This window comes from Dermacentor andersoni, chromosome 8 (genome assembly GCF_023375885.2).
Source record: "Dermacentor andersoni chromosome 8, qqDerAnde1_hic_scaffold, whole genome shotgun sequence".
Classification (NCBI taxonomy): Eukaryota; Metazoa; Arthropoda; class Arachnida; order Ixodida; family Ixodidae; genus Dermacentor; species Dermacentor andersoni.
In genome coordinates, this window is record NC_092821.1 from 89,999,023 (window position 1) to 90,238,021 (window position 238,999).

Consider the following 238,999-nt stretch of genomic DNA (forward strand, 5'->3'; position numbering starts at 1 on the left):
CTTCCAGTGCCTCGCAACCTATTGTAAGTTGTTGTTCTCTTCCGAGACTGGTAAACATTACTTTAGTTTTCTGCAGATTAATTTTTAGACCCACTCTTATGCTTTGCCTCTCCAGGTCAGTGAGCATGCATTGCAGTTGGTCGCCTGAGTTACTAAGCAAGGCAATATCATCAGCGAATGGCAAGTTACTAATGGTATTCTCCATTAACTTTTATCCCCAATTCTTCCCAATCCAGGTGTCTGAATACCTCCTGTAAACATGCTGTGAATAGCATTGGAGAGATCTTATCTCCCTGCCTGACGCCTTTCTTTATTGGGATTTTGTTGCTTTCTTTATGGAGGACTACGGTGGCTGTGGAGCCGCTACAGATACCTTTCAGTATTTTTACAAACGGCTCGTCTACACACGGATTCCGTGTGTAGACGAGCCGTATGTAGAAATACTGAAAGATATCTATAGCGGCTCCACAGCCGCTATAGATATCTTTGGTGAGTCTGTACTGCCATACAATTATCAAGGTCCGCTCTGCCCGTGTTTTGCTATACTACATTTAGAATGAGCGCGCGTCAGAAGGACTGAAATCCTGAGAATTTTGGATTTGTAGAGCAATTGTGTTAGGTTTGGCACACAATGTCAGCAGTTTTGCTTGCAAGTCTTGGCCATCGATCAAGCTTACCGTGGTGGACACCAAGTAACGGCTCTCGGCCACGTTAAACCCAAAAGAATTTGGCAAAGAAAGACTCGTAGACCACGTTCTGGTTCTACTAATTTAAGCGCTTGAAATATGCGTGATATTGTCCTCCCTCAAGCTTATGCATAAGCACTAATCAGGATGCCAGTTCCACCTAGACGACCATGGCTGCTGCATTTAAAGACGACTGTAAAAGCAGAAGCAGAGGAGTGACACATTAGAAATAAAAAAAAAACGCGAGACCGGCTTTACATAGTGTAAAGCACTGCCTACAAATTTACGCAGGAGTTTGAGCATATTGTCAAAACGGTGAGACTGCTGCTATGATAAGTTCATGTGGCAATCCTCTCGCGGAGTCTTGCCATCTTTTCGACCCACACGATGGTAGAGCTATTGGGCCTTAATAATAAACTTTCACGTCCAAGTTTGATTTTCTAATTCTTCTTCTTTTAGACTTGTTTACATTCAGTTTCATCAGTGAAGTGTCAAACGATGCAGAAACCATGTGTAAGTCTGAGTGCGGGGTGATAGTAAGATGAAAATTGGGATTTTCTCGTTATTTACACAATAATCAGGGAACAACGTTACGTACACAAATGGAAATTTTGTTGCCGAAGTCATTTATCTATGTAAGGAAGTATCTATCGCCGAGAACGTACCTTTGAGTTCCGGGATATTAAAGTAGAGCTGTCTGAGTATGGTAGTCAACTGACACGAACTGCGAGCTAGAAGACAGGAATTATTTAATAAATTGTAAGATATTAGTATCCGGTATAATTAGCGGTGCTGTATATATAAGAGAAATAGCTTATGGCAAATTGAGTCAAATGCTTTAGAAAGCTGATGAAGACGCAGTCGATGAAGTTGCAATGGCCAAGTCCAGAAAATAAGGTATGGGTGAGGGAGAGGAATCGTGCTTCACAGAAAACTTTTCCCATAGCCATGCTTGTGCGAAGTACACAATACGTTTTCCTCGATGATAGTTATGTCACTATAGATTACGTGCTCTGGTAATTTACAAGGTGTGCTTGTAACGAAAATCAGCCTGCAGTTCCCAGAAGATTGTGCATTACCTATATATGCAAGGGAATCGCTTTCCCAGCTTCAGTTCGTGTATTATCTTAATAGCCGAGGTGTTGCATCAGTGTTGCAAAGAAACAAAGCACCCTTCAACTGAACACACACAAAAGTCACACACTTTGTAAAAAAAGAATGAAGCATTGGCAAGCAACTTACTTGCATGGAGTTAACAAAACCTCAACGTCGATTGACTAGAAGGGTTCATTCAGAGCAGGCAAATTCATGTAGAGTGAATCGGGAAAGTTTTCATTTTATGGGGGCGAGCTGGGGCCCGGTCACGAACCACACCCACATATATATACATATTATTACTTCTTGTACTTTGTGTTTAGAGGGTTTATTAGGACGCAACCAATGGTCCTGAGCGCCTGCCGAGGTCCCATTTTCGCTAGGCGAACGTTTTCATCCTTTTGTTCTCTCATTCCTGTCCCACTACTGCTGGCGGCACATACCCAAATCGTACAAGATTTACACTGAATGCGGGAGATGGAAATTCAAGACGATGTGCAAACCGTGAACAAGGTGAATGCAGGAGCCAACGTTTCGACAACACCACTTGTCGAAACGTTGGCTTCTGCGTTCACCTTGTTCACATTTTGCTCATCATCCAGATTCACGCGTGCAACACATCCCCCGCACAGACCTATATATATATATATAAAAATGCCCAGAATTCCCCGGTGTGGCGTATGACATGAAAGATGGTTGATACCTTCAGTGAAGTATGGACTCAATGGCAGCATTCAATTGAGGAGCATTGGAGTGGTGCATGGCGTTGGCGGAGAGGTACTTTCTGTACCATGCACTCTTCACAAAAAAGGAACAAAGGTGCGCAGTGGTCCGGGTGGGCGGAAGGATTTTTCGGTGCGTAATCGCAAGATTGACCGTGCGACGGAGCAATCGCTTACCTACTGCAAGCAGAATGATAAAATTTGTGATGATGTATTACTCTTTTTTTTTTCATTTGCCTAAATTCTTATCTTGCAAGAACGGTCTCGGGTTTTTTTTGACATTCTTTCGGAAGATTGCTCTTAGCATGGCAAACCTCCATCATTCCGTTATCGATCTACGGGCTATGTTTACTTCTTATTTTAGGTTTATTTTCTTTTGTGGGCAATGATATATTTCATGATAGTTCTCATAGATATCACAAAGGAGAAACGCTTTTTAGAGCGTAGCTCATTGGCGCCCGTTCCTGCGGTGAGCGTCAGCGTTGGCCTCGGCGTCAGCAGAACCGACCAAACCAACACAGCGAAAGATGAAAGCGAACGCAGAGTACAGCGGGTGGATGAAAGGCGCGAGGAGGAAGGCAGAGAGGAGGGTGCAGCGTAACTAGGAGGCAGAAAGTGGTGGAGGGCGTGGACAAAATGGTGAGGAGGAATGCAGAGTGCCGGCACGACCAGGTATGACGGCCAGCACGGAAACAATGCGCTGGTGTGGGCTTTGGACCTACTGCGCAAGCGTTACTTCGCCTGCGTTGCTACCGCCACTAGAAAATGCGCCACGCGGGAACCACGCGTTTGCGTGTTCACGCTTTCTTTTTGAACAATGAGTGACGCTACCGGAAGAAACGCTTCGTCTGCCCCTGCTGCTACACGAGCTGCCCGAGGAGAGCTCAGCGCCGCCACCGAGAGTACCTTGTCCTTCAGAATGAAATTCCTTGCCATGACATACCTTCAAGATACCTGAAGAGCTGTGCTCGAAATTCGCCTTGGATGTATGGTATTTGTCGGTGAATGTTTGTTCCGTATTTTTTTCACTCGATATATTTCTTTAAAGGGCTCCTCACCAAGACGCGTAGCAAATTTTAGTTATGCGCTGGAACATGCTACGTGACCTCCAGGGTGCATTCTACAGGCCTTTTTTTTTTAAATCAGTTCATTATGGCTGAGATAGAAATATTTCAACTGTCGCGAACCCAAGATTTCAGGAGGCGAGCTTCACCGCCAACACAAACACCCTATCTGCGTGCTCCGCCTTACCTCCACAAGCGAAATCCTTGCCTGCGTTTTCAACTACCGGAGCTGGACGAAGGTGCAAAGCATATGTTGCGACCACCCCCTTTGATTATTTTTTTTACGCGTATGTATTTAGTGGTTGCGCATTCCGGTTGACTATCTCGCGTGCGGCCTGCTGCGTTTATCTCGTTTCACGTCGAGCAGGCTTTTCCGTGCTACGCAAGAACACTTGATTCTCGGCATAAGACAGTTCCACAAGACCCCTAAAGGAGAAGCAAGTGGATTGACCAGCACGACTCTCCCGTGAAGCCCGCTAGAATAAGGTAGATGGTTTCGTTTTCGCCCCCCACGACTGCAAGACATGGAAGCAAACAGACGTAACGCATATAGCGCCCTCTTGCTAGGGCACATAGTAAAACAAGCACTCGCAGATATTCTGTTTGTACGTATTATTTTTCTCCAAAATTTTAATTGTCTAGTGAACCAACAGATCAAACCGAAAACTGCTGTAGCCTTGCGTAGTTTTCAACGTCACGTATCACGGTGCGTGACTTTTCAGCAATCGCCATTACGTAATCGCACTGTTACGTCGGACCTACGTACACCGAGTGGGGAGCGTAGCCGGCGCACTTCTTCCCAGCTTATCACAGCCGGCGGCCCAGCTGTGCTAGCGCTCGCCAGTCACCTTGTCAATGGAATAAAGCAATTCCCTTTGCGTACTGTCGCTGCAACCGCCTGGTTCCTGCCTGCCTGGAAGAACACCGCATAATGGCGACGAGGATCAACGCATCGACAGCGGGACCCTGCAGCTAAGTTGGCAGTCTCTTCTTCGGAACCGACAATACTGCGAAATGGCCCCGCAGCTGGGACAGATGGAACCTTTTGACGACTCGACCAGTGATTGGACGCCGTACGACGAGCGACTCTCATCGTATCTGAGGGCAAACAATGTTCCAACCGACCTTCAAGTCGACGTTCTCGTGAGTCTCATCGGTCCGAAAACCTACCAACTGTTAAAGTCTTTGACTGCTCCTGATACGCCTACATCGAAGTCGTTAAGTGAGTTGAGGGAAGTTTTGAGCAAACACCTGTCGCCAAAGCCATCCGTTATTGCCGAGAGAGCCAAGCTTTATCGTGCCGTGCAGGGCGAAGCGCAGACGATAGCTCAGTTTGTAGAAGAGATACGCAGGCTAGCTCAAACCTGCGATTTCGGTTCTTTTCTCGACCACACAAGGAGAGCAGGCAAGCCTCAAGTTTAAGGATGACCAAGTGCCTCGTTTTCTGGCATGCCGTCAAGCCCTCGCTGCAGCAGAAGGTTTCGACGCGGCAGTTCGTCCAAACAGTGCGTCGCAAGCAGCGCGCACGTGAATTCGCTGTGGGTGAGTGCTTGTGCGAAATTTCAGACGCGGTGCAAAGTGGTTGCCTGGGATTGTGTTAGGGCAGACTGGACCTGTTTCATAGAGTTCGTGTGGAAACCGGTCGAGGTGTGTTTGCCTGGAAGCGCCACCAGAACCACATAATTCAAGCCAGGGATATGGACTTTCCGTACATCCCTGAACAGCGAGACGACCCCGAGCAGCCGCGACCCGACAGCCGCGACCCGGTGCAGCCAGCTTCGTCTTCTCTTCCAGCCACGGCAGAGCGGCGTTATCCTGCAAGGCAGCGGCGCCCTCCAGACCGCTATGTGCCATGAACTATTTTTTGTTTCAGTGCATGCGCCCGAACTACAATAAGAACGGGGGAGTGTAGAGGCTGCACGTCTACCGATAACCTACACGTGCGCTACTGCGACACGCCCCTTTGATAAGAGCTTATATACCGCGGCGCCGAGTGTAGCCGGCGCACTTCTTCCCAGCTTATCACAGCCGGCGGCCCAGCTGTGCTGGGGCTCGCCAGTCACCTTGTCAATGGAATAAAGCAATTCCCTTTGCGTACTGTCGCTGCAACCGCCTGGTTCCTGCCTGCCTGGAAGAACACCACAGCGCCCTTCACGAAAAGTACGCGCGCCGGGTGGTAGGAAATTTCAGCTTATCTTGTGGAGCACCGTGGTGTAACACTTTTCAGACACGATCGTCAGCCCGTATTGAATGCACTGTGCTTGTCTGTTTAAAATGGCCCAAGACGGTGAGGCGCCCTTTGATATGTTCATAACTTCAACTGAACAATTATGGGACCGTACAGTTCGGCGAATTGGACCGCCATGCCAGCTATTGATGTCAGCTTCAAGGTAGGTTCAGCTATCATTCATAGAATTTCGGAAAAAATGAACTCAGTCATTTCGAATGGTGTCTTGACAACGTCCTTCTCTGACTGAGCCAAACATTTATCCCGTTCGGCTGTGTTCCTTTATATTACAGCAAATTTTTCATGTAGCTTCCCGTTCTTGTTTGTCTGCTAAGGATTTTTCAGCGCCCAAGATATATATTTATGTTTCACATCCGTGACTAAGGCATGAGCGAAATTAATGCTTTTTATAATGAGGTGTTGTTCAGTATGCAGATTTCAATTTCTTGTCTTGAAAGTGTCTTGTGCTTCGTCGTTAAAATATGTTAAATTTCATTTTTTATCTCTCAGAGCTACTGAGTCCTAATGTTGCACTAGATGATAGTTTCTTCCTTTGAAATCGATGGATTTGTTCAACGCTTCAAAAGGAAGGACAGGCCAATCTGTATGTTATATCGTAATTTCTTTACAGCATTAAGTTGCGTTACCAATTTGTCAAGCATTCCTCGCATGTCACAATCATTTCAATTTGTTTTGATAACCCACTACTATCGCTACATTTTACTTTTTATTTTTCGTTTTGTGTAGAATACGAGACTTATGAAACTTACCCTTTGAGTGAACGGATCTTTACTGTTCATTCGGCGGCCGAAATCTTTCTATGCTACGCGAAACAAAAGACGGAAGCGTAGAAAAGGGCAGGCCCTGCTAATTTGTCCTGATTTTTACCGTTTTTGTTATTTTTACAGCAGAAGGAATTGTGGAACTTCACGTGAGTAAACTTACGTTTTCTTTCCAACTTTATTTAAACGGTGAAGTAGGGTCCACAACTTCTGCCACTGTGCTACGGTGGCAGAAGAAGGTGGTAGAACATTTCGTTAATTTAGGTCATGTACGGAATGGGTGACCACAAGGTATTTTATGAGGTAGGTTAGCCTTATGTTCTTGTATTCAATAAACAAGAACAGCCAGAGAATCTGAAGGGGTAAATTTTTGGTAATAGATACATGATGCGAACGCACATTAACACTCAAGAAATTATAGCTTACATTTTCGAAGGAGTGTTAGGCTTTATAAATTCTTCAAGAATGTGTTATTTCTCGCACATGACGTGGCGCATGAATAACCGAGAAAGTTCGATGAAGGTTAAACAAACGACAACTTGCTGCGTGTGCCAGCTGCAGCCATAAGCCTTTGAGCGTCAATGACGTAAATATACGGCGCCGCGAGCAAGTCCAAAAATGGTCGATGCCGTGTATTTACGGCGCCATCTGTGCATTAAAAAAGCACACCGATTTCCTAACTTTTTCTTTCCTGTCATGTGCTGCCACTATGTGGGAATACAGGAAATTTTTATCGCGCGTCTCCCTCTCTCACTTTTCGTTGCATGGTTTGTTTTAACGCTAGTTTGCTCCCAGTCGTCTATATACTACCGGTCGCGCATTGGCGCTAGCGGGTGGCCGTTTCGGTTCTGTTCCGCGGGCGGTTTCGGCTTCTTGCGCTTTCAAAACTGATGGCTATCTCGTTACTAATCGCTCAAAGGGCGACCGCATGTTTCTCGCTCATTTAGTGCTCACAGGGGTGCGCAGAGAGGGATGGCGCCATGCATGCGTATCCGTTGCATTTTTTTTTTGACACTCGCGAAAACCAATTGCCTCTGGTGGGAGATAAGATGAAGATTAGCGAACGTTTGTCACACGTTGTGTTTTTTTGACGGGCACACAACCACACAGTTTTCTTCAGTGCGCGTACCTACGCAGTTCGATTACGCTATGGATGTAGTACATATTAGACATTAGTGTAAGAACAGAAACACTTGGGTCTTGCGAGTTATTCTCGTGTGCGCATTTTCAAGGCCTTGAAGGGTGTTTATAAAATGTATCAAATATTTAATTCTTACGTGTTTATTTCTTTTTTTATTGTTGTTATTCATGAATGCTGAGTAAATATATACTAACACAAAATATTTCTTTCTAACTTTACGGTCAACCCAAAATAATTGCGGTATATTTTTCATATGAGTCCCTAAGAATTGGAATCTGCAATTAAAAAAAATCTACCCTGGGCGGTGGCATATGGCGAAAAGCTACGGGTGGGCTGTTCTGTTAATGGAACCGCCTCAAGGAAGGCACTAGAGCCGTCGATATTTCTTCGTGGTTATTACACTTGCGCTGAAAATATGTGAGTGGTAAGGGGGAAGTCGGTGTGCTTTTGTAATCTTAACGACAGACTTTGCTATACCGTCTGACGGAATACATCGTGCGCACATACAAAAAAAGCATTTCATGAATAAGAAATTTGTAATGCAGGGAGCTTCGCTTCTTGGGGCCTTATGCTTACTTACGCCAGAGCAGCTCACTTAGGCATTTACTGCTTCTTCTTAATCGAGAGCAGCTGACATATGGATAATCGAGAACTAATTTCTACCCACTGTGCTAAATCGTCATGCCCTAATATGTGTCCTCTTAATACATATTTACAGTGATAAGTATATCTAAAGAACAACGATATCTCACGATTTGATAAATTTATAGCATTCATTGCTTCCACTGTGCGATCTGAAATGCAGGATTTGCTGACTGGCTTTTGTGCACTCAATTTTAGAAATGAAACGTTTTGATCAAACGAGAACAATTGGTTGCGGTTTGTTCTCGCCTTGAATAGATGAATGCGGGGCACAGCTCCATTATGCAGAATAGAAAAAAAAAGAGTTTCGACATTGCGTATGGATAAACATTGAGTCAAGACGACTTTAATAGGAAAAGATTGCCAGAAAGATTAGTAAATATAGTTGACTGCCCTACTCGCAGACGACATTGCATTTCGCTGCAGTTTTATGAGCGCTTCCTTGAAGGTGTACGTATAAAAAAATGCTCGAGACTTCCTTCAGAGGATGATTCCTTCAAAGACACGAAAGTGAAATTTGTATTGTAAGAAGCAGTGGCAACTTTATTGCACATTGAGAAGTACAAGTTCATAAAAGCGCGCAGTTCTTTATTGATTACAGGTTCGCGTAAGCATGAAGCTATGGTAGCAAGTGCAAGCACGCGAGGCATGTGCTTGCCGCGCAGCCTAAAGAACGCTTCGGAGTCTGTAAGATGTAATTAGGTATATTCGACGAGACTGAGGGTGCACCTATGTCGAAAGTGCACCGTGGACCTCCAGCGGCACAAGTCGCGCCGTACTCTTTTGCGTTTCGTAAGCTTTCTTTCAGGCTTGCAAAAAAATTTAGGCAGCACATGCTGAGCGACAGACGACTGCTGGATTCGTAATTTTTAAAGCAAAAGCTTTACTAATCGTGTGGAGCCGAGCTTCGCCATCGCCAGCAATTTGACCTTGATTTGCCCACAACTGCGCCGTAGCCTTGGCAATGCATCATGTCACTCGCCGCGCCGAGCTCCGCCGCCGCCGCAGCTTGGCGCATGCGCTCTCCGTAGCTGGGTCACCGCCTGACCACGTGACGCCGTGCGCCTGGCTAAGATGAGCGCCGCGCTCGCCTAGTCAGTGCGAACTTGGCCATCGATTACAGCGACGCCCGGCCGTCTTCTCTGAGCGTTACGCTGGGGCAGGAGGCTTTGAGCCGTCGTCGCCAAGCGGCGTCTCACCACCCCGCCGATGTCACCCGGCGAGCATTGGACAAGATCCGGAATGCAACGGCCGTCGCGCCATCGAGATCAATGTAGCGACCGTGTTCGCGCCCTGTCTGTGTGTGAACGCTTCGCGTGTTCGCGGCGTCTCTTGCATGTCTAGCACTTGTGCTTTCCCTGTGGCACAACAGGTGTCGCACCGTCGAACGGTGCGTGCCTACTCAAGCCTAATCGCAGTCATATCTAGCCAACAACCTAGGAACAGCCGTCATGCCTGGCTTAAGGATGATTGTATTAAATATTATTATTACAGCTAACTGAAAGATTAACGACGGGAAACCAAGACCTAATCAGGCCAAAGCAAGATTTCTGTTTACATATTCAGGCTTAGCTGAGCTAACACAGCCAATATTTTTTTAAAGTGGTCTGCAATTTTCTCTTTAGTGATGTTGTTCTGAACGTCATATTTGAAGAGTTGAGCAATACTACATTTTAATGTATCGAATACCAATCACTATACTATATTAAAGTGCAATATAATTACGCGATATATATATGCTGTGACGCAGCAGTTACCACGACGTTTATTCCGTCGAAGATGCGGCGAATCCACGACGCCCACAGCACGGATCACAATTAAGAGCAAGTCCCACAATTGATGATGAAGAACCCGATGTGAACCCCACATGATGATGATCATGTACATATTAGAAAGAATAGCTTATAAATGCCCACACTTATGTCCCCTCATACGAGAGCGGCCATCCTGGCTGCAATTCAAAGGGGTGACGAACGCCCCGTGAAAGGCTTCATACGGGAAACGTGGACAACCTCAGCAGCGTGGCAGCGACGATCATTTGGAACAATACCTGGTGTCACGCGATAGGTAACAATAGAGGCCTGCTGCAAGACTCTGTAGGGGCCGATGAACCAAAGCTGAAGCTTGTCACACAAGCCAGGAGTACGAACTGGTGTCCAGAGTAGGACTTCCTCGCCAGGGCGGAAGCACACGATGCGATGAGAGGCGTCGTAATGCTGCTTGCGGTCCGGGTGCCGTGCTTCGGTGTTGATGCGGGCGAGCTGGCGAGAACGCACAATGAGGGACACATTCTTCACAGGACATCGATGGATGGACATCGATTGACAGTTGGCGTGAAGAAAGAGACGTCAAGAGAGGAAGAGGGTGAACGACCACAGACAAGATAGAATGGCAAGTATCGGGTCGTGCGTTGAACGGCGGCATTAAATGCAAAAGTCACGAATGGCAAAATTGCGTCCCATTTTCTGTGACCTGGTTCGATGTACATTACTAGCATGTCTAACAGCGTGCGACGAAATCGCTCTGTCAGGCCGTTGGTTTGCGGATGCTAACTGGAGGTAGTCTTGTGGGTGGTTCCGGAGGCTCTGAGTACTGTCTACTAGTTGCGAGAGGAATGGTTGTTCGCGGTCGCTCAGGAGGACGCTAGGAGCACCATGGCGCAGTATTAAGGCTTGAAGTATGAATGCAGCAACTTCAGAGGCTGAGGATGAACTCAGACAAGCTGTTTCGGCTTAGCGTGTCAAATGGTCAACGGCGGTACAATCCATCGTTTACCAGTCAGTCAGAGGAAGAGGACCAAACAGGTCAATGCTAACGACTTCAAATGGTTGCGACGGACATGGAACCGGTTACAGTTGTCAGCTTGGAGCAGATATAGGGTGCTTTCGACGCTGTCATAGTGCGGAAAGTGACATACCTCGCTACACTGGCCGACAAGCCAGGCCAGCGGAAGCAACCTTTGATGCGGTCATAGCTTTTCTGAAGACCACGTTGACCAGCAGTCATGTCGCCGTGAGAAGCCTGCAGGACATGAGCACGTAGAGAGCGTGGCTGGACAGGAACCCAGCGTTGACCGTCAGGATGATAGTCATGACGGTACATGACGCGGTTGTCAATCAAATTGCGTTAGCTGTCGACGGAGGCGGACGTTAGGCGGGCGTTAGGCGGGCGCGAAGCTCCTTGAAGCCGGTCTATGATGCGCAGAAAGTAGGAGTCGGGAAATTGATTGGTTGGAAGAATCTGTTGTGTGGAGTCATCCCGTCGACAGCGGCCAACGAGAAAGCATGCGAAGATGAATCGTGCGAAAGCTTGTCACAGCTGGTAGCGGGAGGTGCATTGCACGGTGTCGTAGGAAACGGACAGCGAGAACTCGCGTCTGCATCCTGGTGTTTCTTCCGCACTTGTAGGTAATAGTAAAGTCATATTCTTTCAGACGAAGAATCCACCGACCAAGTCGTCCAGACAAGTTCTTCAGCATTGAAAGCCAGCATAATGCATGATGGTCTGCAACGATGGCAAATGGCGGCCGTGAAGATAAGGTCGAAACTTCTACACAGACCAAACGATAGCTAGGCATTCCTGCTCCGTGACGGTGTAATTTTTTTCGGCGTTTGTGAGAACGCGACTTGCGTACGCGACGACCCTCTCACTTAGTGTCGTCTTGCATTAGAAGAATGCCACCAATGCCGTGACCACTAGCATCCGTATGCAGGAGGGTAGGAAAAACTTCATAAAAATCGCGATGTACTGGTTCAGATGTGAGAGTGAGCTTCAGATGGGCGGACGCTGATTCACATTCGGGGGACCATACAAAGCGAACATTAGAACCCAGTAATTTGTGCAGTGGTGACGCTATTGAGGTGAAGCCTAGTATGAATCAGCGAAAATAGGAAGCGAGGCCTAGGAAACTACGCAAATATTTGGTCTTTGCTAGACAAGTGGAGTGCCGAACTGCCAAAACCTTGTCAGGATCCGGAAGAATGCCGTCTTTGCTCACAATGTGACCCAATACGTTGATCGTCTTGCTCGCAGAATTGCATTTCCTGGTGTTTAGCTCAAGTCCAGCGTTGGCAACGCAGGTGAGAACTTCATCCAGACGTTGCAGGTGCTGAGAGAAGGTTGACGAGAAAACACAATATCGTCCAGATAGCGCAAGCAAGTCTTCCACTTCAGGCCACGAAGAACGGTGTCAGTCATGCGCTCGAACGTTGCGGACGCATGGCAGAGGCCGAATGGCATGGCATTAAACTCGTAGAGGCCGGCTGGTGTAGAAAACGCTGTTTTCTCCTTATCGTCCTCATGCATAGGTATCTGCCAGTAGCCGGAACGCAGATCGAGACTGGGGAAGTACTCGGCACCCTGCAGGGAGTCCAAGGAATCGTCTATTCGCGGCCTAGTGTATACATCCTTGGGTGTGATCTTGTTAAGTGCTCGGTAGTCGACACAAAATCGAACAGAGCCGTCTTTTTTGCGTACCAAAACAACAGGGGAAGGCCAAGGGCTAGCAGAGGGGCGTATTAGGTTCCTTTGGAGCATGTCGGTGACGTTCTCATGAATGACTTTCCTCTCGGCTAGCGATACGCGATACGGTCTACAGCGCACGGTGGTTGTACCACCACCACCACCACCACCACCACCATCATCATCATCATCATCATCATCGTCGTCGTCGTCGTCGTCATCATCATCAGCTTGATCACTCCCACTTCAGGGCAAATGCCTCTCCCATACTTCTCCTATTGCCCCGGTCATGTACTAATTGCGGCCATGTACCTGCAAACTTCTTAATCTCATCCGCCCACCTAACTTTCTGCCGCCCTCTGCTACGCTTCCCTTCCCTTGGAATCCAGTCTGTAACCCTTAATGACCATCGGTTATCTTCCCTCCTCATTACATGTCCTGCCCATGCCCATTTCTTTATCTTGATTTCAACTAAGTTATCATTAACTCGCGTTTGTTCCCTCACCCAATCTGCTCTTTTCTTATCCCTTAACGTTACACCCATCATTCTTCTTTCCGTAGCTCGTTGCGTCGTTCTCAATTTCAGTAGAACCTTTTTCGTAAGCCTCCAGGTTTCTGCCCCGTACGTAAGTACTGGTAAGACACAGCTGTTATATACCTTTCTCTTGAGAGATGATGGCAACCTGCTGTTCATGATCTGAGAATGTCTGCCAAACGCACCCCAGCCCATTCTTATTCTTCTGATTATTTCAATCTCATAATCCGGATCCGCAGTCACTACCTGTCCTAAGTAGATGTATTCCCTTACCGCTTCCAGTGCCTCGTTACCTGTCGTAAACTGCTGTTCTCTTCCGAGAGTGTTAAACATTACTTTAGTTTTCTGAAGATTAATTTTTAGACCCACCCTTAGGCTTCGCCTCGCCAGTTCCGTGAGCATGCATTGCAGTTGGTCCCCTGAGTTACTAAGCAAGGCAATATCATCAGCGAATCGCAAGTTACTAAGGTATTCCCCATTAACTCTTATCCCCAATTCTTCCCAATCCAGGTCTCTGAATACCTCCTGTAAACACGCTGTGAATAGCATTGGAGAGATCGTATCTCCCAATGGAAAAATTTCGTATCCAGTGGATCGTATCCCAGTGGAAATTTTTTAAATCCTGGCCAGAGGTCGCGTGAAAGATGGATGATGCTTAACGCTATTTGCGTTTATAGTGACAAAGAAACAATTAATTTACTAATAAAGAGTACAATATCTAAGAAGGAATGGTAATTTTGCCCTCTTGTTTATGTAATAAAATTGATTCGATAATTGTAGGATAAAGTTTGTAAGATAAAATTGCGCCTATTATGGCACCTCTAGCGGGAAATATTGAAATAAACGTAAGCATTCCGAAGTGATCCTACTATGCTTGTTTTATTACAGCGGCGCGCAGTCTATTTTCTCGCCCTCTGTGGCCATTTGTTGAACTTGAGAGTATGCTACCACTGGCGGCGCTGCCACCGCCAACGCGCACCGTTAATGCAGAGCAATCCTGCTGGAAACAAGGTTTTTGACATATGTTTTCGGCGTTTAAAATTAATATTGTAGTATCTCGGACATTGTTGAGTATTTCTAGCGCATGCTTCATTGCGACGTAAAATAAACTTTTATTTGTATTTATTTTTAGGGGCTTCAAGACGACCATTTACATTCCAGACAGCCCGATAATATTCAGCATTAATGTCACTTATGACCCGGGTAAGATCGTATGATATGATTTCATTTGTGCAATTTTTGCATCCACTGCGACGACTTACCATCGTACATGAGTATAGTGTTGGAGAAAACGGTTTAGTTTTAGTAAAATAAACGGCTTTTGCCAGCAAATATCTACTAAGAAGGCAAAGTTCAGACCTCATGTAAGTCAATTAAAACAATAAAAAATCATTTGATGTTTCTTGATGTCATTTGTGATATTTGAAGCTCCCGTGTTCATGCAGTATATTACATTCGATTTATAGGACAATTTTATTTTAGTAATGCAATTTGCATCGTGATATAGTGACGTACCTCTGTTTATGTACTTTATAAATATACTTAGGAGACTATTTATCACATAAAATTTTAAATTTCTACCTGTTCCGTGTAATTCTGACACACTGTGCAGTGAATTTTGCTCCGATCTGGTAGACGCACAGAAGTAATGCCGACGTAGATAATGAAACTGGTTTATGGTATTTCATATGGTAAATATCGGAGTGGAAGACTTTTGGTCATTGTAAGCAAGTCTCAAAACATTTCTTCGGTTCCCCACAGCAACTACCGGCGAAAAAGCTCATTCCCAGCGAAGGCCGTAAGGGAAACGGGCGGCGGGGGCACAAACCTTCAGAATGGAGACGCGAACAAAGTCGCTGTTTTCCACATAGGCTAACATAAACGCCAGTGTGTGCGCATGAGCGCAAGTTGCCCAGTTTGCTTGGCGGCGGCGAACAGCAGGGAATGTTTAATATCTTGCAACAATGCAACGAAGAGAGACTACCACGAGCGTCTTATCAGATTAGTGCCGCTAGGCCAGTCACTGCGGAAGCGTAGTTGACGCGAAGGGTAATAAATAGTCTGTCATAGGTTGGAGTGTGCAACATGGTGGAGAACACCGCCTGTCATGACGAGACACAATTTATGCAATGGCGACGCAAAAGAACGTTACACCCCTCCCCCCAATAGCTACGCATTCTAAAATTCTGATGGAAAGTACCGAAGTGTTCGATTGGCGCGTTCGTTGAGGCCGACAGTATGCGCGTTATGATGCCGACATTGCGGTCAGTAGTACAGAAACATACCCCGCCATCCTCTAAAAAACTTGGAGACCTGCGCAACACCACTGGACGCCAAAACGGACAGCCGCAACAGAGCATAATACCTTTGTGCCGATATGAGTATGTTAAAGGTAACCATGATGTTACAAATCAGGCACCTCCTCGTGACCTCACTAGTGAAATGCAATAGGTTAGCAGCCGAACCTGAAGCTTTCTGACTCTGTCCTATGTAGGAGCTACGTGCGCGCGTCCAGCGTTCCGGATGTCGTGAAGTTTGGAGCGTCTATTCCATGGAGAGCTGGGAAATATAACCAAATTTTTAACCCACGAGAATGAACAATACGACGGCAAAGAGCTTCCTTACGGACGGTTAGAGTGCATTGTGAGCCGTCAGTGCGATATAGAAGATCCACAAAACCACACAGGATAGGGTCGTATCTTTAGCGATATGTTGTCTGATTGAGCTTCTATGAAGTCGCGAAAAACGCAAGAGGGGGATCGAAGTCGCAAGTGTGCTGCGACATACATGATCATCTGTACTATAACCACACGTTACCGACTTAGTGGCACATGAGAAGGGTGCTCGTTGGTTCTTTCAGTGATTAGAGCAATCACAGGGAGTGTTGATCAGTCATGACGCCGAAAAGTAAGGGTTTACGAAGCTTCAAAATGCGCAAAGTGATGACACTCTCTGATCAACTAATCACAGTCGTGTCGGCATTCACCGTACATGACCTATGTTAAGGGACAGTCTTCCCGCATTCCCAAATGTACCGTCTGACTTCTGGCGAGGAACTGCAAGCGTCATTTGCCCCGTAAAAGCTATACTGATCCCCTGTGTTTCATGGTGGAACAAACGCAACACTTAATAACCTGAGTAAATTTTACCGTGTAAGCTGTTATGGGCTCATTCCAATAACCGTTTAGGGTAATGATGGTATTCACCACTACATCCACCGCGGGTGAAAAAAAAAGAACTTTTTCAGGCCCGAATCGAACCCTGGCCCGCTGTGTCGGAGTCAGTTACTCCGCCAAGTCAGCGCTTTCACGAATGCAGGGGGAAAATTACCTAACTACGTTTGCTAGCGCATGAAGGGGCATACAATGTGACATGCGCGCCGTGTTGCATCGATACGTGTACATTTGGCATTACAGATGCATATTATTACACAATATAGTAGCAGATGCACAGGCAGATGCACAGTGGTACGAGGCAGGTAAAGAAGGTTTGAGGAAGAAAAAGAAATTTAGGGAGACGTAATAAGAATGCCACAAATAAAGATACATTGTGCACGTGAATAAATCATGCTGGCCAAGTGAATATGTCAAAGCTACGGTTTAAAGGGAATGAGAACGAATTGTTAACATCATCATTAGCGTTGTAGCATGCCACTTGGGAAATCAAGCTGGCTAGGGGACTATGTCACGGCTGCGTTTCAAAGGGGATGTGAATAAATCATCATCACTATTAGCATCCTATCGTTCTACTTACATTGTGATGGGAGATGCGTGCCACGTACTGTCTGTACGCGCGCCCTTTGCATTGCAGTTCGATATTATTGCTCCAGGTGTCACGCCATGTTTGAGTTGAATTGGTAGCAGTATAAACTAGATAGAGAAGTCTTGAGGATGCAGCAGTAGATTATCGATATGGATAAATATTTATGTAATAAAAAATGTGTAATAAACATTTGAATAATCCAAGCAGACTAGGTGACAGTCTCTCACCGTCCCATATCAAAGAGAAGGCCATTAAATCATCATCATCATCATTAGCATCGCATCGCGCAATTCGAGAGGCGATTTGAGATAAGCATCACGTAGCGCCGATGCGTGCAAACCTTACATTTTGGTTCAGTTATATTACATCAGATGTCCCGATATGTAGCAGTTGCATATAGCAGTTGCATGCTGCATGTGGCTTAACCTGTTCAACTCAAGCAGGCTAGGCGACTATTTGTCACCATTCCGTTTTGAAGGGGATGTTATAAACCACTATCATCATCATCAACAGCAACGTAGCGTGCCACGGATCAAGGGATGTGACATGTGCGGCACGTTGTCTGAATACCTGTGTTTGCTCTTCGGTGCATGTTAGGGCGCCTCCTCGCAAGGTACGAACCACAGCTGCAGAAGCGAATGGCAGAGCTACGCGCGGCTTCAACCAGGCCCCGTCAGGATTAGCAGAGCACTGTGCAGAGAGCAGCACAAGCCGCAGCTTGCCGCAGACGTTGGGCGGAGACTTGCGATAGTTCACCTGTAAACAACACAAATAGACCTGGCTGCGGAGACCGTGCAGTGCGTGGTACCAAAAATGGAGCTTCCTTTGGAGGAGCTCCTCCAGCTTACGCCGTAACTGTGCTGCCTGTGCCGCGCAGGCTTGTGACTTTTTTTAGTGTGTGTATGCAATTCATGACACCACGCTTTGGTACCTTTTTAATGAAGGCCAGCCGCCTCGACCCGCTTACCAGTGCAGGCGTTATGTTCTAGGATAGCTGTGGAGATGACAGTACTAAGTCATTAAGAGTGGTACCTTGCCTCATATATTATATTCCTTTACAGAATGGCTGTTATTCTGCGTTACTTTATAGATAAGGACTGGCGTGCATTGTTTATCATCGGTGCCCTTTATATTCACCCAATCATCACTGCTACAAGGTTACTCCTCCGAACAAGACGTTCCTTGAGCTTATGGAATTCTCGAATGTTTTCGCTCATTTTATAGAGAAACAATCTTGGGCGCATTTCACTAAGCGAACCTGCAACAAGTTTCGTGGCAAAAAAAAAAAACATTTACGAAAACAACGTATTTACTAGACTAAAACCCTTCGTAAGATCGGCAAGATAGAGATGCCTGCCGCTGCTTAAATGAGCGCTGTAGTGAAAAAAAACGAGAAATATTGTGCATATATGATAGCACACGCGCGAACCTCAGCGTTTCTTCCAGCAGTAAGCGTAAGTTTTATTTGCAATACATAAACGTTCCTCTCAATTGCCGACATAACAAGGAATTTTTGTGATAGAGGGATAGCAGTCTTACGAACATAATTGTGTCTTTCTGTGCCACTCAACCTGACGCGGCAAGCCTTGGAAAGCGCTGTTGCGGCAGATAGCCGACGATGGCGCGTGCTTTCATCCTTGTGGAGCGGTATGAGCTGTCATCTTAAAGTGCATTAAACAGCTTTAGTGCATAATTTATTGGACGTGCGCCGCTGTTGAAGGCAGTAACATTACTGATGTACTGCGAACTTCTTCCTTACGTCTGATTGGCTGTGTTTCTCTATAGACGCAGCAGTGTGACTTCACATAATCGCCATGAAGCTCTATTGGGTAGTTGTAGATAGAAGTGTTCTGTCCGTCCCTGACAGCTGTAAAGTCTGTAACTGATGTAACCACAAAATTTCACACAACGCGAAGAAAGTCGCTACTAGGTTTGGTGTACCAGTTGTTTTCTCGGCGCCACATAAGTTCGCTGGACTGTGTCCACGCATAATGCACGTTGAAAAAAGACAGGATGCCAGAAAAACCACACTAGACCGTACGTGAAATGTGCAACGGGCGTTATATACGAGATACGGCTGAAACGTGGGTAATCCTACCTGGGAATAGCGGGGAGATGTGTCAATGACCGGGGCAGGCAGCATGAATTGTCCATAATTAACAAAAGTAATGCGCATTTACCTGCGCATTGCATTGTTTCCTTGGCAGGCAGATGCCTACCCCTACTGCGTGAGATAGCTGTTGGAGGCATATCACACAAAAGAGAGAGGCACGAGTTGTTTTTGTGATACCTATGTTGTTCTGTTTCGCAAGGAGATGCCGCTGTTAAAAACGTCACTATAATCGCTCTAGACAACAATGGTGCACGCACGCGCATTTGCGGATTTTCCATGCTCTGATGTTAGAATAAAATCAGTTGAAGTTTAGCGCTCGACTTGACGTTTATACTTGCCCTCCTCAATCTTTATTTTTCTATTGGCGCAACAATGTATTAGTTAGATCTTAATGAAGTCGCCCAGAAACAAATGTAACTCAACTACACCTCATAAATAGAGCGATTATTCTCCGAAGTGTGTGTTTCAGTTGACAATGTGAATACTTTAGCTTTAATAATTACCGGGGCTGCAGTGTCTGTTATCACTCTGTTTTTGAATATTGTTTTAGATAAAACGTTATGTTTTCTTGGGAGCGGAACGCTGCCTTCCGAGGAATTGGCGGGAAAACATTATGCACACTTCGTGGTTTGTTTTGTTTCGGTTGTGATGGGGGACAAGGTATTTCGGAGTGAATTTGAAGTGCTTGCACGCGCAACGCATGACATTATTTTAGGAAAGGATTTCTTACGTGAGTGGGGGGGCAACTTTGGATTATGGCGATGGCGCGATTTCTCTTCGCCGCGACGCGCAAACTTCATTGACAGATAACAGCAGCGAATCCGCGGACGTTCTCTCCTTGTCGGAGGATGTGTGTTTGCTCCCTTAAACTGCAATGTTAGTATCTGTCAGCACTCTCGCCCTCGTACGACTTCCTGCTGTGCTTTAAAAAATGCTATAGTCCCTCGCTTCCTCGTTGTCACCAGTGATGGTTGTACTCGTTTGTGGACATTGAACGTTTTAACCCAATTCATAACTATGCCTCTAGAACTTGAACGGCAAGCTTTTACGAACAAGCCTTTGTCAGCGTCGAGAGGGTCGAAATGTCAGCTGCTGGAAAGAAATTCAATACTAACTGCAACCATGATAATTCTGCTGACTGTAGGCGCATGCTATACAAGTCGGTTTCTTCTAGTGAGTAGTGTCCGATTCGTGGAGAGCCCGCTTTCTACACCACAATGTTTCATTTTCATCAAGACCAAAGAGCATCCCATACTCCATCGGCGTATCATATGCAACACCGCTTCCATACTGCGCAAGAGACATCAATTCGTGAGAAGCCTTATCGCGTTTAACTTTCAAGGGAAAAGTCATCGCCGAGCACGTCAAAGAAACGTTATCGGAGGAATTGATCCAGGAATCATGGAGCCCCTGGGCTGCTCATGCGATCCTAGTGAAGAAAAAAAGACGAGTCATGGAGATTATGTGAGGACTGTCGCCACCTAAACACCTTCGAAAAAATTATGTGTACCCCCTGCAACGAATAGATGATGCCGTCAACTGCCTTCACTCCACTTCGTGTTTGTCTTCTGTCGATTTACGGTCTGGGTACGGTAGAATTCCAATCCACCTCTCAGTCAAGGAGAAGAAAGCCTTTATAAGGTCTGGTGGTCTCTTTGAGCTCAACGTTATGCCCTTCGGCTTATGCAGTGTTCCAGGGACGTTATAGCTATTAACGGATACAGTAATCCATGGACTCAAATGCGAAATTTCCCTGTTCTATTTAGACGACACCATTATATCCGACCGGATATTTCACAAGCACAATCAGCGCCTGTCTGTCGTTCCTGACTGAATCGAGCAACCTGACCTTATCTTAAACTCCAAACAATATAATTTCAGTGAGCGACAAGCCCTCGTGCTAGGCTTACGTGCCGACAAAAAAGGCATACGAGACGACCCTGAAAAGATAGCATTGGTGAGCGACTTTCAAAAACCACAGACGATGAAAGACCTGCGAAGGTTTTTGGGCCTTGGATCATATTTCCGGTGGTTTATTAAGAATTTCGCACAAATGGCCTCTTACCTCACGTCTTTCCTTTACAAAGACTACCCATTTACGTAGACTGTTGACTGGGAGTTTGCGTTTCAACAGCTGAAAATTTTCTGGACCCTTCGACTCGTTCTGAGGCATTTTGATCCGGCGGCGTCAACTGAGCTGCATAGTGACGCCATAGTTGCGCCTGTTGGTGCTGTGCTTTTTGAGACCTGCGGTGGTCGCCAGCCTGTCAATGCCTATGCTATTCGCACACTAACAAAAGCTGAGAGAAACTACACTGTTACTGAACTCGAGTGTCTAACAGTGTTCATTCCCATTCGGAAGTTCCGTCCGTACCTGCACCGTCACGCATTCACGATCGTGACTGACAACCTTTGACATCACGACCCGCCTGGCCGGCTGCCCCGCGGGGCGTTCCGCCTACAGCTTTTCCGTCAACTACACGAGCGGACGATGTCAAACGAATGCTGACTGCCTGTGCCGTCTCCCATCGCCACACGCTAAGAATGACAATTATAGCTTCGATGACTATGCAGTTTATATCTCTTCCGAGTTTCCGGACCTGAGTGCGTTCGAGAGCTAGCAACGTTGTAAACTCTACCTTTACATACCTGCGGGCAGCAGCACGTCAGTGAGCAGGAACAACACCTTTTACTTTAAGTAAAGGATTGCTGTAAAAAAAATGACTCGGCTGATGGTCCTCCATTGCTTCTAGTTGTGCCTGAAGACCTGCGCCATTCTGTCCTTCGTTTCATGCATGTAGACATCACGACTGAGCACCTTGGCTTCGCACGGACACTACAGCGATATCCCCAGAGATTTTACAGGCCCAATCTCTGAAAAAGAACGAAATAGGCACCAGCTGTACTGTTGGCCAGCTCCACAAGCAAACGACGAAATCTCCGGTGGGCTATTTTTAACCAGGTAGCAACCATGGCCACCAGCATTGCCCTTTGAATAAGTCGGCATCGACTTACTCGGCCCACTTCCAAAGACGTCAGCTGGCTACCGCTGGATCATAGTATGCGTCGATTATCTTACTTGCAACACAGAAATGGCGGCACTTCCATCTGCCATTGCACAGCATGTCTCTTCCCTTTTGTTGCATCATGTCACAGTGCCCAAGAGTTGTCATCACAAGGTCCTGGACGGCAATTGACCGCCGACATTGTCGAATAACTTTTACGGTTTTGTGGTTCTGCATATCTTCATTCCACTCCTTACCACCTGCCAACTAACGGCCTCATGGAGCGAACGAATCGAAAACTTAACAAAAATCAATGTAGGTCACCGCAGGCCACAAAAATTAGCAGGCCGCCTTAAATTTGTAGCGTAAACGTACAATACTGCCAAGCATAATATTAGTGGACATGCACCATTCCTTTTGCTGTACGCACGGACTCCTGAGAGGTTTCTGGACACAATTCTCCCTTTATCGTGTCAAGAAGGTTGTTCAATTGCCCAAACTTTGTGTCGTGCCGAAGAAGCACGTCGACTGCAAATTTTAGGACTTTGTCCTCACAAGGCCACAGCAAGACTCACTACGATGCGCCGAACAGATATGGAGATATGATCGAATCGGACATATCTTCAAATAGGATTCCAGTTGCCATCGCGAATGCCGAGAGTGCAACCCCAGAACTTTGTGGGAGTTGAGCCAACTTGGAGATATGGGCGAACGGGCCATACCTACAAGTTGTATTCTAATTGACATTGCGAAGGTTTAGAGTCTAACCCATGGACTTTGGGAGAGTTGAATCCACGACTCAACATGGACATATGTGCTAACCGGCGTCACCAAGTTGGATTCCAGTTGACATCGTAAAACTCGAGAGTGGTACCCACTGGCTTTGCTGTTAATAAAGTGGAAGCGAATTAGGACACAGTAAATACAGATAGTTTATTAAGGCACCCGAACCCACGGCCTTTGGTGGTAGTCGAACATACATTAATAAACGGGAGAACCGGCCATAGCCAAGCTGCATTCTAATTCACATTGTGGTGGTCCAAAGCCGAACACACTACATGTGGTGTTAAGGTGAGGTTAAATATACAGGCCATAAAGATAGCGGTAATTTAGGCACTCGAACCCACGACCTTTAGTGGGAGTCTTCAAATTCTACCATGTGAAGGAAAATTGTGACAGAGCATTGACCGACGAGTTCCAAAGGTTGAACAAACATCGTCTATAGACCGACCACCATCAAGACAATTAATGAACTGGCAAGTCAAGCACCCATCGTAGTGGCATGCGTCAGCGTATCATCTCTGCCAGAACATTCAAAAGCCATTACGTATGACATCAACCCTAACGAAAGCACACATATTCTGCTTTACATAAACGACGATGTCACCAGCAGATTCCAATGAGTTGTCTGGGTATCGCTACGTGTCTTGCGTACAAGGACATGACAACACTGCCTCAGCCGTAGCCACCTACGTTAAAGACACAGTTCATGCAACACTCGTGGATCTGAATGGTTTGTTGGACATCGGCGAAATCTGTGCGGTGCGATTATGGGCTGGTGTCATTGTCGTCTGCGCTTGCTTGACACTTAATTTGTTAGAAAAAGCAGTAGGAAGCTTTCTTTCCCAAAATATGCTGCCTAAAATGCGCCACTAGCCAATGAATATGGCCGGTGATCTCAATAATGACGCCCAGAGAAATGCAGCATTTCTAAGCGCATGCTAACAGTTCTGTTCTCGGCCTTGCCACACCAAAACAAGTAGCGTCAACGATTTCAAGAACGTCCGTGGACTTCGCTTCCACAATGAAAATTCCATAAAAGGTATCAAGTATGTTGGATGCTACTTCACGGATTGCAAGGCCATTGTAATGTCCGTGGATCTACAGCTACCGCCGCGGTGACCAAGTGACGAAGCACGGCCAATAGATTTGCATCCATCTGATGGTAAAATATGAGGTCTACGCGTTAAGCACTATGTTAAAATACGACAAAATCATTCAGTGAACCTGCGTATCTGTTTAATGGTGTTCGTAGACGTGCCACCTTCTTTATAACTTCCCAGAACTCACGGAAAACAGGCGGAAATGCCTAGTTGACCAAAAAAGAGAACAAGATAAATCCTAGTTAAGAGTAAACAAGGAATTTGCAAGGCATTCGAGTGAGAATGTCAAAGTAATTCAATGAATGTCTCGTGGTGGTGGTGGTGGTGGTGGTGGTGGTGGTGGTGGTGGTAACAACTTTATTGACAATCCCGCAAATTCGTGGCCTGGGCATAGGCTGCCCCCGAGGTGGTCCGGAGATCCTGTCTCCTCGCCGCTTCACGGGCTTGCTGAATGGCGCATAGTTGATTTTCGAGGTTTGAGCTGCGCAACGCGGCCGTCCATCGCGCCGCAGCTACATCTGGGGAAACTGCATTTTTTCTGCATATAACCTCGCATTCTCAGAGAATGCGTCTGAGAGATGCGTGAGCCCTGCCCCATAGTTTGCAGTTATTGTCTGAGTAGATGTTCGGATATATTCTCCTGAGATGGACAGGGTTGGGGAAGGTCTTTGTTTGTAACTGCCTCCAGTCTACCTCTTGGGCCCTGTCGAGTTAGGGGTTAGGGGGCGGATAAACACGCCCGGAGTTTTGATAAAATTTAGTAATATCATAGTACCTGGTCATTCTGTCCCTCTTTGTCCATGCCCCCGTTGGATTTCCAACACAAAAAGCGGATCCTTCTACACGGGCGCGGATTGTGAGACCTCGCGCGACGCCATGAACCTCTTCGATGAGGTTGGGTACGGGGGTGTCGGGGGACGTTTGAGCCGGGAACCATATAATGTGTCGTTCCTCCGCCTCCTCGGAGGTGACATAGTTCACGTTGGCTTTGAGTATAGCCTCAGGCTTCGGCGAAATTCTGCCTTGTGCATAGTTTCTGACCCCCGTCTGCGAGTCACTGATTATACATCTGCGACTGCGGTTAACGATGGCTAGGGCTATCGCCACCTCTTCCGCTACCCCGGGTGTTTGAAACGTATACTACAAGAACTCACGAATTGTTTGTCGGTATTGAGGGCGGCCACTGCGAAAGTACTTCGATCCTCGTATTCTGCAGTGTCTACGAACGGCGCTCCTTTGTCCCTACCGAAGGCTTGGAGTAAAGGCTTGGCTTTACTCTCTCTTCAACCCTGATTGAATTCGGGGCTCATGTTCTTGGGTATATTAGCCACCTGGAGCCTTTCCCTGATTGCGCTTGGAAGGGATGTCTTGTCGCCGTGATGCTTGTGATAACTTATCCCGAGTTTGTCCAGGATGCTCCTGCACGTTCGTGTCTTCGCTAGTCTCTCGAGTTGCGAGATTTGGTGTACCTCAAATAATCTTCGAGCATGTGGCGGACGCCCCGCTGTAGCAGACGTTCCGTGCTTGTGCTGTCTGGAAGGCCCAGTGCCATCTTGTGTGTTCTTCTAATGAGGGTGTTCAGTTTGGCATACTCGGCCGCATACCAGTTATAGTAGGCGCCCTTATAGGTAATGTGGCTAATAACGAAGGAGTGTATGAGTCTGAGAACGTTGGCCTCCCTCATGCCCTGATGTCTGTTGGTGATTCTTCTGATGATCCTCATCGTGTACGTGATCTTAGTCTCCAAATGCCTGACCGTTTCACCGTTGTTGCCGTTCAATTCTATGATGAGTCCGAGCACCTTAATCTGCATGACCCTGGGTATTTCTTGTCCGTCTTTGGTGCGTATGCAAATTTCTTCGTATGCAGCATGCTGTATGTAAGCCTTAGGGGGTCTTCCCCTAAGAGTCGGGTGGTAGAGGAGGAGTTCCGAGTTTTCTGGCGAGCAGACGAGACCGGTCCCGACGAGGTACTCTTCCCCCACCTCGACCGCGGTCTGTAACCGCTGTACGATTTCTCCGTCGCTTCCCTCGGACACCCAGATCGTAATGTCGTCCGCAGATTTTGTGTGATGCACTCCCTCTATGGCATTGATGCGCTCGGGGAGGCCGATCATAATGAAATTAAAGAGCATCGGCGAGATGATCGAGCCTTGCGGGGTGCCGACGCTGCCTATGTTCCTATCTTCGGATGCGAGTTTGCCCAGCGTTAAAGAGACTTTCCTGTTTGTGAGGAAATCCTGAACATAGCTGTACGCTCGGTTTCCTAGATTGAGTGCGGCAATGCTGCCTAGTATGGCTGCGTGAGCTGCGTTGTCGAAGGCTTTCTTGAGGTCTAATCCTAGAATGGCCCTGTACCTCTTTTCTTGTTGTCGAGCATCTGGTGTTTGACTTGCAACATTGCATCCTGCGTGGAGAGATGAGCTCGAAACCCGAGCATGGAGTCCGGATACGCTTCCACGTCGTCCAAGTGTGCGTTGATCCGGGTGAGGAAGGCGTGCTCCATCAACTTGCCGACGCACGACGTAAGGGATATTGGCCGAAGGCTGGCCAGATCTGGGGGTTTCCCTGGTTTGGGGATGAACACCATTTTTGTTCTTTTCCACTGGTCGGGGATGCATCCTCGGGTCCAGCAATCGTTAATGTACTTGGTCAGTTCGGAGATGGTCTTGTTATCCAAGTTACGAAGGGTCTTATTAGTTACGCCGTCCGGTCCCGGGGCCGACTTGCTATTCAGCTTTTGCAAAGTGGCCCGGATTTCCGCCTCGGCAAAGACTCTGTACAGAGAGAAATTGGGTTTTCCCGTGTATTCCCCGTGTTGAATAGTCGGGCTATGCGGGGCATATCTGTCGCAGAATTCGGAAAGGATTTCTTCTTCGTCCTTGACGTGTGTGTGTATTAGCTTGCGCATGGTTTCCCTATGTATTGCCTTGGCCTTGGTCGCCTCTAGCAGGTGCCGGAGCAGGCGCCATGTGTCACGGGTGCCCATCCGTCCGTCCATCTCGTTGCAGATCTCATCCCATTGTTGTTTACTAAAAGATCTGCAGTGTTCTTCTATTTGTTTGTTGAGTAACGCTCTGCGTTTCCTCAACTTCCTGTTGTGTCTTTGGTGCCACCTGGCTTGAAGTGATCATTTCGCCTCCCACATGTGTACCAGGCGGCTGTCGATCTTCTCGACGGAAAGTTCTAGCCTCACGGTCTTTGTTACTATATTGACGTCAGCCATCACTTTTATGGACCATTGTTGAATGCCTGTGATGGGCGCGTGAGTCATTCCGGCTCGATCCTTGCGGAACTGGTCCCAGTCCGTCCATTTGAAGGTTTTGTTGGGGTCGATCTTTAAATTCTCCAATAATGTTGTTTCGGGAATTCTGTGGTCACTACCAGGGTCTCGTTAGTGCTCTGAGTTACGCATTCATCCTCTTTTGTATATACTCAAAAGTATTAAGAACGACGTATATGGGTTGGTTCCACTCTTCAGAGCACGAGGACAGAACAAAAATGAAACTAATGGCTACAAAATATTCATCCACCGAGATGCTTTCTACACATTGTTTTTTTAATCTATTGTAGAAGCACTTAAGCCATTCGATGTACATATATATATATATATATATATATATATATATATATAATATTAGATTGTGGGGTTTCACGTGCCAAAACCACTTTCTGATTATGAGGAACGCCGTAGTGGAAGACTCCGAAAATTTCGACCGCCTGAGGTCTTTAACGTGCACCTAAATCTAAGTACACTGGTGTTTTCGCGTTTCGCTCCCATCAAAATGCGGCCGTCGTGGGCAGAATTCGATTCCGTGACCTCCTGCTCAGCAGCCCAACACCATATCCATTGAGCAACCACGGCGGGTCATTCAATATTTGCCACTGAAAGATAAAAGGTACTGTATTCTGATCGGTGATGAAAGAAATATCGCTTTATGTGTGTGCAGAAACTTTGGCGAGAGAAATCAACGCATCTTCTTGGTACCATATAATCTATTATGATGAGGACACCATGATACTGGCCATTAATGTCCCAAGCGTTAGCGGTGAGTGAATTTTATATACTAATTTACCTATCATAAAAAGGATATTTTCCCCTTGATAGCAGGCACTTCTTGCGGCAGTACCATGGTGGGGGTACCCCTAGAATTCTGGCAGCTTTAGATTTTTCCTTATTTTTAATCATACGAAAGTTTTTTTGTCAGTAAGCCTGACGTTCTTCATGATAAATTGTATACCGCCTTATATTAGTTAGTGTTTGATATTGGTATTTCCAATCTCTACATTCCTTATTTATTTATTTACATATAGTGCTGCCCTAATATAGGGTTAAAACAGGAGTGAGAAACGTTACACATTATCAGTAAAAGACAACATATAAAATAGAAAAAAAAATATTATACCAAGAGGTATTGAAAAGATAACTCATACAAGAAAAAGAATAGTGCGGATGAAGGAATTTATGTTAGCAAGGTGTTCGCCAGCGGCAACTGAGAACTCTTTGAGTGGTAAGGAACGAGTGTTACCTCGTAGAAAATTCCAAGCATCATATTTATACCTATTTTCAAAGCGTCTTCTAAATCGCAATCTATGCTCTCCTACAGCCGCTCAGTTTCATGATGCAGAAGTACATTTTGTTTTTTACGTCGGGGTATTTTCAATGTTACTGAACTTAAAAACAAAAAAAGAAACATGTGGGCCAGACAACATTTCGAACAATCTTGCACGACTTTATGCTGAATCAGTTGTAAAGTTCTTGTGCGTGATCTTTCAAGCATTATTACCAACTGGGAAATTGCCAGATGACTGGAAGACTGCCCGAATCGTTCATGTACCAAAGAAAGGGTATCTTTTGCTCTTAACTATCGCCAAATTACCTAGTTTCATCATGCTGTAAATAAGTGAGTACGTCATTGTTAATCACATACATGGATCCTTAAATCGGCACTCTACAATATCCATATTTCAACATTGTTTTCGTAAAAGATATTCAGCAGTAACACATTTAATAATATTCCTTCATTCGTTCGCACTTATCCTTACGCTCTTACGCTTCATTTAAGCCGAGGTATTCGTTATTACGTTCACTTGTTTGGATGTCCATTAGCGAATACAACAGATCCTTTACCACGCGTCTGCAAGCGTGACTCTGTACTTGAGTGGGAAAATTTACTGACTCATTAAACCAGAGAAGTGGCTTTGCGAGGAGCGCTCTCCGATAGACAGCAGATTTTGATCTGCTGTTCGAATATGGGTGGGCCAAAAAGAGCTGCAAATTTGGATCAGGCAGTGCTCCAGATATGCCACTACAATTCAGAAATAGGCTGTCGCAAAAAAAAATACAAGTAAAAATATCACCCATCTTTCTTTGTCACACAGTCGCTTTCAGTGATAGCGCTACAGACGGGACGCTGACACATTTGTCGTTGTTGTTGATGTAGCGACGCATTCAAAAATACATGGGGTGGTTGGTGTACCATGCGAAAAGGTCCAAATTTCTCAATGTTCCTGATATCCGCGTGCTCTGCCGAGGCCAAGTGAATCAGCTAACAGTATTAGGACCTAGATCTCATCCCTCTGCACACCTTTAATTTCACTGCATTATCTAGATTCACATTCTCGTTAACATCGCTTACTTAACGCGTTACCCCAATTACGGCCGGAAAAGAGGACCCACGTGATTATACCACCGGTGCATGTTTTCATTTGTTTCTTCTTACACCCAGTGTGTTACCTTTGCCTATTTTAGCCTATTTGAAAGGAAGGAATAGGTTGGCGTGACAATGGATCACGTCTTCATTGTTCACAACCGAGGGTGGATAGACAAAGTCTAAAAGAGAAGACACACCCATGGAGCACCCCAAAAAGGCTCGGCAGGCTACTAACGGGGAATGTGTAGATAGTTGGTGGGACAGTTACGGTATTAAGACATTGCGATAATACGTTGACAACAATAAAGAGTTTTAGAATACGGTCTGTCGCCTTACGTACGCTAAATGCAAGCACCTTTATGGGACATCACGAGGTGCTTCCCTTAAAGACCTTCAATTGTACATACGGGAACGCAAATATAAGGAAGACGTTGAAAGACGTTGGCCTCGTGCCAAATGTACCTATGTAAAGGCAATCCAATAGCTACCAACCTGTTCTTGTTATGCGGACGCGTCTCGTTAGGCCTACGAATGCCGCAATCGCCGAACGATCTTTGTTATTGGACGTGCTCTGCTCTCTTAAGTAACGTTTCACGTGAGTTTACAGACAGTGAAAGCTTACGTCAAAAGTTACTGGCGATCAACGCTAGTGAGATCATAGCCATCACTAGAATTCTCTCGGAAGCGGGAGCCAAGGGTGCCGCCGTCTTCGGCAAAGCTATTTCTTAGCCTCCGTAAACATTAAGAACGATAAACTCCCCAAATAACACACTTTATCGTAGCACACGTATATCACCGAAACCCAATAAGATTCGGAGCAGGTGCTGTGAGCAGCAGAAAGCTATTTCTTTACGAAGGTAATGCGTTGACGTTTGGTCGCAAAGTATATTCTAAAATTATCTAATAAACGGTGCTGCCACGTAACATTGCCGAGTATTCTGTGTTTACATGGAAGAAGCAGCACGCCAAATTATGCTTATATGTACCTTTTACTTTGCCTTTATTCGTTTGCTGCTTTCGCGAGTTCACGCTATTTTTGTCTTTGGCTGCCATCGAGCAAACTCAGGCAAGCGAGTCAGTCGCAGAATCCTGCATAGCACCTTCCGTATTTGTGCTTTCGCAGAACTCGTTTAGCAGCAAATTCTGGCGATGATACGATGACATTTAATTTGTTACAATCTACAAACACGTTTTACCTAATACGAGAGTTCTGCTCGAACCTACACCTAAGCCTTCCCTGTCACAAACAACAAACCGGACATACTGCGATCTTTCAGCTGACTCTATCTACGAAATTTTTATTCAAGCAGTGTTCCAAGCCCATTGCGGATTGTTATTTCTCGATGGCACCACTTTTCATTAGGACACCACTTGGTCGAGTGACATCACTACTTTTCCGAGCGACATCATGGTGTTGGAACGACATTTGTTCACCGGGTTTGTAGGTTCTACTTCGAACTTTGGGGGAATCTCGTACTATTGCAAAAGGTAGCTAAAGCACGCTGCATTTTTTCGCTGCCTTAACTGTCGGCCTCGGGCTAAGGCTACGGGGGTTCTCTGGCAAGGCGAAAGGCAAAGCGAGCGGCGAGCTCGGCCGCCGGGCAAAGACGAACCATGTGTCCAGGCTCAAGAATATTCACCACTGTCACCTTTTCCAACAGTGGCGCAATGTACCAGTGGGGCCGTGGTTCCCGCTCCCGGCTACGAATTAGTAGCAGATGCGGCTGGCGTAGATCATCGAATCTTCACCATGACCAGATTTTTTTTGTTTAAATGAAGATGGCGTAATTTGTAGGCCCTGTTCTGCTACGGCTTTCTCAAGATGGTGGGGAGACACAATGAGCTATGCAATGCTCTCCCACTCAAAGTACCGCTTTGTTTACGATTCTGGGCCGCGTAAAAAATACCAAGGCAACCGCCGGCCCTTCCCTCGTGAGGTGAACTCGTGCGTTGAGTATGAAACCTAAATGCCCATCTTCGACTCGATGTCCAACGATAAATGTGATGCCGGCATGACTTCCTGTAAATCAGCGTGCCAGTCAACGCACTTAACATTTTCCTTCGTGCTATGCACAGAACGCAGCACCTGAATAAGCGAGGTCTTCTGCTGTCAATAGTGACTCCCACGTGCTAATCTTTCAAGGCCTCTAACATTCACAGTACCAAATTACATTGTCCAATCGCAGGCACGTATTTCTAATCAATGCTTCTGCAAGTTTTGAACTGTCTGGGTGCGGCACAAATAGGAGCACCCGAATGAGGACTGAGCCGTTTGCGTACGTGACAAACGAGACCTTTAAGACGCACAAGAATCGACAAATAGGTAATAATAGACATTTAACGAAATAGTTCAAGCCAAAACAATCTTACATCAAATACCGACACATCTAGCGCAAAGTACCCTTATGGAATATATATAGTGGGAACATGTGCTGCTGTCGACGCTACACTTCACTGTTTATTGACGGCACACGAGGTGGAAAAGTAAGCGACGACGATGTCACGTTGGCATTGACGGTACTTATTGAGGTGTCGGCGTAAGGTGGTTCGCAATTGTATCAAACCAGCTGAGGAGACGCAGGTTAATCACCGAAGTTGTAATGTGGAAGAGACACGTAAAGTGGCGTCCTGTCAAGGAAGCTAGGACCTGCATCACGACCCCTTGTATTCTGCGGACAACCTTAGGAGTAGGCAAACTGGCCTGGTTGTGTCTTGGTTGATGGGGTCCTCAAACCGACGCTTCGCCTTTTAACCTCCGAGCGCCGTAGTTACGCATGGAGTGGCCTCCGCTGGGATTTCGCGTTTTCTAACGACTGACCCTTTAGAACTGCTTAGACTCCTGCTGTTCATTCTTTTGTATTTTCAGTGGACAATGTGCCAAGTGCTCTTGTGCTACTTCAACGTCTTGTACGTTTTGCATACTAGGGCTTTCACGCCTATGGGCAATGTTTCTTGATATTTTGTTTGTGAATAACCACGCACCTTGGTTTCTTGCACTTATCACAAGCAGCATATGAAATACGTAAGCGGGAACCTGCACTACAAAACAAAATCCACGTCGTCGTAAATTTCTTATCGTTAAGGGAGTATCTTTATTCCATGGTGATCATGCCTCCTTTAGTGTCATGCCGTCATCATCATTCTGGCGTCTCAATTCTGTCGTTGTTACTGCGTTGTTATTTCATCGTAATAACTCTGCTGCCGTTCTGCTGTCATCATCATCCATTCTATTGCGATCATTTTAGCGTCATTATTTTATTGTCATCATGTTATCATCATCACATCATCGTAATTGTGTAGTTAGTATGAATCGGTCGTCTTGACGCCATCGTTATTATAGAGTTGGAGTTCTGTATTTCAGTCACATCATAATCGTGATGATATCGCATACGCATCTTACGCCACGGTCCCTTGTCCTCACCTTTTAGACGTGGTCTTTTTTTTTTTTGTACAGTGAAGCATTCCCTTGAAAAGTCTCTTTCGTCACGTTGTTTAATGCATTGACATTCTTTCGATATTTAACAAACTTTCTTGGGGCTATCTATCTATCTATCTATCTATCTATCTATCTATCTATCTATCTATCTATCTATATATATATATATATATATATATATATATATATATATATATATATATATATATATATCTTTGTATCAAAGCGTTTTCCCACCTACATGAACCACTGGACAGTCGGTTGTTGAACGGTTAGCCCATTGTGCTGCTGTATTGAGGTAACAGTGCTCGAAACCGAAACCTTCAACAAGGCTTGAACAAGAAATGCACGCGAGGGTGCCACTAGAGACAGCAGCGGCAACGCTGAAACATGCGCGAGAATATAAAATTAGGTGCAGCTGTGCGGTGCACGCTGCCGTGAAGTTCCAATTGCGGCTGCCAGCTTGCGAATCGGGTCGAGGTTACGGACCTGAATCACTGGTCGGGGTGACCATTGAGAGACTGCGGTCTTGAGGGCACTTAGGACGAGCCAACGTGTTGCTGTTATTTTCGGAGATTATAATTTTCGGAACTGTATGCATGATTTCACTACGCTGTCAATTTTCCATAGGCGGCGATGAAGCCTCGAAGGGGCCGTGGTATCCACTCGTAACGTGATGTCATGAGGAGCTACAACTGCCGACCTTGCGGCAGTTGTAGCAAGGCTCCACCCGGCTCTAGAACGGGCACTCTGATGTCGGTGCCTTGATAGAATAACCCTTTCGGGATGTCCTTATTTGTGACGGTGACCACCAGGTGCCTTGTTTGGCCCAAGCGTCTGCCGCTCACAGTAGGCATGTTGGGTTGCTGGCTTGAACGTGTGCCAGTAATTCTTCGTCCAACAAATCGTCCAATGCGTGAAGCATGATGCCTCGCACGGTGTCGTCCGCAGGAGGACCGTACACGCGGCGCTCGACGTTGCGGGTGCCCACGTTGATGGATTTGATGCGGAGGCAGGCTTGGGCACGCTGAGTGTCAACGAGAATCAGCGTGAAAGTGGTGTTCGTGGGATGCATCCGTAGGTAATCCTGGTTCGCTGGTGATTGATCAGGGAATGAATGAATGAAACCACGTTTATTCTACATTAAAAAGCGCTGGCCTTTGTTCTCTTTTGTCAAGTGAACATATTTGTCATGTGAACATTTATTAAATTTTTTTATTGTATAGGAGATCCAGTTAAGATTCCTTGCTTTCTTTTTCCTTTTTTTGGTCAAGTGAACAAGTTTGTAGGTATTATACATTCTTAATTAGATTGATTTGAATGTACAGTGTATGTATATTGCCGTATGTGAATTGTTATAATCTTTCTGTAAAAAAAAAATTGTACTTCGCAACTTACCATGTTGAAACTGTGCCTGCGTGAATTCAGGGTGTCTAGGGCCTAGTCAGGTGACCACGTGTGTCACCTTTAGCGCTCTACACCCGGACAACTGTATGTTGTCTAAATTTCAATAAAGTCAAAGTCAAAGACGCTGCGGAGAAATGGAGGGGTATTATTGCAAAAGAGAAAAGGGAAAGGCTGCCTCCGTTTAAATAATGAACGTCCTGGAGGCAGCTAAGTGGCAACGAGACTGCCTTTAGCAGGGCTTCGTGTAGCTGCCAGGCTGGAACTTTTGATTTGTCGATGGGTAACTGCGGGCGTCTTACTATGTGAGTGGTGTCCGCCGGCATTCTAGGTAGCGGTGCACGCCTGCATAGTGGTGGCGGGCGCGGCTGGCGGTTCGATGTGCTCCGCCCGTGGCCGTAGGAGCTCACTCCTGTCGCACTCGGGTTGGGAACTTCCTTGCCTTGAGTCATGAACTCGCGGCTGCGTCGTTTTTGAGCGATGTAGCCCGGGGAGTTCGAGGAGTCATCCGACCATTCTTTCTCGGAGATGATTTGTCCTTCGACCACGTAGTGCATGTCGGTGGGCGGCCGGCGGACGTTGACGAAGCGATGTGCAGATACGGGCTGTTCTTCAAAGTGCCTGTGTCACGTTGACATGGGTCATTGTAGATGCGGCACTGGGTAGGTACCACTGCTCGAAGAAAGTCATTTACGCCAACTTGTAGCACTGTGTTTGTACCACTCCGTCTTTTCTGGACTTCAATGAACGTCTTTGATACTCGCTTGCGTCACTTGGTATTTGCCGGTAGGTCTGCGCCGCTCTTTATTCAACGTATTTGGTGCATGTTTAGGTAAGAAGTATGTGCCAATGTACAATGACCGAAAGACTCCTTAAATTTCTCCGATGCTGCGCAGGAGGTTAAATACATCAGAAGGGTTCCTCAAGGACAGCAGCCCGATGCAATAGAAAGCTGTACCACAGATGCTCTGGGTATGTGCAGCTATCAATGAGCGCCTTTCACGCCAAGGTTTTATAGAGCTTTGCCATGATTGCACTGGGTTTGCGCCGCCCTTCGATGAACATCTGCATATCTTAAATCACTCAGTATGTGCCGCTACGTATACGTGATGTTAAGGAACAATTGTCACCGTTCGCAGCCACCGGCACGCCACGCTGCTCGTCGTGGATGCCATGCATGGACTTCTTGGCAATGCACTAGATTCCGCAGTGTCCAATAAGAAGTGCCAGAGTGAAGCTCGGTTGCTGGATGACTCGTTTCTCGTTTGCGCGCACTGGCGAGACACGCATTTCGGAGACCACGCGCATCGAGGCGGCGGCGCTAGATGGCGCCGAGTGTTCTTTGGGTAGCGAACAAGAAGGTCCCGCTGCATTACATGGTTCATTTATTTCTTGTTTCAATGGTGGCAATACGTTTTGTCGCTAAATTGACTAAGTGCTAATACATTGCCGTCGACAGTAAGCGCGACATGAGTTCTGCAGAATTTTTCCATTCTGACCAACTACGCCACTTGGTTTTCTGCACTTCACTCATCACAAGCAAAATGCGATGTACGTGAGCGCAGGTCTTTGCTCCAACAGAAACATGCCGTGGTTGTCATTCGCTCCACTCTCGCGTTTTGCATGCTAAAACCACGATTCAATTTCAAGCCACACCGTAGTGAGAAAATCCTGATTGATATTGACCACCAGTGGCCTTTAACGTACGCCCAATGCACGGGACACAGGGGCTTTTGCATTTCGCCCCCATGAAAATGCACCTGCCACGGCCGGGTTTCGATCCCTCGACCTTGTGCTTAGCAGTGCAACACCATGGACGCTAAGCCCCGTCGTTCTCTCCTTCGTCACTTCATCCGCTTCATTGTGTTATGATTGTGTCTGATTAATTCTCATGCCGTGATCCTCGTTCTACCGTGTCAAAGTTGTCATTACATTGTTGTTATAACGCCGCCGTCTTTACGCCATTATCACGCGTTCCAGCGACAATATCGGCATCATTATTCCATGGTCATGATGTCATCATCGCGCCATCGTATTTCTGTAGTCATCATCACTTGGTCGTCTTGATGGCATCGTTGTCATACAGCCGCCGTTACGCAATGTGGTCATAGCCTCTTTGGCATGTTGCCGTGATCATTTCATCGTCATTTTATTTTCGCCATTTGAGCTTCGCCATCACAACATATTTATGAGATTGTGCTCCTAATATCGCCATGCAGCTATGTTATCGTCACTCTGGCATAGCCATGCGAGCGCCTTCGATCCATGATCGTCATTCTATCGTCGTGTTGTCCTTATCGATATTGCGTCGTCATAGAGCCATCGTTATGCCACCATATCATTTCGTTATCCCTGTTGAAGCTAGAAAAAAATGCTGAGCATTTACGCAGCAAAACGACGATTAGATTATGAGCCACACCCTAGTGAGGGACTCCGGAGTAATTTAGTCCGCCTGGCCGGGGTTCTTTAACGTATAGCCAATACATGGCAGAGTGGCGTTCTTGCGTTTGACCCCCGTCAAAACGCGCTCTTCGCAGCAAGGATTCGATCCCAGCCTATTACGCCATCGATCACACCCTCAGGTTTGGTAGCGCAAAGCCATAGGCACTACGCCACTACGGCGGATAACTATTATAATTTTATATTCTCTTGCAATTGTGCTGTCGTCATTATAATATCGTCGTCTTTACTTTGTCATCATTCCATCGTTCTCACTTCGTCGCCATGCGTGAGACCAACGTTTTTGAGCACGACCGGCTAATCAGGAGGGAATTATTTTCCGGTAAAATTGCATATATCTTACCTTGAGGTCTATATAACCATTTGGCCACTGACACGATTTTAGACTTTTCAACCTGACGGGTTCGGTTTGCGGTGACGTTTGAAGCATTGTAGGATGAGATAACGGTGACTGATTGAGAATCCATCATAGCTACAGGACTCATTGTGGTGGCACAAACTCATAACAACAAGCTTCAAACGTCACGTAATGCCAAAGCCTCCGCTTATATAATTCTGCCCCTGGGTGGCTCAGACAGTACAGGTACCGACCGCGGTGACAGTTGGCGGACTGCAGCGTGGGTGCCCACCATGTGTACAACTGCGAACACTATCTGGCCGCAACCTGAGGTAGTTGGTTAACAGGAAAATTATTTTATCCAGTGTGATCCGTCTTTTTAATATTTTAAGCAATCAAGAAACATTTGCGTAAGCCTATAGTCGCAGCTCGTTGGATCCGCAGTTCTTTAGGTGAGCCTACTTTTGCCCACCTACTTCAATGGCTGGTTCGTTTGGGTTGACACCTCTGCGGATTTATTTGTAAATATATGTTCGAAGGGTGCAACATTGCAAGATTTGCAAATACTAGACGTAATACAAGCTGGCACCAGGCATTGTGCAAACACGGATGACCGGCGGTGGCAGGTGTACGCCAGCACGTAGGTGGGCTCTAACACTAACAAGACTTTATCGTGATTTCGTCTTTGCCGTACTGTTGTGCCCATACGATCCTTCTTATTGCAGCGTCGTCATGCTGACACAGTCGTTACATCGTCATTTTTTGGTCTCACATTCTGCATGTGCCTGATTTAGTGTTTGGGATTTTAGATAGCTGTGAGGGTGTTGAAGTTCGTAGACGAAAAATTGCATTACTTCAAGCTTTTAATTTTCTTGTGGATCAACAAAACTTTCATGAGCGAACAAGTTTCACCGCATGAGTAGTATACATCACCGTTAGTTACTTTGGTCGTAATAACCAATTAAACGTAATATTTATTTACATAAATTACGAAATGAGCACTGCATTTGCATAATTTCAGCTTCCTACTCTATTTTCACTGTCTTATATTGGTCTGAAACCGCATGCGTCCATGTATTCTAGTATATTCGTCGATGCACTATGCTGCCTTCGCAGACGGAAGGCTTAGGTAACGAATATCCCATTCTCTCATAAACATGCTGTTACGATAAAAACTGTTACTTACAGCTGCATGTGGCAGACGCAAAGAGCGTGCAGGTCTTGATATGGCCACAACTATCACCGCCCATTATGGGCCTATGGGAAGCGAACATCGAACATTATCCAGCAGCTCACCTGAGCTTCCCACGTTATACATGCCGCATTTAAAATTAATCATCGTAACCGTTCTCTTGACTGCTCACATCCTAGCTTCTTGCTACATATTGCTACATTAAAAACCACCGTATGCCACAGTCTTATGGGACCCACCATGTGACAGTATAGTTACATTGATTAACCTTGTGCTTTGTATGTCCATTCCTTATATATTATCAACTTAAAGCAGAAATACGAGCGTGAATGCTATTTGTACTTCTCGCGATTCCATGTCTTGCACATCGCTTCGAAATATTCTTGTATGAAGCTGTTTCTTAATGGAATAATCACTTTCTTTCTAAAGCCTGCTTCCCCTTAGAGTACATTACAAATCTAATCGAATTGAATACCTTCAAGAATTACGTAATGGGTAATGCTAAAAATGTTATTTTCAGCCTTATTTAGCTGACCCATCAGACCAGCTAAGCCGAATTTTCACCGATGTCCTCTATCATCGATAATTATAAATTTCATGTCGTTCTACGTGACGTTTCGTATTTACAGCTATTTAGAATAAGTTACCTATACTTACTGCTTTCCCTTACTTATTTCACATAAATTCCCACTCCATTCTGCATGGCCATAATCACCTAATTTGTATGCATAAAGAAGTAAACAAATTTGAAAATAAATATGTAAATTAGTGACTAGATATATAAAAATATTGCTTCAGAAATCTGAAAGGCTCGAAGAACCGTTTTCCTTCAGCATTATCTCAAATGTTATACACTGCTTATACATATCTCCAGCGTAGGACATCTGAATATTGTCTTTACTATTATGACGCAATGTATGTGGATGCAAGAAATATATAGCACAATCACTGAGACGTATTTACTAGAAAGTGTTGCTTTTACTAAGAAACCATGTATTAAGCATAGGGCAAAAGCTTATGTGCAAAATCTTGAATCAGTAATAATTTCAATTACTAGAAATTCTATACAGATATACTTCAGCAGGATCCCGAAAAACCACCACAGGACCAGTAAACCCACGCACAAAAAAGGCTCGCAGAATTCGCACGAGGGGCACGATATACATGAGCTCCCTATGAATAAAAATCAGCTTCAAAAGAAATTCGTTTGAGCTATTATTTCTTCGCAGCAATGCATCGACAATATCACATGTAAGCAAGGTTCATATCTATATGGCTATGACTTCTCACAGCGCAATTGCTTTATCAACCATGTGAAAGCATGGGAAATAGCCCAAATTTAGAAATACTGGATACGTTTCTTCAAGAACGACCTACAACTAATGAATGTCACAAGTCTTCCTCATAATGTATAAAATGCAGCCAAACACTGTCTATTAATCGCGTTGACGTGTCCATATTGCCCAATATAATATATGGCCGTATGTCCAATCGTTCTCGCAATAAACCTTTCTTCCCACTTGGGCAAGAAAGTACCCTTCCCGTAACTACCAGTATTAGAGCTTTGAATGAATGATTTAATACTGGAGTAAAATAGGCAATACTGAACTAACTTCGTACGATTATGTGCTTACCATCATTTTTATTGATTGTACTTACAGAACGAGCATTATGTTCACTATGGACAAACTACAAGTATTATAGAACAAGTCAAAGCGCCCTACCTCAAATACCAAAACATTATTTCGACTCGAACTGCGCACCCACAAAATACGTTCCATATCCTGGCGACTGCAAGTATTGATATGAAGAATAACAATAAAACTGCAGTTTAGAATATTCTGGGCTGTGGCGTAACGTTTTAGCGCATACACTACTCTGCAAGAAATATACGCCTCTTTATGCAGCTATGTTACGCATCAACAAACACGGCCATTTAGTACTTTACTAGTTTCCACGCCCCAGCAAAGAACTTTGTTGCGTGCACTTTTTTACAGCAGTGATTGTTAGGGTTGATGCTGTTTTGCCTGTCCGTGCTTCAACAATAAAACGGTGAGCGTAGGCCAATCCCGGATACAGTGTAATGCCGTGCTGACCCCAGCAGAAGTGAAGCAGGCTTCAAGCACTCGGCCAAAAATAAAAATGATAGTGAACCCTATTAAATCAAATAAATAATAAGGAGCTCCATTTATGTTATCTGTGTGCGCGTCAACTATAATAAAAGGTGAGCGTTAGCTGATCCCGGAGATAGTGCTACACCCGGTGGACCCGCAGTGGAGGTGAAGCAGGCTTCAAGCATCCTGCCCCTAATATTAGTGAAAATTTTAATTATAACCCGTAATAAAGAAATTGAGATTCATTGTTTCAAGTCGGTGGGTATACTGGAATCTTTTTTGAAGAGCACATGGACTCTCGAGGAGGAGGCGTTGCCGTATACGCCTGGGACACAAAGCATGTAGAACGTTACACCCTTGACTCTCAAGATGACACTGCCACCGATTGTGGGGATCTCTATGCCGTACAAACGAAAGATTGAATTAGTATATCCACTGTGTATATATATTGGGGCACACCAATGTCTGATATGGATAGGTCCATGAACTTTCTATGGGTCAGCCATGCTGACACTACCCAGGGGAACATCGTTGGATACTTCAAATTTGACGTTCTGGGACCAGACGAGAAATCTTTCCCTCAGTTTGTGCTAGAACAGTTTGGTTTGAAGCGCCACACATATCCAAGATGACGAGTAAAAAGAGAACAAGGCATAAGCGGGAGCCAATGTTTCGACAAGTGGACTTCTCTCTTTCAAGGTCACATATGCTTTCCTCGGCACAGTAGTACTGAGGAAAGCATATGTCGCCTTTGGAAAGACGAGTGCACTTGTCGAAACGTTGGATCCCGCTTTTACATTGTTCTCGTTTTCTTCATCGTCTTGAATTTTCATCTTCCGCCTACCCCGTGTTTCCCTTGATTTACACCTACCCTTGTCACTAAACTACTCATCAACGGTGGTGTATATATTTAACTTTGGCCAAGATTCTGCCTAAGGTTGTAACCGAACCAATCAGTGTATATCACAGTAATCACAAATCTGTCGTCACCACCATTAGCAAATGATTCAATGAAATACCTGCACTCTTGTCTAACCCTGTGTGATGCCTGAAATCTTCGCATGGGCATTCATCTTGACAGAGTGGAAGGGCTCCCCAATTTCTCATATTTCTTCATTTCAACCACAGAGGCCGACATTGCCAACTCGGCTAAATAGTCGTAAATTAGTTCCGGTGGAATTTCTTCTGAAAGTGTTGTCGCATTTTCAGACGAACGCCGGGTGTTGACGAAGTCGAGACGAATAAAATGCTTTTCTGACTGCATGTCTTTAGTATAAGTCAAATGCAACTATATACCGAAAAATAGATTTTTTCGGACATAACAAAATCATCCGCTGTAAGCACCAACTCTACAATACTCCTCTAAACATAATGAACCACGTTTTAAAGAAGAAAAACAGCCATAGATAAGGGATACACTCGAAGTAAGCAACGCATTGCCCTGCCAAAGACAGCATGTCTGCGTGTGCACTGAGTAAATGGACACAGCGTAGCAAAGTTTGCTTAGAAACTCAAACGCACACAACATAGTGAATATGGTATCCGTGCCATTGTCACCTAATGTTTCGACATATGTGACACCAATATCGTCCATTGTGTATTTAGACTCAAAGCTTAATGTTCGAATGCTCGCCTCCTGCCCGAAGTATTCACGAAGTGGAACAGGTCATCACATCTGACTTGTCGCTGTCGCACGCAACGCCCGATGCTTAACAGTTTTTTTATGGCAGCGTTGATAGCACACAGGATTTCCTGGCGCGTCATCGCATTTCCATGCGGCAGCTTCTACATGGAGTGCATTAACGCTGCATGCGTCATTGTTCAAAGCAGCTTATTTTTGGTTTCACCGCGATCGTCCTGCTTGCGTCGTTGAGGGCAAAAGACAATCTTGTGGACAACAGGGCAAGCGTGTGATGTAATAGCTTTGCGCTATTGAGGTTATGAGGCAGATTACTCATGAGCAAATGAGTCCATTACATCTGTAGAACAGGACAAATAATCTGATGTAAATAGGCATGCACACATTGAAAGAAAATAACCGATTACAAGTATAAATTATTATTGCATAAGCCTGATTGATTACAGTTACTATTACTGCCCCATAGAATTATTTGGACAACTGGTACAAGGTAACCAAGTAAAAGGCACGAAAGCTGAGACTTCTGGAACGGTTTAAGGGCAATAGAAGAACCAAACACATCACAGGGTGGCAGGTCACATGTAGGAACAGCACTTAGTGCACTATAGCTAGCACAGTATTTGCCATTGGGCGACTCCATAACTTGCACGTCTTCGATGGCCTTCTATATTGCCAAGATATTACGCATGGAGCAGCAACGCAGGGTATGGAAACGGGTTGCAAACGAGAATGGTGCTGTAACCCTGTGTGATGTCCACTGACGTACAGTGAAGCAGCAGGCCTTTCCGAGTGAGCAAGCAGTCTGACGGAGGCAGTAGTGCAACAGCATCTCCGAATCCGCAGCAGCATACGGGCACGACCGTTGAGGTGTTCGGAGGAATTGGACAAGCAGTTTCCTCGAAAGCGAAGAATTGTCGGTGAGTGGCAAATATAATAGCGGCGAGAGTTCTGTTTCCACCCGTGCGCAATGAATAGCGACATTGTGGTGCGAAAGAAAATCGCAGCCGAACATACCGTACGTCATGCGAGCACGATGAAATTATGATGGAGATTTATGGCGTATAGAACGTCGGCAGTGACAACACGAGCAGTGCAAGCCGCCAAGCGGTGAATATGCAGAGCACTGGCTGTGCGGAGGGACAGTCCAGAAAAGAGCGTCGGGAATTTCCAAGGTTAGCGGCAATACTTAGCGTTGATAACACAGACGCGTCTCCAGTGTGCTCGTGTGCAGACCCAGTCAAAAAATATATCAGGCTACTAGCCTACATGTCTGTTGGCTAACCGTAATTTGGAACCTTGATGGTCTACAATCATGTCGGCCTACAAGCCTACTTGTCTGATGTAATAACCTGCTGTTCCACTGTTTGTCGTTGTGCCATTTTATGAGAAATGTGTATTGTTTATTGAATTGACGGACTTTCATTTTAACGGTCATTACAGTAATGCAGTCTTATTAGAATATATTCGAATACATTCAGCGCCTTTGAACACCTCCGTATGCCAGTCCGCACTTATGATTGCTCACTGCACAGCAAGTGAGCCCACTATCTTGTTTAACATTTCAGACATGGTATACGCGTGATGTGGGAATCAGACTTTTAACATATAGAAGCAATATGGGCAGAGATGAAACTTTATTGCAAAAGTTCACTGCTACAGCACATTACCAAACTGCTGCAAGGGGTAACAGTGCACGGCCTTCAGCCTTTTTCTGTCGCCTCCTTTGAATCGGTGTTGTCAATATTGTGAAAACGGCTACACAAAAGAATGAAACATTATTCGTATAAGATACAGAATACTAAGTACAGTACCATACAGTGAAAAACACTGATGAACTGAACATAAATACGGTGGTGCGAGTGCTGCGTCAATATATCCAACATACTATATTTCAATAAATCTGCTACATTCGTGCTACAAATGAGGTAAACTACGCCGAAGCTGCTCGAGGGTGAGCTGCGGTGCGCAATATTAGAAACCACTGCGAAGAGAAGTGGTATGGAAGATCAGGTGGCAGTTAGCACCACCCTATGCGAAGAGAGCCGCCACATCTCCTGCCATTATTAAAAGGTACGTGAGCTAAAGGTCATAACACAAGAAGCCAAACACGGACACCAAGGACCACATAGGAGAAATTACTTCTACCTAATAAATAAAATAAAAACATGAAAAGGTAATGCAAATTAAAGTGGATGAAAAAACCACTTACCGTAGGTGGGGAACGATCCCACACCTTTCGCATTTCCATTTCACGTGCGATGCTCTACCAATTGAGCTACCGCGGCGCCGTTTCCCCATCCACTTTTTTTTTGGATATTCATGTTTTCTAGCAGAACCCTGGGACTGTTAGCCAGCGTCGCCAGCCACAGACCTTGGCGGCAGATGTAGAACATCCTTTTATGCCGCAGGCGTTGAGAACAGGATCTTATTGGGGTGAAGGCAACCAGTCAATAAACACACACATGCTAACTGAAGGCATCAATGTGGCCGGATTGGAGACCCTGGTTTTGTAATATACTAGAAGAAAGGGGGTTGACCAAGGGGCCCGATTTTTATGAGTCATATCACAAGAAGCCAGCAAACACTGACACCAAGGACAACATAGGGGGAATTACCTGTGCCTAATAAATGAAATAAAGAAACGATACAATAATGGAAATAAAGTGGATAAAAAAAATTGATACAGTTGGGGAACGATCCCACAACCTTCGCCAAATTCAAAGGTTGTGCTAGTTGGGAGCTACCTTCGCCTTTCGCGAAGGTAGCTCAACTGCTAGAGCATCGCACACGAAATGGGAAGGTTGCGGGATTGTTCCCCACCTGCGGCAAGTTGTTTTTCTGCTGATTCTGTTTTTCTGCTGAGTTAGGAAGAGGGCTGCCGTAGCATTGGCTTTCATGAAACATACCTTAAGTAGTTTGCCTCAAACTTAGGGAGCAACTGTATTCGCCAATGTCCGCAGTAAACTGGAGTATGCGTGTGTGCACTGGGCTCCATATACTACACAACTTGTGCATAAACTACAAAAAGTGCAGAACAGGGCAGTTCGGTTTGTCCTTGGCAATTTTGACAGGATGCTTAGCATGAGAGAAAGCAAAACGCATTAAATTGGCGTTTTCTCGAACACCGTCGCGTATGTATATCTCAGATTAAAATATCTTCATAACATATACTACTCTAAAACGGGGATAGCTATTGAATTGGATTTTCAGCCGCGCACTTATGTTTCTAAAAGGCGAGATCACAACTTAAAAGTACCTGATATTAATATTAGAAAATGACGCTTTTGGCTACTCTTTCTTTGTTCGTACTATAAAAGTTTGGAATACTCTACTACCTTACCGTGTCTGTATTTCTTCAAATGACGATATCTTCCATGCTTCATGGATGTAATTTTGAGTGTTTGTTTATATGAGTTGTACTTTCCCTGCTGTAATGCCTGAATGACGAAGCAGGTACCCAATAAACATACAAAATAAATAAACCGTAGAACATTACAGCGCCCTCAGCCCGAGACCTAGGAGTACCGTTTTTTAAAAGGGATCCTTTCCACTGCACCTCCACGCGAATTTTTTGAGAATATCTCACTGGTAAAATCGCGCCGGCTCCGCAGTAGCAAGAAGTAAATCTGCGCAGAACGCGGAGAGACTGCAATCAGAAGCAGACACTCATCCTGCCGATACGAGTAGCAGTGCGCAATATTAGCTCCCGGGATGGTTTTATTATTATTTGTTATGGGAGGCGATCATGTAAGCACTAAAATCAAAGGTATTAACGTGTATAACGGGAAAAAACACTCACGTTTTTGTTATTGACGCACAGCATGTACACCCAGCTATTCTTTCCCTTTTCCACGACCTCACTGCTGAAATTTCGTCGAGTAGACGCAGCGGGGGCAATAACACAGATGTGGTTCTCGCGTCATTGTCGCGTGGAGAGGCCAGTATGCAAGGCTCTGCGAAGAGCAATGCGTAAATAGAAGAAACTGCGTTGTAGGCGCTTCTACGAAGAGCCCTTTTAATATTAGTGTGCCGAGTGAAAAATTGTTGTGTACGTACTAGCGCAGGTTTATTCCTCACAAATGGTGTTCGTATGTTTTAATGGCACTCCGAACGACATTCACTGAACTGCAGATGAAGAAGTGCAATTGATAATGTCATGGCAAGGAAAGCACACACGTTAAATCCTAAGTGATATGTTTAGCACATCCCCGTATGTGTGAATCTTTTTCGACCAAGACATGAACTGCGTCTCAGTATTTAGGGTGTGTTGAAAGGCGCTGCAGCTATGGATATATTGGAAAGTGAAACAACGGTTATATTCAGTGCCTTAAGTATTAGCAACATTTTGTTAGTTCATTCTAGTCAACAGCTTCCGCATAAGGAATATTAGCACATGATTCACATCCACGTCACGCATAACGTAGCGTGGTATCTGCATACCGCAAAACAATGTAATAGTATCACACCATGAAATCATGTCCATGCATTAGGAATTTGGGCACAGATTTGACGTACAACGATACTCTTTGAAAAATTCCGGTTTCTCGTATTTCATATCATCATGTGTTTCCATTACACTGTATAAAATATTGAAAATCGTTTTATGGTGACATGGCTCACACGAAGGTCTGGCATCTTCTCCGAATGAAATGCCAGAGCTACCCCATGTATTCTGGGTCCCGCATCCACCTAAAAAGATTACTGAGGAATTTTATGTTCATGTTTTTACAGCTCGGGTCAGAGTCAGAAAGACATGAATGTGTTGTAGTAGAAAAACAGAGGGTGAGTCCGTCATGGGAAAATGTATTACTGTATACGCTACCGAAGTAGAAGAGTTGTGCGTCTGATTTCAAAACTCCGATCGCGCCTACATTGCCAGAACACGAGCACATGGTTTCGGAGCAACTGTGCACTACGGTGAAAGCTGGCCCACGTTTTTTTTGTGTGTGTGTTTCGCGATGTCGATGCTACAGTGAACTAGATGGAAACTAGACGTCTCCAGCCAATTCTAAATGTATCCAGTTCATTTGTGCGTTTGCTGTTCACATGCGCAGTAAATCTCGTGTAACGGTTGTTCCAGTTCCATAACCGTGGCAGTTCTATTGTAATGTGATAATGCGTGCGATGGCACACGGAACCAGACGGAGTGCATAAAGTTGGTTGTGTTCAAGCGAGCTGAGGAAGGTCGGTGAGCGATGGCAGGAACCCCGCACTGGGAGAGGTATGAAACGCGTAGAGACATCGAAGAGTCCCAAGATCTCTCCCAACTGGCCAAGTGTTGGTGTTTTAAATGTCCTTTCTAGTTTACTCTTCTTAGTTCCTGTTGCTATTCTGTACGCGCGCTGTTTGTGCATTCGTTCGCGAGCTGTCTCTTTGCACTCTAACTCTTTCTGTGTCCATAAAGCTTTACGTTCATGCCAAATAAACAGGAAACAAAACCTGAAAAATAAAGGGACGCAATTATTGCATTTATTTTATATCACTGGACTAGTGGCAGCTATATTATTTGTATACGTCGAACGTAGTGAAATGATGATCTGATGAAAACAGCCGACCCACCGCTACTGTGTAAAGTACAATTATTTATTTCGCATTTATAGCCTACAGGCCATACAAAGTGCCATCAGATGTTATTCATGTCTTCGATGAGCATACCTAGGAAACAGTGTGGTCAGGCATGTAAAGAAAGTTCAATAGATTGTCATGATGCTTGCGTAAACTACGAATGTTGCAGTGGAGGAAAGCGAACGCAGGTAATGTATCCTATAAGAACGATTCTGCTTGGTCACAGGAAAACATAAGGCAAAAAATTACCGCCCGAGAACTCCGTGCGAATGGCTAACCAGGTAAGCTTAAACGTGCAGCCCAGATGTTTATCCGTGGATTAGTACCGATGGATCATTAAACGACGGCTTGGTAGGCTTCTGGATCCTCGGTACGCTGTTGCTGCTTGCGCTCGGTTGCACGAGCCTGTTCTTGTACTCCGGTTGCAGGATCGGCAAGGGGTAGACGAGCTCGTTCCCCGTTACGCTCGCGGTGTTGCTGATGGAAAGCTGCCTGCTCTCCAAGAATACGCATGGCACGTGGCCTACCCATTTCGGAAAGGGAGAGAAACTGCTCCAGGTGCGCTTGCCTACAACGGAGAACGATGACGTCACCACTGGCGCAGCCAATCGCACGCCTCTCTTTCTATTTTTGGGGCATGCGCATGACATTGCGCCAGAGGAGTTTTCGGCGTACAGGTGACAGGCGGACGGATCGGCTTTCCAAATACAGATTCGCCGTAAACTGGCAAAACAGCAACTGTAGTTAATGCAAAAAGTATTTGAACGATCACTGAATGATCGCCATATCCACCACACCATAGATGCGATAGACGCGGCTGCTTTTTCAGTTCAGAGGTACTTCGAACATTTACTTTTTTCAGCTCAAGAGCCTGCGCAGAGAGTCCTTTGTTATAATGTGTGAGGTGATCATTGATGAAAATTGGCCTGCTGCTACTAGGAGAAAAAACCCGATGCCTCATGTAGTCGGCATGGCCTTTCTTTACCTCGTCTGCAACCTCTTCGCACTCAGTTCTTGAACAAAAACGTGCAAAAATGTTCGTGTCCTTTTATCAGAAACGCCATGCACAGCGTCAATGTCAAGTTCAATGACAACATAGCCAATCCTATCACCAATGGCCTGCACCACCACCAGGCAATCTACGCCCTGCGCCTCGTTGAACCCTCATTACATCGACATAATTTTGACTACAGTAGTGTTCAAGAACGGAGACATTCACTTACCTCAGACACAGTTCACTTACCTCCATCAGTGATTTGTTCTGCCTGGAGAGATATTCACATTGAGGTTTGATGGACTCTTATAGCGTACGTGTATTATCCTTCAAATTAAAGCAACTGGCGTTTGCGAAAAAACAATTACCTTTAGAGCAAATGAGAAAAAGTGTGAATTTACTGTAAATCGCTGTAACTCTCTGGTAATGCACTAAAACGTGAATAAATGGCGAAAATGTTTTATTTCTTGGCAATTACTTCAACAAATTTCTCATTATTTCCCCCCAAAAAAGGAGAACTACAACTCGGCCAAGGTTTAGCAATAAACTAACAATTGCTTTTCATATTGGAGGAAAGTGCTTTGAGGGAAAGACTGGCGCACGAAATATTTTGATGCTTAAAACACGCTGGGATACGAGATTGTCCCTAAGATTACCATTGACGAGTTATTAAAGTTCAAAAGATCTCGCCTAGTTTTCGATGTGGTTAAGGCGGTACGTCATTTATGCACAGTATTTCAGGCGCATTGCCGCAGTAGCTTCACCATATTGAGATATGGTGAGCCTATCATGGTGAGGTACACATTCCGATAATCATCAATCTATTGTCTACTGCAGTACGAAGGTCTCTCCCAGGGATCTCGAATTACCGATGTATCGATGTAAATTATTCGGAGTCGTGTATGCCAATTTTGTAATTTCCACACAACGCCTAATTATGTGCCGTGATTAACCTCACTTCCCTTCGTGCGGCAAATTTGATTTAAATCTGAGAGTGCGCGTTATGTCCTAATTTCAGCTAGAAAATTGGGTACTCCCATTTGCTCTCTAACCCACACCACATCTTACAGCTTGTTAACATCACGAGTAACGTGTTTTGTTCAATCGCTTGTCGCACTGTTCCTAATTGATTCTCCAGACTCTATGTTAGGCTCCAAGTTGAAGCTCCATATGTAAGTGCTGGTATAATGCAGATATTGTAGACTTTTGAATTCACGGTTAACGGTACACAACCTATCAATTTTTGATAATGTTCGCGTTATGCGCTCTAACAAATACTTATTCTTCGGTACTGTTCTGTCTCGTGATCAGGGTGATATACGAGTATTCGCCCTAGTAAAGATACCCAAGCCCATAATGTAAAGACTGGCTGGAAGAATATAGGATTGCATAGTAGAATATTCCGCTTGTATTTTAATATAAAACGTGTGCATTTCGCTAATACTCATATTATTCAGAAAAAAAATCAGAAACATTTTGATATACCTACTAGAAAACTTATTAATGCGTAAGTCTTCTTTAGCGAACTCCCCAGCCCTCACAAGCTAAAACTGTAATGTCTTGTGCAAGCGCAAAGATGCGTAATTTCCAAAGACACTTTATTGTTATGATATTATAAATTTAGATGATTGGTGGCTTTTAAGCGATAAGGAACAACTTAAAGCAAAAAAAGATAAAATTAAAAGGACATACCTATAGACATAATAGGGCTCGAAGAAAATACCTGGGGAAGGTTATAGTACGGGTGAGCCATCTGAAATTCGGAGATGGGTCAGCTTTAAATTTGAAGGTGCACCAACTGAAATTTGGGAGACGGAAAAATGAAATTTGGGGTGGGTGAACGCACATATGGGGTTGAGCTAACATGAAATCTGGGCTGGGCCAACTTAAGTTTGGGGGCGGGCTATCACAAATTTAGGTGTAGCCCAATTGAAATTTGGAGGTGCGTCAACCTAAAGTGGGCAAGGGGAGAAGTTGGAATTTGGGTGTGAGACATTGTGAAATTTGGACGAATTTCAACTGAAATTTTTGGGTGGGCCAACAGAAACTTCGAGATGGGTCAACCTAAATTTGAGGTGGGCAAGTTAAATTTGAGGGGTGCAAGCAAATTACAGCATAGTTTGAAGTTGAATCCTGGTGGTTAGCCAAATTAAATATTGGGTGGGCCAAGTAATATTTAGGGATGGGCCAACAATAATTTCAGTAGGCCAACCTAATTAAGAACAGCTTATTTATGCATCGTACATTTATCACTTTATTCTGAAATAATCAATTTTCTTCGCGCTTTGAGTTTCACTTACTCCACTATGAACTAAAATTCAGGAGCGGAGGAGGCATGTCAAGCCACACGCATCGCCAAGGTTGGACCGCTCACCGCGGCGCCATCTATCGGCTAGCAGCTGATCTACTAGGAGAACTCAGGCGTTGACGAACATACCAGGGACACTCGGCGCACGCAGTGTCAACACCTTAATCTATTTTTCTTACACTGTGATGGCATCACATCGTGGCGGTGAACTCTCCCTTCATGGAACGCCTCGCGCGCAACTGCGGCAGGTGCTCTTCTCTTTCAACCGCTCTGCTCCGATGATACGCGCTCATGCCTGGCATTCGGCTCAATCGGTACGGTCAAACTGGAGGAGCCGGATAGAGCAAGAAAATGTGGCAATTTTCTACAAAAGCTTCATCATTCTGTGCCACAAGAAAGGCCACGGGTAGAAGCGCATAAGCTACGCAAAGCCAGTAAGCAAAATTAAGCAGAAACAAAGTCCCAGCCGAGCCCAACGATGCTTGCGGATTAGTTGGCAATTCACACAATTTTTGTTGTTCATGTTATAAATATGCAAGCTCCAACATAGACCTCAACTATACCCAATTTGTCATCACGTAATCTTGTCATTTTGTCATTTTTCTTAGCGAGTTTTCCTGCCCCACTAGTAAGTAACGCGAAAGTAAAATCAACAAATTGCGCCTTTTGTGCAGATATAGCACAATGTTCAATCTGACAACGCAAGTGATCAATGTAAATAAACGCGGGGAAATGTCCTGCATCCACTTCAAAATGCCGGTGAACTGCATCAGGGAAACCTCCAAAGGTATAGCGTAGGCTTCACTCTCAAACTCAGCACTCAGCAATATCAGCACTTAGGAACAACGTGACTACTAGGAACGAAATTTAATATGTAAAGCGCAGATTTCTTGGCTTTTTTCAGCTTCCAAAAAGGCCTTCAACTGGAAACAAAATGAAATTGGACAGGCAACATTGGTGCTTAAAGAAATGGCGTCATATATACATAATAATGTCGCGTTTCAAAGCTAGAAATTTAATCTATGGAATACCCAATTTCATTTAAAAACGAATTAAAGAAACCGTTCAAATTCTACAAAATAAAGGTGTTCCTAAACAAGTGTCAAAAATTAATGTTTCTGCCATGTAAAATTGTTTACATTTTGCGTTTTCTGAGCTGATAAGTTTAATACTACGCTGTCAAATGTACAACGGGTTCGAATATCATAGATGAATACATAGAATATCCTAGATGAATATCGTAGATGAATAGACGATAGAACGAGTTCCTTAGTAAGGAGATTAAAAACAATATATACTGTTGGCATTGTTAACTACGTTCAATTTCATCATATATTTTTTTGCGTAACTTGTACTGAAATGCGGAGACCCAGCACTAAAAAAGAACAAAAGAGATTAATCCATTCTTACGCACTCAATACACAACTAAGGTTTTTACCAGATTACAATGCAACACTAACCACCATACTATCGGATAAGGTTCGCGTGATCATGTCTTAGTTATAGCCAATAATCAATGCCGACTAGGGGCAGTGTTATGCTTCCTAATCAATAGTAATTATATTAATTATATATATACATATATATATATATATATATACACACATCACGTCTATTTATTGAGAGCACCATGTATTGTAAACACAAGCAGCATTCGTATGCTACATAACTTTTAAAGCAGAACAAAGTTTAACAAACTATCCTAACCTAACCGAGCTTGCTCAAAGCTAACCCAAGCTTTGTTGATGGGAATCACGGACCACTTTCGCAATTATTGAATACAACATTATATGGTTACGATTTGAACAGTGAATCTTCGGCATATCTTGGCACAGCTAATTTGATTTTTCTGCGGGATCAGCAAAGTGATAAAACTAGGCTTGCCTCGTTCGTCATTTCGGTTCAACTAAGAACAACCGTTTTCATTGTGTTTGTGCATTATGTTTCGCAATTATGTTTCGCAATACTTTCCTTCAAAAAACGTATGACGATAGAGTCACACTTCTTTCTCTTGCTGAACCCAAAATAGTACTCTTATGGGTAACTTGCTGTTCCCTTATTTTATTAGTAAACGTAACCAGTTTTGTTAGAAATGTTTGTTTACGATGTGTAAGCGTCTAAAGAAGCACCTGAACTTTGTCGCATTTCCCAACAACTTCCGACTACTTCTAGGTCAGATGTGCAAAACTTCACCAAGAGATTGATGAGTGCTGCTTACCCACTGGCATTCTGTAATTTTCGGAATCGAAAATACGTGTCACCAATAAATAAGCACCCGAAGAACGCCACTGAACAAGTTAATAAAAAGGCAATTAATGGAGATACCATATACTGTAATCTGTTCTTCAAGCAGCGTTGAGTTGGAGCCCAAATGAATTTGGCAAAGGAGCGTTGGTATCAAACCACATGATGTCAGGTAGAATAAATATTAGTATTAAATATGTTATTGCCGCTTTCGCTCGTATAAATCGGTTCAAGCCACATTGAACTCCAGGGACTTTTTGACAAACGCCACTTGCGTCCAGATATACCCCAATTTTCACTTTGAGGACTTATGTGATGATTGTAAATAAACCTGGTGAGCTGTCTACATCCACTTCAAAACGGCGCTGAAGTGAGTTACAGTAAATCACTTGCATTGATGCGCCTCGCGTGTAGGTGTAGTGTAGGGTTCACTCTTAAAATATGTCAAGACACATGGACTGCGAAATAATTTCAAATGTTAAGCGCAAATTTCTTGTCTCCATTCAGTCTCTAAAAAACCTTTCGACTGAAAACGAAGAGAAATCGGACAAGCAACCCCAATGCTTAAACAAATGGCGTCACCTGCAGAATAATGTCGCTTTCTTTTAAATGGACATTGATTTTGAACAATATTTCATTTCTTTAAAAATTAAGAGAACCGGTGAACTTTCAGAAAATCGAGCTGGTTCCTAAGCAAGTGTAAGAATATCGGTGTTTGTGCCATGTAACACAATTTCACGTTTTGCGCTCTGATGTGCTCAGAATTTTAAAACTGAATTGACAAAGTTACAATATGATGAAATATCGCAGATGACTACGAACAATATTTTATAGACGATAAAAGGAGTTCCTCATCAATTAAAAAGTTACGTGTCCGGTTGGTCTTGTTAGCTTAGCTTATCTATAGCATATTCTTTTTGCGGAATTAGTGCTGACGGTGCGACCCATCACTGAAAATGTCGGGTAATGCAGCAACGAACTTTGGCGTTCCCGTGTATATATATATATATATATATATATATATATATATATATATGTCTATATATACATATATACAGCAGGAGCGTTTTTAAACAATCAATATCCCCCTAACCATTATTTAAGAAGCACATGACAATTCGCTACTCGATCGCAATCCAACGCTATTTGAGGTACTACACACTTTACCGGTTACGTTACCGCTACGGCAGCTTTGCACCTATAAATAATGATATACTGGGCATTACATAATACGTACATTGGAACGTAAACTTGGGGTTGAGCCCTTTTACGAATTGAAATGCTCGACTTTTTGCTGTGTTGGTCGAAAATTTGGTTGTAAACAACTTTTCTTGAAAACGCCTGTTGCCTTAAGCTGACGAGTTACGCAAGCTGACATTTGTTACGGTGGGAACTGCACAGCGCGAGGCGTTCTCCGCAACGTGAGGGTTTAGGGCGAATCCCACGCGTCATCGGCTGCAAAGCTTCCCGAGATGGCACAAAAGCAAATTCTCGTTGTCCACGCAGGGATATGGGTAGTAAGTAAAAAAATATGGCTGTGGCTTAGCTAAGGTTAAGCCCAGGATGCGAAGCATACTAGAGTAGAAGTACTCCCAGATACACTCGCAACTTCATCCTTTACCTCTGACTCTGTGGAGGAACGCTGCTGTTTAGCCGCGTACTGTGTACGTCGCTTGGCAAGCCGAACTTCTCGTTCTTCGGCCGTTTCCGTGGCTCTTTGTAACTTGCGCTTTGCGGTCTGACGAGCGGCCCTTTCCTTTCCCGCCATCGCGCTATACAACTGGCCTCGACGAGAGTGCGCCGCTCTTTTATACAGCTGTTATGACGCCAGTGCCCTAGCGGGAGGAACGGGAGTTAGGCCGCAGCACCGGCTGTGCGACCGCAGGGGAGCGCAAGAATTGAGCCCGGCTTGCAGCTGTTGTGACGTCAGTGCCCTAGCGGGAGGAGTGGGAGTTAGGCCGCAGTACCATCTGTGCGACCGCAGGCGAGCGCACGAGCTGAGACCCGGCTATGTAGCTGCGCGGCCGCAAGCGAGCGCACGAGTTGAGCCTCCGCTTTTGCAGCTGTTATGACGTCATACGGTAGCTACACGGCCGCGCGCCGCGCAGCAAGGAAGAGCGTGGTTGTGCGGCTAGTATGTTTCGCATAAAACATTACTTATGTGGTTACTCCATTAAGGAAGGAAATTGAGCTTAAGCTGTAGTTGTAATGAAGTTTCCAGCGGGGGGGGGGAGGGGGGGAGGGGGGGGACAGCCGAACGTGCCCGCTTTCAATAGCGCAGCAGGAATGTAGCGGAAACCTACTTCGCTACTCGTTTACCTGCGACTTCTGTAATTTACATGCTCATAATTACCGATATACACCGCAGTATAAATTTCTACGGCAAGTTTCTAAGGCAACACCGCATTCGCTAGAGGCGCTTTTGTCCTGCTTTGAGCCCTCGAACTTATGGCCGAGTGAGACGCGTCTTGGCTACCGAGGTGGAAGGACGTGCGTTTCATGTGCTCCCAAGGAGCGGTGGTTGCGGCTAACAGCGGCCGCGGTGACTGGATCGACGGAATGAATACTGAGGGATACGAAGTGGTTTTACCTACTCTGCCATCAGGTCGTAGTGTTTTGAATACTTTATTTTTGCACGCGGATATCCGGTCGAGGCCTTACCGAGTCGAACATTTCTGGGACACGTTGGCGCGTCTTGGTTTGCTCCCTGAAGTGATCGCGTTGGGGGCATATCAGATGAGCCACGTATGGGCTGTGACTTTCAAGAGCACGGAAGGGATGAAGAAAGCTTTGGAATGCGGCGAAATGAAGGTGAAGGGTCACCGTTGTTTGGTTATTGATCCGGCAAACCAGGACGTGCGTTTGAAGCTTCACTTGCTTCTTTTCAATGTGGCCGACGATGATGTTCGTGTAGCGCTTGCTCCGTTCGGAAAGGTGACCGAGGTCTCGAAGGAAAAGTGGAAAGTTCAAGGGATCCAAGACAAGGGGTCGGCGACATGCCTCGTGCGCATCAAGCTCCATAACGGCATTAAGGTTGATGACCTTCCACACCAGCTTCGCATAGCCGGTGACATGGCCCTTCTAGTCGCGCCTGGAAGAGTGCCAGTGTGCCTGCGGTGTCACAGTAAGGGCCATATCAGACGAGAATGCCGAGTTCCTCGCTGCACGCACTGCCGTAGTTTTGGACACGAAGAATCTCAGTGCGTGAAGACGTACGCAAGTGTGGCGGGGCCGGTTGGAGGAGAGGACACTGCGGAACTCGTCATGGACGAGGCTGACGCTTTAGAAGCCGCAAGCGAAGCAACGTCGAAGCTCGAGGAACTTGATGTGGCAACGTTAACCCCGCCCGACATGCCCCAAGACGCAAGTGTTAACAAGGAAAGCTGAAAGCTGACCGACGCAGCTGGCGACGCCACCGGCGCCGTGAAAGTGCAGGATGCCTCAACGCCGTTGAAGTCATAGAGTTTCCTACAAAATTACTAGAGGGAACTCTGGCGCTGTAGTCGTTGTCCTACCATGGGAATGATGGGAAGTACATGGATTTGTCTTATCTTCGTGCTTGTGGATTCAGACGTTCTTGTGGCTTTGTATATTACGCTATATAAATCTTATTGTCGTATATTTCAGCGCAGTCTATATTGTTTGGAGTGCAGAAGACGCCGGGAACGCGTACAATTGCTATGAATTGCAACGATTGAGCTTGTCCAAGTTGCCAAATCGTAATTCGTAAATCGTAAATCGTAATCGTAATCCTCTAGTAATTTTTGTAGGAAACTCAATGGTTGAAGTCACCTGAGGAGCCAGCAGTCATGGAAGTAAGCGAGGGAACGAGTGGAGCCTCAGTGTCGAAGCGCGGCCACGACGCTACGCTGGACGAGCATGAGGCCCTGGCTGCAAGGATCTAGGAATGACCGCCGCCAAAGGCGGCGATCATTCGGCGGTCAACGCTGAGACCGCGTCCGGACATACCTCCGGACCGGAGGGCGGCGGAGACGCCGCCGACGTAGCCGCGAGAGCGTGTCCTTCGCGGCGTCTCTTCTAGTCCACCTAGTGATCAAGCCAAACTCAAGGGACGATGGAACGTCATGACAGGGACATCGACTGTGCATTCATAAGGCTGCCATGGCAGCTACGGAAGGTTTGTGCAAAATGCGAAGGCAGCTTTTGCCCCAGACGCATGAGGTGGGTACCATGCGGTTCGTTTGTTCTTCATAAAACATAACAATGGCTCAAAACACTGCACTTCGTTTTGCTACTATAAATGTCCGTGGTCTTTGTGACAAAAAGCGGCAATACCAGCTTAGCCGGCTTTTCTTAGAAGCAGATTTTGATATAGCAGCGGTTCAGGAGACAAAGATAGAAAGTGAGGAACAGATGGATCTCATGGTGCTGCAGTTTCGCAATAGATACAATGTTTGTGTATCACAAGCTGTCGGGGCTTCCGCGGGGTGTGCTTTCTTCATTAGGAGCAACCTGGGAATTAGAGAAGAAGGGGTTTTTTCTTGTAAAAGTGGAAGACTGGCTCTTGTGGATTTTTTTCTTTTTTGGGCGTAGGTTGGCGCGTGATATGTGCCTACGCACGCAACATTGAAAATGAGCGTGTGCCTTTCTTTGAGAGAGTGAGATTTTAATTGTGTATGTTTCAAGGCCGATCGAGTGAAAAACCTTCCAGTGCGTGAAAAAAGTGCTTTCCTTTTAAACACACTTGTGCAAGGATCTAATCTGGATGACGTCGGTCATTTCCTGTGTACTACCGGCACGCCTGCATTCACACATTTTCAAGGGCAAAGTCACGCAAGGCTAGATAGAGGGTACGTCGCACTGGAGCTTGTTTCGATGTGCGGCAGCTATAGTGTGAAAGATGTCTCGTTCCGCGATCACAGCCTTGTAATCTTTATTGTAGGCACCAAAGAATGAAAATGGCGATTTAACTAGAAGTTGTGTAAGATTAACGATGGGTTGTTGATGAACGAATCCTTTTGCGAAAGCGTGAAAGAAAAGTTAGATAATTTGATCGAGGCCGAAGATGGCAACGTACTAGAATTTTGGGAGGCTTTAAACAAGGAGTCAAGATCAGTGCTATAGAAAAAGCCACTAAAGAGAAATTTATTAAAAGGCAAAAAGCAAATGAAATGCAACGTGAGCTTGATTTTTTGTACACCATGGAAAGCGAGAGACCTGGGAGCCGAACAAAAGAAATAAAAGAACTGAAAAGCCAGCTTGAGCTTATCGAAGAAGAGAAGTTCAAAGGAGCAGTTATAAGGGCACGAGCTGAAAGGGTTTGGCTAGGTGAGACACCTACTAAGCGAGTCTTATCTGACGAAAAGGCATACGCGAGGCGAAGTGAAATCAGAATGATTCAATACGAGAACGAGATCACGAGCCAACCTCAAAAAATTGAAGAGGCGTTTCTTGATTATTATAGCAAATTATTCGGGACTGTGAAATACGTCAAGGAAGAATTCTAGACGGACTTTTTGTCAAACATGCCGCAATTAGATCAAGACATTCAAAAGCGTCTGGAGTGTCCTCTGAGCATCACGGAAGTGGAAGGAGCCATAGATGATTTAGTTGTAGGCAAGTCCCCGGGACCTGATGGACTCGGAGCGGCCTTTTATGAAGCCTTCAAAAGTGATGTCAGTGAGATCCTGTTACGGTTGTTTAAGGAGGCCTATGCGCAAAAACAGGTTCCTCCATCTTTTCGGACATCGCACGTAGTTCTGATACCCAAATCAGACGACCCAGAAAAATTGTTAGCTATCGACGCTTACCGGCCAATATCACTAATGAGTGTAAACTATAAGATATTTACAAGAGTGCTTGGAAAGCGATTACAGGGAGTGGTGACCAGCATAGTAGGGTCGCATCAAACATGCGCCATTAAAGGAAGGTATATCAACACAAACATTCATATTGCCAGAAGCATTTTAGAATACTGTAACAATATAGTAAAACACTGTGCCATGTTACAGTTAGATATGCAGAAGGCTTTCGACCGTGTGGCCTATAAAATTCCTTTCACTATTCTAGAACACATAAAGGTAGGGGTTTTGATCTTAAATGGGGTAAAGATGTGCTATCAAGACTGTACTGCCAGCCTCATTATAAACAAGGAGGTTAGCAAAAGCTTTAGCTTCCGGTCATCTGTGCGCCAGGGGTGTGGTTTGTCGCCTCTTTTATTCGCAATTTGCCTAGAGCCGCTTTGTAGGAAAATAAAGAATGACGGTAGAATATCGGGTTTCAGAGTGCAGTCCGCGGAAGTGAAAGTGCTGGCATACGCGGATGACATCGCGTTGTTTTTTCGGGATAAAGAAATCATCGAAATCGAGGTCGCAGAAGCTTTATCATACTGCAGAATGACAGGAAGTGCTATCAACTTTCATAAATCCCTAGGATTATGGATCAGCAACTGGGAAGACCGTCCGAATACGTTAGCAAATATCCGCTGGACAGTCACGCCGGCAAAGTACCTAGGGGTGCCGCTTGAGCATTACCGTGACGCCGTTGATTACTGCAATGCCGAAACTGAAATGGTTCGTGAATGTACACCTAAATGGGGAGTACGCAATTTCTCTGTTTGCTCGTGCGACAGTGTGCAACCTGTTCGCTGTTGCCAAAATTTCTTACGTGCTCCAAGCGTTGTGCATGCCAAGGGCTAACATACAACGTTTACACAGAGTACTCGCAGTGTTTGTATGGGGTTCAAGCTCGAAGCGCACCAGTCGCACTAATCTCTTGCGTTCGGTTAAAAATGGAAGATTAGGTCTGGCACATTTGTTCATTAGGCAGATTGTGTCGAGGTTTGTTTACTTACGGGACCAAAGTGACCCATTTTTATTAACTATGTTTCAAACAAGGTTGAGCGAAGCTATACCTGAATTCGTTGTATCGTCACATCGGTGCAGTCTAGGCAGGGAGCGTGGTTTCCTAAAAGAGGTAGTCTTGGCTTTTCAGCTGTTAAAGGTTCGGTTTTCCATGGAATACTTAAGTAGGGTACCACGAGAGCGCTTATATAAGAACCTGGTAGACACAATGTTGCCGGTGCCATTGTATCGCTCAATGTTCAGCATTGGACTTGAAAAGGACGTACTAAAAAGAGTAAAACGAATGCCAGTACGCCCTTCGGTAAAGTCCTTCTTTTTCCAGCTCCACAACAATACTTTACCTGTGAAACCGTGGCTAGATGAAAAAGGACTTTCCGTGCCTTGGAGCGTCAACTGTTCACTATGCCGGAAACTCGAAACAGTAGAACACATTTTTCTTGACTGCTGGGATGCTGTGTTCCATTGGGACATCTTACAGAGAACGCTAAAGAAGTACTGGCCGATTACATCATATGGGATTCGTTTCTTGCCTACTCTAAATGAAGACAAAGTACCCTATAACATGTTCATGCTGGTGTCCTTACATAGTTTATGGAAAACTAGAATGACCGTGATACATGCCGAAATAAACGCCCGGACTGTTATAGAATTCTTCATTGAACGCATTTGTCACATTAAGGAAATGTATAACTTGCAAAAAGAAAAACCAACATGGCTCAGTGTGATGACTCAGCTACCGAATTTCAAGCGTTTTTAGCCCTGTGACCGCCAACCATTGGCAGAGATTTTGTCGTGATTGTTTTGTATTGTTAAAATGTCTTGTTTTGTATCTTGCCATGTCGGCAATAAAGAAAATAAAAAAACACTTTTGGCTGAGTGGTAGCGTCTTCATCTCACACTCCGGAGACCCTGGTTCGATTCCGACCCAGCCCGTCTTGCAAGTTTTTTTTATTTATGAATGGCCTGAGATTTTTCGCTCATGGCCAACGCCGCCAACGACGCCACCGACGACGACGACACCAGCTTTTCTGCAACACGAGCTCCATAACGCTGTCGCGTTATAAGTAGGAAGGCAAGTTCCACGCTTGCCTTCCCAGTAGATACACCTATGGTTTACAGTCCTGCAATGTGTATTTCTCAGAAAGATTTCATCATCATCATCAGCCTGATTACGCCCACTGCAGGGCAAAGGCCTCTCCCATACTTCTCCAACTACCCCGGTCATGTACTAATTGTGGCCATGTTGACCCTCCAAACTTCCTAATCTCATCTGCCCACCTAACTTTCTGTCGCCCCCTGCTACGCTTCCCTTCCCTCGGAATCCAGTCCGTAACCCTTAATGACCATCGGTTATCTTCCCTCCTCATTACATGTCCTGCCCATGCCCATTTCTTTTTCTTGATTTCAACTAAGATGTCATTAACGCGCGTTTGTTCCCTCACCCAATCTGCTCTTTTCTTATCCCTTAACGTTACACCTATCATTTTTCTTTCCATAGCTCGTTGCGTCGTCCTCAATTTAAGTAGAACCCTTTTCGTAAGCCTCCAGGTTTCTGCCCCGTACGTGAGTACTGGTAAGACACAGCTGTTATACACTTTTCTCTTGAGGGATAATGGCAACCTGCTGTTCATGATCTGCGAATGCCTGCCAAACGCACCCCAGCCCATTCTTATTCTTCTGATTATTTCACTCTCATGATCTGGATCAGCAGTCACTACCTGTCCTAAGTAGATGTATTCTCTTACCACTTCCAGTGCCTCGCTACCTATCGTAAACTGCTGTTCCCTTCCGAGACTGTTAAACATTACTTTAGTTTTCTGCAGATTCATTTTTAGTCCCACCCTTCTGCTCTGCCTCTCCAGATCAGTGAGCATGCATTGCAGTTGGTCCCCTGAGTTACTAAGCAAGGCAATATCATCAGCGAAGCGCAAGTTACTAAGGTATTCTCCATTTACTCTTATCCCCAATTCTTCCCAATCCAGGTCTCTGAATACCTCCTGTAAACACGCTGTGAATAGCATTGGAGAGATCGTATCTCCCTGCCTGACGCCTTTCTTTATTGGGATTTTGTTGCTTTCTTTATGGAGGAGTACAGTGGCTGTGGAGCCGCTATAGATATCTTTCAGTATTTTTACATACGGCTCGTCTACACCCTGATTCCGCAATGCCTCCATGACTGCTGAGGTTTCGACTGAATCAAACGCTTTCTCGTAATCAATGAAAGCTATATATAATGGTTGGTTATATTCCGCACATTTCTCTATCACCTGATTGATAGTGTGAATATGATCTATTGTTGAGTAGCCTTTACGGAATCCTGCCTGGTCCTTTGGTTGACGGAAGTCTAAGGTGTTCCGGATTCTATTTGCAATTACCTTAGTAAATACTTTGTAGGCAACGGACAGTAAGCTGATCGGTCTATAATTTTTCAAGTCTTTGGCGTCGCCTTGCTTATGGATTAGGATTATGTTAGCGTTCTTCCAAGATTCGGGTACGCTCGAGGTCTTGAGGCATTGCGTATAGAGGCTGGCCAGTTTTTCTAGAACAATCTGCCCACCATCCTTCAGCAAATCTGCTGTTACCTGATCCTCCCCAGCTGCCTTCCCCCTTTGCATAGCTCCCAAGGCTTTCTTTACTTCTTCCGGCGTTACTTCTGGGATATCGAATTCCTCTAGATTATTCTCTCTTCCATTATCATCGTGGGTGCCACTCGTACTGTATAAATCTCTATAGAACTCCTCAGCCACTTGAACTATCTCATCCATATTAGTAATGGTATTGCCGGCTTTGTCTCTTAGCGCATACATCTGATTCTTGCCAATTCCTAGTTTCTTCTTCACTGCTCTTAGGCTTCCTCCGTTCCTGAGAGCTTGTTCAATTCTATCCATGTTATACTTCCTTATGTCAGCTGTCTTACGCTTGTTGATTAACTTCGAAAGTTCTGCCAGTTCTATTCTAGCTGTAGGGTTAGAGGCTTTCATACATTGGCGTTTCTTGATCAGATCTTTCGTCTCCTGCGATAGCTTACTGGTATCCTGTCTAACGGAGTTACCACCGACTTCTATTGCACACTCCTTAATGATGCCCACAAGATTGTCGTTCATTGCTTCAACACTAAGATCCTCTTCGTGGCTTAAAGCCGAATACCTGTTCTGTAGCTTGATCTGGAATTCCTCTATTTTCCCTCTTAGCGCTAACTCATTGATCGGCTTCTTATGTACCAGTTTCCTCCGTTCCCTCCTCAGGTCTAGGCTAATTCGAGTTCTTACCATCCTGTGGTCACTGCAGCGCACCTTACCGAGCACGTCCACATCTTGTATGATGCCAGGGTTAGCGCAGAGTATGAAATCTATTTCATTTCTAGTCTCGCCGTTCGGGCTCCTCCATGTCCACTTTCGGTTATTCCGCTTGCGGAAGAAGGTATTCATTATCCTCATATTATTCTGTTCTGCAAACTCTACTAATACCTCCCCCCTGCTATTCCTAGTGCCTATGCCATATTCCCCCACTGCCTTGTCTCCAGCATGCTTCTTGCCTACCTTGGCATTGAAATCGCCCATCAGTATAGTGTATTTTGTTTTCACTCTACCCATCGCCGATTCCACGTCTTCGTAGAAGCTTTCGACTTCCTGGTCATCATGACTGGATGTAGGGGCGTAGACCTGTACAACCTTCATTTTGTACCTCTTATTAAGTTTCACAACAAGACATGCCACCCTCTCGTTAATGCTATAGAATTCCTGTATGTTACCAGCTATATTCTTATTAATCAGGAATCCGACTCCTAGTTCTCGTCTCTCCGCTAAGCCCCGGTAGCACAGGACGTGCCCGCTCCTTAACACTGTATATGCTTCTTTTGGCCTCCTAACTTCACTGAGCCCTATTATATCCCATTTACTGCCCTCTAATTCTTCCAATAGCACTGCTAGACTCGCCTCACTAGATAATGTTCTTGCGTTAAACGTTGCCAGGTTCATATTCCAATGGCGGCCTGTCCGGAGCCAGGGATTCTTAGCACCCTCTGCAGCGTCGCAGGTCTGACCGCCGCCGTGGTCAGTTGCTTCGCAGCTGCTGGGGACTGAGGGCCGGGGTTTGATTGTTGTGTTCATATAGGAGGTTGTGGCCAAGTACTGCACCAGGGTGGCCAATCCTGCTCTGGTGAGGGAGTGTGTTACCGGTTCTGGTCACCGGCATCAGGCCACACTCCAGGCCTGTTTATGCAATTTTATAAATACGCGGATTTCTTTTTTTTTTTTTAATCCGGTGGAAAATTGCGCGGCAGCGGGATTCGAACCACGGACCTCTTGCACGCGAGGCGGGTGTTCTACCTCTACGCCACCGCTGCATGTCCAGAAAGATTTACGGATTTCTAAATTAGTGTTTTTATTTTATTGACATTGAATTTTGGTTTTTCTGTACATTCGAAGCACTAAATAAAGGTTCTGGGCCGTGATGTTCTGGCCATGCCTTTTCTCGATGCTAATATCTTTCGCACTATTCGCGTTCGTATGTGGTCAAAAACGCTCCGCCCCGGGCGGAGCCTGGAACGCGGCCAGCTGTGAGCGCGAAAATCGCCTAAAGGCAGCAATGTTGGGGAGAGGCATCGCTATAAAATCATGGCTTCAATTCCCTAAGACCAGTACAACATATTGTCTTCTGGCATATGCAGTTTATTTTATTTAGAATCGTCTAGATGGTTTTTTTTTGCCCTATAATTTCTGTGCTTTTAATACACTTGAAAACGTTGCGTCTGATGTTGCTCCTACGTAAACTTACACTTACGTGTGTCTCATTTCGCTAACAGATTGCTTCTAGGTACATAATGTGAAAAATAGCTTTGTGCATCTGCGGATGTTTTAGTAAGTTTTATGAAATTGAGCCTACACCTATACTGTGCAGTTGCTGCTGAATATACAAATGCTGCTATCTCCTTTCCGAATCCTTAAGTTTCTCTCTATGTCTTCAGGGAACGCAGAACGAAGAATAAAGCTGTAGTTTCCCTGAAAAGGTCGAGACGTTGCAAAACACCTATACGGGTTCCTGAAATACCATATATGGGTAACAATGAAGTTAAAGCGATGAAAAGTAAACGCAATCATGTGATCCAAACTAAGAAATACTGCTTCCAATGACCTTCGCTTTTTTTGCTAAATGATTGCAAGAGACAATTACCGCCAATGTGTTTAATTTAAAGATTTCAGATACAGAAATATCGCAAGAACGAAGTGCATGGAAATGTGCAAAACTCATAAACCTTTATAATCCAGAAAACAGAACTTGAACAAACTAGGAAGTACCATGTCCAACAACGTCAGCAAAAGCATTCGTCATATTCTAGGAGGTGTTCACGTCTATTCGTCCGATCTTTTGAGTGTAGATATGTAATGTGCTGAACGTAAGTGAACATTTCATTTTAGCATGCTATTGCCAATAGAAGTTCATGGAATAGAATGGAATTGAAACCGAAATTCAAGGTAGTAGGTTAAAAATATATCCTGAGCTCGTATGCCTGAGGTCAGGCATATGATCCTGATCCTGAACTCGTATGTCTTTGAGGAAATATTGCTCTCTGTCTTTTTTTAACTTAGCGTTCTGTTCTGACAATGCAACAATTGTATATTTTTCAAGACATAGTGTCTGTTTCTGGTGTGTTCTGCACGAGCATGGGACAATACATAGCCGCCGAGCAAAGACCACCTGCATTGCATACATATTCACTCAACTGCTTGAAGTTTGCAAGCTAGGGGAAGCGAAAGGCTTACTTTTCAATTTTCAATAACAAATGATACGCAAGCGTCGAACAAAACAAAGTTATCTGTTCTGTTCGGAATCGCAGATGACATCGCAGAGAACGCACCTGCAGCTGCAACCACTTTTGCGGATTCGTGGCATAAAAATGCGCCTTGCTCAGGTGAACTTTACTGTTAACGAAAATCCACTCACTGGCCAACATGTACTCCCGGCTCGTGGCTTCCTTCGCTCTATATATATTCGTGTTCACCGTTCACTGTAAGTATATCGCACACTGCAATGCTTACTATTAACAACTCAATTTCATTACGATGGTAGACATGGTGCAGAATTATCAAACGGATTGGGCTGTCGTTTTTGTTCTGATTTATTGCCTGATACCTATGCAGTCACCAAAGCCAGGCTGATGCCCAGTTTTATGAAATTTAAGTATGATACCTCCCGGCACATCTAGTTCTTTACATGAATGAAAAGAACGGAGTCGGCATTTTCTCTAACAGTATCAGTAATTCTTGAAATCTATATACTTCCAGTCCCTATTGAAAAATTTCATATGAAATTATACAAGCCATACCTACATTCTTACGAGCCACGTATCCATTCTTACGAGCCACGTATCCGTTCATACGTGCCACGTATCCGTTCAGTATGTGCCTCGTATGGAAGCATACCTGTCCCAAATCCATTTATATGTGCCTTGTATAGAACAATACGTGCCACGTATAGAACTAAATTTGCCTATTCATTTTTTGGGCCTTAAGTGTAGATTCATGTACACCTTGTATGTGCTTACGTGCGGCCATATCTGGACCCAAGCGGACGACATGCAACCAGCAGGCCCAAGTAGCTCTCCTAGCGCAGACTTATTCGTGTTTTGTAAAAGCTTTAATGCATATTTGCATGGTACAATGTTTCTACATATATTCTACAATTAACTCTGTAAGATCACATGAATAGTTATGTATGCCAAATATTTGCGCAGCCAAAGCTGTTCCTTAATACAGCTAGCCTACTGCCGAAGTTAACAGCCCAAAGTAAGATATTATGATAAAGAACTACAAAATAAGTTTTTCTCCAATAAGAAAATTTCAAAAGTGTATTGCTGCATCACTTATATCCTGCACAAGTTGTTGAAAAGAGAAATATTAGGTGAGAATTGTGTTAAGTGGGTGTAGGTATAGCTTTTGTCATGAAGCTGCTGAGTAAAGGAAATTGTAGAGAGGTAATCATAGCATAGAACAACTTCAATGATTCAACGTGGTTATAGGAAATGAGAGTGTCAAGCTGTATATTTCAAAGATAGGAGCCATTACAATGGAAACCATTGAAAGAGAGCTGTTCTTGCAACTCATGACAGAAAATGAGAGCTTAATTATCTCATTGCTTACATTAACACAAAAGTTTCAATGATCATGGATTTACGCATGTGCTTGCCACCTTACGGGATACATGACAAAGCTGCTTTATAAAGTGATGAACGCGAAGTAAGGGGGTTAACCAGAAGCTTACACGCGTAATGCGAAGACGTGGTATCGTTGCGCGCCTCTGGCAAATTGTTTTTTCATCCACTTTCATTGCCATAGACTTATCATTTCTTTAATTCAGTTAGTAAGTACAAGTAACTTCCCGTATGTTGCCCTTACCGTCTACGTTTGTTGGTTTTTCTCGATATATATAAAATGATGATGCATTGTATATATACATATCTATATATATATCCAGTTTGTCTCAAATTACAAGTAAAATTTACTGCTTAAAACCTCTAATATGCAACTCTTATAATAATAACGGCACATCAATGGCTAAAATTTTCCTTCGCACAAGTAGAAGTCCCACGGGAAATGCCTAAAGAGCGGCTGACAAGCAACTCGGTGTATGCTATGTTTGTTTTATCCTGGAGTCCCTCTTCCACGTGATTGACAAATATGAAGCTCTAGAAAAAAACTATTTACAAAATGTGTTAGTGTAAGGACTAATGAATGCATACCGTTCCAGTGCTTTGTAGAAATGCATGAAACCAAGTGGTTATGATGAATTAAAGTTTGTGGTCCCAGCTTTCATAAAGTCAATTTCGAGTGATGTTCAGAAAGCTGGTGCTCCCATGTAACATTGGTGCTTCAGAATTTTTGCTTTTGCTTATGTACTAAAGATTATAAAAGAACGCAATAAGAATTTAACAAAGTGAAGCGAAGAAAAGGCTGATATTCGCTAAACACAAACACTTTGCTTATGATGGCTTGGTAAATCTGTAACTCGGAAATCCACACACATGTTCGCTAAGTCTATCAATTTAGCAGTAGTGGGATTATAGGAGCTTATTTTACAGTGAGCAGATGGCTGCTCAAGTCACGACCTGTACCATTGTCCAGACAAATGCATATAAGCATCCTGCAAGCACAGCAATATCGTAGCAAATAAAAAGCCAATTGCCAAACTAGCAAAATTTGGTCGAATTGTATTCTTTCAGCGCAGGCTGAACTTGTTTATTTGTTTCACGACTTACGGAGGAGGAAGCGCCAACTAGTGCTGACGCGCGAACATCGGCTCTCGCTTCTGTAAATGTTTTCAGTTGCAAAAACGGCTCATATTCAGCGAATTTTTATGCCATTCGACGCAGTTCTTCTAGAGTATCACGCACACACCACATTCTTGCCGGTCGGTGGTAATTTCACCATTTATAGGGACTTTTTATCCCGACCCCGTTGCGCGACTGCAAGGCCTATTTGGTTTGGCCTGCTTTCACGGAGAAGGCGCGTCGAGACCTAGCTAGACAGAAGTTGGTCATTTATTACATTAAATTACCTCGTACTCACTGAAGTAAACTTGGACTCTCTAAATGTGCCCTGTTGAAGTTGCGAAGAAATGCTATGTGGATGCACCCAAGAAAACACAGGCGAAGAGTCAGGCTTTTTTTCATCTGCTGTAATTAGTGATACAGATCGAAGTGTCATTTAATTTTTTTTCATGTCTGGAGATTACGAGTTGAAATCTGAAGCCCCAACAAAATGTTGACTCTCAGAGGCGCAAACAATTTATCAACGAAATGGAGAACGTCAAAAAGTGACAATTTTGAAACCTAATAACATATACTGGCACTTGAGAAGTGGGATGCTAATTGCAAATATGTGCGCGAGGCAAACAACACCCACACGAAGTTTAATTTTAACGGAACACAAACGACGCCATGAGCACGTCGAAAAGTTGAATATCTTTCCGTGCGCACTGGAGCGACTGATCGACTTAAGCAGGCTTGAGAAGAGAAAAAGATATCGCGAACTGTAACTCTAGCAAATACAGCAAATTCGTTTTGTCCTGCACCGCGGCTCCTTGTCTAAATTTTGTACCGAAATGAGACCTATGCGAATCACGGTTTGCAAATAGGCCATGCGTAGCAAATTTATAGAGAGCACCCATACTCAAGGAGTACCAAGGAACTGTGATGGACTGACCGACTACTGACTAAATCAACCTCCTGAATAAATAATGAAATAAAACAGGGGCAGAAAACCGAACCTAACTGACTGGAGGCATCACATCGACAGACTTAAATATTTAAACCTAAACTGTTCATGTAGGCCAGCTCTTTCGGTAACGAATTGCCGTAGTTTGCCCTTTACAGTATTTAAGGAAATAAGCTATTCTCTGGAACACTATACTAAATCAGTGCAAGCATCATTCAAAAAATGGCAATGCAGCTGCCCTCTGTTCATCACGGCTCCAAACCATATTCTTAAGGATTTCTAATAATAAAGTTCCTTTTGACCATGACCCCACAAGAATGATCAGTTGTAGTAGGCTGGCACATATATGCAGTTTGTTAGGGCGAGCGTGTTTTTGCTGCTGCATTCTTAAGGTGTTCGAAGTTACAGGTATTTAGGAGTGAACGACACTATGACGTATATAGCCACCATCATATATGCCGTTAAACCACAAATGCTATTTTCGACTAGAGTAGCATGAGCCTAACCAGGAAAATAAGTGGCAGCATCATGAAGTCACAGACGAAAAGCATTTGAAACATCCCTTCTCTTAAAGCAGCTTCTGAAACTCAACACAAAGGTTGTAAAGATAGATTTTGTTTTGCAAATTATAATCTTCAGGTTATTTTCAGCAAGATAAACTCGTTTTGAAACTAGATTGATGCCTTTTTTAACTATTATAAAGGCTTTTGTGTCTTCAAAATTTCTGTCGCTAAGTATCACGAATAAACATGTCATTGGGTAACTTTTAGTGGAAGAGTTTTAATTACTAGTTATGACTTTCCTTGTCAGGCTATTAAAAAACCATAACTATTTGCATTTTATTGTGTATTCCTACTCTTAGACATTGATGTCTAGGATATTCCGTCATTATCCTTTTTTGCAAGTTATGTCCTTTGTTGATCAATCCGAAAGTTTCATCCCCACCTAATATGCTTAGACATAGTGAAGCTGTGACGCTGCGAACAGTGTTGCCAGATAATCAATGGGGAACTTGCCAGCAACACTTTTCTAGGTCCAAAGTACTGTGACACGTCTATATAGCTATGTGTAAACCCCTCTGTTGTTTGTATAATTTCGACTATGATTCTGCCTAGCTGGCGTGCGCTCATTAGGTGAAAATCCACAATTCCGAAAAGGCATTGTGCTTGCGGGACTTTAATAAAAGGAGTTAGCATGGAAGAGAGCCTTCAAATTTAGAGATATCTGTATTTATTTAATATATTTATTGATTTAATGGCATCAAATATTACAGGAGCACAAACATATCACAGAATTCCTCGGCTACCATATGTGCCATAACATAACCAAATATTCATATATACTCCTGCCTCTCAGCTGAAAACTGAATTCATGCAAACTTTTGCAAATATTTATTAGAATATCAATCAATATTGGCAAATATTTATCAGGTATTCATCAGAATAAGTATGTTACCTGAAATACTGAAGAGATGGCATTGTAAAGTTGCTTTACGTCCTTATGCCACTTTAACTTTTGCCATAAGCAGCTTTAATAACAGCTTTATAACAGTAAAACTGCACCATTGAATAAGAAATTTCACATTTGCTGATATAATATTTTTCTTGTTGCGTGTTTCATTCATAGTGTGAGCTCTGGTCCTGTATAATGTGATTCCTCAATGTGCTCTCTTTTGGCGTGCTGTGACCAAGAACTTCATTCATAGTTCGGTGATGTAAACTTCCCCTTAAAAATTTTAATTTTTGTTTATGACCATCCCCATGCCTGGCTGAAGACGACATCGAAGCCCGGAGCAACTATTACATTTACCAAATCGTAAGTGTTTTTGTAAACGTTATAAGGTTTGTAATACCAATGATTTTCAATTTATGCTGACTTCATCACTTGCATTTCTAAACAAGAAAGTAATAACCGGCGCCAATAATTGCGCCAAGGCCTCATAAATGTGATATATTTAAAAAATGGATTTGTTAAGAGAACTGCGATGGTCAGCAGCATAAGTGTAAAATGTTTAAGTAAAAGAGTCAAGAGCAGGAGGCAGGCATCATTAAAAGGTTCTGCATATGCCGGAAGCCTTTGCAAGTGATAAAGGCAGGTTGTTAAGGTGGAAGATTACATTTTGTATGCGCATACGTCAAGTAAAAAATGGCCAATTTATTGCTAAATTTTATCTATTCCACAACCCATATTATTGCCTGTAAGTTATTAAAAAGGCTACCAACGTCTTTTTTGAAGCATCTGCGGTAGTATTGCCAGAGCAGATAATTCAGTTTTTAATCATTTAATTTACCCGCTATTTGTAGATCATTACGCAAAATTTGTTGTTGCATGGAGTTTATTCAGTGTAGTTGCTTTGTGTAGTACGATGTTACCCATAGCAAAATAACCGTGTGTTGTTCGCCATATATTCTGATTTTATGGCAAACGCGACATCGTCCCTTCGTGCTTTTGCTGTTAACATTCGATTGCACTATCAACAACAAGGATAAACCTTTGCGCGTTGCACACCCTTTGAATGCTATTCTTACTCCAAGAAAGTCAAGGAATACTAGTTGAAAGGGTGCCCTTGGATAAGTTTTAATCGGCATTTATCCTTAACGTGGTCCTTACTTAGCATTTGGCAACGGACACTGGTGACATGTTTTCACGTAGCCATACGCTTTTTTATTAGGAAGCGAAATAAAGTATTGATATAGGTACATATCAGTCTTCCAAATACCCTCAAGATGACCGTACATTGGGTGGTCAGGATAGAAGTCCTAGACCTTGTGCCTGAATGACGCTGGAACCTGGAACTTCCCATATCGATGTACACTGCTTTCAGTTTCCTCCGAAAACTCGCAAGGTGCTTGTGTTGCCCGTTTTCATTCACTTCTCCTACTTTGCATATGAAGTCTACAAAGTGTGTCAGTGCCACGTAGTATATCACCAGGTCTGTGTGTGGCATCAAAGGCAAATTGCTGCATCTCGCTTATACGTCATGCAATTCGGCCTTTTGGCTTATAAAAACTCAAAATATTAGATTAGACACTGGTTGTCGAAGACATGCCGTTCTTCGAAATGACTGCGCACGTTCACCATGGCCATGACCACGACGACTGCCTCTTTTTTTACATGTCGAATATTTCTTATTAGACTTGCTCAAAGCATACAAATTCTATCCCACACTCTTTAAGTGTCTTCCAGTTGCTTCACTCTTATTTCTCTGGTAAATAACTGCCCTCGTACAAAAGCACAACGCGTCAGCGACAGCTGAAACGACTTTACACTATGACAATGTCCGAAATTATTTTTTGGACAGCCTTTTCGTTAACGTGTTCACATTTTTCATTCCAAAATCAGTCAGAGAACCAACTCATTTACACAAAGCAGCGAAATCTACCCTAGGTCAATTTATTTTCTGTAGAAGTTTAAGTAATAAAAAACGCGTATTGCATGTTCTCAAAGATATATGCGATTACATGCTGACAACTGTGTCGTTGAACCTGGGCCGTATTATTAAAAAAAAAAAAAATTACAACCAATTGTCATTTTAACACATCAGAATTATGTAGGGGTTCTGGGTGCGTTGTGTGGCCTCTTTCTCCGAATTTATGTTCTTTTTATTCGCATCGATAAGCCATAGCACTTTTTTTTTAAATCCTCGTGCTCAACTGCATAAACATTTCGTAGCAAACATAAAAAATGACAACTACAAAGCTCTGAATTACTAAAAGCCCCTGACCGCCCCTGACCGAAAGCGAAAATATGAAACACTCGACTGCAACGTCCCTTTTGTGCCAATGCCTCTAAATAGTGTGATGTGCGCCTGGTGCCTAAACAATGCACTACAAAAGCTGAAGATAGGTGCGTCACTGGTATCATAAAAAACTTTCTTCATTCAAGGATTTCTAAGTTCTGGCCATATTTCTGATCAACATCAATGTCGCTATTGCCTCTTTCCATTCACGGTGAAAACATAAGAGACGATAAATAACTTTTATGAGCCGTTAACCACCACTTGTTTTACTCAGTCCTTGCTCAGGAAGATGGCAGCAACGCGCACTTTAGTACTGTAAATGGCGCCCCATAAATAATTGTCGTTGCCCACTCTGAGCAAGGTGTGCTGTCACTGTTGCTGAAATTGTACACAAAGAAATGTGCCGGAGTTGGCTGTGGTCCTAACACTTGGAATGTACGCTCAATGTCTTATTTTTAACAAATAATTATCCGAGCCTCAATCACCGGTAAAATGAAAGTTCAGTAAAATCATTCTTATACCTTAATGTGGCCACTCGCATCGAATAGCCTTCAAGGGTACATTTTATTGCTGTGCTAATGTTCTCACATTTTAGCACATAATATATAAACATACAAATCAAATCAAATCAAATCTTTATTTTCCATCAGGTGCTACAGATGGAGGGGCTACAGAAAGAAAGCTGCCACTTGGCGGCTAGACGAGTCCGCGGACCCATATATAAGGCAGCGTCTAGACAGCACCAGAGCATAAACAAGCGATAAACAAATCAAGACCCTTGATCAAAGCAAAATAAAAAAAAAGTCCTGAGCCAGATCAATCAAACACAGTCAACACAAAAGAATGAACACGCGATAAGCATATCAAGACACTTGATAAATGCAGAAGAAAAGAAAATGTCTTGAGCTAGATAAAACAAACACCAGAATAGATGAAATCACGTTAGTCAATGAGCAAACAGGTCTCTAAGTGTAACAGTGGAACAACTAAATAAATCAAAATTAAGTGACTGATAATAGTTTGAAAGAGATGGCAGAGAAAGACACAAATGCTCCATACCAGAATTCAAGCGTGGTACAGCAACCCTGCTGTTTTCTCCACGTCTGGTATTATAACATTTCTAAATTCTTTCTAAATGTGCCAAGGCATCGCGGCTATGAATATTTTTTTCACTTCATATTTAAACCGAGCACTCAAACGGTAGCGGTATAGCTTGTGAGCTGTAATAACATGTGCCCTGCGAAAGAATTCTGCAATGGTTGCGTTATAACGATCATTGTACACGCGGCGTAGATACCGTTTTTTCATATGGAATATATTTTTGTGTTAGAGAAAGTAGTTGTGCCCCAGACAAGTTGGCAATAGTTGACGTGTGGATAGAAAAGAGAGTTATAGACCAATCTTTTTGTTTTAGTAGAAAGCATGTACCGGAGACGACCGACTACACCGGTTATTCGAGCAAGTTTGGCTAATACAAAATTCCCATGCGATTCCCAGGACAGAGTGGCAGTGAATATAACACCTACACATTTAAACTGGTCAACAATGTCAACAGGATGAGAGTTTAAAACGATATCGGCATGAGGAGGAACAGGTTTATTTTTTGGCGGGAAGACAACTACGTTTGTCTTATTTTCGTTAATCTTCATGTGATTGAATAAGGATCATTGCTGCAGTTTGACTATGGTATCATTGCAATCAGTGATAAGGTTATCGATGTTATTACCAGAAAAAAAATATGCTGGTATCATCTGCATATATAATAAATTTGGCGTTCTGGTTAATGTGAATAATGTCATTTATATAGAGGTTAAACAGCAAGGGGCCCAATATGCTGCCTTGTGGAAGACCATAAGGCAGTGGCAGCACTCGTGATCGCGTGTTGTTTATTTGGACTACTTGACATCGATGAGATAAATATGATTGCAATAACTGTAATCCACACCCTCGTATACCGTAAAAGTCCAGCTTCTGTAGCAGAACATCTTGATTCACCAGGTAGAATGCGTTGGAAATATCGACAAATAGGCTGAGTGCTATTGCCTTGCGTTCAAACTGAGTTAAAATATACTGTTTCTGGTGAAGCAGGGCTAATTCTGTAGACATATTCTTCCTACACCCAGACTGGTGCTTCTTTATTATTTTGCAGTGATAAACAAAATTTACAAGCCTACAGTGTATTATTTTTTCAAGGGGCTTAGAAAATATAGGTAAGATAGACACGAGACGGTAATTGCCCAATTCATTTCGGCTTCCCTTTTTAAAAAGCACTACTACTTTTGCGGTTTGCATTTGCACCAGAAATGTCGATGTCCTCAAACAATTATTAAAAATATGCGTTAAAACTGGTGCAATAACATCTGCGACATACTTTACTGGTTTTACTTGAATTTCGTCAATATCTCTACTGCTGCTGTTCTTTAAATTTTTTATAGTTGAAATTACTTCCTGTACATTCACTGGCTGTAGAAATATCAATTTTTCATTCCACGTGCTGATATATTGACATGCATTTGAGGAGCTTCCTGGTGTACTAATATTTGTAAAAAAATATTGAAAGCATCAGCCAGTTCCGCCTCGTGCAAAACTTTGCCATCAATTGTTAGTTTAGAAATGCAGGTACGTTGGTTATCGCGACGCAATAGCGTGTTTAATTTGTCCCAGAGCAATTCACTCGGTATATTTTTGTCGTCCAAAAAACATGAGAAGTACTCGTTACGTGCAGTACGCAATTGTTTCGTTAGTTGGTTCCGATACCGTTTAAAGACGGCCAAATCATCAGGATTGTGGGTGTTTAAGAACTGTCTGTAGAGCTTATCTTTTGCTCTCATTTGTTGGTACAGTTCATGTATGACCCATGGCTTTCGAATTTTCTACTCTTTTTACGACTTTTAACAGGAAAATGCGCATTGTACAATATTTTAATGATATCTAAAAAACATTGAAGGCATTGTTAGCATCATGTATATTCAGGACTTCACGCCAGTCTATTTGAAGCAGCTCATTCCTAAACGCGTTAAGAGCCGTATCGGTTACTGGCTGGTAGAAACTGTCAGCAGACGAACAGTTTAGAGTGCGGGCAACTTGTAAACAAAGGAACATGGGAAGATGATCACTAATGGAGCATGATAGGGCACCAGCTATTATACCTTGCGATGAAAGGTTTGTTATGAAGATGTGTAGTACTGACTCACATTCAGTTGTTATTCTGGTTGGTTCTTTAATAACGTTGTCAAATCCATATGACGAGAGAAGGTTGTTAAAATTTATACTAGTAAGTGTGTTAACACCCATATCAATATTGTAATCACCTGCGGCGATCAGCTTATACTTGTTTTCTACAACAAATGAAAGAAAGTCTTCATAAAAATCAAAATATGTTGAAATATGCACATTTGGCGGCCGATATAACAGACCGAATATATTTCCTTATCTGCAATTAAACTTAACACTTCGTAGACTGGGGTCACTCTGCTAAATGAATCAAGCAGTTCACAGTCCATTTGTTCCAAAGTGAGAATTGCAATGCCACCTCCGTGACCACAAGGGCGGTTGATGTAGTACGTATTGTAGCCTTTCATTCTGAAAACGTCACTGTCGTTCGTGCTCCATGTTTCGCTGAACGTAATAACAGAAAAGCTAAAAGAAAATTTAGGGATGAATTCTTCTAAAGAAAATATTTTGTTGCGGATAGATCTTGCGTTTAGGTGTACACATTTTAGTACGGAAGACCTAAAATTAGATACCATAATGTTCAGGTCATCTGGTGAGTAAAAAGTGTGCTCATCCATCTTTGCCCTCTTCCCTTAAGTATAGCACTCAGTACACACTTCATTTTGGCTGAAGGCGATGAAGGTCCGCGAGGCATTTAATATGGATTGCGTTTGCCCCATCCGTCATTCGCACAAGAACCTTCCCAAGGGTATACCATACATATTTGAACTTGGCCTCTTTCGCGCAATTTTTTGTTGCCAGAAGCAGTTCTCGGTTGTGTCTGGTTAAGTTTTCTTGGATGAAGATGTTTGGCTTACTGCCTTTTAGGTTGTTCTCCTTACTCAACCACGATTCCCTGATCGCCTGCCTTGTGAAGCGCACGATTATGCCGGGTATCTTATCTTTCTGAGTGGGCAGCCTGTGTGCGAGACAATGTCCCGTTCAACGAGATGAGGCGCCTTGAGCTTATCGGCAACCTCGTTCAATATTGTGAGCAAATTTTTATCTTTCAGAGAAGGAACATCATGAACTTCCAAATTAAGCTGCCTATTTCTAAACTCAAGATCATTTACTTCTCGTCGAAGTTGAACCTGAGCTGATAGTTGTTTTATCCCTTTCCTCCAGTTCTTGCACCTTCTTTCTGAGCATTCTAATCTCATTTTCTTGCAGACCGATTTTGTTTTTTAAATCTTCAAAAATGGCAGACATGTGCGTGATAGATTTTTCTATGGCGTCCACTCGAGTTACGAGGGCTGGTAGGCTTTCAAGCTTCAGATTAATAGATGTAAGGATAGCCTTCATATCTGCATCGGTCTTGCTTTCATCACTGCAGCTACCATGTGACGCCGGGCTCGGCATTGCATTGCATTGCATTGCACTGCATTGCATACATTGGCATTGATCCTTGAAACTGCACTTGAATTTACGGCTGCTATTAATGATCAAGCTGAAATCGATGCAATTTCAACTATTCAACGGCGTTTCATGTGTTTCGAATTCTAAACATCCATTGAAAGATATGCCATACTAAAAATGGTGCCTTAGTTTCATGAAGAAATGCCTCGTTTTACTCCTGATAACAATGCGTAATAATTCACGATGTTCGCCCCACTACCGCTACAAGGTCTGCGTACAGCGCGCTTCTTTGGATTCAAAACAGCGTGGTAACCTGCAGATGAGGTTCACTGAATCGAACGTGACGAGCATGAAGTTTGGCAAACAACGAAATGATCGCTCGCTAACCACTTGTGGGCTTGGGCTGCGGCAACAACGGATCACCGCACTTTCACGAGCCACGTTTACAGTGGACAAAATTTTGTGTCCCGAGCGTAGCTGGAGTGGCGTATCCAACTGTGTCGACCCTTGCATGGCAAGCTGGAAAGTGGAAACGCCAAACTATGTCCGAGCCTGTAACCTCAGCTAGCTTAAACCGCAGAGTTTGATACAATAATTACGAGAGGGAACTCTGGCGCTAGCATCTAAGGGATTTGCAAGCAGGGCAGTTGAGCCAGCATCGGAATTATGGTAGTAACACGTATTTGCCTAGATTTCGTTGATCTGATTACAACCGCCTTCGCGACTTTGTAAGATGACCGTTTTCTAAAAAAAACTGCATAACAAATAAATAAAGAAATACTGTGAAAATTTTGTGACGGCATGTTTCTAACACAAGAACTCAAGCAAAAAAAGCCCGATACGGAAACCATTATGCCACGAACACATGCATCGACAAGTCGCAACAAAAGCATTATGAATTTCTTTCGGGCAAGCGAGCGAGTTGAGGCGCTTTGCCAGTTTCGATTTGGCCACATCGACAGGCTCAACTTCTGCCTTTAGTTGTGATAATGCGTGTGCGCAGAGTCATCTACACTTCAAAAAGTATAGCCTGGTCTGAAATTTCCGTAAATGAAGCAACATAAGGCGTAATCAACAAAGCCACAAGAACGTATGAAACCAGAAGTACAAAGTTCAAATAAATCCACGTAATACTATTGTTTCCCTGGTGGATGAAGGATTGCAGTGCCACACTTCCCTCTAGTAATTATTATAAGAAACACTATCCCTTAAACCAAGTCTACTGAGCAGGCAACTACGTCCATCTGTAGTAAAGAATGAAATCTAGCTGAGGCTTAGCACAAAGTGGGCCTAAAGCTTCTTTGGCCGTAGCAAAGTTCCACCTAGGGGTGCGTGCACAAGCGAAACTCTTTCGCATAACGAATCGAATATGGTCCTATCCGGTTCGGTCTTCGAATCGGATAGTCACTGTTTGTGTACGCGAACATTTTTCGAATACCTTTCGAATATTTAAGACCGTCAACTGCGTCCACGTAGATACTATATTGGAGCAAAAGCGCGGTACATTTTCAACTCCTTGGGCACCATGTAGACATTAATGGTGGGAACATGTGCAGTGGGGCAGGCTACCTCACTTAAGCAATCGTACTTTAAAGGCTATACTCAGAATACTCAAGCGCATTGGAAAAAACTAGTAGTTTGTTCCTAATTCTCTATTTCTGATTTAATGTGCAAGTATTTTTTGACGAGTACCCCAGCAAAATCTGTCATGCGTAAAGTTTGTGCCGTATATCTGCACAAATGGGCGTATTTTGCGAAGACATTTTATCGTTACAATAGTATTATGTAGATGATTAGTAGCTTTAAAAGCGATAAGGAACAATTGACCGCCCCCCCCCCCCCCGAAAAAGAAAGAACAAGAAAGAAAAGCTTGATGATAGAGAATTTCATTAGTAAATTGTGTCCGCAACGCGATGAGCGCGATACCTTACTCATAACAATATATAGAGTTCCATAAAGAATGCATGAAGAAACCGATAGTATATGTCGGTAAACTAAAATTATGAGGTGGGCCAACCGGAAAGTTCGGTATGGGTCAACGTGGTATGGGTCAACGAACATACGGCACTTGCCGCATGTTCGTGCGGCATGACGGCGTCCTCTACCACCGCAATATCAACCCTGACGGCCACGTGTTGCTCCTTGTCCTTCCTCATCATCTTGAATTCATCGTTCTCGAACAACATCACTACGCACTGATGGCGGGACATCTTGAAGTTTTGTGTACATACGACCACGAACATCGCCGGTTCTTCTGGCCGGGTCTGTGCCGCTCTGTGCGTCGTTATGCCGCAACTTGCGAATTGTGTCAGTGCCCGAAGAAACCGCCCCTGGCACCTGTCGGAAGACTCCATCCAATTGAAGTTCCCTCTGAACCGTTCTTTCGCTGAGGCCTTGACCTGCTTGGCCCTTTTCCGACGACTACTAGAGAAAATAAGCAGATCGCCGTCGCTACTGATTACGCGACGTGCAATACGATAACAAAGGCGTTGTTTAATAGTACGCGCAACAGACGTCGCTGATTTGCTCCTCCACGACGGCATTCTCCACCACGGTGCACCTCGACAGTTACAGACCGCGGCCGCTCGTTCTTACGTCGAGTTCTCGATGACCTCCTCCGCTCTTGTGCCAATGAGCACAAGCTGTCTGCCGTCTACCACCCACAAACGAATGGTCTTACGGAACGTCTAAACTGAGCAATCACATAGATGTTGTCGATGTACGTCTCGAACGATCACCGCGACTGGGACGTCACGCTGGCTTAAGTGACGTTCGCGTGTAGCTCGTCCCGACATGACAGCGCAGGATATTCACCCTTTTATTTCTTGTATGGTCGGGACCCCGCATTGCCGTTTGACACCATCCTCCCTTCTGTGCCACGTGTTGCAACTGATTACGCAAGTGAAGTCATCGATCGCGCACACATGACGTGTCAAGTCACCCAAGCTTGCTTGTTAGCATTGAAGCATGTACAAAAAGAGCGTTATGACCCGCGCCATCGCGACGGTATGTTCGCCAAAGGGGCTTCGGTGCTCCTTTGGTAATCATGTTGTCGGGTCGGCCTCTCCCAGAAGCTTCTCTGTCGCTACAAAGGGTATTATGAAGTCCTACGTGAAGTTAACAACGTAAATTACGAGATTTCGCAGCTACACGTCGATCCATCCTAAAGTCAGACGCCTGTCGACGTCGTGCACGTTTCACGGCTGAAGCCATACTTCGCTCGCAATTCTTCGCCTACCATGCGCCGAGATGGTGCTTCGCCACCTGGGGGTCCTGTTACGGGAGAATAAGAGAAGGGAGAGGAAGAAGAAGATCGGAGATGCTGGCTGCTGCGTGTTGTTGGTGGTCAGCTGTCTTAACTACTCTGACTCATCCTGCATATATATTGTAAATATTGTCTTTCTCTATTCGTAACATCCCCGTAACATACTTAAAAACAAGGCATTTCACTGACTTTAAACTACATTGTCACATAACCGAAAATCATAAATATACTTAGAAATGATGGTAACTCATTTAACTATATGTTACTAACAGCTGCTACAGATGTCAACACTTATACCCACCTGATGCGGGGGATAGTGGTATTGTATTTTATATATTACGGTGTTAAAGCTACACGGCTGCAGCTATATTGCGAAGAGATTGAAAAGCGTCTGCAATGCGTACCTTCGTCGCGCCTTTCTAGAGAGAAAAATAATTCTTTTATTGCTTTATCAAACATGCTCCTGTTCAGCCACATCTTTCCCCGATAAATGTTGTACCCTCTTTGTTTTCCTCTAAAATGTCTTACACTCTGTTATACACCTTACTTACCGATAAACTCCTGTAAGCCATTGCATCTGAATTCAGAGAAAGCAAGTCAGCATCAATCTAGAGGTCTTGATAAAGATTATATTAATTGGATGGCGCCCTAGAAAAGTGTTCATTTTTTACTGAAAATAGTGAGACTTTTACCAAAGGAATGCTCAAGCCTATGAGGCTTCTGCACGGCTGCGCCAAAATGTACGCCGTTATTTACAAGTACAATTCCAATGAAGGCCGCGCGTGAGCGCCACTACTCATCCTTGTCGAGACCGCATCAATTCTATTGCATGACGTTCACCGCGGCACCGCGCAGAACTGTGTGTAAATGTCTGAAAATTTGTGCGTCAGTGCAGCTAGAAAATGGTCTGGAGAGTGGGATATAGCTATAAAGGAGGCGCAGCAAACCTGTAAAACGCGCGGTGACTTTTGAACGGCAGGGAAATTATGCAACTCATTAGCAAGAATTTGACAGTAAGGTCCTACAGTGGGGCATCATTTGTGCGACTGCACGTATCCTAAGACATTTTTGCTTTGCATGAATTGTGAAAATTATGATATTTTTTCGCAGTGTAGTTCTTAAAAACACGGTTATAAGCCTCGAATATTTCTCTCTCGTACGGATGAACACGCGGAAAGAAAATTGTCAATTAAGTCATCTGTTACGTCAGGCGCCACGTGAAATACGCGTCTGCAGGCGACAGCAACATTTACATTTGACCACGTATGCCATCGGCCGAAGTAAAACAAGAATTTGGCTACAAATATGCTTACAAAATTTTTTAATATCAACAGCAGTTATGGACTGTGGCTGAATAGTTCGTTCTTTGATTTTCTTGTTATTTATTTAGGGCACATAAAAATTTGATAGATACACTTAAGACTGCTTGCGTGTAGCAATTCGAAAGCATATGGTGCGTTTGGTAAAGCGTTTTCGTACGATACGCTTAGTTTTTACACAGATGACGTAGCGCTCGCTACCTTATCCCCATTCACTGTGCATGATGTACCCAATTACACACGCAATAGGCCACACTTTTAGTCAGCCAGATGGTTCGGACGTGACGGGTGCAATCACGCACGCAATGGCACACCCTTAGTTGGAACCGTGGAGGCGCCGTGGCGTTGGGGGAACGTGCTCGTCTGGCACCCTGAAAGCCAGGGGTCCATTCTCACCCAGGCAGGTATTTCCTAATTTTCTCTTCAACGCCATTATATATTTCGCTAACAGGAATCTCCCTGAGAAATATGACGCCAATCAGAGCGCTTCTTGACGCGTCTTTACTCTTTGCGCCGTCGAAATTTTTGGCGCTATCTATCGGTCACGCCGCTGACTACGGCATATTTTGGCGTAATGGGGCATGAAATCCTTTCGCATTAAAAGAAGGCAATTTTATGAATTTATGTAGTAGCCCAATAACGTTGATATAATGAGCAGGAAACAGCAGAGTCTACGGAGGCGTAAGGACGACAATGACGGTGACAACCCAAGCGCAGCATGCCCAAGCTGTGTTTTCTGATGTGTAAGGCATAGTATTCGTGAAGTGTTATCAAGACTGTGCAATTATTTGTAAACTAAGCGAGGAGTCTGTGTAGACTGAGACATATTTTTCAGCTAATGGGATAAGCAAATGAAAAAGACAATGAACGTCAATGTTTCTTATTGAACATGTCCAATCGACAACGACCTTGTTTTCTGGCTTATCTAAATAGGTAGTTTTGTACTTGAAGCACAGGTACTCTACGCGCATTCCATGTTAAACAGTAACGCTTCGAATAAGCGTGCCCTCCCTCATGCAAAAACCAGCGTCTTCGAGTGCCTTCCAGTAGGAAACCAGCGCGTTTTAACCTCATAGAGGCAATGTTCCAAAATCCTGAGTTATTATCCGCAAACTCAAGACAAGGGAGAGACACAACTTTAATTATATAATAATTGTGCTTGGTTACTGCGGATGGAGCGCCTGTTCCATGGCCCCGCTGGCTATTGCGGTTCGCCAGGCCTAGTCGAGGGTCGCCAATAGGGTTCCCAATTTCCGTTCGGATAGTTGCGCCCCCGACGAGCAATTGCTGGTTATGTCGTGAAATATAGGGGAGATGGCGTCTGTCAGACGCTCCGTGCAATGGTAAGTGATGTCCTCAAGTGTCGGGGTGGGGTTGCACAACGGACATTTGTCGTCGCGTTTCTCTGGAAAACATTCACGGAGTCTGTGTAAGTGTGGGTAGGAGTTTGTTGTATTCGGTGCCACTCCCTCCCCTGTCGCCTGTTAAGATTTGGATAAGGTAAAGCTGTGGTACTTCTTCCGAGTTGTTGGGCTTCAAATATGTCTCTAGGTGTTCCGCCGGGTTTCAGAGAGGCGTCCGTTGGAGCGGTATATATCGTGGCTCGGCCTCTTATACTTCGAGCCGGGCGATCTGCCCGATCGTTTCCTTCCACACCGGTGCGCGCCGGACACCAGGTTATCCTGTGGTACACTTGGAGGCTCGGTCCCAGTAGGCGAACGACCCGGGCAGGTAAAACTCCCTGAAGGAAGAGTTGGCAGGCGTCTTGCAAATCTGTGAGTATATAAGCCGACTGGCTCCTGGCCTCAGCGTATCAAATGGCTAGGGCTGTTACCCTAGATTCAGTCATGGCGCTTAATGTCGTGCGTATGGACGCTGCTACGATCAGTCTCCTCTGGTTCATCACGACCGCTGCGTAAGTGGGAGTCGCCATCTCAATTCTGGGGTGTAAGCCCGCAGTAGTAAAGTTGGTGTCTGTGTTCCCCTGCCTTTTGCGCAGGGTGGCTGCTGGGGCTTGTCGCCGTTCCGCATGGTAGAAAGGGTTCATGTGACGTGAGTGGGGTCTACGTGGATTCTCGCTCATTGATCAGATGACATAAGTGTCGTCTCGTCTCCGCAGAACTGTGGGCATAGGGGATAGCATTGTCGTGTTAGCACGAAGCGCCACTGGGGTGTTGCGCTGAGTCTTTCGCGCTGCCCCATGAGTGTTGTCGCAGCGAGTTCTTCATATGTGCTCGTCATGCGCAGCTCGCTGAGGGGGTCTGTGCTCGTGTTTTCGGTCAGGCAATGTGCCACTTTGCAGACAATCCACATCAGTTGATTTGCTTGGGCGATATCGGTTTGTCGGGCGGCTTGGAAAGGGAGAGCGTAAGTGATTCTGCTTATCACGAATACTTGCACCAGTTTATGAGTGCCTGTCTCCTTCATTCCCTGCCTGCTACATGCGATTCTGTTAACGAGACTAGTAGCACTGCGTACCGTGTGCTTGAGTTTGGATAGGGATATGCCGGCACTACCCGTTTCCTGTATATGGAATCCCAGCACTCTTAGGTTCTATACTTTTCGGATGGGTTTTCTGTCGAAGAGTAGTAAGACGCGAATGGAACAATTACATCCGGGCATCATTGCGAAAACAAAATGTGATCGTCTGGGCAACCAGTCAGAACTTAGGAAAATCTGGCCTTTGTTCACCGGCACTCTGTACATAACCGCTTTACATACTCTAGTTACTGCCAAAACAAGTTACAATAAGTATTGCTTCCATGTTCTTCTTTGTGTTTGTTAGCACTACGATGGCACACTATATGATTGTCTTCTCGCGCTCAGGCATGGTTTCTTAGAGGGGGACAGGTTTCTTACAGAGTTCTGACAGAGTTGCCTTTGCACTTTTCAACGCCAGTGGTTCGTGAGGTCGGCTACGCGCTTATTGCACCGGCATCCCCGGCAGCGTCCGGCAGCATTCAAGCCACCTGCGTCCGTCGCACCGCGGAGGGCTGTTTGGCTGAGACGGGGCTAGCAATGAGGCTCGCTCTGTGACAGGAAACTATTGCGTATATATGAACCAATGCACAGTATGGCGTGGTGCGTTGTTGTGCAGTGTAGGGTGGTAGGCTGTGCCGTTGCGAAAAAGTACTACACGCATTTTAAGATTGTGGCTAGGATCATCTCCAATCAATCTGCTTTGCCGGTAGCGATTTCATGCTTACATCTATTCTCGATTACGGAAGAGCCAGCATTTCTTCACACTGGGTCGCACACGGACGCTAGCGCTCCCTGGCAGTCACTAAGACACCACTGAAAACGCTGGATGAGAGCTTGGTCACACTGGACGAGACCCTGGTTTCACTGCTGTTACGCTGGGGTGCTCTGGCTTCGTTTACACGCGCTGATTTTCACTGCAGTTCGCAGTTCAAATTACGCTTCATCTTGCAGTCATCAATGTATGTTTCTTTTTGCAGCTTTAAAAAAAGGTTTGTGTGCTGCGCCGTTTATGCATGCATATGTTATTCTAAAGTTCACTTTCGTTTTTCGCATTCCCATTTTGACTGCGCGGATAGCTATATTCTTGAAGGCAATTTTGGAAACTCAACGGTATCCGGAAGAGGACGAAGTGCATTTTTGATAGAATGATTATGTGTCTTTTTCCTGCATTTTCACCATTTTCCCCGTTTTTCGGGGACGTCGCTCAATGCTTCGTGGCAACAGACGCGGAGTCTTCCACAGGCCCGTGCTGCTTGAGGTCTGCTATGGCAAGCTCTTGATGGAAGCAACGCACCTGGTCCAATATTAACGGGGTCATCAGCGAGGCTCACTACTTTGTGGCTATGGAAGTAGAATCAACTGCGGAGACACCCGGTCAGAGGTGAGCTATGGCAAGGTCGTCGAAGAAGCGAGGTACCTGGTTTAGCACCAGCGAGGACACCGAGCTGTACTCGGTCGCAGGCGGTGACCCGTCTGATGATAGCTTTGAGTCTGTTATGAGCGGGAAAGCCAACAGAAGGATCCTCAAGGTGCCTTTCCCGGTGAGCACATTACCAATGAAGACAAAAAGGGAACGATGGCCGCCTTCCATCCTCTTCGTGCCAGAGAACTCCTCAATCAGCTTCCTAGCACTTAACCGGCAGTCTTTCTCCATGTTCTACGCGTGCATCGCGCCGAATGAATGTCAGATTAAACACGCAACAAATATCCTCTCTGTGGACGGGATAAATTGTAGCGTGTTGGACAAGCATCGGGGAATAAGAGATTTGTGCAGCATTAGCACACTAACCATTGTAGCTTTGGACAGAGCTGGTGAGCATTATTTACGACATTGATTTGGCTATGACTAACTCGGGCCTGCCAATTTTTCCGACATGCTGCTCGCCCATTCCTCCCCAAGCCACTTCAGTGCCATAACTGCATAAAGACTGCTCATATAAAGGGCGTGTGTACAAAGAGAACAGTTGGTCCTCGCTGCATTGAGTTGCACACTGTGGACGCCCGCCGCGCAATATATTTCAAGTGCGATAATTGTGACGGCTGCCCTGATGCCTCAGCCAAGGACGGCCCTGAAATTAAGAAAGAAATTGCGATTCTTAAACAAAAGTTAAGAGGAATCCCATCCCGAAGAGAAATTGTACGACACCGGCGTAATCGTCGTCGCAAGCATACACGACACGGTATTGAACAGAATATAACCAACTAGTAACCTTCGAACGCAAGTGAACAGGCAAGCGCGAAGAGGAATGAGGCGGAGAATGAGACGGCGGTCGGTGACTGGCTTGTGCTTCGATGTACGCAGCCTGCCAAGGAACCTGCCCGCCTGGTGTCTACTTTTACGCAGAGTGCGTTTGATGAAGTGCCAAGAATTTATCGATAGATCATACCTATGGTGCGGTCCAAGCTGCGTTCCTTCTTTTCGCCTTTCCCTTCTCCTACGGAAAGGGGAATACACTGATAGGTACTTCTTATCCTTATCAACCTGGTTTGACAGCAAGAGACTAGAACACATCTTGACAGCAACCCCTAGTGCATGCAATATCACAGGAGGCTTTAACACCAACCACCCTGTCTGGGGAAGCTCGAAAATTAACGTAACTGGCCAGCGACTGGCTTCTTTTGTATCTGATCATGGACTGTTTGGGCCTTACGATGGGAACCCTGCCTTTCTACGAAGCTGAACAGACAGCAGTCGCTTAGGCATGTGACTTGTGTCACGTCGTCTTGCTACTCATGTCAAGCAGTTCTAAGGCATTGAGACGCATAGAAGTAATCATATCCCCAATAATATCGCCAGCTGTCATTTGCAAACACAATTCGGCGAATCGACTGGTCTTCATTCGAAATCAGCATGGAAGAAGCTTATCGCAAAGGTTCCCCTTCTAGCCTTCAGCAAGTGATCAAGCAAGCAACGCAGAATGCGATGTGCACGCTGACAAGCTCTCCGATCTTCTCAGAACACGACGTGGAGTTGCAGTGACTCCGTACAATTCGTCGGCATATGGAGTGAAGTTACCGACGCACAAAATCTATACATGATCTCATAATAGCTAGACGCACACACACACACACACACACACACACACACACACACACACACACACACACAAAAAAAAAAAAAACAATCCAGCGGCGAATGGCCTAACTTGAGCCTTAACGTGGGGCACAATTTTTTGAATCTCTAGACCGCCGAAAACTTCTTTTTATATATGGAGAACCGTGCGAGTCTTAGGTGTATTTCCCGTAAAACGTGTGCCGCTTAACGCCCTTGCGCTTTTCCGACATCGAGAAGACATCAAGGTAGCGGAAGATGTCTGCAGGATGATAGCAGGTCAGTCAACACAGAGAGGCTCCCTTCGGACGGACATCATGCCGCATTCGCGGGATTTGCTCATGGACCTGCCTTTCACCATCTAGGAGCTCTAAGCGGCTCCTACTTTGTGTAATCAGTCGTTGCCTGGACCAGCAGCGCTGGTTTAAGAGGGGGGGGGGGGGGGGGGCTAAGGGGGCTGCAGCCTAGGGCCTCACCTCGGACAGTAGGAGAAGGGGACGCATTAATTCTAACCTGCTTAGTATGTGGAACCATGGACAACGCAACTTCGAGCGTCATGTATGAAGCGAGAAAACCACAACGAGCAGACGGTGCCCCTCGCCTAATGTAACAACATGCGTTTAGCCTGATCATTTGGGGAGAGCTTGTCGAGCTGCAAAAACAGGTATCCCCTGCCACCCCGGCGGAGCCCTCTTTCTACCGAGGCGAGGTGCGTTTGCCTGGACGAGTTTTCATGCTTTTCCGTCAGTCCGTCTGTCCAGTGCTGTCTGGAGAGGAGGGGCAAAGGGGAAACACCTAAAACATGTATTGTGGGATGACGACCTAAACCTCCTGAACTATGCGAAAGGTTCGGATTCTGAAAATTGCTGACAGAAGTTGGGAGCGAGGCCTCTCTGGCACAGCAGGCTGAGAAGCTGGTGAAAACTTACAAAAATCATTTGGAGCCAGGATTTTCCGCTGAAATCGTTAAGTTTGCGAACTTTCTGCACAACTCTGTGTGCAAGGACACGAGTCCCGTGCGAATAATGAAGTTGCTGCACGAAAGAAAACTTACTGATGTGTTTCTGAACCTTTCTATTGGTTTGCGAGTAGACTTAAGCATAGACTCGTGGCCAACTGTCAGACCGAGCGATCGCTTTCCAAGTTGTCACTGATAGAAAATCGCCTTCGTTCGAACCTCCTTGATGACAAGGTGAAGTCGCTTGCTATTATGTCTATTGAAAGTTACCTCCTCCGCAATCTGTCAATCGAACAGATTATATCTCATTTCGCCAAAGCGAAAGCGCGAAAGATGCCATTTTAAAACAGAACTGTTTGCGCTATACACGAACAGTTCCAATAAGTTTGTTGTGTCGCCTCCGAGCCTCCACGTTGCCAATGAAACTGTGTGACGTGTAATTCAAAATAAGTAAATCTTCGTTGTTCGTCTCTTGTTTCTTCTTGTGATATTTAGCGCGCTTATAAAGAACTGTATTTTTGTTGTTTTTCATAGTGCCACGTTTATTTGGTGTCGTCCTTGCTTATCTTACCTTTAACGAAAATATTTTCAAATAATTTTTTGTAATTACAGTTGGTAATTTTTATCTGTATTCAAGTGCACTTTATGGTTTTTCTATTGCCTTGAGTATTGCATATATCTGTTGCATATTTATAGAGCAACGTGTATAACAATTACTGCAATCTGATGCTTGAATTTTAATAAAGAATGTTTTGGATACAACCATGCGTCTCCTCACCGGATTAAACTTAGTGATGCAAACAAAGCCTAGCTTCAGAAGGATCGACATCTGAGCTCTGTGCTCTTTTCTACGTTCCGGTTCGTCTTCAGGGCACTAAACTTTTCCTTAAAGCCTAGCTTTTGCTGGAAATAGAATGCAGGCTAATCACAAAGTGAACATATCGTTTGGTGTTTACAACAGCACGCGTTTCAGGTAAGTTTGTTGTTTTCCTTAAAATAATAACAATAGTATTAATACCGTTGATCGCACATCATTCTCTTTATTTGGTGGAACTAAAATAAAACATGGCATATTTCCAGTAGCGTAGCAAGCGACAGGGGGGTCAGTATAGGGAAACGGGGCCTGCATGCGCATTAACCCAGGGCCCTCATTTTTTTTAATCGGGCCCTGTGGACCAGATGGCATATCTTACGGAATCTTGTGCCACTTGGGGCAGCGAGCGATAATGCGTTGCTGGAAATATGCAATGAACCATGGCGGAATGGAAACGTCCTTCAAGAATAGAAGACCAGCCGCCTGGTACATCTCTACAAACCTGGCAAGTCCCCACTAGAGCTCACGTCATGCCACCCAATCGAATTGGCTAGTTGCGTAGAGAAGGTGATCGAAGGCATGATTCCTGCCAGATTGGAGTGGTACCTAGGACACAAGAAAGTTTATCCAAACACTATGGTCGGTTTTTGACGTCTCCGCTGTTCCATTTTTAATGTCATTAATGTGGTCATTACCATTCAGTATCAAAGGAGATGTAACTGGTTAACTGTAGCTATGTTTCTGCAGCTAAAATGATCTTATGATAACTTCGTTCATGCCGCCATACCTGATGCTCTTGAATGGGATGGCCTTGGTGGCCCGATATACCAGTGGACAAGGAACTAGTTACGATGAGGTCCTTTATGTTCAGACCAATGACGGTCCGAACTCTGAGCACTATACACACCATGATCTTCCATAAGGAGGCGTCTTGAGCCGCAATATTATTGAGCCTTGAACAGTGGAACAATTACCAAGTGTTCAAATATCAATGTACGCCGATGACATTTGTGTGTGTACTTCAAGTTTAACACGTCCTGAGGTGCCCGCGAAGGTTCAAGAAACCAGAACTTCACGGTCGGTGTATATTATAGCATATGGCTTCCAGATTTCACCGGAGAAATGCGCGCTGGTCGCTTTTGCGCAGAGGCTTACGGTGCCTCACGCCATATCTGTCAATGGGCAAAACCTCTGTTACACGAGGATGCACAGATTCTTAGAGATGATCATTGATCGAGACCTCAGCTGGAGTGCCTGTGTGGCCTACCTGTAGAAATGTATAAAGGCCATTTAACACTTTTCTAATTTTTTCGAAAGAAAACGTGGGGCACGTCAGTATATGCGACATTACAACCCTACAGGGCGTTGTTCCTCAGGAATCTGAGGTACAGCTCACCCATATTGAGCTATCACAGTAGAAGAAACACCTGCACAGTCGAGAATGCACAGGCACAAGCACTCAGGGTTTGTCTTGGATTGCCACGCTGCACATAGACATCATAACTAATTGCGATAGCTGAAGATTACCCATCCAGAACTCACAGTACACTTGAAGTGCTCAGAGCACGCATGAGTCACATTGCCCGCCCCCTTTATCCCACCTCGCCGCGTTGCCAAAAAACCGGCCGAGTGCCTCCTTTTGCGAGGAGATATCGGTGTATTGTGGCAGCCTCTCGAGAGATGAGACGCCTGCAGAGAGTCTGCTATCACCTCCTTGGTTTTTCGCTCACACACAAGTTCGAACCTGGCTATCGGGAACTTGAACGAAGGCAGGGATCTCATCGTCAGCTCTCAGGCAGCTATCTCTACTGATGCTGCACGAGGCATGCATGGAAAATTTTCACATTTACGCCTATGGCTCGACAACTGTTGGCGGATCTACAAGAGCTGTGATCTTCCCCGAAAAAGGCCGTGACCATTCAATTTAGAATTTTTCGTAGCAAGACATCCACTGCCGCGAAGGTTGCTGCACTTCGCAGCGGTATTCAAATGATCCATGAAGATCTACCACGACGTAGGAGAATGCTTGCCTATTCGAAGGCAGCCCTGCGTTGTCTGCTATCTCTTCAACGTTGTGGAGAACAAGAGCAACTTGTGCTGTAAATGCGTCGGTTATATTACGAACTAGGAGGAAAAGGTCATAATTTCACTGTTCAGTGGTTCCCAGGCAATTGCGGAATCATGGGCAACGAATATTTCCATGAAGCTGCTAGGATGACTCACAAGAATGCTGGGAAGAAGCCCATCCCGCTGTCAAGAACGGATGCAGCAAGAAAGTTTCGCATACTCGCGCGTGATGCCATATGATCCATGTGGAACGCTCCAGGTTTCCGGCACTCTAGACTGCACCGCCAGGACCCATCTCTTCGACTACGCATTAAATTTGGACTTCCCCGAATCGAGAAAACTGTTATCTGCCGATTGTGGCTTGGAGTGCCTTTTACGAATGAATGCATTTGTAGCGACAGTCTCTCACTACGTTCGCCCCTCTACGCTGTGGGTGTCATTGCCTCGGCCAGTTTACTTCGGCTTGCCCCGTCGTCAGAGTCATTGCCCGCTATTTTTTCCTGGAACTGAGGTAGCTCCGCCGACCGGGACGCCTACACAGCCACTCGGCAAAACCTGCTTTTGCTTTTGAATAAAGCCAGTCGCTCTCCACTCTCAAGCTGGCAAAACGTGTATTCCTTGCCTCCACCAAACCGAGCTCCCAACAGGTGGCGACCCGGGACTTTTGCACTTTTTTCAAAGATCAGCCATGGACGATACTGCTCCTACTACTGCTGGCGGAGACGACGCCCGAGATATGCCTCCTGCCGTCGCCGTAGAGCTTCAGTTTCCCAGCTTTTTGCCTACGAATCCCGGAGTTTGGTTTATGCAAGCAGATGCCCGTTTTCAACTCTGGCGGATCACTTCACAGAGAGCAAAATACATGCACGTCGTCGCCGCACTACCCACCGAAATCGCCAATACCATAGACATCAATACAGTGCGCCTTAGGCCACAGCATACCAGGACCTGAGACGCATGCGCCTCACGCCATATAAACAAAGTAGGCTCCAACAGCTCCTCTCCAAAGAACTCGGTGACCAGAGACAGCCACAACTGCTGCACGGGTTGCGTTAGTTACTGGGTGAGCTACAATTTTACGCGAGCTGTACTTACAACGCCTCGTGCATTACGCACGCATGGTAGTGACTGGTTTTGAAGAGACGACTCGTGATCTGTTAGTTGCACTCGCTGACCGTAAGTGCGACTGCTCGTTGCGGCAGAGATACCTATCGCCGCTATGAGAATGTCAGAGCCAGGAAACTGATTCTCGCGCCTGGAGAATCGCGCCTGGGAATGCACCTTACCCATGCATTGTACAAGCTGACGCCTTGTGGCAGCACTAGCGACCAACTTAAGTGAAAGCACTCGTCTATACTGTCTCGCAGCGCATTGAGAGACTCGCCGCAGCAATTGTGCTGGTACCACCGTTCTTTTCGTGAATGCATGCTTTAGGCCCTTATATTCCTGCTAGCCTATCTTATTCCACATATGTTGACGACGTGCATGTAAGAGCCAATTCATGCAACCTCTTTACCTGTGAGTGACAAGTCCAGCTACGTCTGAACAAGCTGTCTAAATGGGCGAATGAAAATCGTGTTAACCTACATTTCGCAAAGAGGAACTGTGTCTTGTTCACAAGAAAGAGATGCCTGGTCCGAGAACCTAATAGTCAACTTCGTGGAGCACACGTACCTCTGAACGGAGAACATCAATTCTGAGGTATCGTACTACACTCAAAACGTTTAGCTTTTTTCCCTACGTAAACTATAACCACCTCAGTCCGGAGGTAACAATTCTTGAAACTTCTTCATTCAATACAAAAGGGAACAAGAAGCGTAAAAAATTTTCTGCAGCTGAAGAAATCCAACATAAATTAGTTTGTTTGCTAGTACCCAAGTGGGTAGTCTGCGAATTAAGGCGCGTGGAATTCGAAGAAGCAGTTTCTACTTTAGGGGCCCAGAAACACATCGCATTGTTGGCACTTCACTCGCTGCTTCCCCTTACACTGAGAGTTCCGACACTTAATCCGGAACTTGAGTTTGGCATGCTCAGGAAAGTGTTCAGTCATTTCGTAGCGCACCGCTCCCGGTGGGAGAGAAATCTCTTGTATCCCTTAGGTGCAGTGGAATCCTCATCGCTTTCTGCATTCAATTTAGACCCGCCTGAATTGGGTAGGTCTGCTTTCATGAGCACGTTAGCTATGTTTGTTTTGAATCGCAGCCAATCTAGCCTATCCTTCTTAGGAACCATGGCCGTTTAGCAGTCCATCAAGAAGCCCACCCAACTGTTGCAGCATGCCTTGTCCAAAAAAATACATAAAGAAAGCGCACAGTCCACTTCTTACTGGGCACCAAGATCGTGTATTACGCCTCATAGCGATCAATCATGTCGACACGACGAATGTGTTCCTTGTATTGCGCTACAATGTCAGGTTTGAGCGACTTCGATTCTCTTTGCTTCCTTTGAACACCTTAAGCACTTACCTTCTGGCTCAGTCCTAATGCGGTGGACCACAAAATGACTGAATTATCCTTCAATTTGACCAGACAAAGCTTGTGGTCACTGCGTACTCTAAAATAGGACTCTACACGCTTTATGAACCCATCATTTCGCACTCGTGGTGCTCCGCCATTGCTGCGGTCGGCCTTGATTGGTCCTGTAAAAGATGTTCCTCCAGAGCAAGCCGTCCAGGGGAGGTATTCTGTAAGAGTCCACCTAGTGGACTGTAACATTGGGCCGCTGCTGATTAGATGCAGCTGTGCGAGCGACGAGGAGACGAGCGACCCCAACTAATCAGCAGTAGCCGAGAGGGAGAGTCCACTAGGCGGACTCCTATAGAACACCTCCCCCGTAGTTTTGTTCAAGTAAAATACCTATCGGGTGAAGAGATAGGTGTCATCATGTCGATTCACCGCATTAGTGAGTTTCTTTACAACGGCTCTCCCAAGGCACAGTTCCTTCAATTCCTCATCAGGAACAGCCCCTTTCCCGAAGTAAACTGCGAAGTTCAAAACTAAGCCGTCAGACGCCGCCAGCACAACCTTGCTCAGGTCAACAGGGTTCGAGATGCTTGGGACACACTGCCGCAATGGGTACATGTCAGTGAAAGCAATCATTTGCTCGTTCATGTAGATTTCTCCTGACCGACGTAGCTCCAGGCATGCTTTCCTGAAAAGCTGAACGATTGGCTCCAGGAGGAAGACCCTGTGGTTTTGTTTGTCTGTTACAGACAGCCCGTCAGGAGAGTGCAGGTCACTTCGAAGCTCAAACAACCTGTCGCGCTGCATTGCATTCGTGATTACCTCTACAGTTAAGTAGCGTGACCAGTACATGCATACTCGTACCATATTCAGGAGACCCATTAAAATATCAATGCCTTCAATGGTCCGCAACTCTTTTGCATTCGTCTTAACGGATCTACCGCCCCTCTCTTCAACAAAATACAGATTAGACTGAGGAGCACGTTGATTTCAAAAGTCTCCTGGGAAGTACGCTGAAAAGTTCATGTAAGGCGATTTAATTCTTGCGCACTGGTATCAGCTCCGACTCCACCGAAGTTCACACTGGTGAACCTGGACAAAAGAAAAAACAGTTTCCGTTAAAGAAATCCTGCAATTTATTTTATAGGGAGATATCTATTTTGAAGTGTACATGCATGCGATAAAAAAGTAAAGACAAATGCTGGTACGTTTTAGTTTTCCACAAGCAACGTGTGGTTGAAGTCTGGTTCACTTGGTCAACACGGTCAGCAGAACTGCTGCTTTGCGCGTCAGATTTGTTCGAATCTTGTGGGGAGTATGCATCCACTCTGGGTCATCACAATCTGACAAATCATGCTCACTCTGCTCCAAAAGAGCCTGAATTTCTTTATGTGTGAGGTACTTGCCTGTATATTCAAATAGAGCAACTGAGTCCCCAAGTACCCAATCGGATATCAGGAAATGTAAGTACGTCTAGTATCTGTGATTCCTTCAAAACTCGTACTAAACATGTCACAGCCATGGCTTTGGTGTGTCATCTTTGTGATCGGAGCTACCAAGTTTAAAGAAGTGCCATATGGCCAATTAATAAAACTGTACTTACCGCGCGGACTAAAACGTGCTTGCGGGCTGGAGTCAACCATGTTTGATTCTCTATGCGGCGGCCCCGCCAAGAAATATAGCGCCATCTATTGCACAGAGCGCAAAATTTAAAGTACCCAAACGGGTAATATGGGTCTCGAAGCTAGTAATTCACTTTAGAAAGCGTTTAAAGCGTATATAGACATACCCAATTGGATTCCCCTGGAACGAGGAGGGCATTTAGCGTAATTGCCTAAGACCAATGAATATCCTTAATTTCCTGTAGTACACACGAGGGCGCATTGGCAGGAAAGGCCTCATGGTGTTGCACAAGAGCCTTATAGGCTCGCTTTTGAACTACGGCGCCATAGTTTACCAATCTTCCGCCCCCAGCGCCTCAAGATGCCAGATCCTGCGCACCATTTAGGTATCCAACTCGCGATCACTGCCTTCAAAACATCCGATACAAAGGCTCTATGTAGAATCAAATGAATGGTCTCTTGACGTGCGAAGGACTTATTCTAGTTTCCTATGTAATTTTAAAATGTGAACACCCGTGCTATGCTGCGATTAAGATACATGTAGTACAATCTTTCATGACCGAACTTCTGTGTGAGCTCCCTTCTCCCTGCGTGTAAGAAAATTGAGAGCGGACGTGGACGTTGCACTCCATACCAAATAAAATCATTGCTCTAGAGGAGCCGCTTTCGCGATGTCTGTGGCAGGAAATAGGGTGTCACATGCCATTTGTCGAAATAACTAAACATACTCCAGAGATACACATTCGCATGCGCTTCCTCCAGCTCCAGTGGAAGGACTCTTGCCCATAAATTTACACGGACACTTCCAAGTCCCCTTCCGGCATTTCATATGCAGCTTCTGGTCGAGCATTCACAGAATCTGACGTCCTGCACCTGAAAACCAGTATCTTCACTGCAGAAGCATGTGCAGTGATGGTGGCTGTTTTGCATATCAGCAAAATGAAGCTACCAAAAGCAATTATATTTACAAACTCCTTAGGTGCCGTGAATGCTCTAAGATCGCTACACAAGCATAAAAATCGCATAATGAACAACCTTGGTGGGCTGCGATGTACAGTTTATATATCTAAGCAACACGTAGTAATATGTTTGGTGCTTGGGCAGAGAATCATGCATCGAAATGTGCTCGTAAATTACCTGGCTGAAGACATCGCAGAAAAATCTAGCAATCTGTCCCGAGCCGCACGTGCGGCAGATCTGAAACCACTCCTGCGTAAAAGACTGGGGCTACTGGCAACAATCGTGGGATGCCGAAACCCTGAAAAAGATCCACGTAATTAAATCCTATAAGTAATATGACCATTACTTAAAGACACCAGGATGTGATGTGCTTTTTTACCGACTGAGTATAGTGCGCATATATGGCGCTAACTACTATCTTTTAACTGCTACTGAACATCCCAACTATGGTAGATGCGACGAGAGGCTGACCGAGCTCCACATCTTGTTAAAGTGTCGGCCAGTAGAACCTGAACGTAAAAAACATGTTCTCTTGCATATCATTGATGTATACCCCCTCATCCCGCACTTATTCTCTGCGCAGAATCGTCCTTCTACACGAAGCAGTGATAATTTTTATTGACATTCTGTTGTACGTTATCAGCCTTAGAGATTAGTAGCATGCTCTCTCTCTAGGGGGTTGCTGCTGCAATAGTAGTACTGTAAGGCACATGCCTCTAGGCCCTTGCACTCAAGTGTCCTGGTGAGGCGGCTGTGGCACTGGTAGTGACACATTTAGTTGTATCACCCACTGGTACATGACGGTACATGTACCAGTGGGTACATGATGATAGCCCACATTACTTGTCAATGTCTTTATGTTAGTGTCTATATACTTTATACCAATTACACCGAATGTTTTAGGCCACTGTGTAGCCATAGTACGATTACCATTTCTCATATACCAATTCATAGACTGCTTCATGCCGTTTTTCTTGGTGCTCTTTGGAAATCACTAGTCCTTGCACCAATATAACCCATATATCATCACCTTTCTAATTCCCCTTAGAATAACAACTACTTTCTCATTTTGTATAATACTTATTGCCACCTTTCAGTGCTATAGTGTAACACTCATTCTTTTTTATACACTATTATAGCGCCCGTCCTTGGCTTTTCACGAACCTAATTAATTTTGATAGAATGCACAAAATAAGATTATTATAGCTAATCCTGGTGAGCTGCCGGTGGCGTTTAGAAATGTTCTGCCAGATGCCGGTCATTTCATGTTGTATTGCGATAGCAATTATATTGACACTGCAGGAGCATTATCGCCATTGTAGTCGCCGTGAGGTTCCGTATAAAGTCCAAGGGCAATAAAATCGTCACTGCGCACCGTATGCTGCGTTTGCGAATGAAAGTACGAGTGTGATACGGCGATCGCAGCTCAAGTTAGCATACGCGACGGAGGAATCCGGGCAGGAACCCCGCCGTCATCCATCACGCGCAAGGGTCCGGTACGAGTATGCTGTGTTTCTGCGGCCTAGTTGCGGCGAGAGGCGGCAAGAAGTTCGCGACGGAGGAATCCGGGCAGGAACCCCGCCGTCATCCATTGCGCGCAAGGGTCCGGGACGAGTATGCTGTGTTTCTGCGGCCTAGTTGCGGCGAGAGGCTGCAAGAAGCTCAATTTGCTGGCTGCTGCTGACGCGTTCCCTCACTGGAGAGTTTTCACAGCGAGTTTCCGCGGTCATCGATTAAGACGTTTTCATGTTTGCTTGCGCGCACGTGACACGATGTTTGTGAAGTTAGTTAGTATGCTTATTTATTTTTATTTATTTGTGATATCCTCAAGGTACATAATTGTACATTGCATGCAGAGGGGAGGGGCGAGAATAGATTCCAAGCGTAAAAAATACAGGATTAGTTAAAGGAATTTTCAAGGAAAAAAAGCAATAGGAAAAAAGTAGTAATGCATTCATAACAAATAACAGAGACTTATATAATATGAAAATACAGAAAGAATACACTTTAGCAAGCACACAATGTTCACGAATAAGAACATAATTATGCCATTTCCCACCATACCTTATTTTATGTTGAACAGTGCATTCTTAAAACGAGTGGGGTCACTGATGCTTACTAATGATGTAGGAAGATTGTTCCAGTCGACTGAAGTCCTAGGAAGGAATGATTGTGAGCACGCGACGGTGTTATGGCGGGGTACGTTAACTTTATGTAAGTGGTCATGACGAGCCGAATAATAAGGCGCAGGTTGGATCCAAAGAGGGCGAAGAGATGCGTTGTGGTAGTAGATTTTATGAAAAAGGGAAATGCGTGATTCTTTTCTGCGAAGAGATAATAATAGAATTTGAAGAGTACTCTTCATTATTGTAACACTAGCAGTGCGATGGTAGTTAGCTAAGATGAAACGAACGGAGCGATTTTGCACTTATGTTTACAACCTGACACCGCCAATAAAACCAGTATGATTACTTCGTATAGCTGTCCACTATTTTGCTATCTTAATCGATTGTTCGCCTTTCGCGCGAAAGTGTGACATTTTTGGTGCGATAATTAATTTCAATATCATGGCTCCCAGTTCCTAATAAGCCTTTATCAATTGCCACGTTCCCAGTTACAAATAAGCAATTACTAGCATATTCTCTTATCGCTAATCTCATCAGAGTGTAGACGGTCGCCTACCAGGCCATTCGTATTAAATAATGTCCCCAGGCAACCAGCTCTTGTGTACCATATGCAATTCGCAATACAATAACTTTGTGCTAACGTACCTGTTTTCATTTCTGCTGCGCTATTCATTCGTGCTTTATTGCTGAATTACTTTTATTCGCTCCGCAGCCTGCGAACACCTCAGCTGATATCTACCTCGTGGGATTCTCCTCCGCATTAAACCACTCGAATATAAGGTGTGTCCGATCACAGTACCGCAACCGGACAGGCGAAACGGTCAGACGAACACTGTATATGGATCTTTATAGCCAGGTAAGCACCACCTAGGTACCCATCACCGCGTTACTCGTGGTATGTTGATCGCACTTTTGCCAGCTCATACATCTGCAGTTGCTCCACCACCAACTTCGATAACAAAGCTTGGTCTCAGTGAGATGAAAGAGGCGTTTAATTACAATCGTATATTCTATTGATCAGTTTTCTATGCAAACAAGCAAGCTTATATTCTTATAAACATATCAATCGTATTGTTCTGGGTGACTGTGTGATCGTTGACAAATGCGCCCAGAAAATGATTCGAGATCCCGAATGGTAACATTCATGCAGAAAGCACTTTTGACCATTCCAATTGAACAAAAGCAGCTCCGCTATTAAGAACATGAAATAAATGGGCTAAATGGCGAGTACCAAAAGTCACACGAACGCAAGGTCAAAAGATATCTCTATGCTGTCCGACAAAATCTCGACGTTAACCGACGGGAAGTTACATTAATGTAGATGGTTGGCTAACAATAAGTATATTGGATAGGCCGCCATTGAAATTTGAACCTGGCAACGCTTAACGCTAGAACGTTATCTAGTGAGGCGAGACTTGCAGTGCTATTGGAGGAATCAGAGGGCAGTAAATGGGATATAATAAGGCTCAGGGAAGTTAAAAGGACGAAAGAAGCATATACAGTGCTGAAAAGCGAGCACGTAGTGTGCTACAGGGGCTTAGCGGAGAGACGAGAACTAGGAGTCGGATTCCTGATTAATAAGGATATAGCTGGCAACACACAGGAATTATATAGCATTAACGAGAGGGTGGCGGGTCTTGTTGTGAAACTTAGTAATAGGTACAAATTCAAGGACGTAGAGGTCTACGCCCCTACATCCAGTCATAATGACCAGGAAGTCGAAAGCTTCTATGAAGACGTGGAATCGCTGATGGGTAAAGTCAAAACAAAATACACTATCCTGATGGGCGACTACAATGCTAGGGTAGGCAAGAAGTAGGCTGGAGACAAGTCAGTGGGGGAATAGGGCATAGGCTCTAGGAATGGCAGGGGAGGCTTATTAGTAGAGTTTGCACAACAGAATAATAGGCGGATAATCAAGACCTTCTTCGGCAAGCGGGACAGCCGAAAGTGGACGTGGAGGAGCCCGAATGGCTAGACTAGAAATGAAATAGACCTTATACTCTGCGCTAACCCTGGCATCATACAAGATGTGGACGGTCTCGGCAAGGTGCGCTACAGTGACCATAGGATGGTAAGAATTCGAATTACCCTAGACTTGAGGAGGGAATGGAAGAAAATGGTACAAAAGAAGCCAATCAATGAGTCATCGGTAGGAGGGAAAAGAGAGGAATTCCGGATCAAGCTACAGAACAGGTATTCGGCCTTAACTCAGAAAGAGAACCTTAGTGTTGAAGATATGGGCGACAATCTTATGGCCATCATTAAGGAATGTCCAATAGAAGTCGGTGCTAACTCCGTTAGACAGGATGCCAGTAAGCTATCTCAGGAGACGAAAAGTCTGATCAAGAAACGCAAATGTATGAAATCCTCTAACCCTACAGCTAGAATATAACTTGCAGTTCTTTCCAAGTTAATCAACAAGCGTAAGACAGCTGACATAAGGAAGTATATTATGGATAGAATTGAACATGCTCTCAGAAACGGAGGAAGCGTAAAAGCAGTGAAGAAGAAACTAGGAATAGGCAAGAATCAGATGTATGCGTTAAGAAACAAAGCCGGCAATATCAATACTAATATGGAAGAGAGTGTTCAAGTGGCTGAGCAGTTCTATAGAGATTTATACAGCACCAGTGGCACGCATGAGGATAACGGAAGAGGGAATAGTCTATAGGAATTTGAAATCCCTCAAGTAACGCTGGAAGAAGTACAGAAAGCCTTGGGAGCTATGCAAAGGGATAAGTCAGCTGGGGAGGGTCAGGTAACTGCAGATTTGTTGAAGGATCGTGGGCACATTGTTCTAGAAAAACTGGCCACCCTGTATACGCAATGCCTGATGACTTCGAGCATACCGGAATCTTGGAAGAACGCTAACATATTCCTAATTCATAAGAAAGGGGACGCCAAAGACTTGAACAAATACAGACCGCTCAGCTTACTGTCCATTGCCCACAAAATATTTACTAAGGTAATTGCAAATAGAATCAGGAATACCTTAGACTTCAGTGAACCAAAAGACCAGGCAGGATTCCGAAAAGGCTACTCAACAATAGACCATATTCACACTATCAATCAAGTGATAGAGAAATGTGCGGAATATAACCAACCCTCATATATAGCCTTCATTGATTACGAAAGAGCGTTTGATTCAGTCGAAACCTCAGCAGTCATGAAGGCACTACGGAATCAGGGTGCAGATAAGCCATATGTAAAGATACTGGAAGATATCGATAGCGGTTCCACAGCCACCGTAATCCTCCACAAAGAAAGCAACAAAATCCCAATAAAGAAAGGCGTCAGACAGGGAGATACGATCTCTCCAATGCTATTCACAGCGTGTTTACAGAAGGTATTCAGAGACCTGGATTGGGAAGAATTGGGGGTTAGAGTTGTTGGAGAATACCTTAGTAACTTGCGATTCGCTGATGAGATTGCCTTGCTGAGTAGCTCAGGGGACCAATTGCAATGCATGCTCACTGACCTGGAGAGGCAAAGCAGAAGGATGGGTCGAAAAATAATGGAAACTAGAAAACTAAAATATTATTTAACGCTCTCGGAAGAGAACAGCATTTTACGACAGGTAGAGAGGAACTGGAAGTAGTAAGGGAATACATCTACTTAGGACAGGTAGTGACTGAGAATCCGGATCATGAGGCTGAAATAACCAGAAGAATAAGAATGGGCTGGTGTGCGTTTGGCAGGCATTCTCCGATCATGAACAGCAGTTTGCCATTATCCCTCAAGAGAAAAGTGTATAACAGTTGTGTCTTACCAGTACTCACGTACAAGGCAGAAATCTGGAGGCTTACAAAAAGGGCTCTGCTTAAATTGAGGACGACGCAACGAGCTATCGAAAGAAGAATGATGGGTGTTACGTTAAGGGATAAGAAAAGAGCAGATTGGGTGAGGGAACAAAAGCGAGTTAATGACATCTTAGTTGAGATCAAGAAAGAGAAATGGGCATGGGCAGGAGATGTATTGAGGAGGGAAGTTAACCGATCGTCATTAAGGGTTGCGGACTGGATTCCAAGGGAACGGAAACGTAGCAGGGGGCGGCAGAAAGTTAGGTGGGCGGATGAGACAAAGAAGTTTGCAGGGACAACATGGCCACAATTAGTACATGACCGGCGTAGTTGGAGAAGTATGGGAGAGGCCTTTCCCCTACAGTGGGCGCAACCAGGCTGGTGATGATGATGGTGAAGATGAAGTATAATTGTGGAAAGCATTGTTACAGTATGGTAAAGAATCCGCTGCCACAAAATTGCCATATTTCGAATATGCAGTTGCTGTATTGATATCATGCTGTGATACCATTGCTTTGTTGAAACGAGGAAGTTAAGTGGCTTTTATTACGATAGCAATTTTACTGGCGCATTGACACTCCTGCCGCATTTTTACCATCGTCGCATTGATGTGTCTTACAAAACAAAAGAGCCATATCACCATCGCCAGGTGCCGTATGCTGTGTGTGCTAGAATGAGGGGGAGCCGGCAATCGCGACTCAATCTCACGCACGGTAGGATAGAAAGAGGGTAGGAAGCGTACCATCTTCCATACCGTGCAAAACACCGAAAGGGGAGGGGAGGCCTGTTCTACTCCACCGGCGACTGCATATGTGGCGGCCGCGCGGGCCCTATCTTGAAAGCAATGTTCGATGGGGACGGAGTGCGCTGTGTACTGACAGCTTTGTGAGCGCTGTCTTCTCGCCGCTCAATAAGCCTAGATGCGAGAGGCGGCACGAGGATCAATTCGCTCGCTGATGCTACAGTGCTTTCTGAATGCAGCATTTATGACTGCCACGGAGCGCGTTAAACGAGTGGGATGTGCTCATGTTTTTCTACGCGCTGACTCCGTGTTTTTAATTAGGTTATTAAGCGAATGTTGCAAGTGTATTGTGCCGATAAAACTACATTCTTACTTTGCATAGCTTTCTACAAAATTGCTGTCGCAATCGGTGCTTCGCCTTTTGGTTTAAACTGCAACTAGATGAATAGATGAATAGAGAATAGATGAATTTAGCCTCCGTCATATGACGCCACTGCACGCTTGCAATAAATGATAACCTGCATTTTACAATAAACGCATTTGTATATGTGTTATAGTATTGAACTGAATTAAAAGAAAACCATTCATGACGTGTAAACTATGTGAGGGGTTCATTTCAAAACTCGTCACAACCATGATTTGTGGTTACCCTTGGCGCACCTTAACTCTTTGAGACATCCCTACTTTATCGACGCACTGAGATGGGCCTTGAAGTAAAAAAGAAGAGACACTGAAGCTTGGTCAATATGCTACAGCGGTCCGTCTGAGACGTTATATAATTGTAAGGTTCAACTAGGCCCCGTATTTTATTAAGCTATCTCCAGAATAATTCCGCATTAGACAAAAGTGAGCCCGAAATTATTCGACTTGCGAGCAGTGGTGGTAGATTTGGACGGCTAAGTCTTTACTTTTGGCGACATGTCTTCGCCATGGCCCATTATTACTCTGCTAGACACCAAGCGGCAGCTCTCAGCCACGTTAAACCCAAGAGAGGTAGGCAAAGAAAGACTCGCCGAATAATGTGGGGCTCTAGAGTTTCTACAGACAGGGCAACATACGTGACGTTGTCCTATCTTAAGTGCAGTCATGAAGTCAGTTCCACCTAGACCATCGCTACTGCATTTAAGGACGCTTAATTACTGAAATAAGTAGCAATGACGTTTTATCTGTGGGCGTTGAGAACCTCCCAACAGCGGCTGTCATTTCGGTATCTCGCCGAACGCCTTCAGCACTGATGACGCGTCCGAGGAAACGAAGTTCATCGAAGCCTTATTGACAATATGATGGAGGGAGGAGTACGATACGCACAGATTCGAAGATACAAATATATACACGTTTGTGTTCGAAAGGCCCGTTAGAATGTTTGAGTTTAGACCATTGTTAAACGAATATTAGAAGGTAGCCTTGAAAATCGCTTCGTTGGTTATGCGTCCGCACAAATCTATCATTTGTTATCTGAGAGGCCTCTGGTTACATAGCCCTAATGAAGAGGTCAGTGCCTGTTGTGAGCAGTCTTATTGGGAAACAGCTACTAGTAGGTGCTCCTCTGCCTCAGGCATTTTACACGCGAATCCTGGTCTGGCATGTTCGCGCGTCATATGCAATGCAAACATTGTCAAGTATACTCACCACCTGGCCAGTGCCCTCACGTGGAGCGCTGAAATCCACCCTAATGATGTTGCTGCTCATAAGATAACAGGAAGATGGTTGTTAGTTTGAGACGAGGTATCATTGTTGAGCCACAAGTTCAGGAAATGAATAGATAAAAAGCTCCTACATGAACAAAAATACAAGATTTTTTTTTTATTTTCGGTCTGGCTTCGGAGTGAAAATATTGTGTCGTTACTGTTAGGCTCTGGCTCCAGGAAAATTACGGATTCTTTCAGTTTTTGAATTTCGGACCAACTACTGTTTAATACCATGCATGACGAACGTGTCGAGGAAGGGTGTGAGTGCGCTTCTTTAGTAGTGTTTGGCTATTTTTGGCAGACACTAGGCTTCTTTTTTAAGACTCACTCAGGTGCAGACCAGCTCCGGCACTTAATGTCAAGAGTTGCTCGAATGTACGTTGTAATCCGTCATTTTTGGCATGCTGTGATCTGCTGACACTTTACCATTTTTATACATTCAAGTGCTTGAAGTGAGTACCAGCTTGGTCAATGATCGTTGACATATTCATCACAAGAGGTCCACCATCTCTCATTACATACAAGCTGTCTATCGATATCCGACACGTAAACAACGACCAAAACATGCTTGCTGAGGCACTTAGTACTGTAGACGTCATAATATCATAGTCACATTCGCGAGTGCTCGAATGCCATACATTCATCTTTCAAGAAGCTCATTATGTCAAACTCCCTCCACGTGCAACATCACTGCGCGTCTAAGGTATACAATATCCCGACCCCATTGCGCGTGATCAACAAACCAAATCTGAACCAGCGAAACGTTTCATAACAGGGAAGCTTTCACTGACGCTCTAACCTATGCTCTTGAATTTCGTCCTGGAAGAAAAGTGTCGGCATTGTCTTTAAAATAAGTGAGTTTACAGTCATAGGTCTATGTGTTTTCGTAAGTTCCCGCGAAAGGGCTTACTGGATATCACTCGCTTACAGAATTTAATATGGCCTTGATTGGGATCAGTTGGCATGACAGCAGTAAGTTTCTCACGCTGTAATCTTTACGCAGCCAAATACAATAATGAGATTCATACGTACGCGCCGAATACGTGCCAGTTTGATTTATTTTGTCTTTTGGTTGAACAGTACAATGCAGTAAAGCTAACAATGCTTGCAAAGCAATGTCATGGAAGCACCACCAGTGGCCAATGACAAGGTCCTGAATCTTATTCCCCGGTTCATCGTGCTTATCATGAACCGCCGAAAGCAAGCTTCTTTCGAGGAATCATATTTTGGGCGTCATCTATTTTGGTAGCCAGTTAATATACGTCTATAATTCAGTGATTCATGCGTACTTGAAAATTTTATTGTTAATACTGCAACGCTGAAGGTGAAGTAAATACGTGTTAACTTTCACAACTTTCTTTCAATTACAGGTAATGTGTTCTCATAATTTCATGGCTTGGACAGTCAATTTGCACGAATGGGTGCCTGCATGGACTGCAGATTGTTTAACACTATACGCATTCCAAGAGAGGAACTTGTGCTTAGGGTGTCAGAAGGCCCAGAATCAGACTCAGCATCTTTTGCTAACATCCGTAGATCCAGAAGTAGGCAAGCACAGTCATAGGCTTCTTGGAGTGAACGGCTTTGGTTTGGAAGCATCACCAGGATTCAAGAAAGATTGGCGCAAAGGAACAGGGTCGAGATAGAAAACACGAACGACCACAGAAACGCAGGAAAGGGCTCAGAGATCTAGTCATGTAACAAGGGGTACTGAATGTTAGGCGTGATAGTATTCCGGACTCAAGAAAGAAAGGCGAAAGAAAGTACTCAAGAAAGAAAGGCGCAGAAGAACAGGGTCCATAAAAACACGAACGAGTGCAGCTCGCGTTTCTATTTCATCTCTGTGGTTTTCTCTCCGCTCGTTCGCGTTTTTAATCTCGTTGCTGTTCTTTTGCCCCATTTTTCCTTGAGTATAGAACGCCAGCATGATCAACATTGAGTACTTTTAAATGACAAGGGAGCCACGATTTGTTGGTTTGGTTAATAATTGGGGCAGGAAACAACTCAGGATTACTGTCGACTATATTTCCAACAGAAACGAACTAGGTACGGTGTAAAACAAATAAGCTGGATAACCCAGGACGTGCAATGCCAAGCTTTCATAATCTTTCTATTGATTGATTCTCGAAACACGTACTAGGCACTTTTTTCTTTTTCGCGACATCATATTCCGGGGTCTTGATTACTTCCAGAGGGTACATTTTCTCCACTAGATGTGGTAAGAACGTTCCTCACGTAGTGGAGCTCGGCAGCTGTGAACTAAGTTGCCCTGCTCTGGGAGGGCTCTGTCAACACCTCCTGTTTTCCTAAATCCTCTTGAAATGGTTTGTGCCTTTGACAAGGAAACTTCTCCAGCTTTGAAATTCAGAGCCTTTCTGCGTGGGATGTGCTGAAATAATTCAAGCAGAAGTACGCATTCTTTATCTGAACTGCAAGAATTCGTTCTGTAAAGCCTATCGTTAGTGTCACTTAAAGTTGGCATCAGTAAACGATTAAGCAGGAGTCGTCATGTTACTTGTTGACAACGCGATAAGTCTTGTGGAGACTAAGTCGGCTGGTATGGGCACAAACATTCACTATTCATGGAACTATGAATAAATGTGAGTGGTCTGAAGTTTAGAAATGTTTTGTTCTTACTGGGCACTAGGTGAATTTACTGTAAATTGACAGAGGCTTTTGCAAAAGTGATTCTCAGTGTTCGTTTGCACAGGCTATCAGCCACCCCCAGGAACTATCCCACTATAGCTCTCCTTCAACGCTGAACTCCAAGACGAAGCCATGCTAAGCAGAGAAACTACGTTGTTCAGTCTATCCATGAACCTGCGTTCCATCAATTTTTTCATGTACGACGTTAAGTAGATAAGCCTAATATTGTTGGTATTAAGTGGTTTGCCTGGTTTAGGAATGGGGAACTCTTTTCCAATGCGGGGGTAAGCTGCCAGTGGTCCAGCATTGGTTATTGTTTGTGCGTTGCGGGATCAGCGCGTCGTCAAGATTACGTATTGTTTTGTAGGTAACGTCGCCAGGACCTGGGCCAGATTTGGTGGTAAGGTAGAGCGGAATGGCGCAGATATTCGTCTCGGTAAATTCTTCGTCTAAGCTGGTGTTGGCCTGGCCTGTGAAGTCTGGGGGCTACTGAGGAGGACCCTGACATATATTTGACCTCTACCTCCCTAAGAATTTCCTCCTCTGTGTCTTTGTACGCCTGTATGAGTTTGTTGTGACCTCTACCTCCCTAAGAATTTCCTCCTCTGTGTCCTTGTACGCCTCTATGAGTTTGTTGAAGGTTTGTCGGTGGGCGGTTTTGTTGTCTTCTGGATGGAGCAAGAATCTGAGAAAATTCCACGTTCCACCAGAACTTAATTGCCCTTCCATCGCATTGCAGGTTTCGTCCCAATGTTGTCGGTATAGCTATTTCGCGTATGTCTCGTTCTCCTTATTGAGGAGCGCTCTGCGTTTGCTGATGTTTCTGTTAGGTTTCTGTGTCTTCCACCTCTTTCTCAGTGATTGATTTCTCTGAAACGTATGGAGGATCCGGCTGTCGATCTCTTGGAGGTGTGTCCCAGAAGGCACAATCAGTGTGGCATTGTTAACATCCTGTTTCAGGGTGTGACTACAGCTTTATATATCGTCGAAGGGTTGAACCTGCTTCTCGTCTGATTTGCGGATCACCATCCAATCTACAAGCTTGAACTGGGTTCCCGCGGATCCACGTGGGCCGCCTTGAATGCATATCGCGATGATGCAGTGGTCGCTGCTTAGGTCCTCTAATGCGTTCTGCCAGGTGGCTGCAGATGTGTTTAGTAAGCGTTAGATCGGGTGTGCAGTCCTTGCTGGAGCTACTACGCGCGCGTGTCGGTGTACTAGGATTGGTGATGAGAGTTAAGAGGAAGCTTTAGCTCGGGTGCTCCTATCTAAATACATGTAAAAGCAGAATTCGTTTTTCTCGGCAAACACTGCACCAAATTTGACGAAGTTTGCTGCATTTAAAAGACAAACTTAAAATCTAGTGACTGTTCGTTTCGAATTTTTAAGTTAGGTCGTCAATTTTTTATAAAAAATTGGCAAAAATCGAAAATTTTCAAAAACGAAACTATCAAGTTTACAACTCTGTAACTCAACCACTAAAAATGATAATACAATTCTGTGAATTGCATCTAGTAGTACATCTAAAGCGGACAAAATTGATATGTTACACATGAATATAAAATAAATTTAATCACAGGGAAATACAACTTTTGCAAAACCGTTGTAACCAACGTAACAAATTCACGTAAGATGTAAAATGACATACTGAATTTGTCCGCTTTGAATGATCTAATGGATGCCGTTTACAGAACCGCGATATCAGTTCTTGATGCAGAGCTATGAATTTGTAAACTTCGTGCTTCTATTTTTTTCAAACGGTGAAATATTTGAAAATCGTTTTAAGAAAATTCAAGCCCTAAATCGAAATTCCGCTTCCAACAGTAACTAGAATTTAACTTTCTCTTTCAAATGCCACAAATTTCATCAAAATCGGTCCAAGGGTTATCTCATAAAAAAGTTTTTGCGTTTTACATGTATTTGAATAGGCCGCGTCGGAGTTGGGCCCGAGCTAAAGCTTCCTCTTAATGCCTCTTGCTTCGAATCGAACCACAGAACTCGGCATTCACCAAACACGAGTGAGTAAACCCAGGCAGTGTGCGGCACGCAGATGTCCCCTCAGAAAATGATGCGATTTCTGATGGCGATATTGAAGGCGTGTTTAAAGAGTGTGAGAAATCCGTACTGCGTGTGTTTGGGCTTACCCTATACATTCAGTAAAAAGATACTGCCGGGTCTTGCGTTGTGGAACGAGTTCACTAAATATGTTGTCTACTTTGGTAATTTTGGTGTCGTGTTGCTTGACCGTAAGTTTCGCCTAAGGTGGTAGGTGGTCGTCGCCTCTTCAGCACAGCCGATCGAACGGTAGCCTGCCAATTTAGCAAGATGGTCCCTCTCTTGTAATAGAATGATATCGCGTTTATCTTGGTCCCGAAAGTATTGGTGTAAATACGCTTTCACGCTTGCGTAGCTCCTACGTTTCCATTTCTAAATGGCGTTACTAGAATTTCCAGCTATGATGACTAGTGCGGGGTAGGAATGTCACCGACTGTATCACGCTGAACGACAACAAGGTACGCTGTTGCACTAGCGCTATGGGTTCCAGTCCGATAGATGGCGGACGAGTAATCTACGTTTCCAGTGCGAGTAGTCGCTATTGAATGTGTTCATTTTGTTGTTGGGTAACTTTGGCTATATTCTTTACGCGATTACTAAAGGCTGACATCATGCAGGATGAGTTGGTCATGTGGTCAATTAATTCTTTTATTGTTTGCTGAATTTCCATGAGAACATTGGTCTAGGCTGTTGCGCGTGTGGGTTTGTCTTCATTGGCTAGTGTTTCCACTTTATGTTTGAGTGGTGGGGTTGTTGCCGCTTTCTTCATTTGGTCTGTGGATGTATCAACTAAGGGCGCTGGCGCCACGAGTGTAACAAGTTCCCTTTGTTTTCAACGGTGCAATTCCTCTTTGAGGGTCCTGTTTTCCTCGCCTAAAGCTGTCATTTTCTGATTGCATTGATTTATCTGTTTTAGCTGTGCTATTTTAACCTCTAACTTATGTCATTTCCCTTGGGTATGGCCTCCTTTTACCCCTAGCGCCGCGTTGAGTGCATCTGCCCAGCTCACCTTGAAGGGTATGGCAGGTTCAGGCATGTGGCTCCGAGATTTTGACCCGCATCCGAAGCGGGATCTCGACCAACAGCTGCCTCCGGAGCGGTTGCGGTAACTCGACCGTCTTGTTCCTGCCGTTTTCTAGGTGGGAGGTGGGTCCCGCTGCCCTAGATTGCTGTTGACGAGCGTTGGCTTGATCTTGTCGCTCCCATTGGTGGCGTCTCACCAGGTACGGCGTCTTGTAGCGTATCCTGCACGCCTTGGCAGCCGTCTGGTAGTTGCCGCCGCAGAGGTGGCACTTCGGCTTGCATTGGTGATCATACAGAGGCTTGGCAGTCTTGCAGTACGTCTGTGCGCTGCCCCAGCTGGCCGCGCTGATAGCACGTGTCCATATGCTTGCCGTAGAGGGAGCACTGCAACAGGGCTCCGCCGTATCGGACGTACGCTGGTAACCGGAGGCCGGTGAACAGGACAATCACTGTCGTTACGTTTCAGAGGTGTTTTGCAGCTATAGCCATTGGATTACTTGGTGTAATGACACTAGCTGTGAAATCACAGGCAGTGTCTTACAGAGCGATACTGCAGATTATTCTTTCGAGCGTATAGTCGGATGTTGCTGTGTAGGCAGTGGTCTCGAACGTCTGGCTGGCGATGGTGTAAACTTTTATTTCAACTATGAGACTAAATCGTGCGCGAAAATAATGCCTTTCCTCATCAGGAGTTGTTCAGTATAAAGCTCCCAAATTTCACTCCTGAGGGTGCCTTTTCCAATGTCTTTCAAAACTTTCAGTTTATTTTTCATCTTTGAGCCACACTGTTAAGCAAAATTACACCCATTTGGGTCACATCTTGCCAGACAACTTTAATTGTCATCTGTCTTCTCCGAATTTCGTTTCTTTAATGCTGCGAGCACAGTACTTCTAAGTCACGGACGGCATGTGCGATATCAGCACGACGGAGCATTCTCGACAGGAAAGTAGCGAGCGCAGCGTTCTCATGAAAGCAAAGGCAAGCAAGACAGATGACGATTATTGTTGTGTGGCAAAGTAAGACCCAAAGTGTGTACATTTTTGAAGAGCATACTCAGGCCTAAGGACGCCCTTGATCATCGTATGTTTCTTTGACATGTAAGGTTTTGTTCAAGGCTTCGGAAGCAAGAACACAAGCGATTGTATGTTTTCTCATGCATTTTTTTAGAATTAGTGTCCTTTAGAATATCTTAGGCTGTGCGATAATTATTTCACCTTGTTCTGATAATCTTCTACTGGCGCTACATTTTCTTTTAGTTGTCGTAGTGCATACAATATGATTAGATACTTATCAAGACATATCTTAAGAGTGAACGCGTTTTTAGTGTTTATTCTAGCGCCGAAATTTTTTCCTGTGGTACACGAAAGCAAAGATGGAAGCATAAAAAAGTGCGTTCCTTAAGAATTTATCATGACTTATTGTGTAATTACAGGCAACGGGCATATGGCTCACGCAGTGAGTATGTTTTTCTCTTATATTCCGTTTAAACGGTGGAGTGGCAAACACAACTTCTGCGATTGTGTTTCGATGACCGCAGAAACAAGTAGGACACTTTCTTAGCTTAGGCCAAGTAAACAATGGGTGACATCAGGCTAATGAAGTAGGTTAGCCTTATGTTCTTGTATGGGATGTTACGAGATTTCATTAGGTATATTCGACTCGACTGCGAATACGTATATTATGAAACTGCGTCGTTACACCTACCAGTGGCACAAGTCGCACGTCACCTTTTTGTGTTTCACAAGCTTTCTTATAGGCTTGGAAAAAGCTTTTATGCAGTCACTTTCTTTTACTTTCAAATTGGATAGCATTGCCTACATTGAGCACTTTTTCTTATCTAACTGGCTGAGTAGAGGCGACGAGCCCGCTCAAGTGGAGGGAGTTTCGATGGGCTGAGCCAGTACAGTGAAAGAAGATAAGCAGATGAAGAGAGTAATGCCGGCGTCAGCGATTGGTCTGCATCCGCTTACTTAGCTTGAGCTGGCTGATCTAAAATTGAGGCGGCGTGCGACGAATGTCGCTATAACGATGCCGCTATAACGAGATGCCGCTATAACGGATTTTCAGCAAGGAAGAAATGGCAGAGGGATTTCGTATATGCGCCGAAAGGTCTCAATAGCGCTGCACTGCCACGTATTTTTTTTTAATTATACGCAAATAAATCCATGCTTCCAGTAGCTCCGAGTAGCTAGCGCCACTGTGACCGCGGACAGCCATCGTCTATTCCTTTCTGAATGGCGCAGTATCTCGCTGTTAAGAAACTAATTAAGCTTTGTTCGGCGTAATAATGCGTCTTTAATACGTACATGTCACTTTGACGCTGTGAGTTTTCGCAGTTTTGTGACGTCGCATTGCAGACAGGTGAAGTGGGCACAGCCGGAAAAACGTTTGACCACTAGCAATTGGTCAGACGATGTCCTTATCGCTAACGACGAAAAAGGCGTTCGGTCTAATCATACATTATCAGTGTTCACATATCCTATAAGATATGGAGTTTACATGGTGTTCGTGATGTCGCGTGACAGACAGGCGCAGGGGAAATAGGTAGAAACTTTTTTGACCAATCGTGGAGGGCTGCTTGCAGAGTTGGAACAGAAAAGTTTGGAATAGATTTACGTTATAGCGCGCCAGCACGTATTGAGCAACAGACTGCTATATGGGTAACTTTTCAATGTGTTCTAGAATTTACTCCTTGAAGATTTCGCTCTAAATTGATTGAGTTGCCGAGAGTTGATTCAATAGCCATAACTAACTATATAAATTGCTGAAATAGAAAAAAGATGTCTGAGTTAATACCAGCAATAAACAGTAATAACTTGACTATGTACAGCTACGTGTCACTCGCATAGGTTTAGGCAATTGAACAAATTAGGATATATATATATATATATATATATATATATATATATATATATATATATATATATATATACATATATATATATATACTGCCACAGTATAGCACTAGCTATGTTCCTCTCTAGAAATTGGTAAGTGGCTAGGATAGAGCGAGCGCAATATGCGTCTAGAGCATTCTGAGAGCCCCCCCCCCCCCTCCCCCCACCCCCGAACAGAACAGAAGCTCACCGAGTGGACGCTTGTATCAGTAGAACTTCAGTTGCTCTTTCATGCAAAACAAACAGTATATATAAAGAAATAAATATTATTTCAGCATGCCCACAGACACGATGGGTGTGTACGAGTACTTTATTGAAAAGGAACGTGTCATCGTTTAGACATCACAGGAGTTTACTTAAGCCGCGCATGTCAAGTGTGTTCGTCCTTCACAAATGAGGTCTGATAGCTATTAAGAATACAGGGTTGAACTGGGCAAGAAAGTTTCACAATAAAATTTAAAGTTAACAGTGGGACTAGTTGACGTGGACAAACATCATAAAGCTAAGCCATGTCGCATGCGAATTTGATTCTGTCTTTTAGAATTTTCCTACCATAATGTTTATGCCGCCTTCATTGCATGCTTCACCGCGTATTGTACCAATGTATTGTATGCAATGTAATGTATTTACCAAACTTCATTGGTACAATACATTGAGAAAGCAGTATATAGGGCAGATACTACTCTATCCTAAATCAGTGATGTCATTTCCGAAAATGCCAATTCACGTTTCTTCGAGGGTTCGCACGAAGCGACCACTCGACCAGCGCCTACTTTGACGACGAAGAAACCCAGTGCCGACAGTTTACGCTTGAGAAAAAATTCACCGACGATCGCGATACTCCCTAATCTGACATTTGAACGCAGCAGTATATGTGTTTTTATTTCGCAGTATATTTCTTGACACGGGCAATGTGTCTCATGTGGCACTTTGCATATGGAGCGAAGTGCGGCGCGATTGCGTCGCTGATCTGGAGATCGTGAGAGGCAGCGCGTGGGTGAGGCATCGATGTGATTCCTAGCAGCCGCCACAAACAGACCTTCACTCATGCAGTGCTTTCCTTTCATATATGATATCGTTTGACACGCTCGCCGCATGGCTTATTGTTGACTTCATCGGTAAACAGACGATAGGCGCCACTATGACGCCATCTCGTAGCCATCGACTCAGCAGCTCCCGTCTTGCTCAACACTTCACTGTTCTCACGCTTTTGCCTTATCCTCCTTCTTCGCTTTCTGCATCTTAGTTCCGCTGCACCCTCCTCCTCCGCTTTTCTACCACCGCTCTCTTCGGCATCCCCGTCTTTCATCCGCCACTACACTCCTCGTTGGCTGTTTCACCCTTCGCTGTGCTCGTTCACACGGTTATGCCGACGGATGCCGACGCAGGAACGGGCGCCTAAGAGCCGCGTTTGAAAAGAAGCTCCCTTCGAGGTTACAGCAGCCACTGCATTCTGCGGAAGTGGTAACGACCATCAAGGTCAGGCTTCTCAACTCGCTACAGCCTGACCATCACAGAGAAGCCACTGATGCAAGGGGCCATTGCCGAGGACTTTCATAAGAACAGCGTTGACTTCAAAAGTTGACTTCAAAGAACTTTTAAGGTAGAATTGTTCGTAAGAACAAATCGCAACTAACCCTTATACTGGACCTATATACTGGACCTTATACGGGACCTTATACTGGACCTTATACCGTACGACACGGCCTATTAGGAAAAATAGCCAGGTAATATCAAAGATCATTTACAAAGAACAAGCTTTTGCGAATACGGCTCCACTTTCCCAATTGCCACGCGGTTGTTACGCAAGCTGATTCCAAGGTTCGGCATTTGTAGGAGGGTCTAACAAGGTGATGTTGCCATGGATGGAGTGTTGTGAAGAATGCCCCCTCTGATTGGCCTAGACACGGCCTACGAATCTACTGATGTACTTACCTAGGGAAACGACACTCACAAAAAATTCTTGGGCCCACAAAATTCATATGGGGGCGCATCACCAGTGAAACTGTTTAGCCTGCATACTTGCACTGCATAAATCCCCAGTCAAAAATTCCACCCGGCTATTAGCTTACATGTATGTTAGCTAGTCGTAATTTGGAACCTTGATGGTCTACAATCATGTCGGCCTTCAAGCCTATCGGTCCACAAGCCTGGAGGTCTACAAGTCTATCGGCCTACAAGCCTATCAGTCTATTGGCTTACCAGCTTAATAGCACCAGATTACTGTTTGTATGTAGGCCATTTTATCAGTGAGACCACGATCAAAAGTGCATTGTTTGTTGAATTGACGTATCTTCCTTTTGACTGTGATTACAGTCATTCAGTCTTAATTAGATTATATTTAGTGCCGTTAAGTACCTTGGTATGCTAGTCAGTACTTATGATGGCTCACTGCTTAACAAGTAAGCTCACCTTTCCGCTTAAATTTTCAGTCATGTTATGTGTGTAATTAGGAAACCAGGGGCCGAATTCACAAAGACTTTCCTTCGTAAGTGCCGTTTTTCATTGGCTGATCATCTTCGCTAACAATAGGTCATAAGTTTCTATTGACTGGCACGAACGCTCTTAGAGTTAGAACGTTTTGTGAATACCGGTCCTGATATTTAACATATAAAAGCAATATGAGCAAATATTATATTGCCAAAGTCCACGAATACAGCACATGACCAAACTGCTGTGAGGGGTAGCAGTACACTTCATTCAGCCTCTCTTCCGTCACCTCCTTTGACACGGTGTTGTCCACCTTGTGAAAACAGCTGCACAAAATGAATTATTATTGGCATAAGACACAGAACACTAAGTACAATACAATACGATGAGAAACATTGAGAGATTGACCATAAACACTTTCGTAAGAGTGCTGCTACAGTTGTTGAAATATAGTATTTTTCATTAGAGCTGCTACATTCGCGCTATAATTGAGATAAACTGCTCCTAAGCTGCTCCAGCATGAGCTGTTGCACGCAATATCGGAGGCAACTGCAAAAACCAACTAGCCCGTACCCAAACCCCGCGCAGAGAACTTCTATGGAAGGTCACATGGCAGTTACCACCACCCTATGGAAAGAGCGCCGCCACATCTCTTAGCTAAATGAACTGAAGAGTCATTCAGCTAATCCAATCTGTTGCACTCGTGCATGTTTACGGTGAGCCATTCAGAAACTCATTGTGCCATATTCGCGGGTTGTGTGCCGATTAGGAGGTAGTCTTTTTGTGCTTAGTAGTAGGTGCTTAGCGCATTAGGCTTCTTGGCATAAGAGAGACAAAACAGTGATTATAGGGAGGAAGAGGTCTGCGCTTTACTTCGTATTGGCGGCACGTTCTTAATGGGGGAGGTGTTCATCAACCGACAACGTGCACTTCGCATGTTCGGCATGGTGGCTGTGGCATGGCGCACTCAAACAAGTGACACTTAGCCCCTTGGATGTCATTATCATGTTTCCTATGTTGCTTTTATCTGTGTGTGCTCATAACGAAGTACATTTATTGCTCTGCCATTTTGCTAGCTTGATTTCTTAAGACTTCCAACAAAACAACTCAAATGGTCATCCTGGATAACATGTGACTGCATAGCAGTTGCATTGTGTGCCTGTGTGTGTAGTGATCTACCAAGGTGTACACGCAATACTTTCATTTTCTAGAGTGGTCATTGACTCGCTGTGGCCGTGTGATAATTGTAGTTTGTTCATGAATGGTGGCGTACGCGGATGATCTTCTTTGAGGATATTTGCAATAATGTACACAGCTGCTGTGGAAATTTTTGACGCGGAGAAATAATGTCCTGCAGATAGCCACACAAGATGATCATAGTTGACAGACACATATCCTGCTCCTAATTATAATTTCTCCTGCTGCAAAACTTGCTCCAAAATGCTTGGCCATTCACACCAATGTAAACCTCATTGAAAAGGCTACAAGTAGTGAAAGCATTACAAGTAAGAGCGATGAATGTTTTGAAACAGGGTTTGCAGCTGACAAAGGGTTTGTTGTAATCACGTGCATATTGTCAAGTAATCGTAGGCTAGGCATGCCAAGCTGTCTTTACTACACAGATTCCTATTGAAAAGCAGCAATAATCCCAAACTAGCTTGGCCCTATGGCATGCCTGCTTGGTTGCCTAATAGCAGACATGGTAAGTATGCACACAATGCAAATTCACTGATCCCCCCCCGCTAAGTAACGAACTGCACTTGCAAGTCAGCCCCTCAACAAGTGGCCTGGTTTCGACTGATAATGATGATGGCAAACTGCGGATGCCAGCTGATCTCCGGCTCTAGCAGCACAGGAGCTATCTACCACTGTCTACACGGAGCTAGTATTTTTGCGCGTTTTTTTTCAGTCTGGGCCATTGGTCGTCACACACATGCATGGAGTAATCATACTGCCAGCACGCCACATGAGGTGGTAAGCATGCAACAGCACCAGCTTCAAGCGCAATGCGGTTAAGCAAGGTTTGTAAAATGGCAATCATTCATTGGGAAAGCACTTCAGCATAAATGAAATACACATCTGCTATTAGAGACGGCTGCACAAAAATATTAATGTTACCAGCAAGACAACCGTGCATTTCCGCAGATCGAAGACTGATTTCTACCTGTAAGTTGAAGTAGCAGTGCCTTTCGGCTGAGAAACCTCTATATAAACAGCTGGGCTGTGTGAATTTAAGTGATACAGAATTAGCCTTGCCAACATGCAAGGAAACAGGGCATCCCGGGTACAAACCTTAACGCAATCTGGAAGTGCATGACGCGCTTCATGTGACAGCATGGGCTTTCGTTTCGAAGAACGACATGTAAGCAGCTTCCTTCCCCATACTAAGAACCATAGACTTACACTATCTTGATCATGCTCTGGTGCCAGCAGGCAAGATTAAAAGGCTGCCAGTGGAACTATTGCGTGCATTGGTCGTAGAGGCGCGGAGCATGATTTCTGATGACATTGTCTTCAAAAGCTTTAGGAGAATTGGCATCTGAAGCTTAAATGAAGCCACTGTGGACCACATGTTCTAGGAAGAAGTTATTCAAGTTGAGGCAACTGGAAAACCAGCCAGAAGAGCGGATTTCTCAAGTACAAATTGTTATTCAGAATGTGTCTTTTCATGGTTCGAAATAAGACTGGGCCCATGCTTGTAAGTTACACCTATGTTTGATTATTTGGTAGCTGGCTTTTCGACCCAATGTTAGTTTAACCTAGATAAGGCTGTACTAGGTAGCGGTGGAAATTCTCTTTAAACTTTACCTTACATATAAACCACCATTTCAACTTTGTTTAATAATTTTAAGTGTGCTTAATATAGGAGTAACCTAATACAAAGTTCGGCAGCATGTCACTTTGTTCTCACACGTGAAGGCAAAAACCTACTGCACACGTGATAATGCATTGAATTACGCGGTTGCAGGGGTCAAACATCTCACAAGGCATAATGAGCCACAGTGTGAAGTAAACGTATGGCGCTTGTAGGTTCATCTCTTCAACGGCACATGAGAGCTCACGATGCACTAGCTAAAGGTTCTTTCGCTTTTACTTGTTCTCCTGTTCAATTGTAGAGCACTACTATGATCCCATCACATTCTTTCTTTTCTTTCTTCATTAATAATCAGCCATTGCATCTTTGCTTGCATACGGGGGTATGAGCCGTTTGTGACGATGGTATCAGTTGTCTCATTGCACTAGACACCACTTTTTACGGGAATGAGCCATTGCAACGACCCACTTAATGTTTTCGCCCTAAAATATCGAGTGTGTATGCTAGTTGCACAAGAAAGTATGCTACACAGAAGCATCAGGGCTGGCCTAATGCAGCAATTTCTTTTGCTTCATTCTATATTTGATTCTTATCATCGACTGCAAATGTTTAGCCAATCAAAACACAGACAGAACGCTACCCTTATAATGTACCAGAAAGTCAAGAGTTGCAATAGAATCATTATACTACCCCTGCCCTAGATGCTTTCATAAAGCGTTCATTTAGTGCATGGGCACTATACTTGAGCTAAATATGTCTACATTTGTCCACAAAATTTCAGAATTACTGTAGCCACTTCAAAGCATTAACCTACACTGAAGCGTTTTCAAAACTGAAGTCCTATTATTCTTCAATTTCTTTACGTACATTGGTACATTTGACCAAATATTATTGTGAAATCGACAATAGAAAGCATTTGAATACTTAGAGAGAATGTGGGTGGTCAGCTTCAAGCTTTAGGGCATTACAACATGAGCATTATTGCGGCATGAATGCATCCTGTGACGTATCCATGGTATTGCGACTAAGCCTAGTTCAGCAAGTTGTTTGATGGGATGTGCGATCTGAAGCAAAACAGGCTAGAACAGGCACTGCTTGTCGGACGCTGTAAACTGGTGGGCAAAATTACCGAGAGCTAGAAAGGTACTTCGGGCCCTTTGTTTCACGTTGCGCTATATCCAGCAGCCCCTGGGGCAAACATATAGTTCAGATTTCATGCGAATTTTTACTGCTGGCTTTATCATTCACATAGGGTCAAAACAAAATTACCCGCCTGTCTCCAGTGGGCGAAAGTTTCCCAACGAGCATTCCTTGCCCTGGTACTTTTTGTGTGCGCAAGCTCACAGTTTGTCTGTGGCTGCCGTTACTTCACATATAGTGAGTTCACATTCTTGCAGAGCGCCCGACTCTTTCACGGTAGGTTGTGGGTTCCGTTCCAACCATCGCAGGGCACCCACTGGATACGCTTGTGTCCATGTGGGTGCCCTGCGGGCACCCACATGGACACAAGCGTATCCCAGCCTGGCGCTCGGCTTTTTTCAGGGGTGATACGCGCGAGAAAAGAACCTGCACTCTGAATTGCAGTGCAAACGTTTGAGTACAAAAAAGTAGTTTTGGGTCATGTCGCCATGGTAGCAATTTCCCATGTGGTGCACCAAATCCACTTATTAAGGCGGGAACGCCTTCGAATTGGGGACGAACACCCGTTTCCAGGCATTGAGGTTCCATACAGACCGAGCGCTAGGCCCGCAGCACGCTTGTAACTGCGTTACTGCTAAGTACCCAATGGGAGCAGTTGCCTTGCTCAGCCGCCACGGATGCTCTTCAACAAGGCTGTCTGTGGCTGGGCAAGAGGCGCCCAGACACCACGCATGAAATCTCCAATTGGGCCTCTTTACAAGATGTGAACCCCCACGAGAAGCTGAAGACCAGGCCAGGCAACATCTCTACGCATTAGAAAGGAACGGAGGGTATCCAGCGTTTCCAGGATTTGGACTCAGTGCCTGTCCCATACGAGGCAGATGCTCTACCGCTACACCACCGCTTCGGTACATTCATCCAGTTGAAATGTTCAGTGAAAGCGATTTGACACCGCATTAGCATCCAAGAGCACCAAAACTTGGGAAAGCTGGAGCACGTGTTCATGGTTTAGATGCTGAAAGCAACATGACAAAACGAAGAAAAAGCGCTCGCAGTCAAAAATTTCATCAAACTATGGGCTTACATGTCTGTTGCCTAACCATAATTGGGGACTTTGATGGTCTGCATGTCTATCAACCTACAAGCCTATCGGTCTATTGGCGTACAAGCCTACTAGTATGAAATAATAACCTGCTGTTCTACTATTGGTCATTATGCCACTTTATTGGCGGGACCACTGTTCAAATGTGTATTCTTTATTGAATGAACGAATCTTCATTTTGACTATCATTACAGTCATTTAGTCTTAATTAGAATATATTCAGTGCTTTTGAACACATTAGTATGCCAGTCGGTACTTGTGATGGCTCCCTGTATAATATGTAAGCTCACCATTCCGTTAAAAATTTCAGTCATGGCATTTGTGTGATGTTCGAAACAAATTAGTAACATATAAAAGTAATATGAGCAGAGATGAAGCATTATTGCAAAAGTTCACAGCTATGGCACATTACTAAACTGCTGCAAAGGGTAGCAGTGCACTGTTTTCAGCCTCTTTTCCATCACCTCCTTTGACGCGGTGTTGTCCACATTGTGAAATCAGCTGCACAAAAGACTGAATCATTACAATACACTGAGAAACACTTTGAAATTGAACATAAACCCAGTGGTTGGAGTGCTGCTGCAATAGCTCCAGTCTACTATGTTTGATTAAAGCAGCTATAATCGGGGTAAAAATGAGATAAACTGCTTCAAACCTGCTCCAGGATGAACTGCAGTGCGCAGTAGAGGAGGCCACTGTGAAGTTCTATAGAAGGTGGGTGGCAGTTATCAAAACCCTATGCGAAAACCGCCATCACATGTCCTGGATTTATAAAGGCTAAATGAGCTAAAGGGCCATTCTGCAAATCCAATCAAGCGCACTCGTCGATGGTCACAGACATACATTTAGAAACTCTATGTGTCACAATCGCTTGTTGTGTGCAATTAAGGTGGTAGTTATTTGGGCTTGATAATAGGGGCTTACCATATTAGGCCTCTAGACGTGAGATAGAGGGGTTTTAGAGAGGAAGAGGCCCGCATTTCTACTTCGGATCAGCGGTGTGTCCTTGGTTGGAGAGGTGTTTCTTAACCGACGCCATGCACTTCGCATGTTTAACATGGCAGCTGTGGCATGGTGCACTCGGCAAACTGAAACTTATCCCCTTGGTTGTTATCTCATTTGCTACATTGCGTTTATCTTACGTCGGGGGTTTGTATCTCTGCCATTTGGCTAGCTAGGTGTCTTTAGGTTTTCAACAATACTCAAAATGTCATCATGCATACCATGTGACTATATTGCCACGAGTACTGTGTGCCTTTGTGTTTTGTTCTTTACCAACGGGTACGCGCAATACTTCCTTTTTGGAGCGTGGTGATTAATTCGGTGTTGCCATGTAATAGTTGTAATTTGTTCATGAGTGGCCGCGTACGCGGACTAAATTCCTTGAGGATATATGCAACAATGCACATAGGTACTCTGAAACCTTCTCACGCGCCCGAATTGTGTCCTGCAGATAACCATTCAGAAACATCATTGTTGACTGCTACAAAACCTGCTCCAAAATGCTTGGCCATTCCACCAATGTAAACCTCATTAAAAATGCAACAAGTGGTGAAAGCAGTACAAGTGTTAACCATGACTGCTTTCCAGCGGGCTTTGTAGCTGGCAAAGGGCGAATTGGAATCAAATGCCCCTTTTCAAGTATTTGTAGGCAAGGCATGCCAAGCTGGTCTTCACTACGGTGATTCCTATAGAATATAAGGAATAATCCCAAACTAGATAGGCCTTATTGCGTTCCTGTTTGATTATTTAGTAGTACACACTGTGACCATGCACACAATGCAAATTCACTGATTACCGCCCCGTTCTGTACAATGACCCGCACTTCCAAGTCAGCTCTGCAACTGGTCGCCTCTCTACTACTTCGACTGATAATCATCATGGCAAAGTGCGCATGCCAGCTGTTCTCTGATGCTAGCAGCACTGGAGCAATGTAGTGCTGTCTACACAAAGCTAGTATTTTTCTGTGTTCTTTTTGTCAGTCTGGGCCGTTGGTCGTGCCGCCCATGCATGTAGTAATCATACAGCTAGCACGGCACGTGAGGTGGTAAGCAAGCTACCGCATCGGCTTCAAGCTCAGTACTGTTCTGCAAGCTTTGTAAAGTGGCAATAATTCATTGGGAAGGCACTTCTGCAACAACTAAATACACATCTGCTATTAGAGACGGCACCGCGAAAAGCCGAATTCTACCAGCAAGACCAGCGTGCACTTCTGCAGACAGAAGAATGATTTTTACCCACAAGTTGAAGTAGCAGTGGTTTACGGGTCAGAAAAGTCTGGATAAACAGCTGTGCTGCTTGAATTGAAATGGTACAGAACAAGCGTTGCCGAATTGCAAGAAAACATAGTATCCTGGCTACAAACTAATGCAAACAGCAACTGCATGACGCTGCTTTGTGTGACAGCATGGGCTTTCCTTTCGAAGAACGACACGCAAGCAGCTGCCTTCCATGTACAAACAATCCCGCACTTTCACTATTCAATATCATCCTCTGCTGCCAACAGGCAAGTTTAAGACGCTGCCAGTAGAACTGCTGTGTGCATTGTTCCTAGAAGCACGGAAAATAATTTCTGCTGACACTGTCATCAAGAGCTTCACGAGCACAGGTTTTAGGACGACGCTATTGAACTTGACGCAAGTGGAGGGCCATTCAGAAGTGCTGATTACTCAAGTAGAAATTCATATTCGAAACGTGTTTTCAAGGTTGAAAATTTTAACTGGGCCAATTCTTGTAAGTTACACTTATGATTTATTCTTTGGTAGCTGGCTTTTCGGCGCAACGTTAGGGCGCCGTAGATAAGGTCGAATTAGGTGGCGGTGGAGCTTCACTTCAAATTTCACGCTGTGTGTAAACGTAGCCCCAAACTTCGTGTAATATTGATACGGAACAGCCGCCACAGTGTGGATGCACTGAGGAGGAGAAAGACGACGTGTGTGCCCGTTTCATGTAGCGTCACCATTTTTGGCCTCCGTTAGCTCCCCTGTAAATAAATTGTAAATAGCACTGGGCATCAGCCACACGTAACGTTAATTTGGTCGAGGTGCGGGGTAACGGTCCCCGGACCTCTCGTGCCTCTTTTAAGTGTGTTTGTTATAGGAGCAAACAGACTAATACAAAAGCTCGGCAGCATGTTACATTCATGCAACACGTGATGGCGAAAGCCTACTGGACATATGGTAATGCATTAAGTTATACGATCGGAAGGGTAAAACTTCTTGCAAGGCATAACGAGCCGCAGTGCGAAGTAAACGTGTGCCATTGTAGGTAGACCTCCTCAACGGCACAAACGAGCCCATATAGCGCTACCTAAAGGTTCTTTCGTTCGCTCCTCCTTTGTTATATTGTTCATTTGTAGCGCACTAATATGATCCGATCCCACTCTTTCTTTGGTTTCTTCATTCATATTCAGTCATTGCATCTTTGCTTGCGTACGGGAGTATGACCCATTCCTGATGATTATATTTTTGTCTTACTTGACTGAGGGAACAAGTGCTGAGCATTGCAGATGTGGAAACATCGACTACCGCTTTTTCAATAATATCGGCTGCGATGTAACCTCTTATCTTCCCAAACACTGCACTAATCGACGTGTAAGGTGCTGTGGTTTACTCTGAATCTAAGATTTTCATGGTTGGGGGACCATTTCCCATTTTATGAGACTTTTTATGATGGGACCATGCCGCCGCTCTGCTAGGCTTAGCGTCGGCTACGCGCCAAACGGTGCTGCCGCGGGAAGGGCCGGAGATGATTGTGGAAAGGGACGATATACCCTCTGAAAATTTACTGAGGCACATGGCTGAAAAACAGCATCTTTGAAGAGACCGAGTGCCGTAGCTTGCCGAGTCGACAGCAGCGTAAGCACTTCGGGCCATGCAGGGCACTGAGTCAGCGGGTCGCCCAGGATCAAGACAAGCGGTGATAAATTGAAGAACCTGATAGAAAGAGCATCCCGCATGCCACAGATGGGGAAGGAACACATCAAAATTGTGCTCCTACCAAGTGGAGAACTTGGCATAACCAAGGCTGAGCCCGCCGGCATCGGGATGGCCATCGTCGAAACGGCCGGGCTTAGCACGTCGCAGAATAACGCAGACGTGACCTGTGGCAACTATCAGCAGAATATTGTGATTGCGAGCACTCCTGAGAGCCACAACACGCAAAAGTACACAACAATCAGGCTGATCCAAAAGAGGCAAGGAGTTCGAAGTCAGCGTCTACGAAACGGCTACGCACACCACCTGCAAGGGCGTCATGACCAAAGTTGACGTCAACGATGGTCCTGCGGTCCTGGAAAGACACATTGTCAACGAGAGAAATCCACTAGCCCTAGCAGCGAAGAGAATTGAGAACACGGCTACAGTCATCATTACTTTTGACGGCTTAAAGTATCAACTTTCGTAAGGTACAGCCCAACTCAGGTGAGATATTTTCTGTAGTGCAAGCAAGTGGACGTTTGCTACCCATGTGACAAGCTGAGCCATCGCGCGAATGTGTGTCCGACCCCCGAAGCACCAACGTGCAGATCATGTGGTACAGCAAACCCAGAGGAGTCACGCCAATGCTCACCGGACTGTGGCCAATGCGTAGGACCGCACTTGACGGCTGATAAAGCCTGCAAGCAACGTTTCACGATAACATACCTGGTCAGAAGACGAAGAATGGAACGAGCCAACGCGGAAGCAAGGCTACAAAAAATTGGCAGCACGCCCACCAACCCGGAAACAGCGGCGGAAAGGCGTCCTCAATCCAGAGGTCGTTCCAGGAGTCGTTCCAGAAGCAGGTGCCGCTCGAGCCGATCTAAAGCCAGGGGACGCTCCATTTACAAAGGGCCGCAGATGTGCTTCGACTCGCCTGGAGGACCTTCAGACCTCAGGGAAGAAAATGATCAACGGCAAATGGACCTGGCCCGATTGAGTCCGAGCACGAGCTCATGGTACACGGGTAACGCGAAAGTAAACGCAAGAGCATGAGCATAACAGAGTAGAAAATGATAGGAGAGCGCAACTAGAACGAGAACACGATAAGTTTAGAAGCATTATCGACAAGCTCATTACGCAGATGGCAGAAATTAAAGGCAGCTCTCAGCTATCCGCGAGAAGTCAGCCACACTCTACTAGCAGCGGTAACAAGCAATCGGAAGTCCCTCGACCCATGGATGTTGCTAACACACGCGCCCAAGAAGGGGGTTGTAACAACAAGGGCGAAATCTGAAGTCAGATAAAGGCTCACAACGCTCAGCGAGAGTGTCAAGCAGATACACGAAATCATGAAGCAATTCCAGTCACGTGTCACAGCCGTGGAAGAGCGCACTAATCAGAGATTTCTCAAAATCGAAGCATATCTTAACAATACGGTGGCCCCAGTTCTAGATCCCAAGGCCCCTGAACCTCCCGTGCAACGCACGATTTGTAGGTCTCGCTTTACTAAATAATACAACCCAGCGAAAACAAGATCGCTGTGCAAACTAGTAAATTCAAACTGTGGCAATGGAACTGCATGGGCTACCAACATAAAAAGGCGCCCCTGCAGCAATTTATTCGATCCCATTCTGAGAAACCGCATCCTAGCCGAAGAAACGCTAACCCCCAACGCTCGAAGATGAAGAGCAACGAGGGGGGGGGGGGGAGGTATGGCAACCTAGTTAGTAACATTACTACGCACATCAGCCACGATCTCGGGATGACAGGTAGCAAGATGGAACACATCCTGACGGGAATCATTCCAAACTCTTCATTTGGCAATCAGGACATCATATTTATTCTCCACGTCTACAGCAGCTCTAGGGATCTGAAGCAAAGATTAAGGTATCTAGTTACAAAAGCAAACTAGCTCGAGACTCGCCGGTAATTGTTGCCGGAGACTTTAACACCCCCTACCATGCATGAGGTTACCCCTACAATACGAACAAATGAGAGAGTCTATGGTGCGAAGCGACAGACCTAGAGTTAACGCTCATCACGGACTCAGCATTCCGAACTAGATGCGGCACATCGACATGTGGAGACACGACTCCGAACCTCGCTTTTGTTCGCAACGCTTCGGAGCCCACCTGTGCTATTTGCACCAAGACTTGGATAGTGATCATAGTATATGAATGATCAACTTACCGATTAGGCAAACGAAATTACGCAAATTTCAGGTCGTAGGTGGGGACGAATTTCATAAAATCAGAAAGAAAAGGGTGATTGAGGAAGTCAACCAAAGCTTGAATAATGGTCCGCACAACTTAGGGAGGACGTTGGCGCCGCAACTAAACAGGTGCTAACGAATCTCCCGATCGACAAGATGGACAGCCGATTGGCGCACCTCATAGAAGGTAAACAATCCCTTCTAGTGTATAATTCCTTCTAGCGTATCTTCTAGCTTATAAAGTCTTACGACGCGGCATATTACGGAGTTTCAGTCACTCGCGCAATGACGCGCAAATTCCAGGAGTCACCGCATACGTCCTCCTCCCCCTCCCTGTGGTCGCTCACGTGTGGTAGGAACTTTCGTTGACACGCCGGATGCGTCGGAGGCGGCTTTGACTAGGCAGTGATAGGGACGCAGCGACAGCTGCTTGGTTGGTGGCTCAAGATTCCGACGCCGGACATGCCAGAGCACCAGACTCCTGAGCGCACAGGAACTGCAACATCCCAGGACCCGGCCCTGCACGAGACAGGGGCAGCAGCTCGGTTCGGTAGCTCGCGACCCGTCATGAGGCTGCCCAGCGGTACACAAGGGTAGCCGTAGCCCTCTCGAGACTCCTTCCACGAACCTCGCTCGGCCCTCGTTCGATCGGCCTTCCTGGCTGCAGCTGCCTATTCCCTCGTGTCTTCCTCTTCTCTCTTTTTTCTTCTGCGACCAACCCTTGTGCTTTCTTTTTAACCGCGTCGTGCCGCATGTGTAGTTGCCATCGTCGTAGTCTTTCACTGCACCTCTAACACCTCTTCTTCGCCCCTCTAACAAGAAAATTGTTCCACTTTAAATAACTTTGCCACGCAGAGGGGGCTTGAAGCAGGAGGTCTTATGGGTGACACATAGCACATAGTTCAAAGCTTACTCACGGTTGCCACAGTATTAAAAAAGAAAAACACTAACTTGTATATAAACAGTAACACAAGCTAAGTACACACATATAAACTTAGATAACTAAGACACTCTCCTTAGGTAGTCGGCTCTAATAATGTCACTGCCTTTGATGTATTCGACAGTGAAGTCATATTCGATAATCAGTAAAGTTCAGCGCAATACTCTGTTGTTCACATGCTTGGCGGAGTTAACGTATGAAAATGGTTCATGGTCAGTTTGTAGCAGGAAGTGCTTGCCATAAAGATAAACATGAAACTTTTGGATGGCCCAGACAAAGGCGAGGCCTTCCCGTTCTATGGTGGAGTAATGTGGTTCTCTCGGCAGCAGTTTCCTACTTGCGTATGCAACCGGGTGCATAACACCACCGTCACGTTGCAGGAGGACAGCTCCAATGCTTGTCGATGACGCATCTGCACGTAGGACAAACGGCTGTTCTAAATCTGTAGATCGTAGAATGGGCTGCTCAGAAAGTAATACAGTGGAAATTTTTACGCACTGGAAGCTTTGTTTATGCTTCAGTACAATAAATGGTGGTTCGTTCCCTTCATCTTCATGAGTGTTTACAGCTACAGCGGCTTGGTGATCAGCCTACGCAAAGGGACATCTTTCCTCATAATTTTAAGCAAGCCTATATGAAAAGCACTTATTTGGGTGCGCAAGTCAACGACGTAATCAAGGTCGCTTCTCTTCTCGAGAATGATCAAGGGTCCCTTCCACGTTAGGATAAACTTGTTGTTCTCGCATGGTAGCAACAGTAATACTGTGTCTCCCACGGCAATGTGGCATGCCTTTGCCTTTCGATCATATTATTGTTTTTGTGTAGTTTTCGGTTTTAACGAAGCTCTTCTCGGGCTAGTTGACATGTCTGCTGCAGCCATTTTTGCAGCTCTACTACGTAGCCGTGCGTCGTTTTGGTCTCTTCGTCCAAATGTTTCCTTGGCCAAAGCTTCATTAGGATGGTCATCGGTCCTCGTACGAAATGGCCATAAAGGTGATCAAAAGGTGAGAAGCCCAATCTGGTCTGTGGGACTTCTCTGTACGCGGAAATCAGTAATGACAAGTATCGATCCCAGTTTTTCGGGCTTTCTTGACACATTCGCCGAATCATTTGTTTCAAGGTTCCGTTAAAACCTCACACTAAGCCATTCGCCATTGAATGGTGTGGAGTAGTGGGTAATCGTTTAAAGGAGAGCAGCGGGCTGAGCTATTTCATGAGCTGTGTGGTGAATTGTGTACCTCGGTCGGTAACTATTTCCCGTGGGATTCCAACGCACGACAACATCGCCAGCAATGTCTCGGCAATCTTTTCCGTGTCAGTGCTTGGTAAGGCAACTGCGTCTGGGTAACGTGTTGCGAAGTCTACGGTGGTAAGACCAAATCGGTTACCATTAGCGGAAGTAGGGAAGAGAGGTCCGATAATATCAATAGCGACTCCCAGTAACGTAGTATTGATTATCGGCATGTTTACAAGAAGTACACGTTCTACCAGGTGTTTTGGGACGGTCTTCTGACAAATATCGCATGATTTCATGAACCGGGTCACATCTGCTTGGACGCCAGACCAGTAGAATTCTTCTGAGACCCTGTCGGCCGTTTTCTTTGTCCCTTGATGACCAGAGAGCATCCTTTCATGTGCTATCTTCAGGACGGAACACCAAATATCTCTTGGAACAACAAGCAGCTCGATTTCTTTTTTTGTCGCAGATTTATAACACCGGAACGGATATCATTCAGTAGTATAAATGTGACAGTGGCAGATCGCGTAGTTTTGTTCTTGCCGACATCCACGCACTGAGACTTCGATCATCCTCTTGCAACTTTGCCAATGCATCGGGAGTGACGTCTAGCGGTTTTACAAGGGCTAATGGCAGCCTTTTTGCAAGGGAATGTGACGCAGCAACTATTGCTGTATCTAGAACTGGGAAGGCTTTTTCTGCTTCTCGTGCGGCCCACCCTCAGTACTTTCTTGGCAATATAGTGCGGTAGGCTCCATCTTCACACCTGTGCCTCCAGGCAACTTGAGAGAGGGGCAAGTACCCTTGACTTTGCCCAGAACATCATACAGTGGACGCTGCATGCATATGACACGCAGAGTGCTTTTAAAGAACGGACAGTCAACTTGGACTTCAGCTTCAGAAAGGTATTGCGCGTAACTATCTAATAAATAGACAGTACACGTTTCCCCAGTAAACTTGTTGGCTGGCCCAAGAGAGCGTTTTACTACGACAGTGTCGCAACCGTTATATCTCAATACAGTGACACGGTGTCCTTCTAGAAGCCCTTTTTGCGGTCGGCATTCCTTCTGTTCGTAGTTTTGGCGCAACGATGCTTTGCGCACCTGAACTAATATTTTCAGAACTGCGGTTTTCAGTATTTAGAGCATGTGTGCGCTGTTCTTGCCGCCTATGTTCTTCGGGTGGTTGGCCAGGTTCAGAAGGAGAACACAAAGCATCGTTGCGGAACTTTGGAATTTGTAAGGCCTTCCGATCCATGCCCGTGCTTCCCTTTCCAACCGGTCGCAGTGTTAGATCCGCTAGTCCTAAACCAGCACTCTGACGGCTTGTGTCTTCGTTTGTTGCATATTGTCACCTGGTAGTCACGGTTGGAGACACAGCAAGAAAACTGTGATTCCCGAAACTAACTTATTGGGCGAACCTGTGCCCAGGAAAACAGGCTAAATCAATGCTCAACTAAAACGGCGAACATGATCAGCGATCGTCGAAAATCTGATCAGCGAATAAAGCGCGTCGACTTTTACAGATCAGTCGTCGAATATTCTAGAGTAATTGCTGGGACCCGCGTGCCTTTCTACGCCATTCGCGTCCCGCATGCATGCAGTCAGACTACACAAGGTTCGGCGACAACAGACAGCAGATAGAAGCATCGATAACATTTTAGAAACTGGCGATACATGTAGACGCGTCCTGCGCTGAGCGATAACATTTCTTAGACGGCAAAAGCGCTCACCCGTAAGAAATAAACGAGTTCACGTGTCATTATGAAGCAATGGGGCTTCGCTTGACAGCTTTATGGTTCATTAGCTTGCGTCGCACTCTTCTCATAGACCTTTTCTTCTCGACCTCTAGCCAGATTTGTCAGGCCTTGCGCTTCGAGATAATGATCCGCTGTTTCTGACAAACTGTCAAGACCGTAGCAACCTTGCTCCTTAAGACAGATAGCAAGCTTCTGGTCACTTCGCCGCAAGAATTGTTCGGAGACAACCTTGTTTCTCAAGGTTGTCTGTCTGTTTCTCAAACAATCTGTTTCTCAACTCTTGCCAGTGATCAAAATACCCAAGCAACCTACCTGCAAATTGCCGACCTGTTTCGCCATTGTCGGGCTTAGCCTCTCGAAACTTGATTTGATAGACCTCTTCTGTAAATCGAAACCTCTGGGGCAATGTTACCTTAAGCTTAGCCAAATCAGCCGCGTCCTCAGCGAACATGCGCCCATCGACAGTGAGACTTCCCCGTTAAGCACCAACTCGCAAACGGAGCCCACTTGTCACTAGGCCATCCTTGGTCTCTGGCCACTCGCTCAAACCATTGAATATATGCGTCGAGCTCACGCCGAGTTTCATTGAACGCTGTAATTAATTTGTGCGGGCTTCGAAAACTTGATTATTCGCTTTCCAATCACGTTAGTTGGCTGCGGCTGCTTGACTTGTCTGTTGCAATTCTTGCACGCGCAGCTGTAGTTCCAACAACTGGCGTTCTCCAGTTGCCGCTCTTAACTCTCGTGCATGGTCCTCTTTGGCAGCCTCGCGCTCTTGTGAACGGCGTTCTCTTTCTCTGCTACGCTCATCATCCATCCACTGCTGGAGTGCCTTGCCTGTGAGTCGCAACTCTTTACTGCGACCTATTAATTTTTCGGCATCCATCCTCAACCACCCCACGTTACCAATGTGATAATTTCAAAGGTGGTACGAGAGTTTAGTCCTGTCTCGGACGCCAGATCAAGTAATCACGTGGACCGTCACGTTTGTTGACATGCGGTGCGGCGAGAAAAGACTCGAAGGCGGCAATGGGACGGGTTGCACAGGGGGACATATATTTCACACCATTCTCTTACACATAAACATGTAAGATACTCCAACACAGATTATCTCCTAGCATATAGTCTTACGACGCGGCATACTACGGAGTTTCAGTCACTCGACCAATACGGCGGTATGCGGCCCTCTTAGTGGTGGTCGCTCACGTGTGGTAGGAACTTTCGTTGACACGCCAGGTGCGCCGGAGGTGGCTTGGGTAGGCGGTGATGGCCACGCGGTGACAGTCGCTTGGCTAGGGGTTCAAGATTCCGACGCCGGAACTGCGAGAGCACCAAACTCCCGAGCGCACAGGAACTGCAAGATCTCAGGACCCGGCCAGGCACATAACACGGTCAGGACCTTGGTTTGGTAGCTCGCGCCCCGTCGCGAAGCTACCCAGCAGTACGCCCGGGTCGCCCTCTCGGTACTCCTTCCACGAACGTCGCTCGGCCCTCGTTCGATCGGCCCTCCTGGATGCAGCTGCCCGTTCGCTCATGTCTTCCTCATGCTTTTCTTATTTTTTTCTTCCGCCATCAACCCTCATGGTTTATTTCTTCCCGCGTCGTGCCGCATGTGTAGTTGCCATCGTCCTCGTATTTCACCAATGATCGGACAGGGCTGATATTGGTATTTACCTGTACTAAATCTTCAATTAGGTTGCGAATTTTGTGCGTCTACGGAGGATCGCAGGCGACTAAGTCTAATTATTATTTTTTTCGTAACTTGAAGGTGTATTTTATAGACGGTCGTCGCATGGCGCTTGCTGGTGATATTAAATGTGCTTTAAACACGTGAGCCGATGTTCAAGTTAGGGCCGGGGTTGACCTGACAGGAATCCGTGCGAGTTGGCTTGCCCAGCCCAGCACTTTTCGTGTCTTGATCCATATCGATTCATTAATGAAGCGTCTTTTGTCTGGACATCCGCACGCGGTGCGTCATCTAGTAAGTTAGATAGTGCCTATGTGCCAAGCGATTTCACTGAGTATGTCTCAAAATTTGATGTGACATCATTGCCTCCATGTCCTTTTGTATTTCTGATCATAGACTGGTTATGCTTGAAGTTTGCTCTCCTTCCTCATCAAAAAAAACCTTGGTGCCTCGACATACGCATTTTACATGACGTGCGCTTGCACTATTTTTTGTAAAGAGCCTTGCACGCCTCTCTTTCTAGATCTGACCCATTGTTGTCGGATGTGCTTAAGGTACAGTGGTACCTACATTGTTAACGTGAATGACATGTCCTCAGATTTCGTATTTCAAGCGTATACCGGCACGAACCTTCGTATTGCGCTTCGGGTGAGTCAAGTGGCTCACCTGATACGGTTATGGCAGCGTGAGGTACGGAGATGTTTTCAACGCCTCATCTCCACCCCGTCCTTTCAGCTGCTCCTTGGCGATGCAGACATAATCCATATGCACACCTTAAGTTACACGCTTTGCAAGCAACTGGCTTTTTAGACAGTCGAATACTGTCGGCTCTGTGGCCACAATAGCACTTCCTGTAATGTCGCTTCCCGTGCGTGACTATTCAGTCTGTTTAACGTATTTTGAAGACTTGGCGCGTACATCTACGCAAATTAATCATGGTAGTCAAGGATCTCGTACAATGCTTATTGAGCTGTCTCAGGTTCCACCTAAGTCGGCTTTCCATCTTTGTGCACAACTGTCAGCTGATGAGGTGAAGGAGGCATTATCTTTCACGAAGCATGGCACGGCCGCAGGGCCAGACAGGTTGCCCATTGAGTTTTATGTAACCTTCTAGGAATATAGTGGCGCCATCTTCATGTCTATTATCAGCCGCTGCTTTGAGAACTTTTAATTTCCGATTAGCTTTTGCGGTGGTCATATTGTGCTGATACCTAAGTGCGATTCTACATGAGATCGCCCACAGGAATGGAGACCAATCACGCTTCTCATTGTTGTCAACAAAACCTTCACAGCTATTCTCACTCGACGCTTGGGAACCCTAATGTCTTCCTTAATATCACACTATCATGCATACTTGGTCCCTTGCAGAGAAATACATAGTCGTTAGTTCATTACGCGGTAAATAACGAGTACACGCTGACCAACTCAGCACATCGTTCATCAGGCTGGCCACCGTAGGGCTCATCCTTGTTAACCTCCTTGCATTTCATGATGGCTTCTCTCTCTCTGAATCAAACTTTTTCGCACTTATTAGGAATGCCTGTTCGAATATTCGAAGTACATTGTTTCTTCATGGTCGTGAAAGTACGCCATTTCGAATTACTCGTGGTAATTGTCAAAGACACCCTCTATCCGCAGTACTCTTTCTGCTCAGCCTTGAGCCATTTCTGCACTCAATACTAAGAGACACGTGCGCGGCCCCCCCTTTCTGGTAGTGGTGTTGTGCAGATGACTGATTTTGCCAATCATTGTATCTCAAGAACGAGGATGGCTTCTCCCGTAGGCTTCGACTTTTCACTCGGTAGGGAAATATTTCAGGTGCACCGCAAACTTTTTCAACATATCATTATTTTTTCGTTTTTCCGCACAAATACGGCTGAGCCCCCTTTCCTTATTCAAAAGAGCGATTCTATCCATATTCTAGACTTTCATTAGACTTATGAGGGCATATCAGTCTCTGTGTGGCTTTTGTTTTTGTAGATATAAGATGGATGAGTCGGCATGTTCAATGGTATAACTTGGCTCTGTCAGGAAGAAGGTTCGTAGCACAGTCTGTACCTTGCGGTACTGGGTGGTACGTTTGTCACCTTCTACAGCAACCATCACACTCTGTTACGTCACTGCAGTCCGTTCTTGGCTTCTCCTTGTGGCTGGGCAGTACAGAGCTCGTCTGCCGTGCGGCGCTTGGGCAACCACACTCTCGCAGTGAGTTCGCATTCCCATACCTGTCTGTTCACTGCCACCTGCTCGCTCAACGATTTCTGTTGCGCGTGTTGCAGCGTGATGAGTGTCCCGCGTGTAATCTCGGCTGCTATTCGCTTGGCAAAAGATCGGCCACCTGTTACCTGGCGTACGCTTAAATCTGGGGCCACAGGAGTTAAACGCAACTGCAATTTACGACCATGGCACTTTATCGCCACGCACAACAGGTGTGTTCTGATATTGACATCCCCTAAAACCATGTTATGGATACAATGTCAACCTGCTCTGGTTGCTCTGGTTGCCCCTGTGCACCGCACACGTTCAAATAATATATCGTGTGGTGAACTAAACACGTCCTTTCTGTCTGGCCATCTCCTAATGCGTTACAGTGTAGAGCGGTGGCGCATGGTCCAACTTCGCTGTGTCCAAATTACCCTCTTAAAGATTCCAACAAGCAAGCGCTGCTGCATTCGGTCGCTGCTAGGATACTTTGGATGGCCTGCATTTGGTTTTTGTGGCCTTGCAGTTAACTGCTTTATCACATCTGCTCGTTGCTCAGGTGCACACTTCGCTCGACATTTATTGCTGGGGAGTCTTTTTTGCATGTCACAAACGGTGCGAGCCAGTTGTTCCGGTACATTGTAGTTACACTTTGTTGCCACAACCGGAGACGTTTTATTCTGAGCTACTGTCGTTTCTGTCAGAGGAGTTGTTCTTCATTTTGGGAAGATGAGTCCCTTCGAGAGTGATGCCGTTACCTGTCGGCGGCTAATAAACGCTCATGGCTTAATTTTCTACCAGCCTTGTTCTTGTGCCAATGCCATCAAAAGAATGCACTAAATGTACACAGAATGCAGGCATCCCTGATTGTGCGTGCTCTCGTATGCATGATAACTTTGTATATATACATGTTGGCCAGGAGCTTGGTTTAGCGGAGACAAGTATTACACATTTTTACGGGTTAAGAATAGAGAGTCGAGTGGCTTTATTCCAAAATAAAAGCAGGTTTGCCGTGTCCTTGTGGTGGTGCACTAAAAGGGCAGCCACCCCACTTCGAATGAAAGGCAGGGGGCAATGACCCCCACGTGAAGGCAAGGCGAGGTAAGTGGATTTCCCAGAAGTGGGGCAAAGCTTAGTGATGGGTGGTAAGCTGGTGGTTTTATGAAGGCGCGCGCTGAGCAGTCTCGCAAGTGCAGAAAAAGAGAGCTTGGCAAATGTCGGCCTCAGCCAGTAGCTATACGGAAAGGACAACCGTACCGCGACCACTACGTAGGAACAACTGGTTTCGCCACCGTTTAGGCCATGATATCTTGTAGGCGCGTGGCCTCAGGCCACATTGAGTACCGGTCGGCTCACGTGAGGAGGTACCTGAAACCCCGGAAGGACGGAGGAGGCCACACCAATTTAAATGCAAAGGATTGAAACAGCTCTCCGGTGGCCTAAACGGCTGTACTGCTGCACGCCTGTGCCGAGTCTTATTCACGGCTTGACTGGCTCGACAGCTTCTTGCCCAGCTTGGAACCCCTTGGTTGATATTGACATGTGTACATGTTTATCTTTATCAGGTGACTACGTTTCACCGCCTAACAAAGCTTAACGCGCAGCGCAGGAAGCGCCTGCATGTATAGGAAGCTTCTGGAATGTTACCGATGGTTCCATCCGCTTTCTGTCACCGAACCTTGTGTAATCTGATTGCATGTGTGCATGACGCAAATGGTGTAGAACTTTGTGGAAGACACGCAGGTCCCAGCAATTACTCTGTAACATTCGACCACTGACGTATCAAAGCCGACGCCCTTGAGCAGCTGATCAGATTTTGACGGTCGCCAACTGTGTTCGCCGCTGTCGCCGTGTTTGAGCATTGCCTGTTTTTGTGGGCACCGGTTCGTCCAATAAACGTTACTTTCGTCGTTCACAGTATTGCAACTATGTTCTTTATACGTCACTATCACGTGGAATCTGATGGAGGCGCTTTTTGTTCATGTACCGGATGACCCCGACAAGCCGTGAGCCAAGCCCGCACCGCAAAGAGAACACCAGCGTAGTCCCGGACCATCGAGCAAGCCACCGTCTACAACAGCTGTCCCCGGAGCACGGACTTCTACCTGAGAAGACCAAGAAGATTGTGGCCAAGACAACCACAATGGCAGCCCCAGTGTCACCCATCGTACTTCAAAAATTCAGAGAGCCCCCTACCTTCCGTGGAGCTACGTCGGAGGATCCAGAAACCTGGCTGGAGACTTTCGAAACAATGTCGGTCTTCAACAACTGGACCTCTGTGGACAAGCTGCGCCACGTGTACTGTTCCTTGGAAGATGCCGTCAGAACGCGGTTCGAGAACCGGTAGTCGACCCTTACAACGTGAGCGCCGTTCCAAAGTAACTTCTTACGGACCTTCACAAGCATCGTCCGGAAATAAACAGCCGAGGTTCTATTGGAAACCCGAGTGCAGCTACCAAACGAAAATTCCGCCACGCCGACCCGGAAATGTCTGAGAAGAAAGTCCGCCTACTGATGCGTGGTGTAGAGGAGAAACTTTTCGCCGGAATGGTTAGAAGCCCACAGAAGACCATCGACGAGTTTCTTCGCAAGGGCACCAGCATCGAGAAGACACTGACAATGCTGTACCGACAATTCAACCGCAACACAAACTCGAAAAACTTCGACGAAGTTGAGTCACTGGCCATCAACGACATGCGCGAGACTATCCGAGCGGTCGTGCGGCAGGAGCTACAAAGGCTGCTCCCTTCATCGCAGCCTCAAATGGCTTCAATTGCCGACGTCGTGCGTGAGGAGGTCCAACAGCTACACGGAGTAGCCCCTGAATAACCGCAGCCTCATCCACAAGCGATGACATACGCCGCTGTAGCACGCCGTCACGCTCCCCCTAAGCGCCAAAGGCAGGACCCAGTGACGACAAAGTTAAATCATCCACCACCATCCCACCCCACGCAGCATTCCAACGAAGACTGACGTTTGGCGCGCCCCCGAACACTGTCCGCTTTGCTATCACTGCGGAGAAGCCGGGCATATCTGACACCGATGCCCATACCGCGAAACGGGACTACGAAGGTTCGCCGTGAACGCTCCGCGCCTGGAGCAAGGCGAATGCCCTCGCGATATCGCCGACTACCTCAACGTTACTCAATGGAGCTCAATGGATAGACCATCCCGTTCGCCATCACCATACCGCTACCTGTCGCCGCAGCGCCGTCCATACACTGGCCCAGCCCGGGGCCGCTCTGCGAGTACATATCCGGAAAACTAAAAGCTGCAACCGATGGAGGTGCGGTTGCTGTTCGTCGAACTGACGAAGATCTTCCGACGCCGACGAGGACACTGAAAAGACTAACTCGACGACATAACAACGACACGCCGCCGTCCCGACGAAGTCTAGAAGCAAACAATACGCCGTCGAAAGACGACCTGACGACGCCACGTACCAGCCACAGGTCAACGCAATGCAGCCGTAATCCGATGCCAAGACCTAACTGTGGCGAAAGACAAAAAACACCAACCTCGGTGTGCTTCTCGACGGCCATGCAGTCACCGCCTTAGTGGACACAGGGGCTGATTACTCCGCCATGAGAGGACACATCGCCACCCAGTTAAAGAAAGTTAAGACTGCATGGGAAGGCCCCCAAATTCAGACCGCTGGAGGACACCTCATTACGCCGACTGAAATCTGCACGGCAATAATTACCGTTCATGACCGCACTTACCCTGCCACCTTCGTTATCCTCCAACATTGTTCACGAGACGTCATTCTCGGTATGGACTTCCTGAACCAACACGGCGCAGTCATCAACCCGGAGTCGACATCGATAACGCTGCTGAAGATAAAGCGTTACCGTCGGAGAGCTCTCGTAGTCACCGCGCCTTGAGTGTGCTCGAATATCAAGTGAGCATCCCAATGCGCTCCAGCATTATTATTTCCATCGGAACCGAAACGCAAGCTGACGTAGAAGGCGCCTATGGAGGGTGGCCAACGTATACTACTGGACCGTGAAATTTGTGTCGCAAGAGGGATCGCTGGACTGCGCGGAGAAAAAAACGAAGGTGTTGCGGACAAACTTCAGCGTGGAGTTCAAGCACGTCAAAAAGGCACGACAATGGAGTACATCGAGGAAATTGTTGAAACCAGCAATGCGTTTGTCCTCTCAAATTCTGCCGCATCTACGCTGAAGACCATAGTTCCCGATCCAGACTTCGACATAAATCCAAAACTCCCAGTGAGTAAGCAGCAGCAGATCAGAAGTATTCTCCGACGATACAAAGTGTGTTTTTGATCTCATCGAAGATTCAAGAAACACCCGTCGCAAAGCATCGCATAATAACTGAAGAGTGCGCTCGACCACTCCGCCAGAGCCCTTACCCAGTTTCGACGTGAGAACTTGAGGCTATTAGGAAACACGTCGACGAAATGCTGCGCTGCGACATCATCCAGTCGTCGAAAAGCCAGTGGGCATCTTCTGTAGTCTTGAAGAAGAAAAAAGACGGAACCCTACGTTTCTGCGTCGATTATCGCCGACTTCACAAGATAACGAAGAAGGATGTATATCCTCTTCCACGGATAGACGACGCTTTGGATCCGCTCTGCAGTGCTAAATACTTCTCATCGATGGACCTGAAGTGTGGCTACTGGCAAACAGGAGTCGACGAGATTGATCGCTAAAAGACCGCCTTCATCCCGCCAGACGACCTCTACTAGTTCGAGGTCATTCCATTCGGACTGTGTTCTGCGCCTGCAACGTTTCAGCGCGTCGTGGATACGGCGTTGGCACGATTGAAGTGACAGTCGTGTCTTGTTTACTTGGTAGACGTCGTTGTCTGCGCCGGAAATTTCGATGATCACCTTAGGCGGCTTGCAACGCTATTAGAGGCCATCAAGTCATCATGGCTCACTCTGAAGCCGGCAAAGTGCCACTTCGCTCAAGATGAGCTTCTGTTCATAGGCCACGTCATCAGGAAATCTGGAGTCCATCCGGACCCGCCGAAGACAGCTGCCACCCCAACATTCCCGCAGCCCATCGACAAGAATACAGTGCGTAGATACTTTGGCAGGTGTGCCTACTACTATAGGCCCTTCGTAAAGGTATTTTCACGCATGGCGGAGCCACTAACACATCTAACCAAATACGATGTCGGGCTGAAGTGGGAAACGCCGCAGGCCGACGCATTTCAATCACTCAAACGGCGCATGCAGGCGCCACCCGTACTTGCAAACTTAGACGAGGACGTCGATAGCGAAATCCACACTGACGCCTGTAGCCTAGGCCTTGGTGCCGTCCTAGTCCAGAGGAAAGACGGACTTGAACGGGTGATATGCTAGCCGGTCACTGTCAAAAGCGGAAGGCAATTGTTCTACGACTGAAAAGGAATGCCTCGCCACCATTTGGGCTGCAGCAAAATTCCTCCACTCCCTATATGTCAGGCCATTCAAAGTCGTCAGCGACCATCATGTGTTGTGTTGGCTAGCTAACTTAAAGGACCCTTCAGGGTGGCTGGCACGGTGGAGCCTCACACTGCAAGAATATGACGTCACGATAATCTACAAGCCCGGACGAAAACACTCTGTCACCGGCTGCCTATCACGCGACCCCATCGATCTCCTGCCGCAAGACGACGAGGACGACGACGCCTTCCTTGGAATACTAAGCGCGGAAGACTTCACTAAACAGGAACGAGCAGACCTGGAGCTAAAAGGCCTCGTTGAGTATTTGGAAGGGAACACCAACGTTGTCCCTAGGGCATTTGAGCGAGGATTGTCTTTGTTCACGCTACAAAACAAACTGCTCGTGAAGAACTTCTCACCAGTCCGTGCCAACTAAATTCTTGTTGTTCCGTCAGCGCTGCATCCAGAAGCACTGCACGCCCAACATGACGATCCAACTGCTGGGCAACTCGGGTTCTCCCGGACGCTGTCGAGAATACAGGAAAGGTATTGCTCTCCGCGTCTGACCGCCGACGTCGCCCGTTATGTCAAGACATGGCGAGAATGTCAGCGATGCAAGACACCACCGAGAAGGCCAGCAGGATTACTACAGCCGATCGAACCTCTTTGCCGACCATCGGGATGAATTTGTTGGGACAGTTTCCGACATCAACATCCGGAAATAAATGGATCGTCGTGGCGACGGACTATCTCACGCGCTTCGCTGAAACTAAAGCTGCACCGAAAGGCAGCGCAGCCGAATTGGCGAAATTTTTCGTCGAGAACATCCCGCTGCGGCAGGGTGCCCCAGGAGTCCTCATTAACGACAGAGGAACGGCCTTTACAGCAGAGCTCACCCAAGCCATTCTGCAATACAGCCAGACAAGCCACATGAGGACAACTGCCTACTTCCCGCAGACGAATTGTCTCAAGGAGCGCCTGAACAAGACCTTCGCCGACATGCTATCAACGTACGTCGATGTCAAGCACACACGTATGTACGTATGCTTTGCTTATAACACGGCGGTGCGAAGAACAATACAGATCACACCGTTCAAGCTGGTTTCAGGCAGGAACCCGACGACGACTCTCGACGCCGTGCTGCCGCACGTTACAGACGACGAGAATCTTGACGTCGCTACCTATCTCCAGTGCGCCGAAGAAGCCCGACAGCTCGCCCGCTTACGGATCGAGAACTAGCAGCGTACCGACAGCCGACACTACAGCCTCCGACGACGCCACGTCCAGTACCAGCCTGGTGACCGTGTTCCGGTTTGGACCCTAATACGTCGACGACGACTCAGTGAGAAACTATTGCGACCCTACAAGATCATCCGATGTGTTCGCGAACTGGACTATGAGGTCGTGCGAGACGGTCTTTAGCATTAACATCGGCGCCGCACACGATCTGATGTGGACCCGCCGTGGTCGCTCAGTGGCTATGGTGTTAGGCTGCTGAGCACGAGGTCGCGGGATCGAATCCCGGCCACGGCGGCCGCATTTCGATGGGGGCGAAATGCGAAAACACCCGTGTACTTAGATTTAGGTGCACGTTAAAGAACCCCAGGTGGTCGAAATTTCCGGAGTCCTCCACTACGGCGTGCCTCATAATCAGAAAGTGGTTTTGGCACGTAAAACCCCATAATTTTTAATTTAATCTGATGTGGTCCACGTGGTGCGTCTTAAGCCCTTTTTCGCACACTGACGAACTTCCTTAATATTTTTCTTTGCTACGGGTGCTCTTGTTTACTACTTTCGTTTGTTTGCAGCCTCGGGTCGATGCGTTTGAAGAGGTGGGTATTGACACGTGTACATGTTTATCTTTATCGAGTGATCAGGTTTCGCCGCCTATCAAATGTTATCGCACAGCGCAGGACGCGCCTGCATGTATAAGAAGTTTCTGGAATGTTATCGATTGTTCCATCCGCTGTCTGTGACCGCACCTTGCGTAACCTGATTGCATGTATGCGCAACGGGAATGGTGTAGAACTGTGTGGAAGACATGGGGGTCCCAGCGATTACTCCGGAACATTCGACGACTGATGAAAAGCCGACGCGCTTGACCCGCTGATCATATTTTGGCTATTGCCGACTGTGTTCGCCGGTGTCGCCGGTTTTTGAGCGTAGCATATTTTCGCAGGCGTTCGTTTTCCCAATAAAAGTTAGTTTCCTCTTTCACAGCATTGATTCTGTGTTGTTATACGTCACTGCCACTTGACATTATCCTCGCCAGACAACGCAGCCTGTGGTAAACATCTTTGTCACTCTGATGCCGAGATAGCTTAGCCCGTGCAGTGAATCAGATATTGGCTGCCAAAGCTGCTGGGGCACCAACGAGCGAGGAGCTGCCTGCTATGTGTCGCACGTGACTAATGTTGTTATGCAGGAAAGTGGCACCTCCGCCAACTGTAGCGGCGAGCGTTCTTCCCGCCATTGGCGCAACTAGTGGTCGTTTTGCTGGGCGTAGGCTAGAGCTTGGAAATCAATTGGATCAGCAGCTACAGCGCCGATCCAGGATATTGCGTCAGCTGCCTGGTTTTCGGTTCCAGAGACATGGCGGATGTCAGTAGGAAATTCGGGTATAGAGGGAACTTGCCGAAACTTACGTTCTCAGTAGGAGGAACCATTGTTCTTGAAAACGAAGGTTAACGACTTGTGGTCAGTCAGCATGTAAAAGCTACTGTCTTGAAAAAAAAGCGGAAGTTTTTGACAGCGCAATAGATGGCCAACATCTACATCGAGAAGGTGCTGCGGTGAGCTACTGTGGGTTTGAGGCTCTTTGAGAAGAAGCCCACTGGCCTCCAGTGTATGTATCGTGCTGCTAGAGTACTGCACCAACTACCGTGGTCGAAGCATTCTTATAAGGCGAGCTGACGCATCTAATAACGGATGAAAAAGCAACACTACAGTCGCCAACCACGTTTTGGCTTCCTGGGAGGAGTGTTTGTGCTCCGAGGGCCAGTCTTCGGAATGTAGGCGGTTTTTGGAGTCACGATGCAGCAGGTCGATAAGTCGCTTAATAACTTGGGCACAGGTTGGTATGGAGCGCCTGTGAAAATTTATGAGCCCCAGACACTCGCGCAAATTTTCGAATGAGCTCTGAGAGGGGAAGTACTTGATTGCGCGCACGCATGATACCATTGGTTTGAATCTTGGGGTGAAATGCGATGGCCGAGAAAATCCAGGCTTCCACCCTGAAAACGCATTTCTTGGGCTTTAGGACCAGGCCGTGTTCATCCAGTTCCTGAAATAGAAGACGAAGGTGCTCTTTGTGTTCTGCGTCTGTGCGACTTGCAACGAAAATTTCAAGGTAGACGAAAATGAACTAGAGTCCGCCCGTAATCTCATCTATGAACATTTGAAAAGTTGGCACCACATTCTTAGAATTGTTATGCATACGGAACTAAAATAGGCCAAATGGAGTAGTGAGTGCTGTCTTCGGAGTGTCGCTAGGCTCTACAGGAATTTGGTGTTACGCACTCATCAAATCGACCTTGCAATATATTCTGGTTCCTGCTTGACGAGAGCCGAATTCATGTATGTGGGGAAAAGGATATTGATCCGGAGTAATGATGGCATTAAAAACTCGGTTATCACCACTCGGTGTCGCCACTGCGCAGCTTCGAATGAGATGAACACCAGATGAAATGCTGGAGGAATGACGAATAATGCCTAGTTGAAGCAGGTGTCTGATCTCACGGCCGGGGACTTCCATCCTCCGTCCAGCGAGCATCCGTGGCCGCGCGGCTAAAGCTGGACCGGCTGTGGTGACATGATGCGTCACCATGTGTCTCACAGATAACGCATAGGTTTGGGGCTTCGTTGGTGGTGAGTATGCAGCAAGTATGGTGTCCTACGTAGAGACCAACCGAGCCGTACGGATGCAAGATAAGGTGCGGTTGGACTGCAGGCCAAGTACATTCAGGGATGTTGCCTTATCCTTTAGGAGCCGATACCAAACCCTAACATCTAGGTTGTAATGGCTGAGGAAGTCTTTTCCCAGTATGACAACGTTGATGTCGGCGATCACAAACACCTATCTGTGCAAGCACCGAAGTCCGATGTCTAGCGTTATTGACCGGAACCTATACGATGCGATGGCAGTACTGTTCATTGCGTGGAGCGTGGGCGTGGACTTGCCGCTTTGGCGATCTGCGGCCGTGGCGGGTACGCCAGACACCTTGGCTCCGGTGTCGAGGACAAGACGGGAGCCAGTTACAGGGTCGAAGAATACGAAGAATAGGCGGCTTGCCCGAGAGGCGTCGTCGCATGCCGCAGTTAGCGGCTGACCGGTGCGTTTCCCGTCCACGAACGGGGCTGGGTGCAGCAACTTGCTTGTTCGCGAAAACGACGGTGATACTAGAACTGCCACGGCGAGTCTTCTGCTGCGCTACGAGACTGTGAAGGCGAATGGTTGAGCCAAATTTGGTTGCTAACATTTGCACCCGTCATCAGCTTCTCAAGTGTAATGTTAGACGGTCGACTGTTTCCTCCAGGCGTGACAGTCGGACTCCGGGCTTTGAGACTCTCACAGCGGCAATAGGTAGCTGTGCCGTGGGTGAGCTATCGTATATGCCGCCAGCGAGTGCAGCTAGCTGATCGAGACTCGTATTCTTGGAACCCACCAGCAACATGCGTGCGGACTGGGGAAGGCGCCGCAAGAACAGTGGGCACAAAATTGGAAGATGCCTCTCGTTTGTATTGTGGCCACGCAGCAACTGATGCAGCAGATGCACGATTTGTGATGACCGTCGGTCGCCTTGTTCCTCGGAGAGGAGCTGTTGGAGCCTGCTCTGTTGGCTCGAGGCGCTGCAGTACAGTGCTTATCAAGCCGTCGTATGCTGTGGCCGAAGTCGTACCTGTTAGCGACTCGTCTATGGCTTCGGTGATGTCGGTGAGTAGCGCGGCAACGACGCGCAGACACCTTGCTGTCTGTGAAGTGAAGCACCGGAATTGAAAACGAATCGCCACTTGCATAAACAAAGCTCGAGTGTTCCTGTGCCAAAAGTTGTGAAGCCGTAGCCCTGCGGTGATGGCAGGAGGCGTAATCGTAAGGTCTTTTTTGTCTGCAAGAGTAGGAGCCGTGTCATCTATGGCAGTGTTAAAAAAACATAAATGACCTGGGTCATCGATTCTTAAGAGCTTGGTTTAGCGGAGGAAAAAATACACGTTTTGAAAGGTTGATAATGGTAAGTCGACTGGTTATTCCACAGTAAAATCATGTTTGCCGAGTGGCTGTGGTGGAGCCTCAGTCGGGCGGGAACCATGCGGTGACATACGGTCGCTACAGACATCTTATAGAATCACTGCGAAATTATGCAAAGTGCCTATTTCAAATCATCACTGTACATAGCCACTGTGTATACGTTGTATATGTTCAACACCATTTTATATATTGTGGCAATTCGTTTGTGTGTAATTGTGCGTTCCCTTAGGCATATGTGGTTATATGTTAGTGAGGCAATGCGGAGTCTCTTAGTAAACGTGCCGTGTATACAATATTCCGTAATTTGTATTATCCTATGATCGAACTGTGCCGTCATTGTGACTCCTAGTATTCGTACATCTTAAGTTGAAATAAACTTTTTGCAAACAACAGAATTATATTTTCTCGTGTATTTGAATTACAATCAGAAGCTACCATGTCAGCAGTGCATGTGGCAGCCGTACTTTGCATATTTCCTGGCGCAGCATACTTTTGCACAGGAATTTAGATTGATAAAGCACTTGCAATAGGCGGACAGCCTCGAAGAATGAGGACGCATGCAACACTTCCGCACACGTGCGTGCGCGTGTGACGTTCGTGGATTGCGGTGGTAGTGCTTGTGTAACGTCTTCTAACATCAGGGGTGCTTCTCTAACGTTTGCACAAGCTTCATTTTACATTGACTTCCGCAGGGTGAAATGGGGTGGACATCTTTCCATCTACTTTCATTTCCATTTACATATTGTCTATTTCATTCAACAAAGAAATTTCTCCTATGCCGCCCTTGGTGACATTGTTTGTTGGCTTCGTATGATTAATAAAAATGACCCCTGAGTTTTCTTTCTTCCTCTTCCTTGATATATTCATGTAAATTTTTACACACACACACACGTACTATATATATATATATATATATATATATATATATATATATATATATATAGCAATGCGTGTGTATATCTATGCTTGGCCGTATTGTATAAGCATTGCTCTCAATTTCACCTCTAAATTGCAACGAATTTTATTTTCAAAGTAGCAAAGATAGTGAAACAAAAGCGCAAGGTTAAGTCACCCGTACCTTGTTCCTCTCGGCGGCACTAGCTCGAAAAGCTTATTTGATTCTTGTCGAGGAAGGTATTGGGACGTGAGGTGCACTCAAATAAAATTCAAGGTTTCCAGACCCCTGCCTAACGTAGGCTGACACATAACCATTCTGCGAAATTATCAGAAAACAGCGCGTCACAGTAGCGCATATCCAGTGAATGAAGTATGACGAATCGAAAGACATTATATATAAAGAAACGTAGCAATTCACTGGCATTCATAATTTCAGTTGTTTCTTATGTAGGCAGCAAGTGTTGTTGCGAGAATTGCTATGCGGTAAACCCGAAGTTTATGATGCCTTTGCTACCGCGAAGTGTTCGATTCTTAGGCGATCATGTGTGTAGTATTTGTGTAGTATAGAAGAACCCGCTAAATTTAAATTTTCCGTTCTTTTCAAAGAAGAGTTTCTCATTGATGTCCCGATGATGAGAAGTGCTCTGAGTACACTAACTAGCGAGAAAGCAAGTGGAAGACGTGTCTGGTTTATTACTGCAACAAGAAATGGTTTTATGAAAGAAATGTCTTAGTGAACTGCTGCGGCAATCTGTTCTCAACTGATAATTCAAGTAAAGCTTTAAATAAATATTGTCTTCTGGAAGAACTCCGTAGTTTCACAACGGAATCATGAAGTGCTTGGAGCACCCGGTATACATGGTGAAAACTGTTTAAGGTATCTGTTTACCATGTGAGACGGAGCGCGACGATTCGCTTATGTGATATGTATACAGGTAGCTTCACTTAAATATTACGTTCATATTTGCATAGTGCTTCTCTTAAGGTCACGGTCAATGACATCAAACACGATAAGAGGAATATCCATTTCAGAAGGTTTATGACTGCAAGCGCGACCAGTCATAACTCCTTATTCGCTGTCTCTCAGCACTGTAAAACAACTGTTCTTGCTTTCTCTCCTATATTTGCTTGTTATCAGGATAGTAAATAAAATTTTGCTAGAGTACACAGTTGATGTCGTATCTCAAGTCATACGCATTCCTTGCGTAGTGCGAACAAATTTATGAAGTGAATCTAGTCTAGCGGAGCGGCTTGTGCGGTAACTGCGTACTTAGTTTGCAAGCGTCGGACGCTATATCTTTCTGGGCCACATCAGTAAATTGTGGTTATTGGATATTGTGGTTCAGTAATAATAGCTAGCGCGAATCATCTTCAGTCCCCATCTTGCTGGCATTTGTTCAGTGTATAAATGAAACGTGTGACAGTCGGTATTGCCTATGAATAGTTCTAATAGGTCATCGTAGCAACATACGACCGCTGCTGTGCACACTGCATGATCTCTTCAAATTAAGTTTCACAAAATAAATCTAACGGATATCGGCCAGCCACGTCTTCCAAATGCTATTTTTATAGGTTTACATTTAGTGTGGAATTATGCTAAATAAATAGAAGTACGTACGCATACTAAAAGCCATGAATTACCATTATAAGTAGTTTGGTACAGCCCCATTGCCACAAAGGGCAATATTTTAAAATATGGTGTTTTACGTGCCAAAACCAGTTTGTCATTATGAGGCACGCCGTAGTGGGGGACTCCGGAAATTTCGACCACCTGGGGTTCTTTAACGTGCACTTAAATCTAAGCACACGGGTGTTCTCGCATTTCGCCCCCATCGAAATGCGGCCGCCGTGGCCGGGATTCGATCCCGCGACCGCGTGCTCAGCAGCCCAACACCATAACCCCTGAGCAGCCACGGCGGGTAAAGGGCAATCTTACTGGAAACAAGATTGCTTGCGGGCATGTCTAGTCTTTAGAAATAATACTGTAAATACTTGGATATTGTCGAGTATTTGAGAAGTATGGCTAATTTTGGCGTAAAGTAAATACTTTCTCTTTCTTTTCAGGGGCTTTATCATATTCGTAGGAATTCCAGACTGGCCAATACTATTCAGAATTAACGTCACTGAGCACACTGGTAAGATTTTATGGTATAGTTTTATTGGCGAACATTATTAATACAATGCGACGACCTAGCATCCTGCATGAGTATACGGTTCAACAAAAATATTTAGCTATACTAAAGCAAATGGCATTTGCCAGCAAATATTTATTAAGACAGCAAGTTTCAAATTTTCATATAAGAAAATTTAAACAAGAAAACATATTTATACGTTTTTAATTGAAAATTTCAATACATTATGAAGAAGTAAGACGATCACGAGTGACTTATTAGATGAGTGTCGCCAGGGCAATCACTACAGAAGCGTAAGTGTAGTAAACGCAGATCAGATGAAGTGTTACAGATTAGAGTGTGCGTCATTTATGTTGTTTTTGCTCGGAGTTGATTTTTAGAGCTGCTGCCAATTGTCAGGTAATTAAAGTGCGTCAGTCAGTCAGTTGAGGCGCTTGTCTGTTCTTGTGCAGTACCGGGATTGCCAAAATAATACGCACTGCAAATTACGCGCTGTCTCATGTAACTTTGGTTGGCACCAGCATTCGCAGCGACTAATGGGGCAATCTTGTACCAATATAACCAAAGCCGTTATTGTGGAGGCGCACACCTTGGCCGTAAAGTCTCAAGAAGCAACACATTTGCCTTCTTCTGTCTTTCCTGCTTTTTCGGATCTTACTGCTAGCTTCGCTTGACTTGTTTCACGTAGGTGACTTATCGAAAAACTGAAGCGCTGAGGAGCCTGATGCTTATAGCGCGTGAAAAGGCAAGGACGAAAGGAAGACGTGACAAACACAGGAGCTAGCTTGCTAGTTAGCGTGACGGTTTCTCGCTTCGTTTTTTTTATGAAGTTCTCGGAAAACACTTCCATATTACGTCAGCCGTCGTCCGAAAGACTTGAGTGCTGATAGCATAAACGACATCGCTGTAAAAATAAAACTTAATCTGCATATTCGAAAAAGACACATTGGCAGAAAATGCGCAATTCCCAAAAAATTACCCTTTCAAATGGGTGTATTAGTTATTTTGAACACTCTTTTCTGTGGGTGTACGCGGATAAATCGTAGACACGAGGAAACACCTTTAAGCATTAAAGTTGCCTTAGTGTGTGCCGTCTCCCGGCGGGACGTTGTGGACGATGCAAACAGATACTGCGCCGACGATACGGTAAACACTCCTTCTCCAGAGGAACACCCGTGTCCTTTCCGTACTAATGGCGACTTACAACTTACGCCTTATTCAGCTTGTACACTCAGAGAAAAAGATGTGGCCTGACTCGAAGAACCGGTGATCTGCGTGCCCCTACGCCCCATCGCGCAATTAGCGGATGGTGTGTAGCGGTGATAGGCGCGATACTCAAACTTTATTCACTACTTGTCTGAGCATAGTTGTGAAAAATCTCTTAAACTTAAAGAAAGGAACTATGCATCGCACCTTCCCCTCAAGGCACAATGGGCAACATATGCCACTGAGGAGGGCCTCACAACACCTTAACAATAGAAGTGGGAAAGTACAAAAATTGATAAGTGTGATAAAATGGTATATATATATATATTAAAAAGGCGTTTATTAGTCACCGGCGTTTGGGCCCGGCCTTTAGAGCAGTGCACGGACTCCCAGCACGAGCGGCGACTCCTGTGCAAGAGCGCTCTAGCGTCCGTCCGCTCTAGCGTCCGTCTTCGCTACAATTACCCCTGGGAACGGAAAGGTAGCCGTCCGGCGACCTAACAACTCCTCACTATAGGTGGATCATTGTTCGTCTTCAGGCATTCGACGTTAACAATGTCTCGTCTACAACGGTGCATGTCCGAAGATGGTTGAAAGGGTTCAATTAGGTAGTTAACGGGGAATGCGCGGTCGACAGCACGGTATGGCCCTTCACACTTATTCAGTAGTATTGAAGGGAGCCCAAGTGCAGCGAAAATAACGGAAAGCCACGCCAGCAATCCAGGAAGAAAGGTGGGTGCAGAGGTTATGCCACCGCGAGGGCTCTTCTGGCATTCTTGGTCATTGGAGGTAAAGGGCCGTGCGAGATAGCGGCACTATTCTTCCTTTATTTATTGTTTCCTCAGACACAGTTTAATAGGGGGCTGAGGCTAAAAGCGACAGAGCACCTGACAAGGGCCCAGGTCGCCTTGCACAATATGCACAGACAAAACACAACAAAGTTCAGTCAGACAGACGTCATAGGTTCAGAGAGTGGGCAATAATTAAAGGGCCTAGTCATTGCTGGAATATGAAGTCATCGCAGCAGATAATTGGTAAAAATATTTACATACGTAACATAATGTCTGCAACATAAATACAGAGCACAGCGATTAAGTTACCGGTCAACATGTTCAACACTATCCTTCATAGCCATGACAGCCATCGCAAAAAACCAAGACAAAAAAAACAAGCACAATTTCACAGATGTGTATCAAAATTACAGTAGCTGAGAAGAGCATGGCAAGAGAGAACAAAGCGCACTTTTTGAAGTAAGTTACACTAATAAAAATATAATGTCTGCTTCAAAAAACTTCCTATAGTATGTTTAACTGGATTTATACCTTTAATACAGTGTACTAGCATACCTTTTCTTTTAAGAGGATTGATTATTTGAAAGAAATAATGCTTGCCTTCCGTAGTCTTGTCAGCATGTCTTGCTGTGGCATAAATGGGCGCGCATTCAGAGGCACCCGGTAGGTATGGTAGAATTCTGTCGATGATGTGCGACAAGTGCCTACCGTACAGTAAGAAAAAGGGTGAAAAGCCGGTGAAGCTCTGGGAAGCGGTATTTTACGCATATGTTCCGAAGGGCAGAATGACGTTGCAATGTACGTGGTCGGAGGCGAAGTACATTGCAAGCATGTTGGCGAGCGTACGGTTGAAGGAAGGAAGGAAAAAGTGGAGAAGGAAAGGCAAGGAGGTTAACCAGTTAAGCTCAACCACTTTGCTACCCTACACTTGGGAGCGGGATGGGGGGATGAAAGATGGAGAGGAGAGAGAGAGCACATAACACAGCACACACATCATCAGTTACAGTCCGTCAGTCTTGCGCAGTACGTGACAGCACTGTCACAGCTGCTTGTCCAAGCCCGTCTCTTTCAAAACCGAAGTAGCCCTTTCGTGGCCTTCACCTGCGATGCCTTCTCCCGGCGGTATGTGAAAATAGTTGCAACTGACAATGGCCTATTGTCAAGGTGCGCTAGAACGGATGCGAGGGACTGTCTCTGAACATTATATTCAGGACAGTCGCACAGAATGTGTTCTAGAGTCTCCTCGCAAAGACAGACATTGCAGATAGCATTGTCGGCCATTCCAAAGCGGAATGAGTAAGATTTCGTAAAGCCATTCCTAACCATGCGCGATAAAACCGAGTGGCCTCTCTTCGGCGGAGTCCAGTTGGCATACAGAGATGCATCAAAGCGGGCAGGTCGTATTGACGATTCCACCGGTTTGTATGGCTGCTTGGTGTCCACCATAGAGAGAGCGTGATCTCCAGTGCAAGCACTCGAAGTCTGCTGGCTGCGTCGGACCGTAAAAGCGGTGTGGCCTCTTCGTGTGTGTCTGCAAGAGCTGCCCGAGGGGTATTATCGGCGTATTCATTTCCTATGACGCCGCAGTGACTTGGCAGCCACTGAAACGTCACGTTGTGTCCTTTCTCATGTGGTGTATGGAGTAGACATCTAATTTTTAATACGAGCTGTTCGAATGGCCCGCGACGCAGAGCTGATAGCACAGGTGGTAGGGCTGCCTTTGAGTCACTGAAGATTGACCATTGTCGAGGTGGTTCCCGATTGACGAAACAAAGCGCAGCGCGAAAAGCAGCTTGTTCCGCAGATCTCGATGTCGTTGGGTGGTCAGTCCTAGAGCTGATGGTAATAGCTCTTGCTGGGACAACCACAGCACCGGACGAGCACTGGATGTTTCTGGAACTTTGATTATAAATATGTACAATGTCTGCGTACCTCTCGTGCAGAAGAAGCAGAGACAGTTGTTTCATCACAGGCGTCGTCAGCTCAGACTTTTTTCCCGATTCCTGGTACACTGAGATGGACTGTGGGGCTGACAAGACCCAAAGGGGGTATCGATGGTTTAGATGCAACGGTGAAGCCCGAGGAAAGTTTGTCATTGTGATTGACGATAGTTGATGGTTGAAGCGTTCGGTAAGACCATTAGTTGGAGGATGGTACGCCGTAGTTTTGCGGTAAACAATGGGGCACTCATTAAGAATTCCTTCAACTACTTCGAATATAAAGACACGTCTGCGATCTCTAAGCAGTTCTTGACGTAGTTCATGACGCAGGATGAACTGATGATTCAGGAAAGAGGAAACATCGCGCGCGCTAGCCGCCGGGAGGGCGGCAGTTCTTGCGCATCGCGTGAGGCGGTAAACCGCCACACTGACCCAGCGGTTTCCAGGCGATCTGAAGGGAAGGGGCCCATAGAAATCAATCCTGACGATCCGAAACGGCCGTGTAGGGCAAGGTAAAGGTTGCAGACTGGCCGGCGATAGAACGGGCGGCGATTTCCAGCGCTCGCAATCGGGGCAAAAGCGAATGAACTTGTGAACGTAAGTGCACATCCCTCGCCAGTAGTAGCGATGTGGAAGCCGCTGATGAGTTTCAAAAAACTCCCGAGTGCGTCTACTGTGGATCGGCAGGGAAAGTTGCGCAGAAGTCGGAACGGAGACTGCGAGGTCCTACTATTAACCACTGGCGCCCGTCGAGGTTATAATTGCGTCGGTGAAGCAGGTGATCGTCGACGGCAAAATGGTGAGCTGGACGATGCAGCGTGCGAGTGAGTGGTGCTGATGAACCAGAAAGCAAGTATATAAAAAAGGTAATCCAATGGTCCTTGCACGGTAAGGTAATGTGGCATAGTGAGCAGCACGTACTGTCGTCATGCAAGGGAGAGCGCGAGAGGCCGTCAGCGACAGCAAGCAGGCGTCCGCTGCGGTACAGCACGCGGAACCCGTAGTTCTGCAGGCGAAGTATCCGTCGAAGAAGATGGCCTGAGGGATTTGTCAAGTACGACAGCCAACATAGTTCATGGTGCTCCGGGAATACATCAAATCTAGGGCTATACAAATCAAGCCTGAACATGTTGAGAGCCCAGATCATGGTGAGGCATTCCTTTTCTGTCACAGCGTAATCGATATGAGCTCTCGTAAGCGTACGACTTAAATAAGCAACGACATATTCGGAATCCCCTGTGTGCGCTGGGCAAAAATAGCGCGAGAGCAACGACGCTGGCATGTGTGTTCCCTTCAGCAGCGTCTGTCGGGTCGTAATGGCGAAACTTGTCGGAGACTTTAGCAAACGGCGGAGCTTTGTGAAAGCCTCGTGGCACCTGAACAGCCACGAAGTGAGGGGCCCGTCGCTTATAAGTGGCTTCGTCAGGAGCGATGTGATGGCAGCGAAGTTGCGAATGAAGCGTCTGAAGTACGAACACAGGCCTATAAAACTGTGCAACTCCTTGACGGATGTTACTTCAGGGAACTCGGCGACAGCCCGAAGTTTGGCTGCATAAGTGAGAGTTCCATTCTTGCATACGATGAGCAAATCACCACCTTTAGAGCTTTAGTTGTAGCCATGCATTCGTTAGACACGTTAAAACAGACCGGAGCCATCGAAGGTGTGAGGTGAAGTCAGGGGCAAAAACAACAACGTCGTCAAAATAGCACAAGCATGCATGTCACTTCAAGCCGTGCAGAACTGTGTACATCTTGTGCTCAAGCGTTGCAGCCGCATTACAAAGTCTAAAAAACGTTATGTCATATTCGCCTAAACTGTCTGGTGTGTCAAAAGCTGTATTCGGCCGATGGGCGTCTGCCATGGGTATTTGACAGTACCCTTAGCACAAATCTAGATAAAAAAAGAATCATGCTTATTGTAGAGTGTCAATCCCATCCTCGAGGCAGGGGAGAGAGTAGATGTCCTTGCGCGGGTGATCTTGGTGAAGCGGCAGTAGTCTGCAGAAAACCATACAGAACAATTGTTCTTCTTAACCAAGACGACAAGGGATGTCTTTGGACTGTTGCAAGATCCTATCACTTCGCGGCGACGCATATCGTCGACTCGTTCGTTGATTATGCGACCTTCGGCAAGAGATACACAATACGGACGTTGCACGCAACGGCGGTTGCGGGCCAGTTTAGTTGCGATGTGGAACAGTTGACGTCCGGCATATGGAAGATTGTCCTACATGGAAAGAAAAATAAAAAAAGGGGCTGACGGATGAGGTATGAGGATGAGAAAAGGGCTGGGGTATTAAAGTTTTAGACAGGGATAAGGTGCCTCAGAAAACCTGGCCAACGTTTCGACAGGAAGACCTATCTGCGTCAAAGGCAGCCTCATAATACTCAACATGTTAGCTTTAAAGGGTTAGTAGAGTGACATCACGTGCGCTTGTTGTCGGTGGCGGCTGGTGGCAAAGGGAGAGACTGCAAAGAAGATGAGCGCTGTGGCTCGACGTCTGTAAGCGTGATTCCTAAGATGAGCGGACAACAACGGGAGAGGGAAGGCGGGCAGCAAAGAAAAAAAAAGAAAAGAAGAAAGAAAAAGAATAAAGGAAGAAAAGAAGGTCACTAAGAGGGGAAAAATAACAAGAAAAGAAAAACAAGGGCGTTGGAATAATGGGGAAGCGAGAGGTTAGGGAACACTCAGGGGCGTGACTGGCGGCGCGCCTTAGTGGCTTTAAAAGAGCCGGTCAGGCGGTCATTGCACGAGTAAAAAAAATGACCACGAAAGATATCAGTTGAAAGAATGACTTTAGTAGCGTAGCAGCAATGCGTCGGAAAATTTTGAAGGAGTTAAGATGGCGACAATGAGTCTGGGGTGCAATGCATGGGGTAACTGGAAGGCGGCGGCACGGTCTTGGAAGGGACGTTATTCCCAGTAGCCCAACGTGGGCGTCAATACGGTGGTATACAGAAATGGCGATACCCTGTGTGAATGAGCCGCCGATAAAAGTATCCTGGCGTCTGAGACTTTGGAATATGTTGCTGAGGTTGTTTAAAATATATATAAAATACAAACAGACATAAAAGGGGAAAACCAAAATCCGAGTAGGAGAGTGACTTGAGCAGGAGTGCGCAGGGGTAGGTGTATATTGGAAATGGGTCGTACAGTTGATATAAACGTGAAAACATGAAAGAGTACTTTATAGTGAGTAGTAGGCAGAAAAAATTGTAAATAGAGAAATAGGGGAGGGTAAGGAATAAAGGTTAGCTGGTAGCACAATCTGTTCTGTGTCTTCATTGGCAATATGAGCATTTCAGATTTAGGTTACAGCTTGTAAAGATTCTAAGTTACCACTTGCCAATATAATTCCCTTCCGGTGTCGGCATTTAAACTTGTGTAAGAGGTATGATTCCCTGTGTTTCCTCTCGCGAGGTGGACCGAAATTTGTTTCTAGGATATAGAGCCTTCCTTTGTCTAATATATGACCATGTGCATTGAAGTGGCTGGTTACTGCCTTAGGCAAATTGTGTTGTGTATCTGCGCGTTGAACGTTGAGTCTTGTATGAATTTTTTGTCTAGTCTCACCTATATATTGTTTGCTAAAAGAGGCACTTTCTAAACAGTAGACAACGTTGGTTGATGTGCAGGTTACCTCGAAGTTACCTTGTGTGAGCGATTCAGCGCTGTAATTTTTATTGTAGCAGTATATTGAATATGTTTGCATCTAGAGCTCCTGCGGTGGCCACAGGGACAGCTTCCCAACTTCGTCTTTGTCCTTAGTTTGGTATGCACGACAATATCCTTAAAATTATTGTTGCATCTGTAGGCTACTCTGGGCTGGTCGGGAAATACCTTCTTAAGTTTCTGGTTGCTGGTGAGAATTGGGTAGTATTTACTGAGGATGTCCATGTTTGGGATTGCGTTTGAGAATTTAGTATTAGGAAAAGGCTTTGTTCATTTCATCCTAGGGCGGGGCTTGGGGACCTAGTCTCGATCAAGTTTGGTTGCATCGGTGTAGGCTTTTTGAAGGGCACTGTTTGGGTGGTTCCTGTTTGATTTGGTTTCTTTAAGGTGATGTGATCTATCTATGTAGTCTTGATTTTCAACGAAAATGCGACGTAGTCGTGTGGCTTGGCGTTTAAAGATACTTTGTTTTCATTGTCTGGGATGGCGGCTCGTGTATCCTAGGTACTGATGTTTGTCGAAAGGTTTCCTATACAGCGTTGTCTTTAGTGTCCCATTGTCAATGTATATTGATATGTCCAGAAAGTTAATGGTCTCAATAAAGATTTTGTTGTTAATTTTATTTTGGGGTGCAAATAATTTAGGAATGCTACATATTTATCTAGACTGCCTTCACCATGTCCCCATATTATGAATACGTCGTCTGTGTATCGTAGGTATGTGTAGGGTTGTCACTGCAGCACGATATGACATCTGTTTCTAGAATTCCCATCAATGTGTTCGCGTAGGTTGGCGCAAAAGGCGTACCCATGTATTTGTAGGTGGTCGCGCTCCTCAAATTCTGAGTAGTGATGCGTTGGAACTAATTCAAGGAGAGACAAGTAGACTTCAAAGGAGTGTTGTGCATTCTCTTTAGACAGAGTTTGTTTCATCGAAGATAAACAATCGGGGATTAGAATGTCGGTGTACAGGGCCATGACGTCTAGTTTTGCGAAAATTATGTTTTGGGGCAGTGTGCCTTTAGTATTCATGTACTCCATGATTCTCCGCAGGTGAGGCGTATCTTGTACAAATTACGGAAGTGCTTTTCGCAAGTCACTATGGAAGTGGTTAAGGAATGTCGAGATGGTCTCTGTCAGAGTTCTGTTCTTTGATACTAATAGGCGACCTGGGATATAAGCGGTGTGTATTTCAATGGATGGAATTTTATGAATTTTTGGAAGGAGGTAGAAGCACGCCGCATTTTTGTTGCTTGGTTTAGGAAACTTGTATTCTAATGGTGTTATCAATTCATCAGCCAAAATTGATTTCAGCCTGTTGGTAATATTCAGTGTGTAGGATAATGTCGATTTGTTATCTTGCTTAAGGTAATGACCTGGGTTCTTTAGTTGTCTGTAAGCCTCGTGCCTGTACCTTTCTACTGTCCAAATACCAATACTTCCATGCTTATCTGTTTCCGTGATAACTATGCCATTACGGCAACTGAGGTTTAAAATGATACGACTCTCCGATGCCTTTATATATTAAGGTCGCTTAGATGACTTGGATTGGCTTATAATTTCTTTATTGACAGTTTTAAGATATATTTCAAGTTATATGGCTTGTGCTGGTTCGTGAATCTAAGTGAATTGGGCTCCAGGTGTTGTCGTCCTGGTTTCTGGTTAGTTTTTGTCTTAGACAAAGTGTCTGATAGCGTTCGCCGGCAAAATTCTTAAAGGTCCTTGGAAAGCTTGCATTATTTTTTTGAGTTCGTGGGACCAAACTTTAGGTCCTTACTGAGCACGCCTGTTTCTTTCTTACCTAATGTTTTTGAAAGGTTTACAACATTGGATTGGTTTAATTTTGTGAAAGCTTCCGTCATGTCTGGTATTTCTAGACTCGAGGCCCCCTCTTGTTGGCCTGAGGTGGCTGTTTGGCTGGAAGGTTCTTTTTATTAAAGTTCGGTTTTCCCCTTTGTTTTTGAACCGGCTTTCCCCTTTGTTTTTGAACCAGTTTTCCAGATTTTTTTGGTCGTAAGGCTCCAAATCTTTCTTCACTTGCGGTATCAGAGCTATGTTCTGAAGTCAGTGGCTAAAACTTCTTCGCTGTGTTCCTTGAGGATATACAAAAGTGAAAGTGAAGCATTCATTCATGTTATTTTCCGGTTTGCACGAAGGTGGGGTGGGAGTCTTCCTATAGCTGGTGAAACTTTGATTGTTAGACTTTTAAGGAATATATTGTTTTCTGTGCAGGCTATGCAGGTTAACAGATGGGAGGTGCAGCTCGAAGGTTTTTGCTCAGTTTTCTAGCCTGTAGGAATACGGTGCTTCGTGGCAGAGAAGAGTTATTGACTTGCGTTGGCTATCATTTACTTGTCTTTTTGCGGGTAGATCTGCGTGGGGTGTGTTTCTGTTTTGCACGTTTCTTACCGCATACCTGGCTTAATTCCGCTCAGTTTCTGTTTGCCTTTGTGCGTGTGGAGGCGGGCGTGTGAGCGTCTGTGTGAACAATTCAGTAATATATTTCCTGTTGTATGTAGCAGTTGTGTCTGTTTGCAATGCCATTGATGTCATTTTGGGAGTAGTGCGTGTATTGTCGCTCGTTTCACCTCCCGCTGTCTGCGTTCCGAGTCTTCTGGAGGTTGACTGTTCTACTTGTGCAGTGGCTTGTTTCAAATTCTGCTATGTTCCCAATGTTCCTGAGGTGACTGTCACAGTTGCTTTTTCGGGGAGCATGGTCGGCAGAGTCGGTGTGAGTGGTATCAGAGGTAGATTTAAACAGTGTTTTTCTGTACTTGTCTTTAATAAAAGATTTGATGTGTTGCGAAACTAGCTGCATTCCTCTGCGGTTTAAAAGGAAACTGTCCCACGCTAGGTAATTTTGCGGTTCTTCGTCGATTTCTGCGTGGTGCATTGTGTCAACGTTCTTGTGGAAGTGTTCTAATTTGAAAATTATTGAGTTGTGTTTGTTGGTCTCCTCACTGTGCTTCATGAGTGTGCTACTTTTGTGGATTAGTGGGTGGTGTCCGTTTTGTAGGTGGGAAACAACGGTTGTTACGGTTAGGTGTGTGTTTGGGTGAGTGGCTTGCATTGTTCGTATTACGACGTTCATAGATTTGATCGTTTTCGAGGTGCTTTGTAAATTGAGGTAGTTTGTGCCTACAGTGATAATTAGGTGTATGATGTGAACTGGCGTATCACAGACTAGCAGGAGAATATCTGATGTTTGCGTCCCACTCAGGCATTTTATGTACGGCGCGGGTGGGCCTTTTGGAAAGCGTTCCTTCAGGTATCTGTACTGACTGTCTCCAAGGACTGCTACATGGACAAAGGATAAAAAGGGGCACTTACACTGTTCATTCGTCCTCAGCTGGCGGGGAGATTCAAAATCAAGAAAGGAGCTTGACAGATGAAATAGCACACTGTGGTATAAAGGTTATCCCTGTCTATAAACTTTTTGCTATATCGAACGAAGAATTTCTTGTAGAAGGCACGAAAGCTGAGACTGCTGGGCCGGTGTAAGGGCAATACAAGGGACGCTCACATCACAGGACGATAGATCAAATGTAGGAACAGCACTGAGCGTACTGCTAGTAGCAGAGTAATTGTCATTGGGCGCCTCCATAACTTGCACGTCTTCGATCGCCATCTATATTGCCAAGACATTCCCCATGCACCAAGAACGCAGGGTATGGAAAATGGTTGCGAACGAGAATGGTGCTGCAGCCCTATGTGATGTCCACTGTCGCAAGAGGCAGCGGCAGAACTTTCGGAGTGAGAACGCGGTTTCATGGAGTTGGTAGTGCAACAGCGCCTGAGACTCCGTTGCACGATATGGGCTCGACCATTGAGGCACTCGGAGGAATTGGACAACTGGTCTCCTCGAAAGCGAAGAACTGTCAGTGAGTAGCAAAGCTAACAGCAGCGACAGTTCTATTTCGGCCCGTGTGCAATGTATAGCGGCACTGTGGCGCGACAGAATATCCCAGCCAAAGATAACGTACGTCATGACAGCACGATGATAACATAATGAATTCTATGGCACATAGACTGTCGGCAGTGACAACACGAGCAGTGAAGGCCGCCAAGCGGTGAATATGTTGAGCACTGGCTGTGTGGAGGGACAGTCCAGAAAAGGGCGTCGGGACATCCCGAAGTTAGCCGCAATACTTAGCGTTCCTAGCACATACGCCATCTACAGTGTCCTCGTGTGCAGACGCAGTAAAAAATTGCATCAGGCTACTGGCTTACATGTGTGTTGGCTCACCGTAGTTTGGGACCTTGATGGTGTACAAGCCTATCGGCATACAAGTCTATCGGCCTAAAAGTCTACTAGTCTGATGTTATAACCAGTTGTTCTACTGTTTGTGGTGCCATTTTATAGGCGAGACCACTGTTTAAATGTGTATTCTAAATGTGTAATGCACTGTTTTGTGTATTGTGTAATTTCTTTTAGTCGTAAGCGTGACAACTCACATTTTTCATACAACGTCAGTAATAAAGAATTGTTACATACAGTATCATAAATATTTGGGTGTTCACCTAACCAAAAACCTCTTGTAGGCAGACCACATTGCAGCCATCTGCGCAAACGTTTCAAGGACATTAGGTTACCTACGTCGTAATCTGAGTAATTCACTTTCCAACATCAGGAAATTAGCCTATCAGGCATTTCTTCGTCAACAGCTCGAGTATGCATCATCCATTTGTTCCCCACATCCTACCTGCTTAATAGACATGCTTGAGCGTAACGCTCAAGCATGTCTCCAGCGTAACGCAAATCAAGCTCGATCATTCCCTCCAGCCTTTAGTTCTTCGCCTTAATATCGCTCTGTTAGCCTTGTTTCACAAATATTTTTTTCGGTGCTACACAATGCACACAGCATATCCAGATCGCCTCAAACATGTCTCACCGATTAAATGACCACCTAAGTTTGGCGCGCATGTAAGGTACGACACATGCTTTTAAGTTTTCCACATTCCCTACGGCCATTCGTTCTTGGAGCAATCGGCCTGGCAACATTGCTTCTGAGTCAGATCAAGAAGTATTTCATCTCTTACACGAGCATTTTTCATAATTGCACTTAGAAATCACTTTATCTTGTTTCTTGCACTTGGCAATGGGCTTCGAACTTCTTGCGATGTTTTTATTTCTATTGATGCATTGCCATCTCGCTCTTATGAACTGGTATATTATGCTGCGTCACGTGTTCACTTTTATGCCCTGTATATATTATTGCGCCTTTTTCCCGAACTATTCCTTGAAGCATTGTACTACTTGATCTGTTCATTTTTCCTGTATTTTGCTTTCTAGTATCAGCGCCTTACGTTAAATTTTACTCGTGTTCTTTCCTTGAAGTGTACCTTTGCGGTATTTGATTACTTCAGTTCTTCTTTTTTCATGTTTGATCTTTGTAGTAATGTTGATGAGCCCGTCACTGAGGCGTATCTTTTGTACTAGACTTTAGAAGGCTGTTTACTCTTGTTTTTATTTTATACCTTGATGTTGTAACCCCCTTTACACAATAGGGCCTGTAAGGCATTTTAAATAAATGAAGTAATCAAATCGCTTGTGAGTTCGCATTCTCATCGCTTTTTTAAAAGCGATAACAGCCATGGATCCTTTCTCCAATCTAGATGGCGCATATCGATTTCTGGCTGGCCATGTTATCCTCACGGTGCTCTTGACACTTTCGTGTATTTACACACACACACACACACACACACAGACACACACACACACACACACACACACACACACACACACACACACACACACACACACACACACACACACACACACACACACACGCGCGCGCGCACGCACGCACGCGCACACGCACGCACGCACGCGCACACGCACACGCACACGCACACACACACAGAAGGTTGCTTCTGAGTGAGGCCTCCTCAGCAGATAGTCTGGATATTCTATCCATTACGCCAACGACGCACGTCTATAAAGGCGATATAAAGCAACTTTGCGAATTTTCCGCGTGAAAACCAGCGCTTTGAAGCGCTTGTCGTCTGATGCATCTCGCATAGCGGTTTGCCCGTAAAATGTGAGCGCGTTCATCTTCTAGGTGTAGATGGAGCAAAAAGTTGAGGGACGCGTTTGTGAGTAAAATTTGTTGCGCTGCTTTTAGGATACTGTTGTGCATGGGCGTGTTTTGAAGTTATCCATGTTGAACATCGCTATTCAAGTAGTTTAATAGTGAATACAAATTCCGCGTTCATACCACGAGCCACCATTATGTCCTAGCGACGCGTTCGTTATTGAAGTCTGCAGTCTCTTATACTAATGTGAAAAATAGGCTTGCTGGCTCATGAAAGCTTTGCGCACATGGATTCTCACAGTGCGTAGCATCGGTAAATGTTTTTACTTCTCTTAGTAACATGGCGAGCACTGTAGGAATGCTAAAGTATTACTTGAGAAGGTGGTAAACAGTATGACACCTTTTTTCCCTTGGCAAAGTGCGTGCCATTGTGTTTTCACATAATTTTAGCAACAGAAGGATTGACAGCTGGCCACAATAATGTCCCGAACTTATCCCGAGCACTAAAACAGGAACCTCAACTTTCTGAACGCTCGTTACCACTCGAAACGCGCTCATTTTTAGAGCCTTTATTTTTGAACATTTTATTTCAAGCCGTAGACTCGCACCGACTACTCCGACAGATAACCCGCCGTGGTTGCTCAGTGGCTATGGTGTTGGGCTGCTGAGCACGAGGTCGCGGGGTCGAATCCCGGCCACGGCGGCAGCATTTCGATGAGGGCGAAATGCGAAAACACCCGTGTGCTTAGGTTTAGGTGCACGTTAAAGAACCCCAGGTGGTCTAAATTTCCGGAGTCCTCCACTACGGCGTGCCTCATAATCAGAAAGTGGTTTTGGCACGTAAAACCCCATAATTTAATTTTTAATTTTTTACTCCGACAGATAAAATTGAGGCCTGGTCACTGGTGTTTTCTATGGCTGCATAGCAGTAATGATTTATGAAAATATTTTCAAAATTCATATGTGAAAATTCACCGAATTACATCAAGGATTACGAATGAAATCATCATTTGATAATATTAGTATAACTAATAATACTAAACAATCTGAAATCTACAGTATATGCACCTTTTTAGAAGTTCCCAACTTTCTTGTAAGTGAAAAGACGCAAAATATTCGTGAAGATTTCTTCGTGTCAAAGCTAGCCATACTGATGCCCATGCTATGTGGGTAAGCATATGCGTAGCAAATGTGAAAACGTCTAAGCTGTTGTATCAGGGTAATTTGCTTTTACTCATTGCAGCGGGCGCCTGGTTTGCTTTATTTTTACTCCATTCTTTATGCTCGCGAAAGTCCTTGGGTCAAGAAGCTTACCGAAGCCACCTCATACTTGTGTATTGTGTTCGATCAGCTCTTCTGAGCAAGCATAGTGGTTCTGTTCAAGCATAGCTTCAGTCAATGGTTTGTTTGACATTGACTCCATGATTTTGTGCTAGTGAGAACCGCATAAAACAGGAAGGGCTGGTCGTAATAATGTGTACAAGTGCTATCGATGCACGGGTGGACAAAAGCAGCCCATCATTGGGAAAATAAACTTTCACTTGGTATTTCTTGAACATGCTTGTCAAAGTAACACGCACTGAGGAGCTGCTACTGTTGTTTGATACATCGTTACAACAGCTTATATGTCGTAGCGGAAAATTTGCAGCCTTACAGAATCTTGTCTCATCAATACTGTTGAGATTCACAAATTATGTTGCCTAGTGTAGTTGGCCTTTCTATATTGAATGCACTCAAGAAGTAGGGGTGGGCAGTTTCAACTGTACCGGCAGTCGCAGTTTCATTATTCTACTCTCCATTCTGCCAAAATTGTTATGTCTGAGAAATAATTCAATTTCTGTCGTTTGTCATTTGAAATAATGTATGACGTCGCCAGTAGAAACATCGTTGCGCAAATGTTTACCAAGACGTAAAAACTGCTGATCAAATTAATCAATTTTGATAGGCGCGTTAACGAAAAAGATACCCTCCATCAGTCAGCATTGTGAATACTCTTGAGCACAACACAAAGCGAATGCATCTTTTTTTCATTTCTTGTTCCCTGACGTATTCCACACTTTTCTTTCCTGCACTTAGGCACTTTTTAAAGCTTGCGTAGATATTTCGCTAGGCAGATACGCTACTCTGAGTTCCATAACATGATTGCGCAAGATCAATGTCATTTCGTATGCGCACCCACACAAAATGGCATTTTAGGATATCCCCTTTGTAGGCGGTAACTGATAATATACCTTATACTTTTTCCCACTTGTTCAACTGAACATGCTGCAGCGGGAACGAATGAAACAAGTGCGTCATGTTCAATTGAGCGAACGCCAGTTTTGTACTCAAGTGCACATATCAGGGGCATCATGGTCTGATCACTGCAGCAGGCGACACCGCGCGGGTAGTGCCGCTGATGCCTGATTGTTGGGGCCTCTGAAATGAAAGCAAGAAGTAGAACAGGACAAATTAAAAACTACTCTCTATTGTGATGAGAACTATACGGACACTCTAGGTGCATTACTGCCATCGTCGTCAGCATGATCTTCCGCAGAAAATCCAAGGGCGATAACATCGTCGCAGCGAGCCTGATGGTGTACGTGCGAGTGAAAGCGTGCGAGGGTGATAAAGGTGACACAATTTACTAAACTTCACAGTCCGCGAACTAGATAAACATGGGAACGATGTGTATCACATTTCAGCCATCTTGGATGTTTTGTGTTTCAGTGTGGAGGCGAACTACTAGAGCCGACCATGAATTTGAGATATACCCCACAAAATCACTAAAGAAACTCAAGACAGCTTACGTGTGGGATTGCAAAATCATTAGAGTCCCTTGGTAAAATGTTTTCTTCCGCACGCTCCTTGTCTGCTCATGCTCTCACCTGCGTTCTCACTGCGCCTCAGTAAGGCCAAATAAAAATGCCCCCAAGCGTCTCAGCGCGGGCGTTTGCCCGCGAGGAGTTCATAACTCGATGGACTGCTCAGCGCCTTTCAAGCAGACATTGTTGCTTTTTATTACACACACTCATTTTATACGCTCGTGATGTGGCACCACCTGCTTGCAATTGGCCGCGCCGTCCAGTGTACAATGAAGCGCACCCTACGCACACCTTTAGTCAATAAGAACCGTGGAGCTGCAGTGGCGTCGGGAAGCGTGCTCGTCTCGCACCCCGAAGCCCCGGGTTGGATTAGCACTGAGACCGACATTTACCGCGTTTTCTCTTATAATCCTTTAATTTACTTCGTTTACAGGAACTTCCCCGAGAAATCTGACCTCAATCAGAGCATTTTGTGAAGTGTTCTTACACTTCATTGCCGTCAGCCATTTCTGCTATCACATTTCTGCCACACCGACTACGCCGACGCATTTTCCTGTAATGGGGCATGTGAAGCTTTCACATTAAAATCGAAGAGACCTACCGGTTAGAGCGTCCACAACATAGCTCAAAGAAAATCAATAGCCGAAAGAAAATGAATCATCCCACACAAAATTTTGGGCCTAGACGCCCAATTGGGTATATACAAAGCGTTAAATACTTATTCTACTTCTTACCAATACCCAATCTGTCATATACACTTATTTACACATACTGTTCTAACCGGTATATAGGTTGTAGCTCGAGTTGGAGCACTCTATGATGCCGTATGCATAACGTGAAAACGTGAGGTATACCAAAGAAAGTATAATACATGATCCACGAGAGGGAAAAAATAAAGGTCATTGCTGGTTTGTACATAATACAAAAAATCTTGATACGAATACAAACAGTACGACGGGTACATATTCAATCCAATTTGCTTGGTAATATATATAGACCCTTAATCACGTGGCAACGCAACGTTGCTATTTAAAGGATGGTAAATGGTAACAAAGAAAATAGTACTAGGAATGATGCACATGCGTAGGTTAAACATCAGCTGAGCACTGAGAGAGAATGAAAATTTAGCCTGCTAGATGTTTCCTACGCTGTGTATTTCTTTAGTAGAAAAACGACAGACAGCATTCAATGTCTCTCACTGAAAGAAATCCACAAAGAACGTGTATTTTCATCAGTGATGAAAAAAATTTCCCATTTTGTATATGCAGGCGGACTGGCAAATCTGACCGGCGCAAGGACTTCGTACCGAGTAATCTATTACAATAACGACTCTATGATACTGGCTGATAGAGTCCCAGGTGTGTGGGGTGAGTGAATTTTATGCCCTAATTTAACTAAAATAAAAAGAAATTTTTAAATCTTAGTAGCCCGCACTTGTTTCGATAGTGCCCTGGTCTGGGTAGCACTAGAATTCTTGCAGCTTTAGAATATCCATCACTTGTACTCATCCAAAACAGTGTTATCTCTTAAGTTCTACAGATAACGTTGTTAATGATTAATATCTCGCTTTAGTATGATTTACTGCTTCATATTCGCAATTGCGTATTGGTACATCGGTTATTCATCTATTTATTGACACTGTCATAATATATGGTACGCGGGAGTGGAAAGCATAAACATAGGAAGGCAGTGCGCCGTGCGGGGGCGAAGAGGACAGCGACTCTTTGCAAATACCCGCAAGAGAACCATCATCATCATCGACACCAATTTGGGAGCGTCGGCAGTGGCGCCTCAAAAGCGTGGCGCGAGAGAGTGTGGCCCGTGGTCCGTGGCGTGAGCAGTTCGCGAGGTTCGGCGGTCGACGGAAAACAGCTCCCTCGCTGGGCGTCTGGCCCATAGGAGCTATCGCCGCCCGCGCAAATACGCCACACCCGAGTCAACGCTGTCGCCCGCTGGGAGGCTACCTCGCCCCGCTCTTCCGCTGGGCAACTGGCCCAGGAGGGCTGGCGGTCCTGAACCGGGGCGGTCGAGCGTTCGGGTGAGCGGCCACAGGGCTACCCCGCCAGCTGTGGACGCGACCCGGTGACTGCGGCCGGCTACCTGAGCCCCGCGAGGCGGTCTGACCCGGCCGTCCTACCCGGCCGTCCTACCCGGCGGTCCGACCCGGCGGTCCGACCCAGCCGTCCGTCCCGGCTGTCCGACCCAGCTGTCCGACCCGGCTGTCCTACACGGCTGTCCGACCCGCCGGCCGACACTGCTGTCCGACCCCGCTGGCCAGCATCGGCTCCACGACGTCTCAGACACGGCGACAGACACTTCCGCCGGAACTGTAGGCCGATCATAATCCACCGATCCATAGATATAGTGCATGTCGTCTATGAGGCATTTTGGCAAACTGTCACGTGTATGTGCCGTTATCTGTGTTGTGTACGTCAGTATAAGTCTGATGTGTGTTTGTGCTTTCACGTGCTGCTTTTCCCTTTTTCTGGAGTGATCCGGCCCCAATAACATCACAGACACATACTGCAGTGTTAATTTAGAGCTATATAACGATTTGGAAACACTACACAATATCAGTAAAAGACAACGCAAGAAATGAAACAACGTAATTGATCCAAGTGCCACTGACAAGGAACCTCATCCACAGAAATAACAATAGTACACGTGAAGCAGCTTACATGCCGTCTAGATGTGTTCTAGTGGCAACCAAAAGCTCGTTTAGTGCTAAGGAACGGGTGCTACAGGTTAGAGAATTTCAAAGCTGTATTATGCGTAGAAAAAAACTATTTGAATGTTTTAGTATGCGCCAAAACGGGTTACGCTCAAAGTGTGGGAGCTACGGCTAGAACATTCTGTTTCAAATGGCATATAGGAGTCATAGGAGGCCATAGGAGGAGTTAACTATTACGTATATAAATTTCAGAGTTTCTATGCGTTAACACAATCAGTATGTCCATGTTCAGTGAGTGTAGAGTCTGCGTTGGCGAGAAGCTGCGTCCACCACTAACTTCCTTTAACGGATGCGGCGTCACTGGGAACGCGTAAAATATACTCCCTCTTGACAGAGATAGCGCCACAATATAGAAGCCGTGAAGACAAGTGCTTCATTATGACACTAACGAGCACCGACAGTGCGGGCTTCGGCAATCTCAGCACAGCAGAGCTGCCGACGCTGTGTGGCCGGGTTTAGGCCTGCTGCTGAGACGACAACGGAGCTCCCACACATATTTTGTCTTACGCGTCCGATTATCCTGTCACTCTCCATCGCATCCGGATAGCAGCTTCAACATGCATCAACAGCGCTAACACGTCACCTAATTCTTCGCTGGCGATGGCACCAACCATGAAACTTGCGGCGGACCAAGACGTCGACGAGCTTATATGGCTTTGGCCCAGAGAGAGACACGCCTGCGTGAAAAAGAACGCCTTAGGGTGTTTTCAGCTCAGGCGACGAACTCTGCCACTGAAGCTGAGCTTGTCACAGCTCAACTGGCGGCCCAATACACTACAAGCTGAAACGAAATTCGACTCGGCAGGAGGACGTCGTGCGCCAAGCAAACCTGGAACATTGTCTCGAACCCTCAAATTGTGCGCCTTTCGTTGCAGCGGACCATAAGTTCACGAAACAAACATGCAACAACTTCTGCGAATATACGTTTCAATTTCATGTTCTACCGAATCGTATGAAATGGCCATCAACGATATCTTTCTTTTAGTGTTTTTCCGCTTGCATATTTAGTGTGGTTAGACAGGAAAGAATTTCTACTAGAATAACGCCCAAATATTTACATTCGGCCGATCTTTTAAGTCTAACGCCACTCAAAAGACAGGAAAAACAATTGATGCGTCGTTTTCTGGTGAATCACATCACGACTGTTTAACTGTTGTTGATGCTCATTTGCTTGTTTCATATCAAGCGCGAAAAGACATCAGGCATAGCACAATACACTAATTGTTTTCAATATAATTATTGCTTTCATACAGTATGCAGTGACCCACATAAACCCTAAATTTATATGAGCTGCTGCAAAGTAGGTCGTTAATAAATAATATAATAAGGATCCCTAAAGAATACAGCGCATGACGTGAAGATGAGATGATTATCCTGAATTGAGAGAAACTAATTGTGAATGACAATGAACAAAACTTGCTGTCCAGGAAGCAAGGATGTGGTTATTAGGCATGGCATTTAGTTTTACCAGTAGCTTAGAATGAAGCACAGATTCAAATCCTTTACAAAAAATCGGTGAATATGGCATCCACTTGATTCCCTAGATTTAGATTATAAATGACATCATGAAATAAATCGACTAATTGCTTCATAGGCCTGTATCCGCGACGGAAACCGTTTAGAGCAGATGCTAGAACGTCATTGCAGTCAAGAAATTCTATAATATGGTTCTGACCAGCGTGCTCTTACATTTTACACCTGTGTGAGGTAAGGCATGTCAGCCTGTATTTAGAGAGCTGTTTCTTACAACCTAATTTGTAAAAAAGGGGAGAACATTAGCTGTTTTCAATGAAGTTGGTACTGTGCAAGAGTCTAAGGATTTCTCGAAGGCAACATTCAGGTACTGTACTGTTGATAAGAGTATCGATCAAGAAACCAATTCGGAATTGCACTAAAACCATTAGACCGCCTCATGATAACATTAAAGAATAAGTTTAAGACGCCATCAAAACTGATTACATTATGACCTAGGTTAATAGTCGGCGTTTCATAAATAAACTCTCAAAGTTCATGTTTGCCGAAAGGAAAGCAGCCATAAAATACGTTTTAGAATTACACGAAACTACAAAAGGGCCAATAATAATGATGCAGTTAATCTAGAAAAAGGTAGTGCCTGCTAAACTGATGAACTAGGCGAACCGTGGTCCAGAATCTGCTAGGATTTGAGTTCGGTGTTGCACCGAAAGCAACAAAGAAATGTTTAGCATTTTTAGTCCGAGTACGAAGTCTTTCCTTGGCTTGTTCAAAGGTTGCGCGAATCTCAGATTTCGACTGTTTTGATTTGCGTAAGCTGTTGACATGACAGGACAGCTTCAAGATATCCCGGTTGATACAAGGACATTTATTATTTATCTAATTTCTTTTCAACAGAAGGTATTGATCGATGCATTATTTCAATAAGTCAAAATAGTCAACAAGACCGTCACCATGAGACACATCAGTGAGTGACATGACGTGATAAAAAGTTATCTGGCAGGGTGTGACATATGCATGTATCATCGAATTTATTTAAATCGTGATATATGAATACCTAAAGCGTTCGTGTACAATAGGAGAGTTAATGTATATCGAAACTGCATTATTATTGGAGATTCCATTGAAAACCTTGACACGTGTACTTCTTTATCTTATATTTATCTTTATCTCTAACGGGCGACCAGGTTTCGCCACCTAACAAATGTTATCGCACAGCGCAGGATGCGCCAGCATGTATCGAAAGTTCTTGGAATATTATCGATAGTTCCATCTGCTGTTTCTCACTGAACCTTGTGTAATTTGATCTCATCACGTGACGCGAATTTTATAGAACTTTCTAGAAGACACGCGGGCTCCAGCGATTGCTCTGCAACCTTCGATGACTGATGTATAAAAGCCGACGCGCTTGACCCACTGATCAGACTCTCGACTGTCGGCGACTGTGTTCAGCGCTATCGCTGTTCTTTCGGTGTATCTTGCTTTTGAGGGCACAGGTTCGCCAAATAACACGCTAGTTTCGTCATTCAGAGTTTTGCTGCCTTCTTCACCGCCACTACCACGTGACAACATTATCCAATCATTCGCTATGGCTATTATGGGGCGATAAACTCCACAAGATTGCTAAATTCTGCACATATATTAGTAGCTTGCACCAAGCTAAATATACATTAGAAGGACCTGGTAATACCTTGCAGTATAAATTTCCACGCAAAAACAAAGTAACACCACAAATTTTTTATTTGGTGGTTATACCGGAAAACAACGTATCCAGGAAGCCTGAAATCAGACTCCTGAATGTTGTCATGAAGCCATGTTACTGTTATATGTTGTCGCGTATACTCTGCTGAAGAATACACACTGAATGGGGATCCAGGCGTTGTCCTTCACGAAACGACGCCGTTGATGCGCGATGCCGAGACGAACCTCGTTCTCTTCTTCTTTAGTCCCCTTCCTGTGCCACTGCATGTGGCACTACCCCTCTTCAAAAAAATAATAATAAAAGAATGAAAACATACATAGGCTTGACGTGAGAGCGCCGAGATACGAACACATAGGCTATAGTCACAATCACTGTGGTGTCGCCGAAAAAACAACCACGTCGTCGAGGTAGACGAGGCAGGTTTGCCACTTCAGACCAGCGAGAACGGTGTCCATCATTCGCTGGAAAGTTGCTGGTGCCGAACAGAGCCCGAAAGGAAGTACCCTGAATTCGTACAGGCCATCTAGAGTGACGAAAGCAGTTTTTTCGCGGTCTCGTTCATCTACCTCAATTTGCCAGTAACCGCTCTTTAGATCGAGAGACGAAAAATACTTAGCTCGCCGCAACCTGTCTAAAGTGTCATCGATACGTGGTAGTGGGTACACGTCCTTCTTGGTGACATCGTTGAGGCGTCGATAACACAGAAACGAAGCGTTCCGTCTTTTTTCTTGACCAGAACGACTGGAGACGACCACGGACTGTGCGAAGGCTGAATGACACCATCATCTAGCATCTCCTTGACTTGGGCTTGAATTGCCTCACGTTCTTTCGGCGAGACACGATAAGGCTGTTGTTTGATGGGGCGTGCGTCGGCGGATGTCTTGACTCGGTGCTTCGTGATTGGCGTTTGGCCCACCTTAGTGGACCGAGCGAAGCACGCGCGGAATTCGTTTAAGAGTTCCTGCAGTGCGCTCTTTTGGTCGTCCGTAAGCTCGGAGTCTATATCGACGTCTCTGAGCGAACCGTCGTTTGTGTCCACTTCAGAAGCAAAGCACTCGACGATGTCCATTGATGGTTCGGCGTAGGCGAAGGCAGTGCCACGAAAAATGTGCCGATGCTCAAAGCTAAACTTGGTAACGAGGACCGCGGTCTGGCTATCACGAAGTTCCACAAGGCTTCGTGCTACACAAATACCTTGGGCCAGCAACATAGAAATGTTGCCTTCTACAATGGCTTCACCGTCTCGTAGCTCGTCGGACTTGACCGGGACCATAACACTCGCACGCGGCGGTATCGTGATGCTGTCGTCCGAAACGCGAAGTGCGGATCTGTGTCCAACGGCGTCGGTCTGTGTTGTTGCCCTTTGTATCGAGAAAGTGATGCAGCGCTCGCGGAGGTCAATAATGGCGCCATATTCCCCGAGAAAGTCCATCCCAAGAATTAAATCGCGGGAACACTCGCGTAGAACCAGGCAAGTGGCGAGAAAAGCAGCACCACGAATTTCTACTCTCGCCGTGCATAAGCCAAGCGGTGTGACGACGTGGCCAACTGCCGTACGAACTGGTGCCCCATTCCAGGGCAACGTAACTTTTTTCAGAACGCTCGCCAGTTTGCCACTAAGAATGGAGTAATCGGCGCCGGTATCTACAAGTGCACTCATTTTTCTGCCGTCGATCAACACAGGTATGTCCAGTGAAATTTTGTTGGCGGGAACTGGTTCTGGCGTCTTCGTGTTCTCGTTGTTCTGCGGTCGGCACGATACGAGGTCTTCAGCGCGTCGAGTATCAGCGGCCCCGCCTCGGAAGGTCGCTGACGTCAGTTTTCCCGGCGTGGACTTGGTGATCGCCCTTTCGTCGTCCTCGAGGTGGTATCACTAGCAGGGAAATATCGCCGCGGTGAGGGTGAGCGTGACTGCCGCTGCGATGCACCCGGCCTGCGCTGCTGTTCGATGAATTCTGCGATGTCGGGAGGCCTCTGGCCAATCCTAGGTCGAGGCGAATTGATGGAAAAACCCCGCAGGCCGAGTCGTCGATAGGGGCACTCCCGATACACATGACCAGCTTCGCCGCAGTGGTAGCACGGCGGTCGTCGGTCGGGTGCTCGCCAAACGTCTGATTTCCTCGCGGGTGTTCGGCGGTCGTCGAAGTACGGTAGCGGAGTTGTCGGAGCGGCTTGCGCCGATTGCAACACGACTGGCGACGCAACATAAGTAGGTGCGAAAGCTTGGGCGGGGATCAGTAACGTTTCTGTGTAAGTCTTGCGCCAGGATTCACTTGGCAGAGGTGGCGCTTCACTGCTGGAAAGAGATGCCTGCAGTGCCTGCTGTACTTCGTTGCGTACGACGCTGGCGAGGGAGCTGACTGGTGGCGGCGACGTACCGTGGTGCTTCTGCAACTCGTCGCGAACCACTGAGCGAATCAGCTCGCAAAGCAAGGCGACATCGCACCCGAAGCCTACGGGCGTATCCGGAGTGCAGGCGGAATTTACTTGTCGGTTGTACATGTTCGACCGTTGCTGAAGCGTCTTCTCCATTGCGATGGCTTCGGTGAGGAACTCCGCGACAGTCTTGGGCGTATTCCGAACAAGACCGCCAAAGAGCTGTTCCTTTGCGCCTCTCATCAGATGACGCACTTTCTTTTCTTCCGACATGCTCGGATCTGCACGCTGAAAGAGACGCGTCATGTCCTCCACGTACATCGCGACGCTGTCGTTGGGCTTTTGGACGCGTGACTGAAGGGCTCGCTCCGCTTTTTGCCGGCGATCGGGGCTGGAGTAAGTCTCCAGTAGCTTGCGCTGGAATTCAGGCCAGGATGACAGGGCACTTTCGCGGTTCACAAACCACGTGCGAGCACCATCTTGGAGACTGAAGTAGACGTTCCTGAGTTTAGCGTTGTTGTCCCACTCGTTAAACGCAGCCACGCGCTCGAACTCTGTCAGCCAGTCTTCCACGTCTTCAAATATGTCGCCATGAAAAGCCGTCGGCACTTGGGGATTCAGCAGCATTAGGTAAGTCGGTGTCACCCTTTCCGTAGAAGTCGCAGTGGTCGTAGTCATCACTTTTTCCGGGAGGTTTCCAAATTCTGGGGCGAGGCCTCAGATTCGCATGCTTGTGCGGTGAACTGGAGTCAACTCCAATTGTGCGAGGTTCCTGCTGCCCAGTGGGGTCCCCTGCATAAGTTGGGTGTACCCAGCACCTCCACCAAATTGTCGCGTATACTCTGCGGAAGTACACACACTGAATGGGGATCCAGGCGTTTGTCCTTCACGAAAGGAAACCGTTGATGCGCGATGCCGAGATGAACCTCGTTCTCTTCTTCTTTAGTCCCCTTCCTGTGCCACTGCATGTGGCAATATATAACAAGCGAGGAACAAGAAAGAAGCGGTAAATACTGCGGTAATTTTATAAATATGCTTCTGGCTTTAAAATTCGGAAGCACAAGGTCAGCTGTTTATCGGTAGGATTATTAATTTGAAGAAGAAATTATGCTTGACAACATCTCGCACCGGTTCGTGCTAGACGCCAGCTCGGATCTGGGCCTGGGGCCACGATTCCATGCGTACGTTAGCTCCTTCCTCAGGGATCGCAAGGCCACTGTCAAAATAGGGCAAATCAAATCGAAGGAATTTACATTGGGAGCGAGAGGCAACCCGCAAGGGGCCGTCATCTCTCCCCTACTGTTTAACATCGCCATGAAGGGCCTCTCGGACAGACTGGCCACAGTAAGAAGAACGGGTCACGCCCTCTACGCGGATGATATTACCATGTGGTGCATGGGAGGGTCTGACGTTGCAGTTGAGAGTGCGCTCCAAGAGGCGCTCGACATTACAGAACACTTCCTACTAGACACGGGCCTGAGTCTGTCACCAACCAAGTCCGAACTTCTATTGTATAAGCCCACCCGACGTGGAGTTAGGTGCTCCACACCCTTAGATCAAGTTCCCATAGCCCTCAATACGAGGGACGGACAACAAATCCACAGAGTGGATACCATCAGGGTCCTCGGACTCTTGCTGGAATCTCGCGGGGGCAACTCACAGACTATAGCCCGCATTACTTCCAAGACGGAGAATATGCTTCGGCTTATCCTCAGGGTCTCGAACCACAGAGGGGGTTTAAGCGAGAGCAATCTACTCAGACTCTACCACGCGTTTCTGATGAGCCACGTTAATTATGTAGCCTCCGCGTTGCGCTGGTCTAAGCGGGAGGAGGCCAAAATCGACGCGCTCATGCGCAAAAGCATCAAGCGCGTGCTGGGTTTACCACTCACTACCAGCACCGCGCGTCTCATGCAACTAGGCATGCACAACACCCTATCAGAGGTGATCGATGCCCAACGAGTGGCCCAAATAATACGACTCTCATCATCGCGAGCGGGGAGACGCATCCTCGAATCCGTTGGATGCGGTCACCAGGAAATCATGGAGCGCAACGTGACCCTATCACCCATGGTCCGAGAGACGTTCTAGGTAGATCCCATGCCACGAAACGTCCACCCTCAATACAATGTAGGGCGCCGGGTAGCCAGGGCTCGTTCCCTGTTAAAAGCGGCTGCGGCCACTCCGAATCTGGCATGTTTCGTTGACGCCGCCCAGTACGAGCGCTCTGATCTATGCCGTAGTTTCGGTTGACTCCAATGGCACTCTCGTTAACTCAGCATTTGTGCGGAAGGTTTCTGCAACAGTAGCCGAATAGGTTGCTATAGCTATAGCACTGAAGGACCCTCTACGTCCCAATATCTTAACAGACTCCAGATCTGCAGCCCGAGCTTTCGCCTCCGGCTCGATCTCAAAGGAGGCGGCTGCCATCCTCGGCAGCGAGGGGGCTGCTGGTTTTCATAGCATCAAATGGTTCCCGGCCCATATGGGAATCAATGTGCACTCTGAGTTTGTTAGCGCCAATGAGTTGGCCCATGACTGTGAGCGAGGTCTTACACACCGCGGCGGTCCACGTGGAGTCACGGGCGGCGACTTAGGACTGTAGAGGGATTCGCTTCTCACCTTCCATGAAATCTTGGCACATTATCAACTTGCTCGGCGGGCCTTTCCACTACCACACCCTAAACTTAATAGACCACTATCGTCGGCATTTCGCATGCTTCAAACGGGGTCATTTCCCTCCAGGGGCCGATTCAGTCACTTCGCGCCTAATGTAGAACCCCACTGTCCAGATTGTGGGGAGGCGTACTGCTCCTTATCCCATATGCTCTGGCAATGCCCTGCGTTACGCAGCTCATCGCTGAGCACTCTAACCGACTGGGAGGCAGCCCTTAAGAGTGGCGACCTCTCAGAGCAACTACGGGCTGTCCAGAGGGCCTGCGACAGGGCGGAGGACCACGATCTTCTGACCCCGACGTGCGTGCGGCCCGCGACGGCTACGGGAACTCTCTGAAAAGCGAGGTACTCTAACGCCGGTTCCTCAGGACCATTAATAAAGTTCTTTGTCTGTCTGTCTGACTCTCAGAAAAACACTTTTTGTAGCACGTATTGAGGAACCGGAGACTTTGCCGGAAGTTTCTCATGTCGCTCTAAAATGTTCTGATTAAGCTTTTTATCGAATTATATTATTTGAGGATTTGAATATTTATTAGGACTAATTATCTAATTAGGTTGAAAAAAAAATAATTGGAGTATCTCCAAGCCAAGGCAAACAATATTACCTTGGTTCCTTCCGGCTCCGTGGCATTGTCATATTTCTTTAAAAATCAGGCTAAATTTAGGTGCGCCACCTTGTATAATTATACATTCTGACTATTACGTCGTAGCTTGCTGCTGCTTATTCGTACTTTAAAAGACATCAATGCGCTTTAAACCGTTGTTTGCCTCAGCCATATGCGACACGCCTCCGGACAGCATAGTTACATTTATTAACATTCTGTTAAAAACACCGTTCTTTTTATATTCTCAAGTTGGAGCACGACTGGGAGTGTCAATACTATAAGGGCTTCTGTAGCGATTCCCCGTGTAGCATATCGCAGAAAAAATTATCGCTTAACACAATTCTCAAAATTTTGTCATCATTCCGTACTAGCAACCAACTCCTCCTTCGGGCATATTACAAACATAATCGAGTTAAACATTCTCAGAAATAGCGTTTGGGTTATTCTAAAAAATATTGAGGACGACGCAACGAGCTATGGAAAGAAGAATGATAGGCGTAACATTAAGGGATAAGAAAAGAGCTGATTGGGCGATTGAACAAACGCGAGTCAATGATATCTTAGTTGAAAACAAAAAAAAGAAATGGGCATGGACAGGACATGTAATGAGGAGGGAAGATAACCGATGGTCATTAAGGGTTACGGACTGGATCCCAAGGGAAGGGAAGCGTAGCAGGGGGCGGCAGAAAGTTAGGTGGGCGGATGAGATTAAGAAGTTTGCAGGGACGGCATGGCCGCAATTAGTACATGACCGGGGTAGTTGGAGAAGTATGGGAGAGGCCTTTGCCCTGCAGTGGGCGTAACCAGGCTGATGATGATGATGATGAAAAAATATTCTTTTCATTTACTTATGATTCGTACATCAGACCAGACAAACGGATATTCTGCTAACGTTCTCGATCATAGATAATTTCAATCTACATGAAGTTTTAGATAACGTTTTGCATTTAGGAACCATTTTGTAGAAGTTACCTATACTCCTCCGCTTATTATACTTTCCCTAATGTGTTTTCTGTAAAATCCCTCTCCATTCTGTACGGCCATCAGCACCTGAGCGTATATGCATAAATAAATAAGCAAATATATAAATAAATAGGTATATAAGCGAGTTATTGAAAAACACAAAATAAATACGCATTCATAATTCTGAAAGGCGTGAAGAAATTTTCTTTTCAGTCAAATATATCGCAAACACTATCCAAACGCTCTAAAGATCTCCAGCATAACACATCTGAATCCAGTTACAAATACTATGGTTTAATGTGCATAAATGCAAGAACAGTATAGCACGGAGTTTGAGGCATGTTTACTGGAAGCAAATGCTTCTCTTAAAGGAACGCATGTAGCAAACAATTGTGTTCAACATCTTCATTCGCAAATAGCAGGAACTGTCACAAATTGTATACAAATATACTTCAGTAGAATCCTAAAAAGTGATACAGGACAAATAAGCCAACACAGAAAAATTGCTGACACAGTTCACAGGGGGTCACGATGTACTTGAGGTCTGTATGAAGATCTCTTTGACAAGAAGTTCGCATAAAGTCTTATATCGTCGCAGCAATAATTCACGTTCTAACACCTTAACAAGATTAATATCCTTGTGGCTATGACTTCTCATATCGGAATTACTTTTTTAACCAAGCAAAAGCACAGAAAATAACCCAAATTTGTAAATATTCAATACTTTTCTGGAAAAACAATGCCAATATTATACATGGTGCCGCATGTTCTTGTGAACAGACACAATAAAACTACCTAGCATTATTCACTGAAGTGATACTCTGAGCATTACCTCAAAGTGCCCTTTCCTACAACAAAAAAGGTAACAAGTATTCCAAACAGTCACTGGAAATGCAGTAAAAGACTGTCTATACAACGCGTTCACGTGACCGTATTACTTCGTAAATTTCATTACTCTGTCTAATCGTGTAGACAATAATTTTTGTTCCCACTTAGCTAAGAAACCATCCTATGCCACACATTGAGTAGTACATCCTTCAATGAATGCTTTATTACTGAAGTAATATAGCAAATGGTGCATTAGCATTGTTCCATTATGTGCTTACCATCATTTTATTGGTTGTACTTGCAGACCAAGCATTGTGTTCACTCTGGACGACCGAAAATTATTTTAGGAAAAGTGAAAGAGACCTACCTGCATCAACAAAAGCTTATTACCGGTCGAACTGCGAAGATCCTAAATACGTTCCCTTTCCTACCTCCTGTTGGACTTGATCTGATAAAGAAGAAAAAACGTATTGTTTGAAATATTCAGTGATGCTCTTGCGTCCTGTTTTACCGCATAACTTACTCGGCAAATATATACAGTGATTCATTCAGCAGTGTTGGGTATGGACAAACGAGCTCTATCAACACACATTAACCAGTGGATTGTGTGTTTTACTAGTTACCAGATATGAGCAAGCAGCTTCTTTCTTAGCATATTTTAGACGGAAGCTGTATATCCCTATGTTTCCTTGTATTTTTTGTGTCCGTGCGTCAATAATAAAGAAATCGTGGGGCCGCAACATTCATATGCGGACGGATTACCCGAGAAGCTGTCTAGGCTGCATAAAGTGGGTGCACAGATGGGCTCCATACGTTATGAAATCATACATATTGTTGCATACGACACGACACAACGCCGATGGAAGCACCGCTGCCAACATAGCATCTCCCATGCATCTGCCACAACCGCTGCTGCAGCTGCGCCGGCAGCTCAGACACGGCATGGAATTATAACCACAGAAGCTCCGGCCCCGTGCACAGGCGCCATCGCCACACTATTTGCCCCTCTCGCGTACCTGCCTCCGTTGCTGTAGCGCTATTGCCACTCTCTTTCCCCCTCTCTATTCCTCCATTCCTGGGCAAGAGGTAAACAGCTTCGCTGTATTACAATGATATTTCAGTTGGTGAACGCGGGTTACGCGAAAGCTTATTGGTGCTATGGCACACAATAAGCTATCGGACCTCGCTTCGTCAAGACGCCTTTAGACTGCATCACCGACTGCTTTCAAGACAGGGGTTGCGCGGCTGCGTCATAAGCAAGAGCCACAGCAGAAAAAGACTCCCCCACCCCGGTGGGAAAACAGCGCGCTCCCTCCCATCTTTCCTTCCTTGCTTGCGAGAGATTGAGCCGCCATAGACGGCTCACCGTCGCACGCTTTCATCGCACATGCAGCATACGGCGTGATCACGAAACGAAACCAGTACGCCCATACTGCGCATAGCAGCCGCAGCAACTGCCAGAGAAGGTCAACCCAGCGCGTCTCCGCCTACCCTCCTCCTTTGCGACGCTTCGCCTCTTTTCTTCTGCCCGCTTCGCTCAGCGCCTTCCAGACTTTCCTCTAGGCGGCGTTGGTTTGCCCCGTGCAACAGAACTAAGTCGAAAAAAAGGCAGCGAGATTCCGAAGGCTCATCCATCAGGCATCCTAATGGAAAAGAGTAAGTTAAAAATGTCAAGAGAATATTTGGTGATCAGGTACAATGAGCGCAAAAAAGTTTTGGTGCATGTTACGTATATGTGGACCGGAAATTTGTGCACAGAGAAGAATAAAGAGCTAGTGAAATGCATAAGTGCTGATAATAATAGCCTTAGGAATCATGCCGAAATTAACCCATTAGGTGAGCTGAACGCCAACATACACGATTTAGATGGCTTTACCGACCACAACGGGAAGTCAATGATACACCCTTGTGAGCAAGATAACCTCGTTATCAAGAGTACAGGGCCCAAGTGTGAAGGGCACATCACGTGGGAAGTGGGAAGCCAGCAATCGACCATTCATTACTGTCTTATGACAGAAGAAATTCATGATAAATTGAGAGAAATGGTCATTGACGATGAAGGGTACAGCAGCATAGGGAGGGACCATCAACGCATCATTTTGAAAATGGGATGTGTAGTTGGCAAAGAGAGAAAGGAGTACAAAATGGCAAGTCCAAATTTGAACGCTTCACAAATAACAAACATAATCACTAGAGTTGAGGATCAACTTGACAAAGGTCCAGGTAAGGAATGGGAAAATAGTGAGCGCTTAAGTGTAATAACGACAGAAATACGGAAAGAGAAATAACATGTTCGTTGGAAAGGAAAAAAAAAGAAACGGAAAAGCTGGTGGAACAGGGAGATGTGAGAAGCGGTCGCCGAACAACAGAAAGCATCGCGAGAGCCCAGGCAGGCTAAGAAGGCACAGTTGCTGCAGGATGAAGCAACCAGTAAATGGGAAATGTACCGGGAGAAAAAGTGTATGGTTCAAATACTGGTGCCACAAAAGATAAAAAGGTGAAAGTGAGCGTTGGTTGTCAGAAATACTTAGGAAAAGAAAGTCGCACCTAGGATATTGTTAGGGGGTGTCGAATCAGTGTGCGAGATATTCGGCTTTAGTCGCGAAACGTGTACGATATCAGTTCTTGGTGGGGTAGAAGACGTCGAAGTCACAGGTTATATCTCATAAGTGAAGCTGTTGGCATGGCGAAGAACTCGGTATGGCCCGACGTATCGCGGCAGCCGTTTTTCGCAAAGGCCGACGCGACGGGAGGGTAACCAAAGCAGCACAAGTGACCCAGGCCTGAAATGAACGTCCTGACTACGAGTGTCGTACCGGTGTATTTGGCTAGTCTGAGACGCCAGAAGATGGTCACGGGCAATGCGCCATTGCTGTGGCCGCGCGAACAACGGCGTCGTGAGCATAGAACGTGGTAGACGTGGCATCGGAAGGGAGCAGCTAGTGAAGAGGCAGGAATGGGTCACAGCCATATTGTAGATAGAACGGATAATAACCAGTAATATCATGACGAGACGAATTGTAAGCAAACGTCACGAAGGATAAGGTGCTGTCCCAATCTCGGTGATCATCGGACACGTGCATGGAGAGCATGTCCGTGAGTGTACGGTTGAGACGCTCGCTAAGTCCGTTTGTCTGTGGGTGGTAAGCCGTCGTGAACGTGTGGTACGTGGAGCAAGAGCGAATAAGGTCGTCGAGAATCTTAGAAAGAAAACAGCGGCCTCTATCAGTGAGTAGCTGACGTGGGGCACCATGATGTAGGATCACTTCATGAAGGAAAAAATCAGCCACATCAGTTGCGGAGCTCCTAAGGAGGGCCCGCGTTATGACATAATGCGTGGTATAGTCCGTCGCAACGAGCGCCCACTTGTTGACGGAGGAATAAGGGGGAAATGGGCCAAGGAGGTCCAGGCCGAGGGGGTGCAATGGCTCACTGGGGATATCTATAGGCTGCAAATGCTCAGCGGGAGAAAATGGATGCTTCTTGCGGCATTGGCAAAGTTGGCAGGCAGCGACGTAACATGGAACAGAGCGATATAGCCGAGGCCGGAAAAGTCGCCTGCGCACACGGTCGTACTAACGGGAAAGGCCCAGATGACCACCGGTGGGCACATCATGTAACTGCGAGAGAATTGTCGAGCGCAGATGCTGGGGAACGACGAGAAGCAGTTAAGCACCATGTGGATTCATATTGCGTCGGTATAAGGTCCTATCCTGGAGAACAAATGTACGGAGGAAAACGTCCTGTTGCTCCGAGGTAAGACGTTCCAATATGGATCGCGAATATGCGTCACGACGCTGCTCGTCGGCGATGCCTGAGAGGTTGGGGATCGACAAAACGCAAGTATCTCTATCGGTTTTGGTGCCACCGGGAGGGTCGACAGGATAGCGGGAGAGGCAGTCGGCGTCCTTATGTAGCCGCGCAGATTTGCAGGACACTTTTGCAGGCGTAAAGCCACGCGGCCAAGACGTCATGTCGGGTCTCTGAGTGAGGATAGCCAACATAAGGCAATATGATCTGTCACGACGGTGAAATGCCGTCCGAACATGTAAAGGCGGAACTTAGTAATGGACCAAAACAGGGCCAAGCATTCAGGTTCTGTTATGGAGTTGTTGCGCTCTGGTGCTGAAAGAAGACGGCTAGCATACGCGACCCCGCGATTGGTATCCTGCTTTCGTCGGGACAAGATAGCGTCAATGCCACGACCGCTGACATCAGTGTAAAGTTCTGTGTGGGCATGCGGATGAAAATGGCCCAACACCAGTGGATTGATAAGACGACTGATGAGCGTTGAAAATGCTGCAGACTGGTTGGGTACCCAACGAACAGTGGTGTCCTTTTTGAGGAGGTCTGTGAGAGGACGTGCGATTTCGGTAAAGTTCTGGATAAATCGCCCAAAATAGGAACATAGCGGACAAATTTAGGCTGGCACTTGAAAACAAATATGCGGCTATAGAACAAAGAGATGATAATGATGACATACAGGTAATGAATGAAACCGTAACGAGGCTGGCTTCAGAGGCAGCAATTGAAGTGGGAGGCAAGGCACCAAGGCAACCAGTAGGTAAGCTCTACAAAGTAACAAATGACCTAACAAACAAACGACAAAGAATGAAAGTACCGCGGAATTCGCGGAACTGTCAAAACTGATCAGCAAAGTGAAAATAAGTGATATTAGAAATTATAATGTGAGAAAGACTGAAGAAGCAGTAAAAAATTGACGCAGCCTGAAATCAGTGATAAGGAAACTTGGCATTGGACAAACCAAGATGTATGCACTGAAAGGTAAGCAAAGTAATATGATCAGCAATGTCTAAGGTAAAATAAAAGCAGCGGAAGGATGCTATACTTACCTGTACAGTACCCAGAGGACTCAGGAGTACTCTATTCGTAACAATATTGAACAGTGTACAGAAACTCCTCCTATAGTTAGAGATAGGGTCAGAGTGCCTTGCAAGGCATGAAACGGGGAAAAGCGGCCTGAGAGGATGCAATAACAGTCGATTTAATAAAAGCTGGAAGACACCTCATGCTAGGAAAACTGGCGGCTCTCTTTACGAAGCGTTTATCGGCTGCAAGCGTCCCAGAAAACAGAGAAAACTGAAGACAGAAAACATTATACTAATTCTCAAAAAGGGCGACGTTAAACAACTGAAACATTATAGGCCCATAAGCTTAGTCCCAGTATTATATAAAATATTTACCAAAATATTCTCCTATAGAATAAGGGCAATATTGGACTTTAGTCAACGAAGGGGACAGGCTGGCTTCAGGAAAGGTTACTCTGCAATAGATCAGATCCATGCCATTAATGAAGTTATCAAGAAATCCGCATGGTACAATAAGCCTCTCTATTTGGCTTTCATAGATTATGAAAAAGGATTTGATTCAGTAGAGATACCAGCAGTATACAGGCATTGCATAATCAAGGAGCACATACCACTTACGTAAATACCATGGACAATATCCACAGATATTACATAGCCACATTATTTCTACACGAGTAAAGTAGGAAGATTCCCATCACAGCTGTTGTACTACCATCAGCTACTCGGACGGCAGGCGACTCGGCAGGTGCCAGTGCTTTAAGGAGACGACTACGAAGATTTGATCGCATAACCGACACCTGAGCGCCAGTATCGATGAGGCCTTGAGTGGGTACATCATCAACAAAAATTTCAACAAGGTTCGGTCGAGCAGTAGGGGTCAGCAGAGGTTTCGCAGTCCGAATCGCCAATGCAGCCGCACCTTCGGGGGCTGCATTGCTTACTTTCCCGAGAAGGGGCCCGCGTAAGACGGGGACGAGGGACGTCGAGGTGTAGGCAAACGGTACTGACGGTGTTGCGGTGAGAGCGAGCGGCTAGTGGTGTGTCACCGAGGTGGAAGACCGGCATGATATGGTTCAGATAGGGGCGACAAAGCCCGAGGGTCTCGGTCGAAGTGGCTATCAGCATTTGGTCGAGGCGAGGAGTACCAGCGGCTACTACGGCAGTGACGAGAGATGTGACCGACCGGGGAGAAAGCAAAGCAAATTGCCCTGTCATCCAGTGTTTGCCACTCAAAGGGGTGCCGAAATCGATTCGGGAACGACTGTCGAGGGGCTGCAGAGGCAATGATTGGAGCGGTAGGGGTGGGACATGGGCGGACGGAAGACTGGATCTCCATGTTTGACATTTCTTTGCGGACAACGACTTGAATTAGCGAGATGTCAATGCTGTAATATGAATGGGGGCAGTGAGAACTTGGAGCCACAGCCTCAAGTTCGCGACGGATGACCTGCATCAAGCTTGGTTTTGTAGTCGAATGTGCCGCCGGAGAGTCATTATGTGACGGCGGAGGGTCGTTGCAAGAGGAAGTGGCAGCCGTATTTGGAAGTTGGTCGGAGCATTGTACCATGCCTTTGCTCTTCACTTGCATAAAATTCTGGCGTTCCTTAATGATAGACTCACCGTTGAGCAGTTCCTGCAAAGCGGAAAGTTGAACGCATCTTCCGCGATGCCCTTCAATATGTGTCCAACTTTATCTGCCTCCAGCATCGGTTGACGTCTGGGCACGAGACGTTAGCTCTTGCTTGGCCTCTATTTGACGTCCCACAGGTCTTCCGAAAAGATCCTGTAGTTTTTCCGTGCTGGAGCCCCAGCTTCTGATGTCGGCTTCATGCGTCTCGAACCATACCTTCGCGGTTCCTCCCAAGCAAAAGATCACGTTGGCCAGCAAAAGTGTGGCATCCCACTTGTTCTGCTTACCGACGCGTTCATACGACAACAGCCAGTCTTCGACTTCGACCTGACCAGTGTCGATGAAGATTGCCGGGTGACGTAACTGAGTTAGCACTACTTCCGCTGGTTTATGAGCGACGGAGACAGCGTCAGTAGCCATAACTGCGGAACCGATGTGACGCCCCCTGCGAAGATCCTGGGCCGGCTTGTGGCGAGAGCACCCCGCACCTCCACTAAAATGTTGCGGGGGAGAATATATATTGTTACGAATGATGTTTATTTACAAGGTGAAACGAGGTCCGAGATGGAAGCTACAGACCAGGCCCAGACGGCGCAGAGTACCCCGAGATCACGCGCGCACACTACTTCTTCTTTCTCTGCCTCAGTCGCGCAGTGCTGCGACATTTTTCCCGGGGGCAGACGAAGCTGGCTGAGCGAGTTAAAGGGACCTGTGATTGTACTGCTTGAGTCTGGCCACGTGAACAATTTGCGTCGCACGTGAACGCCGATTACTTGCCGTCATTTTGGCGACGACATAGTTCACATCACTCAAGCAGCTGAGTATAACGAATGGTTCGGTGTAAGTGGCGAGAAACTTGCTGTACAATCCCTTTTTGCGATCAGGTGTCCACAACCAAACATAATCACCGGAAGTAAACCTGACGGGGATATGCCGCGCATCATAGCGAGTCTTCCTGTGGCCTTGTGAGGACAACGTCCTAAGATGCGCCAGTCGACGTGCTTCCTCAGCACGACACAGAGTTTGGGCGATGGAAGGATCTTCTTGGCACTATAAAGGTAGAATAGTGTCCAGAAAGCTCTGGGGAGCGCGTGGCTAGAGCAAAAAGAGCGGCGCATATCCAGTAACTTCGTGCTTGGCACTATTGTACGCGTACGTTACAAAAGGAAAGACGGCGTCCCAATTATTGTGGTCAGCAGCGACATACATTGATAACATGTTGGTAAGGGTTCGATTCGTCCGCTCCGTGAGGCCATTGGTTTGCGGGTGGTAAGGAGTGGAATGACGATATGCAGAACCACAAAGCCGTAAAAGTTCTTCAACGACGTCGGCGGTGAATTGTCGTCCACGGTCACTGATGACAACCCGGGGAGCGCCATCACGGAGTATGACGTGATGTAACAAAAATGAAGAGACATCTGCTGCAGTGGCAGATAGAAGTGCCGCCGTTTCCGTGTAGTGAGTAAGATAATCTACGCATCCAGCGGTAGCCAGCTGACGTCTTTGGGAGCGGGCCAAGCAAGTCGATGCCGACTCTTTCAATGGGTAACGTCGGTGGCGTAACTGGTTGTAAATAGCCTGCTTGGGCCGTCGTCGTTTGCTTGTGGCGCTGGCAAACAGTACAGCTGGTGACATACTGTTTCGTTGTTTTCCAGAGCTTGGGCCAGAAAAATCTCTGTCTAAGTCGGTGTAGTGTGCCTGTAAAGCCAAGGTGCCCGGACGTGTATCGTCATGCATGGAACGAAGGACAGCAGGGCGCAGGTTTTCGGGCGCAAATAGAAGCAATGGGGGACCATCAGCCGAGTAATTTTTTTTTTTTACAGCAAACCAATACGAAAAGTAAACGGTGTTGTTCCTGCTGGCTCACGTGCAGCTGCCCGTAGGGATTTCAATGTAGGGTCGCAACGTTGCTCGCTCTCGAAGGTACGCAGGTCTGGAAAGTCGGAAGAGATGGAAACTAGGTAGTCATCGAAGTCATCATCCTCAGCTTTTGTGTGCGGCGAAGGGAGACGGGATAGGCAATCAGCATCCGTGTGACAGCGTCCGCTCTTGTAGTTAACGGAAAAGCTATACTCTTGTAGGCGCAAAGCCCAGCGGGCCAACCGACAAGACGGGTCACGCAGCCCAATCAGCCAACAGAGTGAATGATGGTCAGTCACTATCGTGAATGCGTGGCCATGTAGATACGGACGGAACTTCTGAATAGCGAATACGACTGCTAGGCACTCGAGTTCAGTAACGGTGTAGTTTGTCTCCGCTTTTGTAAGTGTCCGACTAGCGTAGGCAATGACATGCTCACGGCCATCGCAGAGCTGAACAAGCACAGCGCCAACACCCGCACCGCTGGCGTCAGTGTCCAGCTCAGTTGACGCCTCCGGATCGAAATGCCGCAGTCCCGGTCCGGAAGTCAACAAAAATTTCAGCTGTTGAAACGCCGACTCGCAGTTAGCAGACCACAAGTATGGGGTGTCTTTGTGAAGGAGAGACGTGAGGGAAGCGGCAAGCTGTGCGAAATTCTTGATAAAGCGCCGCAAATATGAGCAAAGGCCCAAAAAGCTTCGCATAGCTTTCACCGTTTTTGGCTGTTGGAAGTCGCGAACCGCTGCTATCTTTTCAGGGTCTGGTCGTATGCCGTCCTTGTCTACTAGAAAGCCTAGTACCAGGGCTTGACGCTCACCGAAATGACATTTCTTTTAGTTTAAAATAAGGCCAGCTTGCTGGATACAGTCAAGAACGATCGACAGGCGCTGATTGTGCTCGTGAAATGTCCCGCCGTAGATAACGACGTCGTCTAAATATCACATGAAAATTTCCCATTTGAGTCCGCGGAGCACGGTATCCATAAATCGCTCGAATGTCGCTGGAGCGTTGCATAAGCCAAAGGGCATAACGTTGTACTCAAAGAGACCGTCAGGTGTCACGAAGGCTGTCTTCTCCTGTCTGAGGGGTGCATGGGAATTTGCCAATATCCTGACCGTAAATCAACAGAAGAGAAATACGACGCGGAGTGGATACAGTCGACGGCCTCATCTATTCTTGGTAGGGGGTACACGTCTTTCTTCGTGACGGCGTTTAGGCGGCGATAGTCCACACAGAATCCCCATGAGTTGTCTTTTTTCTTCACTAGGATCACAGGAGCAGCCCAAGGGCTACATTATTCCTGGATCACTCCTTTCTGTAACATTTCTTCGAGCTGCTCGGCGATTACTTTTCTCTCGGAAGGTGAAACGCGGTAGGGCTTCTGACGAATTGGCGTTGCTTGCCCTGTATGGATGCGGTGTCGCATACGAGACGCCGGTGGTGTATGCACGCTCGTTGGCCTTGAGCAAAATCAAACAGTGTGGCGTAGCGAGCGAGCACAGCTTCCAGCATACACTGCTCACTAGAAGACATCGACTTGTTAATCACTCTCTTAAAGTCAGCAGAATTATCATGGTTGGAATCGGGGTTGGAGTTTTTTTCAGCAGTTGACATTTCAACCGTTCCGACGCTGACAATGGCTTGTTCATCAAAACTTGCCAGTTTAAGTCCTAGCGGCAATGTTATGGATTGGGTTAATTGAAACGTTCACTGTCCACAAACGAATAAAACCACCAGTGGTGAGTACGAGGGAGCGAGGGACTATTGCATTGTTCTTGAGCGCATTGTTATAATCGGGCTCGGCTAAACCACAACAAGAACCTGTACGAGGGCGAGAAGTATTCACAGGTACCAACATTGTAGTCAGAGGGGGCAGACACACATCTTGTGACATGGGGAGAACGTCGGCGGCATCACTGGTGCTATCTGTCATTGAAGTTCGCGCGTCGCGGCGAAGAGAAATCGCGCCACCTCCACAATCAAAAGTTGCCCCCCACTCACGCAAGAAATCAATTCCTAAAATAATGTCATGCGTTGTACGTTCAAGCACAGTAAATTCACTTCGAAATGTCTGGTCCCCTATCGTAACTGAAACAGAACAGACCTCAAGTGGGCGTAATATTTCCCCGCCAACTCCACGAAAGGTAGCGTTCCGATCCCAAGAAAACATAACTTTTTGTCTAAGACGATTTTTGAAGGACAGGCTCATAACAGAGACTGCCGCACCTGTGTCCACTAAAGCAAAAGCACTCACATTGTCAACTAAAACGCACACTTTGTTTTTAAACAATTTTACACAAGGGGGTCTTGATGAAGATGAACAAATTGCGGCCTCACCCCCGTCGGTCGCACCAGCTAGTTTCCCAGCGGCGGCGGTGATAACGAGCGACAACGAGGTGATGGAGAGTGTCGTTGTCGTGTCGGTGGTGGTGTGAGGCTGCGATCTGAAACGGGGGATTCACTGCGGTTCGCGCGTCCCCGCTGCAGCCACTGGAAGGAACTGGGATACGGCCAGGGCTCGTCAGCGGGCACGCGGGGTGTGTAGGAATTTAACCGCGGAGCACGCTGCTGGCGGCGGTGACAATACCTAGCAATGTGTCAAGGCACACCGCAGCTGTAGCAAATGCGGGAGTCGCGGCTTGTCGCAGGTAACACCGGTGACATGGGTGTCAAGGGTGGAAACGTACTCTAAGGCTGGTTCTAGGAGGGAAGATCCCGCAGAATAAATCGTTGTGGTGCATCTTGTCGGCGCACCAGACTTGTCGGTTGCGGTGGCAAGTTGCTGCTCTCCGTACGATCAGCATAGGTCCTGCGAGGTTCCCGGTAACTCTGAGGTGCCCAGGTGGCCGGTGGCACACGGGAGCGATGATCAAATGCACACTGATGGCACACATGAGCGTCGTCAACAACTTTAAGGCGTTCGAGCTCTTCTTTAACCACTCGCCGAATCACCGAGTAGATGTCGTCGTGGGTTGGGACGGACACACTTGCAATAGTAATAACACTGTCCAAGCGTCCAAACTTTGGCCCAATCCTTCTCATTTTCAGCGCTTTAAACGCCCGGCAGTGTTTCCTCAGAGCAGACGGAGTACTAGGATCTTCGTTCGTTATGAGAAAATTATAAACATCTTCAGCGATTCCTTTGGGCAGATGTCCCACTTTCTGTTCGTCTGTCATGGTAGCGCTGACGATTCCGCATAATTTCACAACAGCCTCTATGTACGTTGTACACGTTTCGCCAGGTAATTGAGCTCGTCGGGAAAGCGTCTGCTCAGCCTTCTTTTTCTTAGAGATCGGGTCCCAGAAGCACTTGGTCAATTCTTCTACAAAAATTATCCCAGCTTGTCAGAACGCTCTCGTGGTTTTCAAACAAGAGGAGCGCGGTTCCAGCGAGAAAAAAAACCACGTTATCGAGCTGCTTCGTAGTGCTCCAGTGGTTGTGGCGACTCATTCTGTTGCAGTGTTTAAGCCAGTCGTCGACGTTATCGTTCGCCTTCCCCGAAAAGGTGGGTGGCTCTCGCAGCGGTGTCCAGTAGCCAGCCTGACCTCCGTGATTGCTGTCTGGTCCGCCGCAGGTGGGGTCGTCATTGCCTTCTCCGGAATCAGCCATGTCCGGTGCTTGTGGTCGTAAACCGGCCAAGCGTCTACTCCGTCGGACAGTTGGTAGAGCTGGGTCGTCCAGGATCGTCCAAGATTTACCCCGCACGTCCACCAATTTATTTACAAGGTGAAACGAGGTCCGAGATGGAAGCTACAGACCACGCCCAGTCGGCGCAGAGTACCCCGAGATCACGCGCGCACACTACTTCTTCTTTCTCTGCCTCAGTCGCGCAGTGCTGCGATACTATTTATCTACATTATATACAGTTACGAGGTTGTAGCTCAGTAGTCAGGGTAACACTATCTACTCATTGTCGAGACATTTCAACCTCCTCTTCGCCTTACAACATCATTTTGTCCGCAGCGGCGCAAGCTTGTACGGGACAATATTTTGGAACCACCTAAAATTATTGGGCAGGAAGTCAGCAACTATACAACCACATATCCTAGACGAAGATGTAAACAAACTGGAAGGGCAAGCGGCATTATATTGCATCCGAAAAACAATAGCCAAGCTTTCCAAGGCAATGACGAGGTTCTGTTCGAAGAGAAAAAAGAACGAGTTGCAAAAGTAGCTGGTGCTGACAAATTTCAACTGGAAGAAAGCCGAAGAGAAAATTCGTAAGCGCCAGCCACAGGGCTGGACCAGGTTCCCGTTAGGCTCACTAATCAACTACGACCAAAAAGCAAGGAAGCTCTGGTGAAAGCAGTGGAAAAAAACTTTAAAAGGCAGATGAATACCAGACAGTTGACGACAAAGTAGAATGAATTTAAAAGCTAGGGGGGGGGGGGGGGATAGAATTCACTCCTATAGACCACTGACCAATACAACTCTAATATACAGGCTAACAATGCAGGCAATCACACTATACTGCAAGCATGGGCACAGAATATTGGCATTTTGGGAGAACTTCAGGATGGCGTCAGAATAGGTAGGCGTATGGATGATGAATTATTTGCTCTTACTCAGTGTATTGAAGTATCAAGAGTAGAAAGCAGACCGTTATATGTGGCCTTATTGGGCATTACAGTAGTGTATGACAACGTAGACTGCAACATTTTGTGGTATATTCTGAAAGGGGAAGGCTCAGGTGAAGACTGTCTACAGCTTTTGAGAGAGATTTGCGTTCAATAGGGGGGATGAGGAGCGAGGAGAAAGTTCATATCAACAAGGGACTGAGGCAGGGGTGTCCTTTATTCTCGCTGCTCTTTATGATGTTCATATTGAGGATGGAGAGGGTGCTAGAAGGAAGTAATATCGTGTTTAATCTCTCATACAAACAGGCGGGTAAATTAGTAGAGCAGCAGCTCCCAGGATTATTTTATGCGGACGACATTGTGTTGCTGGCTAATAAGCAAAGTGATTTGCAGTGTCTGGCTAACATCTGTGGGCAGGAACGCAACAATTCAGGTTTGAAATTTAGTGTTAGATAATCAGGTGTTATGATATTCAACGAAAACAGTCAACAGACAGTGGCAACACAGGGCCAGGAAATACCTCGGGTAAAAAAATATGTAAATGCCTTAGTATATGGATGAACGAAGGCAATAAATATAAGGAAACAAAAGAAAAGCAATAACACTTAAGGGGAAGAGAAATGCAGCCATAATGAAGCACAGAGCACTATGGGGATACAATAAGTACAAGATACCCCAGGGTATGTGGAAAGGTATAATGGTTTCAGGGCTTACTGTTGGAAATGCCGTTGTTTGCATTAAATCAAGGGTACAATCAGGGCTCGATGGGAACCAAAGATCAGTGGGACGCCTCACATTGGGCACTCAAGGGAAAACTACAAATGAAGCTGTGCAGAGTGATGTCGACTGGACAAGTTTTGAAGTGAAGCATGCTCGCAGTAAAATTTATTATGAAGAACGACTGAGGAATATGCAAGAAAGTAAATGGGCTGAGAGATTGTTGGGGTATCTGTACAGGAAAAACATTGATTCACGGTGAAGGAAAATAACTAGAAAGCTTACCAGCAAGTATGTGACCTGAAGGGTGAGCAACACAGCAACAAAAAAAAAACGTCAAGCGGAAAGTCAGAGAGGCTGAACTAATCTCGTGAGTGGCGGCAATGAAAAAGAAACTTGCCATGAGTAACTACCTAAGAGAAAAGAAACGAAATCAGGAAAATAACAATTATTGATAACTAAAAGAGAAACTCATTACTTCTCGAAACGAGATGAGGATGCCTAAGAACACGTACATATAGAGCGAGAAGAAGCACGTGCTTGGTGTGGTAAAGCTAGGGAAACAATGAGCACGCTTTATTGGAATGTGAATACTTCTTTCTGCCCAGCGGTCAATTTAGGCACCACTGGCCACTTTAAAGCCATTGAGTTCAGCGATACCAGAGGAAAAGTAAACGTCCGCAACTGAGATTAGTAAGATGCAATTGGAAGGTTCGTTGAAGTAGGGAAACGAAAAAAAATACGAAGGCGTGCAAAATAAAAGTTCATAATAGAGGGTCAGAAAATTTGATTGTGGGAGTCCGTCATGGTTTTCTCTTTTTCTTTTCTCTTTTTTAATATAGGCAGCATATTAGGCATTAGAATAGCAAGAGCGTGGTGGCGCAACACACCGCCCCGTTCCAAAGGGGACGCTCATAACATCCATTCATCATCTTTCGTGTTCTTCCAGGCGCGCGCTTCTCTTCTCCACCTCCACGCGCCTTACTCCTCCGCTTCCTTCGCGGCTTCACTCTACAACCCGACGGGCTACGGTGCGCCAAGCCATTTACGAATTTGCGCACAAAAGTGAGCCTCGGCTGATATCGGGAATAGTGCAGTACCCGGCCGACCAGTGGCAGAAGTGAAGCAGGCATCAAGCAATCCAGCAATAATAATTATAGTATAGAATAATAATGAAATAAATCAGTCAATATTAGCACGGGTGTTTAGCGTTTGTAGGCCAACAATAAAAACGTTGGCCTTAGTCGAACACGGAGATAGTACAATGCCAGGCAGACACGCGGTAGACGTGAAGCACTCCGCCCCTAATATTTAAATAACAATAATTTCTAATAAATAAATCAAGATGCACTGTTTCCAGTGGATGCATATACTGGAATTGTTTTTGATCAGCACAAGGACGCCTAAGCTGGAGGCGTCGCCATGTAGGCAACGGAAAAAATGTATGTACAGCCATACGCCCTTGGTTGAAAAGAGTACAATGCCACTGACTATAGGTATATTTGTACCGTACAAATCGTACCGTGGTACGGATATGTTCACGACCACGCACTTTTAATATGTCAGCCGTGATGATACTACGCCAGTCATCACCACTGGAGACTTCAATGTTGAAATTTTTAAACCAGACAAGAATGACTCACTCAGTTAGTGGCAAAATAATATGATTTGAAACATCACACGAATTCAAGTCACTCAACTACTAAAAATATTCGCTTGTAGACTTACCTTTGGCCAAGCATTACTATAGGTTTGCAAGCGAGCCAACCGATGTATATCAGTAATCACAAAGCTATCGTTAGTGTCATTACCAGATGATGAAAATAAATACATGTACCCTTGTCTAACCTTGTGTGGTACGCTACCGCTTCACTGGTCATGCTCCTTAACAGATTGAAATGACTCACTGATTTATGTTTCCTCATTTCCACCACTTAGATAGGCATTACACATTTCAGTAAATACTTCTCAATTATTTCAGGTGCAGTTTATTTGGAAAATACTAACGGATTCTGTGGAAATGCCCAACCAAAGAACGCTGGGTACTGACAAAATCCAGGTGAATACAATGCATTTTAGACTGTGTGCCTTCAGCATGAAGCAAACGTAACTGCATTGACAACCTAACTTCACCGAACAAGCCCAAAGCATCGGCTTCAAGCACCAAGTCTACGATGCTCCTCGAAACATTACCAGCCAGATTTCAAACAAGAAAAAAGTCACAGACCTGCGTGGCAAACGGAGCACAGTCAGAGCGTGAGCAAGAGGAGCGGCTACATAGGAGCTCCGTTTTCGGCATCACGCACTATAGGTCTTCGCGGCGAAGCATCTTTGGGTCCTTTGCACGAAAACGACCTGAACTGCCCGCCCGGCGTCAACGGCGAGCGGCGGCTCCTCCTGCTCTCTGCACAGTGGTCTCCTGTGACCGATGTTGCCTGGTTGCAGCCGCGCGCGTAGCTCTACGAATCTACGAATGCGCCATAACGTGTACCGATGAATAAACACAGGTACCGAGACTAAACGACACGGCGAAAAACAGTCGCCTAGCCTGCTTGAAATAATCAGATATGTCATACATGTTCTTCATGAAATGAATATATATATATATATATATATATATATATATATATATATATATATATATATATATATATATATATATATATATTTATATTTATATATATATCCATTATCTCTTTATTCCTTAAGACGTCGCTATCTACCGTACACCACTACTTATGCAGCTGCTACATTAACCTACACCACGGTGTAATAACGTGCTATGGCAATCCAAAGAGAGAACGTATAGACGGTACGCGGTGCGAATTTCACATCGCAAGGAAATTGGTCCGATACGATGCTAGCGATGGTGATGTTTTCTTGGCATGCTATTTGAAACGCGGTGGTTACATTGTCACCTAGCAAGCTTGATCTAAAGAGGTACACAATGCATAATTTTCTAGCATTCTTGTATACATCTCCTTAAACTTCTTTTTTCTTCCTTAGAACGTCCTTAACTGTATGGTACCGCTAAAAGTACATCTGCTACATGGCGTTCTACCTGGTGTAATAATATGCAAAAGCGATGCAAAGCGTTCACGCATCGAAGCTACGCAGCGCACCTGCCGCACCGCATGTCTTATCGTACACTAGAAAGCGTTTATATATGGCATATTTTCCGCTGCCTGTTTAAATTTTCCGGTTGTCCTCCGAATAACTTGTTCATAATACTTTTTTATACAGCTTTTGAGATGTAGATTGGGTGATCGCCATGCATGTGTGTGTTTGCCACAGTTTTTATTGTGTAGTCATGTCCTCTTTGTAATATATCTTCAGTTTTGTTTCCCATGCAATAACGAAAAAGCCGTGGGGTGCTTCGATGGCAGGGTAGCTGACTCCCATGCCGCGGGCCTGGGTTCGATCCCGGCAGGAACTGGGTCTTGTTTCTTTTTTTCATTCCCGGAGACAGGTGCTGCGGACGCCGGGCAATGCAAGTGGAGGCGGCGGACACCATCACCACCCAAAACGACTGATTTAATGAACGAATCACAGATTACGCGGTAAAACAGCCATAGGCAGCGGATATGCTCAGAGTAAGCACAAGGCATTGCCATGTCAAAGGCAGCCTCTCTGCGTTTGCACAATTTATATATTGCACAAGCATGTTTAGAAACTGATAGGCACACAACATATTGAGTATTCTTTCCTAGCAAGTGTCATCTAATTTTGCGACTGATGTGGCACGAATATCCTAAGTTGTGTATTTATACTCTAACCAAAATGATCCATTGCTTGCAATGCTCTTCTCCTCTCTGATGTATTCACAAACTGGTGCGCCTCATGACAACTGACTTGTTTCTGTCACGTGCAACGCTCCGTTGCTTATCCGTTTTCAAATGGCAGTGTTGATAAGACGCCTTATTTGCTGGCGCGTCTTCATAATCTAAAGCGTCAGCGTCTGCATGCGGCGCTAATGCGATGTATACGTCATTGTTCAAAACGCACTTGCTCAGCGTTTCAACGCAATCACCTTCCCTGTGTTTTTGGAAAGCAAACGTCAGTCTGATGGCCCTGTTCTCAATCCATTGCTCATCTTGCATGGCAGCGAAATACTATGTATACATTGTTTTGTCTTTATTTCTTTTAGCCAACTTTGCACTTTGTAATATAATCCGCATAAGGTAAGTATTTTTTTTTTTATCGTAAGCCTCTGCAAAACGGTCTTGGCTGCAAATACAGGAGCCTTGTCCTTTTTGTCTGCATAAAGAAATGAACTGGAAGAATAGATAGCAATAGTTATCTGATTGTTTATCCCTTTTCATGCCTGCAAACTTGTGTCGAATATTTTTAGTCTGGAAAAAGATTTGTGCCAAGGAGTTAGTAAAAATATAATACACACTTCTAGAAAAAGAAATATTAGAATTGAATAGAATATATTGAGAGGAAAGACAGAAAGGTCGACATGAGCTAGTGCGCTCTAGTCAGCGACCCTGCACTGGGGAAGGGGGAAAGGGAGTGAAAGTACTGGGATGGATAATGATGATAACAGAAGTGGTGAGTGCCTATGTATATGAGACAGTTGCCTTGCTAGAGCCGCTCATCGATCTGGGTGTCCTGCGCAAACTTCAACACTATAGTTCACGAATTGAAGTTGCAGTGTCAGGGCATGGGCGGAGCATAGCTTCCTCCGACAGTGGTTGCCTGACAACGCTGGCTAGGAAACTTACTGACGTCCTTCGCTCCAGCATACATGCTGGGCAATCGCACAGTATGTGCTCCAGTGTTTCAGGCATCTGGCAGTGTTCCCAATAAGGGCTGTTTGATTGACCGATGAGGTGCGCGTAGCGACGGGCGAAAGCAACGCCCAGCCGAATCCTGTGCAGCAATAACGTTTTGCTCCGCGTTACCTGCGGGGCAATCAGAATTTACCGCCTGGGACCATCGTATGCAGGCGTCTGTGATTGTTGTCATCGTGAGCTCTGTATGCCTTTGTAAGGTCCTACATGAGTGCCTTGATCATGGAGTTGGTGTGAGGTCGCGAGTAGGCAACCTGTACTTCGTCAGAGGAAGAGAAGACCAATCTTGCCTCATCGTCAGCGAGTTCATTGCCAATCACACCATAATAACTAGGTACTCATTGAAAAGTGATCACGTGGCCACTTACCTATGAATACTTTGTTGAGCGCAAAACGACAGACACAAGAGAGACGACCAGGACAAGGCGCTACTCTCAACTGACATCATTTTATTGCGTCACTCCTTTATAGACCGCTCAAACCAGAGGAACATGCGCAATGAGCACCATGCGGTGGAGCCACCAACATCCGATCCCAAGAGCGCACTCATGCGGCAGAATCCAAAAAACCAAATTCAGCGCTGTACAAGGTTAAGGAAGGCACACTAATGCGCTGTGGCCCCAAGTCATTTTAGCGCCTTTAGTGCTAATTCGGCATCGCAGAATACCGTCCATTTATGAGGTGTCTGCGTTCTCATAAAACGGACAGCCTCCCGTATTCCCGCAAGTTCCGCAGCCATGGATGTGGACTTCTTGGCTCATTGAAATCGTCGAGTAATTCTAAGTTTTGGGATGTGAAATGCAGGCCGTTGTGGCAGAAGGCGTGACCGGACCATTGATATTTACTTGTACAGTCCTACTATATAATGTCAACAAGAAAACCTTTTGCGAAACCCCCTAAGGCCCAGCATCCCTATTGAATAAGCCAGCATTTTCCATCATAAATTTTGTGTTTGGTATGATGTAAATCGCGCTTGGCATGATCGAAAACCTGGTGGGTTTAATGGAATTCATCGTGGATATACTTGGTGGATGGTGAGTACAGTGGTAGATGGTACAGGTATTGGTGGGATACATACTGAGTGACTTGTCTCAATCATGGGCGTGCTGAGTGAAAGGTGGGTGCTCTGGGTGGATGGTCGGATTCACAGCGGATGACCTGTGTAAATGTTGCATGAATAATTAATGTGCTGGGTCAACGGTCGGTGTGCTGGGTGGATGGTACGATACATAGTGGGTGATTTGTGTAAATGGTGTGTGAATGATGTGCGTGCTCGTTGAATGGTGTGTGTACTGGGTGGATGGTTGGATACATAGTGGGAGGTCAATTTGTGAATATATGTGACAGCGAGAACACATGTTGGCTTCGGAATAGTAGGGAAATAGTGAAGACGGCAGGTTGATGATGTGATGGGGTTCATTGATTTTCCATACAGTATAACTTTAGTCCCACTTTTTACTTAATTAAACGTACGTGCACATGTACTTTTCTAGCATTTATTCAATATTTCGTGATGCCCAATTATTAACTGTTGCACCTTGCTAAATTTGTGTCTAGTATAAATGTTTTTTTTTTATTTTTCTGATGATTTCAGTATTTCATGTTGGTTTTTGTTCCCAATAATTTGTCATTGCTTAGCTAACCGTTGTAGGCAGTGGGAGCTGGTCAAGCTGCTTCAGTGCTTTCTAGTATGAAGCACATGAAAACAATATTGAATTCAATTCAACTGGTAAGCAGTTATAGTGATTGCAATGTATACTAGACAGGTATGTGCTACAACACTGGAGTGACTAGTGTAAACTGCATGCCCGACAGCTTTGCACATAGTGAAAAATGCGCGCGTAATGGCAAACCACTCCGCATACTCTGTAGCAATGGTGACCCATCTGTGTCCTGAGAAAACAGAAGAGACATGCCAAGGAAGTTGAGGTTAACGCGACAAAACCTCTTATACGGATCATCGTGAGGCTGAAGACGCCCAGCACGCCGGAGTGTCCGCTTTTTCTATTAAGTATAAATGTAGCAAAAAGCCGTGTAACGGTGCAGAGAGGAAAAAATGCCTGGTTGTGCCTCTCAGTGTCCTTTTTCTACACAAAGAGGCAGAGAGATGCATAAGGAGCCTAAGAGCTTAAACGGTCGTTAATCCGTAGTGGAGCCATGTAACAGAATGGTTCAGAACTAATGCTGAAAGAGTTCTGAGTAGTCCTAAAATAATCGACCAGACATTATATTAAGAGAACGTTTCAGCGAAGCCCCAGTGCTCTACAACAAGAATAAAAAATAATCAGTAAAAAAGGACAAGAAAAAAAGTACTTGTACACCTGAGAAATGAATTGCGAATGCGAAAGCATTAATGTCGCATTAAGCGGTGCTTCGAGTTTTGCGTTGCGAGTTCTGTACCATAATGGTACGTGCTGCATTAGCTGGCAAGTAGCAATACTTGGTAGGTAAAGCAGATATTGGTGTGGTGCCAACGCTGCATGCCACCGACGTCTGGTGTGACGAGAGACCGAGGCCCAAAGATGTGATCCTATCATGGTCGTTGTATTGCCGTCATTTTAGCTTTGTCATATGACACTCGTTATGTTACCGTCGACCCGACATCGCCGCCATACATTCGTCGTGTGTACGTTGTCGCGCACCCCGCTAGTGATGCCGGCGTTTTCGTACAATCGTCGTCATTACAACTTAATGATCTTACTCTAACCATGCTACCATTGTCACGCCTTCTACGGTGACCAAGTGTTCCAAATTGTGTAGTAGCTTGCGCCGCTAGTCACGTGTTTTGGTGTCGTTATTTCATCGTGGTCATTGCATCTTCCCGATTCCACTGTGTCATCCGATTGTCGTTATGCCATCGTCATCACACCATTATCGTCACACAATCGCCGTCAGGCAGCCGTCGTTACGCTGTCGTTTTATTGCCATTTCAATAAAGATCAACCCATTGTCATCATGCCTTCATCGTCATCATACTGCCTTTGTCGTTCAATCGACGTCGATATTTCTTCGACATTGTATTGTAATTGCGAATCTCGTGAAATGTCATCGTGAAATGAATGGTGAATATTCATCCGCAGCAATGCCGCCATCGTCAGACATTCGCTATCACGCCTACATTTGCCTGACCGTAGTCGTAATGCCGTATTGGCAGTGCTGTCATCGTCACCTCGCCTTCCTCATCCGACTCTCCTAATGCCGTCGTTGTTGCGGCATTGTCGACAAACAAGGTTTTCCATAGAGTAATCGCCACATAATTGTCATATTCTAATTGTTATCATGTTGTTCTCATGCAGTCGTCACTGCATTGTTGTCATACTGCCGTCGTCATGCACTTATTGCGTCCGTTCCATCGTCATTATTGTAAATGCGACGTCCGACTTTCGTTATGCCATCGTCGTCACGCTGTTGTTTCACTATTATCATGCCTTGAGTATCGTCATTCCACTGTTTTTATGCCGTCGTCGTGATAGCACCTTCGTTGATATATCGAGTGAGCGAGCGAGATAACATTATTTGGAATACGGTGATTGGGAGGCCCGCGCCTGAGACCACTGGGATGGCCAGTGGGAGCTGCTGCTCCAGTGCGGATTCATGGGTCGGTGGACGGCCCAAAGTACGTCATGGAGTTGTGAGCTGACGAGCGCGGCCGACCACCGCGCCCGTAGATTCTCCGGGGAGACTGCGATATTATCTTGATATATTTTACATCCTCACAACATGTATTCAAGGGTGGCTCTAACAGACTGGCATAGCTTGCACATATCACTCTCGTATATATCGGGGTAGAAAGCTTTTAGTTGCACGGGACTCGTACAAGTTTCTGTAAGCAATCGCCTCCAAGTAACGGACTCAGCTCGGTTCAGTTTAATGTGAAGCGGGGGTACTACTCGCCCCCGATTTAGATAGAATTCGGCAATATCGATAAATCTTGTTAATCTATCTTTTTCTCTCCAGATCTCCTCCTCCGTGTTCTCTTGAACGACGGAAGTCACCCTTTGCTCAGATGGGCGAGTATCACCTCGAGCTTCGTGGTCTGCTACCTCATTCAGGTTGATTGTGGAAACGCCTGGAATCGTATGCACTCGGAACCAGAGCAATTGCCTGTCATTCTTCACTGCGTTGCATTATTTTGCTTCATTGAATCATAATTTCATAGTTTCATAATTTCTAATGGGCCCTTGAGAATTGCTAATGATGTACTGAGCATTCGTGGAGACCAATGCTGGTACAATAGCTACCTCCTCTGCTGTCTCGGAAAGTTTGGTATTAACTGACACGCTTGTAAGGGCTTTTGGGTGTGATCTACGACTACAGATATGTAGCTACTTCTGTGTGGGTATTCAGCCGCGTCTAGGAAGGTTGATCTGTCGTGTGACCCAAAGCTTCGGATCATTTCTCTGCTCGACTCTTGCGTCTGCCGTCGATGTAATCTGGGTGCATGCTCTTGGGTATATTTGGTACTAGTAGTTTGACACCAATTTCTCTCGTTATCGTCGCCTTCTCCCCGTAAAGATTGTGGTATTTGCTTCCTAGCTTCTTTAGTAGATGCCATCCCGTTTTGGTTTTGGTTTTGTCCTTCTGCCTGAGATGCTTGTTGTGCTTCTATGAGGTCGTCCAGTGTGCTGTCGAGTCATAACTTTAGCAAGAGATCCTTGCGTACTGATGGCTATCCCTAGTGCTAGTTTGTGTGCCTTTTTATCAGGTTATTATTTTAGTCGTCTCAACTGCAAACCAATTGTTGAAGGCTGCTATGTATGCGTTCTGACTGATTAAGAATGATTGTATCAGCCGTATGTATTTTCTTTCTTCACAAACTGGTGCTTGTTGGTGATTCGTGTGAATAATCTCATGGTGTTTGTTACCTTTGTGTCTAACTTCTTTAAAGTTCCCACCTGGAATATCGCTTTTTCAGATATTGGTAGTTCATAATTGTTCAAATAAATTGTTCTCGGATTTTTTACAACTTTTGCTGGACTTTGGTACAGGACAAGCGTCGTTTTAACTTGATGTATATACCGTCGGTTTAAAGTACACAAAGTGTCTACGTTGGCGAAATCAGTATTGATTGCAGCTTTCAGAGTGCTTAGTGCATGCTGAGATGAGTATAATTTGGTATCTTTGACATATAATTCGCAGATTTAAGCGGTCACTACATTTGGTAAACCATTTAAGAACAATCAGAATGGCAATGGACCTAAGATGGAACCCTGAGGAACACCACTGGTAAATTTTTATTGCTGGAGTTATGATTATTTACACAGAGAACTATGGAATGATTATACAAGTAGCAGCGGAAACTCTCGAAAGGTGCTCCAGTAATGCCGAATCGCTGTAGCCCATTTACTGAAATGCAATATTTAGAGCGTCAACGCTTTTTAAAGATCAATAAATATAGCCACTACGATTATTCCCCGAATAACAGCTTGCCTAATTTTGTCACTTAAGGTAATTGGCCCTAAAGAAGTTGAATAGTCATGCCTGAACCCAAACTGGACGAGACGGGCAAGTCTAAACATATTTAGGTAGTTTACGATGCTAGTATAAACATGTTTTTCAGGAGCCTTGCTAAAATATGGCAAGATATAAATGGACCAGTAATTGCTAACATTTTCGCGATTGCCCTTTTTGAATACAAGCTTTATTTACCAACTTCAAGTGAGTTAGGAAATACACCAGAGCGAATCATTTTGTTAAAATTATTTGCAAGGAGAGGTGAGATGTTAGAAGAAACAGGCTTCATATGAGCTGGTTTCATAGAATCTAGGCCAGGTCCAGTTGATTGTAAGGAACAAATAACATTCTAGCCTTCACGCGGTGAAACAGGGCCAAAATAAAATGAGTATAATCGACGCCAAATACTAGGCACTGCACTAGCTGGTGGTCCGTTATCAGAACGAACAAAGTGTTCTCTAAATGCGTTTGCAAGGTCGTATGTCTGGTGTATTCGTGATCATTGACGCTAATTTTTCTGGTGGCCGGATCACACGCTTTCTTATTAAGATACTGTTGAATTAGTTTCCAGATACGCTTAGTATTATTTCCATTTTGAAGTACTGCGTTTACGTAGAAGTCTTGTTTTGCGCACCTAAGAACGGAAGGAAGACTGTTAAACTGTATACGGAAGCAATTTTACAAATTTAGGTTTAAGGGCTCTCATTTTACTTTGTTATGGAACATATGTGATCCAAGAATTTCCTGGAATATAAAACCAATGTGTGACTTGTAAATAAGTAGTGCACTTCCAAAGCATTTAGTCATTCTGGAATGTAGAATAGAAAATGCCTACTCCATACAACTTTTCATACATGCGTGAGCTCAGTTTGTGGTACGAACCTGAAGAATAAACTTTGTTTTGGTGAACGAAGATTTAACATATCTTTCAGAATTTTCACAGTATGTGAACCTAGGCAAAAAACAAATAATGAATAGCCAGTGATTGAGTAATCAATTACTTCCGAAAAGCAATCAGAACCTATGAATAAAAGATGCCATCAATCAGCGTTGAAGAGCCTGAAAGATCAGGCCTTGTTGGCACCTCAAATAGGGAATAAAAGAGATACCTCAGTAGACAAGTTACAAAGTCATCGTGGGAATCACAGTTGAAATTGAGAAGAGTGTTGGTCTCCGCAAATTATTATATCTTTGTTTGCATTCGCCAACAAATGTAGTATACCTTCCAGTTGAGAGCCGAATTTCACATGGGAGGCTGACGGTGAACAATGTATCACACCTACGATTCTACAGCTCTACTGACTGGTCGATAATTGCGGTCAAAGTCTAGCCAGTTGGATTGGCATAAGAAGTCCCGAAAAGTGAGATGGTACCGTCGAACGAGTATCGTGAGTGAATTAGCACTCGCCAGCATAAAATATTGCTCATCACACACGCCATTGTTAACCTTATCATACGAAGGTCCGACAATGAATGAAGCAGCAACACTGCAGTCGCCAACCTCGTTTTGGCTTCCTGGAAGGAATGTTCGTGCTCCGAGGGCCAGTCTTCGGAAGGTGGGCGGTTTTGGGAGTCACGATGCACCAGGTCCGTAAGTGGCTGAATAACTTGTGCACAGGTTGGTATCGAGCGCCTGTGAAAATTTATGAGCCCCACACACTCGCGCTACTTTCCGAAGGAGTTCTGATAGGGGACATCCTCGATTGCACGCATACATGATTCCATTGGCTTGATGCCTTGGGGTAAGATACGGTGGCCGAGAAAATCCAGGGCTTCAACTCTGAAAATGCGTTTCTTGGGCTTTAGAACCAAGCCGTGCTCATCAAGTCGCTGAAATAGAAGGCGAAGGTTATCTTTGTGTTCTGCGGCTGCGCGACTTGCAACGAGAATTTTGTCAAGGTATACAAAAATGAACTAGAGTCCACCCGTAACCTCATCTATGAACCTTTCAAAAGTTGGCACCATATTCTTCAAACTGTTAGGCATACGGAACTAAAATAGGCCAAATGGAGTAGTGATTGCTGTCCTCGGAGTGTCGCTGTGCTTAACAGGAATTCGGCTGTACGCACTAATCAAATCGACCTTCCTGTACATTCTGGTTCCTGCTGGACTAGAGCCGAATTCATGTATGTGGGGAAAGGGATACTGATCCGGAGTAGTGATGGCATTCAAAACTCGGTTATCACCGCAAGGCTGCCCGTCGCCACTGTGGAGCTTCGAACGAGATGAAGACGAGAAGACGAAATGCTGGAGCAATGACGAATAATACCGAGCTGAAGCAGGTGTTCGAACTCACGGCCGGGGACTTTCAGCCTCCGTCCAGTGAGCCTCCGTGGCAGCGCGGCTAAAGCTGGACCGGCTGTGGTGATATGATGCGTCACCATGCGTTTCACGGGCAACGCATACTTTTGGGGCTTCGTTGCCTGTGAGTACTCAGCAAGTATGGTGTCCTACGTTGAGACCAACCGAACCATACGGATGCCAGATGACGTGAGGCTGGACTGGAGGCCATGTACATTGAGGGACGTTACCTTATCCTTTAGGCGCCGATCCCGAACCCTTACATCTTGGTTGAAATGGCTGAGGAAGTCTGCTCCCAGTATGGCAACGCTGATGTCGGCGATCACAAACACCTATCTGTGCAATCACCGGAGTCCGACATCTAGCGCTATTGACCGGAACCTATACGCCGCGATGGCAGTACTGTTGATTGCGTGGACCGTGGTTGAGGACTTACCGCGTTGGCGATCTGCGGCCATGGCGGGAACGACAGATAGCTTGGCTCCGGTGTCAATGAGAAGACGGGAGTTGCTTATGCGGTCGAAGAATACGAAGAATACGGGCTTGCCCGAGGGCCCACGTCGCATGCCGCTGTTAACGGCTGGCCGGTGCGTTGCGCGTCCACGAATAGGGCTGGGTGCCGCAGCTTGCTTGTTCGCGAAAGCGAAGTTGCTTCCACGGCGAGTCTTTTGGTGCGCTGCGAGGCTGTGTTGTCGAGTGGTTGTGCCAAAGATGGTTGCCAATGTTTCCACCCGTCATCAGCTTCTCAGGTGTACTGTTAAGCGGTCGACTATTTGTTCCACGCATTACAGCCGGACTCCTGGCTTTGCTTTGTGACAGCGGCAATAGATAGCTGTGCGGTAGTTTAGCTATCGCATATGCCGCCAGCCAGTGGAGCTAGTTGATCGAGACTCGTCTCTTCGTAACCCGTCAGCAACATGCGTGCGGACTGTGGAAGGCGCCGCAAGAACTGTTCACACAAAATAGGAAGCGGGCTCTCCTTTGTGTAGTACCTACCCAGCAACTGTCGCAACCAGTCCAGGATTTGTGACGGCCCTTGGTATATATATATATATATATATATATATGCTTGGTCGTAATGTTTACGCGTTTCTCTCAATTTTACCGCTAAGTCACCAGTGGTGTTTTTTTTTCAATGCAACATAGGTAGGGGAACAAAAGCGCTTGGTTAAGTCACTAGTATCTTGTTCCTCTCGGCTGCACGAGCTAGAGGCATATTTGATTATTGTCGAGGAAGGTGTTGAGACGTGAGGTGCACTCAAATAAAATTCAAGGTTTGCAGGCCGCTGCGTTACGTAGGCACATAGCCATTCTGCGAAAATATCTCAAAACCGCGCGTCGCAGTAGTACTTAGCCAGTGGCTAAATATGACGAATCGAAAGAGATTGAATATAAAGAAATCTAGCCATTCATTCCCATTCATAACTTCGGCTGTTTCTTAAGTACCCAGCAAGCGTTGTTGCCAGAATCGCTATGCGTAAAACCCAAAGTTTATCATGCCTTCGCCGTCGCGAAGTGTTCCCTTCTTGAACGATAATCTGGGTAGTATTTGTGTAGTACACAAGAAACCTTTAATTGCGATTTTCCGTCATTTTCATTGAAGAGTTTCTCATTTAGGCCCCGCTGATGACAAATGCTGCTAGTGCACTAACTAGCAAGAAAGCAAGTGGCAGATGTATCTGGTTTATTACTGCAACAAGAAATGCTTTAATGAGAAAATGTCTTAGTGATCTGTTGGTACAATCTGTCCTCAACTTGTGATGTAAGTAAAGCGTTAAATAAATATTGTCTTCTGGAAGAATTCAACAGTTTCACAATGGGCTTATGAAAAGCGTGGAGTACCGGGTATCCATGGTAAAGACTGTTTAAGGTTTCTATTTCCTCTGTGAGATGGGGCGGGACGATTCACTGATGCACTATGAATACAGGCAGCTTAACTGAAATATCAAGTTTATAATTGTATGGTGCCTCTCTTAGGGTCAGGATAAATTGCATAAAACACGACAAGAGGATACCCTTGTCAGAAGGTTCTTGACTGCAACCGCGGGCTGTCGCAACTCCTTATTGACTGTCTCTCAGCATTGTAACAAAGCTCTTTGTGCTTTCTTTCCTATGTTTGCTCGTGATCAGGATAGTAATTAAAGTTTTGACAGAGTACACAGTTGATGTGGTCTCTGAAGCCACACGCATTCCTGGCATAGTGCGAACAAATTTGTGGAGTGCATCTAGTCTCGTGGAGCGGCTTGTGAGGTAACTTCTTACTTAGTTTGCAATCGCCAGACGTTCTATCTCTCTGGGCCGCAGTAGAAACCGGATATTGTGGTTCAGTAATATTACATACCGCGAATCAGCTTCAGTCACAATCTTCCTGGCATTTGTTTTGTGTAAAAATGGAACATGTGGCAGTCGGTATTGTCTACGAATAGTTCTAGTAGGCCATCGTAGCAGCAAGCGATCGCTGCTGTGAACACTGCATGGCCTCTTTGAAGTAAATGTCTCAAAAGAAATCTAACGGATATGTGCCAGCCATGCCTTACCAATGCCATTATTAGAGGTTCACACCTATTGTGGAATTACGCAAAAAAATAGAAATACGTATGCGTACTGAAAGACATGAATTACCGTTATCAGTAGGGTGGTGCAGCGCCATGTGCACAAAGGACAATGTTAGTGGGAACAAGATTGTTTGCGGGTATTTGCTGTCTTTAGAAATAATATTGTAATAACGTGGATTTTCTCGAACATTTGAGACGTATGGCTAATTTTGACGGAAAATAAATACTTTCCTTTCTTCATTTTCAGGTCCTTTTTAATATCCGTGGAAATTCCAGACAGTCCGCTTGTATTCAGAATTAACATCACTGAGAAAAGTGGTAAGATTTCTTGATATAGTTTTAATGGGGAACATTGTTCAAACAATGCGACGACCTAGCATCGTGCATGAGAATACTGTTAAACGAAACTATTTAGCTATACTAAACAAAATGCATTTGCCAGCAAATATTCACTATAATGGCAAGATTCAGACTTGATGTGAGACAACAGGAACAAGAAAATATATTTAATACGTTTTAATAGGAATTTTCAGTACATTATGAACAAGTAAGACGATCACGAGTAACTCATTAGATGAGTGTCGCCAGAGCAATCACTGCAACTACGACTGCGTGCTTTTTCTGAATCGTCGAAATAGAGCTTGGGTTATGCTTTATTGCTTTGTGTTTTTTTTTGCGTGTGATAGCATCAAATTAGTTTTTTAACGAATAATGTCGATTGATTTACAATCAGCCAAACATGTGATTGGTCAAGCCACATATTTGCTTGGTGCTCAAGTTCTATTAAGTCTGAGCCAGAAAAGAAGACCTTGGAATCATCAGCGCATAGGAGAATGTTCGAATTTTAAGAAGTGTTTACGATGTCATTTATATACGTAGTGAATAGGAGATGTCCTAATACGGATTCCTGAGGTACACCATATTTTATTGTTCCATGGTCAGACAAAGTGTTGTTAGCAGCCTTCTGTACTGTTGTCTTCCAGTCAGGTAGCTTTCCATTATGTTTTTAGCGATGCCATGAATTCCGTAAATTCTTTATTTTGTTAGTAGAATATTATGTTGGACCGAATCAAAGACTTTGCTAAAGTGATGAAAGAGCCCAATAGTAAAAAGTTGAATTTCAGCGTTCCGAATTAAGACATCTTTTATAAAAATTATGCGGTCTCAGTCAAAATGACTTAAACATTCTTGCAGGAAAAGAAACCAAAAAGACGCGTGTAAATTGTTTTTTCAGCAAAGTTGGAAAAAACGGCAAACTGAAATTGGCTATTAATTGCCGAAGTCAGGGGAGCTGTTGGCGGGGTGGTTGAACTAGAAGCACAGCCGGTAGAACCGGCCGAAGGTGCAGGGAGCGGTCTCGGCGCCAGGTGTTGGAGCTTGGGGTAGGCAGCCTTCCGGGCTTCAAACGCCCTCTACAGCCTTGGATCACTTGCGAACTCTTCTGATTTGATATTTTCTCCCTCGACACAGTAAGCCATCTCCAAGGACGGCTCCATGGCGCTGATCGGAGTCGGAACACACGCCGGTAGGCCAAGACCTAACCGGCTGTCGTGGCGAGACGCTCGTTGCGTTAGGCGTAAAGTAGGCCTACAGCGCGGCGGCCGCCGCCTCAGATAGCAAAGCGCTTCTCACGCACAAGGTCCGGTCGGAAAGTTCCGAAGAAAGGTGAAGATGGGTACTGGGCACCTGCACTGAACTTTGGGGACTGGTTTCAGGCAATTTACGGTGAAATATCCGCCATCACTGTGAAAAACTCACGGAGCCGATGTAAGGTGCGTCCGTTCTGCTCCACCGCTGGTGGCGTTTCCCCTTACCAAAGCGAAGTCAGAACACAGGCGAGAGCTTGCTTGGACAAGCAACGTGCGCATAGCACAGGCCTGCGATAATAGCGATACAAAAAAAGGAAAGACGCTTGAGAGGCCTGCGAGAGCGTCACCGATCGTTACATGCACGGAGTAAGGATAAATAAAGAGACGTGCTGACGCTCTCCCCCGAAAGCTAGCGAAAAATTGGAGGACGCTTAAGTTTCGCCTTCAAGAGTGGAACGCGACAGCGTTCCCTTCGACCCGCCAAGGGGTGCAAGACGCGCTACGGCTCAGCGACTACGCGCCCCGCATCGGACACGGTGAGCGTCGAGCAACGCAGCGTTCGGCGCGACAACGAAATGTGCGCCTGAGCAAGCGACGCACGCCTGAGCTCAGGCGTGCGACCACATATATATATATATAGTGAAACAAGTGCCGACGCACGCAAAAAAGTATTTCGGTTTTTTTCAGGGGTCAGGCTTCGTCACGTGTGCGTCTGCTTTTCTGTGGAAGAGTGAAGGAAGAAAAAAAACATTGTTGTATTGTTCGGACTGGCAAAGACCTTGTATAAAGAATGGCTGCAAGAACCAAATGTACCACTTGTGCAAGGAACGTATAGCGATGCAGTTCGCGGAACTCAGAGGTTAGTGGAGGCCACAGCTCGAGCGTCATATAAGCAGATGGGGGTCATTGACCGTCGTCGTGGTGTCACAAAGATGACTTCAAACAAAGAATCAGAGAAACGCTTTTCTGGCAGCTGGGAACCCTCGCATGCTCTATGCTATGTGTGCTCTCTCCCCTGCATTCCACTGGCTGCAGCTTTCATTAATATATGTCACGCGCCCCCCTCCCTTGTGGACAGCACTTTCGTGGTCCAACATATTTTGGTCTAGAACTGTTTTGGCATAACCTGTCTTTGTTTACGTCAGCGCCGGCGACTCTTGAAATAACATCTGGCCGTTGATGTCCGACATTCTTAATATGTATATATATATATATATATATATATATATATATATCAAGCCGAACCATACGGTCTCATTACGTCTAAGGACTTTGATAAGGCAACTACATGAGGGTCATCCTTGTTGTGTGATTTTAGCGGTATTGCACGTGTTAGAAGAGACAAGTTAAGCAGCTCTTCCTTCCGGCCTTGCACCTGTTGTGTCGTTGAAAAAGGCTTTGGATCATATAATAGGGGACCACATATTCTGCGAGATTTTAAATGATATGTGGTCAGGCGGCGGTCATGTGCTATGAGTGCAGATACATGAAGAAGCGCACGGAAACACTCCAATATAAGTAGTTTAATTTATTACTTACCTTGCGTAAGATTTATTTTTTTTGCACACAGCAATTACATAATCAAAATTTGGTTTTCCTTTCCATTTATTCGTCTACGCTAAGGACTACAATTGTCATCATGAACGACACAAAACAATTTTTTTTTTCGTCATCAGGCCCCATCTCATGAAACCCACATTCGCCTTTACTGCTGCGGGAATAAACCGAAAGTTCTACAACGGCCACCACTGGGACTTCAACCCTGGTCAGTGGAGCAATATCAAATTGGAGTCGTGCTGGGTGACCACTGAAATATTATGTAACATTTCTTTCTTTACTGCATGGAAAGTAGACTTAAAGCTGCGATACTCGACGTCTCAACAGGAACAGGCACCTAATATTCAAGCAAGAACACATGAATAAAAAAGCACGCACTCTATTCGCTGCTCTTGCAACGCATGCACGCTGTGATCTTGCGCTGCAGTTTCACTGAAAAAATGACCTCGTGCATGTAGAGATTCAGCATGTCTGCCACACATCTGTGTTTACTAAAGACTCAAAGTAGCAACAAGATGAACGTCTCCTATGGAGCGCCACCAGAGTCCTTAAAAAGTGCAAAGCATGTTCAATGAGGTGGAATGTCTGCGTATTTCAAAGATTGTTCTCTGCAAGATGTCAGATAAATACCGTGTTGTTGCGAACTACAATACAATGGCCAAGAGTTTCAGATTGCGGACGCAGACGATAGTTGGTTTATTATGCTGCATAACACCTTCTTTCCCCCTACCCACGTTTTTTAAGGGAGGGCTCCTGAGTGCAATTTAAAGGAAAAAGAATGTTTCTCTTTCGTCGGAAAGTAGAAGCTTCGATAGCGATAACAAACTAGCAGACAGCTGTACGAAGCAAGGATAATAGTTTTATCGGCCCTATAATATCGCGAACATTCGCTTAGTAACTCAATTAACAGGCACGAGACCATGCACGCACAGGCAAACATAAACAGAAGTCACTCGATGAGCGCGGACACTCGCTTTGAAAGCGCTGACGTGAGGAATAGCGGCTGTAGCAGCGAGCAAATGGACCTTCGTGCTAGCACTTCGCTTCAAAGCAAACAAGCGGCGAGGACGCAGTGCACACAGTGCACAAACCCTCGGCGCACCTTGACTTTGTACTAATCGCACATCGCTTCGAAGATAGTCGCGGCCACGCTCAGCCGCGCTAGAAGCACAGCCACCGGAGCAGAACCTGCCCCGATGTGGGGGGGGGGGGGGCCCCCCCCCCACATCGCTGGCACGCGCACGGTGGACTGCGGTGCCGTTCCTCGCGGCCTCCCTCCCTTGCGCGCACGAAATCAAGCCAATATATGCTCGGCTCTCCCTCCCGTATTTGACTCGAACATGCAGCATACGGTGCCCGTGCACGTTATCGTCACGCTCACACTTTATACCTAACATCATGCCGACGCCGACGGGGTAAATGCGCCTGGAGTGCCCATGTAATTTCTACAGCACTAGAATGTTTCTTTACTGCAAGAGAAACGCACATTCCTTGTACATGTCTTTGCATATTTCGATTATCACACTAAATATAACGGAAACAATATAAAGGACTTGGGAGTAGGCAACCAATTACTATAGCAGAAGTTGATTCACGGTATGGACTGAAGATATGCTCCATGCTGAAACATCTATATAGTAAAAAAGTTTCAACAATATTCTTATATCTCTAGTGTCATCTCTCGTACATCATATAAACTTCATGAGAAAACTGTGTTCGAAAGATAATTATCCAGCTAAACCTGCATGTTTTCAAAAATAAATGTGTGTGCCGCATGACGGAAAAAAGATAATTAAGAAAAATGCTGACTCTTCAACAGGCAAGCAAACGTTGGCCTCTTCATTTTAAGGGAAGAACGAGGTTGCCGGTCGCCTAGACGGACAACGCGAACTGCAAATAAATGCAGCGAAAAGACGGTACAGTGCTTGAGGAACCTGAGAACAGCGCACCTCCTGTTGAACATACGTGAAACTGGCAACAGGGAACTGATAAGGAGAGCGGAGCCACTGTTCTTGCGATTACGGAAAAGTGTTCTACTGTGTCTGGCGTAACAATAACTTTTCAGAATCCTTCTGGTTTTTGGTTAAGGCAGCGGCTTACTTTGCTATCTCATCACGCTAGAAATCAATGAAAACATTATCTCTGGTATTTCGTGGTACCTCTGTCACATTCCAGAAAAAGCAGCGCGCATTGATCGACAGCGGTCACAGAAGTGCAACTGAAAAAAAAAAAACGAATGCACGCAAGGGGCGAGAAATGTAAAAATAGAGTCGCGCTTATATCTGGAAGGCGCTGCTTGGCGCTATTGCACAAGAACAGGGCTGAGAAGTTAGTGCAAGGATTTGCGCTCCCCACAGACTCCGAGTGCAGAGGACTCTGTGCATGTATTTCGGAGATCAGAGCGAGCGGTACGGTAGGAGACGACGGTAACACCATGTGCGCATCGCAAAGAAATTGTTCTTGATACGATGGCGGTGTGTTTCCGCGCAAATATTCGTTGACTATGCTAGTGAAAAGTGTCGGTGGCACAAAGGAGGCGTGAACAACGATGCGAATCGGTCTCAAACATGGCGCATTAGTTGCAACTGAGAATGCGCCGGGAATAAGGTGGTTAGTGGAAACCAACGTCGAAAGCAACAACAATATAATTGCCAACAGCGACGTCTTCGCGATGACGACACGTAGTTTGCGCAGTAGCCGGCATGATTCACAACCGGCAAGTTCCCTATGCAGCAGCACTCACTGTCACAGAAAATTGATGCGAATTTGGAAAAACAAAAATAGCATAAAGGCAGTCACACTTACACGTCAAATACTCTGGCTTATGCAGCTGTAAGGAGGCAGCGGTGGTGAGACGAGAATGAAAATTCTTCATACTTGTATTCGGAGAAACGAAAATAGCATAAAGGCAGTCCCACTTTGACATCTTACACTCTGGCCTATGCACCTCTAAGGAGGCAGCGGTGGTGAGATCACAATGAAAATGTTTCACACCGGTATGCCGAAAGGAGTGACTCATACTTCAAATAGCTGAAAGCTGCTTAAGGGACTTCTCGCACTCTGCTTTGATGTCGGTTTTTCGGCTTTTTTAATGCCGAGGGGTACGGGTTTTCACAGATGGCCGGGTCGTATACGGTTCCAACGTGAAGGTCGTAAAATGCGACGTGAGAAAGAAAAACCGATGGCTGCGTGAAGCATCCGCACAAATTATTTTCTCTATATTCTAGTGAGGTTTACGCAAGAATAACTTTCATTTAGTGATCATTATGAACTACGTTTAAAGAAAATTCCTATGTAACGGCTCTCAAGTTGGCTACGTTGCAGCATCCCAGCGTAAGATTTTATCGCCGCTTGCGTACAAGAGCCTGGCTGATGTTGGTGGTGCCTAACAACTCTATTTCCTATAAACAAATGTAATCGATTTCCTCTGTAGTTATTGCAATATTGAACTGTTTCATTTTGTGTATGGATTCAATAAAGCCGCAGAGTGTTCTAGCAGTGGCTGAATAACGGTTTTGGACGCTAGATGCTTAATTGGTTTGTAGATTTATCAAGACCCCTCCTTAAGTATCCGAGCTTTTTCATCGCCTTCTTTTGAATATAGTCTATGCGGTCGTTACACCTAAGACTGTCGGTACGGACGACTCCCGTTTACTTATCCCTAATTCCTTTTGATAAGGGATGATTTTCAAAGCTATATGAGAAATTTACGGGCTACCCTTCGTGAGTAATAGATATTGCCCCGGTTTTGTTTTCGTCAATGGTCATCTGCCAATTTGAGCACCACGTATGTACTCTTCGGCCCAGAGTTGCGTTCACTAAAGCTTGGTCATTAGGTGACGGAATTCCGTGGTGTATAATGAAATCATCGACAAAGAGCCGTATCTTGACAGGAATGTTCTCAATAATTTCATTAAAATACACGAAGAGAAAGTCAGGACCAAGGACGGATCTTTGTGCAAACCTGCATGTGCAGGAATGACGCGAGAAGTTGCGTCGTCAATGAAGACGAGTTGAGGTCTCGACGAACGACTTGTATCCAGGTTAGTAATTAGGTGTTTTTCATATTGGCTTTTGTTTCAGTAACATCTTTCGATGGTAAATACGGACGAATACGGTTTGAAAGTTTAGAAATATAATCTCAAACTGGCTATGTGTGTCAAGGGCAGCTGCCATATCATGGACGGTGCCGAGGAGCTAAATTATTGGCACAACAATTCTGTGGAAACCCACAATGTGGAGAGTAGTAATTATTTAAAGGGAAATGAGGCATCCACGAAATCATAGCAATTGCTACAAAGGAAACCAATAGGGGTTCCTCGAAAGCGAAGCCTCGCAGTTGAAGAAAAATTCTTGGTAGTCCTGGTCCGGGACTCTATCCCGGTTCCACCGCCTATCAGGAGCAGGCACTCTGCCAACTGGGCTTGCCAGGCTTCTAGCAAACCACTGCTTTTCCGGGGCATCTTCCTTTTATTATTACTTCTCTCTAGCTTGGTGGTTTCTGCAGAACTATTACGTCAAACTCTTGCATTTGCTTCGAGTTGCTGACAAATTCAACTTCGCCCTGCCATTTGCTAGCGGCCTGGCTAGCTAAGGTGGCAGAGCGTCTGTTCCTGAAATCGGTGGTGCCGGTATCGAGTCCCGGTCCTAGGACGAATATTTCTTCAACTGCGAGGCTTTTCTTTCGAGGAAGCCGTACGGGTTTCCTTTGTAGAAATTGCTACAATTGGGTGGATGTCTCATTTTTCTTTATTAATTACTTCTCTCCCCCTTGCGAGATTCCGCGGAATAATTACATGAAACTCTTGTCCTTGGTTCGAATTGTTGATAAGTTCGTCTTCGCCCTGCCATTTGCTAGCCGCCTCGTTGGCTCAGATGGTTCACCAATATTTCGAAGTGGCTTCGACTAGCACCAAACGTCGTGGCTTGAAGTCTGGGCGCTCGGGATGGAAATTGGAAGCCGATTTGAAGACATGGCTGGTACGAACGGTATAATGAGAAAGCGTTATACGGTTTGTATACCTCGTCATCCAAATAACGCGCTTATTTGTGGCACTCATGACGTCGAGCCATCTCAACCCTTTGGGCTGCATGACGGCCAACGTGCCCAACGACGTACGCACGAGGTCACGCCTTTACTCAGCCAGATGGCTGCGTCCTGATTTATGAAATGACGCACGCGCGAAGCGCACCTTTAGTCATTCAAAACCGGGGAACTGCTGTGGTGCCTCGGAAGAGTGCTTGTTTCGCAGCGCGAAGGCCCGATTCGATTCGATTCCCACCCAGACCGAAGTGTACAATTTTTTTTTCAAAGCCGTTATGTTCCTTTGTTGCGGAAACCTCGCTGGGAGATTCCGCGTCAATGCAAGCATTTTTGACATGTTTTTCCTCTTTGCGCCGTCGTCAACTTTTGCTGCTACCTTTTGGTCACGCCGACTATGACGGGCTGTAGCTCAATGGGGATACAATACTTTAGCAACAATAAAATTAAAATTAAATTCCTAGTGCATTCGGAGCTCACTGCTTTTGGGGTAGTAAGGAAAAGTGACTCAAATTGTGTCTTATTTCACTCTTCTGAGCCAAGAACTTACTTGAACTTGGGTTTTCAGGGAACTTGTATACGTTTTTTGTACAGTATATTAAGGTAGCGAGCACGCTAAAGCGCGCATGGTGAGCTGTTGAAGGCTTCTCGGAGGAAACTACTTCTCACGCTACTCGGCCAATAAAAGCCATCACGCCACCTACCAGTCCGAGACCGATTCTCGTGGCCGGAATGAGGCCGGTCGTAAGCCATTGAGAACGCATTCTTTCCCTTCTTGTTTGCGTAATCTATGCTTCCGTATAGCCACTGTTATGTAAATTGCGAAATGCTTTGCGTAACCACAATGTCTGAATACTCTCGCAGTGCGCATACATTTAGAAGAAGGGGCGTTGCGATATATATATATTAACAGTGAAACAAGTGCCGACGCACGTAAAAATGCCAACAAATGTTTTCAGTTTTGTTCACGGGTTAGGCTTCGTCAAGAGTGCGTCTGCTTTTCTGTGGCAGAGTGAAGGAAGAAAAAACTGAACGAAAAACAAGGGCATTGAAAGCCCATGACGACAACCGCACGTAGATTCAGTGGCGCGAACAAGGAACGCGCGTAAGAAATATAAGGTGAAAAGACGCAGCCTTTGGAATACAGCACAAAGGAGTCACAGCTGCCAAAAGAGTGGTTATCTTGTTCTGAAGTTACTGCAACATCGCGAGACCCCGACGATGGTTTATACACCCCAAGCAAATTATATGACGCCCATACTGTGACCTCTACTAATCGCTGAGTTCTGCAAACTGGATTTAGTTGCAGTTCTTGCACAGGTCGTATCTTTTATGTTTACTGGCAACCTATTTTTTACACAAAACTTATGCCTGCATGAAAAATAAAATAGAATGTTTCATTTTCCTGTGCTTTTATTGTTCGTACTGGCAAAACCTTGTATAAAAAATGGCTGCAAAAACAAAATGTACCACCTGTGCAAGGAACGTATAGCGATGCAGTTCGCGGAACTCAGAGGTTAGTGGAGGTCACAGCGCGGACTTCATATAAGCAGGTGAGGGGCATTAACCATCGTCGTAGTGTCACAAAGATGACGTGAAACAAAGATTGAGAGAAGCGCTCTTCTGGCAGCTGGGAACCCTCACACGCTCTATGCTATGCGAGCCATCTCCCCTGCATTCCACTGGCTGCAGCTTTCATTAATATATTTCACAGGCCCCCCTCCCTTGTGGACACCACTTGTGTGATCTAACACTGCTTAGGCATAACGTTGGTTTGTATACGTCAGCGCCGGCGACTCTTGAGATAACATCTGGTCGTGCATGTCCGACTTTTATTATATATATATATACATAGCCCAACAATACGGTCTCATTACGTCTAAGGACTATGATAAAACAACTACATGAGGGGCATCTTTGTTGTGTGATTTTAGCGATATTGCACGCGTTAGAAGAGAAACGTTAAGCAGCTCGTTCTTCCGGCCTTGCATCTGTTGTGTCGTTGAAAATGCTTTGAATCATGTAGTAGTGGACAACATATTCAACGAGATTATAAGTGACTTGTGGGCAGGTGACGGTCATGTGCTTGAGTGCAGAATACATGAAGAAGCGCACGGAAACACTCCAATATAGGTATTTTATTTAATACTTGCCTAGCGTAAAATTGCATTTTATTGCACACAGCAGTTACATCATCAAAATTCGGCTTTCCTTTCCATTAATTCCGTTACGCTAAGGACTATCATTGGCGTCATCAACGACACACAACAACGCTTCTTTTTTTTCGTCGTCAGGCTCCATCTCACGAAACCCACATTCGCCTTTACTACAGCGGCAATAAACCGAAAGTTCTACAACGGCCACCACTGGGACTTCAGCCCTTGTCAGTGGAGCAATATCAAATTGGAATCGACAACGCGAACTGTAAATAAATGCTGCGGAAAGATGGTACAGTGCTTGAGGAACCTGAGAACAGTGCACCTCCTGTCGAATATACGTCAAACTGGCAACATGGAACTGATAAGGAGAGCGTAGCCACTGTTCTTGCGATTACGCAAAATTGTTCTGCTGTGTCTGGCGTAACAAATTTTCAGAATGGTTCTGATTTTTGTTTAAGGCAGCGGCTTACTTTCCTATCTCATTACGCTGGAAATCAATAAAGCATTACTGTGGTATTTCGTGCTACCTCTGTCGCATTCCCGAAAGAGCAACGCACATTGATACACAGAGGACACAGAAGTGCACAGAAAAAACGAATGCATGGCAGTGGCGAGAAATGTAAAAAATTAGTCGCGCTGATATGTGGAACGCGCTGCTGGAAGCTATCGCACAAGAACAGGGATGAGAAGTTAGTGCATGGCTTTGCGCTTTACGCAGATTCCGAGTGCAGTGAACTCTGTGCATGTATCTCGGAGATCAGAACGAGCGATATGGTAGCGGACGACGGTAACAGCATGTGCGCATCGCATAGAAATTGTTCTTGATACGATGGCGGTATGTTTGAGCGCAATTGTTTATGCAAATGCTCGTGAAAACAGTGTCAGTGGCAAAAAAAGGCGTAAACGACAATGGTCCGAATAAGCCTCAATCATGGCGCATAAGTCACGAAAGAATATGCGCCTAGAATAAGGTGGTTAGTGGAAAGCAAGGCCGAAAGCAGCAACAATGCAATGGCCAACAGCGACGTCTCTGCGCCGGCGAAACGTAGTTTGCGCAGCAGCCGGCATGATTCACAACCGGCAAGTTCCCTATGCAGCAGCACTCACTGTCACAGAAAATTGATGCGAATTTGGAGAAACGAAAATAGCGTAAAGGCAGTCACACTTACACGTCAAATACTCTGCCTTATGCAGCTGTAAGGAGGCAGCGGTGGTGAGATGAGAAAGAAAGTTCTTCATACGTGTATTCGGAGAAACGAAAATTCCATAAACACAGTCCCCATTAGACGTCATATTCTCTGGCTTATGCAGCTCTGAGGAGGCAGCGGTGGTGAGATGATAACGAAAATTCTTTGTACGAGTATGCCAAAAGGTGACACTCATACATCAAATACCTGGAAGCTGTTTGAGGGACCTCTCACACTCTGGTTTGTGTTCGACTCTTACGGTTTTCGAACGCAAACACCTACGCGTTTTCACAGATGGCTGGTCGTATACGGTTCCAACGTGAAGGTCGTAAAATGCGACGTGAGAAAAAGAAGACAAGTATGGCTGGCTAAAGCATCCTCGCAAATTGTTTTCTATATATTTTAGTGAGGTGTACGCGAGAATAACTTTTATTTAATGATCATTCTGAACTACCGTGTAAAGAAAAGTCTTATGTAATGGCTGGCAAGTTGGCTACGTTGACTCATCTCGGCGTAAGGATCCATCAACGCTGGCCTACAAAAGCCTGGCTCACCTCCAACATAGAGCCGATATAACACGCCATATAAAACAAAATAACAGCTTACTCGTTATAAAAGCCCAACTCTATAGTAATACCTATTTTAAACATGTTCTTTAACCACCTAGCTGCACTCGACACATTGATATTCGTGTGTACATTTGTCAGCGCAGTGTTCTCCCCAGATAATGTACGATAATACAAGCAAAACCTTATCAAGGTCTAGTGCAGCGTCTAATTTACGATTAACCGAAAGAAATTGGCGGCTATTTAACACACCACACTGCGCATCCATAGATTTATATATCGAAAAGAGCCTAATACGGTCGTTTTAAGTGATATGTTCGGAGAAGTTGACTCCAAGGAGTGACACATTTTTATGTTGAACAATGCGCATAATGTCACAATTGGTAGAACTTGCGGATATGTTTTTTTAAACCCCGCATCCCGCACCTTGTGGTGTGGTGTTTACATACATTCAGGAACTTGGCTAGGCTACCGGATTTCTTAACACAAGCCTTCAGACAAAGAAATTCAGGTTACGAAGATCGGAGGTACGAACGTATTCTGTACCTCTAGGACCCAGTAAGAGTATTAGAAGAGGATATTCAAGGCGCATTTATACAAGTTACACTGCATATTATGCTTTTACAACGCCCATTTCATTGACGTGGTTTCTGCGTCTTCCCTGAGCGGAGGGTTTGTTGTGTCTTGCGCATCAGGTGAACAAAAGCCTATAATGTGACTACGCGCATTGTGTACTTGCAATTTCTGTGCTCCCCACAAAGAGAAACTTGCGCTTGGGAAGAGGGGGGCATGCCTTTCACAAACATTGCCGTATGGTTCCCTTTTGGTGCGGCATCTTGGCGTCGTAGACTCGGCTATATCTTTGCTGTTTAGGCTTGTGTATTTTATAAGCTACCATCCAAGTTTATCGCTCGACTATAAAATGACCTTGTGCTATCAAATTATGTCTCTACTGAGTCCTCTAGTTTACGTGCAGTTTGCGCTCCGGAGTGAACAAGCCAGTGCTCTGCGCCCCCTGTATTCTCGTCATTGGGTAGTTCGGCAATCAGGGCTTGATGCATACGAACTCTGTCGACGTAGTTTTGCAAGATGCCGTTGGCGTACTGATCCTTCTAACCAGCTTTTTGTACTTCACGAACAGAACAGCGATGTTTTTCTCGATTTTATTTTTACCCACTTGTCTGGCATAGGTTTACATCACTGCTCATGATCATGTCGCTGATAGCCTTACGCTTTTTCACAGCATACGTAACATTTATTCATTTGCTTTTTCAATAATAGCCGTTATCGTGTAATTCATATTAGTTGTATACTGTTCTTAGTTAATTAGGTTGGTTTTTGTTTCAGTCAAGTTGCTCTCGAGACAGATGAGCCTCACGCTAGCGTTAAGTTGCCTGTCCGAAGAATATTGACCGCCAGATTTCTTCAATACTTTTGCGAGTTTCTTTTATAGCATTAATAACTAATCTAACGGTGCGTTTCCGTAAGTGTGCTAAACTATACTAAAAAAACTGCCTAGAACTGGTACTTGCTGTCGAACTCCTCTAAAGAAAAAGAAGAACTGGCACGTTAAATGGTTTGCACTTTTCCTTGAATATTAAGTTCTTAGCTTTCGCGTTGGCGTTCAACCTACTAGAATGCTGTAATCAGCCCCTGATTTAGACAACATGAAATTTAGTGGCCAAATCTGGAGTATTTGAAAAATATATTTCTTGCAACCGTTTCACCGGTGGTTTGTAACACATTCGTGTAAGTTTTTTTAAGGCACTCCGTGAGTTCCAAGAATATAACCCAACAAAGCGAATGCCGACAAATCAATCTACGTTTTAGCCCACCATGTAAAAGTCTTTTGTCTCTCTGTCTCCTATTGCAACTGTTGCCATCGTGTGTAAACGTTTGTAGAGTTAACTTCTGACAAAGCAATATAAATGTTCTGGCCAAATGAGCGGCGCATTGTTATAGTATATTATGCAATATTACAAAAGCTCTTTCAAATGCTCTAATTGAGCATTTCTTCACAATGGTCACTGCTTCCCTGCCTTAAAAAATTAGTATATCATATAAAAAATGAGCTCATGTATATGTTAAACAACATTTTAATGGGATATCATCATGTGCGCACATCGTCCATATGCTAGCTATCTGTCTAACAGAAAATGTCGACCAATCCTGGAGATAGTACAATGGTTAATTGGGCCGCTGTCATGCTAGGCTGGGACCAGTAATTCCATTTGCTCCAAATGTGGCACAGAAGATCAAGAGTCTCTTAACATATACATGAAGGTGTCACGAAAGTTTTGCATCGCATCGATTCCAGTATATGCGGTATATTGGACTTCATTGTGCTGATATGAAAATGTGTCTGAAAATACTATAACATTTCAATGCATATTTGCATTATTGCATACTCTGCGAACCTGGTATCCACATGATCGCGCTTTCTTTTCTACCTCTCTTTTGTTTTTCTTTGACATGTATTGTTGAATTGACACGAGCGCAAGCTCCTCACATCGACAATATATATTGGCAGTGGACAGGCTGCGTACAGGGGCACTTTATGGCATGTACCTATTCAAGCACAATGCCTACGATGTCACGTCTTCCCTGAAGAAGGCTGGACCCCGGCCAAAACGTAGGCAATAAAGTATCGTACTCTAGAAAGTATAAAACTCTAGAATATAGCGCGTATCAGATATGTCTTGTATGCAGACGACATACCAATGTGGACGGTCGGAGGATTCATAGGAGAACAACAAGAGGCATTGCAAAAGGCAGTGGACGTCGTAGCAAGATACGCAGGGACATGCGAACTGCAATGCGTGCCGGAGAAGTCGGAGCTCCTCCTAATAGGGAAGTGCTCATAAGGACCATCGACAACTGAGGCATAAACCATCCACCTGCAAATAGGTCCTAGAGAAATCCCCGATGTGGACAGACTTCGTATCCTCCGCTTACACTTGCAATAGACAGCGGCGGAGGATACGCCATGCAGAAGCTACAATTCACTACCACGTAGATCTTGCGCATGATGCAATAAATTACCAGCAGGAAAAGAGGACTCAAGGAACAGGACCTCATCCAACTAGTGCAGGCTCTGGTTGTGAGTCGCATTGCGCACTCGGCACCATGTTTAAATTTTGGAAATGTGGCAGTGGAGGCACTTGACCGGCTGATCCGCAAGGCGTATAAAGAAGCGCTCGAACTCCCAACTGGAAGGGCTACTTTTCGCCTCGAGGAGACAGGGGTGTACAACGAAGCACAAGAAATTATAGGGGACCACCTGGTAGACCTGAAGGAAAGGCTACAGCGCACAACAGCGGGACACTGCATCTTGAAACGTCTTACACATTCCGTACGGAAGGCTAGCGCACTGAAATAAATCCCAACACGAATGCCATCCCACGACGGCATGCACTTCTCATGCGCTTGCACTTCCTGCAAACTATGCACTTCTCATCAATTTCCAGAAAGATGCACCCGAACTTCCATATTGGACGGCGGTATGCCCAAGCGCAGGCGTTCGCGAGGAATTATGAAAACCACCCCAATGTCTTGTACATAGGCGCGGCCAGTACCACAAGAAGCACCGCATTTGACACCAGCGTATTCGACAGTCACGGGACTGAAATAAATGCGTCGTCGCTTTCCAGAGCGAACGCTGCAGAGGCAGAGGTACTAGCAATAGCGTTAGCCATCATGAAGATACCACACTGGGTGTCCGTGATAGTTCCTACGGACACTGAAACGACATGCAGAAACTATTTCACGGCCAAGACTGTGGGCCGCAAATTGCACTCTGATTGGGGTGCACCAGCTCCTTCCATACATACAAATCATGTGTACTGGGAGCCATGAGTCCTTACGCGGCAAGCAGCAGGTACACGCCTACGCCCGAGCACATGTACACCGGGAGCCGCGAGAGGGTCACGCCGAGCAGTTTCACCCCGAGCCCATGCCTTTAACCTTCACGCACCTCCTACAACACTATCGCCTTTCACGAAGAACACCACCGCCTCCTCATAGTGATCTGACGCGCGAGGAAGCACTAATATGGCGAAAACTCCGAACACGTATCCACATTTGAGTCTCTACGACACCATACACCCTGCGCTGTATTCTTATAAATGCCCACACTGCGATCTATGTGCAACGTTTTACTACATGGAATACGCTTGCGCAAGCACACCACAGCTCACACCCATAAGACACCCCACCGCATGGCAATGGGAGGCAGCGCTGTCCAACACGACGGACCAGCTCAACTTGGTCAACCGAGCGAGAAGGGCAGCTAATGACGCTGGTCTTCTGGACTGAAATAACGACCCACTGCACAGCGCAAGAGCTACCTACGCTCGTATGCTCCTTTCCACAAAGTTTACTCTCTACCTCTCTCTATGCCCGAATGATGGCACGTCCTGGATACATTGGCCTTGTTGCAACATTGAGGGCAGAACCTTTGCAAGAGAAACGCCAAGGACCACTTTTCGTCGGGACGAGGCACATCGACGTTAAGGTTACCCACATGATGATGGAATTGGGATCCGCCGTGGTTGATTAGTGGCAATGGTGTTGGGTTCCTAATCACGAGTTCGTGGGATTCAATCACGGCCATTGCGGCCACATTTTGTTGGGGGCGCAATGCGAAAACACCTATGTACTTAGATTGATGTGAACGTTAAAGAACCCCATGTGGTCCAAATTTCCAGAGTCCCTCATTACGGCGTGAGTCATAATCAGATCGTGGGTTTGGCTCGTAAAACTCCATTATTTATTTTTTGAACGATTGGATTGGGGTACACCGTGAGTTTCCACCGAAATGTGTCAAACATAAAGTCTTCATGGTCCCTCTTTCGAGGTCCCCAGTTTGTACGCTGCAACCATCGGCACATTCCACGGTAAAGTTCTCGTTCGTCGTAGGTAATGCATTGGGCGCAACGGCTGCCCTTTCATTGTTTGCGTAGATCGCAACGCACAAAACCATCATCCATCACTGGTTTTGACACGTCTGGCCTCTGACGCACCGGATACACTACGCCGATATGATTTTGCCTTATGCTTATGCTATTTTAGCTCTCTAGACGCGGTCATCGTTTTTTCTTACGCCTACCATGAAATGCTGGAAACTAGCCTAAGACAGCTCCACTGCCATAAAGTAGGTCGGTTAGGATAACAACGAGCGAATAAAAGACGTCCACTTGGTTACGACTGCGAGTGAAACGGACGAACTTCCTGAGTAGGCCGAGAGAGGGCGGGTTATTTCCGCGAAGTTCTGCCAAAAATGGTGCTAGTAGTAGCATATTCCAAGAAAAATGCCAGCATTTGTGCCCGATCCCGTAGTATGGAACTGGCTAATCCCACGATCTATCTCGGGGTCTGACTGTACGCGTGCAGCGTAAACAAGGTGGCAGAGTAGCAAATTAGACAGGGCTCTAAGCGACATTTTGACGATATAAGCTCAAGGCGAGCATGGCGAAAGAGAACAAGCATGGTGGCCAGGCAAATGAGGTGGTTATCAAGAGCAGGTAAAAATCATAATATCGACCAGGCAGCATATGGATCCCTTCAGGCCTCGCAGAATAGGGTGTATCACACGCTCGATAGCAGCAGTAGCATAACATAGACCACAAGGAATCTCTATATATTGATATGGGCCATAAGGAGTCATGACTGCGGGTATCTCTCGGTCTTGGTCATGCACAGTGATTTGCCAGTAACCTGAATGCAGGTAGACTGAAGATGAATATCTGGCGCCCTGCAAGCAGTCGAGAGCGTCATAAGTATGCAGGAGAAGATGCGCATCCTTCTTGTTAAGCTGGTTGAGAAGACAATGGCCTAAACGGAGCCTATAGTCATTGCTCTTCTTTTTGACAAGTGGGACGGCTGCGGTTCGGGCCAGCTTACCGATGCACCAACTACTGGACACATGGTAGCATCACGCAACTTTTATCGCATATGCCAGCACTTCTTTAGACCTGGTCTCTACCTTTATGTACAGCGAGACGATATGGCTTGTGACCTCTGCAGAGACCTGCCCTATTGCCTGCAGGCAGCGTCCAGCCCCTTCATACCCCTGATGAATCATTTTACGGGTGGGACTGGATCTCTTAAGCCCCCTTCTTGTGTCGACCACAGGAAATAAATGGGTTGCAGTCGCTACCGATGACGCAACACGGTATGCTATGATAAGAGCACTTACCACCAGCTCTACTACTGATGTGGCTGATTTCTTTCTTTACGATGTCATCCTGCGCTATGGGACTCATCGTTAGTTAATCATGGGCTGCGCCCATGGCTTCCAGTCTAGAGTAGTCTAAAGCATTCTTCATTCCTCTTCGATCAATCTCAAACCCGCCGTGTTTGCTCAGTGGCTATGGTGTTGGGCTGCTAGGCACGAGGTCGCGGGATCGAATCCCGGCCACAGCGGCCGCATTTTGATGGGGGCGAAATGCGTAAACACCCGTGTACTTACGTTTATGTGCACGTTAAAGAACCCCAGGTGGTCGAAATTTCCGGAGCCCACCACTACGGGGTGCCTCATAATCAGAAAGTGGTTTTGGCACGTAAAACCCCAAAACTAATTATTATCAATCTCAAGTTCACCACAGCGTACCATCCTCACAGCTTCTCTGAACGTCTCAGCAGTAGCCTGCCAGATATGCTTGCTGTATATGTGTCTTAACACTGAAAGGACGATATGAACCTGCCTTATGTGACTTTGCCTGGAGCTTTCCCGTCATGACACAGCAAGCTACTCATCTTTTTACCTACACTTTTCCTACGGTATCATTACCCCTATTCATGATGCTCCATTATGGCGTATAGTCATTCACTACCTATGCACGTGATGCTCCTTCCCCTGCTGACATCGACTTGCGGGTTCCCCGTACTCCATTATCGGATTTGCAGCTTAATGCAAAATGTATTCTCAAGCACCTGCACCGGGAGACGCACTTCCGTCCTAGATTGCTCGCGCTGCTGCGGTTACGGTCCCGTCGCATTCACCTGAGCAAAACATTACCTCATCTTGACCCCTGCTGCGCCACTGAAAATTCACTTAAGGAAATTTTTTGATCCTTCCGCTAAATTTCAAGTCAGCATCTGCCACAATCACCCCTGATAGTTCATGTCTCGCTCTTTAAACCCTATACCATTTTTGACGCGAGCCTTTATTGAGCAACGCGCCCTGCAGCAATGCTGCCCTGCTTGGGCAGCATTGCTGCCTGCGGTATTGTGTGTAAATATTTGCACCGGGACGGTATTCCTGCCGCCACCGAATAATGTCACGAGCGGCTACCTGGTGGTAGGTGCTTGGACGATGATGACGACGATGATGTGGCACGCTGGTATGCACGCGCTAACGCTATCGTTGTTTCCTCGTTCTGCACATTGCCTTGTAAATAAATGAAATGTACATGGTTTCTCCGCGTAACGACATAGCCATAAGACTACACCCAACTCGCTATCTGCCATTTAGGAAACTCAGTGACTGACCTTACGATATGATTTTACTTCTTGCCCCGCATAGGTGCTGTGGAAGCGCGATGTGTGATTGGCATGACGAAAGCCCAAGATCTACAAGTACCTTCCTTTAGGAATTTCCAACGCCTGCAAGATGTGTGTGTGGTGCTCAGGAGTCGCCACAGAATTTCCTGGAGATGTAGAATGCATGCATATGCTCCCCTGATTTTTAGGTATTTCTTGTAACGTGTGCTGGTTTGGTATTTTTGTTTGTTTTTTCCGTGTGTGGTTTTGAGTGTCTTAAAGAAAAAAAAGCAAATGTGACCTGCCAGTAGAGCGTCGGGCTGATCCGCTGGGGCGGGAGGTGACGTTTGTACCCCTTTACGGAATACCAGTTTTTTAAGTGAGATGGAATCTACTTCTCAAGGACCTGATCAGCGGCGAACTGACCGACCAACGTACCGACCGACCTACCAACCGACAGATAGACCGACCCAGTTGAAACGACGGCATATTAGGCAGTGAGAGCTGCGCTTTAAATTAGGACATATATCGCTAGAAGATTTGGATAATATTGCCATAGTGTTTGAGTAGCCCATACTGATAATTGATCAGTTCTTCTATATGTATGTTAGGAACATCTGATTGTATACGGTAAAGAAAGTGCCCTACAAACCAAAATAAATCTTTTTATTCTTCGTAAAGTTAACTGGAAGCATACAACATTTTCTAAAACATCTGGCTACGTTACATGCTTGCTCATGAAAGCTCTGAAGCATGAAGCAATATTTTGCCAAAGCTGCCACATCAAAAAGTTTCTTTAAAATACCACTCAAGTTGCCCTTGACGAGATGCAACAGCGTACTTGGCCTAATTTACACAAAGTTGACACAATGTATTATAATAAACGCAAAAAAGGGATGCTGATGGCAAATACCATTGCCATGAAGGAAAACAATTTTTTTAATGCCCAACAGTGACAGTCCTAACGAAAATAAATATCAAGGTTACGCATTCGTACCACGAGTGTGGTAACCGCCTAATTTATTTTTGCCATCGTGTGGATCTTGTACTGAGGTCGTGAATCTCTCAAGGTTATTTTTCACATTGTTCAAATCTTATAACTCATCGCTGTTCATAGTTTGTAATATAAGCACTGTGCTAACAACGTGAAAACCGGTGCCAACAGTTTAGAATAAAGTTCGTTTTAAATATTTATATTAGAATCTGTCGAGCTGGCAACTTTTCGCAGCCAATCAGTAAAATGTTTGAGCTGACACTGTTCTCTAATGAAATTGTGTCTAGTGTTTACGAATCCAAATGTAATTTTGTAATTACAGTTGGCCAAGCTGCCGTCTTCCTTTATGCCGCGATATATTCCGTAATATTCTCGAAGAAAATTTATTGAGATACTTAAAACTTCAGCTTCCTGCTTGGTTTTTGATTATATTTCAGGAAATTATCCATAACAGATATTCAGCAAGCACTTGTCACTCGTTGTGAGCCACTTTCCTTTTTGCAAACACCAGTGCGTTCGTGTTTGAAAAATACTGGAAGACAATAAATTCGCAAGACTACATTTTACTACAAATTGTCTCATTCGGACTAGTGGGCAGGTTACTTTTTCTATTTAGTTTGCGCTCCAATCCAGCGCGACTTTAGAAGCTGCAAAGCTGAAGACTCATAAGGATAAGTTTTAAATTCTTCTATTGGTACTGTGACCTTTCTGCGGTGTATCTACCTTGATGATGCACATATCTTTTGCTGAAACAGCATGATATATCTCTACGTAGGCTAGATGAATACAATTTTTGGTAACGTCTCGCACAGTGACGCAGAAACACAAGCAAAGCTGAAAATTGATCTACGATTGACGTTTTTTTTGTGCAGCTACACTTTAAAACTAAGTGCGCCTGCTTATGTTCCAAAATATTTCGTCTTCTTGTATATTTACTAACAATAAAGGAATCACAGGCAAACATATCAAGCATAGAATCTATATGAAATAAATACTCGCCTAGTTCGCTCTTGGGCAATGACGCCCTCATGCTGAGCAGGATGTCGTGTTTGCTATTCTCAAATGCAGCGGCCGCATGAAAAAAGAGGAGGAAAGGAAATGCGCGCTTCTACATTGTTCTTGGTTCCTGGTAAAAAAAATTCAGTTGCCAAAATTATTCGGATGGACGCCCGCCCCCTAACCGCTGTTATCCTACACAATCACGTCAGTTCGGGAACTGTTCGAAATAGTTTGAATTGCAGTCGCAATCTAAGCAGCTTAACATGGCTTGCCTGAACGAGCTTTTCTGTGACGCGCCCATTACCTTAGCTACTTGCATCGGCAAAGAAATGGAAATAATGGTGTTGGGAAGATGGGCTGGGCTCCTTGAGTACAATGAATAATTTATTAATCTTATCAAAACATGTCCAACACGTCGATGACAATTCGAAGCATCGTTTTGCCCTTCCCTCGAGTTTTCCACTGCTGCTGATGCTGGTAGTGCTGCCGGTGGTGCAATCTTGCGCGCGGCATCGGGGGTGGGGATGATAGCGAGAGCGTGTCACCTACATGGTAGTAGGTAAGTGGGAGAGGCGTACCTGAGCGTCATGAAAACGCCCCTTGCAGTTCTCTCGTCGTTGTTACAATGCCCTCTGGAACTCCCTCGCCATCGACACAGTGCCCTATAGGCGGATCTAATTATGCGTCAGCGCTTTATACGAGAACTAAGGAAATTGAAGTGCTTACTTATGTATGAACATGCAAGAGCCCAGAGGGGATCTAGTATGGTCGAAAGAGGAGATTGTAGAACAGGGATATCCTTTGGTAGTTTTTGGCACTCAATGGTGACTTGGGGAGCAAGCGATTGCACAGGCATTGAAAAATAGAGCAGAGAGAGAGAGAAAACAAAGGTAGGAAAGGCAGGGAGGTCAGCCAGAACAGCATCCAGTTTGCTACCCTACACTGGGGGTGGGGGAAAGGAGAATAGAAAGAGGAAGAAATGGAGAGAGGAATCACTGAGTACGTGTGGGAGCGACACCATACACAAGGACACTATAAACGGTCTGTTAAGCCCGTGCACTTCAAGTACCGCACTAGTGCACGAATCGCTTTTCGAGCCAGTGACGGGTGTGGCCACGGTCCGAGTATCTTTGACTCGGTGAAAGATCTCGAGTCCAGTCTGCGTAAAGTTGCCCGCAGAGAGAGGCGTTGGACATCGTAGCGAGGGCAGGTACACAATAGGTGCTCGATGGTCTCCTCGCACCCACAGGAGTCGCACATCGGGCTCTCGGCCATTCCCATACGGTAGGAGTATGCGTTCGTGAACGCCACTCCCAGCCACAAGCGACACAACAAGGTTGCTTCGCCGCGGGGAAGGCTAGATGGCAGTTGTAGCCGTAGCGTGGGGTCCAGTTTACGTAATCTGCAATTGAAGCCACTTGAAATCCAGAGATCTTGGGACTTCTTACGCGCAAGTTGGCGAAGTTCTCTGGCAGCGCCCGACCTCGCCAAAGGTGTTCGACGCGTCTTGGTATCTTCGTGGGCACACCGGGCAGCCTTGTCAGCTAGGTTATTGCCGACGATGCCACAGTGAGCAGGAATCCACTGAAATATAATGTGGTGTCCACTTTCCAGAGCATGGTGGTGCACTTCCCTGATTTCAGATGTCATTTGCTCGTAAGTTCTGTGACGTAATACGGACTTGATGCTGTGAAGGGCTGCCTTAGAGGAGGCGTTGTCTGTACTTAGGGGCTGCATTCCTCACTCGTGCACGCAAGATTGAGCCGCGTTCGCCGGCTCACCCTCGTGCTCTCTAGCTCGCACATACAGCGCAGGGCGCGCGGCGATAGTTTTATCTCCCTTGCACTTTCTACGGCACCTCACGGCGACGGCGACACCGACTGCAGAAATTCGCCTGGAGTGTCCACATAATTGATATCGAAATAAAAATAAATAACATTAAAGGCGGGAAAATGCGGCCCTAATGAAACAGAGAGCAGTATGGTGATACTTTAAGTACGAGGTGGTCCAAGGTATATGGAAATGTGTAATCATTCTAGGATTGTATCTGCAAATGCGGTTGTTTACTTGAAATTTGGCGTACAATTAAGATCCGATGGCTACAAGGTCAGTACGACGCCTCGGATTGGGCGCTCACGGGAAGAATGCAAATGAAGCTATGCAGGGTGACATGAGCTGGGTAAGTTTTGGAGTGAGGGAAGCTCACAGTAAAATTGATTATGAAGAACGACTGAGGAATATGGAAGTAAGCAAATGGGCTGGAAGAATGTTCAGTTATTTGTACAGAAGAACATTGATTCACAGTGGAGAAAAGAGGTATGAAGCTTACAAGCAAGTATGCGGCCTGATTGGTGAGCTGCATGGCAACAAAGAACGTCAAGCGGAAAGTCAGAGCGGCTGAGATTATCTCATGGGTGGCATCAATAGAAAAGAAGCCTGCTATGTGTAACTACTTCAAAAGAAAAAAAACGAAATCAGGCAAGAAACAATTGATGATAACTCAAATGGAAGCTGACTACTTTTGGAAGCTAGATTAGGATGCGTTATAACACGCACTTATAAAGCGAGATATAACGAAGAAAAAGCATGTGCTTACGGCAGATAAGGTAGCGAAACGATGGAGTACGTTTTATTAGATTTTGAAGCTATCTGCCCAGTACTGGCCTCTGGCCTCCTCTCTGAAGCCCTTGATTCAGCGTAAGCAGTTTAAAAGTAAACATGTCCGCAATAGAGACTAGTAAGGCATAATTAGAAGACTGCAGGAAGAAAAGTAGAGAAACGACAAACAACGGAGGCTTACCAAAACAAAGTTCGTAATAGGGTTTCAGAAAGTTTGATTATGGGAAGTCTCCTTGTTTTTCTTCCCTTTTCCTTTTTTTTTTCTCTTCTATAACAAAGGCATGACATTAGGCAATATAATAAAGAAAGTTTGCTGGTGCAACCCACCGCCCCGCCCACAGGAGACGCTCATAGCATCCATACTTTCATCTATCTATCGCTGCCCACGCAAGAGGTCGCGTTTCTAAAGCTCACCTTGGTGCATAGCTGTCCCAGGCGTGTGTTTCCCAGTAAACATTATGGTTATATAAGCTGCAGCTCCCGGGAAGCGTGAGAACCAGCCTGGGATCTTTGAATGATATCGCGCTCTATTCCTAAAGACGAAACTTAAGCTTCCTCTGAATGTTTGGTGTTTTTCTAACATCAGTGAGCGTTTCAATTATTCCAAGGTGTTAGCAGCCAGGGAAGAAAGACAGCCACTGTCCTTTCAGGTGGTCAGTGACATGGATGGATGGCAACAATTTTACTGTAAATCCGGCAAAATATAACATCCCGGTGTAAGATCTCCCATGAAGGGCCTTCGAGGCGTTGTCTCGTCGCCGCCTCTCGGGCCCGCTGCACTGCCGGTACAAATGCGCCTGGAGTGTCCATATAATTTCTGTCGCAATAAAAAAGGCAAGGCACCGTCCGGCCGCGAGGTTATAACCTAATCAACACAAAGCTATAATCCTTAATAGATAGTTGGAGTTGCCACGATATGTACCACCGTAGCTAATTTCAAACAAGGGGGCGCGTGTCTCACAGTTTGTTCTATAATGTTTAAGGTCCTTGCGGGCATAGCAACCACTGTATCAACGTGAACATTCTATGAAGAATCTGCTGAGAATGTCACACCTAAGAATTTATACTGTGATTCTTGCTTCGCTGTATTATCGCTGATGACGTACTCAAAGTGCAGCCTGCGCTTCTTATGTGTAGAATTAAAATGAAGGCCTGTTTTAGTATTGAAGTTTATTCTCCATCTTGAACACATGATAAGTCACTTTGTAAAAGGGCAACATAATCTTGTTTTCTAATTTTCCTATACAAAACCCGGTCGTCGGCAAGTATACCTGTAACATTGGTCTAATTGGAAATCTGTAAGGCTCTTCTGGCAGAAAAGTTAACTTTTTGAAGGTGCCATTTAGCATTGAACTTATTTTCAGTATTTCCCATAAAAGCCTCCGATCCATTGGCTTAATTACTCTTTCTGGTTGCCCTCTATCGTTCACCTTTAGGTCAGTTTCGCTATCAGGATGATCTTTAAGTGCGAAGACACAAAGTTCTCCAATGACTTTTTTTTTATTCTTCAGTATAATATAAAGCATGTGGCCTATCGTAATGGTGGGCCGCATATGGCCGATCGTGTCAAGTTAAACAGGAATTTTCGACACGCAATTGCGGATTTCAAAATGCCAACCAACAGCGGTAGATAGCCTCTGAGTGACGCAAATCGTGGGCCTCTACGTCAGGCAGTTCAAGCAAAACATGAAAGCGCTGAATTCCACATATGAACTCACACGTCATCGGCTCGGTTTCCCAGATGCGCCCACGTTCGTCGAAGCCGGAGCTTCACGGCAAACGCGCGTTTGTGTCTCTCCGACGTCTTTCGGTAAACACCAGTGCAGCTTCTTTGAAAGTGCGTCGCCGGCAGGGTCTTTAACGTCAAACGTTTTACTCCCAACCATGACGTTTTCATGGTGCCTATAGCGAGGAGTTCCGAGAATGCCACTACGTCGCATTTGTAGTTTTTAGAATGGAAATAAATTACATTTTAACCGTCAGCTGTCCGTAATATTTGGGGAAAGTGTTCCTCGTGCCGCCGTCAATATTTCACCTAAGTTTGGTATACGCCCTACTTTAAGTCCGACCATTGTGAATTGATCCTAGGACAAATACGTTCTTCAACTTACATTCAGCAACAGTTCCACTTAAAGTGTATTTACAAGAGAACAAGTCGCAGTTTCGCCAGAAATTCGAAGCACCGTTTGCGATAGCAAATTAGTGAATAGCTGTACGAAATAGGCGTAGTAGTTTTAGCGTCCGTGTAAACTTGCTAGACACTTGATCACTAACTAAATTAACAAACATAGAATGTGTGAGCGTGACTGAACGAAGACGTAGGTAGAAATATACACAGAGATGTAGCTGTCTTTGTGTGTCTGCTTCTTTCTACGTCCTTGTTCAGTCGCGCTTACACATTATATCATGGATTCAAACCAACAAGCCCGCAAACGTTTTCTAACTAAATGAGCAGCAAGCATGGTGTCATGTGTGCACAGGTAAACATGAACACATCTCTCTTGATGAGCGTAGAAATTCGCTGTGAAAATGCTGGAGTGAGGAATCGTGGCAGCAGCAAGCAAACTGACCTTCGTGCATCTTCTTTTTTCTTTATTGATACTGCCATCCGTATATGGCCATAATATGAGTGGAAAAATAAAAAAAAAACAAGCAATGCCACCACATCTGATTTAGGCAGTGCGAGCAATACGTATAACAAGCATCTGAATACAAAGTACAAAAAAAAATTGCAGCGCATATACATGGCAATAAGCAAAGCAGGAAAACCACTCAATGTCCCTTGAGGCATATAAAAAGAAGAATAACATACACAGGTAATAACAAAATCAATATATATATATCAGATGATTACCGCACCACCCCCTACGTACCGTATAGATAACAGCATCTAAATTACCCGAAAATCCTTAGAACAAGCAGACTGAACTACGAAAACAGGAAGCAAGTTCCAGTCTTAAAATTCTAGGAAAGAAGCTATATTTGAATGTATCATTTTGGGTTACTGGAAGGGGCTATACATACTGTCGCGGTGTCTAGATGATTCATTAGTATAAATTTCAAGATAGTTTTGAAGATATCCCTTTACGCTTCAACGGATAGCTTTAACGCAGACGGAACCTCGAAAGATACCGGCAATACGCGCACTATGCAAGCATCGCAGATTATTTTGAATATGATGCCCGCGCGGACGCGCACTTAGGTCACGTCACAGATGGTTTTCAAGACACACGAGCGCAGGCGACGCGTACCTACGTCGTCCGCCATTCGTGTTTCGAACGCCGCATTAGAAGCGCGGTTGTCTCCACTCTGTACGGAGTGGCATGCGAGGAGGACATCAAGGGCGCTAGCACCAGCCGGAGAAGAGCGCCCCTCCTCCCTCGCTTGACCGCCGTGCCTTGCGCGCGAGAGGAAAGGCCACGCTTCCAGGCCGCGTTCCTTGCTTGCGCACGCGAGATTGAACCCTGTTCTCTGGCTCATCCGAGCCGCTTTCACTCGCAGATACAGCATACGGCGCGCGGCGGTGATTTTATCGACCTAGGACTTTATACAGAACCACACGGCGACGCCGACACCGAAGGAAGAAATGCACCTGGACTGTCCATAGAATTGTTATCGCCACAAAAACTATTTTGTTGCATGAACGACAAGTTGGCGCCAGTGTTTCGCCAGCAATAATTCATCATTGTTTTTAGATGGCCGGGACGCTTTGTTCTTTTCGGACATTGTACACAGAACAGTAATAACAGATAATGTTTAGGGCGCAGATACATGTGGTGGAGAAGCAAGGAATCAGCGCAGTAAGAATGGGCGTTGTAGTGGTGTAAGATGTCGTTGGGAAGCAGACACATACTTGGTGATCTGGGGAGTTGGTACTGTCTATAAATTCCGGAAAGATGATCCGCGGCATTGTTCGGCCGCTATATGGGCGAAGTATATCGCAGAGAACAAAAAACTGCAGGATTATCTTCCAGTGTATCAGCAAATCTACCCGGTATGGAGGCAAGCAGTCGGCGTCCTGTTGAAGCCATCCAGCACTGTAAAACAGAGAAACTGCGTATTCTTGCAAGCATAGTGCTTACCGACCATTGCCAGCCGTGGTGTGGTTCAGCGAGGTACCCCAGCAAAATACATGGCGTTCTACAATGACTTCAAAGTGCGTGCCCTACAGGTATGGTCGGAATTTGTCGATGGTCCCTGCGAAATCTAAGCACGTACTTTCTGTGATGTAATAATTTTGCTCCGGCGGCGACAGAAGTTGGTTTCCGAAGGTGACCACGCGTTGTAGGCAGTGCCGTTGTGCGAGAGCGGTGCCTGGGCCGTGGCCGCTGGCACTGGTGCGAATGTGTGCGCTGGCTTAGAGGTGGAATTGTGATAAAACAATTAGGTTCGTTAATATATTACCAAGCGATGAAAAGGGGTAAATTTGTTTATGATTCTTGAGATTCTCGAGTAGGCCAGTATAAGAAAGGGATACTTCCGCGAGCCACTGAATAAAGCGGTGAAAGTAGAAGCCCACGTCATTGGCCGACCGCGGAGTGGGGAACTGGTTAACAGCGCAGGCTTTGTCAGGATGCGACTGCACGATGTCAGCGTCGACAAGGTGGTCGATGGTGCAGATTTGATGGTGGCTTAAGGGAGATTTTGAGGAGTTGAAGTAAAGCAAAGCTCAGGGAAGAACATCAAGCACAGTGGACAAGCGAGTGCGATGGTTTTCTGAAGTAGTTGAAAAAATAGCAACATCGAACAGACAGCAAAAATATTGTGGGCAAGACGGCAGTGCCACAGTGTGAGAAACGCAATCAAAGTGTTTCGTTTTGGCAAGCCAGACTGTATCGAAAAGAATGGACCACATGCACAGCTGTGGCTGCTGCTCTTTAGGCACGCCAGCAAGCCCAACGCGAGCCGACACATTACACTCCCGCAAACACCTGCAAAGTGACGCCACATGACTGAGGCAAGAACGCGCGTCAGCGATAGCAGAACAATTTGGGCCATTTGAAGCCTCGAAGAGGGTCACCACAGGCTTTCAACTAGCAGGAGGATTTCATAGGCCAAAAGGCAGCGCTCCAAATTTATAGATGTCATCAGGAGTCAAGAAGGCGGTCACCACTCGGTCTTGTTCATCCACGGCGATTTGCCAGGATCCTGAACGCAGGTCGATTGAAGAAAAGTGTTGGCTCCGTGCAAGTAGTTGCGCGCGTCCTGAATACGAGAAAGAGGATATACATCTTTTTCCTTTTATCTGGTTGAGATTGAGGTACCTTTAACCGAATCTGGAGCTATTGTCCGAAGTACGACTGCTGCTGCTTATAGGGCCAGCTTCGCAATGGACCGACCACTGGACACCTAGTAGTGTCGCGCAATTATTGCATCTGCCGCCACTCATTTTGCCATGGTTTCCACCCTACTGTGCGTCAACACGTTGCAGCTTGTGATTTCTGCCAGACACGCAAGAACCCTGGCCTATTGCATGCTTGCAGCCTCCACCTTCTTGATACCTCTGATGAATCATTCGTCAGGTGGGACTTCATCTCATAGGCCGTTCTTCGTGTCAACCACTGGAAAGAGGTGCTTTGTAGTCGCTGTTGCTTACGCAATATGGTGTGCTCTGACACGAACACTTCCGACGAGCTGTGCTACTGATGTAGGTGGTTTCATTTTTCACGATATCATCCTGCGCGACTGCGCTCATCGTCAGTTAATTAAGGACTGCAGCCAATTTTCCGGTTAAAAGTAGCCGACGGCCTTCTTCATTCCTGCTCAGTCAGTCTCAAGATCACTGCAGGGTACTATCCACAGAGCCTCACTGAATATCTCAACTGCGCCTTGCCAGATCTGCTTATTTTCTCCATGTCTTGACACTGGCACTGGGGCATCAACCTGCCTTTTCTGACCTTGACTACAACTATTTCCGTCGCGACACAGCTGGCTACTCCACTTTTTTTCTGCTCTTTGGTTACCACCCGTAATGCCCCTACTCATGCTGCTCCATACTCGCGCATAGTAATTCACTACCTGTACTCGTGATGCTCTCGCCCATGCTGATATCTCCTGCCAGGTTGTCCGTAATACCTCATAGAACTCGGAGTCTGACCAAAAATAGCTTATAAGCGCCGACTACGGAAGATAGCACCGACACCGCTCCTAGATCGCTCTTGTAGTTATGGTTACAGTCACGTCGCATTCTCCTATATAATGTCACTACTACGTGACATCTGGCGTCGGGGCTAGTGCGTTCATGTACCGAACGTCCCCGCAAAGCTGCGATCCAAGCCCGAAACCGGAGGACAACACCAACGTCGCCAGGACCAGCGAGCTAGCCGTAGGCAGCAAGGACTGCTACCGGAACACAGACCTATTCCCGAGACGACGAGGAAGGTCGTTACCGAATCAACAACTACAACGGCAGCACCAGCGTCCCCTATCGTGCTCCGACAACTAAGCGAGCCACCTACTTTCTATGGAAGTTCGTCGGAGGATCCGGAAACCTGGCTCGAGACGTTCCAAAAGATCTCGGTCTTCAACGACTGCACCTCTGAGGACATATTACGCCACGTGTACATTTCCTTGGAAGACGCCGCGAGAACATGGTTCAAGAACTGGGAATCCACCCTTACCACGTGGGGCCTGTTCCGCAGTAACGTTCTTATGATCTTCACGAGCATCGTCCGGAAACAAAGAGCCGATGTTCTATTGGAAGCCCGAGTGCAGCTACCTAACGAGAACGTTGCCATCTTTACGAAAGAAATGAGCAGTCTGATGCGCCACGATGATCCGCGGTCTTATCCGAAAATATTCGAGGAGAAGAAAGTCCGCCTACTCATGCGTGGTGTAAAGTATGAACTCGTCGGAATGATGCGAAGCCTCCCGAAGACTGTCGAAGTGTTCCTTCGCGAGGTAACCAACATCGAGTAAACACTGGAAACGCGGAACTGAAAATTCGACCACCGCATGAACTCAACAAACTACGTCGTATTTCGCTCACTGGCCACCGACGACCGGCGTGACACGATCAGAGCGGTTGCGCAGGAGTGATTTCCGAAGTTATTCCCTTCATCACAGCCTCAAGCGGCTTCGATTGCCGTCGTCGTACGTGAGGAGCTCCAACAATTACCCGTAGTGCCTGAATCACCGCAGCCTCAGCCGCAAGCGATGACGTACGGCGCCGTAGCCAGCCGTCACGCTCCCCCTCTGCGCCTGCGGCAGGGTTCGGTAACGCTACAGTTTTGTCGTCCACCAGCGCCGCTGCTAGCACGCCAACCCATCGGTCCGCGCAGCACTCCAAGGAAGACTGACGTTTGGCGCGTCCCACACCCCCGTCCGCATCGCTATGATTCCCGAGAAGCTGGTGATGTCTACCGCCGATGTCCTTACCAAGA

At 45.6% G+C, this 238,999-nt stretch overlaps 1 protein-coding gene, 3 long non-coding RNA genes and 1 pseudogene across 4 annotated transcripts; 4 read left to right on the top strand and 1 right to left on the bottom strand.

The window, feature by feature from the left end:
• The first annotated feature begins 14,482 nt into the window (after positions 1 to 14,482).
• LOC140212920 (uncharacterized) lies at positions 14,483 to 40,361 on the top strand. Its single transcript, XR_011889897.1, has 3 exons — positions 14,483 to 14,558; positions 28,068 to 28,166; positions 40,262 to 40,361. It is a non-coding gene; the product is annotated as an uncharacterized lncRNA (long non-coding RNA).
• Positions 40,362 to 55,963: 15,602 nt separating this feature from the next.
• On the top strand, positions 55,964 to 56,851 carry LOC126529487 (uncharacterized). The gene has a single exon (XM_050177074.2). It carries the CDS (start codon positions 55,964 to 55,966, stop codon positions 56,849 to 56,851), a length of 888 nt encoding a protein of 295 aa, XP_050033031.1.
• Positions 56,852 to 66,212: 9,361 nt separating this feature from the next.
• Positions 66,213 to 99,723, top strand: LOC140212921 (uncharacterized). The gene is made up of 3 exons (XR_011889898.1): positions 66,213 to 66,297; positions 71,275 to 71,315; positions 99,647 to 99,723. It is a non-coding gene; the product is annotated as an uncharacterized lncRNA (long non-coding RNA).
• LOC126528904 (uncharacterized) lies at positions 93,811 to 94,478 on the bottom strand (annotated as a pseudogene).
• A 12,605-nt stretch (positions 99,724 to 112,328) lies between the features above and the next one.
• LOC129385401 (uncharacterized) lies at positions 112,329 to 179,190 on the top strand. Its single transcript, XR_011889899.1, has 4 exons — positions 112,329 to 112,347; positions 148,835 to 148,905; positions 166,619 to 166,717; positions 179,009 to 179,190. It is a non-coding gene; the product is annotated as an uncharacterized lncRNA (long non-coding RNA).
• The last annotated feature ends 59,809 nt before the right edge of the window (positions 179,191 to 238,999 follow it).

What these genes read in the sequence shown, in the direction of transcription:
- LOC126529487 (XM_050177074.2), top strand. Translation starts at nt 55,964, where the DNA reads ATGTGCTCCCAAGGAGCGGTGGTTGCGGCTAACAGCGGCCGCGGTGAC.